The following is a 288358-nucleotide window of genomic DNA, read 5'->3' as shown; positions in this document are numbered from 1 at the left end:
CCTTATTATGTGCTACGTTTGCTTTGAGATGTTAGCTATCATAACTGTTCTTGTGCAGGAGGTGCCGATAAAGTCTTTCACTGTGGGACCTGCTTCTGTCTAGTAAATACTTGTAATGTGACCCAACATACAATAATAAATTCTCATTCTGATTTCTTATAAGTACCGCTAACGCGGAACGTGATCCTGAAGCTCCCGATGGATTATCCGGGCACTCGGTGGAGTTAATGTGACGATACTCCTATAAACGGCAACACACAGTTTAATTACACTTCATTCAGCAGGCTCCGTCAGTTTCATTGGGGCTGTATGGCATCGTGAGCGGTGCAACAAGCAGGATAGTGGACTGAAACGCCCACCGCCTCCAAGCGACCCGTAAAATGAGAGAAACACAACACTGAAGAGCTTGATGACCGTCTGGACTTCACAGGGTCGATTTAAATATTTCGCAATATAGCACGTGGCGATCTCCAGAGGTGGCGTCAATAACAAAACCATTTCTGTTCGGACATGGTGGCTAGAGTGTTTTGCAGCTTTCATGTACGTGCTGTGACACGTAACACACCCTTTTCCAAGTAAAGGTATCACAATGTTCGAGGGAAGAAAATTACTTCTCATCAGGCGGGATAGAACCGCAGGCCCTTTAAGGACGAATAAGAGAACATAGCACGGGAAAAATGTTAAAATATTTACGTTAAGGCAGCCAATGATCAACTGCATTTTTATCTGATTAAAATAATACTATACACATGCCGACTTGCAATGTGCCCTCAACAAAAAACAAAATTGACACATCCTGAATCAATTGTGCCTAGACGTTCGAAATGATATAGTGGTATGTACGGCGGACGTTCCGAAAGTAAGCGTCATCGTTTAATTTCACACGGAATCCTTATTGCAAAAAAAAAAAAAAAAATACACCATGCCATCTTGAACTATACACCTTGTACTATTTTATTGCTATATAGGCACTCCAGGCGCATTTCTGCCGTCGTCGTCGGAGTGAGCGTCGCCGTGAGGATTCCGTATAAAGCGAACGGGCGTTAAAATTGTCGCCGCGCGCCGTATGTTACATGTGCAAGTTAAAAGCGTGTGAGGTTGAGCCAGTAAACGCGGCTCCATCTCGCGTGTGCGAGAGAAGAAGGCGGGCCGGAAGCGCGCCCACTCGACACCGTCCACAGAACTTAAGGACTTCAGGCTGTACCCTCTCCCCTTGAGCTACTTCAAGGCAAACAGGCCCACATAGAAGTTCCGTGCAGCGTGCTATGGAGCTACGGCGGCGCACCTATGTTGAAAATGAGACGCGGAAGACCGAGTCGGCGACGACGGCGATAACAATCCGATTAGTTCCGGGAACCCTGGCGCTCCTTGGCAGCTTGGGGGTTAGAAAAGTCCTGGCATGCTGCGATATGCTCCCGAGCGTATTTTTTTTTTCTGGACGTGAACCACCAAGACCTTAATCCCGTGATCCTCTCGTCGAGATGGCACGCCGCCCTGCGCAGCTCTCATCTCGACGACCAACTCTGGGCGACCCAGTAGGCCTACGAAGCGGCGAAGAGGCAAGACCTCGACGTCCCATCGTGGGAGGCCTAGGCCCAGCCGACTGAACTGCTGATGCTCATTAAAGTTCACTCTCTCTCTCTGGACGTGAACCGTGCGTGCAGTCTCTGCGCTTGTGCTGCAATTGCGGTTGTGTCCGGGAAGCCTTCATTGCCGCGGAATGTGAATTACGTTCGTGCCAGGATATGCCTAATAAGTGCTGCGTGCCCAATTGCTGGAGCAATTACTAATCGGGGCCGAAAAATCATGCGTTCATGTTTCCGCAAGACCCATCTCAGAATATTGGGTGCCAATGCTAAGGCAAAGAGGAGAAAAACTAGAATTCTGCGGAATAGCGCAGCTGTTTCTTTGTAAATAGTTGCAGGAATGTTTTGTGTCTCCATTGCTAAGCTCATTTGAGGTGTTGTAAATATGTGGACTGCGGTACTGTATGTAATCATGCCTCGAAAGCGAAATTATTCGTTTACAGCCTAATCTAGACTGGATTAAACACATGTGTCCCGAATGTGAAGAAGGGCAGCCTAATCTAGACTGGAATAAATACATGTGTCCCGAATGTGAAGAAGGGCACATCAATGTAGTTGTCATGAGATGGGTATTATGGCGCACTGCTAACATGTTGCTGAATAACTTTTGTATTTACATGAACGGCAAACTCTTTGACGCCGACGATAAGTCAAGGCAAAGACGCTACTCTGAAGAAGAGGGCAGTACTGTGACTTCTCAATAGATGTCATGGTCCCTGTCATCTTTTACCCGAAATTGGTTCTCCATCCTAAGGCTGAACCATATCATCTTTGGACACTCTTTAATAATGCAGCGCGTAAACAGTTTGGCATAAATAAACTAATGTTGGAACACCCTCTGTTTTTTGTGAGCTATCTGCTCAGCTATGCCTAAAGAAACAATAACTGCGCTCTGGTTAAAATTGACCATAACGGCGCGATCCCTTCATTCTACCCGTAACCCCAAGCACGCCGCCGGCCTCTTCTCCATGACGACACTCGCTGAGCGCTCAGGCCTTCTCTTGTCTGTGTGGCGTTGGCCCACTCCTGTCGCGTGTGAAGCACGGGGGTAAGGCGAGAGAGGGTTCGTATCCGCCGGCGGCGTGGGGGTAGGGGGGGGGGGCTGCTACGGCTCGGCCCTGTGGGCACCTTATCTTGAAAGTAGAGTGTACTAGAATAGAGTAGCCTAGTACACTCTACTTGCAAGCGACCTGCGACGTGGTCAAAGCGCCCACCCGCGCGGGCCTCACCTTCAAAGTGATCTGCTATGTTTGCAAAGTACGCGTAGTGACAGTAGCTTCGTATGCGCTGTGCTTTCGACATTTCGTTTGCGTTGAAGCAAGAGATGCAGGAAGGTCAATTCAATTGCTGCTGCTGCCACCATTCCTCCCTCTAGCTTTCTGACAGCCAGTTTCCGCGCTCATCGTGCTAGGTGGGTTCATGTTCACCTGTGCGCGCGTGACAGCGTACTTGGTAATTTAGTTATAACACGTTGGCGGGCTAGTTGGTTTGGATCCATGGTGGAACGTGTAAACGCGACTGAAAGAGGAAGTAGACAGAAACAGACACACAGAGACAGCGCTGTCTCTGTGTGTGTGTTTCTTTCTACGTCCTCGCTCAGTTGCCCTTACACATTTTACCAATGTTAATTTAGTTAGTGAGCGAATGTTTACAAATTTATACGACCGACAACGCTACTATCCTTACTTCGTATAGCTATCCACTCATTTGCCATCGTAATCGGTGCTACTCCTTTCGGGCGAAACTGGGAATTTTTTTTTTCCACATAGTTGTCACCGACATTAAGAGAGCCTGTCGCTGCTTGCAATCAGTTCGAAGAATTACAACGAAGGCGCCAAATAAAACAACAGACGAAGGAAGGCGACACGGGACAACCGCGTAGGCGTTTTCCTTGTTTCCATGTGTAACCAACTCGCCCGCCCGCACGTGCTCAGTTCGAAGAAGCCACTCCGGTAAAACTCGCTGCCCTGCGATGCAAGGTCTGAGACATGACCTCTTCACCATACACTATCTGTATGCGTTCATGGACGACAGACACACTAGTCCCACGTGCCTCTTCATACCGGATACTCACATCCATTGGCAACCATGTTGTCAGCACACGTCTGTCTGCCATCGCGATTTGTGTTCGAAGAACCTTCGGGCACGCCGGTCTGCTGCTTCTCTCTCTCCTTAGGCGCTCTGCGCATGCGTCATTTCTCCTCCGCTGACGCGCTTCTTCCGTCTTTGAACGAGCGAATAGCGCGGTTTCTTACGGCAGCTTATTGCACCTTGTGCACCATTTCCTCTTTAAAATAAAAAAAAAACGAAAATTACTTTCGGAACGCCTCTCGCATGTTACACGTCATGTTGCGTGCTTGTGTGAGGTACGCCATTATTACCTTCTGAGATTTCTTTTCACTATTAATTTTATAAACGTTTCATTGCTTGGAGGCGCTAACATTGCAATTACCGCGATATGTGTATGAAGGAGTAGGCTTGCGCAACAAGGATCTGTTACGTGCCTTCTGCGTAACTGAGATGTTAGGCGACCACGTGGCCTGCCGAGCGCTGTTCTTATTCACACAGATGAGCGGAGTGCGCATTATTTTGCCCGTCAGCACTACTCGGCGCTGGTGAGGTGCGGCCTGGCCTCTTGGCCATGCGTCGGTTTTCCTCCGGCGAAGAATCCCGGAAAGCCAGCCTATTGTTCCTGCTTTGGGCGAGGACACTCGACTTGGCGGTGTCATCGCATAAGTCGCACAGGTTGTTATGTTCCCTGACATGGGCGGTGAACTGTTGGTCCGAGCTAATTGATGCGCGAGCACTAACGCGTTAGATCCAAGTCTGTCCGGCTTATCAACAGTGGATGCGAATTCGCGGGAAAGAATACTACGTGGAACGGTACATTAGGCATATCTAAGGCAATTGTTGGAGCCTAACCGAAGCGAAGGTTTAGCTAAACGGTTCAATACACACTATGAAACTAACAACGATGCAGACTTGTGCTTCCTCGCATACGGTGCATGCCATAGCTATGAAGTGTGGCCATGCACCGCAAATGCCGCAAGTTCTGCACTCCTTGTATCGCAGTGGCACATGCGCGTTCTGGAGGATGTTTTTTCTTTCTTTCATGGTAATTATTATAGTTGAATTCAACCAGACGTTCACCAGTTCTGCATAATCAGAGAATTGAGGGCAGAATGAAAGTCACACACAAAGAAAAGGCAGCGTTCATACTGTGAGTAGAAACGTTCGTTTCACTTTAGAAGGGTGGCAAGGATAAGCACCTAACCAAAATAGGGTACCAGTCCGGTTGTACACGAGGAACGGGCCAACACACGCACACACACACACTGGTGTGCACGCCGAATGGTTATGTAATACAATATTAAGTGAATTAATGAAGCCGCTGAATTTAATGTACTATTCTATTAACAGGTCAGTGCGCTGTAGAGATGGCTACAAGCCGACATCACGTACACATGCTTCATGCTGTAATTGCATGAAATTGCAGAAAATGCAGAGGTGCGTATGCTAGGTCTACTTCGGATGTCGGTGACAACGGCGTCATTTCTGCCGGGTCACGTACGCGGCTTCATGTGGCACCTAGGCTGCCAAGTGTTTCCAACGCGTGACCGACTAGAGTAGCGGGGCACAGTCCGATCTTCGCTCTGCGCCATTTGCCCCCTCCAAGGGTCCAACAAACATGTGCTGCTGCAACACGTCGTTGCTAGGGTATTTTGGAGTATCGTGCATGCTGATTTCCGTGGCCTTGGAATTAACCGCTTTATTACAGCGGGTCGCTGCTCACGTGGCCGCTTCGCGCAATTTTTAATTGCTGCAGGTGCCTTTTACTTATGGCGTAACCGGTGCGAGGCAGTTGCCGCGCGACGTCATCGCCGCGCTCTGCTTCCACTTCTGGAGAGGCTCTACTCTGAGCTACTGCCGTTTCGGTCAGAAAAATTGTTCTTCCTTGGGAAGAACACTTTGTTCGACAGCGGTCATCCCGATTCCTGTCGGTGACTGATGGACGCGTATGGCTTAATTTGCGACCAGCCTCCTTCTTTTAGCCTAGCCATAAGAAGTATTAATTGTATGTACATAAAATGTAGGTGCCCGCGATTTGTGTGTGTGCCTGCTCTTGTATACACCATCATTTATGTGTATATACATCTCATAGCATCACAAAAAAAAATATGTAAAGTCTCTCTGTCACATCATCATTGTATATAACCATTATGTACACTGTATTTATTAACATCATATTACATAACGTGACAATTAGTTCATGTTTAACTGAGTGTTTGCGTGGGTCTCTGTGGTTATGTGTTAGTGAGTGAGGACTCGGATACTTGTTTGAAACGGGCCGTGTATACAATGCTTCGTACTTCTTATATGTTATCGTCTTGGTGGAATTGTGCCGTGATTGTGACTGAGTGTTCGTATCATCTCTTCATGAAATAAACTTTTTCTAAACGTACATAACAATAAATAGGGGGCGTTCATTTCTAAGTTTTCTGTAATATTTAAAATCACCTGTTGCAGATAACATAATTGAAGTCCTTGAGCTCCATTATTCTGAGAGACGGACATTACTTGCAGAAAAAATCTGAACGCACACTACATTAATTAAGAAATACTAATTATATTTCTAATTAATTAGTTGAAGGCCTATATTCCGTACTAAGAAGTGTAGCCGGTCATCTTGCAAGGCGTATCCATTTGGATTAAACTTGCACAATAACACCAGTTTCGAGATATGCGCCATCAAACTCGCCGTAAAACTGCACTACTTTTTTACTTATTTTCTTTAACAAAACGCGTTTTTTATGGAATGAAGCACGGCAGTATCGGGACTGTAAATGTATTTGGTCCCCTAATTCGGGAATATCTTGAAATTGGTGTGATCGTGGAGATTTATTTCAAGTGCATATGCCTTGCAAGCTAACCGGCTACACATAGTAAATTGCAATTGTGAGCCGTAAGGTGAACAATTGAGAACTTATTTTTGATTGGTTGCAGTACAAAAACAACACGGTATAGCGATTGGCTAGCAACAGTGATGGTGCCACAGCGGAACGTTTCAGGATCTCACGTTTGTGACAATGTGGATAAGATCATATGCAGATCACATGCAACGACGTCGTTCGGCTCAGGGTGATGCGTCAAGGATCCGGTGTCAGGCCACAGTACCCCTGACTAAATAGGGGCATAATACGGAAATTCCCGAATGCTAAGGTTTCGTTCTAAGATAAAGGAACTTAGGGGACGGAAACTGCGTAAAAAAGTGTGGCAAGTTTTGTACTGGAGAATCCCTCACGTTCGAAGCGTTACTTTTAGGCAGGTGAGCCAATCGTACAGGTTTCACGTAAAGCACTGTTCCAAATGTGCGCAAGAAATACTAGAAGACAGCCACTTCTGTGGCGACACCAGGAAATAATGTAGTTAAGAGAAAACTGGAGAGAGAGAGAGAGAGAGCAAGGATCGGAAATTCAGGGAGGTTAACTGGACGAGCAATTTGAGTTAGTATATGAGCTGGTGTGGTTTACACATTCCAACTAGAAGCGACCGTTATCGAGGTTAGGTACCACGCGTGAGGAAAGTGCTGCCACAAATAAATTTTTTTTTGAAGGAAGCTGGGTATTTCTTTATACGATATGGGCTAAAAGGCGATGCCATGTACTCGCTATTCTTTCTCGTCCGTTATTGCCTGCGCACGTAAGAGCTTATTTAGTATGATAAGCACCTGTAATATAACAACTTTCCAACAATAACCTGAAAGTTAAAGTCCTTTATCTAAAGTAAGCAAAGCTGTCGGGCTGCCAACACGTCCGGGGCGAGCAAGGGGTATCGGACTTGAGACGGTGAATTAAGATAGCGACCTTTTGTTATCTTTTAAAGTTAGTGATTAAGGTTCTAGGCAAAAATTGTATTAATATGTTCCACTTAGACGGACATCCTGTGCGGGCATTTTCTTAATAATGTAACTGCCCGCAATGCTAGGTCGACCATCTACTGTCGTCATAATCATTATCAGCAGCACATAGTTTCTCCACGGTAGGACAAAAGCGTATTCCTGCGATCTCCAGTTTGCCCTGTCTTGCACTAGCTGATTGTAACTTGCAGCTGCAAGTTTCCTAATTTCGTCCCCACAACCAATTTTCTGCCGACCTCTACTGCACTTTCCTTCCCTCGACACCCATTCTGTAACTCTGATGAACCACCGCCTTAGTGTCCTATGCATTACATGACCGGCCGATCTCTAATGTGTTCTCTTAACGTCAATTAGAATATCGGCTATCCCCGTTTGCTCTCTGATCCACACCACTCGTTGCCTGTCTCTTAGCGTCACGCCTAACATTCTTCGTTCCATCGCTCTTTGCACGGTCCTCAACCTGTTGTCGAGTTTCTTTGTTAATCTCAAAGTTTCTGCTCCATCTGTTAGCAATGGCAGAATGCAATGATCCTATACTTACCTTTTGAGCGGCAGTCGTAAGCTACCAGTCAGTATTTTGACATGCCTGCAGTATGCACTCCAACCCACTTTCTATTTTTCTGTAAATTTCCTTCTCAGGATCAGGGTCCCCTGTGAGTTATTCACCTAGATATACCTACTCCTGTACAGACTCTAGAAGTTGACTGGCGATCATAAATTCGTGTTTCATTGCCAGGCTATTGAACATTACCTTTGTCTTCATAATCACCTTCAACTCCACTCTGGAATTTTCTCCGTTAAGCTCCTGAAGCATTTGTTTCAATTCATCTTCAGCGTAGTGAACACGACAATAAGCGAGAAAATCGGGGTTAACCGATGCGCAAGATTGTTATTAATCATACCATAAGAAGCCCACAAACAAAGACACCAAGGACAACACAGGGAAAATTACTTTTACTTGGTATTTGAATTAAAGAAATTATAAATAAATGGCAATGAAAGGGGATTAAAATACAAGTTGCCGCCGGTGAGGAACGATCCCACGCCTTCGCATTAAGAAAGTGGATGGGAAGATGGCGCCACGTTAGCTCAATTGCTAGAGCATCGCACGCGTAATGCGAAGACGTGGGATCGTTTCCCACCTGCGCCAAGTTGATCTTTCATCCACTTTCATTGCCATTATTTTATCGTTTGTGTAAATAATTTAGCAAGTACAACTAATTTCCCCTGCGTTGTTCTTGGTGTCTTTGTTTGTTTGCTTCTTATGATATGAACCCGACAATGTCATCTTCAAATCGAAAATTACTGAGATGTTTGACGTTGATCCTGACTCCTAAGCCTTTCCAGTCAAATAGCTTGAATTCTTCTAAGCATGCGATGAATGGCATTGTAGATATTATGCATCCTTGCTTGACCCCTTTCTTTATAGGTAATTTTCTACATTTCTTGTGGAAAACCAAGGTAGCTTTGGAACCTTTGCAGAAATTTCTAGAGATTTCTAGATATGTCTCTTGTACTCTTTGATTACGCAATGCATCCATGAATGCGGCATCTATACTGAATCAAATGTCTTTAATATCTTTGAAAGTCATATAGAGAAGTTGATCGTACTTCGCAGATTTCTCAATTACCTGATTGATGAGTATACTGCCACCTACTATAATCTAGCGTAAGCGACGATAGGGTAGTTGTGTTCAAGAAGTGTTAGCCTGTGAGAGTTGCCAAGCAAAACATTTGTGCACTCACATTCGTCCTGCCCATGATGTGGCCGAAATCACGCAGAGAGTAGCGGTCATTTTCTGGAAAAAAATGACCAAGCATTACATCTGGGAACCTGTGTTACAGGCTCAAAAACAGATAACGACGACGGCCAATGTAACTCCTCTATGGCATTAGGTCAAATGCAGGAGCAGTGTAGAAGTTTAGCCATACTGAAGAAGGAGCACAATATAAAGGAGAATATAAATCAAATATGCATGGCTTTTCTGTTTCAGTAAATGCAAGTAATTATTTTGATATCCCAGAAATACAGCCAAAAAACACTTCAATATATGTTGAACTTCTCGCTACCCGCAACTCGCTTTGCGCGCATGAGACTGTTTGCCTTTACAGCAGTGGAGCAGGTCTCATTTATTTAATTACCGGGGCAGGTATGAAATAAGCCGTAAGACAAAGAGGTAAAGCGTCGTATATGAAAAAGCAAAGCGTGCAGTGGTGCAGGGTACAGAATGTAATACATGTGAAAACGCGGTCACAGTGGTGAACAACGCTTGGCGACGGCAAAAGCATGGCACAGATTGGGATTGACTGCTCTGAAAGTGTTTTTATTCCTTGCAACGATACTGATACAAAATGTGTTTAATATAAGCGAAGGCTCTAAGGTGTTCAGTAGTCACGATACTTTTCCGACAAGACATCTTATTTGCATCACGCAGTTGTGCTGTTGTTGGTTTTTGTGCCGCAACAGTGCCAGTACATTCACATTCAAATTTATATTGTGTCATGGCTATGCTAGGACATTTACGATAAAATTTCAGCTCTTTCACCGCTTTTTTATCTACATGAGGAAGAACAAAAGGTGTGCTGAAAATTGTGAGACGTTTGAGAGCCCAGCCATTGTGCTTTCATTTCGGACCAATAAGAGTTTTATATGCAATGTCAAATTACATTGCTTTTTTTTAAAGTGTGAGTATTCGGAGTGTCATAGCGGAAAAAACTGCGCGTGTGTGAATAACGGGAAGCCAGTCACGTGGTATAGGTAGAGATGGTGTGGCATAGCTTAGAAAATCGTGTATGTGTACGTCTACGTGTAGGTATATATATATATATATATATATATACAGAATGTCCCAGCTAACTAATTGGACCAAGATTCTCAAAAAAGAACCTATGCTTCGTTCAGAACAGACATTGCGTGGATGTTGTTAGCGTTTACCTAACTGGCAATGCCATTTTCTTGCTCGTCTTTGTTTGAGTAATTAGCCGAGATAAATTGATTTACTTTTAAATATAGCTTGAAACATTCAGGTGTCAATAGGAGAGTTGTGGAGCTTTACAAATATTGCCCAACCCAGGTACTTCCAACGAGATAGACTTAGCGTGGACTTAGCGTGGACTTAACCCGCGGAGTTTCTAAAATACCCCGTGACAGCGCGCTCTGTGCACCCGATTGCGCCGTGATAAGAGCGCTCTCATGAGTGATTTGTAAAAACATCGCCAGCGCCGCGCCTTCAATTCACTTACGAGAGAGGGCTTAAACCTTTGCTCGGCTCTGACATTACCGGTAGCGGCTGGTGACGGCGCTCCGGTAAAGCGCTTCGTCAGCAGCCGCTCGCGCCTGTCGCCGAAGAACGCGCTGTCATCAGCCGTTTATTCCGATACGACGAGAAGAGCAATTTTTTCGCAGCGTTCAATTCGATGCGGAATAGAAAAAATACACACAAAACATGCATCATACATCTGGAACCTGTGCGAGAGAGAGTATCATTTGTTACAACGCCACTTCTCTTTCAAGATGCGCCAGCGGCTAGATGCTTGTGAGCTCGACTGTCTATTACGGTCGTGCCGCGCAACCGTGTCTAATAATTTGTTTGCGGTGCCTAAAACATGCCGTACTCAAGCGAGCAGAAGGTGGACATGGTCTTAGCGTTGGGAGGGGCACGAGACGACAAAAGGAAAGCTGCCAAGGTATACCGAAATTGGCTATGGGGGGAAGACCTCGCACGAACACAATTATGAGGAGCTACTTGACGCTGAAAAAAACAGGTAGCTTTAAGAAGACGCAGCACAGAAAGGGGACCATCAGTGAAGAGGGTGAAGGAGACATTTTGGCTTTCATGACTGCAAACCCTCATTCTAGCGTTCGTGATGTGAGTGTTGAGGTCGGCATTTCAAAATCTTCAGTGTGAAGAGTTCTTATAAGGCTGAAAAGCATCCGTATCCCCTCTAACTGCATCAAAAGCTGCAAGAAAGAGACTTTCAGTGGCGGCTTGATTTCTCAAATCTAATCCTTGTGACGAAATACTGGATTTCCTTGACGAAGTGCACTGGATAAATGAGACAACCTTCTGCAGAAATTCTCAAGTCAACATCCATAATGCGCATTACTGGAGCGATAAGAACCCGCATTGGGTGGCACAGACCAGACGCCAGTACCAATTGTCATTCAGTGTGTGGTGCGGTATCTTTGACGAAAGAATAGTTGGCCCCAAATTTTTTCACCACACGCTCACTGTTCAGTGGTACGTGAACGGCATCTTGAAAGGCCTAGTCGAAGACTTGGTTTCAGCACGACGGTGCACCAGCTCACATCAGCAGCGTTTCCTGAGCCTGGCTTGACGAAGCCTTCAAACGCTAGTGGGTCGCGCCGCATGGACCAGTGGCATGGCCTGGAAGGTCACTGGACTTGACACCTCTTGACTTCTTCTTGGGGGGACAGGTGAAAGACCGGGTGCACCGCCAACCTACAGCTACACCAGAAGCGCTAAAGGCAGAGATTGCTGAGGCCTGCAGCGAGATACCATCTTGCGTCATCAAAAACTACATCGGATGTGCTGAAATGGTGCTGATACTGCATTATGGCAGAGGGCGACATGTCTGAACACATTCTTCAGACAGACATCACAGCGAATCAATCTCCACAACCGTTATCCATGAAAAGAGCCATCTGTGCGAAACTTTTGTACGATGTGGAAAAGGCACGTAAGTAATATGAAATTACAAATTCTCTGCCGACAAGGAATGGACAGGAAGCTAAAAAGCAACCTTCGAGAATTGTAACTTCCTTTCTTGACAACCAGGGCAATTCACACGGCGTTATCAAGCTTGTTATAATGTGTGTTTGCTTGTTGTGGTCTTGCTCCCAAATTCGAACTTACGAGCTCGTCATTTTTCCTCCGCATGCATTCTGCTAGCGTGAGAGTGCAATTATCGCCGCAGAAACGGAAGCCGCGCTGTATTTCAACTGCCGCCAGAACCCACTGGCATTTATCTCGGAACCAAGCACAACGCGAAGCTCTGTCGTGGGCAGCACGAAAGGCGCGAAGCGGCGATGTTTTTTACAAAGCACGGTTGAGAGAGCTCTAATCGTGGTGCATTCGGGCGCACAGAGCGCGCTGTCATTGTATGTTTTAAACACCGAGGGCTTTCGTTTTTCCGAAATGAAAACGGCCACGCCTAGTGTATGTCGTTGAAAGTGCCTGGGTTGGGCAATATTCACGGAGCTCCACAACTTTACTATTTACGCCTGAACGTTTCCATCTATATTTAAATAGTTAATTAATTTATCTTGGCTAATTACTCGAACAAATACAAGCGAAAGAATGGTACTGTAACTTAAGATAAACGCTAACATCTTCGCGATTTCTATTCTGAAGAACGCATAGACTCTTTTCAAAATCTTGGTCCACATCAGCTGGGACACCCTGTATATATATGAGTGCGTAGAAAGGGGAACCAAGGGGCCAGATTTTTATTTGTCGCAGCCACAAGCAATAAGAGCAGGTCTGCTCCGGACCTGCTTTTATTAGCAGTTGCGCTTCGCTCCTCGAAGAGGCAGGACGTGTACAGAGCGAGCTCCTGAAGAGCACTTTGCAAGTGGTAAACGCAGTTTGAATCGTAGATCCGGGACCTCCTAAAGGTGCGATGTATAGCGAACGCATATCTCTCGCATTTACTGCTATATCACCACAAAAAGTTTCTTTTAAAGTTTCCTTCACTAAGCCTCATTGAAAATCCTTGTTATACACTGGAAGTCTTAAAGTGCCATCTAGAGAGCTTTTTACCGCACGCATTTTAGAAATTGGACCATCGATTGCGTCGGGCCGCCATGAGACGAGCTCCAATGCGAACATAATTTCACTGCCCCTGTAGACTAGCGTCCGTAAACGACGTGCCTTCCCTGGCTCCTCGCATATCATAGACAAGGAATCCTGTGAAATTTCTGTTACGAGTCGATCGTACCTCATTCTCTTTTCCTTTTCTGTAGCGAGGCGAATATTCACTGGTGGTTTTCCGCCATTTGTATTAGGTTATTCAGTGGAGAGAACTGTCATATAATTGTTGATGTTGCAAACAGTGCTCCTGACGTAGAGTTGTTTAGGCGTGTGACCATGACTCTCCAACTGGAAGCGGGCTTCGCTCGAAAGAAAGCGCACGGTTTTTCGCTGGAAGCTTCAACAGTTTTCGAGCGCTGGGGCGGTTTGGTGCTCTGCAGACACGATTGTCGACGCGCGATCCGCTTACCGTTGTTTGCCTGTTTGAAATGCGGAAACTTGGTGGCGGGAATTTTAATCAGCACACGACTGCAACTCGTATATTTCGAGCTGTGGGTGCTATACCCTGCTTTAGCGTATAAAGGTCGGCACAAGTGAAATTTATATCCCATTGGCAAACACAGTCTGATCTGCTGAGACTAATTTATGCAACGCATGTACATGGAAGCAAACCGCCATAAATTGCCACCTTATCGGCAACGTCGATCGTTCTTTACACATGAACGCAAAACCTTTTGTTCGTAACGGTACACTTCCTGTTTGTTGCTGCACTGCTGCGCTCTTACAGTGCTTTTTTGTTCGCAACAACTAGCGCCGAGAGAATAAATTTGCACATAACTAAAATCAGCGATGTTTTCATTCAGAGGCACCTGTTCTTTACTTACTGAAGGAAAACGGTTTGAGTTTTACAGTGTTAGCGCTATATTGCTTAAATTCAAGGTTAAGAAAGAGCCCACCTTATAGGTAAATCGCACACGCAGAGAAGTTCGTTCGTGAAAGTATGCCGTGAATCATCGTTGTATTCAAACCAAAGCTCCGAGTGACAAGCATGCAATCGAACAAACGAGAAAAGAAAAAGCAATAATGGCAAAAACTTGCATAGTACCAGACCACAAATACGAAAGTCGCCTGCATTCTCTTGTTCATGGGTTGCTGTTTTATTGCGCAGTGACATACGTAGGGTCCACAAGGTGAGCCCTCACCTATGCTCCTTATGCGAAAACCCCAAAGGAACAGTTCCTGCGGAGCCTCGCCGTCCACGCCAACGGAGCCCGTGCAGAAGACTAGCTGTGCGTAGCTGTCGACTTCGTCCAGAAGCCTGGAAGGGAACGGGTGTGTAAACTTCCGGTCTCACATGCTTACAACCAACGGTGATGCAAACCATTTATCGATTATATAAACAGAAGACCAGAAACCTTCATTTGAAATCCCGAGGGCACGTTTGAATTGGCAGAAGATCTACAACTTTATCATTTATTTTGCTTATATATTTCCACCAAGCTGCGCGTCTGAAGAAAGCAGACTTTGTGAAGCATCCTCTCTGAACATTCGAATCCTTGCTCGTATTTATGCACTTCAAGTAGACACTGCAGTTGGCGTTGACGACCGGATATATTTGCCGAGTACACCTGGAGATTCAGGTTATACAATAAGAAAACCACCCCACCCAAAACGTGAACACGATTACAGACGTCTGTAATCGCGTTGCAATTAGCCACAACGCAAGCCTTGTTCAATTTAGAGTTGCTTGTTTCTTAGCAGCAAATAGATTGGGCAGGTTTGCACTATCGGCGACACACTAGAATTGAAAGTGGTGTTCGCAATGCGGACATTGTTCTAACAACATACGAAGTCACGGTGGAATTCATGGGGGCACTTGTAGGTGCGATGCTGCACGCGAGCTAACTTCTGCGGCCTATCAGAAACAACGTCCTGTCCGCTACCAGGCGTTTCAAAACAAAAGCACGATCAGTAGAGCCACCAGCGGCGTTGAAGGCGCCGCATGTCGATGGTGTACAACAAGAGACCGAAGGAAAACCTTCGGCGCTTGCAGCTTCACCTTAGCGCTTTTTAAAGCGAAGCTTTCTTTGCTTCTACCTGCGACTTTCTCACTGCTGCTGCTGCTGCTGGTGTCTGGCACACAGGGTTGGGGGATGGTTGAGAACGCGCGCATACATAACAGACGCTCGGCCGAGAGGTGATGGAGGAAACTCATTTGAACGTTTGCACAGCGTAAAATGTGCACAATGCCCTCTGGAGCTTCCTGGGCGTCACCACCTTAGCCTCTTGTCATCTGTAATTGTCCGTGAACCCTGCAAGAGCATCACAGAAATTGCAGCGGTTACCTTTCTACCAATTCGCAAGCCTAGATTGAAGCTAGATAAAATGGTAGAGAGGAGAAAGGGGAGGGGGAGAGAATGGGTAGAACCGAGGCAGTCGTGAAACGAGTGATTAACAGCCTTGCCACTCTTCGCTTGCAGTTCTCATACAAAGGGGGGGGGGGGGGGGGGTGATGCGTATAGAGACAAGGTGACGTGAGAAGGTAAGGAAGCGCTACTATTTTAGGCACAACAGCGGTTGCGGGCAAATGGCATACATTTAAGTTCAAGGTATGGTGCGGTACGCTTCTCTTATTTCTGAAACATAAATGCCACGCATTACGCCGGGCGCGCAGAAGCAGAGCCGCATTGAAGCGCACCGTTGGGTCTAGGCGACACTATATGCCGATGCGGTCTCAGGTCGAATTGGCGCTTCTGTGCCCGCCGCGGTATTAATTTGCAGCTATGACACTGCTCGAGGTTCGCGCGTTCGATTCCGAACCGCGGCAGCCACATTTCGACGAAATAAAAAAGCGCTTGTGCACTTCGATTTAGCTACACGTTAATGAACACCGTGGTGTCAAAATTAATCAGGAGTCCGCCACTAACGCGTGCCTCATAATTCGATTGTGCTTTTGACACGTACCACCCCATAATACAATTGAAATTTAATGCTTCAGCCACGATGCGATGTGTAGTGTGAGACAATAAATACGCACTACCATCTCAGAGGTTATAAAGTATGGCTCACAACGTCTCAAGCAAGCACCTCCACCTGTGCGTTGTGTGTAGTTCGCAAACAGCAGTGGTGCACGCAAGGTAACGTTTACCATCAACTCACCACTCTCGTGCTGGACTAATCGTTTAAGAAACTAAACCTTAGCCGTCAACGTCGCCGCTAATTATCGTCGATCGAAGCAAACAGAACAGAAGGCTTCGCTTACATCACTTCCCATGGTGCGTGGGATCTGCATAATGTTTTGTGTTTGAGCGCACAACGCTCATACAGGAAGCGGAAGAGAGAACGCTTCCCCGACTTCGTCAAACTGATTAAGCAAAACGCGAATGTGTGGCCGCATCGTATGTTTTTTTTTTTTTTTGCATTCAAACGCACTGGGCGTTGGTGTTATACAAAGTGCTGTAAATGTATGCACGACGAAGCAGCTTGCAAGTTTGATTCAGCGCTGCGCTGTGCACTAGCCAAAAGCTTAACTAAGCACCTCAAGACGCCAAAAGAATGTCCTGTGCAGCTGCAATTCGTTTTCAAGTAATTCCAACTCTAGCATATATGTATATGATAAAAATGTTGAAGCAGCGTGTCAATTAAAAAACACCGCCATGTCACACCTGTTCACGTTAGGGACGCCATGCTTGGTCCAGCTCGTGCGAGCCAGTTGACGTGCCACGAAGTTCGCCGGGAAATGAGCTCTGTGTTCAAGAACGTTGGACGAAGACTTGCACCTGCACGAAGATGTATTCAGTCTGGAACTTGTTATATATGCTTAGCTGGGCTGGCATAGTTTAGCTTAAGCAACCGAACGTCATCAAGTTAGCCCTATAACACCAACTTGTATCCATGTAACATGTTCTCGGCGATGCGCGATGATAGTTAAGATGCTTACACGAGGCCAAGTTGAACATGGACCACCGCATCTCCACGCGTCGTGCACCTGTACAAAAGTCAAGAGGATTCATTTTTAAACGCATTAAATGGAGTTAATGAGATCGCGACATCGAGCTTGCCACAACGCCACCTTTATGTGTCCGTTTTCAGGCTCACGATTTCTGTTGCACCTAACGCACTAACAGTTAAAACCACTCTAAATAAAAAACGATCATGAGAAGAGTTGACAAGCCGTGCGTTTGAAGGTTTTCTTTATTTATTGAAACACGTATAATAAATAAACTTCATCAAATAAATTACATGTACAATTCGAATTACGCGGTCACACTACTGTGACTGATGAGCACACGCTGGCAGAGGAACTTTTCGAGCGAGTAAAATATTTGTTGTATTATTCATGAGACATAAACATGCTGATGACATTTGTTTAGTCATTCTGTTATAGATTGAAAGTTAAATAGCTACTGAAAAGATCAGTTTAGCTACGGACTGGCATACTAGTCCAGGTCATATATAGACTCGAAGGATGAAATAAATTGAGTGAGAAAATAAGCAGCGCGGACGCAGGCGCACACGCGCATGCGCCAACACGAAAACTCCAAAACTCGAAAACTCTTTCTGTTCACGAAAGACATTTGTGTTCATTTGTAGATTAACAGGAAGCTCGGGTGCTTCTCTCTAAATACATGTAAAAGGAGAACTCGATTTTCTCGGCGACCACTGCACCAAAATTTGACGAGGTTTGTTGCATTTAAAAGAAAAGCTTAAGCTGTAGGGGCGGTTCGTTTGAAATTTTTTATTTAGGTCCACATCTTTTTATTAGAAATTGGCGAAAATCGAAAATTTTCAAAAAACGAAACTCCGTAACTCAGCAACCAGAAATGATAATACAATTCTGTGAATTGCATCTAATAGTGCATCTAAAGCGGACAAAATTGATATGTTACACATGAATCTAAAGAAATTAGTAATATGTAGATACAGCTTTTCCAGAACCCTTCGGACACAACTTAACATATTCACGTAAGCTGTCAAATGACATATAGAATTTGTCCGATTTTAATGGTCTAATGGATTCCGTTAACAGAACCGCGATACCTGTTCTTGATGTGGAGCTATCAATTTGTAAACTTCGTGCTTGCATTCTTTTCATACTTTCGAATATTATAAAATTATTTTAATGAAATTCAGGACCTAAATCGAACTTCCGCTTCCAACAGTCACTAGAATTTAACTTTCTCTCTGACATGCAATAATTTTCATTAAAATCGGTCCACGGGTTATCTCAGAAAAACTTTTTTGCGTTTCACATTTATTTGAATAGGCTGCGTCGGAGTTGGGCCCGAGCTAAACCTTCCTCTTAACAAGCACGTTGTACGGCATAAATGTACGTGAAATGGGAAAAGAGAAACAATAATTTATTAGAATTTGTTTATTTGTTCAAAGCGTTCCAACTTCACGTTTGTTGCCCCTGCTATATTTCGCACGGTAATATGTGCGTTTGACAGCAAGAACAACTGGTGTGGTAATCTGTCTGTGGCGCGAGTTAGCAATTAAGGGAAGCGGGCCCGAGAGCCGACTGAATGTGTTTAGGGGACGAACACTCAGGTATGTAGTTAGCCCCCCCAAAATAATTCTCAAGGATGTTTTGAATGACCTGAACTGCTTGGAAAGAGCTGTCGTGCCTCAAGACATACGAATGCGCCGCGTCAGCACATCGCTGGCCTCATAGCGCCTGTAAGGGCGACCTTCCTGTCGATAGAGGAGCCGCTGCCATATCCACAGCGAGCGTCGCGGGCTAATCAAACAGAGGGGTACGAGGGTCGGGATCAGTTTTATTCTTAGAGTACGACTGTCTTGAGGAACACTTTTTCCAGTAGGAAGTCCCAAAGCCAAAGACTGCAGTGCCAACCCCTATGCAAAATAAACATAAAAAAGCAAGAGAGTAGTTAGAACTCCTGAACAACACAACATAAGAGCATTTGAAACATAATTAGCTAGTTAATGAAATAAATACGCATAAATAATAAGGGGCTCTATAACATAAATTTGTATGTTGAACACTTATGTTGCCAGAAAGTGGGAATAAAATGTTACACACACACACACATCTTAATCGGAAGAATATGGACCCCTACCTGAGCAGTCCGTTGAAGGCGACCCTCCAGCGGCGCATGGGCACCAGCTGCTCGAGCCGCAAACCGGCGGCCGCGTACAAGCCATTGCGAGAACAATCCGCGACACCGTGGCCAGCTGGCAGCACGTAGCTGTGGCCGTCCGCTGTGCGAAGGTAAAGCCACGCGTCGGCCGTCCTCGCCGACGGGTGACGCCGCACGCGAGCCAGCACGCACTCGCCGCGCTCGGTGCTGGCCCAGACGAGCAGCTCGTCCTCCAAGCCGTCGCCGTCCGGAAACTGCAAGCGATGGCGTCGATTGGGGAACCGCTCGATTACAAGAAAGTGGGGGAGAGCTGTGTCGGACCTAAGCTCTGATAAGGGTCGCTTAATAAAAAGTATTTTGCGAGCACTAAATAGGCAATGAAACATGTCAGCAGATACATTGGTGTTCATCACAGAAAACCAAAGTAGACGGCTTCGAGAAATGGTGGTGTATTTCACTCGGTCCAGGAAGCTACGGTCGAGAACGACATTTGGTACGTTAGCATTCCAGTGATAAGCCACGAAGAGGAGTCATTATCACCAGGCCGGATAAAGTACAAACTAGACCCTACTCAAAATGTTCTGGAAGGTGGCACCACTTCTCCCTATCTATGCGGAGCGTATCTGACCACGAGTCGCCTGAGTGCGAGGAGAATAGAGTGGAGGGCAGGACAGTAACTATGTCTAATGTAGATAGTAGTGTCCTAGAGGGTCAAACCGTGCCTCTCTAAACTCTAAAGGCATTAGAAGAGCGCAGAACATTAGACCGGGTGAAGAGAATAGGCACCTTGCAGGCTTAGGATTGAATGGGCTGACCGACGAAGGGGTGAATGGGGACAGCACGGAAAGCCCTTGCACCTAGAGTATATATAAAACAGGACGATGGTGATGATTATTGCAGCGATTACGGGGTCGAAAAAGGGAATAAAGCAGACTCTCAAGGTGTTCAACAATTATGCCGTAAGGAGAAAGATAACGGCCGCTGTTACCGAAATCCGGTATAGTCAGAATGAGGAAAAATTCAGCGCTCTTCCTCTCTGTGAAAACTGCACCTCCGACGCGGGTCGACCCGGTATTACACTATCTCCGGGATCGGCCTACGTGCGAAAAATAGTTGGTCGATGTCCACAAAAACGAGGTCCGCCAGGACCTAGCCATAAGCGGCTTCGCTGTAAAAGGAAAATGTAGTAGGTCAAAGCCAACACACCACAGGGGTTCCAAATAAACGGCGTCTACAGGGCGTCTACGTTTAATAAAACGGCATGCAACGGCATCTTTCAGGCGCCTTGCCCTCTTTGGATAGATAGATAGATAGATAGATAGATAGATAGATAGATAGATAGATAGATAGATAGATAGATAGATAGATAGATAGATAGATAGATAGATAGATAGATAGATAGATAGATAGATAGATAGATAGATGCCCGCCGTGAGAGCCAAGTGGTTAGGGCGTTGTGCTGCTTAGCCTATGGGTTTGAGGTCATGGGTTTAATGCTGGCCACGGCGGTCGCGTCCAAATGGCGGCGGAATGAAACAACGCTTTTGCGTGCCATGCACTACGTGCGCAGTAAAAAACAGCTACAAGTGGTCCAAATTATTACTGAGAACCCCTCCCTCCCACTCCTACGACGTGCTCAATATTAGATCTTGGTTTGATACTTAAAACGCCAGAATTTATTTAGTTTAATATCTATCTATCTATCTATCTATCTATCTATCTATCTATCTATCTATCTATCTATCTATCTATCTATCTATCTATCTATCTATCTATCTATCTATCTATCTATCTATCTATCTATCTATCTATCTATCTATCTATCTATCTATCTATCTATCTAATCGAATTCGGTTTTTGACTTTTTGTCAAATGTCTGATGCTCCGTGCATTAGACGCTGGTATGGTCCACGTGCCATCACCTTGTCAGAACTCGGAGGTGTGCAGATGTCGTCCAGGGAAGCCTCCTGCTCGGGACTGAGCAGTCCGCAACCGCGGGGTTCATATTTGACGCCGAAAGTGTAGAAGTCAAAGCGGCCCTTCCGCCGGCACAGCGACACCGGCAGCCTCAGGAGCAGCCATTTACAGCACTGTGACAGGCCTGCAACAGAGGCGACACGTCAGGGCTTCGAAACGGTGCAGTACTTCCAAAACTTTCTCAAATGCATCGCAGGCTGTGCCGGCACATTAGAGTATACATCGTATACTATATATATGTGTTGTGTACATGAACGGGGTACACATCGAAGTTTTTAGGTCAAGACACCGGAATTATACAGCAAGGAATTCTGGAATATGTGTGAAACGAAACGAATGGGTGTTACGCAGGGGGTGGGTAAAATAAAAAAAAAGACATAGATAGGTTGAAACAACTAGTTTTAGCACTTAAAATGATAAACTCAAAGTATAATTATTTATTACAGTCTTGAAAGATTATGCATCCCCAATGCAGGCAATGGAGGTGGGAAGGCAGTTCCACTCGCCTCTGGTCTTTGGCACAAAAGAATCTCAGAAAACATTTACGCGACGGAAAAAATTGATACTTTAAACCGATGATCAATGCGTGACGAGGTGTGCGTAGCTTCTCAAATGAATTCTTGTTTAAATGAGTTGTTTTCTTGAACAATTTTTTTAAAAGAGGCAGAGATGAGACAGGTTTCTTCCCAGCTGCAAATATTAGGGTCAAGGTCTGATTATATTAAACAGACGCTAGTTGATCTGCAATAGAAAGATACAGATTCACAAATGGGAGTTTAACTTTTTATTAGACGAACTTGTGCCCAGTAAAACAAAGAGCACTCAATCGCAACGACAGCCGCGAGCAAAGTCGGTGACCGTCGAAAATCTCATCTGCGGGTCAAGCACATCGGCTTTCATAAATCAGTCGTCGAAAGTTTCAGAGTATTGGCTGGTGCCCGTGCACCTTCCAGAAACTGCTAGACAATTCGTCTCGCGTATGCAATCAGATTATACAAGGTTCGTCGACAACAGACGACTGACAGAACCATCAATAACATTCGCGAAACCTCCGATAGGTGCAGGCGCGTCCTACGCCGTGCGATAACGTTTAACATTTGTTAGCTGGTGAAATACGGTCGCCGGATACAGATGAAGACGTGTGCGTATATATATAATTATGCTTGCTGGTGCACGAAAGAGACATGAAAAAGTGGGCTCTGAGAAAATCAGCGGAAAGGATTGAAACATCTGTAGCGTTCACACAAAAAAAAAAACATCTAGAATAGCTAAAATTTACGGAATTCGTAGCTTGTCTCCTCCCGATTCTTTATTGCGTCTAATCTTTCCCATAGAGCACCTCATTTATTTTTCTAGGTTGTTTTGAAGAATTATCAGTGCACCGGGAGGCCTTCAGATTAAGCGGAATTGAGTGTATTGCTAGAAAAGAACTAACTGTGTAGGGGCCATGGTCTATTGTAACTAGTTTCAACATGTCTTTCTCGTCAGTAATGAAATGGCATACGGTCAGATAATGCAAATTTGAGAATAGGAGGACTTTAATTACCCAAGTCGTACTATTGAAGCACCTATTCAAATGTATGGCGGTAGCTCATTCGCATAACTTCGCATAACATACACACACACACACGCACACACACACACACACACACACACACACACACACACACACACATATATATATATATATATATATATATATATATATATATATATATATATATATAGAGAGAGAGAGAGAGAGAGAGAGAGAGGTTATTTGCTCAGTTTATACACCTGAAGCCACCACACAAAAAATACCAGTTAATTGTTTTCAGCCTACTCAGGTACTTTGACTGAGACACTCATTCAATTTTTCTCTGAGGCATGAAACAATATATGTGGCATATTATTTTATTACACAACACTTGATATGGTAGCCAACTATTATTAAACTTCAGAAGAAGTTAATATAGCAGTGCATATGATCAGGCACATGACATTTTGTTGCACTTTCCCAAATCATGCCTATATTTTTTAATCATCACACTTTAACAGAGAGCGGTAGTTATTGCGATAGGAAAGTTGAGAGATCGGCCTGCATCATTGTTCTCACCTGCTACTCGGCGTTGGGGGAATGGGAATAGGTCACACTACAACAATAATGTACAAAAGCTATTGCACTGAAATAATAGACTAGTACATACTTAAAAATCACGATTTTATACTAAAATAATAATGAATCAAACAAATGTTTATTATAGTGCCCAGAAACAGCTACAGAGCCTTCGTACTGGTGCACTGAGAAAGTAATATGTGAGACGAAATGTAAAGAAAACATGAATCTACTAGACGAAACAATGCGAGATAGAGAAACAAATTGGGAAAAACGAAATCAGGAAGGGTAAAAGCAAGTTAAGGATACATGATTACCTACAGATACCCAAACACAGAAATGAACTCTGAAGCATGTCAATACAGGCAGAATTCTTATTACATGTTTTTATGGAGTCGAGCCATACATAGGACAGTCTTTGATGCAAATTGGCCAGGAAAAAAATGCGTAATGCTGCCTGGTATACTGTTTCCGTATGAAAAATTCTATATGATCAAGAAGCTTTGAGGAATGTATAATGCCATGGTCCGCCTTATACAGGAGCAAAATGTCTACTTAAGACTTGTGTCCAGAGGGACGAGATGAGGTGTATTTAAGAGGGCTGAACTATGGTCGCCAGAATGGTAACAATAGTGCTTGAACTAGATATCAATTTATTCTGAACGCATTCAATGAGGTCAGCATTAGATTTGCGCGTTGCATTCCCTTCTACAGAGGCATACTCTAGTATTGGAAGGCACAGAGCGGAATACAATTTCAGAAATAGAACAGCTGAGTGGAAATCATGCAATATACGACATACAATTCCAAGGGCATGAAGGTCACGTTGTGCATATTTACCATTTGAAGAGAAGCTTAGCTTTTTATCGAAGCACGTACCAAGATCTTTCATTTAGTCGACCATGGGCAGTGGAGCATACCGAAGGGTGTACGAAATTTTCACGTGGTGTGTTTTCCATGTATTACATTATGCTATAGTTCTGGAAGCATTTAAGTGTATCCTACTGTTTCTGTACCAGTGTGAAAGTTACAATATGTCTTTTAGGATGTCCATGCAGTCGTAAGCACTGTTGACAGCTGTGAATGGTCGGGAGGCAGGGAACAAGGTGTGTTTATTATCAGACAAGGGGCTGCATATATAGGGACAGATACAAATATGAGCATGCGCACTTCGTACCGTAAGGGCACGTGTTAACATGACAGTGCGCATACTTAGATCTTCCTTCTTTTCGAAGACAAAAGAAAAATGAGAACAAAGAATTTACAAATTCGCACGTCAGGGACCTAATGCTGCGGTCTCTCTGGCAGGGGGTAACGTTGTGGCGGTCTGCGGTGATGGTTACTTCTACGAAGGGTGTCTTCAGGTTGTAGCTCCGCCATCTGGTCAGGCTGGGATACTGACTCCGCAGAAACTGTAGCTTCAGGGTCCGACGTAGATTGCATTTCTTTGGAACTGAGATGCTCCATGGTGCGCCGCAGCTCTTGTCCGATGTCTGTAAGTAGGTTGTACGACCGAGGTGTGCCTGCAGGGCCTACAACCACAGCTGGCGACCAGGTTCTGCGTATGGTGTCGTACACTGATACTGGAGACCTACTGCGAAGATGGGGTAGACGCTTGGCCGTCCGGTTGTAGAAGGCCCGCTGCTGTTCTCTTATTTCCTGGAGGCGATTGCGAACGGCTTGTGGTGGCACAGTCTGCGGTCCGAGGTGCTGGGGAAGAACCGGCAACTGCGTCCTTGTTTGGCGACCCATCAACCTTTGAACGGGCGACTTCAGTTGCTCGTCCCTTGGCATGTTTCGCCACTCCAGCAGGGCGCTGTAAAATTCCATAGTTGCGAAAGGACACTTCGTTAGCAGTTTTTTCGCCTCCTGCACTGCACGCTCCACCATGCCGTTACCACGAGGATAGTACGGGCTTGAAGTTACGTGAGCAATTCCGAGCTGCCCAGCAAAAGAGCGGAAGCACGCGCTGTTGAAAGGTGGGCCGTTATCACTGCACAGCTTTGCCGGGATTCCATGAGTCGCGAAGACGAACATGCACGCATTGTTTACCGCTGTCGCTGTTGTATGATGTAGCTTTTGAATCTCAAAGAAGAACGAGTTGAAATCCACGAGGATTAGGTAGGACTGGTCATCGTGGTGGAAAATATCAAGCCCTACTACTTGCCATGGCAGGCCTGGTATCTCGTGGCTCAGCATAGGCAGCCTAGTGTTGCTGCGCTTGTACTTTTCGCACGCTGCGCATGACTTAGCTAGAGCCGAGATGTCCGCGTTCATGCCGGACCAGAACATTATTCCTCTGGCTCTCATCTTCATTTTTTCTTCGCCTCCATGTGCGGTGTGTAGCAAACGCAGAATTTCCGGTCGCTTGGCCGGAGGAATCACTATTTTGTTGGTTCTGAGGAGCAGGCCATCCTCAACATGCAGTTCGTTGCGGTAACACCAGTATGAACGCAGGGCATGCGGCACATGATTCTTCGTTTCCGGCCATTCTGTGCTCGAGTAACAGCGCAGTTCAGCCATACTGGCGTCTTTGTTAGTTTCGTGCCGAATACTCTCGAGCTGCTGGAGTTTACTAGAGGTGCAGCTGGACGAGGGGGCGAGGAAGAACAGCGGTGAACGCGGCTTGCGAAACGCGTCGCCGCCCCACTTCTTCCACCATGTGAATGGTCGGGAGGCCGGGAACAAAATGTGTTTATTATCAAACAAGGGGTTGCATATATAGGGACAGATACAAATATGAGCATGCGCACTTCGTACCGTAAGGGCACGTGTTAACATGACAGTGCGCATACTTACAACAGCCCTAAATAGTTTTATGTCGTCGGCATGCAAAGCCATGCTGTTGATTTAATAAAATGTTCTGAGCACTAACAGAAAGCAAGAAATGCAATACCAATTCAAACACCTTTGACGCAGCACAGAGGATAGACATAGGCCAGCAGTAAGCAAGTTCACGTCAGGCAACCGATTTGCGCGCGCGGAATATCTATGCTAAATTGCAAGTGATACAAAATGTATTAAACTTTAGAGAACTATTGAAGATGATTGGGAAAACAGGGACAACTACGCTTCCTTACGTCTTAGCATTTCAGATGCCACTTTACGCTGTTGACAGAAAACTTTCTTTCATGATATTTCTTGCGTCTTCACGATTGTAGGAGGTGTAGAGTTGCGACAAAGATTAATAATTTTCAATTGTTTAGTGAGTTTTGTCAAGTTTACAGAATTTCGACTTCATGCGAAAACTCGCTACGAGAATATCAGATATGAGAACATAAACTATTTCCTCTTTTAAAAAGCTTGACAAGCACTTGTCAGGCCACTTGAAATTTATGCTTGGCGCGCAATGTCATGCCTGGTGCATGACATTGGTGCATGACATGACAGAGACACCCTCCCCCCCCCCAGACACACACTTGCTCAATAACAGAGCCAGCACTAGGCAGTCGACGGGTGCACAAGGCGCAGGAGCGCCGATTTAGTCCAGTCGCAAAGAAGGGGAGTCTGAGTGGCCAGGCGGGTTGAGAGAAAGCCCTGTATGCCAGATATGGAATTGCGGTGTCGGGCTTTACAGGCATGATGGGGCTCAGGCTGTCGTGACCGCTTCTTCAGACTGACTGGAGAAGACAGATGAGTGTTCTCCAGAGAGCAGTCCAGCACCCTAGAGAAAACATAGACTAGTGCAATGTGGCGATGGCATCACAGGGTGTGCCACTTGAGGGCTATGAAGCGATCCTCCTAGACTGACATAAGCTTGCGACAACCGAAAACACGGGAGTAGAGTAGAATGTTGATCGGGGCTGAACAAGCTCAAGTTTGTCAGTGACGTGAGTTTGGTACAGGGATTATACTGATGGGCAGTACTCAAGCCGTGCCAGAATGATAGAAGTGTAGACTGCTCTTAAAGCCAGACGTCCACAGGGAAGAGAGACACAGGACACGAACAGAAGGATGCGATGAGTTGGTGACATATACGGAAAAGTCGAGAGAAGGGCAGAATGTTACGTCCAGAATGAAATGGGCCCAAACAGTCTTCATAGGGGTGCCTCCGAGGAAGTAGACTGTACACGCAGCAGTTTTGTTGTGGCTGATTCGCATGGCTGCACTTGTTTCAGTGCCACTACAAAGTTTTTGTTACAACTACAGTCGCTCACCTTTACAGAACATATTTATCTCAAGCGTGTAAGCTGCATATCGGCATAACGGTGCAGCGAAAGTGCTAATTTGCCTATTCTGCGAATATGCATTCGGAGCTTGGTTTTGAGTTAATCGTTTTCTTGGCTACATATTATAGTGGAAGCTGAAGACATTTTGGCAGTATAAGTGCCAGTTTAAGTGCCTGCACAAAGCACTGCTGACTCCTTTTCACGTTCCCCACAGAGGACTAACACCATCTGCTCTTTCGATAAAGAAGAAAAAGGCCAAAAGCCAATTATAGTTTCATTTACTCATTGCGTGGTGCTTTTCAGGCAGGCACCAACGCAATCCTGGTATGCGCGGCTGCAAGCATAGGCCTTCTATCGGGAGCGCGCATTGTGTGCTCTGCGCTTGTCAGCTCAAAATGACCAGACCTGGTGAGGACCAGACACACCCGCTGTGGTGACGCAGTGGCTGTGGCGTTGCACTGCTAAGCCATAGGGCGTGGGATCTAATCGCAGCCATGGCGGCCGCATTTCGATGGAGGTGAAATAAAAAAAAAATGCTTGTGTACCGTGCAATGGGTTCGTGTTAATGAACCCCAAGTGGTCAAACTTAATCCGGAGTCCCTCACTCCGGCATTTCTCATAATCAAATCGTGGCTATGGCACGTAAAACCCTACATTTTCCCGCCATTTTAATCGTGAAAACCTTGTATAACATTTTTACAATCTCCGGAAAAATACAGTCAGTGACTTGGTCTTTCCCTAAAGAGGCAGAATGGCGTACATAAACGATATCAGTTGCGCTTCGGAAGAGTAATTTTTGCGACACAAATGACGAAATGACATGTAGAAACAGTTGGCATCCAGAAATCAGACGAGAATTAAAAAAGTTGGCTGGGGCTTCGCTAAGGTTAAGCCTGGATATCTCGAAGTGAAAAGGTTCGGTGATGCTTATGGCTTAGCTTTTGGTTATGCTTTATGATTTAGCCTATGGTTATGCTTACGGTTTAGCTTATGGTTATGCTTTATGGTTTAGCCTGTGGACATGCTTACGGTGTCACTAATGGATGTGCTTATGGTCTGTGTTATGGATATGCTTACGGTTTAGCTTATGGTTATGCTTTATGATTTAGCCTATGTTTATGCTCATGGTTTCACTTATGGATATGCATGCTTTGGTTAGCTTATGGTTATGCTATACGTGCGCCTTGTGTAGTTATGCAAATTGCTTATCAATGATATATAGCATAAGTTATGCAGGATTAATAAACTTCTTTATTCATCATTGTCGGGCACATTGTCTTGCGATTTCTGTACAGCCATAAACACAGCTCTCTGTATCGGTTGTATCACTCTCTCCTCCTTCCATGTTGAATGCGCATGCCTATTCTTTGGCAAGTGGTTATATAGTCGGCCTCCGCGATGAACACGCGCTTGCGGCGAACGTCAAGCGATGCCGCATAGCGCGGAGCAGTGGCCACCTGCGCCGACTCCGAACACGCTTACGGAGCCGATTCCGACATGCGCCGGCTCGCGCGAAGCGTGGTGTTGACTAGGGTAGCGAAGCTTTTCGCTTCAATATACCACGTGTTCAAGAATTTTGTAAGGAACGCTGGTAAGAGAAAGGGTCTGCAATTGACAGTTGAATTCGAGGTACTTGATTTCAACACAGAAAGCGCCTTCACCACCTTCCGATCTCCGGGAAATGTCGAGCACTCACTCGATTGGTAAAAGGTACATAAAAAATATAAAGTGGTACACAGCAGTATTCCTCGAAAATTTGCAATTAATTTCGTGGGCTCCACAGGCAGGCGATAGCTTTAAATATTGAATTAGCTTCAGTATAGCCGCAAAATCGGCAGGTGCATCCATGGTAAAGAAGTCATCTTTGCACATGTATCAGCTTAGCAATCAGAAAATTTGTTCGCGCAGGTATCAGTTAGGACCATGCAACATTCTGTATTGCTCATGATATTGCTATCGGTATCTGTAAGGGATACGTTATTTCTTTATTGGAACTGTGGTCCGAAATTCGGATGGAGGAAGAGCAGATTTTAATGAAGAGAAAGAAGGAGACGTCGGCCTGGAGAACGTGTCTCTAGCCTACTACTCCTCACCGGGGAAAGAGGAAGTGTGAAATAAAGGAAATGGTGGCTGGTGATAATGGTATGGTACAATGAGCTACTATGTACACGTTACAAAAAGTTATCGAGTTATCGCGCAAACACCATTTCGCGCTGTCTGCACATCACACAGGTTCCAGAGGCGATCATCTAAACCAGTCTCACATAGAAAGTTCAAAAGTGATCTTATGCCACGTTGGGCATGGTCAACTTTTCTCCACGCGCATAAAATATTTTCTTCTTAAGAGGAAAAGGAGTCCGAGCTGTCAACTCTAGACTTAAGTGTTCTTGGCTCGGTCGCATATTGAGGGCCCACGCAAAGTATAGGAGCGTCTGTGACACTCCCAAGACGCTAGTCTTCGGAGTGTGACAGACGCTACAGTCAGGGTCTCGTGCTTGTCCAATCTTCTGAAGGCATCGGCGAGTGTACGCCACACCGAGCCGTAATCGACGGATGAGTGTTTTCCTGGCCTTCCGCAACCGCAGTGGAACTTGGAATTTCAAACCAGCGTCAAGTCTATGGAGGCGCACTTGCCGGTTTTCGGGGTTGTGCATCTGCCCGCCATATATGTTTTAATGTAGTGATGGAGCAAGGAGTTGATGTCATACCGGGAAAAATGAATGTTTATAATGTTTCCGTTAGTGTGCGCCTTTGTCGCTTCCGCATCCGTTAGTTAATTTCCACCTATTCCACAATGGCTAGGAATCCACTGCAGCACGACGGTATGCCCGGAGTGAGATGCCTCAGCGAGCAATGACATGTTATCATAAACCAAAGGATTTTATGCGGTTCTGTTATTAATATAATTGCTGATGAGTTGCAGTGGTAGTTTTGAGTCACAGAACACTGTCCATTTCTCGAGGCTTTATGGCAGTATGCAGCGGATTGCTCCTCAAACTCTGGTCAACTCAGCTGTTGTAGACGACGTTCTGTGTCCTATCTTCAACCGTTGTGCGACTACCAATTCATGCACCATGTAAGCTGCCGCGGAATAGGTCTGTGTCACAGAACCATCAGCAAAAACATGTTCGATATATCAATACATGTAGGTAATGTAGGATAACGCGAAATGGTTGAGCCCAGCAAGCGGCATTTTCGACTTCGTTATTCCGGGGATTGAGAGTCTCACCATTGGCTTTGCCGTCGTGCACAGTGTAACATTTGGTATGTCATCCGATTCTAAATCTGATGGCAATAAGTCTTCCTGCGACATCATGGCTTCTGAGTAGGCGGTGACAGGGCGTACGCTTGAGACGTTCGTCAGTGGATGATTCCTTTGTCTGGTCAATAGCCTTAGATGCACTCGCAATGGCTCATGTTGCAGATAAACTCGAGCTGGGCACGCGCGTGCCTCTGCAATAGTGCCCCAAGTAGACACACGTCGTGGTAGTCTTAGGCAAAGTCTCAGTGCGCAAGCCTGAGCATTTTCAAGTGTGCGTAAAGCAGTTGTGCTAACCCGAGAAAGTACAGGCGCACTGCAGCGGAGGTAGTCAATAAAAAGTGCCTGGTAGAGCTGCAGAAGAGATGATGTGGATGTCCCCCACAATTTTCCAGACATATGTAGAATTATTTGAGTAAAGTTGTCCAGCTTTTTTCTTAATGGAGAGGTGTGCTTCAGCCAAAATAACCCATGGCCGATGATGACTCCGAGAAACTTGTAGTGGGTTACCGTAGGTATCATCTTCCCATCAATTATAACGGCGTAGTAGGCCATTGGCCTCCGTATAAATGCCTTGGTTACACTTTTTGTTGGTGAGAGCTGCAGTCCGCGACTGTTTAGATATGTTGACGTTATCGACACCGCACGCTGCAGCTTCATTTGCACTTGGAAGCGTATTAAGCTCGTGGTCCATATGAAGATAGCATCTGCGCACAGAGAGATCGAGGCTGTGCCTGCCAGTTCTTTGAAGAGTCCAACGAGATCGACATTAACAAAGTTGGGCTCAGGGCACCTCCTTGAGGCACCCCACGATAAACGGGATGGTTCCTTGTTTCACCGTCTTCGGTGGCACATGAATATCATTCTCTCTTGAAGATAGCTGGCTATCCACTTATGCATACGGCTACCGATGCCATATTCTTCAAGGGCCTTTAAAATTGCATCATGTAAAACATTGTCAAAAGCAACCGTTGATATCAAGAAAGACAGCAGCTGTTAATCGACGGTGACGTTTCTGACGTTTAACAGTCGTTCCTAGGTCAATAACGCTGTCGATGGACGACCTACCCTTTCAGATACCTGTGATCGTGTCTGTATATATGTTGCGCTTCTTTAAAAACCACTCCAGGCGAGTCAAAACCATGCGTTCCATGGTTTTTGCTATGCAACTGGCAAGCGCTACAGGTCTGTAGGAAACCATAGCATGGGGTGTCTTGCTGGTTTCAATAACGCCAAGAGCTTGCTTCTCTGCCAGTGTTCCCGAAGACCAAGAGAGATTGTATAAAGCCAGAAGCTCTTCAGTCGCTCGAGGGCCTAGATCGCGCAAGTTAGAATAGGTAATGCCATCAGGCCCAGGCGCACTTCAGTGTCTTGAAAAAGAAATCGCGGTACGTATCTCTTGCAGCGTGAATGGGTGATTGAGACGATCGTCCATTATTGGATGAGTGCACCTGAGTAGGGAAGCTACCACTGTTGTAGTCCCGGAGAGCTGCATGCAGAAATCTTCCGCGATCTCCTTCTCACTGCGTGTCTGGATGGAAGCCAAAGCTCAGAAGGGATGGAGTTGTGGAGAGGACGGTAGGGCATGTACAGCATGCAACATCGTGGACAACGGTTTTCTTGAGTCCAGGCTGGTGCAAAGGTCCTCCAACGTTGTGTGGCGAGCTTGTCTAAGTATCACTGAATTTTCTTTCGCACACGGCATGACGACTTCAAGTATGATATCAATTTAGTTCACCTGCTCACTTTAGTTCGGCGCGATGGCCGACTGCCCGCAGCTCTTCATATATAACGTCAACGGGTTTTCTTGAATTTCATGTTTGGATGATGGGTGTTGTTGTGTGAATCGCTACTGTAATGCGCTCTTCAATGTCTTTCGGAGAAATTATACAGTTCCAGGACTCTTCCAGCTTGTTTTGAAAACCATCCCAGTGAGTGCGTCGCGTATGAGAAATTGGTAGTCTTGCAAAGCGTCTCAGTTGTACGTAAGTAGGCCCGTGATCACTGTCATGCGTTTCAGCATCTGTGCACCAGGCAGCAGAAGACGAAAGGCATCGTAAGTGATAGTTAAATCGAGACAGCTGCTGTAGGTTGTGCCACGAAAAAAATGTTGGTGAGCCGTCATTCAGGATGTCAAGACCATTGCTGCTTGTGAAGTCAAAAGGTTGTCTTCCTCGAATATTTGTTACCCTACTACCCCTAATATGGTGGCGCACGTTGAAGTTACCTACAATAATATGAGGTCCTTGGCTGGAGTCAAGAACAAGTTTCAGGTGTCCAGAATCAAATCTTTCCCTGTGAGATATATAGACACGGATGATCGAGATTGTCCGGCGCTTTAGCTGCACTGTTATAGAGGCGTATTCGTTGCTGTTATGTAGTTAGAAGCGACGGGCCCCTCACGTCGGGGTCGTCCGAGTTTGACGAGACCTTCGCAGAGGTCTGTCGTTTGCTAACGTCTAGCCAAAGTTACGCCATTACGACCTGCCAGCCCCTACGCAGGTGCACATAGGTGCTAGCGATGTTGGTCTCAGCGCTGTTCTTGCCCAGCGCAAACAGGGGTTTTCTGAATATGTCGTGACTTATGCAAGTCGTACGCTTACGAAAGCTGAGACAAATTACGCTGTGACAGAAAAAGAATGCCTGGCCATCATCTGGGCTCACATCATGTTCAAGCCTTATTTGTATGGCGCTCCATTTGATGTAGTCACGGAATACGATGCACTATGTTGGCTGTCGTCCTTGAAAGATCCCCTAGGCCGTCTCGCCGATTGGCACTTCGCCTGCAGGAGTACGTTATACGTGTGCTGTACCGCCGCGCACGCCAGTATTCTGACGATGACGCATTCTCGCGCTATCCTTTGCCTGTAAACGATGCCTGCTTCTCACTATCCAAATCTGCCGTTTTTCTGCGCGACCTTAGCACCATCGTTTCATAGGAGTGCAAGGACCACAGCATTACCACACTTATAGAAATGCTTTGTGGTTCACCAGCACAACCAACCACTCACACGCACCGTCGCCAAGCTCACCATTTTGCCATTCGCGACAACCTGTTTCATCCACGCAATTATAACCCTGACGGGCGCCAGTGGTTATTAGCAGTGCCTCGCAATCATCGTGCCGAGGTATGCGCAACTTTGCACACCGATCCACCGTGTCACACTCGAGAGTTTTCAAAACGTACCAGCGCGTTCTACAGTGGTACTACTGGCGAGGTATATACAGCTACGTTCAGAACTTCGTTCCCTCTTGCCCTGAATGGCAGCGCCGGAAACCTTCATCCCGCCTCTCGGCAGCAATTTTTCAAACATTATTTTGCCCTAGCCGGCCATTTGGGTACCTCTACCTCTACTGGGTACCCTCTGTACCTCTACAATGGGACGGGCTGCCTAGACTTCACAAACATATATTTTGAATCACTTGGACACTCCTAAGGCTAACGCATTAAAATTTATAGGCCACTTAATAAAACATGGTTTGCAAGTTAAGATAACGCACGTAAAATGTACACTAGAGACCTCGCGAGCGAAACCACAATGTCAGCCACTTCGCGTGCACAGCCCCGCGAGGCTACCTTACGAAAGAGCGAGCCTCGCCACTTCCGTCACGTGGAAAACGGTGCCACAGCCTTCGGGACAGCGCCATTGAAGCGGCTGTCCTTGTTGCGCCATAAGCGATTCACGCGCTGGACAGATTCCCTTGAGCCTCCTTTCAATGCAGGGCGGAGAAGCTGCGACGCTCCGCTGGTTTCGGTGGCACGCTCGCTCGGTGCATGACCGCTAATCACCTCATATAAAAGAACATGGAAATGAAAAGAAAAGTGGCTATTTGGGATGGAAGTTAATGTCTGTTGCCGTCTGAGGACGTGCGCATACACGTCTTTATTTTTACCTGGCCCCTCGAGGTATTCGTGGTCTCTGTCGCAGTGCGCTTCGCATTTTTTCGTTTCTTTTCTCGGCAAGTGACCTGGTTGTCTGAGCATCACCACCCCAAAAAAAAAGAGCAAATAAGCAAAACGAGAGGCCAGATGCTTACAGGAGGCACCTGTAATGTTGCCCATAGTTATTAGTTTACTTCTGTGCTGTTTCTTGAAACAGGAATCCCTAACAGCTAAAATCAATAACGACGGCTACTCGAAGCTAATGGTGAAAGCGATGATACTGATGTACAGAGTTTGTAACGTGCCACAGCAACACGAGGTCACTGAGAGACGCCGAAGTACAGGCCTGCGGATTTATTTTGAGCAGCTGGGGATGTAACCTGCACCGAAATTTCGATGCACGAGTGTTCTCGCACTGCGGCCAAATCGAAATACGGGGGCCACGCTGGGAACTGAACCTGCTTTCAGTTACAGAGAAGGAGGGAGGAATTCGAAGCCGTGACTGGTGCACGAGTGCTACACGGCATTCAGTTCCTTCGGCCTTCTCGTCTATCCATACGCCCTTTAGCGATCGCGAAATGCTCTTGAACCAAATGATTCTCAATAAAACCTTGGTGAATTTCAAGCCTAAGACCGTGAGCTATTCGTTCAGACTGATCGGGTGAAAATGTGCAGCACAAGTTCCCTCGCAGCACGATTCTCCGCGGCGTTCACACTTTTCTCGCCATTGCGATCGTAGTTTCCAACTATCCTATTTCAACATAAACGTTCATCAAGTCGTCCAACGAGGGGAAGAGTTTTCGCGCCGTATGCTTTCTGCGAGATATAGTTGAAGTAAAATTGATGTCTCGTTATTTGAAGACTTGCAAGCACGGACGAAATGAACCTAGATACGCGTCGCCCAAGGACGCCCGCGCACGCATAGTGTTTGCTTCTTTCTTGTGTTTGCTTCTTTCCTTCTCTCGTCCATTTAGACGCATTCGCGCTACACCTGATGACCCAACTATGGATAAAAACCAACTAGCCGCCTAGTTTTGATTGCTAGGAGGAAACGGGCATCGCGAGCGCTTTTTATCTACGGCACATGCCTTATAACACGGCAAATGTTACTGCACAAATGAAACAGCGAAATGAAAGCAAACTTGCAGTATAAACGTTACGCCTCTCACCTGCAATTGCAGATCAGCGCCTTAAATCATCCCGGTTACACCAGGAATCAGTTGCAGTCTCTATGCAGGGACGCATGCTCATGCCGTCACATTTCTACCGTTGACGATGACTACCGAGATGAAAGCGTGCGTGTGCGCAAAAACATGTGCGTATGCTGCTGGGCGCGTTGACAATTCAGGAAGGAAGCTGGGAGAGAGTGCGACGCCAGGCAACTTGCCCCAACATGTAAATGGCTTCTGCTTTCTCCCTTCTTGGCCCATCCACCCATCCACTCCGTCTAAAAAAGAAATCACGTGCAGATTGAACGCACGTTTTGGAAACTATGTGAAGCGAAGCTTTTTTTAATTGCTTAATCAACTGCTATAAAATTTCCCATTTCATTCCTGCGTCTTTGGCGTGAAGGAACAGATGTGCCCTCACGCGCCCGTGCTACGCAACCTGACAACTCTTATAATGACTGGCCTTTCTTCATTTATTATTACATAAAGTGCCCTCTTCTGAGCTAATCGCCAATTGTGGGTATGTGCCATAGTATGGAAATCATCATCATAATGAACACGTGGCGATCACTTCAAAAAGCAAGTTTGAACGATAGGAGCATGGGTTCATTGGTCCTCCAGCTTTTTTTTCTTTATTGCTTCGCGTCTCAGAGAGCTTACGCGGTCAAGAGCAGACAGCAAGAGCATATTACGCAGAATCATCAGCTTTTTCTCACTACGTGTGACCAGTAATTCGGCATGCGTAATAAAACTTCGTACCTGGAAATCCACTCCGGTACAAACGTCTGCGCCTTCTGTACTTCGACCAAATGAGACACAGGTTCGCGAAAATATTCGCGAACAGGTATCGCCTCAATATCTGCATTGAAAACATACGTCCGTTTTCTCCACGTGCTGTGCTGGCCCACGAGCATAACAAGGTCAAAGGCACGCCCTCCTCTTTGTCAACCGTGAGATAACGGATGATGACCCTTATTTTTTTTTCAGATTTCTTTGTAAGATTTCCCAGAGAACCACCCCACTCCAAGCAGTCTAAGAACACTCGTTCAGTTGTCTGTGATTTTTTTGTTGCCTGAGAAACAATGAATAAATGATTGGAGCGTCGGGATGTTCGGCGAAGGTGCCAAGGTTCGATTCCGTCATCTGGCACATAATTAATTCTTTTTTTTAATTATCAGCTATCCGGCAAGAGAGTAGCAGCACCTAGCGAGCAACCACGGCCAGGAAGGAGCGGCAGGGAGCGCTAAAGGAATGTGGCTTTTATAACCCCGCTCGCCGTTGACGCTCCTAGTGTCATGAACATCACGATATGGCTGCCACACTCTGCAACGCCAGAGGCTTCTAGAAGTTACTACCTTCTTTAGGCGTGGAACGAGTTTTGAGAAATGCATCGCTTTTGAGATATGCGCAGTGAGACTTGCGACAATAATGGAGTGTTGTCCCATTTACCAAAGGGCTGTTTAACCTATGGAAGCGAAGAAATAACTGGAACTACAACGCACTCGGCGGACACCTTGCAAAAGCATTTCTCGAAGCTAGGGTTATTCTTAATACTCGCTTAAAACAACGCTCTGCCACCTCACCGGCTACAATTCATTGATTGCAATTATTTGCGTAAAGTGATGGGGTAAATACATATCGAAATTGTGTTCTCGACCTAATTATATCTTTCGACTTTTCACTCATGGAATGTGCGTCTCCGCGTAATTCAGCTCAGGGATCACAATTGTGCTATGTATGACGGGCGGCTTGACAAAGAATTATTTGTCGTCTGAAATAGCTCGTGACATGTAATGAGCGTGCAAAGTTTCAGGCCTAATTACATCCTCTACAGTAAATTACTTACGCAAGTGCTCTAAAGCATATAACATCCACTAGACGCACTATTTCCCGGCATCCTTGGAGAAGCAAACGTGACACCAAGTTCACATTTGATGCAAATGAGGCACGTGCGAGGTGTAATGGCAGGTGCGAAGTTTCACTTTTCCCAATTTATTACTAATTTTTGGGGTAGGTAATAAATAGGTTTGTCTTTGTTATTTTCTGGCGTAATAAAAAGGGGGTGCGAAGTTTTGCCATTGTCTTTGCTGGAGGGATCGTGACAGCAGTCTATACTTGAGGCAGTTTTAAACTAAATGTTGGAATGCATCATGTAACCGCGCAAACGACAACAGACAGAGAAGGAAACACACAGGACAGGCCTGTCCTGTGTGTTTCCTTCTCCATCCGTTGACGTTTGCGCGGTTACATGATGCATTCCAATATCGAGCACCAACTAGCCCGACCCTCCCTGTTAAATAACCTAAATGAAAGTACCAAAGGAAGCACGGGGAAGGCAAGAGGAAGAAGGTCGGCAACACTCGGCCAACAGCATGCATTTGCAAGGTCATGCGATAAGAGCTAGCCGAATGCCCAGATACCTACACCAGGCATAACTTCCTGTCACGGGCCAGTCTCGCCACGGCCGACATTGTTCATCTAGCCCATGCTTGATAGCAGCACAATAACAGTGTGAAAGCGCCCCGTCACGTGGTATATATTTTTTAATTTCGCGAGCTTTCTTCGGAACGCGGTAAAAAGGACCACGTGAGATATAACGTCTTGGAAACAATTTGTTGAGAGGTTTCTCAAGGTGCTCTACAACTTTGCGTATCACACTTGTTGTCTTGCAGTCAATACTTAAAAAAGTTTACTAAAGGGGAAAGTAAAATTCACCTAACTCCAAGCCAGTGCCAGCATTATGCATTCAGTTCAAGTCACGTCAGGCGTGTCTTTCGTTTTTAAAACTTTTGCTCAAGTTATGTGAGACAACCTGTATAGCCAGGGTTCTTCTAAAGGGGAGAGGGGGTTATAGTGCGGAAGGAGATTCTTATCGGAAAGAGGTGAAAGTTGGATAAAGAGCGACGCAGTGACGGTCTGTCAGCAGAGGAGTATGCATGTCTGTACTTCTACCTGACCTCCTCTCTCCTTTAGAACACTACGTATACATACTGTGCCGAGGAAGGCATACGTCGCCTTGAAAAAGGCAAGTCCACTTGTAGAAAGGCTCCCTCCCGCTTTTACCTTGTTCTCTTTCGTTCATCGTGATGAAATAATTGGGTCCTTTCTATTAAATTATTCAGCGCAGTTCTCCAGAGCGTTACATGTGTGACTTACAAACGCCGTAAATATGTGCCCGCTGACCTGGAATAAATGTATCTCACAACGAGTTCGAATGTAGCGATAATTTGGGGCACTATACGGCTTGTTCACATGCACACTTCAAGATGTGTCGGTTATTTTCGGGGTTTGGAAGTAAAGTCTGGAATACTTAAAAGCCTTATACCGCGCTGATAGTCAGTGTTTCTTACTGTCCTGAGAGAGGTGAGCACTGTACGGACTTTGTAGTCGCTGGAAACAGCAGGCGGCCGGGATAGGCGTTTGGTGCAGCCAGAGCTTAATGTTTAATGGTTCATTAGGAGATTTCTTGGTAATTATGGGGTACCAATTTTAACCACATTTTGAGGTGTTAAACGATGAACGTAAGACGTATCACCCCCTTTCTCGAAGAACTGTCAGTGGCAACGACTGAGAGAAGTATGATTTTAGGGGTGATCTCGCGAGAATAGTGTAAAGAATGTAGAATTATTACGTCATTTACAGTAAATTACTGATTGCACCACTCGAAAACGCTGTACACGCGTTAGACGCATGCTTTTACTCAGTGGCTTAGGTGAACAAAATGCGACACCCAGTTTAAATTTGCACAAAATGAAGGTCATATCGGTCGTATGCGCGAAAGCTTTAGGATGTGTCGCTGTATTCATGGTCTTAAAAATTATTAGGACAACTTCTCTACCGCAATCGGCTTTACTGTGAATTTCGTTGCTATTGCGAAAGGTCACAGAAATCATCTGCATTTGTGATACAGTTTTGCAAATTGCGATTTGTAAGACATAGCATCCGTCACTGAGTCAAAATTGTGATAAGGGGCACGAGTCAATTCTTTAAACAATAAAAACTCAACGTCTGGCCTTGAAAGAAAGCAGATGCTGGAAATGACTCTCTCTATGGCCGTAATCATTTGTCGCAAACACAACTGGGGTAAGCCCACTGTGAACAATTGCCCGTTTGGCGAAACATTCACCTCCTGTAGATACGGTTATCGTGCCCTACATTGGCGAGCAAAGGTGACGAAATTTCCCGGTAGGAAAGCGATTGCACGCCGCCGTATTTCAATTGTTGCAGCAAATCATCAGGTGCGCAGCGTTCTGTAGATGGAAAGAGGAAATACTCGCGGGACGCTACCGACACTACAACGTCGCACTGCTCAGTTTGCTGGAGATAAGAGCATTGACGCATCGCGTAGCTTTGAACAGTGCTGGCTGTAACGCACTATGGTGGCCTCCATAGCGTCAGTGCGCTTACCGTTTTTCACGCTCATACATTTCCCTCTGTTTAATGCACCTTTTATGCAATTTCTAGCGCGAAGCTTTTGTTTGCATATTGCACCAGACGTGTTCAAAGGGACTCAGAAGGGAGGCTCGCCGTGTTTTTTTTATTGAGAAGTAATCAGGTTACGTTACTTTTTGTTTGAAAAAGGAATGTGCGAGCTTTTCAAAGGCGAGACAATTAAGCCTTGTCGCTGGGCTAGTGCATTCTTCTTGCAGCGAAAAAGACTTGAAAACAACATGGGAAAGCGTCTGGTCAACTGCGCAACTGTTTTTGCGTCTTTTCCACCACAACAGATTACTAATTGCCAGAAATGAAAAAGAAATATACATACCACAAGAAATTGCGATATCTTATCTAGTCCTTCTTTTTTCTTTCGTTTAGTAATGTCTCAGCCTGGATAAATCGACTAACTAGCCCAAGTGTCGTCTTTAACAGCCCTCAAGTCAGCCGTGCGGTTGCTGCCAGTTCAGTGACGTCTTCGATAATGCCATGAAGAGGTGACTGACACGGAGAATACGAAAAATGTTTTCTTGAACTTGCAGTTGTTTTCGGTGCTAACATCCCTGTAATACGCCTCGTGTGCAACTTGTGGAGGCGCCGCATTGTAGGCCAGCTCGCGGCCGCTTTCTGCAGAACGTTGAGGAATGCCCGCCCTGACGGCCGCCTCTCGCTGCAGAAATAGCTCTTGACCGCGGCAGGCTTTTTCGTCCTTGGAGAGCACAGTATAACGTCTGTGTGGTTCAACGACAGAACGTGGTTGCGCTTAGTGAGAACGACACCGCACATGATTTTCTAAGTCGTCTGCACAGACTACACGTGCAAAATTACAATTTTTTTAGGCAGACGCCGCCCGTACAAGGGGCTCACAACACAACGTACACACGTCTCAAGAGATTTGGCTATGGCATATGGCTCGTTATGTGCTTCTCCAACTCGTTAAGTGCTTGAGAAATGTATTGACTCTAAGCTAAGAATTATTCGTTTGTACGGCCGGAAGTGTCGGTTGCTTGCTTATCCTCGCACTCTGCGGGACCACAAAATTTGCTAATTTGTTGGGAAATTATCCCAACTATTCGTGTTCTGCTCGACGTATTACGAAAGAAAAAGCATGGGTATTGAAAGAAAATTTAGTTCTCGCCTTCCGGCAGAGCGACGTCACATGTTTATCACTGACGTATTTAGGAATGTGATGAGCGTAAAACTCGCTTGTTTATTTGCTTCACAATATTGGGGATCTCATGTAGGACCATGACACGAAGGACAAGGATACATGAGTATTGCAGTATAAACCATTCTCAACGGAAATGCGAACATTCGTATGAAAGCATACTTTGATTTAAAACGCTCACAACATTTATACAACTCTTCTGTCGGTGTCGGCGTTGCTGCGGCATGGACGGCGTCATCAAAACAAATAAAACGTGGCACCATTAGCTGCTCTCAACTTGAACTGATGCGGTATATCGAAAAAGTTCTTCTAAAAAAATGTCCTAGAAAAAAAAGATTAGAATTTATGAAGGTAGTCATGATCAGGCAGGTGCGCATGATACAATAATAATCTACGAGTGGCAAAACGACAGCGATAATTTCTTCCCCAATCAGTCCTGATTCGTGTTTTGCGGTTACGCGCACAGCATTTATACATCAGCACAGATGCTAGGCAATTATACCGTGGTGAGAAAATGCGTACGTATGGCAAGGGAAGCCTAACAGCTGGAATGAACCTTTATGCCGAAGTTCACCCAGCGAGTTGCTTTACAGAGGCTTAGAGGCCTCGTGTAGATGGAGGATCTTATTGAGATAGGGGTTATCTTGAGCCTGGAATACAACAATGAATGAATATCCAATATTCATGGACGCCTGCATTTATATTTAGGTTCAGTTCTCAGAATAAATCCAGTTCATTAGCGTCTAATCTTTCTTTTCTTTTTTTTTTAACGTTTGTGCCTCTTAATTCATTGTTTTGCTCCCTGCTACAACCTTGCTAAGCTTGAAGACTGGGTGGGTTGCCATCGTACATTAGATGTTGGATTGCGCAGTATTTTGACGGGACACACCGAAGAGCAACACACACAACAGAGGGCTGCCGGTAAGCATGGATTTGTGCCCTTGTTAACCGAAGAGACTTTAGAAGATACTCAAAGGGGAAGAACAACAGACACTTAAAAATACTTTAAAATATGTATAAAAATGAACATCCATCAATACCAAGCTGGATTTGATACATGATCAATTGACTGCGCTTGACATCGCAATAAAAAGGAACAAGTGTACAAAATTTATTTCTGTCTAGTGCAGAAAATGACATGACAAGAACTTTATTTGAGTCCTGAGGGACTGAGATCTTGGGGAGCCAAAGCCGAAGGCTCCCGAAGATCAAGTCGGTGGCTCCGCCCACGATGGGACCGGGAGATGAACTCCCGCCGCAATGTCCTGGGCCCTCTGGACAGCCTGGAGTTGAATGTGAAGATTGCTGCTCTTGAGAGATTCCTGCCATTGTTCTTTCGTGATAGGTGGTGAAGACGCGTTAAAGGCAGGGCACAGCCAGATTATGTGTTCAAAAGAGCATGAGTCATGGCCACATTTGGGGCACGACTGTGAGTGGTCAGGATCTATCCTGTTAAGGGACCGAAGACAGGGATACGAACGGGCTTGCAGAAGTCTGAGTGTGCTAGCCGGAGGTTTGTTCAACTTGCGGTGAGGGGGTAGAAATGTCCTCCTGCCTGGTCGATAATGGGAAACAATTTCGTGGAAAGTACATAATGGATATTTGTGGATGTTGACCTCGTTCCAAGCTTGGCACCCACGACAGCGCGGTACGTGAAATCGCGCGTTCTCTGGTCGGCCTGCTCGTTAGGATTACATCCAAGCGGATTTATTGAGCTACCTAGGTTGGCCGGAAGCCATGCGATGTGGTATCCTCCTTCGTTGCTCTCCTTAGCCCTTTGAAGTGCTTTAATCGCAATACTGTTCGCTTGTTCAGACACGAGGGCGGACGAGAAGGATCTAACCGCCGTGCGCGAGTCCGAGAAGACGATAGCCGAAACTTTTGAGCTGTGAAAAGGCAGAGCGGTCGCCGTTTCTTCCGCCACATGGGCGAACTTTGTGTAAACAGAGGCTGCATTGACCAGGTGGCCCCCGGCGTCTACCACCGAGACGGTGAACTGATCCCCACTGACATACCTGGCAGCATCGACAAAGAGGGCATTAGTTTCTGCTGATTAATCTTTTCAAGGATGGACTTTGCTCTCGCAAATCTTCTACGCTCGTTATGCACTGGGTGAATGTTTCGCGGGACGGGGTCAACCATGATGCGAGTTCTGCTTTCCCGGGTCAAGCTTACTTTGGTCGCCGGTTCATGTCTGGGACCTAGAATCTTGACCGCGTTCATCCTCGGTATGAATGCCCATATTTAGCTCGAATTTTTCTCGGCCGAGTTCCCAGAGGCGCAAGGTTTCTGACCCCTCGTCTGGATTGGAGGTATAACAGTATCTCTGATTTTTAGGAGGAGAGTTCAAGGCCCGCGATTTAAAGAAAGCCTTTGGTAGCCTCCAACGCGCTTTGTAACGACTGTTAGAGCATGGCTAGCGATCCGCCCGGCGCCCTGATCGTGATATCGTCCGCATAAATGCCGTGACCACGTTCGGGATTGCAGCGAGGTGAGTGGAGAGCTTGTGAATGGCTATATTGAATAAGAGTAGGCAGAGGACCGAGCCCTGCGGGGCGCCCCCGGTGCCTAGTTCGTAGGGTCCTCCCGTGACCGTGCCTAGTCAGAGGTGTGCCTTGCGATCCGCGAGGAAAATCTTGTGTAATTATTACACCGCTGACCCAGGTTTAGGCAGGAAATCTACGTGAGGATGTCTTTATGCGCGACCCTGTGGAAGGCCTTGGAGAGGTCCAGTGCGAAGATCCCTCTCACGTCACGAGTAGGGTGATCAAAGATTGCTCTCTTAAGCAAAAGCGTAGCGTCCTGTGTGGACAACGCCCGTCTAAAGCTGATTCATCATTGTCATCATCATCAGCATGGTTACGCCCACTGCAGGGAAAACACCTCTCCCATACTTGTCCCACTCCCCAGGTCATGTACTAATTGTGGCCATGTTGTCCCTGCAAAAACATATGCACATAATGGTTTTCAACCCTCCGAATTCGAATATCGTATCGAAATTGAGCGAAAGAAAGCGCAAATATATTTTATTTCGACGAAAAGTGCAGCAGCGGACACGCCCAGCTCGCGCGTCTCGTTTCCGCCTGTGATTGGTCGGGCGCCTCGTGACGTCAACTCTAGTAACCGACCGCTGCCGCTACACATGAAGCGCGGTGCCAGGTAGTTTGGTGCTGTTTTTCTGAGACGGTAATGGAAAATTTAGCGAGACTGCGTTTTTCTGAGGAGTTCGGCGTTACTCCCTACATGTACGAGCCGATTGCGAAGACCCGGCCTCTCGAAGAAGCAAACGATGCTGGTGCGAGCAATGCTTTCGACGCGAACGAAAGCAAAGTCTTGGGATCTGCTCGTGTTGGAAATGCTCTTTGGTATGTTTTTTGCAAAGCGATCTAGTGATCTCGCCGATCTTTCGCCGATCTAGTGAGCTCGTTTCCGGTCAAACAACTGTAGTGTTGTGTTCCTGCATGCCTCCTCGTGGAACGTAAGTGGGGATGCGATCGTCGGCATTTGTGCGCTGTCCAAAGCTGTCGGCAATCTACAAAGACGGTTTAAACGCGTGAAAAGCTTCCCGGTTCATGCAGCACGTGTAGTGACCTTCATCTGTTGACTACCACGTTGACTACCACTCACGTTGATTACCACTCACGTTGACTACCACGCACGTTGACTACCACTCTACATACACGCAGACGCACCAACAAAGGAATGCAGGGTCGATCGAAGCAGATTACGATGGCACGCACGCAGAAACAAGCGCGGTCAGGCACGGTCGCGGACGCTGCGAAGGAGCGAAACACTACAGTTGACGTCACAACACCATGGTTTCCGGTCTCCGCTCCCATCGTCAACAGCAGCGTGCGGCATTCGACGGGGGGCGGAGCTACAGCGCAATTTCAACCTACGATTACGTCGCTCCTAATTGAATAAAAGCCCAAATTTTACCTACATGGTTTATAAGGTTCCCGCATCCGTATATGAGCGTCTTATTGAATTCGACAGACTCTTCAGCTTCCCTTTAATCTCATCCGCCCACCTAACTTTCTGCCGCCCACTGCTACGCTTGCCTTCTCTTGGAATCCAGTCCGTAACCCTTAATGACCATCGGTCTTTGAAAAAGCCGCTCTTTGAAAATGTTTCAGCTGTAGAGCTCGATCTCACGGGTGAGAAACCAGGCACGCGGTGTCCCGTTAGGGTAAAAGATCACATTGGGAAGCACGATGGGAGGGTCCCAGCGGTGGCTTTTGCTAACACGTTCATACATGCTCAGCCAGTCGTTGACGTCAAAGTCATATTGGGCGAAGTATATCCCAGGATCACGGAGACTAGGAAACGCATCGTACGTTGTGGTTGGCGCCGCAGGTGTAGGTGGCGACGGGGTGGTTTTCATTGGAAGCCATGGCTTCCGATGAAAGCGGCCGCACGACGGTGCGGCCGTTTCGGAGCTCCGTGGCGATGACGGGGAACGTTCCACCTTCACCACAATGTTACGCGAAGGACGAGTCAGTAAGCCAAACAACTATTTACTGGTTATATTTACAACAGCGGTTGCAGCGCCGACCGCTTAGATTCACAGCGCGAGGCCTGTTCGTTCTTGCTCCTCGTTTCTCGAGTGATGGCGCCCACGCGCCTCGTTCCAGCAATCAAATACCACACGCGTGTAGCAATATCTATGTATGGATATCTAGGTATGGTGCTTACCTGTGCGGCGAAACAGCTCCTGAGAACAGTACAACAGCAGCCAACATCAGGGTTCCTGTGACGTTCGCTGTTGTCCTGCTTTTAGGCACCGTTTCTTTCGGCACGTGTCAAGAGAGCATGCTTGCTAGGTGTTGCCTTTTATTCGTGGGACATTTATCACATAAAGTTAAATTTTGAAGCAGTATGAAAACAGACCGACAATGCGTAGCTGCTGTTATTTGATCCGATAGACATAGCACGGCAGGAAGCATGGTACATTTCAGAGTATGGGATGATGGGGCCAAAAGCGCGGTGCCTAGTCGTACAATATTCCACGCAGAGAAATAGTTGTGCCACATGCTTTTATGGATCTAAATTTCTCCCGATGAGCTCCCACATGGCAAGCTTGTACGCGAGAAATTCTGCAGCGTGAACAAACGTAGAAATAATTTTGCGCCGCTTACAGCTTTTCAAATAAAAATAATTTCTGGCTTATACCTTCTTGTCGATATCCTCTTTAGTCCCGACGCCCACGTTTGTGGACGCGACTTATTTTTGCCATTCCTGCGCAGTGGTTCCTAGGAATAGACAAAGAACATTGAACTTTCAGTAAATCTAACACTCTACTTTCCGGAAGTGCACGTATTTGACTTCTGAGTGAAATGTATCGCTTCAGACGACCGCTTTGGTGAAGGCACAACCGTCTTTGACGGGATGTTTGGAGCGGGACGTTTCGGTACTTACTGCGAAATATTTTTTCTCCTTTTTGTAATGCTGGCAGCCAATAATTAACCTGTGCATGTAATTCGAGTGGGTTTTTCTATATTTTAAATGAAGAAATGTAGCCTGACTGATTGTACAGTATATTATTATTTAATTACTACGTAATTATGATGGGTCTCTATAAAATGCACAGAGTCATTCTCATTCCACCTTGACTTGGTTTCTGTGGTGTCTCCAGCATCTCCGCATCAAAGTATGTAAATTTCACGCATTTAACGACAGTTGATTTTAATTCGGGACTGAAGGGGATATAGAAACGGCATAGACCTACAATTCTGACAAATGACGAAAATCCGTCAATTGGGATCACCGCTGCAGGCACCGAAAGTAGGCGCATGCGACTGCGCACATGCATCGTTGCCAACTGAGTCAAAATATTGTCCCGTCATGTTGCTTCGACCAGCAAGCACCTTGCAACCTCGTAGAGCAATATGCCACAGCGGCGATCGAAATGACAGCACGGGAACAATAAATGATAAGAGCACGCAACCGACGCAGAGGATACACGATAACGCGGCACGCGACGACACGCTTTGAGTAGCGGTCACAAACACACGCGCTCTCTGATAAAGAAGCTCTCCACGACCATTTTGTCGTGAGATAATGACGGTCACGCTAGAGAATACTGAGAAATCTGACGCAACTGCTGGATGAGTCGAAAACCTATAGGGGCAAATATTTAGGTCGGCGCCAGCTACAACTTGCCTACTCAGAAAAGAGGAAATGCTATCCATAGACAACCACGTACATGATTTCGATAAGGTTCGATTTCGTTATAGACTATTCTAAGGAGGACTTTTTTATGGCCTCATAGTTTTAACAATATTTGACAAAAACTCAACTGCCTAAAAACAGGAAGGGCAATATTTACAAACGCGTTACGCGCCGTCGAAACTAGGTTCTGCATTGCTGTCGACCTCATCTCTTAGAGCATATATAAAAAATGTGATACATGAGCTAACAAGTAACGTGAAACTGTTATACCCTTTACGCGTGCTTTTGAGAAAGTTTGACTCTCAGTTAGAAGCACATATTTCCGAACATTGCATAATAGAACCATTTGCTTTATTTAAGGAATGTCAGTAGCTGCCAACTGCAGGATTCTGATATCCTTTCATGCATTTCTGAGTGAAGGATCAATTTTAATTGTTCAGTTTCTTAAGTCCTGCAATTTTTAACGCTCTTTCCAGAAAAAATTTGGCGTAAGTAAACATCTGCACCAAAATGTTGGCATATTTTCTTGTTTTCTGCATAAATAAATTGATCACTATCACTGCAGTGTACTCAAAGCCGGGTGATTTGGCTGTTTCTCGTTTTACAAATAGGTACCCGGGAAGGAAGCCTTCAATTTAGGCGATGACTCACTGTTTTGCGACAGTATTCCAGGTTTAAATATTTTGTCGGAAATGTCTGTCTTGCGCACGTGCAGCCGTCTGCATTGACAGCCATTGTCGATTCATGGAGAACGAAGAAAAAAGCAGGAGAAATTTCAGACGAGTATGGTACTTTGTATTATGTGTATTACAATAAAGAACCAAGGTGAACAAATCGCGAGACGTTGAAAGACATATTATGCAGTTTTAGGAATAAATGAAGGTGAACATGGGTTCACTGACAAAAAGGAAAGAAATACTGGAAAAGAAAACATAAAGCCCGTCACACAACTTCGGACGTGAGTGTGCGCGATGAAGAAGTGGGGAAATCATTTATAGGAGAAACTATGGTGCTATTTGTTGTGGCACTTGCCTAAGCAATATGGGTATCTAATCTCCCTTCCGTCCTGCCATGTTGCAGGCAAATGTGCAAACACGTTCATTTCAGTCAAACAAGAACACCTATTCAGCTGTTTTTTCTTTTGCTGAGGAAGCAGACTGCAACAGCTGCAACCGACCAAGCTCAACATCCAAGCATTGCCAATGGAGCTTGTATGGCTGTGCGCAAACACCGCATTTTCGAGGCTGTACGCCTATCTAACTCTGCGCAACTAAGCGAGCGGGAACGGAAGCCCGCTATACACTCGTGATGAGCATTTACAATCAGACTACCAATGAATTAGGTCGTTACCAATACGAAAAGAGACAGTAATTTCTTATATAGACGACAGCTCGTGATGCATTATTCCAAATGTATGAACTTGATAAATAACAATGGGTCTTCCTGTGGAATGTTTAGTATCACTGAATACCTTTATGAAGGGTATGTGAATTTAGCCCCAACGGGCGTTTTAAAAAAATTTAAGTGTTAACTTTATTATTGATGAGTATTGTCACGTGGTAGTGACGGTGAAGAAAGAAGCAATACGGTGGAATACAAAACTAGCTTTTATTGGGCGAACCTGTGCCCACAAAAACAGGCTACGCTTATAGCACAACGATAGCGGCGAACACGGTCGGCGATCGTCGGAAAAACTGATTAGCGGGTCAAGCGCGTCGGCTTTTATAGATCAGTCGTCGAATGTTCCAGATTAACTGATGGGACCCGCGTGTCTTCCACAAAGTTCTACACCATTCGTGTCACGCGATGAAATCTGATAACACAAGGTTCGGCGACAACAGACACGCGGATAGAAGCGTCGATAACTTTCCAGAAACGTCGGATACATGCAGGCGCGTCCCTCGCTGTGCGATTACAGTTGTTAAGCGGCGAAACGTGGTTGCCCGATAAAGATAAGTACACGTGTCATTACCCCCCTCTTAAAAAGCATCGACCCGATGCTGCTAACAAACGAAAGTAACAAAGAAAAGCACTCGTAGCAAAGAAAACAACAAACTAAGGAAGTTCATCAGCGTCCGTAAAATGGTTTAAGGCGCACCACGTGGACCACTTCAGATCGTGCGCGGCGCCGCTGTGAGTGCGAAATGCCGTCTGGCACGACCTCATAGTCTAGTGCGCCAATACGTCGGATGACCTTGTAGGGTCCGAAATAGCGTCGCAGCAGCTTCTCACTGAGTCCTCGCCGGCGTATCGGGGTCCATACCCAAACACGGTCGCCGGCCTGGTACTCGACGAAGCGTCGTCGGAGGTTGTAGTGTCGGCTGTCGGTACGCTGCTGGGTCTTGATCCGTAGGCGGGCGAGCTGTCGGGCTTCTTCGGCGCGCTGGAGATAGGTAGCGACGTCAAGATTCTCCTCGTCAGTGACGTGCGGCAGCATGGCGTCGAGCGTCGTCGTCGGGTTCCTGCCGTAAACCAACTTGAATGGCGTGATCTGTGTTGTTTCTTGCACCGCCGTGTGACATCTGGTGGAGGTGACACGTGTACTTATCTTTATCGGGCAACCACGTTTCGCCGCTTAACAACTGTAATCGCACAGCGAGGGACGCGCCTGCATGTATCCGACGTTTCTGGAAAGTTATCGACGCTTCTATCCGCGTGTCTGTTGTCGCCGAACCTTGTGTTATCAGATTTCATCGCGTGACACGAATGGTGTAGAACTTTGTGGAAGACACGCGGGTCCCATCAGTTAATCTGGAACATTCGACGACTGATCTATAAAAGCCGACGCGCTTGACCCGCTAATCAGATTTTCGACGATCGCCGACTGTGTTCGCCGCTTTCGTTGTGCTATAAGTGTAGCCTGTTTTTGTGGGCACAGGTTCGCCCAATAAAAGCTAGTTTTGTATTCCACCGTATTGCTTCTTTCTTCACCGTCACTACCACGTGACAGTATTATTTCTACAGTAGACAAGTGTGTTCTTTTTTTTGACACCGAAATAAATAATAAATAATGCTTATCCAACGCACATTTCGGAATTTATCTGAAGTGAAGCTTTAGTGAAACGATTAATGAAATGGTATAAATTTGCACCTTGAATTCATGTGACTTTGACGTAATGGAAACTGGTGCGCGCGCCTCGTGCTACGTTATATCATACTCGCGGCGATCATTTCAAAGAGCAAGTTCGCGCTGTCGCGATAGAATTGTTCTTGTGATTGCGCTACCGAATATTTGGAGCACGAGGCTGCTGTGCTCGTGAAGCGAGGTTTGATCCGACTATGTGGCACGCAGTTCAACCTTTCCACTTTTCAAGCATGTCTTATCCGGCAAGACAGCATCAGCCACGGTCGGGAACGTCCTAATGAATCGGAGCCTAACTCGAGCGATCATAAAAAAGGCGAAGGAAAAGAAACGCATTCAGGTTTTAATGAAAGACAGCTTAAGTCACTCCCCTTGAATGAACGATAAGTACGTTCCGTGTAGAAATGCAGAATGAGGCAGTTCGTCGTCGACATTACTGCGGCAAGACCAGTATAGGGGCTAATAATGCTTAAAAATACCCGTGTACTTAACCACTTTTCTCCGTCTCTACAACAGACAGAAAAAAAAAACAGGGCTTTCTTCCACAACAAAACGCCCAGCATATGCGCTCGTCATCCAAGCTCACCTCCGGTTCCTGGACTCCAGAAACGGGACAAGTGTAACAGCAACGATGAAAACCACAGCCGCCGAAGCCACAACACGGCCCCCAGGAGCACGACAGCCAGGGCCGTCAGAACAATCATGGTGTCTCACGCCTAGTACATGCAGTCTCAAACGAGGAATCGTTCGCTGCTCAACAGAAAGGTCTGTCCAGTGGCGGTGATCAACGAACAATGATCGCCAACAGGACGCTGCCGCCACCACCCTGCGCGCCTCGATCCGTTATCTAGCGGGCGCGTAGCCACACTCCAAGCAATGTTTGCCCAGGCACCCGAAGCCCCGGCGGGTTGGAAGCGGCGGTGCAGAGACATGCGACAGGGGCGCAGTGTGGGTAGCCGGAACAGCGATTTCCTGAACCGGTGATGGTGCCTCGTCGCAAGGCATTCTAAAGCGACCGTGGGTCGTCGTTTTCTCTTTCCTCTACGAGGAGCCGCCCGCCGCGCGCATTGGTGGCGTCTGAATGGAAGTGACCTTGATGCAGTTACGAAGGGTTGCGGCCGGCTTGTGAAACTGCTCGTGCAGCTTGCAAGTGTAGGCGCATAGACTGGCCGTCGTTTATTGATGTGCAGCGAGTGGAATCCGCAGCAGGCAACGCCGCGCCCCTCTTAGTAGTTGCCGTAGTGAGAGACAGGTGCATCGGAATTGTTTTTTTTTGTTACGCATTTGTTTTTATCGTAACCTAGTTTTGCAAAATCAGCCATGTCATGCATGAGAATCTTAATTGTTGAACTAGACTATGATCAAAGGCGGACATAATTTTCAAGAAAATTGGCAATGAATATTTCTCAAATGAACCAAGCTTTATTATCTAGCTTTTAAACAAATTGCTTCAAGGCAGATCTCCCAGTTTAGGAATTGCAGCTTGTGACTTCGACAGTGGCGTCCACTTTGAACGAATTCTGAGGATGACACCAGTTTCGAGATGCGCGTTCCCATAGTTTTCTATAGAATGCAGTGGTATGCGTGTAATTTTTGAGCTGCACTGCATAAAAACGCGTATTGAAGAAGGAAAAATACGCGTAGTGGAAACATGAAGTCTTACCGCAAGTTTGACAGCCCTTATTTCAAACTTTTAAAAATTGTTCTAGCAATGTGCCTTGTAAACGCCCTTACTCTGAGGCCCTTACAAAAATTTATATACGATGACAACGGAATTCTACCTAGACGCGCGATGAGAAAAGACGTGATTGAAAACTGTCACCATTCTGACAGCCTTGGGCGCGCAGAATTATCCGACGGGAGAGTTTCGTATCTCTTTCTGTGAAATACTATTTTCGGATATTAAGCCTTTAGTGGCTCATGAGTGTCCGGGCGCAGTCCGTGGTGGACGCAGGTGGTGGTGGCAACAACTTTATTTCCTCAGCAGAAAGGATTTGGTTGACTTTAATGGGCTTCCAGGATGCGTGAGGTGGCCGTCCGATCATTTCCTCTATAGTGCCACCGCCGGAAACTGTGATCACCGGCGAGGGGAGCAAGGAGAGGAGGCGCCATGCAGCGCGTGTGGGCGCGTGCGAGAGCGCCGACATGCGTGTGGGGGTGCGCGCACACTATATTGCTGTGACTGGATCCCATGGTCGCGGCCACGGCGGCGTCGGTACGCAGAAGAATTCAGACAGCACCAACAGAGGCAGCCATAGATAGGCTTTCGCCTATCGCAGTTTAGCTCAGCAGTGTGCCCACATATTTTACTATGCGCCCTTGCAAGGCTGGGCAAATGATTGGACAGTTTTCAACTACGTCTTTTGTCATCGCGTGTACAGCTAGAGCTCCGTTGTCGGCCTCTATAAGTATTTTTGGGGCTCTAACGCGAAGGGTGTTACCAGTGCGACAAGAAAACACCCTCAAGGGTGTAAACATTTCCACAGTGTATAGCAAGGTTGAGAAAATGGTTAGTGAAATTATGTTAATTACTCGATTATGTATTTTGATTTTCAGTGTAAGAAATGCCCCTCTACCGAGCTCAATGGGTAGGTTTGTGCTATATGAACAGGAGACTTAAAGAAAAAAAAAACTATTTATTTACGATATAAAAACGAACGCCCGGCGTGTGTGCCAGAGAATTGTTTGGCTGTCACTGGGCTGAACACGGTCACGGTGTGCGTGAGGGCTTTCATCGGGCACGGAGCTCCAGAAGTATACTTGCAAACTCACGCATTCCCAGGGTAACGCATGCTGTTACGCATGCTGTTATGACTCACCCTTAGGTGAGTCATAAGCTCCTCGGTCGGGGTATCCGGGTCGATCCCATGAATGACGCCCCGGGCCACTCCGTCCGGTGCCGCAACGTAAGAGTTGACTTCGTAAACGTTGCCGCCCAACACAATCCGCGTGATCTTGCGCGCAATATCGGCGACCTCCTGATCTGGGGTTCTTACGATAATTATGTTGGAACCGGGTCTCAAGCGCACGATGAAATGCGAATCGTCAAAATTCCCTCCGCGGGTGGCTGAGACGGCTTTCTAGATTTGGTGGTTGCGGAAACTCTTCACCTGAAGGCCTTTCTTGGGTCTATTGATAATTTTGGGGTCGCTACGTGGAGGGGGGGGGGGGGGGTCATCGCCTCTTTTTCAAAGAACGCTTCTTTGATGCCCCAGCGCCTGCCGCTGCGTAGGACGTTGATGATAACGCGGTGGCGGAGGAGGGTGATAGCGGAGAGATCCCCCTGCCTGCCACGGACACTTTCTCGCCTCTGGCGAGCTTCTTCTTCGTTCTTCGCTTGAGGTGTAAAGACAAATTGGAATAATGACATTACAATGGCGTCCCTTGCGAAAGGTCCTCTTTCATAACGGCAGGGTCGTCATAGCCATCTTCCGAGATGTCTTGGAAGCTCATGGCTGTGGTTTCTTGCGATGAAGGCCCGGTGGCAGCTCGAACGATAGCACCGGGGGGCGAGTGGGGCTGTAGCAACAACTCTACCTCCACTCCCTCCGGTAGAAGTAGAAGCGGCCGGCTGGGATCCAGCATTGTGCGCTATAGTGAGTGTCGAGAAACGGTAGCAAGCGAGCGAGCGGCGGCAAAGGCGGCGGAGCGCCTCGCCTACCTCCGCGCTGCCACGTACGGCGTCGTCAGGCTTAACACGGCAGCGCCACCCCGGAGAACTTCAAAGTCCAAAAGCGCTAAATAATATGAACTCACGGTCTTCAAACTTCTCATTGGTGTTCCGCATGACTTCAAGAAGATTGTCCGACAAAGAATTCGGTCGTACGATGTGAATTGCTTACAAGAATAATGAAAGTTGGCAGAGCCCATGCGAAGCACGCCTACGCCGCTCGGTTCTTCTTCTTCCCCTGCGCTGTAGAAATTGTTCACTGTTATGTATCGCTTGCCTTATGGTAACTTAGACAGATTCCTTTTGTTCCCAGAAAAGGTAATTGGCTATGCCAATGGCAACAACTTAAGCTTGTTTGGGGGTGGACCTTAATGCAAATATGCTGCTTAGGGATGGCCCGCGCCAGTGAACTTTCTTTATTGCTCGAATCGGATAATTTTTCTAATGTAATTGTTGAGCCAACACGCATAACGGCACAATCTGAAAGCTTAATTGACATGCTTATAACACCGTCATCCACAGATGTTGAAAGTGGTGTTATCAATACGTCGTTTAGTGAATATCTCTCGATATATAAGCTTTTCAGGCTTCCTTATTAGGAAAACATGCTCCTACTTCTGAAACTTATCTGATAGAATACATAAACAAAAGTACACTTACAATGTTTAAGGACAAACTTTATTTGATTGATTGGAAACTGGTGTACGACTGCAATTCTGCAAACAATGCTTATGCTACGCTCATATCCATGTTTACTAATGTTATAAAGCATTCTTTAAACTCAAGAAAATCAAGAAGTCAAAAAGGCACTCAAACCATGGATTACGGAGGAGTGTGTTAAGATGATCCATAAGAAAACGCAAACGTGTGAAAAATTTGTAGAAGCGAGAAAACAAGAGCACCTCGCCGAATTTAGACAATTTAGAAACACTGTCACAGGTTTCATCCGCAATGCGAAGCGTGTTTATTTCAATAATATATTTTCTGGTATCAACGTCTCAGATACAGACAAGCTATGACATACGTTAAATATAGTCTTAAACCGAAGAAAAATCGTGCAACCACGTCTCGAAATTTTACTGGGTGATGCAGTTATTACAGGCAAACAATTAGCAGCCGCTTGTAAGTCGCATTTATTCGATCTCGGCACAATCACACCAAGCGACTTGTTTGTATCATACTTTTCAGCGTCAAACAAAGACAGTGCCTTCTTCAATCCAACAAGTGAATATGAGATTTGTTCGGCGTTCACAACGCTGAATAATTGTAAAGCGAGAGACTTTGACGGGCTTAGATTTCAACCAATTATGTTTGCACTAGAAAATAATATATCCGGCCTCAGGAACATTTCTCAGTAACTCAGGTGTCAGAAACATTTCCGGATGGTATGAAGCACACCTAGTAGCAGTCGTCTTTAAATCTGGAAATAAATATGACCTATGCAATTAGCAAAAAATTTCGGTGCTACCTGTATTTTCGAAAGGGTTTGAAAAAAAAAATTACGCGCATGAATTCTTTTCGTGAGAAAGATTCCTTAATATCACCTTCTCACTATGGTTTCAGGAAGGGACGTTCCACAGTATTAGCACTACTAAAGCAAAAAGGAATAATCAGTAGGACCTCCGAAGGCAAACAGATCATTCTAGGCATTTTTCTTGACTTTTCGAAAGCTTTAGATTCATTAAATGATCTGACGTTATTAACAAAATTTGAGCGTTGCGGATTTGGTGGCTTGGCTTTACATTTTATCCCATTATACCTAACGACTGGGAAGCTAACTGTGGCAATAAGCGAAGAATTCTCAGCGGCAGAAACTGTGTAAGCAGGTCTTTCTCAGGGCCGCGTGTTAGAACCCTTATTATTTAATCTTTATATTAATGATACTGTATACGTATCGGAACAGGCTCCTTTCACATTATATGCAGACAACACGAGTATACTATTAAATTCCAATAGTCTTGATAATCTTCCCCTTAATGCAAACATTGTTCTCGGCAAATTAAATAACTGGAGTATAGCAAAAGCACTGCAAATCAATACTACAAAGAGAAAAGCAATTTTGTTTACACCATACCAAAACTTAAGCACTTCAATTTTAATCTTAAAATCGGCTCTAATAAAATTCATTTATTGTAAAGCTAAAATCCTTGGTGTAATATTCAACGAAACTTTACTCTGGAATTCTCGAATTAAAAGTATTCGTAGAAATCTCGCTAAAATCATTGGTATGCTGTGCTACTGCCGCATGTATTACCTGAGAGACTGAAGCTCTTAGTGTACAACTCGCTTCTTTCCGCCGAAGTAAACTACTACTCAGTAGTATGGGGTACTACGTCCCACATAAATATAAATAAGATTCATAGATTACAGAAGGAAGCTCTCCGTCAAATTGCAAATGTTCCTTGGGATTCACGCTTCAAGTTATCTATTCCTTAGGTGCAGCATCTTACCTTTTGCGCAGATTTATAAGTACCCGATTATTCCTCCGTTACAAAATGAGTCTAAAGTACAATAACACGTCATTTGTGTCACTGCACAACCTAAGCAGCGCTCCGCGAAAACCATAGTTTCCAAAGCAGGACAACCTGGCGAGAACTTTTCTGATGGAGGACAAATCACGCCTATAAAATATAATTTAAGCAGACTTTTGAATGAATTAATTTCTTGTGCTATAAAGGTCCTTGATAGCAGGCATAGTGATCTTAAATTTTACTTTCTAAAGAGTTTTTAGTAGTTTTTTTAATACATTAACATGTACCCCTACTGATTTGTTCTGAACTTGTTAAATGTGGTATATCTTTTTATTTTTTTGTACTTCACTATATGTATGTACTTTACCTGTACAGATTTTTTGCATTACTTATGCGCGGATTTTTTGCATTCCCACTAGAATCGAAGTGTTTGTGATATTGTATAATGTTCTAATATTGATAACAACTACTGTTGTGCTGCCATTGACTGTTTGTAAATGTATAGGGTTCGTCCCGTCAAGCTTGTCGATTGACAAATGTTTTACTCCCTGTTCCAAGCATTTCTAATGTATGAAGTGCAGAAAGAAATTGAATTGAAATTGAATTGAGTGGGTTCAGAGCCATTGGAATCGATATACATTATGATTCTGCATAGTTTTCTTTCTTCTTGTGTAAGTTTCCGAAAAAATTGACGCTTCGACAGAAAGACATACAATTTCGACAATCTGTCGCTGTCTAGTCCTGCTCGCAGTAGTTGACGATTTGCAGCATCACTGTTGTCGTGCGTAAATGTCAGCATCACTTTCACGAAAAAGTCACGGTCAGTTTTAATCATTTGTATACTTATTGCTGTTACAGCATATCGCATTCTCGTCAAGGGCCTGTTTACGTTGTCAAGCGGCCTGTGTTCAACAGGTGCTTGGTCGCGTGCCGCAATTTTTCCATGATAACGCTCGTATTTGCTCGGACAATGAGCAATACGGCCTTGTCTTTTTTTTTTTTTTGGCCTGTCCCGACGCGCAAATTTCTCCCTCCATTCGTGGCGCGTCATTTTTGTCACCTCTCAGGGTCCAGCGGTCAAAACAAGCAAGATATGCTTCGCCGCACGTTCTTTTCGTTATCCTATGGCATCAGGCAAACACATAGGCCCATACGAGCGACAACCTGAGCACACATTCTCATGCCGATAATTCGAAGCGATCCCGCAGGCGTCAGCGCCGCTCGACCCGGGCGGCTTTCCACGGCCATTCCACTCACCGCTGGCGAAGTGTACACAGAGGCGCGTGCCGCTCACCAAACTGATATGTGGCGCCCGTCAAGAAGCTTAAACAGCTGCGTGTTCTTCCTTTCGACATGTTCTCTGCTGTACGCTCGCCAGCTAGAAACACATGCACTGATAATGATCTGTCTCATTGTCTCGTTTCGACGTGGCGGCTGATACAGCTTGAGAACAATGCAGATGTCGCGGAACAAATAGCGCTCCACCACATTAGGTATCATCTGTACAGCGCCATGAGAAGTGAAGTGCTGAAAGGTACCCAACGTGCTCAAAGGAAACGATCACCTTTCGCAATAATTTAGATTGACACAAGATGTGCCTAACGTAGTACCTTTGCTGCTACCAAACGACAAAATATTTTTTGCGTCATCGTTTATCATGCGGCCTATTGATGATCACTGAATATTGAATTCTCACAAAGGCTATGTTCTTTCGCTGCGTATATTCCGTTACGTAATATGTATTTGTGAGCAAGAATTGGAGACCATTTAGAGGTTTGGTAGAGTGATTTTTGTGCCTACTGCCTATCTCCAATGCTGGTGTCAATGAATATATATTTTAATTTTAGTCATTATGATCGCCCGGTTTATATTGAAGGTTTTTTTCGAGAGCTGTGCTTAAACCAACACAATCATTCAGGCTCAGGCAGGAAGACAACATCTCCTGCAGCGTACGCCCCCTGAGGATTCAAAATATTTATTGGCGTAATGATGCTGTAGTGTTTGCTAACAGATTAGAAAAAAAAACATCTACCGGAGACAGCGTAACTTTGTCACTCAAGGCGGACATCTGAACAGTTTTGTGGCAGCCGTGGAAGTCCGCTGAAGTTGGCGTATCCTGGTGGCTACCCTTCCGTGATACCAACCGAGTAAATAGGCTAAAGCAACTTGGCGACCTAGTTCGCTAAGATTCATAATAAGGCAGTGTAGTGCCACCGAACGAGGACGGAGAACGTACATTCTTTACTTTCTAATTCCTAGTTGTGTGGGGAGCTTCAGCGATAATGTGAGCACCACTGTCTCAGCATGGCGTGATTCATTCCTTAAACCACCGCAGTCAACATAAACGGCGCCGTTTAGGCTGCTGGGAAAATCTTGGGCAGCGAACGGCGACTCCCAGAACCAACGTTAGTAGACCGATATCCTACGACCTCAAAAAAGAAATAAACATGCTACTATCAAGATGCGCTTGATTCACTATCTGCATGCAGTCTTCGCAATCTGCACTGATGGCTGCGCATAGAATAATGATTTCTGATTGCACTACAACTATGTCTGTGAAACGACTGATTTTTGCAGCTTCACAAGTAATGTGGTCTTTATTTACAAAGGCAGACAATCTACCAAAACTGAAAGTATGAGCCAGCATGAGACATCACTTCTTAAAATTTTTCAAATATAACATGATAGCCTGCACCGAACGATTGTTGCTCTTCCGCACCAACCTCCCAAGATCAATTAGTGCCCACTTAACTAGCTTGCTAGTATCCTCCACATTCTAAATACGTCTAGAATAACATGTCAATACGTCCTAAAAGCTGAATTTATTGTGAAAGTGTGATGCCCTTCAAAAGTAACGCAGACCGCGATGACTCGTTTTCTACAACATATTCTTCCCACTTACACCAATAGCCACCAATCTTTGGTCATTTCTGCACAAGGCGGTACAGTCATTCGGCACCATTTACTTCACGTCCTCGCCCTTCATGCTAGTACAGTTAGTGGCTATGGAGTTGCGTTGCTGAGCCCGAGGTTACAGGTTAAACCCCGGCCGTGGCGGACACACTTTGACAGTATCGAAACGCAAAAACGCTCGTGTACTGAGTTTAGGTGCACATTAAAGTACCCCAAGTGGTCAAACATATTCCGGAGCCCCCACTACGGCATGCTTTATAAATAAATCTTGGGTCTGGTGTCTAAAACCCCAGAATATAATTCATTTTATTTGCGCACCGTCACTATCGCTTGTGACGTTCTAAAAATAGGTATCTATTGTATTGTAACAGCTTATGTTTCTACATTCATTTTGTCACAATGAAAGCACTGAGGAACTCAAGTGAATCAGCCAACCACAAAATAGATACTTGCTTTTTCTCAACGCTGACTCAGATACGTTCGGAATTCTTATCGGGCACGTTCAAGTGCGCCGATAAGGTCATGTGATGCATCGGATAGATAACCGTTGGGCCATTAGGGTTACAGAATGGATACCACGAGAAGGGAAACGCAGTCGAGGACGGCAGAAGACTAGGTGGAGCGATCAAATTAAGAAATTCACGGGCGCTAGTTGGAATCCGTTGGCGCAAGACAGGGGTAACTGGAGATCGCAGGGAGAGGCCTTTGTCCTGCAGTGGACATAAAAAAGGCTGCTACTGATGGTGATGGTCATGACGATGAAGTGCGCAATCTATCATGTGGGCGAACACTGCTACTGCTACTGCACCATCTGCCATTGCGTATACAGGAAATTAACTCGAAGAGTTTTATATTTTAACAGTGTCATTCATTCCCCATTCTATTCCTTCACGTTAATAATGTACGTACAGACGGAAGTGTCGTCTTGTTAACCTTATTACACAGGTCACTCCTATAGTTTAAAGACACGCTGAGGTGCCATATGAGTCAAATTGCAAGCTCGGAAAAGAAAAAAAGTATTTTCTCGAGTAGAGTTTGGAATGCCGGACCCTGAATGAATTGAGACATTCACGCAAGCACAGTAAGATCTCGACGTCATTTACATTTCCGTGTGTGACGTCATGCTTTTTTTTTTTGACGCCATCTGTCCCAATGACGCAGAAATGGCGACGCTTCCAACGCGCAGTCCCTTTCTTGACACCTCGGTTGCGTGGGTTTCTACGATATCTTCGTTACCAGTTTACATATACCCAGCGTTCTGTTACCGCATTTTAGCGAACCTGATGCTGAAGAATTCAGTGGCCGCTAAACACGGGCGCAGCCAGCTGATTTAGGCAAACGGAGTGGATGCGCCATGCTGGCACGCATGGTCAGCCTAAATTAGTGGCGTTAACATGAGCGTCTCTGTAAAGCCGAGTGTGCGATTCTATCGAACGCGCTTTCCAGGTTGAGGCCGATAATTGCTTTAATGCCTCTCGTCTTGCCGTCGAGCACCTGGTGTTTCAGTTGTATGATTGCGTGTTGCGTGGACAGGTGTGGGCGGAATTTTATGATTGATGGTGGGTGCCACTCTAAGCCCACTTAGAGTGGCAAGCCCACTCTAAGTGGGCTTGCCAGCGGGTAAGCACTGCGTGCTCCATGGCCTTGCCCGCGCTCGACGTTAGTGATATGGGGCGAAGGTTGTCAATCATTGACGCTTTTCCGGGTTTCGGGATTACTATCATTCTCACAGTTTTCCACTTTTGCGGGAGGCTGCCATGCTGCCAGCAGTCATTGGTGAATGCCGTTAACGGTTCCATGGATCGGTCATCGAGACTCTTCAGGGCGCGAGTCGACACCCCGTCGGGGCCTGGTGCCGATCTGCTGTGGAGGTTGTGGAGTGCCATCATGATCTCTTATTCGCTAAAGTCCTTATCCAATTCGGCGTTCGGATCCACCTTATATGGGCCGTGTTGTGCGGTCGAAGTGTGCGGCAAGTAGTTCGCTCGTAACCGGACGGCAAATGCATCTTCACCGTGCTCCTCGAGCTCCCTGTGTAACAGACGTGCGAAGCGGTTCCTCTGGTGGGGCTTGCTCTTCGTTTCGTACAACAGATACCTGAGCAGGTTCCACGATTTTCCGTTGTGTCGTTGGCCGTCGAGTGCATTGCATAACTCGTCCCATTGCTGGCGGTTGTATCTGCACAAAAATACGCAATTTTCATAGCAAGGACATTTAGCCATTGTAATATTGTACATGTTGAAGACTGGTGTCTTTAGAAGCGACAAGGAAAAGTTCAAATAAAATATGAATAAAAGGACAGTACCCATAGGGATGCATAGGGCTCCTTTGATAATGCAAAGAGAAGATTAAAGTAGGAGTGAGCCAACTAATATTCGGTTTGGGTAAACCTGCAATTTGGAGGTGTGCCGACTGGAATTTGGGGCTGGGCCAGCTTGAAATTTGGAGGTGGGCCAAGTGATATATGGGGGTGGGCGGACTAGAACTTTGTAAGTGAGCCAAATTATGTTTGGGGCTGGGCGACTTTAAATTTGCGGGTGGGCCAGTTGAACTTTGAGAGTGGGCCCACTTAAAGTGTCAGGGCGGGCCAATTTGAAATCTGGGGGTGGGCCAACTTGAATATTAGACATGTGCCAAATTAAATTTGGGGGTAGGTGAACTTGAAGTTTGAGGGTAGGCGAATTTAAATTTGGGGGAAAGGCCCACCTAAATTTCAGGGTTGACCAACTTAAAATGGAGTGGTGGGCCAAGTTGTAATTTGGCACTTGGTCAGCTCAAATTTGTGGGTGGGCTAACTTGAAATTTGGGGATGTTACAAATGAAGTTTGGAAGTGGGCCAACGTGAAGTTTGGGGGTGGGCAAACTGAAATTCGGAGGTATGCTTACGGGTACTTAGATAACTCCAGCAGAGTTTCTGCATTATTTTTTTCGTGGTGGCACCTGTGCATCACCCTAGACCTCGTACCGTGGTTAAGGCATTGTATGTGTAGGTTTGCGTTAGTCTTCATGTTTTGGGCCTCCGTTTAGCTGAACCGTGCTCTCCCGGCCGTTGGTGTGGCCAGCTGGGACTCGAAGAAGTGAAAAACGTGACATGAGAGCGCATACAAGGCTCTGCCCCACGTGCCACGCCACCAACGAAGGATGATCTGGTAGTATCGTTGCCGTCTTCGGTGGATTTCGTGCTAACGTGCCATTACATACCGATACCGCTGTGCTTCAGAAGTTGAGTTGAGTTGAGTTGTTGTAGGCTACTGGTGGGATTAGCCTTGCAGTTGCTGCCGGCAATTGCTCCACCGTAGCGACACTTAAAATAAATAAATCACATAATCAGACACAGACCTCAGGCTTCAGAACGCACGATACACGCCTCGCAGATCAGTAACAGTTGTGCGGTGGTCCTGATTTTGAAAAAAAATGATGATGCATTTCTGGCACGCAGAAAAGCCGTGTGGAAAGATGAGAAAGATGTGCTCCTGTGAGTAATAAAGGGACGAACCTTGCTTACCGCAGACCTCTTATTTGTGCGCCCGAGGGAGGCGAGAGGTGAAGGTTCGCGGATGCGGGGAAAGAGTGAAGAAGGTTCGACAGAAGGACGTACGCTGCGCGCACACTTAACTCCCGATGGTCGCAAGTAGTAAGACCAGTTAACACGCGTACTGTTCGGCACCGCGCGACCACATAACTTTGTTTACGTGAAGCACCACTTACCGCGAGAAGAATACACCTCGGCCCGCATTCTCGTGTCCTCTTCTGCTGACCTCCTCGTCGGCGTGCGGTGGCTCGTCACATCGCCACCCAAAACTTTGTCAATAAATCAAAACGATTCCTCATGTCATGACTGGCCTACGTGTTGGTTCTCCTAAGCTGTAGATGGGCTAGTTATAGGTCGATGAACCTTGATGTATGTACGCAAAGTGAGCTGCCAGTCATCGCCTTTGTATTCTCGCATTATAGTAAGAATGCACAGATTATTTCACAAATGTTGGCAAATGTAGCGGGGATCAGACTCAAGGTCTGATTTGCGGATTTCATCATAAGCGTTGTCAACGCTAGAGCGCAATACGCGGACGACATGACTTTGGCCACAGATCTGTTCGCACCGCTACGGCGCGCGCACGTCCGCGCAGAACCGAGTGGTTGCAAGCTGGAGGCGAGCAATGCTCACAAGAGAGAAGAATCTGCCCCGACCAAATTGCGGAGTAAAGCCAAGTTCCACCGGCACGTAGGAGGCTTCTCTAAGAGTGATGTCAGCGCCTCTCCTCAGTTTTTCCTGCACCCATGTCTCAGAGCGCAGCTCTTAGGCGCCCGTTCCTGCGTTGAGCGTCCGCGTCCTTCGGCGCAACCGAGTGATCGACCACAGCGAAGGAAGAAATAGCTAACGCGTAGCCAAGCGGGCGATGAAAGACGGTCATAGCGAAGAAAGCGCGAAGAGGAAAGCAGAGGAGGCGGGTGCGGAAGAACCATGAGGCTGGAAGCGGAGCAAGAGGGTTTGGCGAAAGCCTAATGGTACGCCCACATTAGCGGCAAAAACGCGCGCGACACGCCGCACGCGGCAAGCGCCCGCGCGGCAGACGCGTGCGGGCAAGTCCACAGTCGCGTTTTGCGGCACGCGGCAGCGGCCCGTGGAGTCCCGCGTTGTCTCGTTCCATTCGATACCTCTCGTGACAACGCGCTCTCCGTTCTGCCCATTTCGTCTTCCATCGGAAGTGTCTGTGTTTTTTTGCGCCACTGCTGGCCACGCTCAGGCATGTCGGATACGGACGGGGAGCTACTGGTGACTGTGAACACTATCATACTTGTTTGTTCTTTACTTGTGTGACGCCGACGTGCCAAAAAGCGGACGAGAAAGTTTTGGGTGCGGTACAGGGACACTGAGGGCCAGGCGCACACTCTGCTTCCCCGCCTTCACCAATTACTCACCTGTCATGTCAAACTGCTGTCCATAATGTGCCAGCGGTTGGCTGGTTGGCCAGCGGCCTGGTTTTGGTGGGCGTTTCTTCGACATTTTCTGTGAGAAGCAAATGACTAACCCCCGTATTCAGAAATGTATCTTAATACAAACTCATGCTTGACTTGATATAAACGACGCCTGGTGCGAACGTCCCCCAAGACGCTCACTGCCTTTCTTTCGGTGCGTTCACGACTTGCGTCATTTAGATCAAGTCAAGCATGGGCTTCAAGTTATGATGCATTTCTGTATATGGGGGTAAGCGTGTACAATTCCGGGCGACGCACTCTGCCATTGACACTGAGAGGAAACGGGGAAAACAACGTTAACTCCTATGCTCCTAAACTTTCGCGTACCTGTGGTGTGCGTGTATCGTGGAAGAAGAAACAGCGCAAAAACAAGGACAAAAAAAAGCGTCAACCACACCAGCGCTTCGTGGTGTGGTCCATGTTTTTGCGTCGTCCTTGTGTTGCGCTGTTTCTTCTTCTAAAGTGCTCAACCAACTAGCCGGCAAGTCCATCCTGTGCATATATATTGAACACACGCATGAGTGTAGATGGTCTTCGAAGCTTTTAGAACGAGCACTGCCACAGGACACGAGCAGTGCATGTGTAACAAGTGGACACATTAGTCATTTAAACATGCGTGCCAATGCATGTGACGCGGCTATCGGCATAAGCAGTCTCCAAATGCTGGAATGCATGCACTTCAAGACGCTAACGATCCGCTGCTGATGCAGGACAACAGCTCATAGAGGACTGAACCAAACTCTAAACTAATGCACTTGAAAAGAACGCCTACACGGCAGCGTGAGGCCCGTCGAAATGCCTGGTACTGGCGTCGCAGTTGACCATATACGAATGGAACTAGCGGAAAAAATAAACAGAAATGCTCACCAGTATACGCGCGAATTAAATTCACATACGTGGATGGTTGGCGCGATACTTTGTGTCCGCGTATTTTCGGAGAACATATAATGCATGGACTGGAGAAGCACTCGATCGTGAGCTGAACGGCACATTTGTTATTTTCCTGCGGTGACGACAAGCCATGAATAGTTCTCACGTTGTCGTCTACGTTGTCTTCCTTCGTTAGTCGTAGCAAGGAATGGAAATGATGCAAACGCAAACGTATTCCAGCACACAACAGCACAGCACACTACATAGAAACCCCACCCACCGCAGCCGATTCCTCAAATACATTTCGTATATATATATAACCTCTAAAAAAACACGGCTGGCGTGGTGGCGCTGTGGTGTAATGGTTAGGATGTGTGCTTTGAATTGTATATGTGCGAGTGTCCGCGGGTTCGAATCCACGTGATGTATAGAGCGTTGTGATTCTTAATAGGTATGTGATTCCCTTGACAATTGTGTTCTAATTAGAATATGTGACTCCTGGTTGTGAAATTTGCCAAGATAATAGCGGATTAAGTGTTAAGTAGCTTTTTTCTCCGCAGTGGCGTTCGGGACGCATACGCATAGGCCGCTTCAGAGCAGTCACGCCTCATGGTAGGCAGGAAATAGCCAAGAAAAATGACCTTAAAATCCTCCATAACTTTTCTCACGCCTATTGTGAAGGCTGCTTGGGGAAGTTGTAGTAGATATGTCTGTGCGAAAGTGTTTCTTGCTTACAAGCATCCGCATTCGTACTGCGGCGAGCATCGTGCAAATAAAAAAAAAAAGACCGCATGCAACGCTCACTTCGCCAGCTCATAAACGCATTATGGAGCTACAAGAGTGCGCACGAGGACAGGCAAGCGAAGATTGCAGGAAACACTTAGGTTGCCGATGAAAGCGCGGAAGAAATCATGCTTTACTTAGGGCTACTGACAGCACAATTCAGTCTCTCCTTGAGCCCAATGTCGATGGTGAGGACGAACAATAGCTATAGCGATGTAATGGCTATATCAAAGATGAGTCGCCCTTGACCTTTCTTATGGCGAGATTGGATATCGTTGTACAAGGACTTGGTACCATTCAGGTTCACCTGCACCTGTTTTCGGATAACTCGATGTGCGCGGGCTTGCTATCCTCGGGTTTGACAGCAGCCGTATAGGATCGCTACATTCCTGCACTCCACTTAAACAAAAGCAATAAAAAAGGAAGGAAGGGATAATAGAAGTAGTTCACAATATAAAAATGTTACTCCGCCCCTATTCTGCCAGAAATATAATGCCACTCTCGGAACACCGACTGCACAGACAGATACGGTCGAATACAACTGCGCAGAAGTTTAAATATTCCGTCAGTGCACAGTTCTCTTGCAGGCGCTAAGCGCGCGTTCGCCTGCATCGACATGCAAATCGGTAAAATTGGAAAATAATGCGAGATATTTTTGCGTATAAAGGTAGTTATATTTATCAACGTATTGCCTTTCATTAACGCTATCATACCAGTTGTAAGGTGCTGTTCGTAAGTGCCTTCATTTCCATTTCGTAAAATGACACTTACTGGGCGTTTGTGTTCATTCGTGTTATTCACAAATTAAACGTCTATCTTTATGCGAACAATATTATTCATATTGAAACTATTTCTTTATTTCATTTGCTTTAAATTTATAATCCTAACAACTTATAACTGCGTTAACTTTGCTAATGACAGAGATCTTTCTTGAAAACAATATCGCGAAATTTTGGTGCATTACCGAGAAAATATTTGTGGGGAGGCCTGTTAGCATTTGAATCATTAGAACTAGAACCACAACACTTTTATATATACCGGGAATTATATCCAAAATTATGCTATATTAAGATCCCAGTGCCTGTCACATTATATCTTAATAATGTAACGAAATGAATGCGATGATGTAATGTAGATTCTCAAGCTTCCTAGAAATGCTTCGAGAATGCCTTGCTAAAGATAAATGTGTTCTGCAAAGTTTAATGCATTCCGCAAACCTCTTGCAGTTTTTTCGGGCAGTCACTTCGTTAGCGCGAGTAGGTTTCATGTCGTGCAACACATGAGCGCATAACTTCTTCGAAGCCTGTAGTGGACTTCTGTGAGACAATTTGCGACAATTTTATTCCTTTACACGCTTTTGCTACATGTTAATTTTCCTACACCGACTGTACCTGCTTACAAGCTTGACGTGGGACAAAGTCAAACACAATTCATTCGCTAGTCTACGTTGACTGCGATTCCCTAGAGAGAGTTTTCTAAATAGTAAGGAAACTGTGCCTAATGCTTGAGTTTCTACAGCAAACATGTAGTGGTTCCACTCCCTCTCCACACTCCTGCACTAGCAGCAACATTAAACTTGCGACATTAAACATTAAACTACCCTGTTTGTCTGCAGGTTATCATGGTCTTAGGCTATTCCTATACTGAGATACTTTTTTATCTTCTTATGTTTAGAAGACGTCACGGTATATTCAGCCTTCCAACTTATTTTCTTAATTGTACGAAAACATTTGCTGCATAATTTAGTACAAGCTGTAAAATATTTTATTTAACTGCCTGTCTGATGCATGACTAGTCGCTGGTGAAATATATTTCACCAGCGACCCTCCAGTGCATATATGCACTGGAGAGCAGAAGCTCTGCTGTTAACATTGGGTCGACGGTACGGGCGAGTCCGTTCAGCTTCTCCGCGAACGCTTACCGCAGAGCGCACACTCGCTAACACGAGGTAAGCGATGATAGCAAAGAGTTTGCCCAGTGGTGTCCATATAACGCGCTTTGCTGTTGCAATAAAATTGTGAGGACGAGAGAGAGTACGAATGTGCAGAAACTTCAACGATTAGTTACATGACTCCGGATAGACACTGCAATAGAACAAGTTAAGAAATATTTTTGCGTGACTTTATAGAATAAGCCACATTTTCTTACCACGCCTTTTCCCCCGACGCGTAAATGAACCCCACAAGACACGCGTTAAAATAGCATTGGTGCTACAAGACAGTTGCTCAAAAAGGCTTAGAATTCACACCACGAAAATGCCATAGCTCAATGTCACTAAAAAATTGTCATGAAGTGCGCAACTTTCTTAACGGTAAAAATGATCTGTATAGAACATTAAGCAATTTGTTTCTGCAAATATTAAGGCGGAACAATACGATTTATAAAATTGTATCCAAATACGACTTCGAAACGCAGTTTCTTTGCAGAGCCTGCCATTTCACTTCTTTTCCGTCTTTTCTCATGCATACATTGCAAGAAAGTGTATTCAACATACATGTAATTAGCTAACAACAGAAATGCCGCCAACGTTCTCAGTTATGTGAGCCTGCAATATAATGCAAAGGAAGCGCGGTGAAACGCTGTAATTGCATACTTTATTGCATACATTTGAGACATTGTTAGGCATAAATTGCGTATTTCACCATATAATAAATTAAACCCTTAAGCGTCCCTGTGCCTTAGTCGAATAAACGATATATCAGAAAATCAATCGGTGCTCTTCATCATAGTTCCTTGTATCGCTTTCTATCACATATCGAATATTTCGCCTTCCTTGCATATTTTCGGAAACCGTTACGTGGTCTGTAAGCCATTTCACATGCCTCCACAAATCTACCGCGACTAATGTAAAAGGTGATGTAGATTTATCGACACTAATTTACACCGCCCGAGCAAGTATATGCACGAAGTTCTGCAAGGCATGCAGAATACATTACATCGTAATTATCAAGAAATACAGCATGAGAGTGTCAACAAGTTGCTTAGCCTTGGAGTTAGCATGCCAGCTCCGTTATTTCATGGCTCTTTCTGGTACTGTCCCGTCTCTTCCAAACAATTTTTTTTCACCGAGCAAAGTGGGCTGGCTATCTCTGGAGTAAATTTGGCATTGCAAGGAACCACATATCAGCCTGGCTGCCGGTAAAATTTTTGCGCACAGTACTTTTGTGAAAATCGTCTTCGTGCCGCAGTCGAGAGCTGTCCCTCCGTTACGGTTGCGCGATCCTCAATGCCCGGCCTCAGTGTTTCACACACTGTGCAAGTAGAACACCTTCTTTTCGATGCGTGATGCGTCCGCCTCCTTCTTAGTCCTGTCCTCATTGCGCAGAAGCCGCTCCAATGAGGCGCGATCTGGCAGCAATCGCACAACGACGGGCTCTGTGGACTTTGGGTCTGGCTTCCTGCGAACAAGGTTTGCCAATCGGCACTCGTCACTTCTAACCTTTTCTACGTGGACAGCTGTCATTATTGGAATTAGGCTTTGCAACCGGATACACAAACTCAACACGAAGCTGAGTAGTAAAGGCCCTGCCGTGTAGAGTGCTCGAGCACACCATCTCTGGCATACGTGGTTGCACTTGTTGGCCGCTGCTGCGGTCGAGGCAGTACACTTAGGTGCGCACTTGGGCACAGTGGTGCACGAGTCCACGCATGCTCATTTTATTACATGGCGTTGTTATGTAGGCGCCTTCATTATTCACGAAGCGCGCGGTCGGATACTCTAGACCCTGAGCAACAGTGAGAGGGACTGTACACGATAAATTTCTAATGAGAAACATCCCCGCTCTATTATGTGAGCGCGCGTCTTATTCGGAGGCTCGCTGGGAGAAGCATTCGTGGCTTTTGGTATGATATGATAATATCAGGTGTCTCTACTACCTATATTGTGCGTTCCCCCGGGAGAGTACGGATATTTCCATATTATGTGGTCGAGGGTCCGTCTCACCCCACAAAGATTACACCTATCGCCCCTGGCCTCGGGGAACATGTGGTTCGCCATAACCGGGTGCGGATACGTATAAGCTTGCAGTCGTCTCCACGCGACTGCTTCTCTTTTGTTTAATTTCGGGTCTGGCGGGGATAATGGTCTACGAGCCAATCTATAATGCTGCGTTCTGGCGGAGGGCATGCGCCCTCCGCCAGAACTACTCAGCGATAGAGGTCGTGTCTTTTTGTGAGTAGTGATACAATCCCTCCTTCGCGAGTGTGCCAGATCATTCACCAGAAGTCGACCGCACATCACCCCCAAACGAATGGTCTCACGGAGCGCTTCAACCGAACACTGGGCGACATGTTGAGGATGTACGTCTCGTCCAGCCACATCAATTGGGACACCGTACTCCCGAGTGCACAACTATTTAAGAAGTCGCCCGATACGCTGAAGATTGCCGCCAGCTGGCTCGTTCGTTGACGAGCGAAGATCAGTGGCGTCAGAAGACAAGACGCGACAGTCATCAGGCCATGCCCACCTTCCGTGCTGGCTCCCTTGCTTGACTATGGATACCGCCTCACATGCCCGGCCGTTCTTCTAAACTACTTGCGCGGTACCACGGTCCGTACCGGATTATCGACGCCTCCTCCCCTGTGAACTATATCGTTGAGCCCGTCACACGATCGCCGGACCTTTGTTTTCGAGGTCGCCAGACAGTGAATGTTAGCCGGCTGGAGCCTTATTTAGACTCCCTCATCTTCCCTGCTCCCTGAGTCGCCAGGATGGCTCCGTTTTATACCTGAGGCCAATGTAATGAAGGGGACGCGCCTCTTGTTACCGATAGCAGCTCAGAGACGACAACGACGACCCGTACTGTGATTTGCAAGAGAGCTCGGGCTGTTCGTTGCTGCTAGGCTGCTGTTGATCTGGTGTTTCTCAGCTTTAATTAAAAACCATTACAACATTAACACCTTTCCAGCATGGTTTTCGGAAGGGTTTTACGACAGTCACGTAACTCATATGCGTTATTTATGCTCTCGCTCAAGGTATTGACAACAAAGGCCAGAGGGATGTCATTTTTATTGATTTTAGCACAGCTTGTGATTTAGTCTCGCGCGATAAACTCATCAACAAATTTCAAGCACTCGGTCTTCCTTCTTTCATTGTTAAAAATATTTCTGCTTATTTATCTAACAGGTGTCAATATTCTTAAGAAAGATGTTTATTTACAGGGTGGGGGGTGCTTCGATCGCCAGAGTGTGAAGTTGCGTACCACTTTGGCTCCTCGATGTTTTCGTTTAAGCTTGTGTGGAACTATCATTCAACGTTGTAAAAGACTGAGAAATGACACTGTGCGTACTTTCTGCGAATGTGCTGTGCTTTTTCACGGCTCCAATTGGCGTTTTTTTCTGGTTACGAGGACATTTTCGACGGCGACCCGCTGACCTAAGCCTAACCACGTCTGGGCCTAGCCCGAGCGCGGCCTCCGCGAGGCCGGCCAGGTAAGCACGATATCATGCCGCCACCACAGCAATATTCGCACTCGAGTGGACCCAGCGCGGGAGCTCCATGCTCACCTCAGCTTAGAGACGCCGCAAAGTTGCAGTATAGCCCCTCCAAAATGCAGACAACGCGACGAGCGAAGCGCGCTGAGAGTGTCGAAATGCCGCGTGACCGCCCAGCTGCAGCCGCAGACGCTGTGGCGCATCCCTCGATGGAAGAGGCCAGGAGGAGGGAGTCGCAAGTGAACGACCAAATGGATATTCAGAATGCTAGCGAGGAGGACAACGACGATAGCCACGACGAAGACAACGAGGAGGACAACGGAAGCCTAGAATGGTCCTTTTTCAGCAAGCGAAAACGGAAGAGAAAAGTCAAGCCCGAACAGCTTCGCCTCGAGCGGGTAAGCCAACCTCATTTTGCGCTCTCGATCAGGCCAGTTAACAAGGTACATGCGCATGACATACCTAAGCAGGCTATAACAGCAGCAGTGCAGATGACGGCAAGAAGTTGGGAACTTGCAGAATTACTATCAATTTACTATTATCAATTTTCCACTATAACCCTGCAGCGAACTGCATAAAGGTTACTGTCAGGGATGAAGAGCACGCGAAGAGGCTTGCGGCGCCGACACGATTGGCTGAGAAAATGAGCGGTCGCGATCGTATGTACGAAGTGATAATTGAAAGAAGGCCAACACAGAAGGTGGGGAACAGTCGGGGGGTCATCAAGGTGCGTCCCGGCCAGACCATTGAATATATCAAGGATCACTTGAGATGCGAGACGGCAACTATCCTAGAGGTACGTCTGGTCGGGAAGGCAAACATGCTGCTGCTACCATTTAATATGGAATCTTCCCCAAACAGGCTCGTATTCGATTATGAGATCACTAGGGTGCATTAGTATAGACCGAAGGTTATAGCGTCCTACTATTGTCAGGGATTGGGACACATTGCCAAGTATTGCCCTTCAGACGAAGTTTGTAAGCAGTGTGGTAGAAAGCACCCTGAAGATAACCAATGCGACTAACAGCTATTCTTTGTTGCATGCCAGAGGGCCGCATATCGCTAAGCTCAGCATGTCCTAGCCGTGCACCGAAAAACATTAAGAAAGTCGTGCAGACGATAGAAAAACGTCAGAGGGCAATGACCTGGTCTGAAAACGTGCTGGCGGGATCATTCATACAACCCACGCTATCCGCTCACCAAGAGCAACAAATAAAAGAACTAAGAAACGAAAATCAACAGTTGAGAGCAATACTGCAAGAAATAGTCGCACGACTACCACCAGAGCAACGAGATACACAACCACCGAAAACGCCACGGCAACGTGTTTCAGAGACGCCGGTAGACCGAGAAAAATGCACGCGTTCTAACAGTCGGGTTGGGCCATAAATTGGTCGGAAAACCACGGCAAACTCTACAAAGCTGCAACACGCAGGACCTGCCTAGATCAAGCAGAACCAGGCACCGTCAGTGTCAAAACCACCAACAGTCCGAGACTCGGTGTGTGCGCAGATGCTGAGCATCCTAAGGCCGGAAAGACATACCGAGACCCAGCGCCTCGGAAAGAACCTACGGGAGGAATTTCAGACAGTAACAAATGCAATACAAACTCAGATGCAGGCGATATTCACGGAAATTCAGAGAAATATTCAGAAGCAACATGATGAACCTAAAAGGCGCAAGCCAGCACATGAAAGATGATGGCACGGGCTATATGCATCCAACGAAACTGTCGAAGTTTTAGGCAGAATGGATCCACACTAAGACAGCAATTTAAAAAATTCAAAGCCCTTGTCGTGCTTCTACAGGAGACAAAGGGACCGCGCGCTATTCAAGGTTACCGAACCTTTCAGCAGGCTGCGACACTACACCAGGGCAAAGGAAACCAATAAGGGCAAGGCCAAGCTGCTCTTTTACTTAGACATGATTGCACCGCAACCGAACTGCAAATACCAGATGCCGGTAACTATTTCAAAGAAATTGTGGCAGTAAAGCTATGTCCACGCGGCCACCGGCCAATGGTTGCAGTCTCCACGTACGACAGACCCCTAACGGGCAAGCACCGGAATGACTCCAACCAATGGCTCGGTAAGGGGCAGGCACAAGCTGGATGGCTTCGCATTCTAGCGGGTGGAGTTTTTAACGCCACGCATCAAACATGGGGCTACACCAAAGCTGACCCAAGAGGACGCATACTACAGGATGCAATAGAAATGTCAACTCTGGACATATGCAATACACCAGAAACACCAACCCGCATAGGGCTACACGCGCGAGAACAGGACACAATGCCCGATCTGACACTAGCCACTCCAGGGCCCATAAGGCAATGGAACATAGAGTCGACGACATGGGGAAGCGACCATTTATCAATAATTATCACGCTCAATCGCAAAATGATTTGGGAGAGGAGAGAAATGGTTTTTTTACTTGAAAAAATTTCGAATGGCCACCGCGGACTCTTTTGGTGACTGAACAATTCAGTGCTATGATAGCGCATGCACGGCCGGAGGCGAGAGAAACTATCCCATGCGGTGACACTACAACGCACATGCATATGCACCTTGCAAATCTATGGCGGAAGGTCAACCGCCTCACACAGCAATACCGGTGTAAAGGAAAGCGTCACAAAGATACAATGCGCCTTAAACATCAATACCGACTCATCGAGTAATACGAACAACTCGAAGCAGACACGTGGCACAATACGGGCGGGAGCCTTGGCTGGCAACCCGGCCCTAAATGACTATGGCAGATTTTAAAGAGCCTGCTTGGGAGCAAGAAAGGCGCGCCTCCTCTCGCGGAGCTCTTTTTGCGAGAAGAGCCAGCCATGCTGGAGGACCACGTCATCCACACTTGCTTCCCAGGTGCTGCCGAGGTGCCCCCGGAACCACGGCACCGCTGCCTTCGGCCACGATAGACAACGCGAAAGTGGAGCTATACACGCCCTTTACACTGAGTGAACTTGTAGCGGCCTTTGCACAAGGCAAACCAAAGTCAGCTCCCGGGCACAACGGAGTGACTTGGCAAGAACTTCGAAGCCTCAGCAATGAAGCCCAAGAACATCTGTTAACAATTGTCAATGAATCCTCGGAATCCGGACTAGTGCCAGATTCACTAAACCTATCTCTCATCTACCCTATACCGAAGCCGGGCACAGACCACATGAAACCAGCTAACCTACGCCCCATAGCTCGAATGTCAACTGTCCGCAAATTGATAACACAACAATGCAGCACTATATCGAAGATGTACAACTGGGTTTGCATCCTGCGCAGGCAGGTTTTCGGCCGAACATGGGCGCACGTGACTGCATCTGGTAGCTCCACAGAGTGATCAACTGGAAGTCTCCAAAACGGATGCCTGACTGTAATCTTGCGGTCGATGTGTGTAAAGCATTCGATAATGTGAAAGAAGAGGCCATCTTGCAAGAATTGACAACCAGGCACCCTAGCCAAAGAACATACAATTGGATGCGTAGCTCCCTCCAAAGCAGACCAATCAGCAGACCATGGCATCAGCAGCAATCCAAGCAGACCATGGCAAGGCACCGGGTCGAAGTCCGAAGACCTACTACTTCAACAGGAAAGTGCCCCAGGGCTCCATCCTCGGATCTGTGCTATTCAATCTGGCCATGACACGGGTGGCGGAATGTCTTGAGCGAGACACTTTGGCCCGTTTTGCTATTCACGCCGACGATGTAACAATATGGACGGAAGCGGCGGATTATTCCGACATACAGAACATGCAAACTCAACTGCCAGCAGCGATCCTAAGCCTTAGCAACACTTTAGATAACCTCGGACTGCTACTCTCGCCAGAGAAGACGGAATTGATCAGTGTAGACGAAAAGAAAGTGACAAATGTAACGAAGGAGATCAGTTTACACATTGGCGAAAGCGATATTGCGACGACAAACGAACTAATTAGGATCCTTGGAGCACAGATTGCTAGCTTCAACAGCTCCGAGCTATGGATTTCCACCCTAAAGCAAAAATGGAGGCCGTTAATTGTTGCACATGGTTAGACGAATATCGAGCAAATATGGTGGAGCGCGTCAGAAAGCGTGCCAAATGTTTGCAAAAGCAGTCGAGGTTGGAGGGATCCTTTAGGGGGCACCCGTGTAGGAATTCTCTGAACGAGACCTCGGCGACATCGAAAAATTACGCAGGGCCACCCTCCGTACGATCACTGGGCTACCGAAGCACACGAGGAACGAGGACCTGCTCAAGCACGTAACGATTCTACCCATACCGGACCTAGTCGATGAAGCACGAATTCGAATGCGATCCCGCTTGAAAAACACGACTCAAGAAAAACAGATCATGGCATGGGATGAGCAATTCAGAGCCCCCGGAAGCAACCATAACGTCACTATGGGAAGCACCAGGGGGCATGCGGAAACAACAACGCCCTATCGCCACACGAAACGCGGAAGCTAAAAAAAATATTTGAAAAGAGATTGGAACTAAGAACGCCGCAGCAAACCATTGACAAGCATGCATGGCCTGGGTTAGCACATCTGCACCCCAACACAATGGCTACCACACATGTAAGCTTCCCGGGGGTGCAACCTTGCACGCTGAACTCTTAGCTATATGGGGAGCGGTCAACATCATTCCCATTGACATGGGAAGCATTGCAGAGCAGAGTGCGAAATAATTATGAGATCCTTACTGACTCGTACGAAGCGGTGACCTAATTAACGGTGCCCACGACCGATGATACTGTGGCCAACGACACCAGAAAAAAGCTAAAGAGATATAGGACAATGGGCAAATGTTGAAATCCTATGGACACCGAGGCACACCGGCACGGATGGGGGAAACGCAGCCGCTCACGCAGTTGCCGCGCAAGCGAGTGGGCTTCATTACACGTACAGCTCCCCACATCCTATTTCCTCGCCAAAGCCCGCGGACCAAAATCCATACTAAAATATTGGCCGAAGGCTTGCCTAGCGGAGCACTGATGCATTACATTCGCACTACAATAAAAGCAGACAGTCAACGGAGACCATTAGAAAGTTCACCAGTACATGTGTTTGACGCAAGGGTGGGCTTACTCGCACTGAAGAGGTTTTTTTTAATAAGGTTATGGCCAACGCTGCATACACACCCCACGTACACGAGAAATGGCACCAACCCAGACAAGCTACGATTGGGAACACTTATACCCGATGCACACATGGCCAGGAGTCATGCAGAGCAGACTTGCAACACCTCATTTAGAGCTGTGCAGCTTTTTCACAAAGGAGATCCAACATTCAACATTTACTACACGAAGACATTATAACACTAGGAATTGGAATACAAACTAACCCTGAATCTCAGAATGCCATTGCGACATATGACAGACAAAGTGGCTTGCTTCGAGTAGTGTAGTAGGGGTCGACCAGCCCATGCGAGTGCAGCGGAACTGAACATGCACCTGAGTCTGCATAAAGCGGAAGATCAAAGACTGAGATGAAGATGTGCTTCAGCCAACAATCCGGGAACCCACATTCCTTTCCCTCGTAATCTCCAACAATGACCTAGAGCCGTCCTCTTCCTTAAAATAATGGCTTTATTCATTCTATCACTTACAGAGTGAAAAGAGGCCCAAGAGGACGCCACAGGCCAGATCCAGCTGGCGCAGAGTACCCCGAGATTACGCGTTCGCACTCTACTTCTTCTTTCTCTGCCTCAGACGCGCACTGCTGCGATATTTTCCCCGTAAGTGGAAGCTCGCTGACCGAGTTAAAGAGACCTGGGATGGTACTGCTTAAGTCTGGCCACGTGAACAACTTGCGTCGAACGTGAACGCTGATTACGTGCAGTCCCTTTGGCCACGACATAGTTCACATTACTCAAGCGACTTAGTATAACGAATGGTCCCGTTTAAGTGGCTAGAAACTTGCGGTACAGTCCCTTTTTGCGAACAGTTGCCCACTACCAAACATAGTCACCGGGAGTAAAGCTGACTGGGATATGCCGCGCATCATAAGCGAATCTTGTGGCCTTGTGAGGACAATGTCCTAAGATGCGCCAGTCGACGTGATTCTTCAGCACAACACAGAGTTCGGGCGATGGAACGATCTTCTTAACACGATAAAGGTAGAATTGTGTCCAGAAAGCTCTGGGGAACGCGTGTGTATAGCAAAAAGAACGGCGCATATCCAGTAACTTCGGGCCTGGCACTATTGTACGCGTTCGTTACAAAAGGCAAGACGTCGTCCCAATTTTTGTGGTCAGCAGCGACACGCATTGATAACATGTTGGTAAGGGTTCGATTCGTTCGCTCCGTGAGGCCATTGGTTTGCAGGTGGTAAGGAGTGGAATGACAATATGCAGAACCACAAAGCCGTAAAAGTACTTCAACGGCGTCGGCGATGAATTGCCGTCCACGATTAGTGATGACAACCCGGGGAGCGATGAAACAAAAATGAAGAGGTATCTGCTGCAGTGGCAGATGGAAGTGCCGCCGTTTCCGTGTAGCGAGTCAGGTAATCTACGCATACTATAATCCAGCGGTAGCCAGCTGACATCTTTGGGAGCGAGCCGAGCACGTCGATGCCGACTTTTTCAAAGGGTAACGTCGGTGGCCTAACTGGTTGCAAATAGCCTGATGGAGCCGTCGTCATTTGCTTGTGGCGCTGGCAAACAGTGCAGCTGGCGACATACGGTTTCGTTGTTTTCCAGAGCTTGGGCCAGAAAAATATCTGCCGAAGTCGGTGTATTGTGCGGGAAAAGTCAAGGTGTCCGGACGTGATATCGTCATGCATGGAACGAATGACAGCAGGGCGCAGGTTTTCGGGCACACCAGAAGCAATGAAGGACCAGCAGCCGAGTAATTTTTTTGTGCAGCAAACCATTACAAAAAATAATCTATGTTGTTCCTGCTGGCTCACGTGCAGCTGCCCGTAGTGATTTCAAGGTAGGGTCGCAACACAACTCGCTCTCGAAGGCACTTAGGTCTGGATAGTCGGAAGAGGTGCAAACTAGGTAGTCATCAGCTTTAGTGTGCGGCGAAGGGAGACGGGATAGGCGATCAGCATCCGTGTGACAGCGTCCGCTCTTGTAGTTAACGGAAAAGCTGTATTCTTGAAGTCGCAAAGCCCAGCGGTCCAACCGGTGAGACGGTTCACGCAGCCCAACGAGCCAACAGAGTGAATGATGGTCAGTCACTATCGTGAATGCGCGGCCATGTAGATACGGGCGGAAGTTCTGAATTACGAAGACAACTGCTAGACACTCGATTTCTGTAACGGTGTAGTTTTTCTCCGCTTTTGTAAGTGTCCGACTAGCGTAAGCAATTACATGCTGACGGTCACGGCTGAGCTGAACAAGCACAGGGCCAACACCCACACCGCTGGCGTAAGTATGCAGCTCAGTCGACGCCTTCCGATCAAAATGCCGCAGAACCGGTCCAGAAGTAAACAAAAATTTCAGCTGTTGGAACGCCGACTCGCAGTCGGCAGTCCAAAAGTATGGGGTGTCTGTGAGGGAGAGACGTGAGGGGAGATGCAAACTCTGCGATATTCTTGATAAAGCGCCGAAAATATGAGCAAAGGCCCAAAAAGCTTCGCAGATCTTTCACCGTGTGTTGCTGTTGGAAGTCGCAACGCGCTGCTATCTTTTCAGGGTCTGGTCGTATGCCGTCCTTGTCGACCGGAAAGCCTAGTACGAGGGTTAGACGCTCACCGAGATGACATTTCTTCGAGCTTAAAATAAGGCCAGCTTGCTGGATACAGATAAGAACGACCAACAGGCGCTGATTGTGCTCGTGAAATGTCCGGCCGTAGATAATGACGTCGTCTAAATAGCACATGCAAATTTCCAATTTGAGTCCACAGAGCACGGTATTCATAAATCACTCGAATGTCGCTGGAGCGTTGCATAAGCCAAACGGCATAACGTTGAACTGAGAGAGACCATCGGGTGTCACGAAGGCTGCCTTCTCCTTGACCGAGGGGTGCGTGGGAATTTGCCAATATCCTGACCGTAAATCAAAGAAGAGAAATACGACGCTGAGTGGAGGAAGTCGACAGCGTCGTCTATTCGTGGTAGGGGGCACACGTCTTTCTTTGTGACGGTGTTCAGGCGGGAATAGTCCACACAGAATCTCCATGAGTTGCCTTTCTTCTTGACTAGGATCACAGGAGCGGCCCGGGGCTACACGATTCCAGTATCACTCCTTTCTGTAACGTTTCTTCGACCTGCTCGGCCATGACTTTTCTCTCTGGAGGTGAAACGTGATAAGGCTTCTGACGAATTGGCTTCGCTTGCCCTGTATAGATGCGGTGTTGCATACCAGACGCCGGTGGTTTATGGGACGCTCGTTGGCCTTGAGCAAAATCAAACAGTGGCGTAGTGAGCGAGCACTCCTTGAACCAGACACTGCTCTCTAGAAGACAGCGACTTGCTAATCATGCGCTTAAAGTCAGCAAAATTATTATGGCTGCAATCAGGCTTGGATTTTCTCCCGGCAGTGGAAATTTTGACCTTTCCAAGCCTGACAATTGCTTGTTCGTCAAAACTTGCCAGTTTAATTTCTTGCGGCGATCTTATTGATTGGGTTGAAACGTTTACTGTCCACAAACGAGTACAACCATCAGTGGTGACAACGATGGAGCGAGGGACTATTACATTTTTCTTGAGGGCGTTATTATATTCGGGCTCGACTAAACCACAAGAACCCGTACGAGGGCAAGAATCAATATACAGGTACAGACATTGCAATCTGAGAGGGAAAACACACAACTTGCGACACGGAGAGAACATCGGCGGCATCACTGGTGTTATGTCATTGAAGTTCGACGAATAGAAATCGCGCCTCTTCCACAATCCAATGTTTCCCCCACTCACGAAAGAAGTCAATTCCTAAACTAATGTCATGCGTTGAACGTGCAAGCACAGTAAATTCGCTTCTAAATGTCTAGTCCCTTATCATAACTGAAACAGAACAGACCTCAAGATGGCGTAACATTTCCCCGCCAACGCCGCGAAAGGTAGCGTTCCGATCCCAAGAAAACAACGTTTTGTCCAAGACGATTTTTGAAAGACAGGCTCATAACCGAAACTGCCGCCCCGGTATCAACTAAAGCAAAAGCACTCACATTGTCAACTAAAACATACACTTAGTTTTTAAACAATTTTGCAGAATGGGGTTTTAATGAAGATTACTATACTGCGGCCCCACCCACGTCGGTCGCACAAGCTCGTTTCCCAACGGCGAGGGTGACAACGAGCGACGACGAGGTGATGGAGAGCGCCGTTGTCATATTGGTAGTGGTGATAGGCTGCACTCAGAAACGGGGGAGTCACTGCGGTTCGCGCGTCCCTACTGCAGCCGTTGGAAGGAACTGGGATACGGCCAGGGCTCGTCAGCGGGCACGAGGGGTGTATAGGAATTAAACCGTGGAGCACGCTGCTAGCAGCAGTGGCAATACCTAGGAATGCGTCAAGGCACACCGCAGCTGTAGCAAATGCGGGAGTCGCGGCTGACACCGGTGGCATGGGTGTCTGGGGTAGAAACTAACTCTCAGGCTGGTTGTAGGAGGGGAGAACCCGCGGAATAAATTGTTGTGGTACGCATTGCCGGCGTCACAGACTTGTCGGTTGTGGGGGAAAGTTGCTGCTCTCCGGAGGATCAGTACAGGTCCTGCGAGGCTCTCGGTAACTCTGACGTGCCCAGCTGACCGGTTGCCCAAGAGAGCGATCGTCAAATGCACACTGATAACAGACATAGGAACGTCGTCAACAACGTTAAGGCGTTCAGGCTCTTCTTTAACCACTTGCCGAATCGCCGAAGAGATGTCGTCGTGGGTTGGGACGGACACAGTTGCAATAGTAGTGACATTATCCAAGCATAGGAACTTTGGTCCAATCCTTCTTATTTTCAGCCCTTCAAACGCCCGGCAGTGTTTCTTCAGATAAAACGGAGGACTAAGATCTTCCTTCGTTATAAGAAAATTATAAACATCTTCAGCGATTCCTTTAAGCAGACGTCCTACTTTGTCTTCATCTGTCATGGTGGCGCTGAAGATTCCGCACAATTTCAAAACAGCCGTCATATACGTTGAAGAAGTTTCGCCAGGTAATTGAGCTCGTCGAGAAAGCGTCTGCTCAGCCTTCTTTTTCTTACAGATCGGGTCCCCGAAGCAGTTGGTGAATTCTTCTGCAAAATTATTCCCGCTTGTCAGAACGTTCTCGTGGCTTTCAAGCGAGAAAAAAGAACCACGTTATCGAGCTGCTTCGTAGTGCTCCAGTGGTTGTGGCGACTCACTCTGTTGTATAGTGTTTAAGCCAGTCATCGACGTCTTCGTTCGCCATAAAAGGTGGGTTGCTCTCGCAGCGGTGTCCAGTAGCCAGCCTGACCTGCATGGTTGCTGTCTGGTTCACTGCAGATGGGGTCGTTATTGTCTTCTACAAAATCGGCCATGTCCGCTGCTTGTGGTCGTAAACCGGCTAAGCGTCTACTCCGTCGGATAGTTGGTAGAGCTGGGTCACCCAGGATCGTCCACGATTTACCCCACACGTCCACCCAAGATGTTACGAATGATGTTTATTTACAGGGTGAAACGAGGCCCAAGAGAAAGCCACAGGTCAGGCCCTGCTGGCGCATAGTACCGCGAGATCACGCGCGCGCTCTACTTCTTTTTCAGCCTCAGTCGCGCAGTACTTCGACAATATGTAAGCATTTGATGGCGACTGTTCCAATAACCTTCAAGTAACTTATGGTGTCCCACAAGGTAGTGTTCTTGGGCCTTTATTATTTCTTATCTATATATATGACTTTACTTACATTATCACTCCTCCTGTACGAATTAGGATGTTTTCTGACGATTGTGTTTTGTTTAATTAAATCAAGGTACCGCAAGATCAGGTATTACTTAATCTAATTTACATAATATCAGTGAATGGTGCGGCAGTTGAGGATTGAGGCTTAATGCTGACAAAACAGTATTTATGCGAATTACTAAGAAAAGAAAGTCACCCTTTTTCCTATAGCCTCCCTGCATGAAACCTTTCAGAAGGTCAAGAATACAAGTACCTTGGAGTAACATTAACGAACAATCTTAGGTGGATCCGACATATCGATACAGTATGCTCCTCTCCCTTTCGTAAACTTTGTTTTCTGAGGCATAAACTAAATGAATCAGCTGCTAACGTAAGACTACAGGCATATACCACCATAATTAGACCGAAAATTGAGTATGCATGCAATATCTGGCATCGCCACAGAAAGCTAACATTAATGCCCTGGAAAAGATTCAGCGGAAAGCTGTTCGCTTTATATATTAAAAATACCGCGTCACTTGCTCACCCACAAGTTCGATCCTTGAAAATCCCATACCTTCCCTGCAAACTCGGCGTAAAATACAAAGGCTGAAATTTCTCTTTTTATTGAAAAATAACAAGTTCTCTGTTTATCTTTCACCGCTAACGTCCAGGACAAGAAGAAATAGGCGCGCAGGGCCACTAGCGCCTTACTTCGCAATAACCAACACATTCAAGTAATCCTTTTTCCCCTGCATCATGTGCGAGTGGAACCAACTGCCGCTCTTATTTCTAACCAGCACTAACGCTTTGGAACAGGCCGTTCGTTGACATGCTGTATATGCTGATATTATGCTTTGTACTTTTCTTTTTTGTTATTGTTTTTGTTCAATCTTCTGCCTCCCTGCAAGGGCCCTTCACTGGGCCTGCAGTATGATGAAAAATAAATAAATAAATAAATAGATAAATAAATAAATAAATAAATAAATAAGTAGCGACCACTGTTTGTATTACGTGCCGCTCATTTGGTGTGTGCATATTTGCATTTAGGAATATCAATTTCCCAGTTATGAACTTTCCTTGAAATCTTGAGAAGTGATCCTAATTTAAGGTATCCATCAACGAATTTGAAAGGTCAGTGCAGGCAATATCAAAAGCGAGCGCACCAAGAGCACAAAAAAAGGCAGCCCCGCTATCACATCACATTAATACGTTCCGTTACGAAAAGCGCGACGAAGTCTGAAACTGAACATCGCGGGTAATCATCATACGACACGTTTTGCTTTGCGAACCTACCACGCGACATGCAGAATCATTATTTGCCTCTACATGCCAACATTCAAACTTAGTCACAGGACGTTCCCGTGTGACGTAGCGGCGATGCCTTCTCGATATCGATGTTTCTTGGATTGAGTTTGACATCCGTTAAAATATATCCCGAATTAGACGCAATTTTCACGAGTAAAAAAACGGGAGTGCCCTAAAATTCGGCTCCCTCAAAATTTCCTATTTAAGCAACTGTCACCGCTGGCACTAATAAAAATTATTACAAATTTCCTTTTATTGTTCTGAAATTCACGTTATTAGTGGCAACGTACGCCCGCCTCGCCTAGCGGTCCTTTACAAATGTCCGCGCGATTCACAAAAGTCACGTCCTAAGGATGTCCAAGGACCAAAGAAAGTACAGCACCTGGCGTGTACTGGACATTCAGATATCCCGCGGATGTCGGTTGGGCGTAGTGAAAAGCGGCAACAAAATTTGTAAATGTCCAAACGTCCGCTTCTGACGTCCGTCGAATAAGTCCAGGATATACAATGTCATTGCGCCTTATACTCCTTCAGACGTCCATTACTATGCCGTGTGGATTTTCTCGTACGTCTAGCGGACATTCCTAATGCTCGGCAACGCTATCCGTACGATGTCGCTGGGCTGTCTATGGTCCTTTGGGCACGCGGTACTTCGGTGCGCACTCTTTTCATGCAGGTCCGCGTGCTTATGGACAAGATAGTCTTTAAAACAGTTGGACACTTAACGTGTGCAATGCGATACCGCTGACCTCGTAGGCTAACAGGAAGGGTGGAAATGCTCGTTCCAATAAGTTGCGCTGATCTGCGTTAAGCTAGGCGATAAACGCACATGGCGCACCGCCGGCTGCAAAGCGCACGCCATGCAAGCTACCACATGGCAGATTTTGTGCCGTGGAAGGGATCAGCCTCGGGGCAATTTTGCGTGGCTTGCTGTGTGGAACGGACAGAGTAGACCAATGACAGCGGCTCCTTCAGTGACGTGAGCGCAGGAAACGTGTCATGCGGATGTAAATGAGAAAGGCGGGCTAGTTGGTGGTCGATATTTGAATGCCCAACCGTTCGATTCGCACTCACGCATGGTGCCGGCCGGACGACTCGTTTCGCACTATCGTCTGCTGGCGGTAGCTCTCGTTCGCGCTTGCTTTGCAGCTTTGTTTGTTTTTGGGAATCGTGGTCTGCGACCTTTTTTACAATAATCGATCTAAACCGAGATGGCCTGGCGGAAAGGTTTTTGGTGATAGTGTGCCATGTCCTATTAAAAGGACGGAGAGGCGACATTCAGTGTCTTATTCTTGCTTGTCTTTTGAGTGCGATGATGCTGCAACAAAAAGGAACACACTTTTATGATGATGGTTACACTAGCAGCGACTCCATCATCATCCAAAGACGTGGCTCGTGTTAAGAACGAAGGCTGAAGAACGTAAGCACAGCACCTATCGGTCAGCAGGCGAAAGAAAAAGCGCGCGACATCTTACACCTACATTCGATTTGTGCGCGTAGGTGAAGTGCGGTCACACCTCAAGTGGGTACTACCGCGCTGCCGTAGCTGCATTTTACCGCCTACGGTGCGCCGCGGGCATTTTTTTCTGCAGTGTGGTTGGCAATTTACAAGTATTTAGTCTCCCACCATCTGAAACCGCTGATCACAGCATGCACAACAAATAAACATGCGTTCACCCTTTGGTATTGGATAATGGCTATGATTTCACCGCTAACGTCCAGGACAACAAGAAATATGCACGCAGGCTTACTAACTCCTTACTTCGCAAGAACCAACGCATTCAAGTACTCCTTTTTCCCCTGCACCATAAGCGAGTGGAACCAACCGCCACTCTTATTTTTAACCAGCACTAACGCGTTGGAACAGGCCTCTCGTTGACAGGATGTATATGTTGATATTATGCTCTATGCTTTCACGTTCCCGCGTTGTACCACAAACGTGAAGAAAAAGCCGGAAGCTCTGTAGAAGCAACGTGCACGCCGCTGCTCACGCTGTGGGTGGTCGGCGTCCGCAGTGCGCGATGCAGTAGAGCAAGTCGATGCAGCACAGATTGGCGCAGCACTTGATGGCCAGCAAGAGGAGGAAGCAGATCAAGACGCACGCGGTGGTCAACATCACCGACAGCAGCAACTCGACATCTTCGCGGGGCGCCGCTGTCGCTACCAGCACGGGCGCGCCAAACTCTACTGGTACGGCGGAGGGAGAAGAGGGCCATGGTGCCATCGAGGAGGACGAGTCGTTGACCGTCGCCAACAGTCTGGGAGAAAGAGAGAGAGGGAGAGAAAGGGAGAGCTCTTTCTTAGAAGAAAAGCAGGGAGGACGGCCACAGGAATTTCGCCCCGGCTTGCTATTTGAAGTAGGAAAAAGTGAGAAGGAGGAGAGAAACATAGTGGGGATGACGATGATAGTGCAAAGACAGCTATGCAGATGTGCGATATGCATACACACGTCGCGCACGGGTCAACGGGCTGGCCGCTCTGTCATGTTGGCGTAGAGCCAGAAGAAAACGACGGAGGCACATGAGGGAGTACTGCGGCCTTGTAAACTTTTACATGTTTTGCTTTCAAATATCCACCCACAGTACCAAACCCCTCCGCTATTACATTTATGGGATACAGGCCGCGAAGTGAGATGTTAATTGCCTACATAGCTGATGTGTACTGAAAACTATTTCATAAGCACAAAGTTTATAAGGAGAAAACGGGGAAAAAGAAGGCGCGTGCTATAAACACGCAGAAACAATAACATTATGAGCTTGTTTTTCAGCCGGAAGCGAATATATGCACGCAACAAAATAAAGAAGGCGAGGAGCTGACAGAACGCTCGTGAAAAAAAAATAACCAGTGAGTATTCAGTAGCACGTTGCTTAGAAGGCTGATTACCGTGGTTTAGAGCACCCACAGAAGCAGCACTCTGCCTTTTATAATTGCATGAAAAAGCCGTAAAATGTGCTTGTTAAGCGTATTCTTGTTTTATTTTACAATTGTAATATCAAGAATGCATAGCTCACAGAAATGTAGGAATTTAAGCACGTGCGGAGCGCATGCGTTCTATAAGTTTATGTGATAAAGCACGCATCTGTGCATAGTCGTTCAATGCGCTCTCTGTTTTCCGTACTAATGGACTTTCCACAAGACAGATCAACCATGTGAGCCACACCTTAAGAGCGACCAATGAATTTTGTTGCCAGAATTAATATGTATATATATATATATATATATATATATATATATATATATATATATATATATATATATATATATATATATATATATATATATATATATATATATATACCATTGATTAAATTTACTTGGTTGCTACTCATGTAATTGATTCACCTGGGTTAATACTTCGACACTGAATATGGCATTTCCCTGAAGCCACGGTATCAGGTGCGATCCCCAAGCATGGAAAACTTTACGGCGAAGCTGTATATGGGTAGCCGATTCGGCAGTTCGTCTGTCACCTCTACGCCGAAAACTCCTCAGGCGCAACCCCATGCGCATGCGCAAAAAAAGAACGAGGCATGCGATTGGCTGCGCCAGTAATGGTGTCGCTGCTCTCCGTCGCAGCCGAGCGTGCGCGCAGCACTTTCTCTCCGGTTCCCAAAGGGGTAGGCGACGCGTCATGCGTGGTCCTGAGCAGCAGGCAGCTTTCGAGTAAAACGGGCAACGAGCTCGTCTACGCCGTGACAATGCTGCAGCTCGGGCACAAGAACAGGCTCGTGCAGCCGAGAGCAAGCAGCAAGTGCGGAACGAGGATCCGGCAGCCTACCAAGCCATCGTTTAATGAACCGTCGGGATTAACCCAGGGATAAACAACAGGACCACGCGTTTCAGCTTCGCTTGTTAACAACCTATACGAAGTGCTTGGGCGGAGATTTTTCATCGGTGAAGCTTTCTTTTTCAGAGACTCGAATGTGTTTCCTTCGTCTGCCGTATTGCGGTGTTCTGGGGTGTACTGTCGGTATGCCAATAAAATCTTGGCACCTGCCCCTCCACACGCAACTTAGAAGGGTGCCGGTTTGGGCGATCCGCCTCTTTCATGCCGCGACGGCACATGCGCCCTGCCCTAGCGGATTAGTCGCGAAACGTGTGGGAAGGGTCGTGCGCGTGGCCGCGCGTCGGAAAGTCCCCCGAAAGAAAGAAAGCGCTCGGACGCGCGCTGCTGCAAACACTCGGGCCGTGTACCGCGTTGAAACTCTACTGGTAGCTCGACGTCGGCGCGGTGCCGAAAACGTGCGTAGCGTAAGACCGCAGCTCCACATTAAAAGAGAAAGTGGGCAGGGCATCGTCCGAGTTGTCCGGACTGCACCGTGATCCAGGTAGTTGCCGCCTTTCATGAATGGCTCGATAATTTAACGAAAAACCGGTGCATTACACTTGGGCGACACTTAAGTACATCTCGTTGCTGACGAAGTCTTTTTGCAGCGTCGGTCCTCACATGCTGGTGGTGGCAGCGCGTTCCTGACCGCACATACTCGTAAAGCGCGGCAACACTGGGTCGATACGAGACCGACAAGGCACTCACTCCTATGATTGACCGACTATTGTGCTTCACTGCAACCTTTTTATCATACGAGGTCGACAACGACGCAACCGCCGAGCGCGAGTTGCACTGCGACAGGCTTTCATGTCAAAGGCACCGGCAAAATCAGCGTGCCGACCATGGTTCGACCGAACCCCGCGCGATCGGCCGTCGAACTGACAACACTATAGCGACAGCGTCTTCACTTGTATATATAATTAATCGTGCTCAAAATCAGTCAAGCACGCCTACCAAGTTGAAATGCACAAGCTTTAACCCTCTCAAGCCATGCCCACGAAGTCTGAGCCAATAGAGAGCTTTAAAATAGGGGCCAAAATAGTTTGGGGCCCCAAAGAGCTCTGCGGGCGTTAGCGTTGGGCCATGCAGCAGTGAAGTTATTTAAAACAAGGCTTCGCGTTCGCGAATAGCGTCTTGCGCTGACAGCGCCACTACGGCGTCAAAGAAAATCTATTAGAAATAATTAAATAAAATATACTGTTTTATGATAGGAATACTAATTTTGACTTGCGTGTATTCGCGTTTAATTACGATTTGGAGGTTATTCTGTAAGCAGCAAACAATTAGTTGCGCTTAGTTTTGAGCAAATCAACTTGATGTGCCTTCACCAGCCAAGCTTAGTCGTGCCTACGAGCCATAAGATCCACAATCGAACTCGGAATCAGTGGCGTCTAATGAATCAATCTTCATAACACACGTTAGTTGATAGAAAGTGATAACCGCAGTCACTTCTCCTAGCTTGCGAACTTCACGTGTTACCACGAATCGGACCCAGTTTAGTGCTAGGTTAGAGCCGTCGCTTCGATGTGTGCCGCCATGGGTGCCGCCTTTTATAGTTCAATTTTGACCTTAGAGATTTGGAATCAGCTACACGTCACTTCGCATGGCGCGTACACAATAAGCGGCAAGCGGCGACACAGTGCTGTGCCAACATCTGTATGTCACTATACCTGTAGGCTGTCGGTCGCATTCGCTGCATACATGGGTGGGTCTGTACGTGTTGCTTTGCCGACACAGTTCTCAATCTCAGAGATGCACTGTGTCGCTCTGCGTCGAGCGGCAAACAAGAGACGGTGTATTCGGTATACAGCAGCATAAACAACCGCCTCGCTCATTTATACTAACGCCGTGTGAGCGATGGCACCCGCATGTTTTCGTGAGAGAACAACATGGCCTGCAAATGAGCACTTATGCGAGCCCAGTTTTCTCTAATAATGCTCTATGGCACGCTAAAACTGTAAGTATGATGGAGTTAAAGAAAAGCGAGAATGAGTTAACAGCCCGTAATATATGTATCTGTATCATAATTTCCCTTCTTTAAGTGGTTCGGCCGCTCATATCCACTCGTCTCAGGATGTAACAACATGGCACATACGCGCAGATATGCATGTTTTGCTACATTTTTGCACTATTTCATATCGGCGATGGACCTTTTCCACAATATTTGACGATAACAACGACCTGCGGCTGTAGATGTCGATGCAAACAAGTGCATCGCTTTAATAAATGCGACGCTGAAGGCTGCGCTCGAAGACTTTTTGAATTTGCGAAATGTCTAAATAATGTGTAAAAAAAATACAAAAAGTGATGTCCGAGTGCAGAAATCAGCGACAAATTCCAAGGCAGCCGTGCCGCCAAACGGAACTGAGCGTGGCTTTATCGGCCGCACTGTTTGCAGAACAGCGAATTCAGGCCTGATCACTCAGTGGTCATTCAGTGCTACATCGCTTCAAGGAACGACATGCTGTCCTGAAGAAGCCATTAATAACGATTCGCGATCCACGACGCGCACTCAACGTGGGCGCAGCTACACAAATCAACCGGCGAAAGCCCCGGGACCCTTTCAAACCGTTTTCAGTGGCGTGCGGCAGAGGGCAGCACAGGAAAATGAAACAGGCGGATTGCCCCACGACTGGCCGTTCGAGGCAATTTGCGTGTATTCGCTGGCTTCTTCCACGCTCGGAAAAACTCTTTGATCTCGCACCTATTGAGCAACGGAAAGCTGCATAGGGAGTTTTTCATGTTGCTCTACAATTTTATGATCAACACTTTTCTTGTAATTAAATATTCGAGAAGTTCAATAATTAACGAAGAATATATATGTAATTAGGGGAAATGCAAAAAATATAGTTCGAGTTTCTCCAAGAAACGGCAAAAAACATTACTTGTATTCTGCCCAGCTGCGTCGCGCTTGCATATTTATAAATCTTGGTGCTGGGACACCCTGTATATACATCAACATGGAACAAAGTGCACATTCCTTACGACAGCAGTTCACTGTAGGTGACGTATATAATATAGCTCAACATACATTATCACAACATACCATATGGAAGCATATCATATACAAAAAAACAACATTGATTCAGATTTTTGGAAGAGTGGACACCAGACGAACGGTATCCGCCACATGAAACAAGGCGGAAACGCTGGTACTCAGTAAAAACGAGGACAAAGAAGTGCTCTTCCCATGCAACAACTGTCCACCCCACAACGTAAAAAAAGAAATTGAGATTTCTAGAAATATATGATGGCAGTAATAACACAATAGGACTAATACCGATCTAAATAACACATTTTTAGTTTTTCAAAAACAATACGCGTCTAGTTCGAAACCGAAGTACGCAGCGCTTGTTGATGGGGCGCAGGAAGTTGAATGAGTAAACGTAAGTAGCGGAGTAACTAGAACATGGTGATGGCACGAATATAGGTTGCTGCTGTATATTGAACTATATATTACATGTTGAATGTGGGTCGACCCACATCTCTTAGAAATATGGAAAACTTTGAACATGACATAATTTATTTAGCGTAAAGTCGGCTACTAAATCTCGCTAGTCGCTGCCACAAGCGGTCTCCACGTGAAAACTGCTAGATAATTTGCCCTCCGCATATGCTTTGCAGGCGTCGTCAACACCGCAAACGATGTTGTCCTCGGTGCCACCGAGTGCACTGGATCTGTCGCATTTCTTAAAGCCAGCCTGAAGATTAGACAGTTAATATATAGCGTACGCAAGTAGAGCGTACGGTGTACGCTAGTGTGCAGCATGCGCTAAGCAGCGCACGTTTATAACAGTTTTCGTTGGCCTGCGACATGCTCCGATCTCATGGGCCATATGCCACCATCGCGGCTATCTCCCGTCTTCACCAATATGTGGCGCTGACATTACGGAAAGAGAAACAACATGTTGGTTGGAGAGGAAAAAAGAAACCGAAAAGCTGGTGGAACAGGGAGACACGAGAAGCGATCGCCGAACGACAGATAGCATCCCGAGAGCACAGGCAAGCAAGGAAGGCGTAGTTAGTTGCCGGAGGGTGAAGTGGCCAGTAAATATGCCGGAAAAAAAGTCTATGGTTCAAATAGTCGTTCCAGAAAAGACAAAAGGTGAAAGTGAACGTTCGTTGTCATTAATAAGTGACAAAAAGAAGGGCGCACGTACAATATTTTCGAACCAGATAAAACTATCAGGCAGGAAGTCAATAACAATACAACAACATATCACAGTCGTAGGTGAAAACAAACTGGAACGAAAAGCGGCAATAAATTACATCCAAAAAATAACAGCCGAATCTTTCCAAGGCAATAATGAGTTCGTATTTAAAGAAAAAAAGAGCATGAAAGATAACCAGGTGGAAAAGGAGCTGGTGCTGACAAATGTCAAATCGGAGAAAGCCGAAGAGAAAATTCCTAAGCGCCCAGCCACATGCGAGACGAGGTTACCGTTAGGCTGATTAATGAACTAGGACAGAAAGTACGGAAGCTCTGCTGAAAACAGTGAAAAATACGCTTATTGATGGAAGAATACCGGACAGTTGGCGGCAAAGTAGAAGGAATTTATTTAGAAAGGTAATTGGGAGAAGATAGAATTCCCCTCCTATAGGCCGTTGACCATTACATCGGTACTATTCAGGTTCGCAATGCAGGGAATCAAATTAAAGCTGCAAACACGGGCAGAGAATAATGGCATTTTGGGAGAACGTTAGAATGGCAGAATAGGTAGGGGTTTGTATGATAACTTATTTGTTCTTACTCCGCGTATTGAAATATCAAAAGTACAAAGCAGACCGTAATACGTGGCCTTCTTTACATTACCGGAGCGTATCACAACGTAGACGGCAACATTTTGTGGAATATTCTGGAAGGTGAAGGCTTAGGCGACGACTGCCTACAGCTTTTGAGAGAGATTTACCTAGAAATTACTGTTTGCGTTGAATGGGAAGGGATGAGGAGCGAGGAGAAAGTTCATATCAAGAAGGAACTGAGGCAGGGGTGCCCTTTATCCCCGCTGCTGTTTATGATGTACATGGTGAGGATGGAGAGGGCGCTAGAGAAAAGTAGTTTCGGCTTTAACCTCTGATACGAATAGTCGGGTACAGCAGTAGAGTAGCAGCTTCATGGTTTGTTTCATGCGGACGTCATTGTGTTGCTAGCTAACAACCAAAGTGATTTGCAACGTCTCGATAATATCTGTGGACACGAAAGCGAAGGCTTAAGTTGTGAAATTTAGTGTTAGAAAATCAGGTGTTATGGTATTTAATGACAACAGTGAACAGATAGTGGCAATACAGGGCATGGAAATACCTCGGGTGAAAAGATATAAATATCTTGGTATATGAATAAGTGAAGGCGATATATGGAAACACAGGAAAAAAAATTACCGACGATTACGTTACTTCCTAATGCGAAATTTGAGCGCAGCAAATAAGCTGTTTCACCTTTTCGATAGATTGAGGCAAAGAAATCGAGCAACACATGTATGCGCTATCACAGAATTTTTTTTTTATTTTTCACACGTATTCCTTTACCAAAGACTCCACTAACAGTTCTTGACAGTCATGAAGGAAGCTTTGTGGTCGGAGAAATAGACTGATATATGTTCGACTTGGTACACCAATGCTTGATTCTCAAAGACGAGATCTATACAAGTGCCTCGCGAGGTTGTCACAGCCGTGGGACGCGTTACGAGCGAGAGGAACGGGATGTTCTCCCGCATAAGTGTTAGGAAATTGCTGTTTGTCTTTATGTCAACATTAAAGTCCCCCACTACTAACATCGGTGTGGATCGATGGACGGTTAATGCGAGTTGCAGGAAGTGCACGACGTCTTTCGTGAGTGCGGTAGGGGCGAAGTAGGCAGCTACTACCAGCAAGCCGTTGGGCAACTTTGCGGCGCACAGTTCGCCAACTTCATGTGACGTGCCAAACATTTCGACTGGTATTGCAGAGAGACCTGTGCGCAAGTAGATAGCGACTCCCGCCGCTCTGTTGTGGTCTCTGCGAGCACCACAGCAGTATAGGAAATCTATGATTTCGAGAGGCTCTTCGGGATCCATCCAGGTTTCAGCAAAGCAAAGTACAGAGGAATGGCGCAGAATGTGATCGTGGTGTACGTCCTTGGCATGTGCGGCAAGGGAGCGTACGTTAAGAGCGGAGATCAACAAGTAGTGCGGCTGTTCAGTCATGGCGAGGCACTTGGCGGTGATGGTGTCAAGTTTGTGGGACTGCAACCGACGAAATTCATCGGCTAGCTTTCAGTTCGGATTGGCTTTTCCGTGGTAGAATGTGAAGTCGAAGAAAGGAATTAAGTTCGAGCCGGCGCTTTGACAACCGGAGACTCGCAGGAAGAGGGGGGAGGGGGGCGGCGTGTAGACCCAGCGGCAAACGATGGGGGCAGAAGCGCGCGCAGCAAGCGGACAACACGATAAAGGGAGGAGGGAAGAGATAGCAGCGACTGACTGATGCCGCTGACGCCGATAGTGAGTCAACCCCAGCTGCGGAGTTGGTTTCAGGGACAACGCCGCCGATGCCGACACAAACAATATGATACCCTCGCTTCCGCAGCGCTTAGAACCAGGTCTAGCCGTGGGAAGGTGGTCACGTATTCGTCGACGTGCCGGGGCCTACGTGAAATAACCGGCGCGTCGGCAACTGAAGAGCACCCTATCCGCCACACAAGAACAGGGGGGGGGGGGGGGGGACCCCTTCCTCCTCTTTCTGCATGGCGGCGACGGTGTTCTATGCAGTCACGTTATCTTGACTCTCTAGCGGCGTCAGCGGCATCCAGCGGTATCAGTCGGTCGCTGCTAGCGCTGGGGGGATGAAAGGGGGGCGGAGCTGGTTACGAGGCCGACGACAACGCCGACGACGACGCGAAACCCAGGAACGGACGCCAAAGAGCTGCGCTCTAAAACAATTACTGTGAAGGGGACGAGAAATCCAACGATAATGCAGCACAGAGCGCTATGGGGATACAATAGGTACGAGGTGCATTGAGGTATGTGTAAAGGTATAACGGTTCCAGGAATTACTTTTGAAAATGCGGTTGTTTGCTTTAAATTAGGGGCAAAATCAGGACTCGATGGGAACCAAAGGTCAGTGAGACGCCTCGCATTGGGCGCTCGCTGGAAGACTGCAAATGAAGCTGTGGAGGGTGACATGGGCTGGATTAGCTTTGAAGTGAGGGAAGCTCGCAGTAAAATTCAGCATGAAGAGCGACTGAGGATTATGGAAGAAAGTAAACGGCTGGGAGAGTGTTGAGGTATATGTACAGGAAAACATTGATTTATAGTGGAGGAAAAGAACTAGCAAGATTACCATCAAGTATGCGGCCTATAAGGGGAGCAACATAGCAACAAAGAATGTCAAGCGAAAAGTCAGAGAGGCTGAAATAATCTCATGGGTGGCAGCAATGGAAAAGGAACGTGCCATGAGTAACTACTTAAGAGGAAAAAAACGATATCGGCAAAGAAACAATTTATGATAACTCAGAGCGAAGCACATTACTTTTCGAAGCGACATGAGGATGCCTTTGAACAGGCACCTATAAAGCGAGGTACAAGAAGGAAGAAGAAGCATGTGCTTGCTGCTTTAAAGCTAGGGAAACGAGGGAGTGAGTTTTATTAGAATGTGATATCTGCCCAGCGGTCAATTTAGGCACCACTGCACTTAATGGACAGTACTTCTAACAGTTTAATTGTTGATGACGTTGCAGTTTCAGATTCAATCACGATTGCTTCCGCTTTTAACCCCTACTTTAATTGCGCATTCACACAGGATAACTCTTCACTTCCACCTTTTAGCTGTGACTAATACCCACCTATTGAAGACATCATCTTCTCTAGTTCAGGAGGCCTGAACATGATCCTCCATTTAGATGCTAAAGAGAGCTGCGGCCCAGATCACATGCCCAATTCCTTCCTGGTTCGCTACTCACTTTGGACAAGCAGATACATCTTCGTTATCTTCCGTAAATAATTATCGACCACCACTGTTCCCCAATGCTGGAAGCTTGCTAAGGTAATTCCTATATACACATCCGGTAACGCTCAACTTCTGCAGAACTACAGACCCATTTCCTTAACTGCCCATTCATGCAAGTTACTCGAACATATAATTTTTAAACACGTCACGGAATTTCTTGAAAGTCACAATATCTTATCCAATTACCAGCACGGTTTCCGTCACGAATAGATGCACTACTACCGAACTAATCAAATTCACACACGATATTTGTCAGTCATTAGATTTAGGTGGAGAGATTGACGGCATTTTTGTTGACTTATCCAATGCTTTCGACCCCATCCTACACCCAAAACTCCTCTACAAGCTTAACTCCATTCTAAATAACCCTTCTATGGTTGGTTGGATACATAGCTTCCTAACCCAGCGTTCTCAGTCTGTGCGCTTTAACGGCTCTATTTCCTTTCCTGTCAGTGTTTTATCTGGCGTCCCACAAGGTACCGTTTTAGGCCTGATTCTTTTCTTCTTATATATTAATGACTTGCCGTATTGCGAGTCCGTTAATATTCGTCTTTACGGTGATGATGGCGCCCTCTATCGTAATAATTACACCTCAATGGATCATGATTTACTTAAGGACTCCTTTGCAAAATTTTATAGTTGGTGCAAGGAATGGCAAATGAACATTAATTTCTCTAAAACTGTTTCCATGTATTTTTGCAGAGGGTTACATCACTTTTCACGTACACTTTCCATGGCTACCATTTAAAAAGACTAACCAATTTTAATACCTTGGTCTTAATTTCTCTCATAACATGTCATGGTTGAAACAGATTGATGTCATATGTAACAAAGCTTTTAGACGTCTTGGTTACCTCCATCGTTCATTGCATAAGGTTCCAAAGGGTGCCAAAGTGCTGACGTATAAAAACTTATCCGTCCCATTCTTGATTATGGCTGCATCATATGGAATCCTCATAAGAAATCGGATATTAAGAAATTAGAATAAGTCCAAAAGAAATCAGTGCGCTTGATTTTTCGCAACTATAGCCGAGATTTTTCCGCTTGTTTCCATTATACATCTACCGGTCTTACAGTTCTTTCATCTCGCCGCCGCTTAGAATGCATCACATGTTTAAACACGCTGGTTCATTATGAGCACCTTGTTACACTAAATAATTATTTGAACTTAAGTACACTTTCTATCACTAGGAATTATCATAATCTTAACCTCATTCATTTCCTTTGCCGAACGGAGATGTTCAAGCAGAGCTTATTTCGACTGAACATTGAACTCTGGAATTCACTACCTTGAAGCGTTCGCTCTTTACTTATGCAAGAATTTTTGAAAACCATTGCATTTACTTCATATTCATATTTTCTTGTGCCTGTATTTGGTTTTCTTGCCTTCTTTTTTCTCTTCGCTCCCTCACTGCCCACTCCTGCAGTAGCTTCACCGAGGCTGCAGTATGTGTAAATAAATAAATAAATAAATAAATAAATAAATAAATAAATATATTTACTGGCTACTTCATCCTGCGACAACTGCACCTTCTTTGCCTGCATATGCTCTCGGGATGCTTTCTGTCGTTCGGCAATCGATTCTCGTATCTCCCAGTTCCACCAGCTTTTCTGTTTCTTTTTTCCTTTCCAACGAACATGTTGTTTCTCTTTCCGTATTTTTGTCGTCATCGCACTTAGAAGCCCACTATATTCCCATACTTTTCTAGGCCATTTGACAAGTTCTTCCTTGACTCTAGTGACGATATTTGTTATTTTTTTCAACGTTCACATTTGGAGTGTCCATTTCGCACTCCTTGCTCTCTTTCCCAACTACATATTCCATTTTCAAAACGATCCGTTTATGGTCACTCCCTATGCTGCTATAAGGTTCCTCGTCAATGACCATTCCTCTTAAGTTATCATGAATTCCTTCTGTCATCAGACAGTATTCAATGGCCGATTGCCGGTTACCCACTTCCCGCGTCATCTGCCGGTCATTCGCTCTTAGGCCATGCATTCACGATCACAGGGTTATGGGGCTCACAAAGGCCTAGCATTGACTCCCCGTGGTTGTCGGTATAGCCATATAAATTTTGTATGTGGGCATTCATGTCACCTAGTAGGATAATTTCGGCATCACTCTCAAAACCCTTAATATCAGCACTTATGAATTCCGCTAACTTTATTTTTCTCTGTGCAATTATTTTCGGTCAACAAATACGTAACGCCAAGCCAAATTTTTCTCCCTCTCGTTTTACCTAATAACTAAACATGCTCTTGACATGTTGAATTCACTCTTTTCCACATGGCTCCCTGAAGGATAGGCATTCCGACTCCCTCTCCCTTTCTTTACGACTTAGTTCTGTTGCACCTTTCCCAAACATAATTCTCAATCACTGTGCGGCTCTTCCGAGCCAAATTTTTCTCCCACTCATTTTACCTGATAACGAAAGATGCACTTGAAATTTTGAATTCACCTTTTTCCACATGGCTCTCTGAAGGATGAGCATTCCGACTCCCCCTCCCTTTCTTTGCGACTTAGTTCTGTTGCACCTTTTCCAAACATAATTCTCAATCACTGTGCGGCTCTTCCGAGTCTCTAAGGTGCCTTTCTGTAACCGTATACACCCCTATTTGTTCTCTATTTGTTGAAAACCAGGAAGCGGAGCCGAAGTAGAGAACGTCTTCTTTATTCGACGCTTGCAAAAACAACTCAAAAATGCAGGCGCGCGCTCGGCTCCACGCTCGTTTCTCACTTCGTCTTCTTCTCTTCTTTTTCGGAGCATAATATTCAACACTATTTAACTGCTCTTCAATCTCTGCCCACTTTTACTTTCTTCTGCCCACCTGCATGTTTATGTAGCCTATCGCATGGCGAGCTCTCCTCTTTGCTTTCCTCCTTTTTTTACTATTGACGGCGATTATATTCTGAGGTTTTGCTAGAGGACCTTTTTCATTACTACCTACCTACTCTGGCGGCCTGAGCGCCCATAGCCCCCTAAAAAGTCAACAGCGCTGCCAGCAAGTCGTCAGCCCACTACTCGTACAAGCCTGTAATTGAAGTGGATCCCGTCTCTTCCAAAACCACCACACCATCTCACCTCACTCTTTACTTCAACAACCTCGAAACCCCTGTCTTAACTCATTTTCCATATCGCCACATTAGCAGCGACTACGGCTCTTTGTACGTGAGCGTCACGTACCGGCACCTCCGGCACAGAGCACACCACAATCTGCACCTGAGGGGACAGTTCGCGCAGGTCGCCTACCCCCCTCGCCAAGCGTTGGTCTAGTCCGGTCCCTATCGATTTTAGGACTTCATTTATCCCACCTGTTACTGTGACAAGGCTGCGCACGCGGGCATCTTCCGCGAGTTTTGCTTTTACTCGCTCCATTACAGAACCCAGTGGCCACGCTCCCACTGCACAACCAAAGAAATATTTCTGATACCAATGCACACCCCCTAAAATCACAAATCACCACCGCATCACTAATATCCCCGCATAACAAACTTCATCACCACAGCATTACCACCAGAGCGATCTTGTGGTAATGCGAAGAACCCCACGGCGGTGAGGCTCACCTCCTCTGCTGTAACTGGTCGGCTTATTCGGCAACAGAACAGCCACACTGCTCCTACGTTCACGTAAGCCCGGCGATGTTCACAAACAAAAGCCTCGCTTTTAAATATACATGAAACCCGTTCAATGCACGCAGAGAATCCAAAAGACCAAATATCCGCAGTATACGTTCATCATCTCCTCCTTGCAATATTTTGTGTTTCTGTGGGGGCGCCTTTTGACTCTGTCGCACGGCACGTCGTCTCAACTTATGTGTATATATATATATATATATATATATATATATATATATATATATATATATATATATATATATATATATATATTGCTATTTAGCTTTCTTTGCAGCAAAACTGTGACAACAGAAGCCTTCGCACTGAGTGGAAAGCTGTTTGTGATCCAATCTTCGCCTAGAATATTGATTATAGCTTGTCCAGGATAAGATATGTGCCTCTCTCGCCACGGTTTAAATGACACCCCGCGCCGTACAGAACAAAAGTGAGTGTCTAAAGGCTCACCCAGGCGTCTTTATTTGCCCCTTTTGAGTTCCTGCTATTGAATCACTCATTCAAGGCAAGACAACGGTGTAAACGCGCTTGAAAAATTGCCAAGATAACGGTTGTTTCCTTGAACTGCAGAGATTTACTCCATAGTAGTGCATCAGTCTTTCATATACACAGTTTCAACACATTTTCTAAATCGTATGCGTGCCCCGGCTCGCCGCATGCTGTTGTCTCTGACTATCAATTCCAGGAAACTTGTTTTCTCGCCTTCGCGATAGGAATTTCACCAAAACTGTTGCTACTGTTATAAACGAGAAAACTACAGCGTACAGACCTAACCAAGCAATGCAATACGCTGATCCTGCACATGTGCACAAAGCCAGCAGAGTGCTTCAGCTCAAAGTGTCGACCTGCTGCATATTACCTTAGATTAGTACTTGTTGAATCTTAACAGAAAAGTTGTAGTTAAAATACCATTATTGCACAATTCCGACATTTTTTTTGCAATACAGGATACGGGTACTTCCAGTTTCGGTTCACAGATGCCACCTAAGATCGGAATTTTCGACTTCTTTGAACAACGTATGAGCAAATATTTACTAGGACGATTTCTCTAATTAGTGAGACACTTAGAAGAAAGTAACGAAGCGTGGTAAGATTTGCACACTGACCGATCACAGCAGATAACTTATATTTCAGCGAGCTTCCTCGTGTCGCATCACCGTTCCCACGTCAATGTCGTCACACTATGTGGCAATATTAGTAAGAACGTGACACGCAACGACAGCTTGACAATATCCGCAGAGGAACGTGGTCAGGACGCAATCCATGGGCTTTGCTGTTCGCGCAATGCACACGATCTTCAGTAAAAATTCAGCAAGCTCCGCCTTTTTTTGGCTGATCAGCCGACGACAGCAGTCCACAAATAGCACTCAGCCTGCCCAAGTGTCGCTTTCATTGTAAATAACTCCATAAAACGGCGTTCATCGTATAGCTGAGAAAAAGACGTGATCGGAACACAGAGATACGTGAAATAATGATGTTGAGCAGCCTTTAATATTTACAGCTAAACGGTAAACTCATAGCTTATACGGCTGTTACTGGCACTGTACTAACCGGAGCGTGTCATTTGGTTCCTTCTCGAGCCACCCTTTGGCGGGCGTGTTGATGTCTCCCGAGTGCAGGTGCACCGACAGGAAGACGTTGAGGAGCCTCGACAAAGCGTCATGCCGCACGGACACCAGGTTGTCGCTGCTGTTGGTGACTTTGATGGCCTCCATTCTTCACCGACGCCTGCACGACGTGGGAGCTTCTGCATGTAGGTACCTTGGCGTCTGCACAGCAGTTGCGGTCTTGACCGCCTGCGTAAGGAGGATTGCTTATTACCGATCAAAGCGACTATTACCGAGCCCAGTTCGGAACAGCATGAGCCTAGCACAGTAAAATGTCTCAATCTCTCACATCTACTACCGACAATAACAGCGTCATGGCATACTCGCCGTGGCACATTGTGCTTCCAATATCTTGACTTATCTCGACACCGAAATGTGTCACATCATTACAGCCTAAAGAACAAGTCGAACATATCGATGTTGGCCTCGCGATACGCGCACCTTATGACAAACGCTTCCTTATGACGTTGCCGCGGCCGTGCTGAGAATGAGGCCACAGATCATCACTACCTGAACGCATCACGGGGAAAGAATTGCGAATTGAGGAGAGTGTTCTAGCTTTCCGCAGCCAGCTGAAAGCGCTTGCTCTCCAGAGTTTTCAAAGCGGTTTTGCACACGCGGCGTTACCTTGAAACAAAGCTTCAGTTGCCGCTTTGCATATCCTATGATGGATCGCTGATAAGACACCAGCCACTGTTCACAAAGCGGTGCCCATCGACGTCCGGTGGAGCAGAAGGGGCGCCTCGTTGATGGGCTGCCGGCGCCCCGTCGACGACCCACCACGCCTGCCAGCGGTCAGCTTCGTTGGTTGCTTCGTGCCTGGTGTTATGATTCGACCCACTACGGGGCATAAACTAAGAATCGGCTAGTAGCAGGGGAAAAATAAAAAAGAAATGGCATTTTGTACATAAAGACAACATTGTAAAAATGTAGTCGTGTTCATAGATAGCCAAGCGCCTAAAAGAAGTGGCGAACGTGCAGACCCCCGATGTAGCTTCATAAAATGACTCCTGATGAAAGCCCGAGTTCGCATCAACTCGTCACAAAAGTCAAGCCCCTGACAGCTCATTTCCTATATCTTCCCAAGTATGCACCGGGGAGTGTTTAGCATATATGTTTATATATGTTCATTGTTATAGTAATAATATGGTTTTCACTCCTTTGGGGTCTATGCGTACTTGGAGAGCATCGTTATTCTTTCGCACCATAAACCCGGGACTTACCTATTCGCTGAGTTGTTCTACCTTTACTATAATGGACGCCTTCTACATGCGTGCCAACTAGTCCCTCAATGGTTGCTGCAGGGCGAAAGGCACTTTCCGAGCACGTTGTACGACTGGAGCCGCATCTGGTCCCAGGAGCATATTATACTTTCTAGCACGCAGCCCTTTCCGTGAAACAGATGTCTAAATTCTATTCTTGGCCCTGCTTTTCCACTTTGCCTGACTGAGTCGATGATTGGTGAAACAATGTTGAACTCGATGCATGCGTTCATGCTAATTATCGCTTGGCGTCTTGACGATAAAGTAAGCATTATCTTTCGTTATCTTGCTTCTCTCTGGTACTTTGGTGGCGAAACCGAGGTGCTTGATCTCAGACCCGTTGTAGGCACTCAGTGCTGCTGCGCTCTTGTGCAACACAGTCATAGAGTAATATAGCAAACGTAAATAGTGGACACTCTCGTAGGCGCCTGCAGCCGACTTTGGCTCTCAGCGCATCTAGCGGAACCAACGAAACACAGCAGCCTCCAAGATGGTCACCGCACGCCGCCGAATCTCGGAGGCCACGACTTCATTTTTGTTTCTTTCTTTAATTTCGTGAATAGTAACGTTGCACAAATCGAGTGATTTCACGCAGGCGCTTATGCAGCTGTTGCGAAGACGACACAACAAAGGTGCTTTACTTTATGTTACTTTTATTTAAATCATATTCGTTCTTTTAAGCTGTAACTTAGCGCAACAATCATGCCCATTGTTAGTGAGGAAGTATCACTTCGTTGTTTGTGATAGTGTACTTCTAATAACTCACACCAACAGGAGCATCGGATATAAATGCACAATGTTATTTCCATATCAATCAGCGTGCTGGACAGCCAGGACCACAAAATAGCAGACACATGAAAATGGGAAGATAGTGTGAAATGCAAGTAATTGAGAATAGTCGGAAATGACTGCGGAGATAGCAATAACCATACACAACCATAATAACACACACAAGAGGTGTTGCAACTATCCAGAGAATGAAAAAAACTACACAGACACGCTAGCACTTAATTTTCTGTAAATAGGATTGTTTTACAAGGAATAAATACGACTCTTTTTTGTACTTCTACGAAGGAGGGTGAATTAGTGTAGCAAAATAGTGTGAATTGTTACGGTCCAAATAAAATGGCTACCAAAATGACTGGGGACGCACCAACATCCTCAACTCGAATGTGTAATACCATGCGCTCATCATTAAACAGCTAAAAGATAATCAAGGGTTGTACGGTAGCGCGATTAAAAGACGGGACAAAAGAAGACACACAGGGACACACATCGCTGTGTGCGTCCCTGTGTGTCTTCTTTTGTCCCGACTTTTCATCGCGCTACCGTACACCCCTTGAAGATGCATTACCAACAAGCCGACATCGCAATTAACCCTTGAAAATTATTGGCATCTCAGTCAATTAAGCAGTTCGACTGTATTGGGGGTGTTCACCTGCTCACTTTCAAGCCTTGCAATCATCTTCTGATACATGGAAATTTGGCCTTGAATATGCGTTATGTCATTTGGATGTAGAGTGTATTTTGAGGAACTAATAGTGGAGGTTCCTGCAATACGTAGAACAAGAATTAGAAGGTAACCAATGTTGGAGGCTTCAAAGTTATTGAAGGTAGATGCTATGTTTCTTCGTGTAATCTACATTTCTGTGATCTATGGTCAAGGAAGCGCTTTTATAAATACTAAGAAGCAAGAACCTCCTTACGGTAAGGAATCCATACACAATTAAAAGATGAAAACACGTATATTCAGTCCAAGCGGAAGAGAACAATGCTCGAGCGCACATAGGGTGCTATATACGTTGAGAGAGCGCGCATTATTGCCATACTGCAAATATTGCACGTTTGCTGCTTTATAAATAGCCATATTTCTGTTGCGAAACTGGCGTAGCATACTTTTTTCAGAAGCCGCTGTGCGTAACATGAAGCTGTCTTCTGCGAACGGCGCGTGTTCAGTGCCACATTGTACAGAACAACGACTCCGCGAGCCCCGCGACTGGGCCGGTCAGGGCTTCGCATGTGTTGGATCGTAGCGCTTTTCAAGGTGATAGCCATGGCCGCAGCCGCAACCACATTTTTCTTGATGTGCTCTGCCTCCTACCCGAATCAACGAACCTCCATTGCTCAGCCGCGAAAGGGCTCAAGTGCCCACTCTTGTCGTTTGCTATGTTAATATATGACACAGTTACCTTCGACATGCGCGGAAAAATACTGAGCGGAATTAAGTCGGTTTGGACACCCTTGTCGACTTTCAATTCTTCTCGTGACTGGAGACTACGCTACGCACAGTGCAGTCTTTCCCTTTTTTGTGCATACGCCGCCGATGGTAACGTCAAAAAGATCGAAGCTACCTTCATGGTCTTCCTGAATGCCATTGACTTCCGGGCATTTGCAGCGCGGTGAAAAGTGATTCTTCTTTTTACATGCCATGCAGGTTTCGCCGTAGGCATTGCCATGGCCAGTGAAACCAACCACAGTGGCTGCACGGGCCTTTCTTTCCATTGCCGCGTTTAATTCGGCGAGAGAAGTCAACTTGCACGCGCGTATCGGCCCATGCCACATTTCGTAGTGCCGCCACTGCAGCTGCTTTGGACATGTCTTCGGCTTTCTGTGACGTCAAGTATTTGTCCCTAAGCATTTCCTCTCGTACAGGCTTTTCATTAGTCCTGAACAGGATTTGGTCACTAATTAGTGACTTTTCAAGGGTCCCGCAATTGCAAAGTTTTACTTGCGTCCTTAGGCCACGTGCAAAACGCACGAATTGCTCTTCCTCACCTTGGACCTGCATACTGAACACACGGCGTTCGTAAACCTCGTGCCCTTGCTCAGTGCACTATGCGTTAAATTTCCGCACTAGAGTCTGGTAGCCATGCTTGGGTTCACCTTTGGCGAATGTGGAGTTATAAACCTCAAGTTCTTCGGCGCTCCCGGTGCTCAGGAGGGTGCCTGCCTTGAATTCTTCTGTCTCGGACAGTTTGTTGAATTGGCTGTCAGTATTAGGTCCACTCTTCGGTTGAGGAGCTCCCAGTTCCTTCTGCCGTTACCGGTCAACAGCAGTGAATAGGGTAGATTTAAAGCGTCCATGTCTCGCTTCCTGGCGTGACGCAGCGCATGCTACTGACACCATGAATCGTGGGCATCTGTGCTGGACGACACATCGAGTGGTCGGGCATCAAAAAGGAGCCTTCTCTCTTTATTTAGTTCGCTTGTATAGTTTCGTGCTCCTGTGGTGTTAGGCTGCTGAGCACGAGGTCGCGGGATTGAATCCCGGCCACGGCGGCCGCATTTCGATGGGGGCGAAATGCGAAAACACCCGTGTACTTAGATTTAGGTGCACGTTAAAGAACCCCAGGTGGTCGAAATTTCCGGAGTCCTCCACTACGGCGTGCCTCATAATCAGAAAGTGGTTTTGGCACGTAAAACTCCATAATTTTTTAGTTTCGTGCTAGAGGGTGCCGCATGCACCGGAGCGGTGTGGGGAAAGGAGGATGCTGGTTGTTATCAGCGCGTCTGTTGCCGTGGTAGCAAAGTACGTTACATTTAATCTGCTGAGCATCTGCCCGCTTTGAATCCATTAGGGAATTCCGCATTGCTTATCATTTTTCTGCATACACTTTGACAGCTCGAACTTTATGGCTTACGGTGCCTAAATATATCACCGATGTTACTGTAACTTGCCTGTACGAGATAGTTTTATTCTTACAATCTTTGCCATTCTCGATAAAGTTCATCCCGCTTTCATGCCACCCAAGCAGAATTTTCTTTGTTTTAATCACTTCCTCAGTTACATTATTCAGCTGTGCCTTGCTCTTCGGACCCAGCAGTTTATTACCTACATTGGAGTTATAGATACGCTGCTCCGTCTAGCGGCACAGCCGTGATGTCGATTCCTGGTGCGTGAGTGAATACGTATCCACGCAATATTTTTGGAATGTATATGACAGGTAGTTAATTTCGCCCTGCTCCGGATAAATTTTCTAGTATTTTTTGGGTATTGAAGAGGTGACATATTTCCAGTGACACATACACTGTGACTCAATGTGGCATGCAGGCGATCCATTGAAGAGCAGCACATATAGAGTGGAATATACCTACGGACCCCAGTTGGTCCAACGGTTGATTTCGATCTCGGTTCTCTCAGCACGGCGAAACCGATGCTCTGATTAATTTGAAATATTTACCTCACTCCCTTGAAGAAGATTCCCTCACCCTTCTCTCTATGATAATCCGCTTCTAGGAAAATCCTCTGTAGGGGGTAAGCGTCATGAAGAAAGGAGCAAGCAAGAAGAAGAAAGAAGAACCGATCCGGCAGTCATGTCTTCATCTAGCTCCGGTTCCGCTTCGCCTTCGGATGAGACCCACCAGACCTCGCACTTCACATCGAACGTACGGGTGAGACCTACTCTTCTTTTTCCATGGAAGCGCTGATTGCGTTGCGCGAAGGGTCTGCATGTATGGTTCTCTAAGGTCATTAATACAGTAACCCTAGCGACAAATTTTCAGCTCTGAATGACCTATGTTAGAATAATAAGTAGTGTCATTTAAACTAACGCAGACACAGTTCAGGCTCTCACGGCTTCCGGAACTCTAGCCTTGGTAATTGTGACAAAGACACTGACTTTAATTTCACTCAGACTATCACCACATGGGGGCTGCGTGAGCAGGCGTTGGGCGTGTTGCGACACCGCGGACACGAACACATAGGGGGTAGACCCTCCGACTTGTAGCTGTGCGCGGCTTAGCAGGGTCCAACCAACAGGGGATCCTGGGCGTTAAGCCGATGCTGTGTTCGAACCTTTAAGGACCCTCGGTGGGGGTACCACCCCCCTATGGCTTTCTCTTCACTTAGATGGCACCTCTGAACTGACCCTCCAAAGAAAACCGGCAGCCATCATTTGCTGCACTTCTCTCCACACTTTTCACTGTCTACTTTATATCTGTCCTAGGGCGCTATAACGTAAAAAATCCCTCTCCACTTGAATGTGCTCCTTCCGTCTTGTCAGCCAATTAGATAAGACAAGTGTTGTGTCGGCAGCGGCAGGCAAGCGGGGGCCCGCGACCAGCGAACGCGCGGCGAGCGCCGACGCAGAGAGGGAGACGCGGAGCCAACTGCTCCTGATGAAAACCGGACTAGGACTGAGCCGGCTCGCGGCCGTTTGTCACCAAAAAAGACTTCACACGCCAGTTGACACCTCCTGATTGGTCCAAGCTCGTCACATGACAGAAGGGGGTGCGCCATCTAGCTAGACTACTACGAAACGTAAATGTATGATGACACGAAGATCTGGCAGGGGGAGACACTATACCACATCATACCCGCCCTGGAAACAAACTAAGCATACAGTGAAACGCGCACACAAGACGCGCACTTATGCCCAAAGACACTCAGTTCGTTGCCCCCCCACGTTCACACACACGCGCACCAGTCACACACAAGGAACACACTTAAGTCCACCACAAATTCAGTCCGTCACCGCCCAAGTTTACATACACGCGCACCAGTCTTGGGCACCAAAACACAGGCAGTCACTCAAGACTAAACCCGACAAGGAACACGGCGCAAGACTCGCTGCACCGCAACAAGGAACACATTTTCTACCTTTGTGAACGAAACATGTAAACTGTCTCCTAAATGTCACAGCGAGGCCTCTAGCCATGGCATTTCGAAGACGGCAAAACGCTCTACATTCAAGAAACATAATCATCGAGCCACGGAGGCCGTTTTCTGTCACGATGAGGACGCGTGCGTACCTCAGAAGAACTTTGGGGGTTGTGACGCGTATCGGTCGACTTTAAAGACCCAGTCATCCCACTACTATATCCCTCCCCCTGGTTGGACAATTGAATGTGGTTGTCTCTCAAAGCTGGAGAGGGTTGCCCAGGAAGCTCCTCTCGACGTCCCAACAAGTCCTGGCAGGCTAAAGATTCCCCCACGGAATCAGAAACGATCGCTGACTGTGTAGACTCGGAAGTGATACAGTCAGGCGAACTACCTGATTGAAGCTTATGACTATGAAAGGACGATGTCAGGCCAGACGAGTCATGGGAATGACTATCCAGGTTTGAATATGAGTACAAAAAATCTTGATCAGTTGTGGACAATGTACTATGTTTTGAATTATCTACTACTGTGGTTAATTTAGACGCATTCCACATCTTCGCATCACTGAGTACAAAAGTGGATGGTCCTACCTGGCTCTTGATTGTACGAGCTTGAAAAACTTTTCGAACTTGAAAAATCCTTTCTTGGCAAGTTTCACTTTGACGGTGTCTCCCACCTTGATACGAGTTGCCTGAGCACCTCTACGTTTGTCTACGTATTGTTTAGTCTGCCACTGTTTCTGCAAGACCCTTTCTTGAACTTGATGCACAAGACTGTCCTTTTCCCGTAGATCTACACAGAGCCGCATGGTTCCATCCTTGCGCACCACCACGAGTGGAGACACCCACTCAGAAGACTCGACGCGCTCGATGACGTCGCAGTCGTCGAGACATCGCAATTCATTTGTGACCTGGTCAGGGAGAGCCAGGGGTAGTCGGTGCAACTTTGAAGATACTGGTTTCGCATCTTGCTGCCGATGAATTCGGTGCACTAAGTCGTTGACGAGACCCAACTCGTCACAGAAGAGGTGATCAAAACCCGGAGGCACACCTGTGGGGCTCTGTACTGAAGGAAGCGATGGTAGACGACATGTCAGCAACGTACCGTCGATCTGTATGCCCAAGCGTTGGATGGCGTCTAAACCCAGCAGTGATGTTCCTGTAGTCGTTACGTGGAACGTGACGGAGCATGACCTTTGGAAAAACTGGACAGTGGCTTGAAACAGGCCTTGAATGTCCATGCGTTGCTTGGAGAAATTTCTCAAGTCCACTGTTGTTTGTGACAGCCTGTGCTGTCGGCCAAAGTGATTTCTAAAATCTTCGGCCGTCATGAACGACACAGACGCTCCCGTATCCACCAGCAGTCGCGTGGACACGCCGTTAACTACGACCGGACCTTCCAATTCTTTTTTAGATTCAAAAGCGCTCACCGTCAACACAGACGCGGACGGCTGCCCTACGGAAGTTGACGAAGACAGCGTCTCTGCGGAAGAGACGTGTTGCACCGCTGTTCGGGTCTTTCGACATACCGAAGCGAAATGGCCCAATGTGTGGCAGGCGTTGCATCGCCGATTTCTTGCTGGACACTTCCTGTAAGACGCGATATGGTTCCTGCTGCCACACCGATCGCATGTACCACGGTTCCCGGAGGAGCCATGTGCGAAATGTCGACCATCTTGGCGGTTTCTCGGAAAAAGTCGGCCCTCTTGGCGGCCTCTCGGAAAAAGTCGGTCATCTTGGCGGCTTCTCGGAAGAAGTCGGTCATCTTGGCGGCTTCTCAGAAGTCGGTCATCTTGGCGGCTTCTCGGAAGAAGTCGATCATTTTCGTGGCCTGCCGGACTAAGTTGGCCATCTTGGCAGCTTCCCGGAAGAAGTCTGCCATCTTGGTCCGTCGACGGAACGCCAAGTGGAGATGCCTCGATTCTTCGTACATTTTCGGAGCCGAACGCGCGGTTCGCTCGATGCAAGGCTTCTAAAGAGCGTCCAATTTATTCTGCCTTGTCCAGGGACAGGGTTTCGCCATGAGCTAATAACTTTTCACGAAAGCTGGCGTTCGCTACCCCATGTATTATTTGGTCTCAGACGCGCTCATTGTAGGTTGTGGCGAAGTTGCACTGTACCGCCTTCTTCTTCAGTGCGGTCACGAATTCCAGGAATCCTTCTCCCTCGAACTGCCTTCGACTGGTGAATTTGTGCCTCTCCGCCAGAACATTTGTTGACGCGCCGAACAGCCGCTCAAGCCGCTGCAAGAGTTTCTGGAACTCTGATGCTGGCGGGACCGCTTCACTTGACGTTGACGCTGCGCCGGTCAACTGCCTTGCTGCTTCACTTGACGCTGAGGCGGCGCCGGTTAACTGCCTTGCTGCTTCCTGCTCCTCGTCTGCAAAGTACTTTCGTTGTCCCTCACGCCCGACAGCGCCTGACGAGCGCGGACGCTCGTCGCGCGTCCGTCCAGACGCCAACGCCGGCCGCTTCGAGGTGGGCCTGAACAATTTTTTCCCATCGATACCATGGAATTAACGGTGGCCCGGGCACTTCAAGAAAAACGGAAAGGTTCGCCGTAAAAGAAGCCATGCCGGGTAGCGTGCAGGAGACAAGCCGGAGCTCGCAGCAGGAATGGGGCAAGGAAGAACAAGGGGGGCGAGAAGGCCTAGGCTCGGAAGCCTCGCGACGCCAAGTGCGTCGGCGGTGTTTGCTTGCCGTGCAGACAAAGGAAGGGACGCTTCACTTAGGAAGCTGGTTGGTTTCCCGGGGCTTCGGTCGGAAACGCTGCGGGAATCCCATCCTCGTCGCCATAAGATGTTGTGTCGGCAGCGGCAGGCAAGCGGGGGCCCGCGACCAGCGAACGCGCGGCGAGCGCCGACGCAGAGGGAGACGCGGAGCCAACTGCTCCTGATGAAAACCGGACTAGGACTGAGCCGGCTCGCGGCCGTTTTTTTACCAAAAAGGACTTCACACGCCAGATGACACCTCCTGATTGGTCCAAGCTCGTCACATGACAGAAGGGGGGTGCGCCATCTAGCTAGACTACTACGAAACATGAATTTATGATAACACGGAGATCTGGCAAGGGGAGACACTATACCACAACAAGCCGCTCAGTGTAGGCAATATTATTCGTTTTTAAAGCAAACAAAAGTGACCTCCTATGAACGAGGAGAGCGTTTCATTGGCCTGTTCAGATAACCCTTGGGGTGGCTGCCCGATGCTTGCGTCGGCGGTTAAGTAAATTCGAGGTCAAGAGAATGGAATAAAACATATTGGAATAGTTTTACATTATAGGGCCCGTAGCTTCTTTTAGCTTCTATTTACTTCCAATTTTCCTCCGTAGCAAGGGTTAACCCTGTGTGGCTCATTTATTTTGGTTATACCGTATTTGGGTATAGCAACGCGGTATAGCTGACGTTGGCAGGGCGTCCCTTGCAGGAACTCCCGTCACGCTCCATGGTGGGTGGCTGGCATCTCTGTCAATATTAGGGCTTTATGGCACCATGTTCGTTCCTCAAGCTACCTTATCACGTGCCCTTCCCCAAAGAGGACGCAACGAAGAAACTATAAAATTCTTTTGCTCAGCGTATACAAAACTTCTTCCGCTATCAGGTCATACACAGTGAAAACCCCGAAAACGCTGTCACAACCATTTCACCCTTTGTTCGGACGAAGTGTCTCATCGATACGCTCGGTCCAGGCTATAAAGTGACAAAAAATGCTAGTGGCGACTTCTTGCTTGATGTTTGACGCGTTTTGATAGGTCAAGCTTCTCCGTCCGCTTTAAGCGTTAGCATCACGAGGTCCGCACACTCTCAATTCGGTCTGGAGATTTACAAGAGAATACCGCACACCACTCCATTTCCTCAAATTGTTCACATCCATATGTTTCCCATTACTCGAATACACCTCGAAGGTATGGAATAGTTCAATTGATTGAAGTAGCGTGCTAACTTAGCGTGTACGGAATAAGTTCATGAGTATATACAAACATTGTTGTTGTTGTTTGTATTGCATGTTTGGGTAAAGTTCTTTTGTCCGTTAGTGTCAATTTCGTTCAGTTCATTTAGTTTTGCTGCATTTGCTGTTTGCAAATGTATAATTTCCTTTGTTAGATTTACTGTAACTCCTTATCTTGTTTTGCATTCTGCAGCACTTTCTTCCATGTTTTCTTATAAATGATTTTATTTGTAGTTCTCCTCGTTGCTTTAGAAAACGCATATTTATCAATAAAAGGAGGTCCCGTTACAGTCTTTGACTATGGCAGCTCCTTCTGTATATTATTCTTTTTTACAACCTGTAATCTATAACGAATAAATGAATTTCAATTTCAATTGTTTTGTGACCTTCCGCACCAGCACATTTTCAAAAATGTATAATTTTCCTATATTTTTGTCACTTAGCTGCATGCCTAGTTGTACCAACGTACTGTTTATACAAATGCATTCGTGGAGATTAGAGGTTCGGTTCAACTACTGTCTTATTGCGGTTTCCACAAGAGACTACAAGAGACCATAAACACTTCCCTGTTCCTGCCTCTTTCAGCAGACATCATAGAAAGTTGATACAGCGTTAAGTTTTTCTTCTTGTTCCGAGCTTCGCACTTTCCCGTGAGCCTTCTTTGCAACTTTTGTTCCTGTCTTCTCATAGTTTCTCTCTCGTTTCGTATGTACACATCGTCACTCCATTGTGCGTTACTACTGTATTGTTTGCTATTACCTAACTGTTTATCTAGTTCTTTTTTGTTTTCTTCTAATTGTTTCTCTGTGGAAGTGCACTGAGTGTTGTCCCAGGGCACGATAAATGCACAATTGATTGTTTGCGTAACGTAATAATTCTAATATTGTTATTTTTATATTGCTCTTGTTAATATTGTGTTTACTGAATTAATATTTCATCTTGGCGCCAGGAGGTATACCAAAATGTGCCTTCATGTCAGGTGAAAATGATGGATATCCTTCCAGGCTAATGCACTATTATCAATACATTTCATTCGCAAGGAAGGTTAGGCATGCATGTATTGAGACAGGAACGTTCTTTAAAATTACACGAGACGCATGGCAAACGGCGACCTTTTCTGCATGTAACATAATCGCACGGTCACTCACGCTTACACGTTGCAGTTCAGCCACCCGCCGCGATATGGGCATCCCGTCCACACTGCGACGCGGAGGCATTCCCTGGCGCCAAGGCAGTTGGCAGCAGCGCAAGCAGAAGCTCAGGCTGCCGACCAGGTGGTGGCCGAGGCAAAAGCGCGCTTCGCAGCCCACACCGCAGCTATGGCGTTAGCGCGTGTTGCGGCGAACATCGTGGCGCCAGCTAAAGACGCGGCTGCGCCTACAGCGCCGACAACAGAACCAACCGCGCCAAGAGCACCGGACGAGGCTGTGGCTGCGCCGCTGCGGCCACCTGCTGGCACGCGACCATCTTTCTCGTGGGACACAGCACCGCCGAAGGCCGGTGCGATTTCACCAGCGGCCCAGGCAGTGCTACAGGCTCAGCAACAGTCTCCCAGTTCTGAAGACATCGACGCCGGTAGTCACAGTGACACAGTCCTGGTGGGTATCATTCCATTTTCTTGTCGGAGACAGCACGTGGAGTCGCGCCTGTATGTGAAGTCACGGTTCGTTACGTCATACTCGACAACAGCTTTCTCTGGTAATGAATGAAAGGTAATCTCGAGTCGGCGTTTCTGTAGGACTTTATGTTCCGGTTCCCTTCATGATCTGTTCGAAAAGAAGGAGGGGGGGAGGAGCTAGGGGGCGGAGTTTGTGCACGTGTATCAATACTCGAAGTACACTGGAAGCATTTGGCAATGCTTTTGGTTCCTTGAAGGATATAGAGATGGGCTTCCATATGGGGATGGTTTCACATTTTCTCAAGCGCAGTAGAAAAAGGCAATACAAATAAATCAAATTTATCATTCAGTGGGCATTTTGTCCTATTTGGCGGTTGTAAAATAGACGTATAGGTTTTCTTTTTCTGAGCTAGGACAACATTAATGAGAATCAGATACTTTTTTAAAAAGCGCAATTGTGCGCGTTTTGCATCTGTAGCTTTCTCTTCATTGCCGCAGAAAGATGTCTGCCAATTTAGTGTGCGTCTGCCTTGCAATGGAGGACATAATGAAAGATATGGTGTGACGTGCGCCATATTATGGTTTTGGGGAAGCATCCACCGCTACCATACTTCAAGCTTTTTTTCGAGCAATTGACGCGTTCCATTGGCTAATTGAGGAGTCAAAGGTGCGACTTTGCCCTCCACTGCACAGAATAAATCGTCATGAGGCGAGCCAATGTGACCCGACCCAGTGAATAGGCACTTCGTGTGAAGCCGATTGCGCACTCTCTATTGAAAAGAGCAACACAGCCGATGCGGAAATATCCAGCAAGATCAAAAGATCATTTCGGTTTCCAGATCGCAGTCAATATGTTCTAATGAGTTAGGTGGAGTTTTTTATTATCGGTATTGTTCCACATGCCATTATATAGGGATTGTGCTGTCTACTCCGCAATTTTATTCATACAGCTTTTTGATATTTTGAAGGATAAAACTTATCTTGCGAATAAGATGATCAATGTAACTATAAAAGTCTGTTAGCAAAGCACCGTTTCTATTGTACATTTCTTGCGCGAAAGATTCGGCTAGGAAAAGAAAAGCAGAAGTGTGGTAGCGATTGGCGTATGCGTTAGAGTTTCTAATTTGGAGTCGCCATAAATAAACACTAAAAGAATGAGTGAGGTCGCAAGATATCATAGCTTACCAGATGGTTAGCATTTTCGAAGTACGCCATGGCGGCAAATGCGCATTCGATGGCCTGTTTTCTTGGAATGTGCTGGGTTAATGTTTAGGCGTCTTGAATAATGTATACTATCGAAAGAGACATATATTTGGTTTGTTTTTCTGAGCAGTGTCAACTACAAGATATGTTCAAATCTTTCTGCTGCTGCGCTTGAGCTTAGTTTTTATTGTCAGTTTTCCCATAAGACACACCAATAAGCAGTGTAATGTGCAAAACTATATACAATATTCGTAACTGAAATACTGTGCGGTATATTTCGTGCCTATTCCTTGTCGTCATTTTCCTCATGGTGCCCGGTATACTATCGTTTAGTAATCAAAATATTTATATTAGTCTAAGCACTGGTGCACGATATTGCATGTGATTTCAGGCGTCAATGTTTTTTGTTTATTAAATGTAGCATAAACTCCAATAGATACAGAGCTACCTGCAACGAGTTTCCCTGAGGCGAAAAAGAAAAGACAAAAAACTCATCTGCGCATGCTCCGTAATGGTAGCACCACGTGTCAATCGGATTCACGTGCCGGTCTACGTGAAAGATAACTGTTAAGGTATTTGATGTCTTCCTTATGTAAGGTAATCGAAGGCTGACCCACGCACGCACTTTCACCGTCTACTGTCACGTAGAGCGGCACGTGTACCCGACTGACACGTGGTCCTACCATTCTAGAGCATGCGCAGATGAGTTTTGTCTTCTTTCTTTTTTGCCTCAGTGCTTTCTTCAGTTGATAGTCGGCGTTAATGAGGTTGAATTCATTGAGCGATACATACCATAACATTGGCTGGTGGTTTCCTGCCACTGTTCATGAGGCCGTAGAGACGGATAGACACTACATTTGCAAAACAACGTATCTCCACTATCATCTTGAGAACGAAAAATTGTTATCTATCGTGTGTTAAGCCTCTTTCACATGATGCGATTTTATCGCATCGGAAGTTTGATTTCGGTAGTATGCGAATGAAATCGCAGTAGCAGGTTTCAACACCCGCCCCCCTCCTCCGCGGCTGCGCCCTGCCGGTGGGTCGCACGGCGCACCGATCCCCTTGATTTTTCGTCACACGTTTGCCGAGATGGGCGAGAGCTATTTTGCGGTTTCTTTTGGGAGATGGTGTTCCTCATGGAACACAACATTTATAGGTACTTTCTTTACCTACACACTAAGAAAAAAAAAAGAGTACCTCTTACTCTTTTTCGAAGAGTCTGGACTCGCCACGTATACGACACTTTGTGGGAGACACCCGAACTCTCTTTCGGCAGAGAGTCCCGAGACTATCTGTGCTCGATATAAGGTGGTTACGTGACTCCACACACAATAGTCATGCAACTCTCTTGTAGTAGTCTGCTAACCCTCTCAAAAGAGTTACACGACTAGTGCTGAGGGAGTCCGTTAACTATTCTGCATGAGTCAGACGACTCAAGATAAAGGGTCACATGGCCACTGCGGATGGATTCGGGTAACTATTCTTGATGAGTCTGATGACTCCAGCAGTGTGTGTCAAGTTACCCTTAGTGCGTGGTGCAGGACTCTTGTAAATAGAGTAAAATAACTAATCCATGTAAGTCGTTTGACTCTCGGATGGCAGTGTCGAGCCGATTTTCAAAATGTGTCACCAACTTTTGCTGTAAGTACGCACGACTACGGCTAGTTCTCAAGATGACTACTGTGAAAAGACAACATATACGAAAGAACCCATAGCAAGCTTGCCAAAAAGGACATGGCAGGTCAGCAACAAAAAGTTAACATTTCATCACCCTTTGCTGTCTTCTGGAAAATTCAAATGTATTAGTCAGCACAGAATCACCATGAAAACAAGACAGTTCTCATTACTATTAAACTGGAATCAATAGCCAGCCAAGCAAAACAGTCTTAAATATATGTAGCCTGCAGGTGCATATGCATGACACTGCAATGCAACTCGGAACCATAACGAGACCCCAAAATATTATGTAACTCATGTAGAAGTTCAACTCAGCGCTGCACAAGTCTCTAATGTCAAAACATTTCTAAGTTAAACCTACTTCACTGTTCTTCGAGACATGTTTTTATTTAGAACTTACGATTTAACATTTTAAGCAAGTAAGCTACACATAACAAATAAAAAAGGCTGCACTTATGTAGAGAGGAGACCCAGATAATCAAGTGCAATAAAAACAATATTCCAACTTATATTATATAATCTATGCGTTATACTATGCTTGCTAAAAACAACTGGTTGGCAATTGATAATCCAATCTAACAGTAAAAACAACTGTCTTACCTTATGGTACTGTTGTTGGCAATTTTCCCCCACAACTTGTGCATGTTAGCGTCAGTTGAAAATTGATCTGAAAAATACCACATTAAAAAGTTGTGCATCAATTTTATTCTGTCAAACAACATGCAACAGTGTATAAAAGCTTCACAACAGATAATATTACAAAAATAAATACAGCAACATTTATACTAATTGTTTATTTATGTTGACAAATGTACTTTTCCAAGACAAAGTATAGTAGCTGACACAGACAATTTCACAGATTGCCATAACCACTAATACAAAACTTGCCGTAACGCAAACACGCTGACAAAATATGTAGCACCGGTAGCTGTATTTTGTTACAGCAAAGATGTCGCATGAATAATGAGGACAAAGGAGGGAGCAGAACACAAACTATACCCAGCTGCATGCATGCAGCTGTAACAATATACATGGTGCACCAACATCCAAAATAAACAAAGAGGAAGATGTGAGGAAAGTTTCTTTTACTCATCACAAGTTATCCTGTAAGAGCAGATTATGCACTAGCTGTAATTTACCCTCAGCGCATACGTAAATAAGTTACATTAGGTGCCACATTTACAAATCACTCATACAATGTTCTTGTGATTGTCCTTATTCCGATTTTTAACTTGGAAAGCATGATTGATTTACGTAAAGCCTTCCTACGGCTTGGCACATATGTATACAGAAAGAAGTGTTTCTATAAACACTGGATGTCATGGAAGGATGACTGACACATACCTCTTTTAATTCTTTTGTCTTTGTCTTCATGATTATCTACCACAGCAGTCTTTTGTAGAGTGAAACACATCCAGATAATACACTGTGGGCAACAAAGTTTGAATACCTGTTCTTGATTTCTACCTTTCTCTGGTGTCCCGCTAAGGTAAGATTGGTGCAAAAAATTGTCTTCCCAATGTATGTGTTCCCACAAAACAGGAGCAGATGATATGCCACAATAATGGTGCGTGAAATAAAACATCTGTTCTTAACTTACCACTGCCATTCCAATCTGGTGCGATTTTCTGCTTTGTTGTGCACTCTAGCACAGGTGCTACGCAGTTCACTTGGTGCCCAAAGCAACTCTCACACCATAGCAGGATATCAATTTTGTTTTTCAAATTCTAAGCGAAACTCTGGTTATGGGGGACAATTGCAAACTTATAGTTTTGCTTTGTATCTTCATTATGTTGTAGAGCAGGGTAGAAAGCAAGAACAGATATTTATAATTTGGGTTCCCACTGTGCATTGCGTGGATACGTCTCAATGAACGATACAACTGCTTGGTAGATAAACATATGAAAGATAAGAGAATTAAGGTTGAAGCCTACCATATCAGTTACTGGGAATTTTATGTGTAAATGAACTTTCGTGATTCCCAGTGATGAAACAGTTTTGACAATATGTGCCAAGGCAATCAAGTCACTCATGCCCTCAAAGAAAACAAAATAAAAACAAGCAAGATTACAAGAAGTTCGAATTTGCAACCTAAAGCGAGACACCTCACATGACTGATTTATCTATTTACTGAGTATAAATTACATCTGGCGCATAATCTGCTTGTACAAGATGACGAACAATAAGTTACTCTTGCTTTCTCTCTGGGGCATTTGGCTCTTCTGAACACATGCACATTGTGTGGCACAGCTGTTATTCAGCATCAATCTGTTTTTATGGTCCTGTACTATTATCGGTGTAATTTATAATTAGCAAATAGCCTAACTATTGGGTTGATCAGCTCCATTTTAAACAAAACATACTGACAGATTTTCCTGTTTATCGCTAAAAAAGAGATGGGTACATCATTTCAGATTTCAAGAAACAGCGGTGGAACAGAACAAATGCTCAAGACACAAAATCTACAATGACCAGTACCTTTTTTTTATTAAATGCCATGTACTAGCTCTTTCTGCAATGAATACCATTATTACCAAAAACTGTGGCCTGAAAAAATAATTGGGAAATATTTACAAAAGTGAGAGAGTAGAACTGTATGTTAATTTCGAATGTCTTCTTAAACAAGATCACGATAACTGAAGTTTCATTAATTTCAGCAAAATGCTGACATCCCATTATTGAAGCTAGTTAGTGCTGAAGGTATTGTTAGTTTGTAGGAGTCCTCAGACTGACAGCTCTGAAATATTTGTCACCATACTTGGTGGAACATGCTTTGCTCTTTCAGATATTACTTCGCCAAAAAGCCTCCTGTAAGCCTTGTGGGACAATTCTGTGTGGAAGAGAAATCTATTTGATCATTACTTTTTGGGTATGTGTATCTCAGAACTGGTGCTAGTCTGAGTTCTTACAAAGTAGACGTTATTGAGTACTGTAATTCTAATGCCTGCCACTGCTATAAATTTCTGTTAGTGAAAATTGTCGCACTGTCATGAACCAGTTATGTTCAATAATTAGTGGCAGTCACCGCTGAAACACTCAGTACAAAACACAAAAATATATGGAGTCAAAATTTAAATGTCCAACAAAGTTATAATCAAGTCTACATTTCACAGAACTGTCTTTTTTTCTGTTAGTGTGCCAATACCAATTGCACATTCACAAACATTTTAGTATTGCACTTCTGGCAAATGCAGGAAAATTCACCGTCTTTAATAGAAGCTCTTGGGAAGACAGCCCAGATTCGCTTCGACAAAAGGACTTGCCTTAAACTTTGCGTCGCTATGTTGTAGGTCACTGTAGCAAGGGGAACATTTTGCTGACTGAATATTACTCGAAATATTTTTATTATTTGTACTAGAGCTTTGAAAAGAGAGCCAATTGTAGAGTTCATGCAGATTTCATATATTCTGCAACGGGGCTGTTCACCTAGCAAAAGGGTCACTAGTTATAGGTTGTAGCGCTAGGCTTAAAACAGGTCGGCGCTATATCGTAACAGGGAAGCAAGCACTTCTCGTCGTCTTCTTCTTCACAAGCACACCAGCACCATGCCCACTGCCCAGTGCCTTCAGTACAATCACTCCCCACCGAAAAAGTAGCCATCCTGGCGACCTAAGGACAGGGGAACACAGGGGGGTCATGGCACTGCTTGAGCCGGGAGACGTGGACAATTTCCTGGCCCCGACGACGCTGGTCGGAAGGCGTTTCAATTGGCTCGATGAGGTAGTTGACTGCGGATGTTTGTTTCAGTACCCGATAAGGACCGTGGTACTTGGAGAGCAGCTTGGAGGAAAGGCCTGGAGGAGTAGAGGGCACCCACAACCAGACCAGCGAGCCAGGCGCAAAGCACGTAGCCGTAGTGGATGAATCGTGGCGAAGCTTTTGGCGCCACTGGTCCTGGGATGTGAACGAACGAGCGAGCTGGCGACATTCTTCGGCGTAAGCAGCCGCTCTAGAAACAGTCGTCCACTCCGAGGCATCTGGCCGATAAGGTAGAATCGTGTCCATAGTGCATGAAGGTTCGTGTCCGTAAAGGAGAAAGAAAGGGGAGAACCCAGTGGTGCTTTGCGTGGCGGTATTGTAAGCGTAGGTGACGAAAGGTAGAATGCGATCCCAATTCGAGTGGTCAGATGAAGCATACATGGCCATCATGTCACCAAGGGTGCGGTTGAAACGTTCTGTCATCCCATTAGTTTGAGGATGATATGCCGTGGTAGTGCGGTGAATGATGCGACACTCCTTTAGCAATGCTGCAATGACGTCTGAGAGGAAAACGCGACCGCGGTCGCTCAGTAATTCGCGAGGTGCTCCATGGCGTAAAATCAGGTTTTGAAGGAGAAAACTGGCGACGTCTTTTGCTGTGGCAGATGCTAGGGCTGAAGTTTCAGCGTACCGCGTGAGGTGGTCGATAGCAACAATAACCCAGCGGTTGCCGCTTGGAGTGTTGGGAAGCGGACCGTATAAGTCAATGCCGACGCGGTCGAACGCGCGCGCGGGGCATGGTAAAGGTTGTAAGGGGCCGGTGGCATGTTGAGGTGGCGTCTTGCGTCGTTGGCATAGGTGGCATGACCGGACATACTGGCGAACGAAACGGTACATACCGCGCCAGTAGTACCGAAGCTGGAGGCGAGAGTATGTCTTTAATACACCAGCGTGGCCGCATTGTGGGTCGTCGTGGAACGTGGCGCAGATGTCGGAGCGTAGGTGTCGGGGTATAACAAGCAACCACTTACGGCCGCTGGAATTGTAGTTGCGGCGGTACAGCAGGTTATCTCGAATGATGAAGTGCGTGGCTTGGCGACGAAGCGTCCGAGAGGTCGGTGCTGGCGACTGGCTGGACAGGAAGTCAATAAGCGAAGAGATCCATGGGTCTTTGCGCTGCTCTGACGGCATGTCGGAAATGTTGAGGGCGAAGGCACCGCAGGTAGAAATAGACGAGTGGACAGGACCAGAGGGCAGGGGTGACCGGGATAGAGCGTCTGCGTCTGAATGCTTGCGGCCTGAGCGATAAACAACGCGGATGTCGTACTCTTGTAGGCGCAATGCCCAACGGGCAAGCCGACCAGTTGGATCTTTTAGTGAAGATAACCAGCATAGGGCATGATGGTCGGTCACGATGTCAAATGGACGCCCGTACACATAAGGACGAAATTTGCCGATAGCCCAAATGATGGCCAGACATTCCTTCTCAGTAACCGAGTAGTTTGCCTCGGCTTTGGTAAGGGTGCGGCTGGCATACGCGACGACGTACTCTTCGAAGCCATCCTTGCGTTGTGCAAGAACAGCGCCGAGCCCGACACCACTAGCGTCCGTATGGATCTCAGTTGGAGCAGAGGGATCGAAGTGTCGCAGCACTGGAGGCTAGGTGAGAACGCGTCGCAGTTCTTGGAATGCGTCGTCGCACGCCGAGGACCAGGCTGATAGGTCAGAACTGCCGGTGAGAAGCTGCGTCAAGGGGGCAATGATGGAGGCAAAGTTACGGATGAAGCGTCGGAAATATGAGCACAGGCCGATGAAGCTGCGAAGCTCTTTCATGGTGGTTGGTTTAGGGAACTCGAATACGGCGCTAAGTTTTGTGGGGTCCGGAAGGATACCGTCTTTTGACACTACATGGCCGAGAATAGTAAGCGTACGAGCGCCGAAGTGGCATTTCTTCAAATTTAGTTGCAGTCCTGCAGTGGAGAGGCACGCAAGTACTTGCTCGAGGCGGTTGAGGTGCGACGCAAAGTCGGTGGAAAAAACCACAATGTCATCCAAATAGCAGAGGCACGTTTTCCACTTCAGCCCTCGAAGAATGGCGTCCATCATTCGCTCGAAAGTGGCAGGCGCGTTGCAGAGGCCGAACGGCATGACAGTAAATTCATATAGCCCATCAGGCGTTACGAAGGCTGTCTTTTGACGATCGGCCTCTGCCATTGGCACTTGCCAGTAGCCGGAGCGCAAATCCAGCGAGGAAAAGAATTCCGCTCCCTGCAGACAGTCCAAGGCATCGTCGATGCGCGGCAGAGGATAGACATCCTTGCGCGTTATTCGGTTAAGGCGGCGATAGTCGACGCAGAACCGAATGGAGCCATCTTTTTTTTTAACGAGGACAACCGGAGATGCCCAGGGACTGTTAGAGGGCTGGATGATGCCACGCTCCAGCATGTCGTCAACGTGCTGGTCGATGATACGGCGTTCAGCAGCCGACACACGATACGGACGCTGGCGCAATGGTGTTTGTGGACCGGTGTCGATACGGTGAACGACTGCGGACGCTCGGCCCAAGGCTGGTTGGTCAATGTCAAATGAGGAACGAAAGCGTTGGAGGAGCTTGATAATTTCTGTGTGCTGCGCAGGTGTGAGTTCTGCGTCGACGGCACGAGCGAAGACGTCTACAGGGGCATCAGTCGCGGCGGGAGGAGTGACGGAACAAATCGGAAGTGATGCCGTATCACCAAACGTGGTGGCCAGGAGAACGCTATCGAAAGCTTCAGCGGTACCCAGGCACTCGCCGCGGAGTAGGGATGATGGGCAGGCGGACGGATTGCACACGTAAAGGGCAGCAGAACCGTCGCAAAAAGTGACGACAGCAAACGGAAGCAGAAAGTTCCGGCGGCGCGCACAAGTGGCCGACGGTGCAAACAGAACTGATGAGTTTGCAGCAGAGTTACATGACACAGGAACCAGAGCGGCGGAGAAAGGTGCGATATCGATGTCAGAGGCGGCAACAACTTTAGGAGAAGAATGGTCGTCAGGGTCGAAGCACGGCACTGATAATGTAAGTTCGGCACGAGCGCAGTCGATAAGTGCTTGGTTGACAGATAGGAAATTCCATCCAAGAATAACGTCGTGTGACGAACGAGATAAGACGACAAATTCGATAACATACATAACGTTTTGAATGACAACCCGGGCTGTGCACGACGCTGAAGGCTGAATGCGATGCGAGGTTGCCGTACGCAGAGAAAGAGAGGTAAGGGGAATGGTCACTTTGTGCAAATTGCGGCAAAGCTTCTCACTAATAATAGAAACGGCGGCTCCGGTGTCGATAAGTGCGTGTACGGTGACGCCATCTACGGAGAGTTCAATTTCGTTCGCCGGGTTAGAATGAGGCCTTGAAATGTTCGACGTAGACGCAGTTCTTGCCTCTGGAACTGCGACTGTTAGTTTTCCTCTCGGGCTGGGCTGGGTCGGCGAACCATCGGGGAAATGGATCGGCGACGTGGGGAAGGTGACCGACGGGCATCGAAAGGGAGGCGACTGTAAGATAAGTCCGGAGGAAGGCTAGATGGGTCCTGACGTGGAAGTCGAGCAGGCCTGTAGCTTGAGGCGCCCCCACTGTCAGGTAAACGGGGGCTGCGACGGCGGCAGAATCGTGCTACGTGGCCCGGAAGATGGCAGAAATAGCATATTGGCCGGTTGTCAGATGTACGCCACGGGTTGACGACAGGGGCTCCAGCGGCCGAGTAAGGGACGACCATCGGGCGTGAAGGTGGCGGCGGCACATGGAAGGTTCCAGTGGCCCGGTAGGCATCAGCAGCCGGAGGAGCGTAAGGCCGGGCGACAACGTCAGCGTACGTTAGCGGCCCAGCTGCAGGCTGCGGAGGAGGGGCAGATGGCAGCGCCGCGGCAACTTGGGTCTGAATGACGTGGCGAAGCGAAGGAGCCAAGGTTGTCGACGGCTCGGGTGTGCTGTTCGCCAGAGAGAGTTGGCGGGCAACTTCCAGACGGATAAACTGCTTTATCTCTGGCATTAAAGCAGAGATGTCGGCAGCGTCGCGGCCGAAATCCAACGGAGATAGATCCGTGGTGTCCTGCTGAGCAGCGCGTGTTGAAGCACGCTGCTTGCGCAGCTCGTCATACTGCTGACATAGCTGTATGACTTCGGCAATCGTCCGCGGACTCTTCGCGACGAGCATCTGGAAGGCATGGTCATCGATGCCTTTCATGACGTGCTTGATCTTGTCAGCTTCGTCCATAGATGAGTTCACGCGCTTGCATAGCGAGAGGACGTCTTCAATATAGCTGGTGAAGGTCTCGTCCTGGCGTTGAGCTCGACCACGCAAGCGTTGCTCAGCGCGAAGCCGGCGAACGGCGGGACGGCCACAGACCTCTGCCAAAGTCGCCGTGAAAGCCGACCAGGTGGTAAAATCGGCTTCATGATTGCGGAACCATAGGTTTGCCACGTCAGTCAAGTAAAAGATGACATTTGTGAGCTTGGCGCGGTCGTCCCACTTATTATAGGCGCTTACACGGTCATATTCGGCGAGCCAGTCTTCCACGTCGTGGTCGTCTGTGCCGCTAAATATAGCCGGATCGCGCTGGCGGATCACGCCAGAACAGACGATGGTGGGGGGCACGGGAGCAGCAGCCTGGGACGGTCCTGGTTCATCCATTGGAACAGCTGGTGGTAGCGTTCGGCTGCGGAGTTCCAGGATGTAGAAGAGATACCCAGCAGCTCCACCAAATGCAACGGGGGTGTTCACCTAGCAAAAGGGTCACTAGTTATAGGTTGTAGCGCTAGGCTTAAAACAGATCGGCGCTATATCGTAACAGGGAAGCAAGCACTTCTCGTCGTCTTCTTCTTCACAAGCACACCAGCACCATGCCCACTGCCCAGTGCCTTCAGTACAATTCCATTAATTTTTGTTTAGCTGCTTCTTGAGTTATGCCCTACACTACGGCAAAATACATAGTGATATTTGCGGGCATTTTCTTGTGTATTAAATTTTCACAAAAAGTAGTGTGCTGCAGCTAACTCAGCTCCCTGTAGACTGCAAGGTGCCGATATCTATTCAAACAGCATGTAAAGTTACTAAAAGTATGCAAGACAGTAGGCAGGCAGGAAGGCCTGCCTACTAATCTTGCATACCTCTCATACTCTGTGAAAAAAAATTATTGAGAATACCTCAATAATTTTTTTCTCATAATAGCATGAGAATGACCTCGTGCACTTATAATTGTTCTAGAGAAATAAAATTTGGCATACATACTCTTCAAAATATGCAGAATACAGATATGTAATTGAAATTGCAATCTGTAAAAATTATTTGAAGTGGCCTAATATATTTTTGCATAGTTCCAGTAATTGTACAAGCTGTTTGGATAGGTATCGCCACATTGCGGTATACAACTAGCTAAATAAGATACAGCATGAAACTATTTGCGAAACTTTTTACACACGAAAGTGCCCATAAAAATATATTGCCACTATGTAGGACATAACTAAGGAACACCAGCTACACAAAAACTAATGGCAATTCAAATCTACATAAAACTCTCTATTAATGGCGGCACATTCAAATATCTAGTACAAATAATTAAAAAAAGTTCTTTCGAGGAGCATTTCCCCTTAATAAGTGGGCGTCAGTGTTTCTACTAAAGGGTTAAAAATGCCTTGAGGCATACCATAGGGAGTTTTATAAATAGCACATGCACGCATCTGCCTAAAAAGCCCTATGCCCTGCTTGCATTCCTTAGACATTTTTTTGCATTCTGTTGTATGTCACCGTTTGCATCCCTTAACACTGACGGCGCAAAACCAAAAAACAGCCTATTAATACACTGAATTTTTAGCCTGTAAAGGGGTTGTATGCGAATGGGGGCAGCCAACCCTAGCATGAGAATAAACAAATATTTGTTCTCGCAGTAATGAAACCAGTCAAAATATAATCTCGCAAATCTGGAAATTAATGCACAAAGAACCTTGCTGATTGTTACATTATTGTCCCGAACAAGACCTTTGATGTTTTTAATTCCTAGTTTAATTCACTTTCCTCCAGTAACTAGGCTCTGACCTAGAGTACTCAGTGTAGGAGACTAACCCAGGCCTGGAAGCCAATATTTAACTCTGAAATAGACATTCATCCCCCAACCACATGGCACTGCTACGTCATCAGAAGAAGCATGCATCCATGGACATATAGTCTGTAAAATTATTTTTACATGATCTGTAGTGTTACTCTTGCACTAACAAATACATCTGCTATTTAAAGCACTGCTGCAAACCTGAGAGTTTGAGAAATGCAATACTCAAAAGGTGTAATACAACCAATGTGTGCATGAAACCTATGCTGCCTTTGACATTCATCAGTGTGGCAAATAAGCACTGAGAAATGCCAAGGGTATCATAGCTTTCATGTCTAAAACCTTGTATGCGAGTACCATTATCTTTGCAGTGAAAGGAAGTCACATTATTACGAGACTTATGAGGGGAAGCCATGTTTCTCTAGTTCAATATTTTCTTTCGTGTGCTCCTATATCCTTGAGTTTTTCAAAAATAACGGGTGCTTGAAATAAGTACTCTATATTGCTCTTAAATTTATCCTGCACCAGAGCCCGTGTTATGTTACATTTCTTGAACACATTGCAGTGCTATAGATTATCAAAGGAAGAAAAAATGCCGTAAGTTGGAATTTTAGCCTTCTGTATAACAAGAATTAAGAACCTATCAATTACATACACAAGTACAAAAGAACTACGAGAAACAGGGCTTAAAGGCAGGTATACATTATAATAGCAGTAGTCGATGGTGAGAATTCTAAGAGAAAGGAACTATTAAAAATTAGGTACTAAAGACACATATGAATTATAATAGCAGAAATATTTGCAAAGAATTTGAAGAGAAAAATAGAATGTTTAAATCACTCCACCCCCACATTCATCCATGGTTCGATAAGTAATCACAGATGGTGATGCTATTTCGATAGATTGTAGGTGAGGCACAGCTGTGAAATAGGTAGAACATTAGAGGGGTCACCAAAGGTTGCACGCTGGTTGCACAGCAGGTTGCCTTGATCTCCGGACTCACTCGACACTCATGTGTTGAGCCTGGTTATACGTCGTTCGCAAGAGGCTTGGGCCAAGTGTGCGGCATGGCTTGGGTAAAATTTCGAGGCAACCTGAAAAACGCAGATCCATATATTTAAGCACCAAAATATTCTGTACCATAGGGCAAATCTGAAGTTTACCATCTGCACATAGCAGATGATGAAAACAGACACAAGTCACCAGACTCAAGGTATATAAATGTGCAAAAGTGTAAATGAATGTGAAGAGCTGCTTATAGGATGGAATCCTTGATTTTGTCTTTTGTGGATCAATAATAGTATCTTAACATAATGTCAAGTGTACATGACCCTCCCTATTTGTGTAAGTAGGCTATTCCATGCCAGCTGTTCCAACCTGGCACACGACCACTTGGAATTTTTGTTTGAAAACTGAGGGCCCTTCAATATAGAACAAATATCAATTTCACGCAATACTTAAAGCAAAAAAAATTTTTCACTGGCATAAACATTATGTCAAATTTTGTGTAACACACCAAAGTATGCATCATAAAATGGCATAGCCAACAATTTGGTTCCTTCATTAAGAGGGCCAAATTTTTAACAACAATGAAGAGAGGCCTACACTAAAACTTAACTGCTTATAAGCCACTGCTCAGTTTATTATGGCTGATTAAAGATGGACAAAATAGCTTATTAACTTTATTTTCACAGAAGTGACCTACAGCAAAAGCTGCAAATTTATGCAATCCATGTGTTTAGGACTTGTGCTGCGTGCAAGAATGGTATCAGAAAGATGCATTATGCAGCAGTGCAGAGAGAGGAGGATGAACTTGGAAAAGAAGTCAGTTTTGGTGTACGTTTATCGGCCTACTTACCATTGAGGCAGCCCTAGTAAATTTATGCCAAATACCATGTATGAGAGTACATTGTATTGTTTTTAAATTGGTAAAGCTTTATCAAAGTAGTTTTTGCGTTAAGCAAGAAAAAAATTGTACAAGTGGTCTCTTGTAGATTTAAAATTTGCATCGCATTTCGCCTAATACACATAGCCTCTTGGCGGCTAAGACAAAATGCATGGACTTAAGCATCCCAGCACAGATAGCAGGGAGTCTGAACTGCTTTGAAGTTACTTCTTTCATTGCTGAGTGACTACAAGCCATTTCACTCAAAAAGACGCCGCTTAATTACAGGTATTTACCTGAATCTTTCTGTCGGCTGTCAGCCTGCTGGCATCATCACTAAGCCTGCCAACTCCCTAGTGGACGTAGTTGGGACATGGTGGCGGCAGGATGCAGTGGCAGAAGCCGCCAAAGGCTCCCAACTCCCTAGTGGACGTAGTCGGGACAGGGTGGTGATAGGACGCAGGAGTAGGAGCTGCCAGAGTGTACCTGCAACAAATTTGCACAATTGTTCTTAGTCCTATCATGTCACGATTTACAATAAAAATTGAGCTGTCTGTGTAACACGGCTACCAATACAAATAAAGGTAAACAGTTAGGTCCTACGACACAACAAGAAGCCCGACAAAAAAGAAACAGTACTTATGTTTATGAAAATCTAAACAATGAAAGAAAAATATGCAACTGATTTGTGCGTGGAAGCTCGGTTGAAACCTGAACTCATACCATCAAGTGATCTGCTAGTCAACTGCAAGCCTGCCACCTTAAAATGTCATTGCAAATATTTTACATGCATTATTTTAAGCTGCATTAATACAAGTTCAATATCTCTTAATATAAGTAAATCACCAAGCTAAGCTAATTCAATTAACGAATTCCAGTGGTCGTTAATGCAACAAAGTGCAAGGTCGGAATGAAGCTGGCCAAACTGGCCAGTGAAAAATAAAAATGTGGTTCTCTACATCTTGTTTTCCTGGCTTTCGCTCTAGCACTGGAATATACAAGAATTTTGACATTCCTGATATTTCACCCTGCTAATTTTTATGCCATAATGCATAACACTTCAGAAAGAGCAATAATGCTTTCTTTTAATCATAAATAGTGATAGAACAAGAAAATTCATTGGATCCAATGTTTTGAGAAGAAAAATCTCCTTCTCTTTGTCGAAATATTGACTCCAGCGATCCTTGTTCTATGGCTCTTCATCAGTTCGTCTGTCTTCCTGTGTATTTCTGTACTTTCAATGTTATGTCAATGAAATTGTAATAACGGATCATTAGTAAATGTAGCTGATGAGGAACTTGGGCTTGTTGGTAGATAATGACAGAGTAACGGCGCAACATAGAGATACGGACAAGGGAGGCTTGTGTGTGTTGTCTCCTCCAGCCATGTCTCCCCTTTGGGCGATTACTCTGTCTCAATGTAAAACTGTTACCCTTTGCACAATAATAGTAAAATGCATAAAGACAGGAAAGTGGACACAAAAATTACAACAAATAGCATCATATGCTAATGAGATATGCGAAAGTGCCTGCTACGATTTGTCTCACCCATAACGTGCTGGATAAGATGGCGACTTCTGGCTGCTGCCATTTCTTGAATACCTAAAATAAAATACATTTCAAAATTAAAAAATACACAGGACAACAGCAGTAGCCGAAGACATAACGCATTGTTTAGTACAAGAAGGTAAACTAATCTCTGATACACGGCAAACGAAATTTCCTTTATTAAATTAGTAGAAAAATACACATTTCATTTCATTCAATACTGTCAGCATTTCTTGGTACAAGAACAAAGGTATTTCTGCATGGAAGCAGCAAAATAATAAATGGCCTTCTACTTTCACAAAATATGCTGCAGCGACTAAGCCAACTACAGCTGTATATACTTAAAATTGTTGTATGCACATTACAATAGCCAAGACAGGATAAACTTCGGTTCATATGCAGCTCACTGGAAGGTAAAACCTTGCAATGAACTATTTCTGCTTGGCAACTATACGCACTAACATAAAGCTACAAATAAAAGTACCCTTTTTTTCATAAAACACCGGACTCAATATAAAAAATCCAGTAGCAATATTACAATTTCACCACATAACACAGCCACGTTATGTAAGCCTAGTAGGATTTACTATATAAATGTTGCAGCATATTCATGCTTTTAAATATATACAACCGTGAAAATAAAGATTACGTAAAAATAATACATTATATATAGGCTTAGATTGTCAGCTAATGCGTTTTGTGTTTTCTACTTACAGCCAAATGCGCATAAAATTTGTTCTGTTTCAACGTTTTTAAAGCGCTGTGTCTGTTCGCTTGTGCATGCAGCCGCTTTACCGCTCTTAAAATATATGTGCTGCCACATCGCCTGACACTGCTATACAGCGTTGTAGCGCTTTTACTATTCGCGGTAATATACCTAAAGCGCTAGTAAATCTTCAGAATACAGAAGCTGTCTTTTCGACTACCTGTCTTCGCCAGCCAAAGTCACACTGGTGCTAGTATTGTATCTACAGTTCAAGTTACGCAGTACTTGATATTCTACGTATTTTTCGATGCGACAGGCCACTCGTCACTAGAGTCGTTTAGAACGGTGTTTCTCCTGGCAGTACAACTTTGCAATAATTTCAGATGCTCTCCTGAGGCTTCCATCTGCCAGTAGTATTTTCGCATACATACGCGCACGCATGCCTAAGAAACGTCAGTGAACTGCCACGAGAAACGTGGCGCAAAATGTAGCCAGACCGGAAGGGCCGAGTACGCGCCGTTTGTAAACTCGGAACAAAAGCTGATATGCTTACCTGAGACGTTAAGAGAAATATGGCACAAGTCACAGGTCCCCGCTGGCAGTGGTTCGTATACATCTGGTCGTCTCTGTCTGTTGCGATCTCCCATATCACAATGAAAGATGCAGTGCAAACCGCAGCACTTCGGGCGCTTGTGGCGGTCCGGCGAGCTGCACCTGCTCGATGTCGGCAAAGACGAAATCGGCGATACGCTGCTGCTGGCGGCGGTCCCCTCGTCGCAATCACACAGCACGGACAGAAGATCCCACCGTAACTTGCCGCAACGCTTGGTTGCAGTCGCGCAGCGATTTCAGAACCACTCAACGACAACGTACTCGCGCGTGATGCAGCGCAACTTCAAAATGGCGTCATGCTATTGACGGCTTCGGCTTTGGATCATTTTGTAGCTGCACAACTGAGCAAAACAGTTGCGCTAGTGTCGGTTTTGTTTCCTCGCGTTGAAATAAAAACTGTTTTGCTCACTGATAATTTTACGTCACTTAAGTAATGTTCACGAATGAAACAGCCATGAATTTAACACGCGTGTTGAAATACCCGCTACGTTCACTTGGCAGAAGCAAAATTTGCTCGTCCGAGCGTGGTTGCGTTTGAAATATCTATCAGTGGGCTGTCGGAGCATGCTCGCAGTGTGAAGACGCGGCGTTAAGTGTCCTTAATTTGCTTATAGCGTCCTCGATCACCCGCACCGGTGCGCACCGGGGCGCCTTGGTGCGCACTTTCATCCTCGATCAACCGCACCGGTGCGCACTGACCATCCTCGATCACTGGAAGCGCACCCTGTTGGAGCAGTTTTCCGTTGCCCCGTCTCGCACCGAGAAAATCGGCGGTGCGCCGGAGTGCAATCCCAGCAAGCACTGCGGGACGCGCGACGTGCGCGCGTACTGCCGACTGCAGAACCGCGGACGCTCTGGCCTGATAGCTGCGGTACGTTGCAACGGAGTTAGCTAGTGGATAATGAGAAAGGAAGCGCTGCTAGTTGCCGCAATCGATGAGCATTCTTCAAGTTCGTCTGACAGCGAAGACGACAAGTGCTCGACCTCGTCCAAAAACAGTGTGGTGAAGAGCGGCCGAAAGTGGACAGGTTCATTGAACGGGTCGTCAGGATTAATTATAAAATCCATTGGTGTTTGCTTGCAACCAGGTATGTCGGAGCACGCAGTTTGACAAGGTTCGAGCGCTTGCCGCAGATGCTCAGCATCTGCAAACAATAAAATATGCGCGCGCACGTTTTGCGCGCCAGGGGCAATGTGGCGCTGCATGCAAGCACCCTGCACAGGGTGCAGTTTTGTCCTCGATGTTGACCCTCCGCAGTGCGGCACCACGGCGGGGCAAAGCGCACCATTCTGGTTTCGGGGCAACCCCGGGGCAAGGTGATCGAGGACGCTATTAGCTATAACGGTGCGGCTGCCCTTGATTTGTCGAGTGCAGTTTGCTCTGATGTGCAGTTTGCTCTGATTTGTCGAGTGCAGTTTGCTCTACAAAGCCGCCCATGTTAGTGAATGATCTAGTGCACCTGAAGCTGCCGGAACTCCGGTATTTCCTCCACAAGTTCTTGCGACTGTGTGCCGCTGTCACCAAATGCGAGCGTAGTCATTTGGCGGAGATTTAGCAACGCATTTTCTAGAGGTATCGTTCACCGCTCTCTCAAGACATGGAGAAGCAGCGTGGTTGATCCTCAGTAAAATTTTCTATTTATTGCGAATTTTGCGATAGCAATTATATGGACACAACCGCCGAAATATATCTGTCGGTGTTGCCGTGAGCTTACGTATAAAGTCAAGTGCGATAAGATCCTATCCTGCGCCGTTGGCTGTGCGCGTTAAAGGAAGTGTACGAGAGTGAGCCGAGATGTATAGTGCCCCGAGTATCTATAGGTGGTCACGTGATAAAACGCGCGCAAGCCCGGGAAAGGAGGCGTTGGTTTAGCACGCTTCTCCTCTGGCCGTTGCGACAGCCCGGTCTGGCGCCACTCTCGCTCTGTCTTGGAGGTAATTTCCCATGGGATGGGGCAAAGCAAGGGGGGGGGGGGGGGAGTAGAGGGAGGGCGCTCTCGGAGACGCTCGGAGTTTCGGAGACGCTTTGAAGAACGAGGCAGCAGAAGCGTTCTGTCCGCTCTGTTCGCGCCCTTCATCACGCCGACGCTGTGACAGCGAGTGTCCGCGGTCATTAAGTGAGATCTGTTCATGTTTGCACGTGCGCGCGCGACCCCGTGCTTGCTAATTTACGGAGTAAGCGATTGTTTACTATAGTTCATTCAGGCGATGAAACTACGAACCTTGGTTCGTGCAGTTGTTGGTGCAGTGGTTCATGCAGCATTTGGGGAGAAACTGCTACATTTTTGTTTTTACATTTCTAGGGGGTTCAAAAGCAGTGCTGCGTACGCTAATATTTGTTTCTGGTCGCGGAACGCAACGCACTGCGGTAGCCCAACGGCTTTGGTGTTGCGCTGCTGAGCTCGAGGTCACGGGTCCAATCACAACCGCAGCAGTCGCATTCCAATGGGGGCAGAATGCGAAAACGCGCGTATACTGTGCATTCCGTGCACGTTAAATAACTCGAGCTGCTGAAAATAAATCTGCAGTTTTCCATTACCGCGTGCGCCTCATAACAACATCTTGTTTTTGGAACCTAAATCCTCAACATTTAGTTTTACATAGCGCAATTACATTTACAATCGACACTGTTGAGTCTCTTTAGTAGCCAATGCTTCTTTTAAGATTTACTTATGGTCGGAATCCAGTGTGACAAATCCGGGTCTTCCTCAGCATAGGAAGCCAGCTATCGCTTAAGCGTGTGAGATATTAACAAACATGTTCAAGGAAAATTGATATTTAGAGTTCGATGTAATTGCAGAACATGACAAGGACGAAAGAATGATACACCGCATTACAACCAGGACAGGAACCCGAGGGACTGCCTAAAACAGAAGACGTTATCCTGTATTTCTTCTCCAGCATTTTAATCTTTCTCTCGCCAGACTCATCTCGAATATCAGAGGAGTCGCGATCTTCCACGATGACTCTTCGCGTGCTATTAAGAGTGAAACGACCCATACACAAATGTTGACTCTTGTTTTGTGACTCTACCCGCGCGAAAATGGGTCTTCGTAAGAAAAAAGAGAGTCAAGTTGCCGTGACTCACCTTTTACTCTCTTTTTTCTTAGAGTGTATAAACGTTGGCTCGAGAAGCCTTGAACAGTACAAGCAATTGAGGGCAGCCATGGATTGAGCAAGCGGTACGTCCCATCAGCCCCGACACGCGAACAAGGCAGATAAAATACCGTACGTCAGATTCGGCTCTGTATTTTGTGCGTTTGTTCACATGCTACGTTGCTAGTGGAGCATCGCTTTTCTCAATGTTTGCTTTGGGGCTAAGAGTACTTATCTATGCGTGCCTTTAAGTTATTCACATACGCTGAGAGTTGTATATTCTATGAGGCGTCTCTTACGAAAAGACGTGACCTCCGGATATCGTCGCAATTTTCTAGTTTCTTGTGTACGACTAAGACGCCATAGTTGTAGCGCGGTATGCCTTTACGCACGCAGCAACTTAAAGCATATGCAACTACCGTCAAATCGTGTGTAGAGGGCATATGAAATCACCGCAAGCTTAAGTTGCAGTTTCTTGGTATGGAAATACCTCATTTGGAGGCTCTACTACTTCCGTGGCGAAATGTGACTGCACATGAAGCAAGCAAAGTGAACGGGAAAATTATATACTGTAATGAATTTTCTACAATAGCGTATTGAACGCTTTGACTTTGAATAACCAGAATTGTCAACTTGCATTCAAAGTACTTGTACGCAATAAGCATGATAAGCAGGGAGGCGGTGGCGTGGAGCAGAGGTAGAACACAGAGCCTCAGGTCGTAAGCTCGTATCATCTTCCAGTACAGCACACTTTCCGGAGCCAGTGGAACTATACTAGTACAGGTGCGATCAAATTAGGAAGGCCCACTAAACTTCAACAAAGACACTCCCTCACTAGAACAGAAATTGGCCTCGCTCGTGCAACATTCGGCCACTACCCCCTCATTTCCTGTACAATTAACTCATGGCCCTCAGTCCCCATTGGCTACGGAGCACCTGACCAAGGCGGCAGTCAGGCCTACGACGCGGCAGAGAGTGGTAAGATTATCCGGAGCTTGACAGGCCGCCACTGAAAGATGAACCTGGCAACGTTCAACACGCGCAACTTCTCCAGTGAAGCTAGCTTAGCAGGACTTCTTGGGGAACTATCAGGCATTATGTGGAACATTATTGGCCTTAGTGAGGTTAGAACTGGTGAGGCTTATACAGTGCTGACTAACGGCCACGTCTCTGCTACAGAGGACTCGCATATAAGAAGCAATACGGGCTAAGATTCCTGGTCTATAAGGACGTAAAGGGCAACATTGACAAACTCCACCGGATTGAGATGGTAGCAGCAGTCGCAATAAAGCTGAAAAGGAGGTATAAAACACAGGTAGTACAAGCCTATGCTCCAACTAAAGTCACGAATATGAACAAATAGGACAGTTTGATGAAGATGCTGAATTATCAATGAGAAAAGTGCGACCTCAGTATGCTCTAGTCGTGGGTGAGTTTAATGCAAAAGTGTAGAAAAAGCAGGCTGGTGGAGGCAACTACGGCATCCATTCTGGAAACACTGAAGAAATTGTGTTGCTAGAATTCGGGGAAACGAGTAAGATCCGAATAATCAAAACCTTCTTGAGGAATCGTAGCAGCTGGAAGGGAAGTTGGAAAGACCCTAATGGAAAAACAAGAAATCAAACTGGATTTCATCCTCTTTGTCCATCCCAGCATAGTGCAGGATGCATAAGTGTTAGGTTGGGTAAAGTGCAGCGATCATAGGCCAGTGTGGTCTAGGGTCTCACTCAACAGGAATAGAGAAAGAGTAAAATTAGCCAAGAAGAAACAGGGCCACTTAGACGCTGTAGGGATAAAAGCAGATCAATGCAGTCTGGTTCTTCCAAAAAAATATGCAGCTTTATAACAAAGAGATGAAGATGGCACAAAGTTATTGAATAATATCGCGATTAGACCGATTTCATAAACAGCAATTGAAGCTAGAGGTAGGGCACCAAGGCAGCCGGTAGGTAAGCTCTCCCAAGTAACAAAGGACCTAATAAAGAAAAGGCAAATCATGAGTATCCAACTCCATATATAGATAGAATTCGCGGAACTGTGAAAACGGATAAACAGGGAGCAAGTAAGGAATATTACAAATTATAACATGAGAAAGACCAAAGAAGAGGCAAAAAATGGTTGCAGCCTGAAATCAGTGAGAAAGAAACCTTCGCATAGGACAATTCAGGATTCATGCACTGAAAAATGAGCCGGGTAATATCATCAGCATTATCGAAGTTGCAGTAAAGGCAGCGGAAGAATTCCAGACTGCCCTGTGCATTACCCAGTGAAGCCACACTATTTCCATTCGAAGTAGTAATGAAACGGATACAGAGGCCTCTTCTATAACTAGCGACGAAGATAGGAGGGCCTTGCAAGACATGACCCGGAGAAAAGCGGCAGAAGGTGATGGAAGAACACTAGATGCAATAAAACAGAGAGGGGATGGGCTTGACGAGCTTGCTGCCCTTCATACGCAATGCCTCACGAATTGAAGTATACCAGAGAACTGGAAGAATGCCAACATTCTACTAATCCATAAGAAGGGAGACGTAAAAGAATGGAAAAGTTATAGGCCCATTAGCTTGCCTCAAGTATTGTATAAAATATTCAACAAGATAATTTCCAATATAATAAGATCAAGAAGGACTAATGGAACTGGCTGGCTTCTGGAAGGGATATTCTGCAATGAATCACATCCATATCATCAACCAGGTAATTGAGAAACGTGCAGAGCACAAACAACCTCTCTATATGGTTTTCATAGGTTATGAAACGGCATTTGATTCACTCGAGATACCAGCAATCTTAGATGAATTACGTAATCAAGGACTACAGGATGCATGCGTGAATATCTTGGGAAATATCTACAAAGATTCCGCAGCCAGCTTGATTCTCCAGAAGAAACGTAAAAAGCTACCTATCAATAAAGGGATCAAGGAAGGAGACACAGTCTCTCGAATCCTATTGACTACAGGCTTGGAAAAAGGATTCAAGCTTATAAACTAGGAGGGGTTAAGTAATGATCAGCGGCGAATATTTTAGCAAGCTTCGGTTTGCAGATGATATTGTCCTGATCAGCAACACTGGAGATGATTTACAGCAAATGACTGAGGACATTAACAGAGGAAGTGTAAGAGTGGGATCGAAGAATAATATCCAGAAGGCAAAAATAATGTTCAATAGCCTGACAAGGAAACAAGGTTTCAAGATCACCAGTCAGCCTCTAGAGTGTAAAGGAGTACGTTTAGCTAGGTCAATTACTCACAGGAGACCCTGATTATGAGAAGGATGTTTACAGAAGAACGAAAATGGATTGGAGAGCATATTCCAGGCTATTCCGGATCTTGACTCAGAACTTCTCATTAGGGTTGATAAGAAAGGTGACGATCACGGCATTCTACCGGTGCTAACATATGGGGCAGAAATTTGGAGGTTGACAGGGAAGCTCTAAAACAAATTCTAGAATCACGCAAAGAACGGTGGAACGAAAATGTTAGCTGTAACGTTAACAGACAGGAAGAGAGTGGAGTGGATCAGAGAGAAACCGGAGATAGCCGATATTCTAATTGACATTAAGAGAAAACATGCAGCCGGGCACTCCATGTTGTGCATAGAACGACTAAATGGTGGACCATTAGAATTACAACATGGATGCCTAGAGAAGGAAACCGCAGTCTAGGACAGTAGAAAACTAGATGGGGTTATGAAATTAGGAAATTTGTAGACGGAAGTTTGAATCAATTGGTGCATGGCAGCAGCAATTTGAGATCGCAGGGGAGGCCTTTCTCTTGTAGGGGACATAAAGACAGGCTGATGATGAAGCATGATTTAAACAGCTTTAGCTCATTTTTCTGACGTAACAATTTTTTTCCTCTACAGAAACCAAATAAACTTCAATGTGTTGTAGACTTTCGATTCTTACTGCAGCTTTATTAACCCTCACTTTATAAGGTAATTAAATATTACACTTGTTATAGTTTATTGAATTTTTTTAGTTTATGCTGGTCTTAATATATTTCAGTATTTTAAGACACTACTTCACTGTAAACATTACTGTCGTTCCTTTCTTATGTCTCTTTAGCTCCTGTATAACCCATGCAACAATGCGGAAAACAGCTTGTTTTTATAAAGGGTAGAGATAACAATCAGCAAAGGCCAATCAAAATTCTAGAGCGAAGTGAGACGGTTCGATCGCTTCTGCGAATGATGCCATCTTTCCAGGTGCGGGTGGTTATTGCACTTCCACAGCCAATAAAGTGGCGGACGTGTCACGATGCATAGACCGTAACCAATCAGATAGAGGCAACGCTGGTAATGAGCTTCTAATTACATGTATAACAGCATAAACTCTTAACCAGGTTCCGTCAATACTACCTCTATAAATTGGGTGTCGTGCAACTTGCAAAACATGCGAAAGACAGCGTGATATTTCTGCATTCGCAGCTTGTTTTTGTTAGCTGGTGAGATGTAGCTACTTACTGTTTCATTCAATGGCACGATTTAATCTCCCCAAAATTCTATTCAGCTTAGCTGAGATGAAATCAGACTTAGCCAAAATTCTACTCAGTCGAGCTTGCCCTAACTCATATTGTCCCCCAGCTATTAAAGCTAAAACAGTTTACCACCGCCAGATTGGCAAAAAGCGTCTGCCTTTTGCGATGGCTGGTCCTCTGAGAGCGCGCGCGCAACCACGAACTTCGTCGTTCTCGCCTTAAGGGTCCCATGTCATCACGTGCAAACTTATTTTGCGTCATTTCTCCCTTCTCAAAAGCGACCCGCCCGGACGCTTCAAGGGCAGCGGGCGCGCACTATGGGCCAGAGTGCCAACATGAAAGGAGAAAAAAAACTTACAGGAATGTAAAGAATGCTGAAGCGGTTTGTGAGGGTTGCTTATCCCTCGCGTGCGTAGTACGGCTTCATCCGTACTACGTGGACGACTTCAGCACGGGGACGGCGTCGGTTCGAACCAGGATCAGAGCTTTGAGGCACCACCTCGTAGTTCACATCACTAAGGCGGCGTACAACTTCATAGGGGCCGAAATAGCGGCGCAACAATTTCTCTGAGAGCCCACGGTGTCGGATAGGTGTCCACACCCACACGCGGTCGCCTGGTAAGTACTGGACATTCTGTCGGGTCCGGTTTTAACGGTAGGCGTTGGTATTCTGCTGGGTGCGGATGCGATTCCGAGCAAGCTGGCGAGCTTCCTCGGCTTTCTCGACGAAATCTGCAGTGGTGTCATTCCTTGTGGCTCCGTGGTCTTCAGGGAGCATGGCGTCTAAGGGGGTTGTAACGCGACGTCCGTAAACAAGCTCGTATGGTGTAAGCTCGGTGGTCTCCTGCACAGCGGTATTGTAAGCAAGCGTGACGTATGGCAAAATTTCACCCCATGTTTTGTGTTCCACATCAATGTACATGGAGAGCATGTCGGCTAATGTTCTGTTTAAGCGCTCTGTTAAGCCGTTAGTTTGGGGATGATAGGCTGTGGTCTTTCGGTGGTCGGTGTGCGTCAGTGTGACGACTTGTTGCAGTAACTCCGCTGTAAACGCTGCACCGCGGTCAGTAATGAGTACAGCAGATGCACCGTGACGAAGCACAATGTTGTGGACGAAGAAGCTGGCGACTTCAGCAGCAGTTGACCGTGGCACAGCTTTCGTCTTTGCATAGCGAGTTAAATAGTCAGTTGCCACGATTACCCACTTATTTTGCAAGGATGACGTGGGGAACGGCCCAAGAAGGTCCGTTCCCACTTGCTGGAACGGCGCCGGAGGCGGATCCAAAGGCTGAAGGAGGCCGGCAGGCTTGACGGGCGGAACTTTACGCCTCTGAAAGTCACGGCAGGTTCGCACATAGCGCTGAACCGACGAAAATAGGTGTGGCCAATAGTATTTTTGCCGTATGCGTGCTAATGTCCTCGCGAAGCCTAAGTGGCCGGCACAGGGATCGTCGTGACACGCCTGTAAAACTTCCTCGCGCAGTGCCGTCGGGACGACGAGAAGGAACGTTTCCTGGCTGTTCTCGAAATTTTTCTTGTACAGGACATCCTCTCGCAGGCAGTACGACGTCAATCCTCGTGAAAGTGGGCGTGGGACAACAACGTCAGCTCCCTCGAGATATCGGATGACTGGAAGCAGCTCAGAGTCTGCACGTTGATAGTCAGCCATGGACACCACGTCGACGACACCAAGAAACGGCAAATCTAGCTCCAAGTCGGAGGATGTCAAGGGAATAAGAACGTGACAAGTAGTCAGCGTCGCTATGCTTATGGCCGAATCTGTAGACAACAGTTATGTCGTATTCCTGGAGGCGGAGGCTCTAACGAGCGAGGCGACATGACGGGTCTCGTAGATTGGCAAGCCAGCAGAGCGAGTGGTGATCATTGATCGCTCGAAATGGCCGGCCGTATAAGTAACGTATAAGTAGGGTCGGAACTTGCTGATGGCCCACACGACTGCTAAGCATTCTTTTTCGGACGTTGAATAATTAGCTTCTGCTTTTGTCAGACTACGACTCGCATACGCAATTACACGTTCTGCGCCATCTTTCCATTGAACCAGAATGGCCCCGTGTCCTACGTTGCTGGCGTCGGCGTGTATTTCAGTTGCCGCGGTGTCATCAAAATGCGCCAGCACTGGAGTGGATTGAAGGCGTTTACGCAATTCGGTGAAGGCTTGCTCTTGGTCTTCCGTCCACGCAAACGGCACATCTTGTCGCGTCAGTCTCGTGAGCGGTTCAGCAATCCTTGAGAAGCATTCAACGAAACGACGGTAGTAAGCGCAGAGGCCCAGGAACCGCTGAACAGCCTTATTGTCTTTAGGACGAGGAAGCTCGGCAACGGCAGCGAGTTTTTCTGGGTGTGGTCGTACTCCTTGGGAGCTGACCACGTGGCCTAGAAACTTGAGTTCCTGGAAGCCAAAGTAACATTTTTCAGGATTGATGGTGAGGTTGGCCTTGCGTATTGCGGTAAGGACACTTCGTAGCCGGGCGAGATGTTCATCGAACGTGCTGGAAAACACAACAACGTCGTCTAGGTACACTAGACACATCTTCCCGTTTAGTCCAACGAGTACAGTGCCCATCATTCGTTGAAACGTAGCAGGAGTGGAACAAAGACCCAAAGGCAGCACTTTAAATTCGTACCGCCCATCGGGAGTCACGAAGGCGGTTTTTTCACGGTCACGCTCGTCCACTTCGATTTGCCAGTAGCCTGACTTTAGCTCTAACGAAGTAAAGAACTGAGCATGACGCACACCGTCCAAAGCATCATCGATCCGTGGCAGGGGATAAACGTCGCGTTTGGTGACTCGGTTAAGCAGTCTGTAGTCAACGCAGAAGCGGAGTGTGTTGTCTTTCTTTTTGACTAGTACGACAGGCGATGCCCACGGACTTGTCGACGGCTGGATGACGTCATCATTTAGTATTTCTTGAACTTGAGGCTTGATCGCCTTCTGCTCCATAGGTGACACGCGATACGGATGCTGACGAACAGGCCGCGCCGACTCCTCTGTAACGATCCGGTGTGGCGTAACGAAAGTGCGCTGGACTTTAGATTCCGTGGAAAAACAGCCGGAGAATTCTATCAGTAGGCCCAGCAGCTGATCCTTCTGTACATCTGCTAAGTCAGCATTATTGTGGACGCGGGTACTCAGGCTGGCGTGAGTTGTTGCATCCGGTGAAGTCACTTGTAATGTGCCGATGTCTGAGAGGTCAGCAATGTCGTTCAGGAATGTCACAGCTGTACGTTGATGGACGTGCTGATACTCATGGCTGAAGTTTGTCAACAAAACTTGCGAGCACTTATGCTGTATTCGAACAAGGCCCCGGGCGATACAGATGTGTCTTTCGAGCAGCAGCGGGATATTTGCCTCGGCAATACCCTCATAGCCGTCGAATGTGTCGCAGGTGACCAGGGTCAATACGCTGCTCCTTGGCGGCACCATGATGTTCTCGTCAACAATCCTCAAGGCGTTGACATATGTGTCGTCAGTACTGCTACCTGCTCAGGCCTGCGCCGTCGAAAATGTTACCCGCGACTTTTGTAAGTTAATCACAGCTCCATTAGCCTGCAGAAAGTCCATTCCCAGAATTAGGTCCCTCGAACAGCTTTGGAGGATAAAGAAATCTCCGAGGTACGTAAACCCACAAATGCTCACTCGCGCTGTGGATCTTCCTACCGGAGTTAGCAGATGGCCTCCTGCAGTGCGAATCTGCGACCCAGTCCACTCGGTAGAAACATTATTCAGCTTGCAGGCAAGGTCCATGCTCATAACTGAGGTGTCCGCTCCAGTGTCGATTAACGCCGTTATTTCTTCGTCGTCTATGGTGACAGGAATGTTCGACGTTACTACCTCTCGTAAGGTGTTTTACTCCGTCTGTAAGTCTGCGTCGTTCTGTTTTCGTCGTTGTCGTCGTAGTGGAGGATCTTGCGTACGGTCGTCGTCAGCAGCCTCACCTCCGGAGGTCGCTGAACTCAGTTTTCCCGACCCGCCGGGCTAGGCGAGTGGCGTCTCAGAGCGCAGCGAGTAACGGCTTGGCTTGGTGATGGTGACCTGTAGCGAGCAGGAGACGATGAACGGGGGTCCTGCCATCGCTGATCAACATTGCGACGATTCGCGACGAAACTCTCTATTTCCGGCGGCCGCTCACCAGGTCGTGGACGAGGTGCATTGGTCGAGAATCCACGGAGCGCCACATGACGATAAGGACACATTCTGTAGATGTGTCCGGCTTCGCCACAATTGAAACAAAGGTGCTTGTAGTCTGTGGTGCGCCAGACGTCGCTCTTCCTAGTCCTTGCTTCGGCGATGTGCGGTGGGCTGCGAGGCGGCCTGAAGCTTACGTCCATTTGTTGAGTGGGGTATACCATGCTGCACGCACTTGAGGGTGGCGGACGGCGTACTGCTTCAGAGTAATTCATTTCGGCTTGTGGTCCAGGAATATGGACGGCCTGTCGGACCTCGGCGCGCACTATTTCCGTAATGGAAAGTTGTCCCACAGGGGCAGTGGTCGTCTACATCTTCTGCAGTTCATCCTTGACGACAGCCCTGATGAGTTCTCGCAAGGCGCCAACGTCGTTACCGAGGGTAACGGCAGAGAGCTCCCTTGAAATCATGGCGTCGCGGTTGTTTTGCCTGGCCCGCTGTTGAAGGGCCTTTTCCATAGTAGTGGCTTTGTCATGGAGCTCTGCAAGTGTTGTCGGCGGATTTCGAATGAGGCCAGCAAAGATTTCCTCTTTGACGCCGCGCATGAGATGGCGCACCTTCTTTGTTTCAGTCATAAAAGGGTCCGCACGTCTGAAAAGCCGATTCATGTCTTCTACGTACGCCGTCACTCGCTCATTCGGGCCTTGAATTCTTGCCTCCAACGCTAACGACGCCCTCTCCTTCCTGTCCGCCCTGGCGAAGGCATTGAGGAGCTGTCTACGAAATTCTTCTCATGACGTCAGTGTCACCTTGTGGTTCTCAAACCTCTCAAGAGCGAAGTACACGTAGCGTATAGCTTACGCTCGTGGTTCCAGTCGTTGAGCTTCGCAACCCGGTCAAAATGGTCAAGCGAGTCGTCGGCGTCCTCTGAAGCACTTCCGTGGAACAGATTCGGCGTCCGGATGTGATTGACGACAACGTGCGATGCTGCAGGAAGGGCAGGAGGTGGTTGGTTCGTCATTCTAGTTCGTTCGGGTAGCAGACCGTGCTGTGGCTGGAGTCCCTGGAGACATCGGCTGGCACGTACGTGCAGAGAGGTAAGCTCGGCTGAACTACTCGCCGGGTTTAGGTCTGGGGTATGTTCCGGAGATCTTAGCATCGACCGTACCCAGCGCCTCCACCAGAAATGTCACCCAGGGGCCAGATTCCACATCGGTTCCGTCTAGGAACCATTCCTTTTCGGAGTGACGTCAAAATGACGACAGCGAAGAACGCGAGGAGAAAGAAGGGGAAGGGAACGGCCAATCGGCGAGCGCCCGACCTCGCGGGAGCCCGGCCCACGACTGCCTGGCTTTTTCGGGGGCCGTACGCTAAAAGATAGGTTGCTTTAAAAAGAAATCAAATATCACAAATAAATGGTAATACATATTATTTAATAAGAATTCACAGTACGTGCAAGAGAGAGCAGTAAAGAACTATTTTGACGTTTCTTTTGATACATGTTTCTCTTTTCTGTCGGTAGACGGTGTCGCACACGCGCGTGCGGTGCCATCTGGGAAATTGTGGGCTTTTTGGCGCGCGCGTTGAAGTTCCGTCTGCCTTTGGTTCCGTTTCTGACACGAACGTCGTGTTTAGGGCGTAGTAGCCCTTTCTGGTCATGAATGCCTGCGTTTCACCGGGGCTGAGGCCTTTGGGCAGATTGATGGCAACGAGGGTTCCATCGATGCAGCCAACACCAGGAATTCAGCTGCGGTGCAAAAATTCTGCCACTGCCTCTTCCTGCTTTTCCGCTGGCGCGGACGGAAAGATTACCCACCCTCTTTGCTTGCCTACGCGAGTTATAGCTAGTGCTACTGCGCTGATGCAGCGGCTCATTGAGGATCGCGAGAGTTGGATGGTCACCTCACTGCCGACAGAAGTCTGAAAGCTCCCGGTCGCAAAAAACCGAAGCGCACAGAGAACTTTCGCTTCTGTCGGCAGTCCGGTCGGCCCCTTTGTCCCGATTTCGCCCTCAAGATCAGCACACAGCCTACGAACCAGCGCCTTACTCATCCTGAAATGGTGGCGGAAATCCTCCTCTGGCAGATCAAAGGCATCTTCCCTGTTTCTAGGTCTTCTCTGCCCAGTTTGGCCGCAAAGAGCTGCGAAAAGATACGGAGTCATGGGCGCCGCCATGTTTGGTTACAGTGGTTCCCGCGAAGTGGACCTACTCGCCGCCGTTCTTGTGCCGGCCTGCGAAACGGTTCCTTTCGGCACCGTGGCCACGCCCCGTGACGTAGGCGAAAACTGCGGAGCTGCCTCCGGAAGTTTTTCGTCACGCCGGACGTGACGACGGTCGGCCAATGAGAGGAGGCGAAAGGAACTGGTTCTCGAACGGAACCGCAGTGGAATCTGGCCCCAGCTATCACAACTAAAACAGTTTACCACCGACATATTGGCAAAAAAAAAAACGTCCGCCTTTTGCGATGGCTGGTCCTCCGAGAGTGCGCGCGCAACCACGAACTTCGTCGTTCTCGCCTTAAGGGTCCCATGTCATCACGTGCAAACTTATTTTGCGTCAATATTGATCAAAATTCTACTCCGCTGAGCTTGCTCTCACTCTTATACGCCAAACTTCTGGTCAGCCTAGCCCACACAGAAACAGACTCAGCCAAACGTAAACTCAGCTGGGCTTGCTCTCACTGAGACTCACGGAAATTCTACTCAGTAGAACATGGTCTGACGCATACTCATCAAAATTCTGCTCAGGCGAGCTTGCTCTCCCTCATATTCATTAAAATTCTACTCAGTCGACCTTGCTCTTTCTCATATTGATGAAAATTCTACTCCGCTGAGCTTGCTCTCACTCTTATACACGAAACTTCTGGTCAGCCTAGCTCACACAGACACAGACTCAGCCAAAAGTAAACTCAGCTGGGCTTGCTCTCACTGCCATTCACCCAAACTCTAGTCAGGCGAGCTGGCTCTGACTGATACCCACCGAAATTGTAGTCAGACAGGCTGACATTTACTTATCCTCACAGGTCGGTCCAAGTCTTAGTGAGCTGACGTATGAGTGAGCTCACCGAGCTATGCATACATTGCATGATATTAATGTTGTCTCCTCTGCAGTGCATAAGCAAACACTGCATAGGTGTCCGTGTTGCATCGTATGACACTAGACTTTTCTAGACATTGCAGTTAACTAATTGACTCCAACTGTAGCAGTGAGCACATAATCATTGATGGTTAAACAGGCCTAATAAGATTAAATAATGCCGTTACATATAGTGCGCCATGGTCACGTCGGGCACAAATTTTTGTCTACCATGCCCACAAAGGAAACGCTGAATTTGCCAAGCACACTACACATTTACGCAAACTGTTGCCAAGGTACCAGCTCCATGAGCGCTAAAGAAATATCCTGCTGCTCTCATGGCTTGGCACTGGATCTCTAGTTTTCATTTTGAATTTTTGTTAAACATTTCTCAATAGCGTGAGATATTTTACTTCACCGTTGCCAAACATTTGCGCCTGTTTCCCTGACCTAGAAGTGTTTCAAGGGCACATATGACATTTTCAGACACACTTCAAGAACAACTAGAAAAAACATGAATGAATTTCTGTGGTGGCTCATGAAACGGCTTATAACGTAGTCACTACGTGTGTTAATACCCGCTCTATGACTATTGTAACATTGTTTCCCAACGAGATAATGATTTCTGGACGAGAGTAGACGTAGAGTTTACCAGACCACATGGCGGAAACTTCGCTTCACATAGAGCTTTTATAACGGTTCAGACAGCTGAATGCGGCTTTGTGCCCACCATCTGCAGACTTACTTAACTGTCATGGCGCTTATAAGCCCCCTCAGGCGTACTTGTTCACGCCACTTCCTGGGTCTAGTACGAAGTAAGTGGGCTGATTTCTGCTGCAATTCCCTATTTGGCAGTGCATGGTTTGTCCCAAGCTGCCAAAATATATCGTTGCATATGTTTTTTGTCGTTGTCGCTACTTGACCTATATTATGAAATGAACACCGAGAACAAATATAACGCAACTCATATAAGCAAGGAAACAATTCCATGGGAGCATTCATTCCACAAATTGATTTATAAAGTCTCTTTCTGATCTTTGAGACTGAGAGTCCTAATTATGAAATCGGATTGTAATTTCATATTATCACATGTATTTCACATATTTCTTATTAAAGAGAAAATTGTGGGTAGAGAGTTTGGTAATCGGCAACGCTTACTATACTTTCCCTAAACCATTCATGCCTTAATGAAAAAAAAACTTTCAGCTGTTGCGCAAGCTATTTTTTTTCTCTAGTCCTCCTTATTAAGATCGGTAAGGCCGTCTATGAAGAAAAACTCAAGCAATTGAGGTGCCTTTCAGAAGAACCGACACTTGCTGATTGCACACGTTTACGGAAAAGTGCATAGCAGCGAAAAAAAGGAAGCTTGCATGAGCTCTCTTTGCTAATGTGTGCATCGGCGTTCCTGACATGGCTACGCAGACTTCGAGCGCTGAAGACCATCGCTGCAGCAGCTGCAGGCCCGTGCACATGACTTTACTCTCCTTGGGATTCCTCTTTCTTGTCTTTCCACTGGCCATGTACTTGGAGCCTTTCTGGACCAACAAGAACGCAAGAAACACCAAGAAAGTGGAGGAAGTCACGAAAATTATGATACCATCTACGATGAGGTCGGTAAGTGATGGAAAAGTTTATGCAATTCCTGAGTATTAAAAAATCCCCGGCAGTTTTCAGAATGCATGCCGCTTCAACCTAATGCAGTTAGACAAGCGAATATTATATTACACAAATAATTTTACGAATGTTAACTGATAATATTTTGTCTAATATATCCAAATAAATAAAAGATGTGATAAACAATCAGCTTTTGCAAAAGTCCACGAAACGGCGACTCGATATCGCCCTCGCAGCCGCAAAATTCTCCGGTCCTCCAACTGTTCGAAGCTAAACCGATCGTGTTCGGGCCAATCTCAGGCATCCTCCGCTCCTTCCGCATGGGCTCAGCGTGGGCGCCCACCGACTCCAGCGGCGTAGTTCGCTAAGCTGCGTAGCCGGTGCTCTATTTCCTGGCTAAAAAGTTCTTACGCATAGATAAGGTTGCAACCGAAGTGGCAGCACACTTACAGCATCTTATGAGAGGGCGAAGGAAGCAAACCTCGGATCAAATGAAAAAAAAATGCAAGGAGCGCGGTCAGCTGATAGTATAATCGCATGTCTGCTGTTGATGCTACATTCTCACAGTAAATTAGTTCACATCGCGTTTCAGCAGCTACTTTTTCCGAGTTTCTGCTACCACGGCAATTGGCCCAACGGCGCTCGGCTATTCGCCACACCCCTATCGAAAGAATGGTGGTGAACATGTCACACATTTTTCTCCCATTTATGCGAGAGACAGGACTGATGGGAACATGGTGACTTATGTGGCGCAGAAAGAGACGCTCAGGTGGAGAGATTGCCGGCCAGGTCTGCCAGGCTAACCCTGCCTGCATACATCACCACCACTACCACCACCATATTCATATGGTCATATGGTCTGAAGGCAACGCCAGCAGTACCCGCACGTCCATTGTGGTGGCATGGAACTGCACTACACATAGTTGGCAGATGCGGTGCGAATGCTACCCGTAGGCTTCATTTCGGCTCCCTGAGCAGACGGTACCGTATGTGGTGCTGGCCAACGATGTCGTCCAGCGCCAACCGACGATGAAACGGGCGCTGCCTTTGTCTAGGATCACTGTCCTGGGTACGAAGAGCTGTGAAAGCCGCCATGAAAGGCAAATGCAGAAAGGAACAGTGGCTACCGACAATGCCAAATTTATGATAGGAAAATTCGCTACCCAACATCCCTACGTGCACATTTCGCTGCCTATCACACTTCTCCCTCACATCAACGTTTAGCGCTTGTTGGCTTCCCCCAGCTTATAATACACAATGATACCTCGCACCAAGTCAAAATTTGATTTTGAAGGTTCAGTCGGCCAGATTTCGATAGAGGAGAAATACACACAGGCACGAACACTGGAATTTTGGAGAAAGGATAATAAATCGCAGCTTGGTGATGTCAAGGCGTGGAGCTCCCAACTACAGTTTTTGTGCCCTATCAGAGAAGTAAAGGCTAATCAGTGAGCATCACCACCATAATGAGCGCCAACGTTTGCATAAGTTTGCTAGCTTGATGAGAATACACGTTCAACTGCACGTCGGAATACTGCGCAGAACCAAACGGAAGTCGCATAACGGCTCAAGTCGGTAATATTTCTACGCTGATGCACTTTGTTCGGACCCGTCGCTGAATATAAGGTACGAGGCCAAGGTGGAAGTGGTAGTATCGAAGAAGTGGTGGATGCCATTCGGTGAACGTGCGTATGCCACCTCGAAGTACCAAGGAAAGTGGTGGACAAGAGCAACAATGCCTTAAAATTTCGCAGAAATTTCGCACGTTTTAAAAGTAATCAGCTTATTTTTATGTCCCCTGCAGCACGAAGGCCCCTCCCAGCGATCTACAATTGCACCGGTCCTACGCTGGCTATTACAAGTTTTGCGTGCAAATTCTCTAATTTCCGCAGCCCACCTAATTGTCTTCCGTCCTCGACAGCGCTCTGTTTCCTTTAGCAGCCACTCTGTGACTCTTATTGAGCACCAATAATCTGCCCTAACAATTACGCGGCCTGCCTAGCTCCACTTCTTCCTCCTATTGTCAATTAGCTTATCGGGTACCCTGTTTGCTCTCTTGTCCACAGACCCGCCGTGGTTGCTCAGTGGCTGTGGTGTTAGGCTGCTGAGCACGAGGTCGCGGGATCGAATCCCGGCCGCGGCGGCCGCATTTCGATGGAGGCGAAATGCGAAAACAGCCGTGTTCTTAGATTTAGGTGCACGTTAAAAAACCCCAGGTGGTCGAAATTTCCGGAGTCCTCCACTACGGCGTGCCTCATAATCAGAAAGTGGTTTTGGCACGTAAAACCCCATAATCTAGTTAAATTTTTTTTCTCTTCTCCACACCGCTGTCTTCTTGTATTTACGTTACGCCTTTTTTCATTCCATCGCTCGCTGCACGCTCCTTACACTGTTCTCAAGCTCCTTTGTTAGCCTCCGAGTTTCCGCCCCATTAATTAACACCGGTAGATAGCAATGCTTGTACATTTCACTTTTCAACGACAGCGGTGAGCTCCCGGTGACGATTTGGTGAAGAAACTTTTTGGCCCTATGCGCTCCGACCGTTTTCCTTCTTCCGTAATTTTCTCCTCCTGATCAGGGTCTATTGTAATTCCTGTAGATAAATGTGCATATTCTAGAAGCGGACTGCCGATCGTGAATCTTGCTTCGTTTGACGGGCTGTTGAACATTACTTTTGTCATCTGGATAAGAATATTTAACCCCTCTCATAGACTTCTCGTTTAAGGTCTTCATCAGTTCTCGCAGCGTGTCTCCAACGTTGCAATAGGACAATGTCATCTGTAAGTTGAAGGTTAAAGAGATAATCTTGATCCTCACTCCTAATCCTTCCCAGTTTAATAGCTTGAATGCTCCTTTTAGCAAGCAGGGATAAAAATTGAAAAAGATCCTGTCTGTTTGTCTGAGTACGACAGTTCTACATAAAAAAGAAAGATTTTTGACTTGTGAGCCATGTGGCTACATCCACCCTGGATTCGATGTGAAATTCATTCGGTCCTTCAGTGCGCTTCATGCATACAGCGTTATAAACGCATAAATGTCGTAGCTTAGTGCAATCACACTCTATTATGTTACTCAACTATGCGCCACTGAGAGTGCGCACAAGATAGCGTAATTGGAGCCACGTCAAGGCTCATCTTGCGCATTCGACGCGTTTTAGCGACCACACCGAGTATTGTGGATGTTTCACAATGTTCACTTTGCCGCACCAGGCCAATATGGCGGGATTTTTTCACGCGAATATGGCCGGATTTTTTATGTCATTATGTTGACTTGACCACTGGGTAGCAGCCGTGTTGCACCGTAATACGGGCGCTGGCTGAAACAAATCTGATGCGCCGAATTCACAAATGGTATGAAGGCTTTCTTAAAGTAGAATAGGAAAAAAGTTTGAAGAACATTTCATGACGCGTATGAAAGACGCGATTTGCGTCATTTGGCATAGGACGAATATTTGTCTGGGGTTTGGAATAAATATCTTCATTCAATCATAGGACAACAATATATTCGAGGAAAGCAGTCTTGCGTGTAGCCTTTTCGGCAATGTTAAGTGGATTCATCTGCGCTGTTCCTCGCGGGATGCGGCGCCGCCGCGTCGGAGAGAACCGACTCGAACGTTCTATAATTTGTTTACGCGCCTGACCAAAAGCGTGCCCACCCTGGCGGGAGAGTGATAACGGTGTTGTACAGTGGATGCTATGTGTATCTGCGCAACTGCTTTCGCGTGAAGTTATGAACATTTGTGGCCCGCGGTATAAAATAAGGACGATTAGCGCTGTTGACCAACCTGTGCCGAAGTCGTGACATTTAAGACTTTGGGGAAATGCTTCCGCTCGACGCCTTGGTCAACGTGGCAGTCGGTAGCCACGGACCTGCAAGGAGCGCGCGCTTCTTCTAAGCCCGGCCACATGGTGACCCTCCGCGCATCGGACTGCCACAGTGCGCGGTGAGCAAATCGTATTGTTTGTTTGTCTATCTCGTGTAGCAGTGAACTATTGTTGCAATATGTCCCTGTGTATTGTAGCCTTTACGAAGTGTTGAACTGCATGCATTGCATTATTTTGGAGAACATTGTGTGTATGTCGTTATGAATTAGGTGAAATTCTTCTGCACCGTCTCCTTGCTGTAAGTAGCTTGTTTTTGTTTGTGAACCTTTGACTCTGATACGTTCTCTGGCTTGCGGCCAGCGAATGCTGGGAACCAAACCGGCAACCCTCTTTGTCTCCTGGTATCTGTATTTCGGCTGAGCTTGTCTAGGGCATCACCTGAGCGACCGCAGGGGCTATCCCCACACGCACTAAGGGTGTCTGGTGGTGCTCCACTAGAGCACGAACAGTGACACCATTGGAAACACTACCTTTTGCCATTTACAAGCGAAGGTGTATTTGTCGTGTTTTGACTTTTAGTTAAGGTCGCCGCCATCTAAGGCTGAAGTCTCGAGATTGGTTTATGTATTCGTAAACATTTCTCGCTCCCAATATTACGCCTTAAAGTATAGAAGTGTGTGTAAACGTGCCACTTTATTGGCTGTGTTTCACTTCTCTTACCCTTAGTTAGTTACCCTAACCAGGGCAGGAACTCAAGAGTAGTAGTCTTATTTTTCTCAGCTGCAACATGGCGGTCATGCAGCACAGAAGTTTAAAGTGCACGTGACCGGTGTTTTGTGTGTGAATTGAACTGTTCCTTTTTCCAATGAGCACGAGTGCGCAAGCAGTCGGCACTTCATAACATTAAAAGAAGGTCGAATCGCCACCTCAGACAATTCGTTCCCCAAGGCTGCTCTCGAACGCTCCATTAAACCCGATCCGCATCTTCCCTTCGTACCCCGTCTGAGTGAGAGAACTACCGATACGCTCGTATCATTGCATGTTACATTTTCACCTTTCGTATTCCGTTGGACTTTTATTGGGTTATGTTTGGACGAGTGAACCGATTGCTGTAATTGTAATCGCTTGTTTTACAATTTTTATGCGCGCCTCGCAAAGCTTTTAATGAATAAATATTACTGTCAATGGAAAGGTTTCTTTCGTAAATGTTTCCCTTCTACATTTTAATTTTTGATTGGCGCTGTTGTTAATCTAACGTCACCATGGTCCTGTTACTGTCACTGAAAATGAACCTCGTAATGCTTGTAGGCCCCCCCTCCCCTTCACGCACCCTCCATCTAGTTGTTTCCTGAGGGAAGCTGCATTTGCCTCCACGTTTAAAGCAAGAAGTTTGAAGTGCATTGTTTAAATTGGCTTTTTTGTTTTACAGAATGAACCGGTTTCTTAAGATCTCAATGGAAGCAGCGATGACTCTTCGTCAAAGCCTGCTTTTGAGTGAAGAGCGACGGTAGCGTGTTGGGAGAGAAAGCTAGTTGTGCGTTTCCGGCATCAATTTTCGTCGTCGCTTGAAGTAGTGGTTTCTTCAAATTTCCATTCCCACTGACTTTCACTTTGGTCCTAGGACCCGAATGGGCCCTAGGACCCTGGGACCCTGGGATCCTAGCACTCCTTTTCGTAGTGCACTATTGCGCTATGTCACACACTTTAAGTGAGCTAGAAGACTTGTCGCAGCCCAGACTATAACCACAACGACAAGAAAAGAAATGAAACTACAGACGCTACGTACGCGCCTGCTCGAATATCTTTGTTTTTGTGAGGTAAAGAAAGAACAGCCAGAACACATTGTTTTAACACTGCCTGTGGGACCTCATAATTGGGGCCCATTGCTCATGCCTCGGACTTATTTTCGACTGCGCAAAACATTTTTTTTTTGCTCGTGCCCATACTATTTGCAGTCTTAGGTACATGTGTTTTCACAAAGGTAGTCGTACAGCGACTAACTCTCGCTGTATTTCATTCGTGTGTGAAGCCGGCGCTGCTGTTTCCATAGATGGGTCGCTTCAGTCATCATCCAGTGCGCAAGCATTTGCAGTTTGGTGTCGAGAAAGGACAGACTATATGTCCGATTGGACACTGTCAGAGTAGGTTATCGGGACAGCATGCTGCTAACTTTGAGCGTCACGTGCAGCGGCATCACAGCGCATAATAGCAAGCACTAGTCCTGGGAAAGCCGCCGTGTAGAAAATCCTCGCAATGGTCTGGCAGTGAGTAGGTTCAGTGAGAAGCAGACACCACTCCCGCATGCCTTGCAGATGAGCTCCGGTGTGAGCGTAAACATAACTGAAGAAGATGTCATGAATGCTTGCGTCGAATTGGTCAATACGAACGGTCGACCATTTCGCACAATTGATGAGTTAGCAATTCAAAACATTATTGACCCTGTATTGCAGGGCCTTAAGAACGTCTGTGAACGCCCAGAATGTTGCATTATGAGTTGCCCAAGAAACAAAAATATAAGAAAAAATTTCTTTCGCAGTAACTTCAAAATCGTCTTGTTTCGTTAAAAATGGACAGGGATGCACGGCTTGATCGTGCAATCCTTAGAATGAAAGTACAATTTATTGAAAATGGCAGACTATGCCTGCAGACACTGGCTATCAAAGAAATTTTTGAGCGGCATGCCACGGAAAACTTAAAGTGTGAGCTTCTTGGTGTTCTCTCTTAATATCGAGTAGCTCTGGACCAAGTGTACATTGTAACGACGGGTAATTGAGCGAATCACTTAGAGCGAGTGCTGTTCTAGAAGACCCGTTCTAGCAGTCAGCATGAAACGTAGGATGAGAATTTAGGCGACTGGCCTTGCCTAAACGAGTTGAAAGGAGGCCACGTTTTTGGATGATGGACCACTCCTTCAAGAGATGAGGTGCACAGCTCACACACTGCAACTCGCAGAGCTCGGTGTGCTGAAATGTTCAGCAGCGGAGGACCTTCTTATCAAAGCGCGCAACATATTGAACAAAATGCAGGTACCAGTGGTGATGACCCTCCTTCGCAAGCTAAAATTTAAGAAACCAATTTTGGACGGCCTGACACGATAAACGTCGACAAGCGCCATCATTGAACGGTTACTGGAACTCCGAGAATTCTGCGACGATTTTTTAGCCATGAAGGTGAGCTCTCTCTGACAGGAGAAAGCTGCCAGGGCGTCAGAACGCGGTAGCTGCAATGACTCCCGCTGAGAAAGTCAGTGTTGAACTGCAAAGGAACCAGCTCACGATAGGTAATTTTTACGACACCTGGCCTAAACGTATACTAGAGGTTTCTAAAATGAACACTTCGATAGCCAACCACATGGCCATTGCCATGAAAAGTAGCGAGAAGTTGTTGCTAGGCTTTGCTCTTTTCTGCTTTTTGCTCTTTGCTCTATCTAGATCCTCGCTACGACGTAACGTTGACTATTGAGGAAAGGTACTGAGCAGAATTGCATCTGATGACCACATGGAGGCGGCTTAGTGGCATTCTTGGAGGCGATCAAGTAAATTAATAGCGGCAGCAGAATCTCTCTCTAGGAGCATATGAGCTGAAGTTTAACGAAAAAACCAGTCAAAAACACAAAGGACAAGAGGAGAGGTTCACACCATAACGACTCGTCGTTGTGGTGTGAACCTCTCCTCTTGTCCTTTGTGTTTTTGACTGGTTTTTTCGTTCAAGTATGTACCAACGGGCCCAGATTTCAACCCTTCTGAAGTTGAACTTGAGCCCTTCCTCGTGGAAAGGGAAGAGAACAGTCTGCAACCAGCTAGCGACAGTTCAGTCAAAGTTGAAGATGTAAAGAGCTTATTCTACGCCTTCAAGCAGGTGCCTAGAATAAGGAAGGATTCGAATGTAGTGGTCTATCGGGAGAAAGAAAAGTCGTGGCACCGACACCTGTATTCACTTTCCACAGTAGCGCTTGTGATGCCAGCCGCACAAGTAAGCGTCGAGAGGGCATTTTGAGGGCTTACGTACAATCTCATCGAACGAGGATGAATCCAGCAACCCTTGACGGCGTCTGATTCGTTCGCTCTTCTTATTTTGCCAAATAAAGATTTGCAGCACTGACTGAGCGTATAATAGAATGTTTGGAAGTGGTAAAGCTGTCACAGTATGCTTATTGGTAATCGTACAAGCCAACACTGCACTCTAACCTAAGAGTGGTTGCGGGAGAAGGTGCTTTGGAAGATTGTTCTTAGAGCTTGCAAATGTCAGCACGAGAAAAAATTGAAAAAGGTAATATCCTTGAGATAATTATGCCATACGTCGAATAAAACTTTGCAGGAAATATTTACTGCAAGAAATGACCATTAACATATGCGAAAGAAATGCTGTGTGCTCACTCGAAGTGAAGAAATGCACACAACTGGTAAAAAATAAAGCGTTGAGTGACTTTGCGAATAAATTTCGTTAAAGCCCTTGCATTTGGCTAAACGGGGTAGTTTATTCTCCCTAAAAGAGCTTTAATATCGCGGAATATGAATAGAGTGCAGCATGAGTGTCAATACTCAATTGCGCCGTTTGGTTTCATATCCCAGGTTTCCTACCTCCTGTATTCCGTGGTATACGTCAACCGTTAGCGGTAGTTAAAAACTGCAACTTCTAGTTTTTTATTATGGTGCTGTACCTTGCGTCTCAAGATATTTTTACCACTCGCCCGACAGCACGACCAAATATTGTGCATAGCCTGTAGTTCAACAACACTTCAGGTTCACTTACTGTTAGCTTCAATTTATTGTGAAGCCCGTATATACTATCAGATTGCATTAGATACTACCCATCTCCCTTAATTTTAATTTGCATTTAGAACAAGTCAGAACGTATAATCCAAGGCAACACATAATTGCTTATTTTTCGTGCTTTTATGCTCATGGAGTTCAATATTGTGTAACGTTTTATTTATTTATTTATTTTATTTGTTTATTTATTAGTATACCCTCAAGACCCAGAGGGCGCTACACAGGGGGTGGGTACAATGCAAATACAAAACAAAACAATAAAAAGAATTTACAGGAAAAAGCAACAGTTTGCAGTTACACCAGTAAGTGTTGAGTAACTGCAGACTTAAACAGCGCTTGGTCCTCAGTGGCAGCGATGAAGGGGGGAAGGTGATTCCACTCTCTACTTGTCTTCGGAAGAAAAGAATGTAAAGAGAGATTAGTGCGGCACAAAGGGACGGCTACATTATTTGGGTGGTCAACACGTGATGAAAAGTAAGGAGGTTCTGTGATGAGTTCCTGTCGAAGTACTTGATTATGAAAGAAAATTTTATGAAAAAGCAAGACGCGTGAAATCGTTCTTCTCATCACCAGGTCCTGAAGGTTAAGAGTCGATTTCATAAAGGTTACACTGGCAGTACGAGCAAAATTATTGAGCATAAATCGAGCTGAACGGTTCTGGACCGTTTCTAAGGTGTCAATTAGCGTTGATTGAGCTGGATCCCAGACGGCTGAAGCGTACTCGAGCTTTGGACGGATTAATGTTTGATATAGCTGTAGTTTAACGTGTGCTGGCGCTTGGCGAAAGTTTCGGCGAAGGTAACCAAGCTTACGACAAGCATTGTTAGTAATGTAGTTAATGTGAGAGTGCCATGATAAATCGTTCGATATGTAAGCACCAAGATATTTGTAAGTACTAACCTGCTCTAATTTAGCTCCGTTCAAGGTGTACGTAAAATGTTCAGAAGTGTTAGAGCGCGAGATTGCCATACTTTTACTTTTATTTTCATTAAGGGTCATTAGCCAAGTATTACACCACTCAGAGAGGCGATTAAGATAAGCTTGAAGAAGTAGTTGTCGTTTTCGTTAGTTATTCTACGGTACATAACACAGTCGTCTGCAAAGAGTTTTACGGATGACGTGATGTTACGCGGAAGGTCATTGATATATATTCAAAAGAGCAAAGGACCTAAAACTGAGCCTTGCGGAACGCCAGATTTAACTGCACAGGAATATGAGGAACAATCATTAGTGGTTACGTACTGCGTGCGGTTAGTCAGAAAGCATTCTATCCATTTGAGAATATTGGGGTCGATGTTCAACGTGCTGAGCTTCAGTATTAATAATTGGTGCGAATCTTTATCACAAGCTTTTGCGAAGTCTAGAAACATACAATCAACCGGAATTCTATTATCTAGCGCTAAGATGACATCATGCGTAAAAGACAGAAGCTGGGTTTCGCACGAGTGGTGCTTACGAAAGCCGTGTTGGAGCCTGCTGAAGAATGAGTTGGTTTCAAGAAATGTTATAAGGTTAGAATAGATTACATGCTCAACCATTTTACAGGAGATACTTGTTAAAGAAACTGGTCGGTAGTTTAAAGCAGAGTGTTGGTTACCGGATTTAAAGACGGGAATCACCTTCCCCACCTTCCATTCAGTCGGCAAAGTAGAGCACTGGAGAGACTGCATGAAAATGTGTGACAATATTATGGAAGAGTACACTTCAGTGTTTTTCAGAAATTTCGCGTTTATCTCATCAGTTCCGCAGGCAGACGACAGCCTAAGTTCCCGGATTAAGTTAATGACTCCTTCAAATTCAATCACGAGACAATCCATTGGAAAAAAACTGTTGTCGCATAGCTGCGGCACTGAGATTGCTCGTGAATCCGAAAAACATTGCGAAAAAACGTCGTCAAGAATGGAACAGCATTCTTCGTAGCGCAGTGCACGCCCATCGGAATCAGTAAGTGTTATTACAGTGTCCTTCATAGGTTTAACGCTTTTCCAAAACTTGGATGGGTGAGTAGACAATAGCGTATGTTATACAATGCAATGTATTATGCAATAGCAATGTATTGTTAATTTGAATGCATTCCCGCCCCCTTGTAAAGACCTTCAGGAACATAATCAAAAATAAATCCATATATTCCGCTTATTCCGGCTGCATAAGCCGTAATATACAAACAGCAGTGAGGCACAAAGACTTGCAGTCCTCTACGTCACCGACACTTTTCTTGTGCAGGGACATTGTATACTTTGTTTACTGCTCTAAGAGAGCATGAGAATAAAGAAAAGCAGCTTTGGGGTCTTCTTAACCCTACTTTTAAAGTAGATGCGACGGCATCTGCATATGTTGAACCTGCTCAACCTTAAAGTTAAGGGGCGCATGGAATCAACGCAATTAGTCTGCATTAGCGGGCAGACTAGGGGGGATTAATGAGATGAGTGGGTGAGCTTCCTGTGAGATCCATCCTTTGGCGAAGTCTCTGACCACTTGTCGCGAGTCGCAGAGAAGCGCGTGCACGCCGGATCCGTGAGGTCGAGTGCCACCACCGCTTCCTCCGCTTCTTCTGCGCGCTCGCACGCTACACTTGCCCTTATGCACGTTCTGCCACTCGAATCGACGACCACAACCACGAATCGCGAGCGTTCTGCGCATTGCGCGGCGTCAACGAAGCGTGTCCCCGTTCCGTCTCCGTGAGTGTGTAGGAGAGCTCTGGCCCTGGCCACTCTTCTTCCCCGTTGTGTTCCAGGTGGCTGTTCCGTGGAATCGGCTCGACTCTTAGCACTTTTCTGATCCCTTCCGGAACGGCGACTTTCTGTCCCTGTTGTCCGTGATAACGTGTCCCTGCGAACATTTTATTTTGCTTCAGTTAGTGTTGTAATCGGTGGCCCCACATGGAAAACATTTAGCAGCGGATTGTACTGTTAAGTTGACAAAGTCGCAATATTGACACATAATTTGGCGGACGCTTTCACTGCGCGTGTGACACCGACCATCTCGCGCTTCCTACTCCAGCGTGTGCACAGCCACTCACAAGGTTCGCTCCCGCTGGTACGTCGCGACACTCGGTCCAGTTTATGGCGCCGACTCGACAGGCGGGCTAGCTATTCCATCAGTCTTTACAACAAACTGTGTCGAACTCCCCAAGACTCATCTCCTACGCGACGCTTACTGTGTGCAGACGACGTCCACGCTGCCTCCGTCGTTCGGCGAGCTGTACTCTCACGATCCCGACGTACCCCATGCTACGGCGCCAGTGCAGCACCTCTGTTCTCTGCCTATTCGGATGAGGGAGGTGTTCAGCGGCATCATTCCAACCGCGCAACCATTCGTCTACGACGATTCCAAGTTGCAGCACCGACGGATTTTCTGCTTCTTTGACTCTCAGTGAGTGACCAACCGTATACATTCCTGCAGTACTACCAGTGCACTTCAATGCATTTAAAGTGATCGAGAAACTCTCGCGCAACGCTAAGGCGTCTCATATAGCGCCCGCAATGGACGCACCGGGGCATTCGAGGCGACGAAATGATTGCAAGAGCATTGGAGCAGTCGCCGGACCGATGACATAGATGTTCTCTGCGTATGCCGAATACTGCGCAAAAGCATGTTGACTGTCATTAGCGGCGTGGGAACATTGTTCGCACAGCGTGCAATGGGCCGTTCTTTTGCAGCGTAGTGCTCAAAAATTGAAACTGCAACAGTGTAAAACTTCTCCAGTGCCCTCTTTCGTTTGCAGGTTCGCCTGCATTTGTATAGCAGCCAAATTCAAACCACAAAAGAAAAAAAAAAAACTTGGGCCTACCCCAATTTTAGAAACTCGCTATTGTACGTCTCAAACTCACGGGGGTAATGGTGCCATTTTCGCTTAATTAGTATTCCCGAATGTTTCTATAAAACAGCGCCACTCATACCGAGTGAAGGAAAGACAACAAACATGTCTCCTGCGTTTCGCATTTCTCGTGTCTCATCCACTCATCTGAGTTGCGCTATTTCGTAGAAACACATGAACGCAGTTACGCGTAGAAGACTTTCGTTGCTGTTCTCGTTTGTCTTTTTGTGCACTATTACTACGTCCCCGTAAGATAAAGCATTGTCCCGTGACAGCCGTAGTGCCTAATGTTTATTCCATGCCTGCATACGGGTCTGGATGCAAGGACAACCCCGAAAACATATCTTCGTTATATTTCCTTTTGCGACACGGACACGGATCTACAATTCAAATGGAGGAAAGCTATTCCGCTGCGACAAACTCTTGTACTTAAGTTCACTAGAAGCACATTCGAATGCGTGAAAAACATTTTGATGCCTCGTTTGTTGTCCGTGGAGACCTGAAATTTTGCCACCCTATATTTTCAATAAAAATGACTTTTAAATGAATGAATGAATGAATGAATGAATGAATGAATGAATGAATGAATGAATGAATGAATGAATGAATGAATGAATGAATGAATGAACCATTCAATCAATCACTAGTTCAACATGTTAAGGAGCAGCACTGTGTTCTGGTGTAACGAGAAACCAAAAAGTCAGCAGTGTAAATCAGCTAAGGTTGTGGGATAAAAATGGAAGTAAAAAGGAACTACATAAACAGCTATATAATAACCAACAATGCAGCAATAACACATAATTGAAAGAGTCGAAGAACACGTACGAAAGAAGAGGCAAACTATGAGAAACTACAATAAAGGGTTTCCTGAAAGTAGCACTGTAGCATTCTCATTGCCGAGAAGTTCACGCTTTGCTGTTTAACATACAGCCCCATGCAGTAGCCCTAGTAGCGACAGAAAGAGAGGGGGCTTGCGCAGCGCGAGCGCTGCGGACAATGAAGGAGAGCACACGCAGTGCGACTGAGCATCGGGCGCAACTAGAGAGGAGGAAACGCAGAGCCCCGAGAGGGAGCGCGCGTTTCTCGCACGAGTAACGAGAGAGTTGAAGAACGCATGCACTGCCATAGAAACCACGCACAGTGGCGCAACAACATGACCGGACGAATAAACTTTTTAACGGGACAACGTTAACGGTCCCCTGTTACAGAAAATATGGCGTCGCCGTCGGTCCACTATTGTTTCGACGAAAACAATTTCGAACCACGCATAACCAACCACGAAGGTCCTGCATGTAGCGCAAGGACGTCACTGAACTAATTCATTTGTCAAAGTAAAACACGTCAGACAAATCGTAAAACATGACTTACGCATAACCTGCTGACATGATAGCGTCGGACTGTAATTTGAATATACGACAAAACATAATTCTGTTACGCGATAGCTCAAAACGCAAACCTCTTTTCCAGCGTTTCTACCAGTCATACAGCGGCCATGTCATCTGGTGTGTTTAAATCTCAACTGCCACAAAGCGGCGCGCCCGGGTCCTTCAACACCTCGAGATGGCACTCGGCTCCGCCGTATCGCGGCCCATGGAAGATGCCACGTTTCTTCGCCTTCGTGCAAAGCGTTGGCTCTCAGCGTTTCCCGGTAAACATTATGGTCGCATAGGCTGCAGTTGCCGGGAAGCGTCAGAAGCACTCAGGGATCCGTGAATACTCTCGTGTTGCTCTCTTAAAGGCGGAGCTTAAGCATCCTTCAAATATTCAACGATGTCAGCGCTCCTAACAGGTGCTGTATAGAATTATTTTACACGTATACAGTTACTTTAGCGCAGTATGCAGCCGCACAGCCTGTCCGTGGTACTGAGGTCTATCCGGGGCGTATCGTCCCAACAGCCCCCTTGTGCGCGCGAAATGACGTCAAGCTGAAGATACCCTTCTCGGCTCGCCGCTCTTCGATGCTTTCTGTCGCCCCTATAGCTTACACCATGCGACCGCGATGTTTGCGTACTTGTGCATTGTACGCAACCTCACGTCAACGCTGACTGCGGAAATTCACCTAGAATGTTCATATAGTCGCTATCACTATAAAATATGTCGGTGAGCGCCTTCGAGAAGGTGTGTCGTGACTCACTGGCCCAACAAGGAAGGCGCATTATTTTTAGCAGGAGACCACACATTCGCACCTTGTAAGCATTCTCTTTTCCCGTATATTTTGCGACAAGCACTCTAACGTTAACTGCGGCTTACCGTGTTCAGGTACTAGATGATTCTCAGACACTCACCAAAGAAACTTAGACGACACTTAAGCTTCGCCTTTAAGAGTGGAACGCGAAAGCATTCGAAGATCCCTGACTGCTTCTCGCGCTTCACGGCAGCTGCAACTTACGTAACTGCAACGTTTACCGGGAAACGCTGGAAGCGAACGCTATGCAAGAAGGCGAGCTTTCTGGTAGGGACGCGGCCTGTTGCTTGGGCGACGATGCAGTGAAAGCGAGTGCCATCTGGTACCGGGCCTTTCAAATTTGCCCGCGCAACTATCGGAGGCCATGTCCGGCTATGAGTGGTAGAAATGCTGGAAAATGGGTTACGCTATCACGCTATCATGTCTGTAGGTTGCGTGTAAGTTGTACTTTACAATTTTTATGATGTATTTTACCTGCAGAAATTCAATTGGTTCAGTAACTTCCTTGCGCTACACGGAGGGCTTGCGTGGTTGGTCATGCGTGGTTAGAAGTGGTTTCTGCGGGAACGGCGATTGACGCCGATGCCGGATTTTCTACAACACGGGGACGTTAACACGCTCAGTTTAACGTTTGCCATGGTTGAACGCGGTTTCGTCCTCGCTCATACGGCTGCATCAAACCAGCGGCGGGCGAAATGGACCCTGTAAGGTGGACTCTTACAGAATACCCGCCAGGTTTGTCGAGAGAGAGATTGTGAAGAGGAAGAGGTGCTATTTTCTGCAGGCTTTAAGGGAGCACGACTCAGTGCGTTGACGACGGGGAGGAGGACAAAACAAAGAGGCGAGGTCGAAGCGATTGCGCCGCCTGGCTACCGCTGACAGCGAGCGGTAGCCAGGCGGCACATTCACAATTTGCACGACAGCTTCGTGTACTCTAGGAACGTGAGAAGGTGCCTGAAGGTGGAGCTATTGTGCCAGCTGGGAAACAGCAGCTAGAATACCGATATCGCTGGCAGTCCCAGACGTCAAAATGACACTTAGAGAGAAGCCTTCTCTTTGTAGCAAGCGGTGTAGAAACAAAGTAGATGGCTCATCGTTTCCTCCTCGCCACACGCTGAGAAGGCCAGGGATGAAGCCAGGTCTTTCTGTACGTCCAGAATGCCGCCCAGGAGCAGCCGATCCGCAGGCGAACAAGAGAGACCGCTCCTACCTTGTACGACTGCGATCAGGAAGTGGACGGCGAGCGCGACCCCTCGCGACGTGCTGATCCCGGTGCAGCGCTCTTAGATGCGGCGGCAACATTTGCCTTGCATAATCGAAGGGCGTTATAGCGGTGCTCACTGGTACAATGGTTTGCTGTGCTGCCATTGTGAGGATGTCAGCCTCTTGGTTGACCTGGACGCCGAGATCAGAAGGGATCCACTTTAGCGAATGCTTGAAGGCACCCGAAACAAGGGCGCGAAGCTTTTTCGCCAGCAGGGCAACGCCAATGCCTTCGGTCTCCGGTCGATGGAGAGCCAGTTCCGCCGATCATGCGTCGCAGAGGATGACAACCGACTCCCGAGCACCTAAGAGCAGTGATCACACAGGAGACTGTGGGAGATCGGGAGTCTGCGTGGACAAAGCCGCCCATGTAGATGTGGAGATGTCCATCTAGCCAGTGCTTGAAGAGGAACGCCGGCGCCTGGTACAAGGCGACAAATGGGCATCACCTTTTGTAAGGCCCTCAAGCATTGTAGAGACCTCCAATGGATGACGATGAGGAGGTGTTGGATGAATTGCTAGCGTGCGAGGACGGCTGACTACATCCTCGTAAAGAGCAGACAAGCTGCCCATGAGCAAGTGAGGTACCCTACGATACCTTGCTAACACAGCCGCACTACGCGGGGTGCGATTGAGCCTGTCAAGGGAATGGAGGGCGCGTTGTAGGAGCAGCAGGGAAAGCGGCCATGTCTTTTCCTCAACTATGGAGCCAGCAATTTGCGAGATCCCTGGGAAGCCAAGAATCATCGGAAGGCTTTCCGGTACTGGAAGTCCAGGCGGTCTACTCGAACCCGTGTTGGCCACAAGGGGGAGTGCATAAAGAAGCCTTCACGTAGCCGCGCCAACGTATAGACAGATACCGCATTGCGGTGTGCATCCTCGACCGTAGAGCAGCAGGCGGCCAACCGCCTTTTGGACCTTCTGCACTTGAGCTATGAGCGCCTTGGAAGCTGGCGTCACAAGAGTCAGTGGTCTATCTTTGAGGCCAAATAGGCCGCGGTTCGCTTCATGGTATGCGTTTGTCAGCCAGCACTATCGGGACTGCTTGTCGCCGTATAGAAGGGCCTAGAAGGGCCTCTCTGCATCGTCTTTGAGGACAATGCAGAGAGGCCAACTGCTTGGAGGTATGAAACGACTTCGTCCAGGGCTCACTACAAGCAGGAACGAACGGCTGGAAGGCTTCTAGTTGGACCCCTCGTCCACAGAGCTACATCGTGGGCGTATACGGAGATGTAGCCTCGATTTCAAAGGTCTGCTGGGATGGCAAAATGGAGAGATGCCAGAGCAAAGTTGAAAAGAAAGAGGCTCAGGACGGATCTCTGCGGCACTCAGGAATACACTGCCCGTGGGGAGCTCACACTCTTTTTCCCCTTAGGCAAATGTCATGACACCCACCTTGTGAGAAACGACGTAACAAAATAGACATACCGTAACCCCAAGGTCGTCCAGAAAGCGCTCAATGACGGGGTTGTGGAAGCCATCAAAAGCGCTTTGCACATTAAAAAACACAAGGAGTGCCACTTCGCCGGGGCTTCTGGCGTCCTCCAGGAATGATACGACGCCGTGATCAAGTCAGCAGCGCACCAGCGACGTTGGAACCCAGTCTGCTGTTCCGGGAAGATGTTAAGAATTCGTGAGATCACTCGAGACGCGCCAATGGTACATACTCTAACATCTTGCAGGTCGGTGAGGTGAGGGGCACGGCCCTGTACGAGGTGAGTGCCTTGGCAGACATTCTTTGGTTCAAGATTGGCACAACAACAGCCATCAGCCATGCCTTCGCATTGCAGCCAGACCGCCAGATGCCATTGAAGTAGCCTAACAGCTGGTCCTTCTCTGATTTAGCTAGGCTCCGTAGCATTTGGAATGTGATACCATCGAACCCCGGTGCAGTACGTCACTTTGTGCGGCCCAGAGCGGCCAAGAGCTCCTGTCTAGTGATCGGCTAGTCGCACAGGGCTGCAATCTGTTCCATTGTCCAGGAACGGCGGTAGATCAGCAGGCTGCAGGAAGTTCTGGTTTCGAGTATGCTCTGTTCCACCGGTGGAACAAGAGTCGGCCGGGACCGGTATGAGAACAGGGCCGCTAGTCGATCTGCCAGATCCACAAGGTGATCGCGACGGCCAGTATTGGTTGGCGTATGGTGGCATCCTGCATGAGTGATCGTAGAAGCTATCACTACTTCGAACCGTGACGAGCACCCGAGTTGCTTCAGCACACAATCTGCCAATGCTGCTGACGCCACAGGTTGGCCTGGTATTGGCATACGGCGTCTATCCACCGGAAGGCAGTCCCGTGCACCGGCCGCTTGGTTCACATAGCAGCGCTTTGCTTGACGTCGTGCGGCTCATAGATCCAGCAGCCTAAGGGCCGGTATGGCCTGGACTGCTGTATAGTCTCCCAGAAGGTGGCCGCCACTGCACGGTCTTGAATAGCCCACATAAAGTCACCGCTAGAATTGTTGGCGGTTATCCGCCGGAAGATTACCCCAGTGGATTAACGTGCAGAAGTTGGACGTGCAGGACGAGCGCATCAGCGTGATCGGAAGGTGATCGGACCGCCAAGCGTCAAAAGCCGTGGCCCATGTGTAAGAACAGTGTTCTACTATATTTCTGAGACCTGTGGATGGTAAGCTGTGGTAGCCACTGCAGACACGTCTCCTCCTCTCCACAAGGCCGGCCTGAAGTGCACCAGCTACCAAAGCATTCTGCGGCTGTTGAAACTGCGGGTACCCCAGGTTATACGATGTGCATTGAAGTCACCGCAGAGCACGCTGTCGTGTCCTAGATGGTATTCATAGGTCTGGCGGGTGCGCATGGATGCTCGCCACAGTAGTGTCCGTAAATCAGAGCAGCATGGTCACCGCACAGCACTCCATTAGTCCACTGGTCAGGTCAGCAAGCAGGATTTCGGCGTGAGGGATGGAGCAGCGGACGAAGACCACACGTTTGTCACGCAATAGCACGGTTTTGTTTACTTTCAGAAAGGCCACACGCTGCTCAGCGCCGTCGGCAACTACAGCATCTACAACTGCACCACAAGACAACGCACAGACGCTGCTCGGCGCGGCTGCAGCGGCGAGGAATTGGCCTTCAGGCTGCGTCTCGCTTCAACGTGAACTTAGCGTCGAAAGCTCAGCGTACCCGAAACTGCCAGGACTCGGTGCACTTTGCAGATGTAACAGATCAATTACGATTATGGGTGTACACGCTGCAAACGCAGCAGCCACCGGTGTAGGGGCAGCCTAAGTCCCAGTTTGACCTTGGCTGAGGTTGAAGGTCAGATTTCCGTAACCAAGCGTTTCCGGGTTTGTACCAGGAGTAGTTGAAGCTACCACGCTGCAAAGTAACATGTGTTCGACATACTTTACATTCTCTGCACTGGGAAAGATGTTGTATGCTGACATACAAAGAAGCTGTGCTGTGCATGTGCTTTCACTGAGTTTCTACTCACGATGTGCTGTGTCTTGTGAAAACTCCTACCATGTGTCAAAATTAGAAGTGGAGGAAATCATCTGAAAGTTATGAGTGTGTGCTGCTAATGTTTAAAAGGAAGCTGAAACACTTTTCGAAAAAAAAATGAGTTCTCTGTGGCATTCTACAGTTTTCAGTCCCCTGAACACCAATATCTGGTTTTAAAAGGGCGGAAAGAAACGCAAGCGGCTGTTCTTTCAAGGAAACGCGCACCAGCGCCTCAGGGCATCTCGCGAACGCCGCTGTTGCCCGTGATTGGTAGGGGCCGCTGTGACGTCATTCGCGGCAGTCGCCGGTCGGCGCGGCCGTTTCAGAGAGTAGCACGCTGTTCTATTCAGGCTTCATAGCTAATTTGTAAGCATTATGGAACGTTCTCGCTATCTCGGACAGCTTGTATTTTCGCCGTACATGTTCGAACCGACAGCCGATACGGAAAACGATGGCGGCAACGGCGGCTTTCAGGCGAAACTGCGAATTTTTTAGGCATTCTATAATGCTACTCGTCTGCAGGTGGCGGACGATTGTGCTTCGATGATTTGTCTGCATTGCTGCAGGATAGCTTGCGTAACCTCCGCTGTAAAATCCATTCTTCTATCGGTGGTGGGGATTTCTTGGGTGAAAGGTCCCAGCAGGGTGCTTTGGACAAAGAATTTAGCCCCTTGAGCCGCAATACCTCTAGATAAGACTTTTATTTCTGCTCAGCGAGCAAGGTAGTCGGCAATCGCGACAATCCACATATTTCTTAATGTTCACATAGGAAAAACTCCAAGTCCATCTCGATCTCATCGAACGGTCCGCAAAGGGGCTCGATTAGTGGTAGCGATTTCGCGGGCCTTCCTAGAAGTGTCTTGTGTCGTTTACAGTCCCGGACTGTTGTAACATCATGGGTGACATCGGCAGTAAGGTGAGGCATATTTTTCCTGAGACCTCGTAAATGTACGTGGCAATCCATGATGCCCAGCAGTCGGATTGTCATGAAGAGCATGCGAAATCTCTGGGCCAAGGACTGTAGTCACAACGAGAAGGCGGTTGGCACGGACTGGCGAGATGTTCTTCAAGAGGACGCCGCATAGCAAGCAAAATACGGACAGTTCACACCGAAAAGCCCGAAAAGCTTAGACAGTACAACGGTCTTGCCTTCCAAGTAATTGACAAGGCTTCTGATATCTGCACCCAATCGTTGCTGTTCGGCGAAATCATCTGCACACATTGTACACTGGAAGGTGTCGTCTAATTCGTCTTCGTACCTAACAGTCAGATTATAGTTTTGGCACGTAAAATCCCTAAATTTAATTTTTTTTATTCGTCTTGCGATGGCTTATAATTGCGGGCGCGCATCAGGCATTCGGCATCATATTGCTTCTATCCGGCCTTGTAGAGTACGGTGTTATCGAATTTGCTTTAATTCAGCCAGCCAACACAATGAGTGGTGGTCGCTTGCGACCTTGAAGGGCGTACACAACACGTAAGGCCGAAATATCACGGTAGCCCAGATTATGACCAGACATTTCAAGTCCTCCTTTCCTCTGTACCAGTACAGCGCCAATGGCGACTGTGCTCGCATTGCTGTGGATTTCTGTATCGGCATCATCTTCGAAGTGCCCAGGTACCGGTGCCCACTACAAGCGTCGTTTGTGTTGTTGATATTCTTCGACCTGCGGCCTTTCTTATGGACGCTCTACGTCTGACTTAGAACAGCCAGAGGCGCGGCGATGCGAGAGAATTCCTTGACAAAGCGCTTGCTGCAGCCGCACAGACGCAGAAACCTGCACACGGCGTTCTTGTAGACGGGCTAGGCGAACTTTGAAATACCAGCTGTATTCTGCTCGTTCGGCTGCACTGCAGACTTCTTGATGAGGTGGCCCAGAAACAAGAGCCCTTCATACATGAAGAGGTGCTTTTCTGACTTCAGTGTGACTCGGCTTGACTTGTTTGCCTCCAGTACTGTTCGAAGCCGCATGAAGTGATCGTGAAAATCTACGCCAAGGGCGACGTCATCATTCAAGTACACGAGACAGGTCTGCCATTTCAAGGCAGTCAAAACAGCGTCCATTACGCGCTGGGATGTAGTGTGAGCCCAGCGCATACTCAATGGCATGATGTTTAACTCATAAAGGCCATCGCGCGTGATGAAGGCTCTCTTCTGTCAATCATCCTCGTCAACTTCCATCGCCAGTCCAACGCACCGTGTCAAAACCATGAAAGCAGGTATACGTCCTTCTTAGTGATCTTGTTGAGGCGGCGATAATTGATGCGAAAGCGCACGCTTCCATCCTTCGTCTTCACTAAAGCCACAAGAAACATTGACAGGCTGTTAAACGGCTGGAGGAGCTCGCCACGCAGCTTTTATTCCAATAGTTGCTATATGGCTTCTAGTTCTCGCCTTGAAACGTGGTACGAGCCATGACAAAGTGACGAAGAGGCCGAACGCAACCTTCGGTTATTAAGCAATGCTTGGAAATTGGCGTTTGTCGAATTTTTCGTGAAGACGATAATCAGTCCTGGTATCATAGGCGAAGGCTTTTGATCTGTTGCTGTTTAGGAATGAGAGGGCTTAGATTGATGTGGAAGATTAGTTCTGGAACTGTGGTAATCCAGGTAAATGCGGTGAAATCCGAGAGCACAGACGCATTGCTGTATTCAAAAATTTCCTACATATATGCGATCGTCATTCCCTCGTTAAGGCGCTTGTACTTCTGGCTCAAGTTCGACAACAGCACCTTTTCTTTCGCTGTATGCAATCTAACGATTTCCCCCTTGAAACAAATTTCGTGGTTGAACAGCAGATGCTGGTAACCATCGGCACCTTCCACATCGGCAAGTGTTTCGGTGCCGACGGAAGTCACTACGCCAGCGTGAGGCGGGAAACTGACTTCATCTTCAAGTAGACTTAAAGAAACACGACTGTTGGTTAAGGAAGTTCATGCAGAGAAATACGTCTCGTAAGCATTTCTTCAGGATTATGAAGGTTGCAGGGTAAGTCCCGTTGTGAACTGAGGCTCTTTCCCTGCAGATCCTGATGCACGTTTTGAGGTGCCCTCCGCATGCACAGATACGAGGGCCTTCCCAATCGTGCTCTATCTTGGTTAACTTCGGAGTGAAGGGTTCAGTGATGACTGAGTAGTCGGCTCCTGTATCAACTAAGCCTATGACATCGTGCCCATAGATGAGAACATCGAGGTGGGTGGTTCGTCATCTTGCGATGCAGTTGGTTCATGGTGTTGGATCACGACTGCGTCGCATTGCCCAGCTATTTTTACGTCACACCATCATGTCTTCTTTAAGCGTCTTCATCTTTCCTTAGGAACCTCATCCGGATGGTGGTGTCCCGTTGTTACACTGTCAAGATGAGTCTGGCAACGTGGTCGGCTGCGGCGGCGGAAGACCTTCGGCACTTCCGAGAATAGCAACCGGACCTTCATCAGTTGCTGCTTTTACTTTTTGTGTATACGGGCTGACGGACCGACTCCGGTTTGAGTCAGCCTACGGCCTGCCGAGCATATGCATGTAATGGTCGGGCGACGGCGAATGGAAAAGTCAGCGAAGACTCTAGTTTATCGTTGCGAGGTAGTCAGCGATTTGCTGTCATCGCCCGCTTTGCTGTGAATGCGGCGCGTTGATGGCGAACGTTTCCAATCCCATGTCACTGTATAGAAATCTGCAGTGGAGCTGGCCCGCCTCTCCGAAGTTATAGTAAAGCGGTCGCTATTAGGGGACGCTCCATATGTCTCTTAGTAGGTTGCGCGAGCTAGCAGGCGGCTGGGCTGGTGTGGCGGTGGACGACGGCGGTGCAGGTGAACCACTTTCTGCTGGAGCTGCGGTGGTCGCAGTTGCACATCGAGACCTCCCTGTGACCTCTGGATCTATTCCCGGACGATGTCACAGACTGATGTCTCTCGAGCCTGCCACGTTGGGATCATATTTCGATTTTCTTAGCGAACAATGACCGTGATGGTCACTGTGAGGTCGTCGGAGCCTAGAGCTTAACACTTTATTGGGAGCATTTGCTGGTTATTTTGTCTTGCGCACATGTTTAGCGTGTACTCAGTAGCTGTAGCTTCTGCGAAAGGTTCTGCGATGGTCTTGGGCGGGTTGCGAATTAATCCGCAGAAAGCTCTTGCTTCACGGCCCTCATCAGGAAATGGACTTCTTTTTCTTCTTGCATGTTAGGCTCAGCGCAGCGTAACAGGGGAGACTTCGGTGAAAATTGTAGTGTTGTCATTGGTAGCTGCACACAAGCTTCTAGCACAGCTTCGGCCCGTTCTTTGCGCACTACGCTCGTGAATGTATGCAGGAAGTCACTACCAAGCAGGTACCACGTCGTTAGAGTAGACTCTCAGTTGTAAAACCAAGTCTTGGCGGCGCCTTCCGGTGAAAAGGCATGGCACAGATTGTCTTGGCACAGATTGTCTTCGTAGTTGCACTTATTATTAGTAACGGTCCTTTCGAAGTTATCCAACCAGCTTTCTCGTCTTAAATCGATGAGCCGCGGAAGGTCGGTGACTTCCTGTGCTGTATTACGACGGGCTACGCTGTGGCCGAGGTGAAATGGTTTTTCTGGTCTCCACAAGAAGACGACTGTGCTCTGGCAGCAATCATTGCAGCTTATGGCTAACCCGCTGGTTCGTGGTCAAGCTGGCTTTCACGGCTTGGGCTTGCAAGGGGTGTCCGGTACAAACGCAGATGCACATCCACAAGATGTCATATGTTAGGGAGGGCTGCAGAAAGAGACATTCGTACAACTTCAAGGGACTTTAGCTCTTTATTGGGCCGATTTGTGCCCAGGAACCTAGCGACACTTGAGTGTATTGAAGGCGGCGAGAATATATCACCGATCGTAGAAATCTGGGCTGCGACTCAAGAACGTCGGCTTTTATACATGACTCGTCGAAAAGTCCAGCATAATCACTAGTGCTCGCATACCTTATAGAAAATAGAAATTATTCCAGTCGTGCATATAGTGAGATTTCGCAAGATTCAGCGTGATCAGTGGAAACGCATAGGGTCCACATGGTGCTAGCATTAATAGTTGATTGAGTTCTAAATCCGCCAGACTCATCTTGCCTTGAGCTTTACTGTTTTCGTGAGTTAAATACGGAGCAAGGAAAAAGAATATAAACAAGCCCATGAGCCAATATATATATATATATATATATACGCACATGCACCACATGATCGGCTTTCCTCTCTTCAGACACATACACTTTCTTGCACTTTGACACTCTTAACGCTAAAACAACAAAAACTAACGCAGTGAACAGACACTCTTTTGCTGATTTACAATCTTAGGTTTGGTACTTGTGTGTGGCAGTAGCGACGCTGCCGCTTGTGCTAAGCAGAATGATGTTTACTGTGAATGCTTAGGCAGGTGTTTTCTTTCACGACATAATTACGGAGGCAGCTGCGCAAACGTCGCGAGAGGGCGTGCAAACACAGTTCTCTCCCTCCAAGCAACCATGGCTGTCATATTACTTTCTCTTATGTAGGTATTGGCGCACGAGAGAGTTCTACCATGCCGAAAATCTGCCCCTCTCCTATTGCACGGACGTGGTGTTCGGTACACGAGCACTATACAACAACAACACACCGGAGGCCAAAGCCAGCGAGAGCAGTTACAGACTACAGCGAAAGCTTATCACCGACTTGCAGTTACAAGGAAATCTGCGTCACAGGTGGGTACACGGTGGCTGTAGATAATCGTGCTGTGTCTGACTGAACATATTGTTTCATATTCATGATGCAGTTGATGTTTATTTGTTTTTTGTACATTTGTTATAAAACGCTTGATGAATTGCACACTTATTCATGTGCCATGCGTTTTTTATGTTATCGTGGGCTTTATAATATGTAGCATATTTCTTCTCGTTATTTCGAAATTGCTTAGTCTCCTCTTCTTTACTGCTATTATGTGCACAAATTTTATTTACCATGTATTGTACTTTTTCTTTTGCATCTGGTTGTGTATGCCCTGATGGGATTTCTCGCGCCCCCCTTACACAAAGCCCTACGGGCCTGTAAGGTTCTTCAAAAAAATAAATACCAATAAATGCGATGAAGCAAAACTAGGGGCCTGAATTGCGGTTGCAAACCGTATTGACACGTGTACTTGTTTATCTCTATCAGGTGACACCATTTCACCGCCTAACAAGTGTTATCGCACGGCGCAGAACGCGCCTGCATGTATCGGAAGTTTCTCCAAAATTATCGATCGTCCTATCCGCTGTCTGTTGTCACAGAACTTTGCGGAATCTGATTTCATCGCGCGACGCGAATGGTGTACAACATTATGGAAGACACGCGAGCACCAGCGATTACTGTGGAACCTTCGAAGAGTGATGTATAAAAGCCGGTGCGCTTGACCCGCTGATCAGATTTTCGACGATTGCCGGTTGGGTTTGCCGCTATGGTTGTTCTTTGAGTGTAGCCTGCTTTTGAGGGCCACAAGTTCGCCCAATAAAACACTAGTTTCGTTAATAACAGTTACTGCTGTCTTCTTTACCTTCATTACTACGCAGCATCTGGTGTAGGTGATTAACGTTCATGTCACCGCCACAAAGCCGCGATCCAAGCACGAAGCGCCCAGACAAGACCAACGTCGCCGAAGACCAGCGAGCTAGCCACAGACTGAAGGACTGCCCCCGGAGAATGGACTTCTGCCTGATACGACCAGGAGGACCGTGACCAGATCAACAACCACAATGGTAGCCCCAGCATCCCCCATCGTGCTTCAACAACCCAGAGAGCTCCCTGCCTTCCATGGAGCTTAGTCGGAGAATCCGGAAACCTGGCTCGATACCTTCGAAAAGATCTCAACTTTCAACAACTCGACCTCTGAGGATAAGCTAGGCCAGGTGTATTTCTCCTTGGAAAATGCGCTACGACTTGGTTCGAGAACCGGGGATCCACCCTTACAGCATGGGAGCTGTTCCGCAGTAACATCCTGAGGACCTTCACGAGCATCATTCGGAAAGAAAGGGTCGAAGTTCTATTGGAAGCCAGCGTGCAGTTACCGAACAATAACTTCGCCATATTTACGAAAGAAACGAATCGTCTATTCTGCCACGTCGACCCAGAAATTGCCGAGAAGCAAGAGCATTACGCAGGAAAGGTACGAAACCCACCGAAGACCGTCGAATAGCTTGTTCGCGAATCCACCAGCATCTAGAAAACTCCGGAAATGCGGAATCGCCAATTCAACCACCGCACAATCCCAGCAAACTACGGCGAAGTTCATTCGCTGGGCACCGACGACCTACGCGAGACCATCAGAGCAGTCGTGCGACAGGAACCTCAGAGGATCTTCCAGAAAAAATCCAATGGTCACTGGAACTTCTTGAAACACAGCCGGAATGGCCACAAGCCCAGCCTGAAGCGAGGCCGTCGCCGCCGTCGCCCGCCGTCAAATTAACCCTCCGCGCGCGCACCAGGGTGCTGTAACTACTCAGTTCCGCCGCTGCCAGCTCGCCCACCCATCGTCCAGCGAAACTACCCTAGAAAGACAGACGTCTGGCGCACACGTGACCACCGCCCGCTCTGCTACCACAGCGGAGAAGCGTGTCACGTCTACCGACGGTGCCCACACCGATAAATGCTACCACGAGGATTTGCCGTTAACGCGCCGCGACCACAGCTAGGCGAACGCCCTCATACTATCGTCGACTACCTCGCCGCTACTCAGTGGAGCCCTCGACGAGCGTCCCGTTCGCCGTCACCATGCCGCTACCTGTCGCTGCAGTGCCGTCCATACACAGGCCCAGTCCGGGGCAGGCCCGTCAGCCCATATCCAGAAAACCAAAGGTAGCAACCGATGTAGGTGCGGTTGGTGTTCGTAGAACTGACGAAGATCTTCCGCTACCGAGGAAGACACCAAACAGGCTATCTCGACATCACAACGACACGCCGGCATCCAACAAAGCCTCGAAGCAAAGAATGCATCGACCGAAGACCTGACGACGTGTCGTACCAGCCACATGTCAACGCGGTGCAGCCGTGAACCAACGCCAAGACCTTACTGCAACGCAAGACAAAGAACGACCAGCCTCGACGCGCATCTCAGCGGCCTCGCCCTCGCTGCCTTATGGACACAGGAGCAGACATCATCGCTGGATTGTTAACCGCGAAGTTGAAGAAATTCAAGACTGCATGGGACGGCCCTCAAATTCGGACAGGTGTAGGACACCCCATATTGCCGACGGAAACTTGTACGGCAAGAATTACAGTTCATGATCGTACCTACCCGCCCACGCTCGTTCTACTCCAGCACTGCTCGCGTGACGTAATCCTCGGCATAGACGTCCTGAACCAACACGGCGCCATCATCCACCTGGGGTCGAAGTCGGTAACGCTGTCGACAGACCAAGTGATAGCGAGGGATAGGCCTTCTAGTCAGCGTGCCGTCAGTGTTCTTGAGGACCAAGTCAGCATACCACCTCACTCCAGCACTGGCAGCAGTGACAGCATCGACTGTGTATCTGCGAAACGGTTCCTGCTTCGCATTGCAGATTTGCCGCCTACGAAAGCCCGAAAACCGTATCAGCATTGCTGGCGAACCGGCCTACGATAAATGCGACTGACGACTGAACTGGGCAACTGCGCAAAGTCGGATCGTTCCTATTCAAACGGTGCTGGACACCAGGACCTCGTGACCAACTTACAGCCTATAAAGACGGCAATGCTCCGGAAAGACATTGTTTGGCAGCAGTGACACCATGGACTGTGTATCTGCGAAACGGTTCCTGCTTCGCATTGCAGATTTGCCGCCTACGAAAGCCCGAAAACCGTATAAGCATTGCTGGCGAACCGGCCTACGATAAAGGCGACGGACGACTGAACTGGGCAACTGCACAAAGTCGGATCGTTCCTATTGAAACGGCGCTGGACACCAGGACCTCGTGACCAACTTACAGCCTATAAAGACGGCAATGCTCCGGAAAGACATTGTTTGGCAGCAGTGACACCATGGACTGTGCATCTGCGAAACGGTTCCTGCTTCGCATTGCAGATTTGCCGCCTACGAAAGCACAAAAACCGTATCAGCATTGCTGGCGAACCGGCCTACGATAAAGGCGACGGACGACTGAACTGGACAACTGCGCAAAGTCGGATCGTTCCTATTGAAACGGCGCTGAACACCAGGACCTCGTGACCAACTTACAGCCTATAAAGACGGCAATGCTCCGGAGAGACATCATTTGGCAGCAGTGACAGCATCGAGTGTGCACCTGCTAAAGGGTTCCTGCTTCACATTGCAGGTTAGCATTTTTTTCTTTTGCCTCTTTAAACTTCTTCTGAAGTTTTGCTGCCACTGCTGCCGCAATGTACCACAGTGTGTCTCTATGGTGTTCACCCGGTTGTGTTAGGGTTTGCAAGTGTGCCTAGTGAACGGTAGACATGGCTTCTAGTAAGACTGACGCTGTGTCCGATATTGCTAAAGCCTTGGTTCAAAAGGCGTCCGCTAGCATTAAAGAACTATCAAAGGTGCTCGTTGAGAGGACCTCTAAATTTGTTGAAGCAATGGGTGACCTAAAAAAGGAGATGAACAAAATTGATGCGACGAATAACTCAGTGAAAGCTGAGCTCACTTCCATCAGACAGTCAGTCGGGTGCATGAACGAAAACTTTGAAGATTACCGCAAAGAAATAAAAACCCTTCGACTTGAGCTTACCGAAGTGAAAAAGCAGGGCCTGGAATGCAAGAAAGAGAACCTACGACTGAACAAAGAGCTGCAGGAAACGAAAAAGCAGCTTATTGAGTTACAGCAGGCGCAATAACCTTGAATTCAGAGGTATACCAAAGGCTCACCACGAAGACGTCCTCGGAATAATCGGAAAAGTCGCATCTTCCTTGTGCATCCAGCTTTCTGATGGTGACATTGACGTAGCTCACCGCGTCCCACCGAAGAACAATGCGCCTCCAAACGTAGTTGTGAAGTTCACATCCAAATCAGTTCGTGAGAAACTGTTGAAGGCAGCCAAAAAGAAGCGACTGAATACAGCCATGCTGGGTTTTCAGAATAGCGATCCAGTGTACGTAAACGAGCACTTGTGCCCCGAAAACAAAATCTTGCTTGGAAAAGCCATGCAATAAAAACAAGAGAAAGGATGGAAGTTTGCATTGGTTTCTGAGGGGAAAATACTAATGCGGAAATCCGAGAACTCCGAAGTAGTGCATCTAACACGTGAAGAAGACTTAGCAGACATAGTTTAAGTATTTTTATAACATGCACACCCTATTCGTTAACAATGGCTAATTCAATCAAAAAGATTCAGTCTTTGTAGAGCAAAATCTACATCGGTTCATTGCAATATCCGTAGTATTAATAAAAACTTAGACTTGCTTTCTGTTTTCCTGTCGCTGCATGCACATTCGTTCAGTGTCATAGCAACAACTGAGACGTGGCTGCGGAAAAGTGAAATAATCCGTCTTCCCGGTTACAGAACAGAATCAAACGCGCGCGACTCATGTTCACGCGGGGGTGGGGTTGCATTGTTTGTAAAAGATAATATATCGTATTGCAAAGTTGCAGCGGCCACATATAGTTGCAATGACATTGAATCCCTTTTCATTCGGCTAGAGTGTGACGTCATCATTGGTGCAGTTTATCGGCCACCGAGCTGTAACCTCGCAGGATTTCTCGATAAGCTGGAAACAATTTTCTGCGCTGTGTCAAAGCAGCGAAATCAACCAGTGAATATAGTAGCTGACATTCACATAAACACATATAACATGCATAACCTAGACTATAGCTATTTGTTGCAATCTTACAGCTATCGTAACTTAGTTACGTCACGGACGCGTATAACTGAGGCATCTTCGTCTTTTATTGACCAGGCATTAGCAAATCTAGACACGGGGGTTACTGGAGGCGTTTGTCTAGAGCCAACCTCTGATCATCTACCTATCTTTGCCGCTTTAGATCATTCAACTAGTACCAAAGAGATAAGGAACAGCATTGGAATGAAAATAGATTACGAGCTATTACGAGAAGAAATCCTTCGCAGTAATTTCAGTGAAATTTTGAACGAGGATATCGACATTCAAATAACTAACCTAATTGCATACCTTAATATCGCCGTAGATAGGAGTAATCGCAAGGTCGCGAAGGGTCGACATGATACGCTCATGTGCCCGTGGATGACAGAGCCCATACTTCAAACTCTTAAGAGGAAGCTTTAACTCGGGTGCTCCTGTCTAAATGCATGTAAAAGGAGAATTCGTTTTTCTTGACAACCACAGCACCAAATTTGACGGGGTTTGTTGCATTTAAAAGAAAAACTTAAAATCTAATGACTGTTGTTTCGAATTTTCGATTTAGGTTGTCAATGTTTTATTAAAAACTGGCAAAAATCGCAAATTTTCCGAAAACGATACTATCAAGTTTACAACTCTAACTCAGCAAGAATAGGTGATACCGCAATTCTGTGAATTGTACCTAATAGCACATCTAAAGCGGACAAATTTGACATCTTATACATGAATATCAAAAAATTTATCAATATGTAATTACAACTTTTGCAGAACCCTCGCAAACAACGTAACAAACTCATGTAAAATGACATATAAAATTTGTCCGCTTCGAATGACCTAATGGATGCCGTTTACAGAACCGCAAAATCTGTTCTTGATGCAGAGCTATTAGTTTGTAAACTTCGTGCTTCTATATTTCTCAAACTTCTGAATTTTTGTAAATCTCTTTAACAAAATTCAAGCCCTAAATCAAAATTCCGCTTCCAACAGTCACTAGAATTTCACTTTCTCCCTCAAAAGCAACAAACTTCATTAAAATCGGTCCAGGGGTTATCTCAGAAAAACGTTTTTACATGTATTTGAACAGGCCGCGTCGGAGTTGGGCCCGAGCTAGAGCTTCCTCTTAAGGCCAAAGAATACTTTTTTTAATTTTTTTATGGGGCTTTGCGTGCCAAAACCACTTTCTGATTATGAGGCGCGCCGTAGTGGAGGACTCCGGAAATTTTGACCACCTGGGGTTCTTCATCATCATCATCATCATCATCCTAGTTACGCCCACTGCAGGGCAAAGGCCTCTCCCATACTTCTCCAACTACCCCGGTCATGTACTAATTGTGGCCATGTTGTCCCTGCAAACGTCTTAATGTCATCCGCCCACCTAACTTTCTGCCACCCCCTACTACGCTTTCCTTCCCTTGGAATCCAGTCCGTAACCCTTAATGACCATCGGTTATCTTCCCTCCTCATTGCATGTCCGGCCCAGTCCCATTTCTTTTTCTTGATTTCAACTAAGATGTCATTTACCCGCGTTTGTTCCCTCACCCAATCTGCTCTTTCCTTATCCCTTAACGTTACACCTATCATTCTTCTTTCCATGGCTCGTTGCGTCGTCCTCAATTTCAGCAGAACCCTTTTCGTAAGCCTCCAGGTTTCTGCCCCGTAGGTGAGTACTGGTAAGACACAGCTGTTATACACTTTCCTCTTGAGGGATAGTGGCAAGCTGCTGTTCATGATTTGAGAATGCCGGCCAAACGCACCCCAGCCCATTCTTATTCTTCTGGTTATTTCAGTCTCATGATCCGGATCCGCGGTCACTACCTGCCCTAAGTAGATGTATTCCCTTACCACTTCCAGTGCCTCGCTACCTATCGTAAACTGCTGTTCTCTTCCGAGACTGTTAAACATTACTTTAGTTTTCTGTAGATTAATTTTCAGACCCACCCTTCTGCTTTGCCTCTCCAGGTCAGTGAGCATGCATTGCAATTGGTCTCCTGAGTTACTAAGCAAGGCAATATCATCAGCGAATCGCAAGTTGCTAAGGTATTCTCCATCAACTTTTATCCCCAGTTCTTCCCACTCCAGGTCTCTGAATACCTCCTGTAAACACGCTGTGAATAGCTTTGGAGATATCGTATCTCCCTGTCTGACGCCTTTCTTTATTGAGATTTTGTTGCTTTCTTTGTGGAGGATTACGGTGGCTGTGGAACCGCTATAGATAGCTTCCAGTATCTTTACATATGGCTCATCTACACCCTGATTCCGTAGTGCCTCCATGACTGCTGAGGTTTCGACTGAATCAAATGCTTTTTCGTAATCAATGAAGGCTATATATAAGGGTTGGTTATATTCCGCACATTTCTCTATCACCTGATTGATAGTGTGAATATGGTCTATTGTTGAGTAGCCTTTACGGAATCCTGCCTGGTCCTTTGGTTGACAGAAGTCTAAGGTATTCCTGATTCTATTTGCGATTACCTTAGTAAATACTTTGTAGGCAACGGACAGTAAGCTGATCGGTCTATAATTTTTCATGTCTTTGGCGTCCCCTTTCTTATGGATTAGGATTATGTTAGCGTTCTTCCAAGATTCCGGTACGTTCGAGGTCATGAGGCATTGTGTATATAGGGCGGCCAACCTTTCTAGGACAGTGTTCCCACCATCCTTCAACAAATCTGCTGTTACCTGGTCCTCCCCAGCTGCCTTCCGCCTTTGCATAGCTCCCAAGGCGTTCTTTACCTCTTCCGGTGTTACTTGTGGGATTTCAAGTTCCTCTAGACTATTCTCTCTCCCCTTGTCGTCGTGGGTGTTACTGGTACTGTATAAATCTCTATAAAACTCTTCAGCCACTTGAACTATCTCATCCGTATTAGTAACGATATTGCCGGCTTTGTCTCTTAACGTCTCATTTAACGTCTCTTTAACGTGCACCTAAATCTAAGTACACGGGTGTTTTCGCATTTCGCCCCCATCGAAATGCGGCCGCCGTGGCCGGGATTCGATCCCGCGTCCTCGTGCTCAGCCCAAAGAATACAGGCATGGCAAATAACGCCATAATAAAGATAATATATACTACTTACAGCAATTCAAAGTACAGCGGAATAAATCTGTCGCTATGATTCGATCGCGCAAAAGGGCCTATTATGCCCACCTAATTACACAGACCGCTGGTAACTCAAGAAAGCTGTGGGAAATTATAAACGAAATCATAGGAAAACAACGCAAGCTAACTGTGCTTCCCGAAACCACTGATAATGACGTAGAGAATTTTAACACATACTTCGCATGTATCGGTCCATCCCACGCTGAAAAGTTAAGTGAATCAGAAAATATGTCTATCTTGCAGAGTCCCGTACCTAACACTTTCGTTATGTATACCATTGAACTTGAAGACGTGATGGCAACAGTCAATAAGATGTCAGCGTCTAAAGCGTCCGGACTAGGTGGTATTTCTATTTGAATGATAAAAGAGAATATAGATATGTTAGGGCCAGTATTGTGCCACTTATTTAACCACTCCGTGAACTGTTCTAAATATCCGTCTCAGCTGAAGGTTGCTAAGGTTGTCCGTATCTTCAAAGATGGAGACCGAAATGACCCTTGCAATTACAGGCCGATATCCGTGCTCAGTACCATTAATAATATATTTGAAAAAATTCTAGCGCATCGGTTCCACAAATTTATTGATATGTACAAGGTTATGTGCTCACAGTAACATGGCTTTCCTCCGAATCATTCAACTTCGCCAGCAGTGTTCACGTTAACTCAAATGATTAATGTAGCTTTGCAAAATAATATGCTTTTGTGTCATATTCCTGGACATACAAAAAGCATTCGATAGAGTTGATCACAACACACTCCTACATAAACTACAACACTATGGTTTCCGTGGTAGCTCGTTAGATGTTCTTACTGACTACCTTCATCAACGAGTACAAGTAGTAAGAATGAACAATATTATATCATCGCCTAAGCATACGCGTACTGGAGTTCCTCAAGGATCCGTCCTTCGACCCCTTTTATTTTCATTATACATTAACGACTTCCCACTTATTTTTCGTACAAGTGAAACCCTTATGTACGCCGACGACACTTGTAGTAACAGCCGATAACACTTGTGATCTGGAAAATAAAGCAAACGCAGAGTATGAAAAAAGCAAGTGAATGGTTTTCACTGAACAAACTAACGATTAACGTTATTAAAACCAAATTTGGGGTATTTCGAACGCGTAACAATACCTTTCCTGCTAAATGATTAGATTTAGAAATAAACGATTTTCCATTAGAAGAAGTCAACTCATTCCAATATCTTGGCGTGATTTTCGACAGCAATCTGCACTGGAAAGAACAAGTAAGCGCAGTTTTAAAAAGCTCGCATCAAGATGCTATGCACTCTCACAAGCACGGCATAGTCTCGATACTAATACACTGCGTATTTTATCTTTTGCACTCATCCATAGCCATATCACATATTGTAATGAATCATCGGGTACGACATACAAAACTTATCTTGAACCTGTACGCAAACTTCAAAAACGCGCCCTGAGGATAATTACCCATTCACGTTATGATAAATCAAGTCTGACTTTATTTAACAGAATGAATGTTGCCGTATGATAAGATAGACGAATTAAAGATTGCCACGTGCGTCTTCAGTATTGTTAAACACAACCTGCTTTTTCATGGTTTCTGTATTTTATTCTTCTTTTCTTGCGACCAGCAATCAGACGTGCGGTAATTTAATCTTCCTCCGACTAAAAATATTTACGGACTACGTTTGCTACAGTTTTCAGGGCCAAAAATTTGCAATAAACTACCAGCAGAAAAAAATAAGCAAATAATTCTTCATCGCTACATAAGAAATACTTGCTTAGCCTCAATAATGATTTTCAGTGGTAACAATCATGATGTCCTTTCTTTTCTTTAGTAACTCGCTGACACCTGCTGAACATATCTTAGTGTTTCGATTTTGTCGAGATTAATAAAGTGTCTTCATAATAATGCAGAAACTTGCCTGCAATCCTCCTAATTAGTGTATTGGGTTTACTTAGAAATGTTTAATAGTATAAGATGCTTTTCACTGTTTCGAATTTAATTCTATACGCTCGTGCAACTTAATGGTATGTGACAAATATGTGTATCATCATCATCATCATCATCATCAACATCATCAGCCTGGTTACGCCCACTGCAGGGCAAAGGCCTCTCCCATACTTCTCCAACTGCCCCGGTCATGCACTAATTCTGGCCCTGTTGACCCTCCAAACTTCCTAATCTCATCTGCCCACCTAACTTTCTGTCGCCCCCTGCTACGCTTCCCTTCCCTCGGAATCCAGTCCGTAACCCTTAATGACCATCGGTTATCTTCCCTCCTCATTACATGTCCTGCCCATGCCCATTTCTTTTTCTTGATTTCAACTAAGATGTCATTAACTCGCGTTTGTTCTCTCACCCAATCTGCTCTTTTCTTATCCCTTAATGTTACGCCTATCATTCTTCTTTCCATAGCTCGTTGCGTCGTCCTCAATTTAAGTAGAACCCTTTTCGTAAGCCTCCAGGTTTCTCCCCGTACGTGAGTACTGGTAGGACACAGCTGTTATAAACTTTTCTCTTGAGGGATAATGGCAACCTGCTGTTCATGATCTCAGAATGCCTGCCCAACGCACCCCAGCCCATTCTTATTCTTCTGATTATAGCAGTCACTACCTGTCACTACCTGATCAGCAGTCACTACCTGTCCTAAGTAGGTGTATTCCCTTACCACTTCCAGTGCCTCGCTACCTGTCGTAAACTGCTGTTCCCTTCCGAGACTGTTAAACATTACTTTAGTTTTCTGCAGATTAATTTTTAGTCCCACCCTTCTGCTCTGCCTCTCCAGGTCAGTGAGCATGCATTGCAGTTGGTCCCCTGAGTTACTAAGCAAGGCAATATCAGAGAAGCGCAAGTTACTAAGGTATTCTCCATTTACTCTTATCCCCAATTCTTCCCAATCCAGGTCTCTGAATACCTCCTGTAAACATGCTGTGAATAGCATTGGAGAGATCGTATCTCCCTGCCTGACACCTTTCTTTATAGGGATTTTGTTGCTTTCTTTATGGAGGTCTACAGTGGCTGTGGAGCCGCTATAGATATCTTTCAGTATTTTTACGTACGGCTCGTCTACACCCTGATTCCGCAATGCCTCCATGACTGCTGAGGTTTCGACTGAATCAAATGCTTTTTCGTAATCAATGAAGGCTATATATAAGGGTTGGTTATATTCCGCACATTTCTCTATCACCTGATTGATAGTGTGAATATGATCTATTGTTGAGTAGCCTTTACGGAATCCTGCCTGGTCCTTTGGTTGACGGAAGTCTAAGGTGTTCCTGATTCTATTTGCAATTACCTTAGTAAATACTTTGTAGGCAATGGACAGTAAGCTGATCGGTCTATAATTTTTTAAGTCTTTGGCGTCCCCTTTCTTATGGATTAGGATATGTGTATGCACGTGATGTATCTTATTTGATTTGTACTTGCAATTGTTATTCACTTTTCATTGGACCCACAACTAGCCTGTGGCTATGGGTCGAACCAGTTCTGGTATTTCTGTATGTTCTATGTCTGCAAATAAAGAATTGATTTGTCATTTCCGTCGGCAGCGAAGCACCCTCAGACATTGAAGGCATCATCGAGGGCGGCCAACGTCTACTCCTCGTTCGTGAAATTTGCGTCGCAAGAGGGATCGCTCAACTGCATGAAGGGAAAGCGAAAGTGATGCTGACAAACTTCAGGCAGCAGTTCAAGCACATCAACAAGGGCACCACAAGAGCCGAAGTGGTGAAATTTATCCTCGAGAACATCCTGCTGCGACATGGCACCCCAGAAGTCTTCATGGCCGACAGTGGAACGGTTTTTACAGCATAGCTCACCCAAGCCATTCTGCAACAGAGCCAGACGAGCCACAGGAGGACAACTGCCTACCACACCCAGACGAATGGTCTTACGTAGCGCCTCATTGAGACCTTCACCGACATGCTAGCAATACACGTCGACGTCGAGCACAAGACGTGGAATTCCATCCTGCCCTACGTAACCTTCACTTACAACATGGAAGTGCAAGAAACAACTCGGATCACTCCGTTCAAGCAGGTTTACGGCAGGAACCCGATGACCGCTGTCGGCGCAATGCTCCCGCACGTCAACGAGAAAGAGAATGTTGACGTCGCCAGTTATCTACAGCGCGCCGAAGAATCCCGACAGCTCGCCCGCCGGAGGATCAAGAACCAGCAGAGGACTGACAGCCGACACCACAACCTACGACGACGCTGCGGCGAGTACCAGCTCGGCGACCGTGCTTGGGTTTGGACCCCAATGCGCTGACGAGGATTCAGTGAGAAACTATTACGCCACTATTTCATATCCTACAAGATCATCTGGCGCATTGGCGCACTAGATTATTTGGTCGTGCCAGACGGCATCTCGCTATCACAGCGGCACCGCTCACGACCTGAAATGGTCTGTTGTGCGACTTAAGCCGTTGTACCGGCGCTAACGAACTTTGGAACTTTGCATCACTGAACTCTCGACCTTCTTTTTTTGCTCTGTGTTACATTAGACTTTGTGTCTTTGTTCCTGTGCTAGTTGTTTAAAAAGTGTCGTATTGTGCTTCGCTCACTTAATAGCATAGGGACGATGCTTTGTAAGAGGGGGGTGTTTACACGTGTACTTGTTTACCTTTATCGGGTTCATGACCACGTTTCACCTCCTAAGAAATTTTATAGCACAGCGCTGAACGCGCCCACACGTATCGAAAGTTTCTCAAACATTATCCATGGTTCTACCCGCTATCTGTTGTAACCGAACCTTATATGATGTGATTTCATAGGGCATAGTGAATGGCGTAGATCATTATGGAAGACACGCGGTTCGCAGCGGTTACTCTGGAACCTTCAATGACTGATGTTATAAAAGCCGGCGCGCTTGACCCACTGATCAGATTTCTGACGACCGCGGACTGTGTTCTCCGCTATCGTTCTTTGAGTGCAGCCTCCTTTTGAGCGCACAAATTCGCCCAATAAAACACCCAATAATCAGTTTTGCTGCCTTCCTTATCGTCACTACTACGTGAGAGTATAAATACCACATGCATTCCTTTTTTTTGAAATTTAATAAGGTAGATTGTCATGATATAAAATAGGATGCCTCGTATTTTTTCGTTTTCTATGAAAACAAAAGAAACTCTTTATTCAACCACGTTGTTCAGATGTTTGTTTGTTTTAAATTGAGCAACGGGAGTAATTATTATTATTATTATTAGTCATTACACAGAAAACTCCTGGTACTCCACAGAGTGGGCGTTGGCCGGCAGCAAGAATGCAGACTCGGCTAAAGACTTGTTTCTTCTTTACCCAGTTTTGGCTTTCACCTGGACTTGGCCCGTTGCCTTGATGCATCAACCTGCTATCGTAGTTCCCCAGATGAATACTATCGCCCGCACTGTGCTGTTGACGGCGGCAGATGACTATGCACTTCTAGTTTCCAAGTTCCGCATGGAAACAGTACCAGTGCTTCCTCTGCGCTGGTCTAAAAAGATCACGTTCTCGTGACGCCTGCGGCAAAAAGGACGTTCCACGTCTGCCGCCAAGGTCTGTGAGTGGTGGCGCTGGCTAACACTCCGAGGGTTCTACTAGGACGCATAAATACCCAAGAAAGTGGATGGGGATACGGCGCCGTGGTAGCTCAATTGGTAGAGCATCGCACGCGCAATGCGAAGGTTGTGCGTTCGGTTCCCACCAGCGGCAAGTTGTCTTTTCATCCACTTTAATTTCCATTAATTTATCGTTTCTTTATTTCATTTATTAAGCACAAGTAATTTCCCTTAAGTTGTCCTTCGTGTCAGTGTTTGTTGGCTTCTTACGATACGACTAATCAAAATCGGGCCCCTAGTTTAACCCCCTTTCTTCTCGTTTATCTCCACTTGGTGTCCCACCTGGTCTATGAAACTAAATTTTGGTAAGTGCAAAGTAATTAGAATAACGCGGTCGCCTAAACAGTTTCCATGCACCTACTTCCTCAATAACTCTTCTTTAACTTCAGCCTCTGATTATAAGTACCTTGGCGTATACATTACTGCCAACCTATCATGGAAAACGCACGTTGCACATATCACCAATAATGCTAACCGCACACTTGGTTTTCTTCACCGTAATTTTTCCCTGGCTCCTGTGTCCCTAAAACTACTTCTAATTAATACTCCTGTGCACCCGAAACTAGAGTATGCTTCTTCCGTTTGGGATCCTCACACCAAATCACTTGTACAAGTCCTCGAATCCATCCAAAATCATTCTGTTCGTTTGATGCTTTTCAGTTATTCTCGTTCAGCCAGTGTAAAGCTTATGAAGAAAACATTAAATCTTCCTGACCTTTCCTTACGCCATCGTATTTCTCGTTTATGCTTCTTTCACAAAATATATTTCACCAACGATACTATAAATCAATCACTCTTTATTACTCCTACTTACTTTTCGTCCCGCATGGACCACCGGTTCAAAGTTGGCGTGCCAAGCTGCAGGACTAATCTTTATTTTTATTAGTTTGTTCCGAAGACTAGGGTGGACTGGAACCACCTTCCTGCCTCCATCGTGTCTATCGCAGTACCCGAACCCTTCAAGTCTACTGTATCTGATCATCTTCATTAACCTGCCTGCTTCAAACGTATTCTTGTATACCCATTTGCATTCTTGTATACTCACTCCTCTCTGTAACGCGGAACGGCCCTGCGAGAAAATAAAAAATAAATGAAATGAAGCTAAACAACTATTGTTGGACTTTCTGGCCTTCAGTTCCTTTTAGCAAGAGAACTTGATTGCGAATAGCTGTGGTGACATTTCAGAGCTTTGGCTATCGAATGCTTAAGGTGAATTTGTCTCTCCTTTGGAAATATCCCTTGTGCATCCCAATAAAAGTTTCGCCAGTTACTACAGATAACTCTCCCTTTGTCAGCCCTGAATTAGAGCTCATTCAGTGGCGTATACGATTGCTCTAGCTTTGCTTTTAAGCGTGTGGTAAGTGTGATAGTTTATATGATTTCTTGTCCACAACCGATTGGCCACTGGTTACAGGTAAAACCGATCTTGATAACCAAGTAAGTCAGTTTACGGAGTGTGTATTGCGTAGTGTGCGCAAATAAGTTTCCCAATACAGACCTAAGCGCTCTAAGTATCCCCGCTGGTTATTATATGAAATTTTAACTGCTCTGCTAGTATATTATACACATAATCCTATTATTTCCACCATAGTCTAAAGGCACGTTCCATTAGACAGTCACTTCAAGTACCTTGGTAGTGACACGTCATTTCTCAATTCATTGTGCAGTTATCTTCTTTGGAGATCTTCTTATGTTAACGTCAATGACCAAACGTCTTTTTTGCACAAGACAACTAACAGCGTCCCTTAAAGGGCCCCTCAGCAGGCCCCATAGCAAATTTGGTTATACGCTGGAAGTTGTCACGTGTCCTCTAGGGAGCGTTCTGCCGCAAAATTTTTTCATGTCAGCTCAATAATAGCCTAGATAGAAATATTTCAGCTCCGCGAACCCATGATTTCAGCAGGCGGGCTCCACAGCCAAGCACGACGCTCTCTCCACTCGCCCTGTCATGCCTCCGCAAGCGATATTCCTTCCCTGCATTCTCCCACACCGGACCTCGAGGATCGCGCGGCGCATGCATTGCAGGCTCCGCCTTCGTGTTTTTTCTCTTCGCTTCTTTCCTTTTTTTTTTTTGGCACTACGCACTTCCTATCGCGGCGTCGCGCGCTAGCTGTTGTCTCGTTCGCGCAGTGCGCTGTCCACAAGGAAACATGACTAGCGGTATAATTAAGTGCTACACGAATACTGAGACAGAACAAGCGGAATTGAAGAGCATGATCACGCGCTGGAACACGGTAGAAAGTGGCTGTTTCGGTACCTGCGCACGTGACCGCACGACCGTGGGAGCAAGCAGACAAAGCGGAAGTACATTTCTTTTGCTTCGGTGCGAAGTAAAACAAAGCAAAAAGCACGCAGACATTCCGTTTGTGTGTTTTATTATTTCTCTAAACTTCAATTCGCCAATTCGAGGAACAGATCGCAAGGATAACAGCTGTTGTCTTCACCACGAGCGACGTCACACTGCGGACACCAGTACGTAGGCGCAGCCAAACGAGTACGTCACCCTCCGGCTTGGAGCACGGCGGCCGCGAACAGAAGCAATAACGGAGTTCTGTTTGAAATTTCAGATCTTTCCGCGGCGCGTAGCGGTGTAATACTTTGCAGACACAATCGTTATCGCGCAATGTATGTTCTCCGCTTGTCAGCTCAAAATAGTCAGACCTAGTGAGGGGCCCTTTAAGGAGGAGTATTAAGGCCACTCCTAAAAATGTTATAATCGCCTTTCTTTAAGCTATCTAGGATTTTTTTCCTTCTATATGCCGATGACATCGACACTTTCAAGAAAATTCGCACTGTTGATGAGGATCGCATACTGCAGTCTAAACGGCTTTCTTTTTCGAAGTGGCGCAAAGACAATATCCTCACCCCGGATGCTTTTAAGACCCAAGTTATGATATTCACTTGCCAAAGCAGCGAACATTATGTTTTGTTACTCTATACATGTAATGTCTTTGAGTTGTAATGCTGTAGTGTCTTTGAGATGAACAACCTCCGTTGAAACTTTCATGCAATCATAGACTCTTTGCTAACACTGAAACGCATGCCAATGAAGAGTCCGCCATCTCTGGGCCATATTTCCTTGCTATACACTAAATTAAAATTACGAACACCTTTTCACAGGCTCGACACAACATTCTACCTGGCCGAACTTCGGTTCTGTGAAATGTAAATTCTAAATGCAACAGTGACATCACAAAATGGGTTCGGAAAAAGTATGCAATCATATACAATTTTCAATTTCTTCGCGAAATGACCTAATAGAGGAAACGTTCCCGTATCTTGCCGATATCGATATTTTTCATAAGTGGCTGTCATTGTTTGCAATGGCACGGGCATTGTTATATCATACTGTCACACATTCTCCGAGTCTTTGTCAAGTCTATATTCTACTGACCTTGCGTTTTGTTTTATGTGACGTGTCCTTTTCAAAATTTTACTTTTATATTCGTTGTGTTGTGTTTCCTTTGTAATGGCAAACATTGTCCCCAGTTTCGATGACCCTTTCTCTCCATACAGCTCAGCTGTATAGCTATACCTCCCAATGGGTCTGTCGTGTGCGTAGGCAAACACTTGGGACACGCGCACCGCGCGCGCCACTGGGTTCCTTGCAGTGCCTGTAGTTGGCACTCACTTCTCCGCGATAGAGAGGGCCGATAGAGTGCCGCTGTTGAGAGGCGATTGGAAGATTGGTGGAAGTAGAGAAACGACAAGAAACGGAGACGTACAAAAGGAAGTTCGCAATAGGTGGTCAGAAAATGTGGTTGTGGTAGTTCATAGCGGTTTTGTTTCCTTTTGTGCTTCTTTAACCTAGGTCGGACATGAGGCAGTGTAATAGCAAGAACTTTGTGGCGCAACCCATCCACCCGTTCCAAAGCGGACGCACAGGCAGCGCCAACCGTGCGGGGCAAAGAACAAAAAAAGCCACAGAGCTCGCCTTAACGAATAGCCTTCGCAATAAGTGCTTCCCGGCAAGGATTTCGGTTGCGTTAGCTGCATTTGGCGGGAAGCGGCAACGGTAGCATACGAAGCAGGAAGTTATGTAACTGCTCGTTCGTATGCAAAGGAAGAGCCCGCCTAGAAATTGAATTGTCTTGTGACAGTGCTGTGGGAAGGCGACGTATAGCGAGGACTCGTGAAGAGCAACGTGCATGCGAGGCGCCGCGAAAGTGTGGTGAAATTCATTTCTCTCTGATCCACTGTGTACGGGCATGAAGTAGTGGCGCAAGCCAAGTCGCAGGCCGTTGTAACGTTTTAGGCTAATAATTAGGTAAAGTGCGCCTGAATGAAGCCATGTGAATAATTTCAAGCTAAGTTGCCATAGGTAATCGTTCTAGTTGTCGTTTATAGCTTCGCTGTCTAAGCACCTTCGCAGCGTTGATTACAGACCATTTTTTTCCTTGCATTCTCTTGTAGTTCGTTTTATTTTGCTGTATGCACGCTGCATCCCGTAGGCGAAAAGTTTGTTCATAAGCACGGTAAATAAACATTTATTGATCGATGGGTTTAATTAATATTTAATTGAGCTAACACAGCGCATAAACACTTTTTTGAAAGCGCTTATCATCAAGCCGGTGGATAGCTCTTTCAAATGTGATTCCACTATGCAGTATAGCTTTGTGGCTAACATATCCTTCTGCAGAGAAGTGATTTTCTGCCCAATGTAACTTAACTTTCCAGCCAGCAATTCGAAACTAATCAAAAAACAAATGAAAGTCTTAAGATTCGCCGATACCGCAAGTAGTGAAGTCTAAAATGCCGGTGTTCACGTGGCTATGTGGCACTGGGTTTTGTGCCCCTCTTCAATTAACCTCTTTCACGCCAACTTGGCTATGTGCCCCTGAGACCACTGGGCATGTGCGACTAGATTTAGGCCACTGATTATGTGCCCCTCTCAAACAAAACTCTTTGACGCCACACTTGCGCCACTATGTATGTGTATGGGGTCGGCAGCGCCGCCAAATAGCTTAGCGTGTCCAAAGGGAACAATGAGAGACGGGCCAGATTCACCAGGGTCCTGGGTAGAGGACAAAGTCCACCGCGCGAAATCCGTCGGTGTCAAAAAAAAAACTCAATTATTCCCCTTCCTCACAGTGCAGTACATGCCTCATACATGGCGCGCTGGGGCTGTCCGGATACCTGGATAGTCATTGTAGATATGCTCTGCCCAAATGTTCTAAGGGGCGCTGCGCATGTGTTTAAGCTTTTCTTAATTTGTACAGTTTTTCAGCTCACATGAAATTTGCTCAACGAATTATTCACACATGCTGTACACAACCTTTTCTATCGCGTCTCGAGGACGCTATATGGTTGTGTAGATAGTTTTAAGAAGCCCTGCTGACTTGGCGCAGGGGTGAGACCGTATTGGTGTACGAGGCAATCGGTGGTGACCGCAGAGACAGCCGCAACTTCTCGTACTTCCTGAGCAAGGACACCTCGCGCTTCCTGATCGCCGACTTCTACAAAGCAGGAAGGAATGGCACCCTAAAGGTTCGTCTGACATTACTCATTCGAGGTGTTTCCATGGCTCATGAAAGCGTAGAGAAAAAATAGTAAAACAAACAAAACATAAATCACTTTTCTCCAAGAAACGTGTTAGGCTTCACACTTTGTGCTTATGAACACACTCGGACGTTTATTTCAACGTATTCCGTTTGCGCATATTCGCTACGCCTTCTTTGTCATTAGGTTTTCGGCGATATCTCCTTGTATAAAGTTACTAAATTTCCTCTGGTCACACCGAATCTAAAGGCTACCTCGCTGTTTTCTCTGGGTTAAGATTTATCGAATTCTCCTCGCCACACACTCTGGAGTTCCGCCTAAAGCCTTCGTAAATTCCTTTGGGGCGTAATGAACTCAGTGTAACTGGCGATTCATATCGCTCGTTTCTATTCGTTTCATATCATCTACCATTCACCACCAGCCGATTCCAGTGATAACGTAGGTGGAGCGTCATTGCGTTTCGCAGCACTGACAAGGTGCGAAAAGCAGAAACATTGGAATGAGCCCGGCTTTCAAATGCTAGCAGCTAACATCGAACCGGGGTGCCAGGCTTTTTGCCATATAAGCCATGTAGGCCTACTAGAACCCACTTGTTAGAGTTACATGTTTAACAGCTACTGATGGGCTATAGTTAGTAATTCATGTACATGTACAGAGTCATCCACTCTTTGCTTAGCAGCTCAGTGTGTCCTCGCTGCGCGGAGCGCCAGCGTTTCGGGCGCGGCCGCACATCGAAGTGAAGCGGCCCAGGCGCACATGAACTAGAGGCAGGTGTTTCGTGTCGTCTGCTACAGCGCTGGAGAGTGCCGCGATCGCTTTGCTGTGCACTTCACTAAACGCAGACGACCGAGTGCCCAAGACGGCGTCGCGGGAAAGCGGGCTTTTCTCACTGCAGCATTTTCCGGCTAGTTTTGTCCACAGCTTGAGGATAGCCTGCTTAGTCATTTTCTGAAGAGCCTGCTTATTAAGTTCCTGAATACATGAAAAAGTTAAGGTTTTTTATTGTGATAGAAATATATCGACCCTCAAGGTGCATTTCGGCCGTCGCCGTGAGGTTCCGTATGAGTGTAAGTCGGCGAGTGCTGTTCAATGTCGCGTGCGCGAGCGAGGAACGCGGTCCGGATTGGTGCCCTCTCCAGTCGAGCACGAGGGAGGGGTAGACGCAAGGGAGCAGGGGCGTTTGTCGACGACGGCTGCTAGGATGTCTGGTTGTCCTCTTCGCCCGCCGCTCTGTACAGAGTGGAGACAACCGCGGCCTCTGCTACGGCGTTGGCCACGCGAGCAGGCTGTTTCACATGGCGCGATTGGGAAGAAAGAAATCGTTCTGCCGCGCACGTCACAGAGCGATTTTCTCTGACAGCTTTCACATGCGTCTGCGGCGGCTCAATTTCTGCCGCAGCGATGCGCAAGGCTGCCTCCTACTCACGAAGTACCCACGCCTGCATCGCTAAATAAAAATAACATGGAAACTAGGAAAATATTTAAATTTTCCTTTTTTTATTCGATAATAGAATAGGTACACTATTTTTTTAACGTTCAAAAGCTTTGAGCCTTTACAACAGCTTGCAGATACGGCGAGTAAGGCGCTGGACAACACCGCAAGTATGAGCATGCGGCTTTTGCGGCGTGAGTGGGGTGGTTCCGTTTACTACACTCTAGTTTTGTTACTACGGAAGTTAAAACCTTTTTCCTAGATGAGTATTTGCTTTTGGAAAAGAACAAACTACTGTTGATGTGCATGTATAAGCAGCTGCTACAATTTGTAGCGATGAAGAGGTTGACGACCGTGGCGATCAAAGCCGGTGCGTGTCTTATGTTAAAGCGGCGTCCTTCTCCCAACCTAGATAGCGTGCAGCTTCTCCTTTTAAACGAATTGTGTAAGCGGAAGAAAAAAAAATATGTTTATGAAGCGCCTAAGCCGCAGGCGCTGGTTGGTGCGTCCTGTTAAAGCATAGCTAAAACTGTCGCCCGACATTGCTCCGCAGAGCTACCACCGAGCGGTAAAACAGCAAAGCGCCTATTTTGACAGCGCTTTGCATCGTCACACATTGCCCCTCCCACATCGCGCCGATCGCGGCGACTCAGCGACGGCGCGACCAACTTGTTGGAATCCAGTCGCGGAGAGCGCACGACTGCGCGGCAGTCGCTGAGCGACTGAATTCGCTGTGTCAGTGACTGTAAATCGCGCCATGTGCAGCCTAATCGCGGACGCCGTAGAGACGCGTTGTCGGCGCTCGTGTGTCTTCAAAGCAATCTGCGACGTGACCAAAGTGATCGCCCGCGCGGGCCTCATCTTCAAGGCGATCTGCGATGTTTGCAGAGTGCGCGTAGTTCCGGTAGCTTTGTATGCGCTGTGATTTCCACATTTCGCTGGTGCTGAATCGAGAAATGCATGAAGGTCAGTGCGCTTGCTGTTGCCGCGCTTCCGCACTCCAGAATTTTCACAGCCAGTTTCCGCGCTCATAGAGTTAGACGTGCTCATGTTTACCTTTGCGCGCGTGACACCGTGCTGGTTTAGTTAAAACACAATGTGAATAATAAATATTAGCTGCATCTTCACCACAGTACTTCTCACCATTTGAAACAATTTCACGGGGCACACTCTGGGAAGATGATCCTATTAGTTCACTGTATGTCTTCCAGGTCCTACCACCATCACTCACAAAGGTTTGAAATCGACGGGCGTTATATCCGAATTCCGCTTTCTTGAGATCACTGTTCAGCTTGTTTCACACTTGTTTAAAGTCTAAATATTTCAGGATCGCGAGTTTTTAAGAAGCTATTGAATAATTCGTCTGCGCTGAATGCGCTCGTATAGTACATGATTTACCCATTCCCTTACAGTTTTTCTTGTTTGACCACAGCGATGGAAGTAAATACTACATTGTATATTTGTTTCACTTTAAACAGAAATTCATGGTATGATGCTGTAGGATTTTCTTCAGCAGAAACATCACACCAATTTGCACTGCAAGGTTTGAAATATCCGTATACTGTGGTTATTTAGACCCGCTTGAAGTTATGTTTGCTATCTGTGCGCACACGAATTGCCAACGCGGCGAAAAACGGCAGATTATCACTTATGCCTTAACTGAGCACTCCAGAACATGTCTCCTTTCTTGTGACAGATGTAAAACATATATCAATCAATGTGTTTGAGTTGTCAACCATCGGATAAGGAAGCTCAATCAGGTTTTCACAGCCATTTGCTAGTATAGTTTCAATAAGTTGATTCCTGTTATTACTTTTTGAAACTAAGTCAGCACTGAAGTCATTAACAATTACCGACTGTAATTACTTCGAGCTAGAAAGGTCAAGTACCGAATCAATATAATGAAGCAGTCTTGCTAGAGCACCTTGAGGTTGGCGGTAGACAACAACAATCATAATATTTCAAGAAACTCCTCCTACACATTCAAATTCATCAGTCACACATGTAAATTCAGTCAAGATTTCACAAGAATTACATTCGCGAGTAGAAAAAGAACCGCCACCGCTTCGTTTTTTCGAACGAAGAACTTAGACGTGCTTGTAACATAGGAAATGTATGACACAATACTAAATCGCATACCGTGTTTCTGGAAAAGCTAGGAAATCAAATTATAGTTCAGCTAAGATAGGTATGTCTCACTATCAAACTGTTTGTTTCTTTAATTTTGCGCATTCATGTGGAACAGTTTTACCCCCTTCTCATGGAAGCCGTTATTTTTCGTTACTGAGGTGTTCTAGGATGTAATACCGTGATAAGGTTCCATGTTTGTACTTGTCGATGGCCTGTTATGTTTGGCGATTTTGTTTAGATGGTTTTCTGTGGCGCACCTTATCGTTGCATGGGTACAGAGATAGTTCTCTGTGAACTCCAAACGAATTGATAGTTCAATTCTCTTGCGTTGTTTTTTGTAAGCCAAAGCAGCTGCTTATTGGTGTTACTCAAGTTATCAAAAAACCTATTGTCCTGTGCTTTGCTCCTGAAGGGTTTTTTTTTTCTTTTCGAACTATGCAGCCTTCAGTGTTCTGGTGGCGAAACGGGCAAGAACGATAGGGTCCCTGTTTTCTTTTGCACGTAGACGGTACATTCTCTCAATATATTCCTGAAATAGTGGTGGCAGGTCAAGCAGTGTAGCAATCTTATTTATTTTTGTTAAGATTCTCGCCAACATGTTTATGGAAGCCATGAAATTCCAGGTTCTGTCTTCGGCTGTACTACCCTAAAGCGTTTATTTCTAAAGCATTCCTTTAACTTTTAGACCATTCCTACGTATTGCGACTGCTGAACACTACAGTCGGTGGTGCAATTCACTGATACCCTGTTCCTGCTGTCTTATAGCGTCCTTTAAGTTGTCGTAAATGTCAGACAAATGCTTTAATGACCTTCCTATTTTCTGCACAGTGTCTTGTAAGCCTATCAACTTATCAAACTTTGCCTCTAGGGCTTGCATGTGTGACAGTTCTTCGTTTATTTCAGCAGGCTCAGTTTGAAGGTTCATAGATTTGCCCTGTGTGCCAGTTTCGCTATAGCGTTTACATGTAGGCCATCCAAGTGACTTCTCGGTGGCATCTTTCATCATAATAGGGATCTAGCAGTGATGGAGACAATGAGGGAGAGGTTCCGTTGTAACTATGTTAATACTCTTGAACTCAGCAGAATTTGTACGTTAGCCTGCCATTTCTTTCATCAATATTCATAAGTCCTTCAAAGGTAGTTCTGCTCTATATTGAAAGAAGCCCAAACCGTGCCACGCGGCACTGTCACATCTGTGGTTTTACTGTGGGCCCCCAATGTTAATCGTCAAGCGATATTTGGTTAACTTGCAACCGCAACAATATTTCTTATTTTAAGCACAAAATTGCATGTGCGAACGGTAACGCTGGCTCCAGTCCACTTTTCCGATCCCTTGTACTACACCACTTCGAACTAGGGCACTTCGTGCAATCAAATGGATGGTGGTTCAGGCAAGCTAGATGGTACTTGAAGGAGGTATGGCAGAAGGCGACAGCATCACAGATACTCTCATCCCACCGCGTTTTTAGGTAAATATACTGATTGTTATATTTGCCTATTCCTTCGACTTTTCCATTGCTGCTGCTGCTGCTGCTGTGGCTGCTGCTGCCTGGCATACCACGTGGCGAAGGGGGGGAGGGAGGGCGGAGGTGGTTAAAACCGTGCGTATACATGACGGGAGCTAGTCAGAGAGGAAAGGCGACGCGAGAAACTCGTTTCGACCATACCGCGTGGAATGCGCACAATGCCGTCTGAAGCTTCCTCTTGACAGCTGTAATTATCGGTGATCCCCCTCACAAGCATTGCAGAAACTGCAGCGCTTCCCTTTCTACTAACCTGTGAGTCCAGAGGGGGCGTAGATAGAACTGTAGAGAGGAGGGAAGAGAAGAAGCAGTTCCCACACAAAGAGGGAAGAGGGAAGCTGATGTGAGAAGGCAAGAAAACCCTACCACTATACAACAGTGGTTGCGGGAATAATGGATAAGCTTAAGTTCAAGCTATGGTACAGTGAATTCCTGCCATTTCTGTAAAATAAACACCATGCAAATCGGCCAAGCCGACAAATTACGCAAGACGTGCAGAAAACAGCCGCATTATTTAAAGCGCACCGCATGGTCCAGGCGACGCTAGGGAAGCGGTCGACCGTGAAATCAGCGCTTCTGTGCGCAGTGCGGTAGCTTTGCGGCCATGGCATTGCTAGAGGTGGTGAATTTGATCGCGGTCACGGCAGCCGCAATTCGACGGAGGCGAAATAGGAACCGCACGTGCACTGAGATGTTGTGACACGTTAAAGAACATCACGGTGTCAAAATGAATCCAGAGTCCATCACTACTTTGTGCCTCTTAATCCGATGGTAGTTTTAACACGTAATGTCCCACAATTCAATTAAAGCTAAATAGTTCTGCCATGATCCGACGTGCCTGTGAGGCAATGACAATGACCATCTCGGAGGTTATGAAGTGTGGCGCACAACAATGCCTCAAGCAACCACCTCTCCCTGTGTGTTCTGTTTACTACGCCGACAAACAGCAGTGGTGCACGCAAGGTAACTTTTAACATCGAGTCGCCACTCTCATGTCGGATTAAACGTTGAAGAAATGAAGCCTTTGCCGTCGACATCACCGCTAATTATCGTCAATCAAAGCAAACAGCGCACAAAGCTTCGTTTACATCGATTGCCACTGTGCGTGGGATCTCCATATTTTTTACCTAGAAAATATTCGTAGCGCTGACTACTGCTGCGTTTACTCGAATTTGAGAGGTATTATTTTATACATTCTCTTGTTCATAGATCACAAGTCGCGTAACCAATATTGTTTAGGAGGAACTGGAAGCAACATAGTGAGATTTCAGATATGTGAACCCGGTGTGAAGGCAGCTAACAAAGCTTATTGTCTTCAAAATTACCGTTTACGGTCAGGAAACACAAAGGGTTTACGTACCAAGGCACCCAAATTTGGTTGAGTTTCACTGTGATTCAAAGAGCTTGAGTACGCAAACGAAAAGCAAACCTCTGATGTCCCTTAAACTAAAAATGTCTAATGACCAAGCGAAATGCTCAGGGAGAGGGTTGGTTTCTTTTACAAGCTTGTCCTGTGTTCCGTGCCATAAACTGGGGCAACCTAAACATAAATGAGAACTGCGATGAAATCTATCCCATTCCTGTGCTTTCTGATCACTCTAGGTAGAAGCAGTCACCAGGTCCTGCTTCAAAGAACGCGAACACTGTAATTTGGTCACCGCATCTCGATTGTGGGAGTATGTCTCATGCGAGAAGAACGGCAAGAATGTAGAATAGAGCCCGTTTGATAACCTGCTTCTATACATTAGAGACATTTACTGCCTTTGCCCACGTACGGGTGATTCGCCTCGCGTGTGTTCTTGGACGAGTTAATTCGTTGCGGCGATGCGTACAATACTTATTTATTTATTTATCTCACATACTCTCAAGTGCCAAGGCATGATAGAGGGAAGTGGGGTACATGCGAAAAATACTAACAATTACTACAACTTTATATAATGCAAGTTACATGTGCAGTGAACGTAATGATTAAGAAATCAAATAACAAGAAGAATTTTATCACATTCAAATTATATAAACCTAGCGACATCTGAACTGGCCAAAAGGAAAATACGGCGCAACGCCGTTTGCTCAAAACAGCGCATGTGGCCAAGTGCATCGTCACAGTTGAAAAGCAAACAAGGTTCAGCGGTAAACTGCGCTGACTTTTATTGACACGATATCATCGGGAAGGCGGTTCCAGTCGATAGTTGTATGTGGAATAAGTTAACATAAAAACACGTTTGTGTGACAAAAAGTGTCTCTTACTTTATGACGGTGATGAACTCGATATGACAGATAAGTAGGTGCTAGAATGAGCTCACTGCTAAGGATATGATGATGAAATACTTTATGAAATAGGCACACGCGAAGAGCCTTTCTGCGCAGTGACAAAAATAGTAGACAAAGGTTGTTTTCCTTAAATGTTGTGCTAGAAGTACGACCGTAGTTTAAGTGAATGAAACGAGTGGAATTATTATGAACCATTTCAAGTGAACTAACCAGAGTAGCATTGTGTGGGTCCCAAATAGCAGCAGCGTATTTCGACTCCGAGCGAACTAGTGTTTTATACAATAGTAGATTCACTGATGAAGGAGATTTGCTGAAGTTTCGCCGCAAGTAGCCTAACATACAATTTGCGTTATTGATTATGGAGTCACTGTGACATTTGCAGGATAAGTCAGATGATATAGTTACACTTAAATAACGGTAGGATGAAACTTGTTCTGGCTGGACGTGGTTAAGCATATATGCAAGCACACACACGTCGCGTCTTTTAACAGTCATAAGTTTGCATTTCTTGGGGTTTAGTTCCATGAGCTAGTTTCGCACCAAGCTGCGATGTTATTTAGATCAGTCTATAGAATTTCCTGGTCCTTATCATCACGAATCTCACGATGCAGCACACAGTCATCGGCGTATGGGTCACCTGAAGATGACACACAATCGGGCAAATGTATATTAGAAAAAGTAATGGACCTCAAACGGAGTCCTGCGTAACTTCTGATGCTACGTTAATTAAGGGTCAATCATAACCGTTGACAGAAACACACTCTCGGCAATTGATTAGGAAGTATTCAAGCTAGATAAGTGCACTATGGTCAAGCTTGAAAAAGGAAAGTTTCTGCATAAGCAGCACATGAGTATCCCTATCAAAAACCTTCGAGATGTCTAGAAAGACGCAATCGATTCTCGAATTATTGACTGGTGTAGAGTGCAAATGGTGAGTGAAAAGAAGTGATTGAATTTCACAAGAAAACAAACGCCCGAAGCCGTGTTGTGATTACGTAAAGAAACAATTTGATTCCAAAAAGTTAAAGATATGACAATACAATATGTGCTCCATCAGCTTGCAAGATATACTTATCAGCGAAATAGGTCGATAATTTAATGAAGAATGTTTGTTGCCTGATTTATGAACAGGAACCACCTTCCCTATCTTCCAATCAAACGGAAAGATACCATGATCAAGCGACTGCTGAAAGAGTTTAGCCCAAAACAAAGATGACTTATGTTTAGTCTGTTTTAGAAATTTAGAGTTGATACTGTCAGTTCCACAAGACGAAGAAACCTTTAGCGAGTCGATTAAGCATACTATTCTCGAGTGCTCGAACATGATAGGGGACATGAAATGATAATCATGATGTGACATATATTTAACACAGTCAACTCGGCATGAACACAAATTGTGGGAAAAAAACATTGTTAAACACTGAGGTGCATTGTTCGGGTTGTATAGGTTCATTTTCAGAATGATTAAAAGAAATAACACTGGTCTCCGTCACATTTACGCTTCTTCAAAACGCTTTAGGATTGCCTAATAAGTGGGCTGGGAGAGTGTTAGTAGAGTAATAATTTTTGGCGTGGCAGACTACTGAGCGGCTCTCGGCTTCAACATCGTGATCCACTGATTTCCTGTTGTTCGTAACTTTGCTGAACGAAGCAAATGCTTTTTTTTATTTGAAAAACGCTTTAGCTGTTTACTGAACCAAGGTGATGCTTTATCGCACTGAATGCGTCTCAGTGGAACGTATGCAGTGATAAGCTGTGCGAAATTATTCCGAAATAGAGCCCACTTTTCTTCGATATTCCTCGTATTAACACTCATGACGCATGCATCAAAATATGTGCACAGTTCCTGATTAATAATATCAATATTTGCTTTTTTGTAGACGCGGATAAATTCTATTGTTTCATGTGCCGGGAAAAAGAAATGTTAATGTCGAAATGAAGTGGCGAATGGTCGGAAAAACGAGGCAAGTACGTGTGTGTTGAGATGAGACCTATGTGTGTAGACAAAATAAGGTCTAATGTACTAGATGTTCCTGGGGCAATTCTTGGAGGCTTTGTTACCATCTGCGTGAAATTAAAGCATGCACAAATGTCTAAGATAATCCTGACAGTGTGTCTAGAATGGGTTCAGTGGAAGTCCACCTGGCCGTGTGATGTTCGGATAATTAAAGTCCACTAGAAAATTGATTGGTGAGGAAAGATACCGGCTAACAATCACATTGACGACATCATGTAAGTCATCAACGAAACTTGACGCGGCACTGGTGGGGGGGAGGGGGGCGATAGCAGGCTAATAATGCGACCAATTGAAGTCATAGCGCTGGATTGACAGGGACATGCAAGACGTCAGGACGTGCGCTACTACAAAAGGGCCTGTTGTACTATAAATGAAATCCAGGAGTGCCGATTTAGTGCAGATAGATTGAGGGCAGATATCGCACGTCCTGTCGTCTTTCATGGCCCTGTCAATCCAGAGCTATTGCTTCAGTTGATGCAATGAACCAAGTAGCCCAAAAATCTGCACTCCGTCTTAATACGATTCGAGTATCTTTTTTAGTGTAAGACACGCCCACACTATTTCTAGATTTGATTCAGTGTCCACACGATGGGATGCCTTGCGCTACTGCTATCAAAACACCGCCGCCCTGCAGATCTCCCTGCCTCAGCGATATACATCACAGGCCTTGTTCGACTGGAACAGTTCCGTACTGCGCACTCGCGGGTTAAGCCATGTTTCCGTTAGCACGATTAAATCAGCATCACACGCGGATATATTAATGTGAAGTTCATCACGATGTTTCATGATGCTCGTAGCGGTATTAAATAAAACCGGAACCGATAAACATGAAGAGGACAAGACACCGCTTCCCGTCGTCAATTGTTATTTCGGTGTACACTTGGGATGGTGTTCTTGCGAATCGCCATAGTGTGAGCGAGCGCGTGTGTTGGAGGCAGGTCCATTGGGATCACTATTGACATTATCACTGTTGTCGTTTAAAGCAGGATTGCGACTTCATTCCTGCACCCTACTGCTACTGCGATCGTACATATAGCACATGTCCTTGACAAACCGTTTATCGTATCGAAGGTGCTAAGGAGGCGACCCGGGTAATGTTTTAGCAAAATTAATCGAACATTTTCCAGCCTGACGAGCGGCAAACGAAGAATCTTCGGTTACAGGTATGCTGCAAGATCATAGCTTGGAGCGTAGAAACAGAATGTTCTGTCGAGTTTTAGAGTTGTAAAACCTGGCAATGAGCGGTCTGCACTTGTTTTTCTGGTAGGGTTCACCTAAGCGGTGTGCTCGTTTAATAGCATATGAAGTTAAATTGCTATCAATGTGTTGTGTTAGAAGGCCGATATTATTTCCTTCACTTTTACTCCATGATTCATTATTATCAGTTCCATCAAAGAAAACAAGGTTGTTGCGACGAGACCTATCCTCAAGCTCAATTGGGCGAAAGTTGATGTCGTTGTTCTGTCGCGTTATATCGGAAATATATTTCTGCGCAACATGAACGGCCTTTCATAACAGTCAGTGGCAGAAGTTCTGGCCCTGATTTTTAGCAACCTTTCGACCTTCAAGCAAACTTATCTTCTAGCAATTCCTGTGCCTCCTTGACTTCGTTTACGGTGGTCAACAGATCCACCTGTCCCTGAGTTAGAACCGCTCGTCTGGCGTTTACAGTCTGAAAAGCTGTAAGATTTATTTTTGAGAGCTGACGTCAGGGCCAGGATTCGTTTCAATGTCACTTCAGCAAAACAATTGGCACATTACGAAAAAGCATTCATCACTCAAATCACACAACACTTTGGGGCACGGGAGTAGGAGAAGACATAGATTGCTAGAGCGTTTAGCATAAGGGCAAGTGGAATTACAGACCTGTATGAATATCAGCCATGTTCAAGAATCAAGAATCAAGAAGTCTTTATTGAGTAACACAAACAAAATGTATACACAGATATTTGGACCGATAGCCAATGAGGCTAGTAAGCGGTCCAATACAAAATAACATGTAGGACAGCAATCACAAACACATTGAAGAAAAACTAACTTTGTAGCCTTGCTTCCATTCCCAAAAAATGTTTCTTGCATGTCAGTTTGAAATTCCTAGCTTGCTTTACTTCAATTGGCAACGAGTTCCAAATTTTCGCTCCTGTAAATTCTATTCGTCTTTCTCCGTACGCATTATGGCAAATAGGAAGGTTAAAATTGCCATTGCTGGCTTGTCTAGTGTTGCGGACGGGAATACTGAATGCACCAAGAGGTAAGGGGTAGTTGGTATTTATAATATTATTAACCATAAGAGCTATTTTGTAATCGCGTAAGGTTGTGAATGACATGATTTGCATTGCGTCAAAAATGTTATTGTTAGAACTATTCGAAGAAGGTAATCCCATGGTTTTCAAGGCACGTTTTTGTAGTCTTAGCAATGGTGTTAAATACGTTTTGTATGTGATTCCCCATGATTCACTGCAATAACTGAGATGACTGTGACATAATGAAAAATACAGTGATCTAAGAATAGCAGGTGGAAAGTGCCGCCGTGCCTTAGACAAGGTAAAACAACCGTACGCAACCTTTTTACACACACTGTGCACCTGTTCCTTCCAAGACAAGTGGCAGTCGAACATGACCCCTAAATATTTAAAAGAAGACACACTATCAATAACATTGTTGTCAACACATATAGAAAAATCACTTAATTCAATACACTTTTGTTTTGAACGAAAAATAACATATTTAGTTTTTTCAGTGTTTAAAGTTAGATGATTATTACGAAACCAGGTCGAGATACGTTGGAGTTCATTGTTAATAGGATTTTCTATTGACTCAAGTGAGTTGCCAGTAAAGATAAGTGCAGTGTCATCCGCATACATCAAAATTTGAGAACACTGTATTGCATTGGGGAGGTCATTAATAAAGAGCGAAAATAAAAGCGGTCCCAGAACTGACCCCTGGGGTACACCACACGTAACAGTTTGGTATGCAGACTTGAACTGTTTGAGGACAACTTGCTGCTGTCGTGAAGAAAGATAACTTTTAAAGAATTCAAGGGCCACGCTACGCACACCATATGCTTCCAGTTTCATTAAAAGAATGGAGTGTGAAACTGTGTCGAAAGCTTTTTTGATGTCTATAAATACGCTTACAGCAACATTATGGTTATGAAGAGCAGATAGGATAAGCTGTGATAGAGTAACTACAGCCGTGGACGTGGACCTGCTAGAAACAAATCCGTGTTGCTGAGGACAAATAATATGATTAACATCAAGAAAGGTTTTCAGTTGGAAAGCAATTAATTTTTCAAAAATGGTATTGACGACACTCAGTACAGATATTGGCCTATAACTAGACGGGTTGTTAGGGTCACCAGTTTTAAATATCGGAACAACTTTTGCAACTTTTAAAGTATCGGGGTATAAGCTAGAGTGTATCGCATGATTGAATATTCTGCACAAAGGAACACAAAACAAATCAATGTTATCCTTGATTACCTTAGCCATTATGCCGTCTGGTCCGGCCGCTTTATTCGTGGGCATGTTCGCCACAACACTTGCAACTTCATCGCTAGTAATGTTCGAGAAACTGAATTCATTATTAATACATCGAGGTATGTCGGATGTCACTGAAGCTAAGGGAGTAGGTTGCGCACTGTTCTGACCGTATGTTGTGAAGAACTGATTAAACTGGTCTGCAGTCTCTATTGACAAGTTGACAGGAACAATCTGTTTTCTTTTAGCTGTTCCCGTAACTTCTCCTACAATCTTCCATATTTGCTTTGTGTCATTTCCTTGACGATTAACCAAATTAGTATAATACAATTTCTTTGATTTTCTCATCAGCGCCACGGATTTGTTTCTGTAATACTTAAACTGTTTCAAGTAATAAGCATTTGTTCTGTTGTTTTTGAGCTTATTATAGTATGAATCCTTCTTTTTCAATACTGTGAGTATTTCCTCAGTAATCCAAGGACATATGGCATGTTTGTAGTTGCGCCGAGAAAACTTCAGTGTTGACTTAGTAATTGCATCGGAAACAGCAGATACGAAGTTAGCAAATTCTGTGTGAACGTCACTGTGACACAGATTTTCGAAATGAATAGATTCGAGCAAACGCCTGACATGCGCGTAGTCCACCCGTGAAAATACATTGGTATGGGTAGGGCAAGTACAATCGATACCCGACCGTGGCAGAAACAGAAAAGTTGAACAGTGATCAGCAATGTTTTGGTTACAAACACCAGCGCAGGCATCCATATCACGGTTACATAAGATGTGATCAATAATTGTTGCAGACTGATGTGTAATTCTAGTGGGCACATTGATAACATTCTTGAGGTTGAACGATTCCAGTAAGAAAATATAATCTGGACAGTCATCCTTTGATAAGTCGATATTGAAATCACCAACTATTGCTAACTGATTATTAAAAGACATCAGAGGAACCAGAATGGACTCCATATCAGATATGAACTGACTTGTGCACGTGTTTGGCGGACGATATACCACGCCTATTACGACGTCTGTCTTAAGGCGAATAAAAAGTGCTTCTGTGGTATTAGAGCTCAGAGAGGAATCCGAGAGCTGTTGATAATCTATGCCGTTTTTTATAAAAAGAGCAACGCCACCCCCTCGTGCGGTGCTATCTCTTGGTAAAGATAGCGTTGTGTAACCCGGTATGTACGGTATTTCTCCTTTCTTAAGCCAGGTTTCAGTTACAGCGATAAGATCATACTGGAAAGAATGTTGCGATAAATGTACAGTGAGTTGGTCTAAATTTTTATTTATGCTGCGGACATTGCAATGAAAAATGGAAAGGTTTTCGCTCTCGTGCCACTTAGCACTGATTTCCTCGACGGAAAAGGCCATGTTTCTAGACTACCTGAGCAAGATCAGCGTCACAGGTTATATGTAGAACATGCGAGGTATCTGTCTTGCGCATCAGGATCTTGCCATCTGATACCCATGCGTGTTTCCACTGTTTTTCCTTTTTGGCTTTCCGTGCTTTACCTAGCAAAATTTTGTTTGCCGGGCACAAATGTTCGTTGATGAACACGGGATTTTCGTGATCGTCAAAGCTCAGAAGTGTAGTGTTCAGCCGTTGCTTTTTCGCTGTTTTCAGAATGCTGTCTCTCACTTTCCTGGAAGCAAACTTAACAATGATGTTGGGTTCGTCCTTGTTTTTTGAGGGCACACGATGGATAGCTTCAACATCGGATTCATCGAACTTGGTGCTCAAGAGATGACAGATCGATGTCATCACTGAAATCAGATTTTCAGTGGGTGCTGGAGGGATGCCTTTGATTTCAAGGTTATTTCTTCTACTGTACTGCTGCAGTTCAGTCAATTCGTGCCTGAGAGTTTTCACTTCATTTGTGAGTCGGTTGTTTTCTTTTTTCATTTCCAGGTTTACGTTTTTCACGTCAGACAGGGTCTTTTTGAGCTCAAGAGATCTCTGTTCTAAATTCTTCGAACTTTTCATTGATAAAGCCCATTGAAGTTTTGACAGATTCCATTTCAGATTCAATCACATGCTTTATATCTTGCTTTAGTTCACTTTGCTTAGAGTTAAACTGTGCACTCAAGTCAGTCATAGCCTTTACAAGTTCTTTTATAGTTGAAGGAGGCTTATCACCCATGCTGGACACAAACACGAACGGAGCAATCCAGTAGCCTAAGATCGATGTAATCAAAGATACAGGATACACACCTGCAATGAACGAAGAAGGCGGTTAGCCTCTGCCTGGTTGCGAAGGCTGCCTGGATTGCTCCGTGAATGATGTGGGGACCGTCGTGCAGCGGTTATATAGGGGACGCCGTTGATATCGGACAGTAGTGCGCAGGTGCGGCTTGCCAGTAGAAAACGGAGGGAGGGGGACGATCCGTGGACACGTGTAGGTTCCACCAGCAGTGACGGTAGCAGCTTCGGATTCCGCTCCTCAAACGCGCATTTCTGCAATGAACGAAGAAGGCGGTTAGCCTCTGCCTGGTTGCGAAGGCTGCCTGGATTGCTCCGTGAATGATGTGGGGACCGTCGTGCAGCGGTTATATAGGGGACGCCGTTGATATCGGACAGTAGTGCGCAGGTGCGGCTTGCCAGTAGAAAACGGAGGGAGGGGGACGATCCGTGGACACGTGTAGGTTCCACCAGCAGTGACGGTAGCAGCTTCGGATTCCGCTCCTCAAACGCGCATTTCTGCAATGAACGAAGAAGGCGGTTAGCCTCTGCCTGGTTGCGAAGGCTGCCTGGATTGCTCCGTGAATGATGTGGGGACCGTCGTGCAGCGGTTATATAGGGGACGCCGTTGATATCGGACAGTAGTGCGCAGGTGCGGCTTGCCAGTAGAAAACGGAGGGAGGGGGACGATCCGTGGACACGTGTAGGTTCCACCAGCAGTGACGGTAGCAGCTTCGGATTCCGCTCCTCAAACGCGCATTTCTGCAATGAACGAAGAAGGCGGTTAGCCTCTGCCTGGTTGCGAAGGCTGCCTGGATTGCTCCGTGAATGATGTGGGGATCGTCGTGCAGCGGTTATATAGGGGACGCCGTTGATATCGGACAGTAGTGCGCAGGTGCGGCTTGCCAGTAGAAAACGGAGGGAGGGGGACGATCCGTGGACACGTGTAGGTTCCACCAGCAGTGACGGTAGCAGCTTCGGATTCCGCTCCTCAAACGCGCATTTCTGCAATGAACGAAGAAGGCGGTTAGCCTCTGCCTGGTTGCGAAGGCTGCCTGGATTGCTCCGTGAATGATGTGGGGACCGTCGTGCAGCGGTTATATAGGGGACGCCGTTGATATCGGACAGTAGTGCGCAGGTGCGGCTTGCCAGTAGAAAACGGAGGGAGGGGGACGATCCGTGGACACGTGTAGGTTCCACCAGCAGTGACGGTAGCAGCTTCGGATTCCGCTCCTCAAACGCGCATTTCTGCAATGAACGAAGAAGGCGGTTAGCCTCTGCCTGGTTGCGAAGGCTGCCTGGATTGCTCCGTGAATGATGTGGGGATCGTCGTGCAGCGGTTATATAGGGGACGCCGTTGATATCGGACAGTAGTGCGCAGGTGCGGCTTGCCAGTAGAAAACGGAGGGAGGGGGACGATCCGTGGACACGTGTAGGTTCCACCAGCAGTGACGGTAGCAGCTTCGGATTCCGCTCCTCAAACGCGCATTTCTGCAATGAACGAAGAAGGCGGTTAGCCTCTGCCTGGTTGCGAAGGCTGCCTGGATTGCTCCGTGAATGATGTGGGGATCGTCGTGCAGCGGTTATATAGGGGACGCCGTTGATATCGGACAGTAGTGCGCAGGTGCGGCTTGCCAGTAGAAAACGGAGGGAGGGGGACGATCCGTGGACACGTGTAGGTTCCACCAGCAGTGACGGTAGCAGCTTCGGATTCCGCTCCTCAAACGCGCATTTCTGCAATGAACGAAGAAGGCGGTTAGCCTCTGCCTGGTTGCGAAGGCTGCCTGGATTGCTCCGTGAATGATGTGGGGACCGTCGTGCAGCGGTTATATAGGGGACGCCGTTGATATCGGACAGTAGTGCGCAGGTGCGGCTTGCCAGTAGAAAACGGAGGGAGGGGGACGATCCGTGGACACGTGTAGGTTCCACCAGCAGTGACGGTAGCAGCTTCGGATTCCGCTCCTCAAACGCGCATTTCTGCAATGAACGAAGAAGGCGGTTAGCCTCTGCCTGGTTGCGAAGGCTGCCTGGATTGCTCCGTGAATGATGTGGGGACCGTCGTGCAGCGGTTATATAGGGGACGCCGTTGATATCGGACAGTAGTGCGCAGGTGCGGCTTGCCAGTAGAAAACGGAGGGAGGGGGACGATCCGTGGACACGTGTAGGTTCCACCAGCAGTGACGGTAGCAGCTTCGGATTCCGCTCCTCAAACGCGCATTTCTGCAATGAACGAAGAAGGCGGTTAGCCTCTGCCTGGTTGCGAAGGCTGCCTGGATTGCTCCGTGAATGATGTGGGGACCGTCGTGCAGCGGTTATATAGGGGACGCCGTTGATATCGGACAGTAGTGCGCAGGTGCGGCTTGCCAGTAGAAAACGGAGGGAGGGGGACGATCCGTGGACACGTGTAGGTTCCACCAGCAGTGACGGTAGCAGCTTCGGATTCCGCTCCTCAAACGCGCATTTCTGCAATGAACGAAGAAGGCGGTTAGCCTCTGCCTGGTTGCGAAGGCTGCCTGGATTGCTCCGTGAATGATGTGGGGATCGTCGTGCAGCGGTTATATAGGGGACGCCGTTGATATCGGACAGTAGTGCGCAGGTGCGGCTTGCCAGTAGAAAACGGAGGGAGGGGGACGATCCGTGGACACGTGTAGGTTCCACCAGCAGTGACGGTAGCAGCTTCGGATTCCGCTCCTCAAACGCGCATTTCTGCAATGAACGAAGAAGGCGGTTAGCCTCTGCCTGGTTGCGAAGGCTGCCTGGATTGCTCCGTGAATGATGTGGGGATCGTCGTGCAGCGGTTATATAGGGGACGCCGTTGATATCGGACAGTAGTGCGCAGGTGCGGCTTGCCAGTAGAAAACGGAGGGAGGGGGACGATCCGTGGACACGTGTAGGTTCCACCAGCAGTGACGGTAGCAGCTTCGGATTCCGCTCCTCAAACGCGCATTTCTGCAATGAACGAAGAAGGCGGTTAGCCTCTGCCTGGTTGCGAAGGCTGCCTGGATTGCTCCGTGAATGATGTGGGGACCGTCGTGCAGCGGTTATATAGGGGACGCCGTTGATATCGGACAGTAGTGCGCAGGTGCGGCTTGCCAGTAGAAAACGGAGGGAGGGGGACGATCCGTGGACACGTGTAGGTTCCACCAGCAGTGACGGGAGCAGCTTCGGATTCCGCTCCTCAAACGCGCATTTCTGCAATGAACGAAGAAGGCGGTTAGCCTCTGCCTGGTTGCGAAGGCTGCCTGGATTGCTCCGTGAATGATGTGGGGATCGTCGTGCAGCGGTTATATAGGGGACGCCGTTGATATCGGACAGTAGTGCGCAGGTGCGGCTTGCCAGTAGAAAACGGAGGGAGGGGGACGATCCGTGGACACGTGTAGGTTCCACCAGCAGTGACGGTAGCAGCTTCGGATTCCGCTCCTCAAACGCGCATTTCTGCAATGAACGAAGAAGGCGGTTAGCCTCTGCCTGGTTGCGAAGGCTGCCTGGATTGCTCCGTGAATGAATCTGTAGCACCACTCCTGTACCCAGTGAAGCCGGACTGTAGTGCGGGGCCTTTTATAATTTCGGCTAGAGCTGCTGTTCTTGTCGATGGGGATGTCCCAGTTTGCCAGAGAAAAGTGCTTCCAAAGGCATCGGTGATCGGCGAGGGGCGGACACCTTTAGGCGCAAGCAGGCAGGCGGTGGGGCACTGGCACAACTGCCGCCATGGCCAAGGAATCCCACGAACCAATCCACGGCCTGCATGAAGTTGAAGGAACGAATGTCAGCCATGTTGGCTGTAACCCCACTCGTGTGCCCACAGCTTCAATTCTTCTCTACGCAGGGCGTGTACCTGGACTGGGACTACCCGGGCGACGCTTGCGGGAGCCCAAATGACACCGAGAATTTGATTGCCTTCGTGGCCGACCTGGTTTCTCTGAACTTGTCCGTAATTCTTGCCGTACCACCGAAGCTAGCGCTGATTTCGAGGTATAGCCTGCCTCGTGTGATGCCGCTGGTCGAGTACGTAGTGGTGAAGACGCACACGTTGCGCCTCAGCAGTGCCGTCTACTGCAGCGGGGCCCGCCAGTATGCAGCCCGCATCTTCAACGGCGTCCGCAATTTGTTGCTGCCGCAGGTGCACCACAAGCTTGCCTACTCTATATCGGTGAGTGCTTGCTCAGGTGGTGAGAGGGTACTGGGAATATTTCGATGTTCTTCGCCTAGCGCAATAAATTTACATTGGTAGCGTTGCTTTGTGGCCATCATACTGCATACACACACGTTTAACGGGTCAGCATGCCCAACTTGTATGCGTTTTGAGTCTTAAATGATTAACATCCATGAGGGTTATGCAACTAGTATATTTTAACAACTGAGGCATGGTAAATCTATCTTTTTGAGCCCTTTACGACGATACAATGGCCTAAGTTATCTGATAGGTGTAGCAATAAATATTTAAATGCGCATTGTCACAATGCCTTCGGGGCCGTTCCGTCATGGCCGTTCCAACTTTGTCATCCGATCATTGTCACGCAGTCGTCATCCCGCCATTGTCTTGGTACATTCATTGTAATGATATTGTCGTTACACTATAGTCAGTACTCTAGAATCTTCGTCCTATTGTCGTCTTGCTATCGTGCTCATAATGTCTTCATTGTTGCCTTGACATCATTCCTCCGTCATTTCATCGCTGTGACTTCGTCATCACCTTACAAGTGCCGTCATGGCGTTGTGCTCATGGCCGACCCCGGCTTGCAAGTGCCTTAGCAAAGTGGGACGATCTCTAAGGCAGTGTGTGGCACAAATAGCCGAAGCTGTGGTGATTTCAGAATGTCCGCTACAGATTATAAAGAAAGGTGCCTTCGGTAACTGGATGCGTCGCTACACTCTCTACAAGGTAGTTGCAATTACCTTGGAGGTCATCATGAAATTAATTCTGCAGAAATATTTGTCACGTGCTTCTAGCTGGCCATTGCGCACTGTTATACGGCCTACTCTAGTGGTTCCCGCGTTAGAACTATTTGTCAGTGATGCTGGCGAGCAAGCGCGCAAGCTCCGCGACTAAATTTCGACACCGTCATGAAGTTACCTCCTGCAGCAGTGAACATATAGAACACTCCTTCAGCTTAGCGCAACATTCTGAACTGCTGGCGCAATAGTAGGAGCCTCATTCATACCAACAGTGAAAAAGGCAATGGAGCATCACAAAAAACCATGTTGGAAAGAGTGAAGAATAAGTGCCATAACCATAAAAATGATGATAAAAGGGATAATCTTTAGCGTTGGCAAAACGAACGAATTCGCATCAACCAAGGAACACTCGAAATGTCGTTTAGGTCTATCCACTAGAAGACTGACCTCTTCCCTCGCTGTCACAACTAACCCTTTCTTTTAAATAAATTGGCTTCCTTACTTTTCTTCTGTCAACGGGTTTATTTTTATTTTCCATTGGTCTATTGGTCATTGGTTTATTTTTATTTTCCATTGTGTAAACGCTTCGAGAACAGGTGGTGCATTTAAAGATCCATTCAGAAAAAAACATGCACAGGCACCTACCGTCCATAAATAACAACCACAGATATTAAGAAGCAACTAGAGAATCTGGTTTATTCCAATCTCCCGGATCATTACTAATAACCCCGTAATAACAGAGAGCTTTAGCACTGACATGCTACCGTACGGTAAGTGCGGCAACGCCCTACCGGTCGAGGACTACACATCGCGTACTTTACCGTAGTGCATACAGCACGCTAAGGAATAGTAGCATTCGGCTCGCACCGTGTTTTACGAGCCGAGCCGTGGTTAGACAAAGGCACGAGTTAACTTTATTTCAATTCGTGCGACGGGACGAAGTGGCAGCAAGTATGACTGCCCTCCTCACTGGAAGGTGAACTTGAGCTGTGCTGAACTGAACATGTGGCCGAGCCCTTTGTAACAGGCGAGTGATATACTCAGGCCGAATGAGAAAGAAAGAATATTGAGGAGAGCGAAAGTCATCTAAAAGAAAAAGAAATGAAAAAATAAAACGTGGTAAAAGAAAAAAACACTTCGGGTTGGTGGCGCCATCTAATGACGCAGACTTCACTTAGAGGGGACGCTGATTTTTTTACTACAGCAATTGACAACTTGTCTGCTGGTATAGAGTGTCGGCCATGGTGCAATATAAAACAACCAGTCCTTTTTTTCAGGCAAAGCTTGTATTGGCTCACAAGTTTTGGTGACGATATAGTCACGCGAAGAACTTGGAGGATGATTAAGCTTCGCCTTCAAGAGTGGAACGCCATAGCGTTATTCCACCCCGTTCGCACCGCCCACTCATTACCTCGGCATGCTCTTGTGTCACACAAAGACGAAACGTGAGCCTGAGCAAGCGCAAGGAACCGAAGAACTCGGTGTCTCAGAGGAAGAAACGATCTACGCGAGCCAAACGGCGTGATCGGCACGGACAGCCGGGCCGCGCCGCGCCATGAAGGCGGACGCGATCATGGGGCTGACGCCTCGATGGGATCGTCGTCTATCTCGCTTGGGAGCACCACGCGGACAAAACTCTTCGCCTGTAGCATGGCACACATCGCAAGGGACACTTTCTCACCAGACGTGCTACGGTGCAGCGATCACATCAGAAGCGTCCCGCATCGAACGCTGCACCTAGGAATCTCGCTGTGAGCGGAAAGAGGAGCCGCGTCGCCTAAGCACGAGTGTTCGAGTGACATACGCTCGAATTTGGAAGGGGAGAGAGCGAGAAAACTTATTCAACGCAAGGGTATTCGGGCATCCTCGCACCGGTCCCCGCACGGCCCCCATGCACTTAAACGAGACGAAGGGTAGAAGCGGGTGAGTGGCGCGCCATCTGTCGGGGTGGCGCCCTACATTGCGAGGAGGGGGTCTTCTGTGTTTGCCGCAAGGTGGCTCTGCGTGTGTAGCAAGCGCAGAAGAAATGTAGCGATTACGTACTTCGCTACGGGTTTAGCTGGGACTTCTGTAATTTACATGCTCATAATTACCGATATACACCGCAGTAGAACTTTCTACGGCACATTTATAAGGCAACACCGCATTCACTAGAGGCGCTTTTGTCCTGTTTTGAACCATCGAACGCATGGCTGAGTGGTAGCGTCTCCGTCTCAAACGCCGGAGTCCCTGGTTCAATTCCCACCCAGCCCATATTGCAAGTTGTTTTTATTTATGAATTGCCTTCCGGCATTTTTTGCTCACGGCCAATGCCGCCGACGCCGACGATACCGGCTTTTCTGCGACACGAGCTCCTTAACGCTGTTGCGTTAAAACCCAGTTGCTCCCAGAGCAGAACGCTTTACTTGGCGGCTGAGCTAAGAAAAGACCCGACGTGGCAGAACGGAGCGGAGATGGCTGAGGGCTCCATCATCAGTGACTGGGCAATGGAGTTGTACACCGAAACCGAGCTAGCGGCCATCCTGGAGAGCCATCCTTGGGAGGACGAGGCTTGTTCCTGCAACCCTATGAGGGTTAGTCTTGGGCTGGATACCTCGTGCCTCAGCATTTGGGTGACTCTCTGGCATCACCGAATATAGAGAGCGAAGTACAGGCATTGGCGACCCAAAAAGGCGTTCTTTGTGGGATTGAGGCTGGTTTCAGGAGCCCCAACAATGTAAAGGAGGCGCTGAAAAGCTTCCTCGTATCACCGCACTTGAGCGACGTTCCAGAATCGCCAAATCCAGTGAATGCCATGACGGTCAGGCAGGGCAGGAACCCGATGCTTGAGTGTTCTAGTGTGACACTATCGGTGAGCACCTGAAAGCGAAAAATTGATTCATGTGGCGGTGGATTAAAAGAGCAAAGTATTAGCTGCATGTAAAACTCGCTAAAGACGCCACATCACCGCGCGTGAGGCAGAGGGACAGGCCATCGCGCAGAGCCAAAAAGGCTTGATAACGGTTGATAACGACAGGAGAGAGCGCGTCTCTGCTAGTAAGGGTGCGGCCGAGATGTCCAACTTGGCTGAGACACGCACATCGAAACCGGGCCAGTCGAATAGTAACTTAGCGGGAGTTCATCTCGAGAGAGAGAGAAAAAGTGGAGAATCGGTATTCCCGCGTTTACGGCCTCCCCCTCCGGGACGAGACAGCAAGCCGCGAGCACATGGAGTGACCGTTGACGCCATAGGGCAAGCTAGGTCTTGCATCCCGTGGGCTCGGCGTGGTCCAAAAGCTGTCAGCCGGCGACCCTTTCGAAGGCGCATTAAGAAAGAGTAATTTTAGAATTGCTCACTTGTATAAGATTTTTTGTAGTTTTTTTTGTAATCAGACGCAGTGCATTTTTTTTTAAATATTAGGAACGTATTAATTTTCATTTTAATAGTTTCGCGTTAGGAAAGCAACCTTTTCAAAGCTTTTTTTCGGGAAGATAGTGTTGCTTTTGTTTTTATTTTAGGTTCATAAACTACTGTGTGAAGTAATTTACTTTAGACAAAAGCGGCCAACAGACCCCAGTACATTTCGCATTCAAGGCGCTGGTACTGGCAGGTGGCACTGACCGAGCGAGCAACTCAGCACGTGGCACTGATCCCTTTGATCATTTCAATAGCTGTGACGAATCCCGTGGTTCAAAAGGTCGCCCTTTTCTTTCGTTTTGGCGGCTTGTGAATCACGAGCTACGTGGAAATTTTAGTTCGGAGGGCGGAGATGAGGACACGGGACACGTTGCCGGGGGAGGAATCCAGATCTTCGGATTTCAACCTCGCCGTACCATGACCAAACTGACAGCGGTCTTCGGGCCGTTTTGATGCGGAGGGACAAAGGTGGCTTAAAGTAGCCGACTCATGAGCTGTGTCGTTTGTTTGGTGTTCATGCCTCGATAAGGAACATAAATTGTCTTTTTTTGTCTTTTGTGGTCTAAACGATCTCCATCAGTTTATCGTCTGCCTCAGAGCTGCGTGAGTGGCGCTTTCTTTGAGACACGAAAGAAACGAAAGTGACCAAAACGTTAGTCACACTATCATTGGAATATTGTTCAGGGTCTGAAATTTAAGTTACTAATTATTTGGTGAGGTTTCTTGTCGCGGTGGTCCTCTTTGGCTGCCTTTCTGGCGCTCACTGGTTCTGAACTCAGGATTAATTAAGGGAGAGGGTATGATTACTTAGCATATCTCGGAGGGGGTTTGGACGCTTGTCCTATCGCTGCTAGGGCGCTGGTCGGATTTGATCGCTAAAATACCAGTTCCGAGCCTACGACCTGCAGCCAACGCTCCCTCCTAAACGACCATTGGACGTGATCTTCCCAGCGAGCCCGGGACTTCGAGCCGGAGCTGCGCCTGCTGAGCGGCCAAGGCCTCTTCAAGGGGCATCGTAGAGCTGCCCCCTTTCGAGCCCTCTTCCTGGCGGTTGTTGTGATCGGCCGTTCGCCCCGCGACAACCTCCAGTCACGGTTTGCGCGACTATGGGGAACGGGCCGACGGCTTCGTCAACATTGTTCTCAAAACAGATGATTTATGAACAGCGTGGGAGTACCTCGTTCAGAGGTGGTTTGTACAATTAGCCTGATACAGACATGACCTGTCAGCCACACATTGGCATGTCCATCCCGGAGACGCGGTCAGTGCAATGATATGGTCATCACCTGTCAGATTACGACCGGAGTCAGCGTACGTTCCGCTCCTTTCCCTGTTTGTGGCCTTAGATATGCATGCGTTTCCGACCAAGTTCCATTTTTAGGAAAAGGGCAACCGACCTCCGGATTGGTGTGACCTGATGTCATCGTACTCCTGACGCCGGATTGGGGAAGTTACTGAACAATGATCACGCAAGGCATAAGAGGAACAACGGATGGCAGGAGTGATCGGCGACTACAACTTCATCATCAACTTTTCTGTGTTACTTGGCATTTTCTTGTACATATGTGAATATAAACGAGTATTTCAAACGTCCTCAATATCGGACCAAGACTTCACTTGCCCCTCTACGAAGAAAGAGGATCCCACGTCTTCGAACCCCCAGTCGCAACAGGACGTGAGCCTAAAGACAACCCTGAACGCGGCAACAGCAGTGACAGGTGCTGTGTGCCTTGACTCACAAATAGTCAGTATGGACCTCTTTACTTTGATCCTTTACTCAGATCGTTTCCGCAAGGTTAACATGTGGAGATGAAAAGCCCAGGCTGGGTTATGTTATATTAAGAACAAGATATTGTGGTAGTCAGGCTAGATGGTAATAATTTAATTTACTAATGGCTAGAACGGGCGCAAACCCTCTCCGGACTCTTGGCCACTGCACGAAATGCTCGTGTTCGATCTTGTTGCGCACATTCACTCTTCTGTGCCTCGTATATAACGTAAATAAATGTTTTCAAGCATATCTGAAGTAGAAGTTAGCACGGAGGAATGCCCTTGCCCTTGTTGTGCTTCCATAATTGCAAAGCCCCCTTTCAGCTGCGACAAGTGTTTGATCTGCACAGGTCGCTCCTGACACATTTACGGCGCGGGATGCAGTCATGGGTGCTGTGAGCCTGGGTCCATCGATGTGGGAGCACTACACCAAGAAACCCGACAAGACGCACTACGCAGCCATTTGCTTCATGAACGTCACGCGCTTCCCTGAACACCCGGAGTGTGCCCTAGTGTCCCAAGGGAGCGACACGTACTTCAAGGTTTGTAAAAAAATTAAATTAGGGCGTTTTACGTGCCAAAACCACTTTTTTGATTTTGAGGCACGCTGTAGTCGGAGACTCCGGAAATTTCAGCCACCTGGGGATCTTTAACATGCACTTAATCTAAGTGCACGAGTTTTTAAGGCGAAAGCCTCTCCAGGCTAATGGTTAAGTTTGTGTCGGCATACCTGACCACCGGAGTGTCCGCCGAAGCGTCATGATGCTATATGAAGACAGATTAAAGAATGAAAATGTTTGATAGCGACAGTTGGGTGAATGATAACGTTATTGTAGATTGGTAGAGGTTAATAATTATTAGTAATGAATAATAATGACTACTAATGGCTGCGAAGTGACCAATACGTCTATCGACGGCTTGTAGTAACCACAAGTGATTACAAATGACTAAAATGCTTAGTAATGACCTGTAATGACTAATAATCACTGAGATGGCTTGTAATTAGTAATATTGACTACGAAGTGAGAAATATGTCTAAAGACGAATTGTAACCACTACAATTGATTAGAAATTGCTAAAATTCCTTAGTAATGGCCAGTAATGACTAATAATGACTGAAGTGACTTGTAATGACTACTAATGACCAGCAAATCACCAATATATCTAACGACGAATGGTACCGCCTACAATTGATTAGAAATGACTAAAAACCCTTCGCAATGACTAGTAATGACCAATAATTACTGAAATGACTTGTAATGACTGCTAATGGCTATGATATGACCAACATGTCTAACGACGGCTTGTAATGACCACAATTAATTACAGGAGATGAAATATGCTTAGTAGTGAGCAGCAATTACTAAAAACGGAAGAGAAACAGGAAAGGCAGAGACAAAGACGTGAACGATAAGAGGAGGAAGAGTTGGCTTTCACCATTCACCTCTTGAGTGAGATTTAAGAGAACCTGTAACTTTTTCGCATTTCATCTCCATTGAAATCCGGCCGTCGTGGCCGCGATTCGATCCCTTGACCTCAGGCTTAGCAGCCCAACACCATAGGCACTAAGCAACCACGGTGGGTTGTACGAGGTTTATATGTGTGCGCTTGAGTTTAAGCAGCTAACAACAATACCCGTCCTTGAGATATGGCGCGCCAGCTACTTACTATGCATATAAATAACGTTTATTTTTTTTTTCCTGTGACAAGCTCATGTCGTGGTTCCGATATATGCTGGCCATACCAGAATTTCAGGAGCCTCTCTTCCACCAGGCGAGGTTTTTTGAAACAAGACTAAGGTGGTCGAAGAGTTAGATTTTTGGAGGAAGAATAAGAATAAAATTAATGTTAACACAGATAAATCCAAAGCAATAATATTTAATGCTAGAAATAGGTAAATTAGCTGCTTGATATACCATCAATTTTTGTTCTTCGGAAATTGAAACTGTTAAACTTGTTAGGGTCCTTGGTGCTTGCTTCTCTGAAACGTTCACGTGGCAAAGTCATTTTTGTGGCCGTAACGTACACAGCAAGAGGCAAAGCGACATACGAGCTGTTTATCGGGCAAGATAGGCCCTATCAGATCAATACTGCCTTCCCGGTACATTAAGGCAAAGCGCTTGCTCACTTTGAAGTTCATCCGAAATTCAGGTGTAACCGTCTACGCACTTAGGAGGAGGGCAAGCGGCGACAAGTTCTCACTAGGTCCTCTTTCCTGGAAAAGCAACATGAGTTGCATTTGAACGCAGGACAGCAGTTCTTTTGCACATCAAGACAACTCATGCGAAGTAGATGAAACAAGGACATTTATAAACGCATACACATATGTACAATAAGACATTAGCAATTATCAAAACTATTATAGGTGGCAGAAATGACATTTGGGAGGGTATAAACATGTGAGCCACGAAAACCCTGCGCATTTTCTGAGGATAATCATCTATGGGGCGCTTGTTATTGGTTTTCTAAGAATTTGTTTCAATCTACAATCTCTTATCAGTTCTTCAAAGCGTTTGTTATTGTTTAGAAATCTAATATGCCCTAAATGATTGTTTGGTGACCATAATTAGTCCTTACATTATTATCTTTGAAAGGAGACTATCGACGCTTATATGGAAAATTTGGCGTGCTATCGGACATCCTGTCCGTAATGTGAAAAAGGTGAGGTTGAGGCAGAGCTAACCTCAGAGTGATTAGTTCATATGTGATTATTATGCCAAGCTTTCCCAGCACTGTTCAGTGCTTTCCCTATAATCACTATTCCAACTTACTTCGATCGCCCTTTTTTGAAGCATAAGACGTGCGTTTAGATTTGCGTGGTTCTTGTTACCACGAACAGGCTGTATAGGGCAGGTGAAGTTCTATTAAAAATATAGTTGTTTCTTGAGCCACGATGGTAAGAAACCTCTAAATTTTTTAGTCGCACCTATTCTGCATGACACTTTAGCATGTATGTAATTTACGTGGTCTGTCCATATTAACCGCTCCTTTAATATAATGCAGAGGAAATGCAAGAGCTCACTCGCGTTGAAGAGTGCTGTGGAAGAATGTAGGCGCATCTTTGTCTACGGCCCTATTTTTCGCTGGACAGAATCAATAATTTGTTTTATTGGCATCATGTTCTAATGTATTGCCATGTAGCGATTTTGATAATTTCCCTAACCACAATATTTAATTCCATTGCTATTTCATGCAGGCTAGAACCAGTTATGAGCACATTCGTTTAGTCTGGATAGATTGTATTAACGGTTACGAGAATATTGACAATGGTACTAATGCAAAGTGTAAGAAATATACCTCTAGTTCTTTAAAACTTCTTAAATATAATACAATAATCTTAAACGCTTAAAATCCAATCGATTTCAGTATAAAGAAAAGGCGGAACATCGAATGAACACAATTCTGAGTTTTTGCGTGCGAAAACTTCGATTTCATTATGAGGCACACCGTAATCGCGGACTACGGATTAATTTCGACTACCAGGGAATCTTTAACGTGCACCCAAAGTACGGGAGAAGGTCGCTTTTGCATCACGTCTCCATTGAAATGCAACCACCACGGCCAGGATTGGATCTCGCGACCTCGTGCTTAGCAGCGTAACACCATAGCCGCAAAGCCGCCCCGGCCGTTGTAGAATCAATAGCAATAGCAAATTATTAGGCAGCTCTACGAAGTAAGCATACCAGTTTTTATTGGCCGCATACACTTGCCAACATTCGCTTACTAGAAAATTAGCAAGCATGCTGTCACGCGCGCACAGGCGCATATGAACACACCTCACTCGATTACCGTGGACAATCGCTGTCAAAATGCTCGAGTGAGGGAGCGCAGCAGCAGTATGAGCGTGCGAGTTGAGCTTCGGGCTTCCTCACGCTTCAACGCGAACTAAGCGGTGAGAAAATAGCGCACATGATGCTATCAAACCAAAGCGCACCTACACTCTCTCACGATCGTAGATCGCTTTCGCTTTCGTAGGCCGCCGTCAGCTGCGCTATAGGCAGCCGCCGCCGGAGTAGAATACCCCCACTCCGCCGGTGCCTGGCGCGCGATATAAGACAGCGCGCTTCCTCCCCGCCTTTCAGATTGCGCGCGAGAGCTTGAGAGAGAGAGAGAGAGAGAGAGAGAGAGAGAGAGGGCTCTTTATTAGAAAAACAGAGAATTTTGCCGGCGCGTATACAACCGCTGGCATGCTACTTTATATAGGGATGGGGAATGGGATTAAAAGATTCCAGAAAAGAGCGCGAGAAAAAGAGGATAAAAGTAAATATGAAATGTCCGAGTGGACCTGATACTAATATTTACTAATGACATGGCGGGTAAATTTAGGCTTTTGTATAGGAAGTGCGCAATATTTAAAGCTTTCCCATTAGACCAATTTCTGTCAGGTATTTGAACAATAAATCCAACACCCGTGGCTGTGTTGAAGGGCCGGGCATTGGACCTAAGATGCTCGGTAACGTTAACGGTTCGTGGCAAATCATGTCCATTAGGTTCTCAAAAAATTGTCTCTCGTCGCGGTACGCGGGGAATTCTAGTAATATGTGCTGAATTGTCTCTAAATTGCCACAGTTATCACAGTATGGGTTAGTGGTAAGTCCTATGCCGTAGAGATAATTGTTCGTGTATGCCACGTTCAGTCGAAGACGATGGTACAATGTCTCTAAGTGTTGTGGCGATGCGCGACTCTCACGCGCCCCCTGATATGTTTTTCCCGCATAGCCCCCGTCTCCGTGCGGCTGCGCCGCGTAGCCCGCGGCGGTCGGAGTGGTACAAGCGCGGTGCGAGAGATGGCGCGAGTGTTGCGCTGCGGCGGGGTTACTTGGGCGCAAGGGAGAACACGTTCGCTCTTGGGTCGAGATCGTCAAGCGGCGCGGACGTCCCGCGCGGGCGCCCATCCATGCTTCTGCGAGTCTGTCTCGCGTGGCCGCCATCGAACGCGCCACCGTTCGCATGACCGTACGCGCGAACGACCAGGCGTTGGGATCCAGCATGGGGCGGACATATTCGCTCGCTATGCGGTCGCGGTGAGTCGGACTTCTAGATTTGTCGCGTGCTGTTAAGAATGGCGAGCTGCAAGGAAAAATTGCCACCCAATTACGACTGGGGGACAAGGCGCGCATCCCCCACTCTCCGTCGCTGCAGCTAGACTGCGTTCGAAGAAGCGGGCTTTGTGCTGAAAACCACCTCCATCCACGAGCCCCATCTCCGTTGTGACGAAACGGGTTCGACGGACGAACTATTGTGCCCGAGGTCCCCAGCGCGAACCTGATTTCCCTACGCATGAGCAAGCCGCGGCGGGACAACGAGCTACCCAGGATGTCTCCGAGCTTCCCGGAACGACTCCCCTCGGTCGTCGGCTCCAGTCCTTCGCACCTGTGTGTTTGCGTGTGTGTGTGCGTCACCTTGTCGCGGGAGGCGGCTAGTTTTGCGATGACGAAACGAACATTCTCTGCCTTGTATCGCCGAAGGACCGAGCGTTTAAAAACGTCTGTTGGGCGGAGGCTCGAAACACTTCTCTCGTGCAGTCCGGTTGGACTGACACACTTTCTCTTGAGCAGTCATGTTGGACTGACACTCTTTTTCTTAAGCAGTCATGTTAGACTGATTTCATTTCTGTAAATAAACCCATTTTCCTCGTTCTCGATGAGAAGCAGTTCTTCCCTTCATCAACGTCCTCAGCGTGTTTAAGTTGGATGACGGCATGGGCCAGCTACCTTCGAATTCATGCCGGACTCCAATCTTGGCAACGGATCTCGAGCGATGGGATTGAGCCCCCAATCCTGACAACTGGCTGACAGCAGTGAGATGGACTTTGCGACATGGTGCTGTATCTGCGGTGAGTGCTTGATTCTTGCTTTGACTCTCTAGGCTTCATTTTGAGGTTGTTCTGTTTAGAACTGTAGGGAAGCTAGATTGTTGTGTGTTAGCTAGGTTGTGTTTTCCTAGCTAGATTCAGAGAGCAGAGTCAAGGCAGTGAAGCAGCAGTCATGGGGTTAAGGACACTGCTGAGAGACGAGTTGTTGGTCGTTGGTGAGGAACTGGGCCTAGATGTACGCGAGGAAATGCTAAGATCAGAATTAATGCATATCATTTCCGAACAGGCCAGTGAGGAAGATATTGAAATGGGATTGGAACTTCTCAAAAAGAGAGAGAAAAGAGAAAGAGAAGAACGGAAAGAGAAAGAGAAGAACGGAAAAGAGAAGAACGGAACAGGGAGAGAGAGCAACGCGATAAAGATCGCGAGTTAACAAAAATGCAACTTGAACTTGAAAGCAAACGTTTGGAGTTGTCTCAAGGAAGTGAAGGCGCTCTGGGACGATCAAGTGGGGCAGAATCGTACCGCACGGACAGGCTATTAAAGCCATTTGAGGTCGGGACCGACATAGGCTTGTTCCTAAGCAATTTTAAAAGGACTTGCGAGAAGATGAACTTCGGCCCGAATACATGGCCACAGCGGTTGCTGTCTATGTTGCCGTGTGAGGCGGCGGAAGTAATCGCCAGATTGAGTGCACAGGATGCATATGATTATGCAAAAGTTAAGGCGAGTCTCCTGAAGAAATACCGCCTTTCAGCCGAAGCTTTTCGGCAAAGGTTTAGGAGCACAGGCAAGAAAGATAGCGAGGGATATCCGGAGTTTGCATATAGCTTAAAGGCCAACCTAGTCGAGTGGCTTAAAAGCAGCGCGGAAGCGTACGACAGCAGAGACATGGTCATTGAATGCATGTGTCTAGAACAGTTTTACAAAACCATCCCCCAAGCTGTGAAACTGTGGGTGCAAGACAGAGGTAATGTAAACACTGTGGAAAGGGCGGCTGAATTAGCCGAAGAGTACGCAACCCGTAGAAAGTTGAACGCCGAGGAGGGAAACTGGGACGGTCGAAATGGACCGCGGAAACCATTTCCGTTCAAAAAGGGTGCGCAGACTAGACGATCGGAGCATGTAGACATGGCGGAAAAGCCCGCAGAAAAGAGCGAGGAGAAACTTAACAGAGAAACCGCACAAAAAGAACAGAAAAGAAAATTCGAATCTTTTAGACCAATGCGCTGTTACAAATGCCACAAACTGGGACATATAGCTGTAAACTGCGAGAAGTCTAGCGTAGTTTTCTCCTACGTGGAGGAAAAGGATGAGAATATGGAACATTTAAGTCCATATCTTCACGACCTGCAAGTTAATGGAAAACCATGCCGAGTGCTAGGAGACAGTGCCGCCACGATGGACATTGTCCATCCGTCTTACGTGACGGTAGATAACTTCACCAGAGAAGTGGCATGGATAAAACAGGTTGTAGAAGAACACAGCGTGTGTCTGCCCATGGCCAAAGTCAAAATCAATGGACCATTCGGGGAGCTAGAGACTCAGGCTGCAGTTTCCAAATCTTTGTCACTGCAGTATCCTTACATCTTTTCGAATCGTTCGAATCAGTTACTGTGTGACAAAGGGCTCAAACTGGGAGAGGGCATAGTACAAGCATTGACCCGAGGCCAAGCTCGTAAGATCGCGGCGCTTTCGGTGGAAAATGCACACGCTCCTCCAGCGGAAGCAGAAAAGGGGACAACTTCAATACCCGAATCCGAGCTAGGCCCGAGGGACAAAAGAACAGTTGACGAGAGCCTGCCAGCTGACCAGCTCAATGAGGGCGTAGCACTTGAGTGTCAAAGTTCTAGCCTGCAGGAAGAGCAAGCTGACGCACTCACAAGCGAGACAGGGTCGTTATTATCACCGGCCTCAAAGAACTTTGATCAGCTCTTACGTGTGGATAAAGAGTCACTGGCAGCTGAGCAAAAGAATGATGAGAGCTTAGCTAAATTACATGACACAGCTAAAGAAGGCATTGCTAGGCGCAATGTGACGATACATGAGAGAGGAGGTTTGTTGTATCGGCACTACAGAGATCGAAAGGGTAGGATTTTAGACCATTTAGTCGTACCTACTAAGTATAGGGAGGACCTTTTGAGTCTCTGTCATGGAAATGGGTGGTCCGGCCACCTAGGCATAAATAAATCAAAGGAAAGATTGCTTATGGAATACTACTGGCCTGGCTGTTTCAAAGACGTAGAAAACTTTGTAAGATCATGCGACGCCTGCCAGCGTTCGGGTAAACCAGGAGAGACATGGAAAGCTCCACTGAAGGTAGTGCCCTTAATAACAGAGCCTTTCAGACGACTTGTAATAGACACGGTAGGGCCTCTTCCAAAAACAAAATCGGGCTACAGGTACTTGTTTACCATGCTGTGTCCGGCTACCAAGTTTCCAGAAGCAATCCCTTTGAAAGAGCTCAGTTCCACCGAAGTAGTAGACGCGCTTTTAACAGTGTTTGCACGAGTTGGGTTTCCTGCCGAAATTCAGGCAGATCAAGGGTCAGTATTCACGAGCGCACTGACTTCCACATTCTTGCAAAAGTGCGGGGTAAAGTTAATACACAGTTCTGTCTATCACCCTCAGTCAAACAGTGTAGAGAGGTGGCATTCGGTGCTTAAGCGAGTTTTGCGTGCGCTCTGTTACGAGCATAAGGAGGACTGGGAGAACTGTCTGCCGGCAACTTTGTTTGCTTTGCGAACGGTTCCACATGAAGCGACATGGTTCTCACCAGCAGAACTAGTGTATGGGAGGACACTCCGTTCTCCACTGAGAATGCTAAGAGAGATGTGGGAGGAAAGAGGGGAGAGTCCAACAGTGGTTGAATACGTGCTAAATTTACTGGAACGGCTAAGCGCAACCCAAGAACTAGTCGGAAAGAACATGGAAGTAGCTCAAAAGAACGCCAAATTCTATTACGACAAGAATGCGAGGCTTCGTACGTTTAACGCCGGAGACCAGGTAATGATCCTCAAACCTTCAAGAAAGAACAAGATTGAAGTTCACTGGGACGGGCCCGTTAAAGTGTTGCACAAACTTTCATATACTAACTATGCTTTGAGAATGCCCGGTCGCAGGAAGGAAGTGAGGATATATCACTGTAATTTGATGAAGCCGTATGTAGAGCGGAGCGGAGTCGTTAACTCTACCATCAAAGAGCCGGATGGCATTGGTACCAAGTTTAAGGAGTATAGGGCGACCTCCAACTCTGAAATCGGCCTAGAAGAAGTAGTCGAGCACTCGGTAAGCTCGCACGCTCTAAGACCCGAGCAGCTAGATGAGCTAAAAGAGGTGTTAGGGGAATATCTCGACAGATTCAGCGATCGGCCGGGTAGAACCGAACTGATAACGCATGAAATTGAGCTGACGTCAACCGAACCAGTAAGATCAAAGCCTTACAGGGTGTCTCCAAGACAGAGAGAGATTATGGAGGCAGAGATACAGCGCATGCTAGAGTTGGGAGTTATTGAGCCCGCTGAGAGTGACTACACGTCACCGCTAATACTGGTAGAAACCCCTAACAAGGACCCTCGTCCGTGTGTTGACTACAGGAAGTTAAAAGCCATCACTAGGGATCAGCTGTACCCGATACCCAACATTGAGGAACGAATTGAAAGAGTTAGCGCTGCTAAATACATTTCAACTATAGATCTCGTGCGGGGGTACTGGCAAGTTCCCCTTTCAGAAAGTGCCAGCTGCTATGCAGCATTCATCTCGCCTGTAGGCACTTTTCGCCCTCTCGCACTCAGCTTCGGGTTGAAGAACGCGCCGTTTAGCATCTCTAAGTTAATGGATATTGTCCTAAAAGACTTGCAGGAGTTCGCCTTGCCCTATCTTGATGATGTGGCAATTTTTTCGGACAGCTGGGAACAACACGTATCGCACCTCAAACAGGTGTTCTCACGGTTGAGGGAAGCCGGCTTGACGATGAAAGCGGAAAAGTGTAGGTTTGGTTGTTCGCAGGTTACTTATCTGGGCCATGTTGTCGGTCAGGGCATGAGACGGCCGGCGGAGCTGAAAATAGCTACGATTGGAGGATTTTCTCAGCCGCGCACGAAAACGGACCTTCGTTCATTTTTGGGACTTGTGGGGTACTATCAACGGTACATTCCGAATTACTCGCAAATGGCAAGTCCTTTAACAGACGCCCTTCGAAAGGGAGCACCGAGTAACGTACACTGGGATAAGGACAAAGAGAACGCTTTCCAAAGTTTGAAAACGCTATTGGTTTCTCGCCCTGTGCTTCGCGCGCCAGACTACACAAAGGAATTCATAGTTCAATGCGACGCAAGCGACAGAGGTATGGGCGTGGTACTTAGTCAGGTCGGCGACGAAAACGAGGAGCATCCTATCCTCTATGCCAGTCGTAAACTAAATGTAAGAGAGGAAGCCTACAGCACTTCAGAGAAGGAATGTGCTTGTTTAGTTTGGGCCGCACAGAAGTTGTCGTGTTACTTGTACGGAGCGAAGTTCATCTTCGAGACCGACCACTGTCCTCTGACGTGGCTCAATCAAATGTCACACAAAAATGGCCGCTTGCTCCGATGGAGCCTCACTCTCCAAGAGTACAACTTCTCCGTTAGATATAAGAAGGGAAAGTTGCATAGCAATGCGGATGGTTTGAGCAGGCTAATTTGAATTCTGCGTTTGAGGGTCCCGCCTAAATTTTAGGGTTACTAGTGCTAATTTTATTAAGCGAAGAAGATCCCCTCTCATTTAGCAGGATTCCATCCATGATTGCTGAATTCGTCAGCAGGAATTTGCTTCAGAAATTGGTATAGCGAAATGCAGCATTTTTTGTTTCTGCACTTCTGTAGTTGTTTTTTTTGAAGCCTAGCGAGTCTAAAGTGAGAGCCAATGCACGTCATCTGGGCGCAGAGCCGTGTTGTGGGGTTCATTTTGCAGTTCCCTGTCCTTGTTGGATGTTTTGGGGCGGTGACATCAATACACAAGTGGTCGCTGAGAGCCAAGACATCAATCCCCCCCTGACCACCTGCCGTTCTCTTCCTGCCTAGCGGTTGTCAGCGCTAGACAGTCGAGATTTTTCGGGCCATGGAGGCGCTGTTAAGAATGGCGAGCTGCAAGGAAAAATTGCCACCCAATTACGACTGGGGGACAAGGCGCGCATCCCCCACTCTCCGTCGCTGCAGCTAGACTGCGTTCGAAGAAGCGGGCTTTGTGCTGAAAACCACCTTCATCCACGAGCCCCATCTCCGTTGTGACGAAACGGGTTCGACGGACGAACTGTTGTGCCCGAGGTCCCCAGCGCGAACCTGATTTCGCTACGCATGAGCAAGCCGCGGCGGGACAACGAGCTACCCAGGATGTCTCCGAGCTTCCCGGAACGACTCCCCTCGGTCGTCGGCTTCAGTCCTTCGCACCTGTGTGTTTGCGTGTGTGTGTGCGTCACCTTGTCGCGGGAGGCGGCTAGTTTTGCGATGACGAAGCGAACATTCGCTGCCTTGTATCGCCGAAGGACCGAGCGTTTAAAAACGGCTGTTGGGCGGAGGCTCGACACACTTCTCCCGTGCAGTCAGGTTGGACTGACACACTTTCTCTTGAGCAGTCATGTTGGACTGACACTCTTTTTCCTAAGCAGTCATGTTAGACTGATTTAATTTCTGTAAATAAACCCATTTTCCTCGTTCTCGATGAGAAGCAGTTCTTCCCTTCATCAACGTCCTCAGCGTGTTTAAGTTGGACGACGGCATGGGCCAGCTACCTTCGAATTCATGCCGGACTCCAATCTTGGCAACGGATCTCGAGCGATGGGATTGAGCCCCCAATCCTGACAGCGCCCATCGGCGTGTTTTGGGGAGAGAAACTCTGCTAGCAGGCATTGATCTATGAAAGGTGCAATAAATGCCCTTGTGATTGTTTGCACTACTGTGTTGTCGTTCCTTTGTCCGAAAAGCACGGGAGGAGAAACCCACATCTGGCTGCCCAACGTGGACCTCTTGGGGCATCGGACGATAGATTTAAATGTTTTGCTTCGTTCGAGGCCTTTGTTTGAACCGAAGCGTAGGGCTAGCGTGGATTTTGATCGCTAGTGTTGGCGGTGTGCTTTCTTGAGCGAGGCGACGGTGGCTGAACTGTGTTTGAACATGTCAACATGCTAAGCCTTTTCGCAAGTGCTTTTTTTAATGACATTCGTCTGTACGAGAGCCACGTGGTCTGGCTCCTGGGAGAGCGAGGCTTAGCGCCCGCGGAGCATTCGCAAGCCTGAAGCGAGTGAGTATGGAAGCCTCGTGGGTGGTCCGAATTTCTTATGTAAATAGCTTCTTCTATCTCTTTGACTCTGATGAAGTCACGGATCTGGGATCCGGGTGGCCACGGGCCACGGGTGCCACTAAGGGCTGACTGGCATTGCGGCCTGGCACCGGGCGCTCCGACACCGTCTGGGACGGTGGGCGCCGTCAACTCGGATGCTGTGTGCACCGAGCGGAGTAGGACCACCTCACAGAGCTGACGTCTCCTCGCGGCTGCCTGTATTGCGCTCATTTTGGGTGTTGTTTTTGGATGCCGGTTGTTGTCAGGGTAGCGACTCTTTAGGCCTAAGGCTTTACGAAGCTGCCTGTCGCACGTGGAGGGACACAACCTTGTGGACCGTGGCGTTGAGGTGTTGAAATTTGCTTCCCTCATTCTATTTAGCCTCGCACGAATTGAAATTACTCGTTCGACTCAAGGAAGCGAGCTTCGTTCACATGAACTTAGCATCTGAATAGCTGCCCGATATTTTGCTAGCCGAGTTGAACATTGTAGCACGTGGGCGATGCGCATGCAGTATTCCTCTCCCTTGCACTACTTTAGTGTTTGCCGAGTGTGTTGAGTGTACGCAGCGTGATTGAAGTCACCCCTGGCTTGCTGTCACCTGCACATCGTCGGCGCTGCTGCTCCGGACTACGATCGAGCCACCCAGGGCGATGGTGATGCTGTGGCCAGTTCGGCGCAGCGACTTCGGCGGCCTCCTGTATCCAGCTCACAACCCTTGGCGGCGGACAAAAGAGCCGGCGGTCACCGACAGCTACGGCGGCTCTTGCCAGCAGGGCGCGTCGGCGCGAGCGACGCTTGCTCGTACCGACTACTCATGATCGGGATCCGTGTTCACTATCTGCCCTAAGTAAATCTATTCTCTTACCACTTCCAGTACTTCGCTACTTATCATAAACTGCTGTTCTCTTCCGAGACTGCTAAACATCACTTTAATTTCCTGCAGATAATCTTTAGACCCACGCTTCTGCTTTGCCTGTCCAGGTCAGTGAGCATGCACTGCAATTGGTCCCCTGAGTTACTAAGCGAGGCCATATCACTAGCGAATCGCAAGTTACTAAAGTATTCTCCATTAACATTTATCCCCAATTCTTCCCAATCCAAATCTCTGAATGCCTCCTGTAAACACGCTGTGAATAGCATTGGAGAGATTGTATCTCCCTGAATGACGCATTTCTTTATTGGGATTCTGTTGCCTCCTTTATGGAGGACTATAGTGGCTTTGGAGCCGCTATAGATACCTTTCAGTATATTTACATATGGCTCGTCTACACCCTGATTCCATAACGCCTCCATGACTGCTGAGATTTCAACTGAATCAAACGCTTTTTAGTAATCAATGAAAGCTAAATAGAAGGGTTGGTTATATTCCGCACATTTCTCTATCACCTGATTGATAGTAGGAAAATGGTCTATTGTTGAGTAGCCTTAACGAAATCCTGCCTGGTCCTTTGGTTGACAGAATTCTAATCTGTTCCTGATTCTATTTGCGATTAGCTTAGTAAATACTTTGTAGGCAACGGACAGTAAGCTGATCAGTCTATAATTTTTCAAGTCTTTGGCGTCCCCTTTCTTATGCATTAGGATGATGTATTAAGACGTTCTTCCAAGATTCCGGTGCGCTCGAGGTCATAAGGCATTGTGTATATAGGGTGGCCACTTTTTCTAAAACAATCTGCCCACCATCCTTCAACAAATCTGCTGTTATCCTATCCTCCCCAGCTGCCTTCCTCCTTTGCAAAGCTTCCAAGGCTTTCTTTACTTCTTCCGGCGTTACTTGTGGAATGAAAAATACCTCAAGACTATCCTCTCTTCCATTATCGTCATGGGTTCCACTGGTACTGTATAAATCTCCATACAACACCTCAGCTACTTGAGTTATCTTATCCTTATTAGTAATGATATTGCAGACTTTGTGTTTTAACGCATAAATCTGATTCTTGCCCATTGCTACTTTCTTCTTCACTACTTTTAGGCTTCATCCGTTCCTGAGAGCATGGTAAATTCTATCCATATTATACTTCTGTATGTAAGCTGTCTTATGCTTCTTGATTAACTTGGAAAGCTCTGCCAGTTCTGTTCTAGCTGGAGGGTTAGAGGCTTTCATACATTGGTGTTTCTTAATCAGACATTTCGTCTCCTGCGATTTACTGATATCCTATCTAACGAAAGTTACCACCGACTTCTATTGCACACTCCTTATTGATGCCCTTAAGACTGTCGTTCATTGTCGGTCCTCTTCCTGAGTTAAAGCCAAATACCTCCTCTGTACCTTGATCCGGAATTCCTCTATTTCCCCTCTTACTGCTAACTCATTCATCGGCTTCTTGTGTACCACTCTCTTCCGTTACCTCCTGAAGTCTTGGGTAATTCATCCTCTTACCATCCTATGGTCACTACAGTGCACCTTGCCGAGCACGTCCACATCTTGTATGACGCCAGGGTTAGCGCAGAGTATGAAGTCTATTTCATTTCTAGTCTCGCCATTCGGTCTTCTCCAAGTCCACTTTCGGCTATCTCGCTTGCGGAAGAAGGTATTCATTATCTGCATATCATACCGTTCTGCAAACTCTACTAATAGCTCTGCCCTGCTATTCCTAGAGCCTATGCCATATTCACCTACTCACTTGTCTCCAGCCTGCTTCTTGCCTCCCTGGCATTGAAGTCGCCCATCAGTATAGTGTGTTTTGTTTCGACTTTACCTATTCTCGCTTCCACGTCTTCATAGAAGCTTTCGACTTCCTGGTCCTCATGACTGGATTTAGGGGCGTAGGCCTGTACGACCTTCTATTTGTACCTATTAAGTTTCACAAGACCTGCCACACTCTCGGTAATGCTGTGGAATTCCTGTATGTTACCAGCTATATCCTTATTAATCAGGAATCCGACTCCTAGTTCTCGGCTCTCCCCTAAGCCCCTGTAGCACAGGACGTGGCCGCTTTTTAGCACTGTCTATGCTTCTTTTGTCCTCCTAACCTCACTGATCCCTATTATATCCCATTTACTGCTCGCTAATTTCAGGCACACACACCTAAATTTGCTTATTCTGGTACCTCACAGGCAGTGGCCTAGCCAGACATTTTGTTCGGGGGGAAGGGGGGGGGGGGGGCTCTCATTGCAGCTTAGCCTCTTCCTTATAGAATTTGTAGACGGATCAAAAACATTTATAATATCTGCATTGCGATTGGCAAAGATGCTGCGAATGAATTCTTGAACGCTACGCAAAGTCAAGACAAGTAAAATATGTATTTTTTCATAAATGAATGTACTTGCATGTCCCGAAAATTGCACCTGAAATATCTGACAATAATTCTTCCATGATTTTCGTCTGTTTAGTTACTAAAGAAAATATCACAGGAAGTTGAGAAGTATATGACCTTGAAACCAGCAAATAGCGCTTGCCCCTGGTATGAAAAATGTTAAGGTCACAAAATGAACAAGTGGAGGACAAATGTTTTAATGAAACTTTGTCATTCAGGAACCTTGTTTACAGTTTGGTACATATGCAGCGACCAGGGGAAAATCACAATGACGTTGCCCTTTGTTACAATGTATTGCGCTGAGCAGCTGTCGCCGGTCGTGTACTGTGAGTAATTGTGTCGAAATTATAGTCGCAACAGAGAGCACATATACAAAGCAGGAGTAATGCAATATATACGAGAGCGAGTCAAATGAAAGTCCAATGCGAATATATGAAAAACAGGGTATTTTATTTAAACTTAGTATCCTTGAGAATTTAAACATCGTTCTTCTTGACTAACGAGTCGCGTGACTCCCATCTCGTAAAACTCCTTGGGTTGCGGCTTCAAAAAGACTGCGTCCGACCCGAATCTGGTTGCTTTGGGCTGTTTTTTCAGACGCTCCAAAATGTTGAAGTCGCAAGGCGACAGGTCTGGGCTGTATGGCGGATGTTGCAGCTTTTCCCACTTGAACTTTGCCAGTTTTGCATTAGCCACATCAGTGACTTGGGGATGGGCATTGTCGTGGAGCAAGATGAATCCCACTCCTCAATTTTCCACGTCGTCTCTTCTGTATTGCGACACGCAGCCGATCCGGCGTTTCGCATTATCGGACAGAGATGGATAGCCGCTCCAGGTTAAGCAAATTCGATCAGTAATGGCTCCTGACGATCGAAAAAGAGAAGTCTACAACACCTTTCCGGCGGAAATGCCAGCCTTTACTTTGTTTGAGGGTGGTGAATTCGAATGTTTCCACTTCGAGCTTTGCCGTCCTGTTTCAGACTCGTAGTAGTCGCACATGATTCGTCCCCGGTCACAATTGCAGACAAGTTTAAACCAGTGTACGAGAGCATCAAATGACTATCATCACACCTGCGTGTCCCTTTTGTAAATGGGAGATGCCTGTGTGCTGCGTGCATGCCACGCAGATATACGCAGGGTAGGTAGGCTCAGTTTCATTTGACTTGCCCCTGTATATTAGAAATGCGAAGATACAATGGACTTTACACATGCGAACATACAGCTTGATAAAGGCCGAAAAAGTGTCCCTGGAAACAAAGTTCATTGCAAGCATACACAAAACCACGGAACACGATATTTAAATGTACGTATAAGCCTGCACTAAATCTACGTATCCATGAAAAAGTCACTGTATGTAATGCAACAAAGTAGGCAAGTAAACATGTTGGCGACCACAGATGCACAGATAATAGCCTCCCCTCTACCTACTGCCCCTGATGTATCGCGCGCAATGGGAGGCGGCGCGCTTCCTCCTCACTTTTCTCCCTTGCGCACGCACCCCCCCCCCCCCTTACGCTTTCACTTGCCCATACAGCATGCGGCGCGCGGTCACGATGTTATCGCCCTTCGACTTTATACGAAACATCAGGGCGAGGGCGACGCAGGTGTGCGCCTGGAGTGTCCATATTGCCGCGCCAGTACTCCGATGAAAAAGAGGACAACGCGTGTAGGCATGAGCGTTTTTGTCAAGGCGCAGAGAAGAAGAAGTCGCAGTTGCGCTCGGTATTAAAAAGGCGACCCGCCGCTATGCCTGAATTTAAATAGCGCTCCACGATCCCTGTTTTTGACGTTGCGACAGTGTTGAAGGTGCTGGATCCTGCAACCCCATGCGGGCAACCCCTGTTTGGAACCGTACACCCTGTCGCGAAGCTCCACCTCTCATAACGACTCCAATCCACCGTTTCAGTCGGCGCCTGCTTGGCCTCAACCCGGAGCTCTCTCCCGTTGCGACTCCCGCCGACATGGCTACATCAGCGGCGCTTCTCCCTCCTTCACAGACGCCCCCTAGCCTTTGCCAGGTGAATCTTGAACACCCTCGCGTCCCCGACATCTTCTACGGCGACGCTTTTGAATATGTCCAGGACTGGCCTGACCAGTACGAACGCGTCGCTTTGGTAAATCACGGGAACGACCAACAAAAACTCGTCAAGGCTTATTTCGCGCTTGAAAACAGCGCTCGTACATGATACGCTAACAGCGAAGCGACCTTCCAAACGTGGAGCAATTTTTGTCGTCAGCTCCTCGATACATTCTCGAGCTCGGACTTTCGAGATTACGCGCAACAGCTTATTGAGGCTCGGATACAGAAACCCAACGAGACGGTTACCACGTATGCAGAAGATATAGCCCGTCTGTTTCGCCGAGTTGACTCCGATATGACCGAGGTAAAGGAGGTGCGCCACCTTATGAGGGGAATTAAGGAATCGCTGTTTGCTGGCCTTGAACGAAACCCGCTAACAACAGTAGACGAACTCATCAAGGAATATGCTGTCATCGAGCGGGCACTTCAGCACCGTTGCCGCCACATTGACGGCCAGCCAAACAACACACGAAGAAGCTCGGCAGCTCAGATTCTTGACCACACTTCTTTACGGTACATGATTCGTGAGATCCTCCGTGAAGAGGTGCGAGCCTTTGGCATTCCTTCTACGGAGTCGCCGTTCATTTCTGTTGCCAAAGTCGTGCGCCAGGAGTTGCGGCAAGCCTTCTCCTCACCAGCCTACATGTCCAGAAACACGTCCGCCCACCTATGCCGACAAGGTCACACGTCATTCCCCTTTACCTACGGTAGCACAATTTCAGCCACGGCCCGCTCCCGTGCCATGGTGGCAACATGAATCTGTGCGATGACCTCCAGTTCGCCGTACCGACTTGTGGCACGCGGCCGACCGTCGACCACTTTCCTTCCACTGCGGCGACCCCACGCCACATTTCCCGCTACTACCCCCATCCAGACCCTGGAGTCGGCCCCTTTTCGCCTGCCGCTTCCGTGCACTTCGACGACCGTCGCCGCCCGCGCAGTGATCAGCTGTCGACCAGCCAGGCAGCTTCACCACGTCGTCGCTCGCAGTCCCCGTAACGTGTGCGTTCCGCTTCTCCACACCGTCAGAGCTTTACCACTGCCGTCGGCAGTGGTGGTCGCTCCCTTAGTGAACGCCGGGGAATGTCACGGCAGCGGCCTCCGGGGGGAACGTTGCCCTGTGTGGAGACGCCAAAAATAGCCCCCACGCTCACCACGAAGACGACATGACGACGACCACTACTCACGCCGACGAAGGATAATCACGCCGACGACGTTGCCCGTGCCGACGTCAGCGTACTGGTAGATGGACATCACGTCACCGCACTTGTTGACACTGGCGCAGACTTCTCGATCATGCGGCAAGAGCAGGCCGACCGAATTAGGAAAGTGAAGATGCCGTGGACAGGGCCCCACATCAGAAGTGCCGGGGGGCAGCTGATGACACCTACGGGAACATTGCACCGGTCGAATCCACATCGGTAACTCTGGCTTCTTTGCTACTTTCGTCATTCTCCCCGACTGCTGCAAAGACCTCAACGTGGGATGGATTTTCCGCGAGATCGCGGCGCAGTCATAAGAATTCCGGAACGTATGGTGACATTTTCTGCCAGTCCATACGGCGGCATGACGAATGACGGGAACAAGAGCATTTGCGAATCACCGACGATGTGTCCTGCGGCCTTGTACCTGTATCATGCAAGAAGCCCTACGACGGGGATGTGATCGCGAAGCGAATCGTTGCTCTATTGCTCACGCAAGGCGTTTCTATTGCTAGAGGCGTACTCGACATGACTCATGGGAATGCGGAAGTCCTTGTGACGAACTTCAACAACGAAGGTCGTAACATCCAGAAGGGTACTGCAATCGCGTACTGCGACATCACCCAAGTTGTTACACATTAATAAAGAGAAAATGAGACATCCACCTGTTTGTAGAAAATGCTACAAAGGAAACCCATACGGGTTCCTCGCAAGAAAAGCCTCGCAGTTGAAGAAAAATTCGTCCTGGTTCGGGGCTCAAACCAAGGACCACCGCCTTTCTGGGGCAGCCGATCTACCATCTGAGCTAACCAGGGGGCGAGCAGATCGCAGGGTGAAGTCGAATTTGTCAGCAACTCGAAGCAAAGGCAACAATTTGGCGCAATAGATCTGCGGAAACCCGCAAGGTGGACAGAAGTAATTAATAAAGGGAACATCAGACATCCACCTGTTTGTAGCAAATGCCACAAAGGAAACCCATACGGGTTCCTCGAAAGAAAAGACTCGCATTTGATTTTCCCTTCATTAATTACTTCCCTACACCTTGCGGGTTTCCGCAGAACTATTGCATCAAGTTACAGATAGTTTCGCTCTACAAGAAACCACCATCCCGCCCTCGACACCTTTGTCTGTCGAAGTCAGCTTCACCCTGTCGCCTTCCGAGCGAGCAGCTGCGCCTGTTGGAACTGATAAACCTGTTCGAAGATTGCTTTTCGACTATGTCAAAGGTCACACAAACACCACTGACCAAGCACCGTATCATCACGGATAACACTACACGGCCGATTCGACAAAATCCCTACCGTGTAGCCCCAAAGGAACGCAGAGATTCAAAAGAAAGTGCAGAAGATGCTCGAGGATGATGTCATACAGCCTTCGAAATGTCCCTGGGCGTCGCCCTTGGTCTTAGCCGAAGAGAAAGACGGCAATTTGCGATTCTGCATCGATTACCGGAAATTATATCAGGTCACGAAAGAAAGACGTCAATCCGCTGCCACGCATCGACGATTCGCTGGACAGGCTGCGGCATGCACGTTATTTTTCATCAATGGACCTACGAAGCGGGTATTGGCAGATCGAGGTCGATGAGAGAGATCGTGAGAAAACTGCTTTCGTGACCCCCGGAGGTCTTTAAGAATTTAATGTCCTTCCTTTCGGTTTGTGCTCCGCGCCTGCCACTTTTCAACGTCTAATGGATACCGTACTATCAGGCTGGAATTGGCAAAAATGTTTGGTCTATCTAGACGACGTCATAGTGTTCTCTGCTACATTTGAGGAGCATCTAAGCCGGTTACTCACTGTTCTCTGAGCTATACGCTCGGCTGGCCTGACGTTAAATCCCGAGAAATGTCATTTTGGTTTCAGGGAACTGTGTTTCCTCGGCCACATCATCAGTCACGAGGGTGTACGACCTGATCCAGCCAAGTGAAACGCTGTAGCAAAGTTCCGCACATTATCCGACAGCAAGGCAATGTGGCGCTTATTCTGTTTCTTATTCTGCGCTTATTGTGCCTCTCCTGTTTATAATATATATTAATGATCTGTGTGACATCCCCGAGTTTCCTGAATCAGTTATGTATGCAGACAACCCTAACATATTATTTAAAGCTGCTACTATAACAGAGCTCGAATTGAAAGTTAACAATTACCTGAAGCTACTCTCGTGCTGGTTACAACAGAATCAGCTACAAATGAATTCCTCCAAAACAAAATATATAATATTTGCTCCTACTAATAAACCACGTAACTGCAATGCGGCTATTCTTCTTGAAGATAGGCTGATAGAGCAGGTAAAATGTCAAAAATGTCTCGGAGTGTGGTTCCAAGAAGATTTGGCCTGGAACATGCACATCGACAAACTTGCTATGGAACTAAACAGAACTGTTGGTTGCTTATACAGACTGAGTACTCTGGTTCCTCCATGGTTGAAAAGTTCTTTATACTACGCACTCTTTTATTCTAAGTTAACCTACTGCATAATAATTAGGGGCACTACTTCGGAAAAAATTATAATATATTGATAGTGCTATAAAAAAGTGTCTTACGAGCATTCGAGGGATATTATGGCCCTGCACAAAACTTTAGAACCACACCATTTTTATGAAACATTCTATGTTAAAGGCAAACCAGGTGTATTATTACAAGTTGCTGCAATACAATAAACAAAACAAATCACAGTACATCTTGATGTACCCACCAATCCGTATTACAGCCTTCGACAACATAACATCTGAACACCAAAAATAAGAACCAATTACGGAAAACAACTAGTCAGTTACCAGGCACCTTCACTACTAAATCGCCTACGTGATTTTGAAGATGAAATTATAGAATGTTCGAATAAATAATACAAAATTTTTTTCATTCTGAACAATACTGAGTTTCTTTGATTACAACCGCAGTATCTATTGTCAGTCTTTTGTTTCTTTGGTTTTCTGGTTGTAGTTGGCCTGAAACAAAATGCATCGTACTTTGAGTATCCTGTTGGTTTCTCATATTTCTTGTAGACATGTTCTGTTTCACGAAAATAATATTCTGTCTCGCGACTCTCCAGTTGATTTCAGTATGTCTGTATGATACGTGTTACTGCGTACGGCCTGCGTGCCGAATTGTTGTGGGACCAGAAGCCTTTGCCAGGCCACATGGCCTTTAGCTTCTGCTTCCTTTCTGTTGTAAACAGGAGAAATAAACTCATTCGTTCACTCATTAGAGCTGTGCGCCTATTATCGGCGCTTTCTTGCGAACTTTTTACGTATTGCTGCGCCGTTAACACGCCTGACACACGACGATGTACCTTTTCTATGGGGGGAAAATGAGCAAGCAGCATTTAGTGAACTACGCCAACGCCTGCAAACGCCTCCTTTTCTTGCGCACTTCGACCAAGATGTCCCTACAGCACTTGACACTGATGCGAGAAACGTTGGTCTGGGAGCCGTACTGGTGCAGTGGCCAGACGGTTCCGAAAAAGTAATCGGCTGTGCTAGCCAAACTCTCTAAACTACCCAACTACCGAGAAGGAATGCCTCGCCGTGGTGTGGGCGGTTATCAAATTTCGCCTGTATTTGTACAGCCGTTCTTTGAAGGTTGTCAGCGATCATCATTCTCTTTGTTGGCTGAATAACTCCCTTCACTACCGAACTTCTTGACTCGTTTCTCAGGCTCAGTGGTACAAGGCACGGGAAAACAATAACTTATCATCCCCAGACGAATAGACTAAGCGAGCGTCTTAATGAGACCCTCGCAAACGCGCTTTCCATGTGTGTCGACGTAGAACATTAGAACTGGGATCAGATTTTGCCTTACGTTACCTTCGCCTAAAATACCCCTCAACAAGACACTACTGGAATGACAGCGTTCATCTTGGTGTACGCTCGCGAAGCCACGACAACGCTGGATGCCCTACGTTTGACGACCTACCTACCGACATTAACGAATTTACTCAGCGTGCCGAAGAAGCCAGACAGCTTGCCAGCATGCGTATCTGCATTCAGCAACACGCGCATGCAAAACGGCACGATCTTCAACACAGATCCGTTTTCTACACTCCCGGCGACAAAGTATGGGTCTGGACACCCATACAACGTCGTGGACTCTCCAAAAATCTTCTAAGGCGGTTCTTCGGGCAGTACCGATTGATCCGCCGCCTGAGCGACGTGAATTACGAGGTCGTTCCCGACAGCGACAATCGCTCCCGTCGCCGCAAGCACTTACCCGAAGTGGTACATGTGGTAGGGATGAAGCCGCACCTGTCCACCTAACTTTTGCTTTTTTCGACCTCGTTTTCCGGTGTGCGTGCCTCTGTCCTGCTGTACTCTCTCTCATTGTCCCGTTGTCTCGCTTAAATTGCGCATCGGGACGATGCTTTTTTTTGGAAGGACGCAAATTCTGCACCAGTACTAAGATGAAGAAGAGGACAACGAGGGTAGATATGAGCGTTTTCGTATAGGCGCAGTGAAAAAGAAGTCGCAATTGCGCTCAGTATTAAAAAGGCGACCCGCCCCTGTGCCTCCTGAATAGCGCTCTTCGAGCCCTGTTTTTTACGTTGTTACAATATTATTGCTAACGCAATATTATTATAAGAGTATCCAGCAACTAAAGCGTCCCGTGGCCCATTACTTCCCGCAAAAGAAGACGTAACAAATTCGAACTTTCACATGTGACAATTTGCTGCGGCGCAACAATGTATTTCTTTCTTTTGACGCGCGGGGGCACGGAAATGAAAAAAAAAAAAGACGCAAAGGAAAGCATGTTGCCCGCAATCGAGTGCATTCTTTGGGTACCTAACGTGGCTACCGAAGGAATATCGAAGAAAACGTGGGAAGCTTAGTCCGCAGAGAACCATACGCATACTGCTCACTATCCCACACCGGCGAGACGAAATTTTCCGTAGAACTTTCGCTGAAGCGAACGCGTCGGAAATCTTCGTGTCCCCGGAGTGATGGCGGCAAGCGACCATGCATTGTTTCTTTTTATCGTCTGCTAACGAGAAAGCGTCCAAAACTCTGCCAGGCGAAAATCCACTCGGCCAGAGAAAAACCATCATCATCATCAGCCTGGTTATGCCCACTGCAGGGCAAAGGCCTCTCCCATACTTCTCCAACTACAGCGGTCATGTACTAATTGTGGCCATGTTGTCCCTGCAAACTTGTTAATCTCATCCGCCCACCTAACTTTCTGCCGCCCTCTGCTACGCTTCCCTTCCCTTGGAATCCATTCCGTAACTCTTAATGACCATCGGTTATCTTCCCTCCTCATTACGTGTCCTCCCCATGCCCATTTCTTTTTCTTGATTTCAGCTAAGATATCATTAACTCGCGCTTCTTCCCTCACCCAATCTGCTCTTTTCTTATCCCTTAACGTTACGCCTATCATTGTTCTCTCCATAGCTCGTTGCGTCGTCCTCAATTTAAGTAGAACCCTTTTCGTAAGCCTCCAGGTTTCTGCCCCGTACGTGAGTACTGGCAAGACACAGCTGTTATAAACTTTTCTCGTGAGAGATAATGGCAACCTGCTGTTCATGATCTGAGAATGCCTGCCAAACGCACCCCAGCCCATTCTTATTCATCTGATTATTTCAGTCTCATGATCCGGATCCGCAGTCACTACCTGTCCTAAGTAGATCTATTCCCTTACCACTTCCAGTGCTTCGCTACCTATCGTGAACTGCTCTTCCCTACCGAGACTGTTAAACATTACTTTCGTTTTCTGCAGATTAATTTTTAGGCCCACCCTTCGGCTTTGCCTCTCCGGGTCAATGAGCATGCATTACAGTTGGTTCCTTGGGTTACTAAGCAAGGCAATATCATCAGCGAAGAAAAAGAAAAAAAAAGAATGAAAAACCAACACGCATCAAATGCGCGCGCGCGGTGGTCGGGGCAACACGAGATAAACGCATACGCTCTGGCAGGCTCCGGCAGCCCGCGAATAGTGAGAACGAACAAAAAATTGAAGAGGCTCAGCGTGTCCTCGCGGATAAAATTGAAATTAGAAAAATAAATGAGAACGGAGTTACCTTTGCTGGCTTTAGTGTTTTCACATAGATGCTTTGGTGCAGGTGACAGAAACGCTGTTATTATTTACTGTGACATGATGGAAAAATGAACCACCCGAACGATTCGTCTCATCGGACCTCGATGCGAGCTTTGTCAACTTGTCTGTGAGTGTGTTGATTCGGCTTGTCTAGTTATATGGTCCGATATATGACTTTAGAAAAGTCAATGTACTTTTGGCGTCAAATGGTTATAACAAGATAAAACCCACAAGGTTTGGGATTCGGAAATGTAAATTGCGACTTTCGACATGTCAGTGCGCCTTTCGCATCAGAAGCTTATGAGAACTTTATACCCATAAAGCTTCAGAAGTGAAATCCATGTGCTTCGTAGCTCCATGTGCTCTGATTCCGCGGCCTGCGCGGAATCTACGGTCGTCATCGAAACGTCCTTGCAAATTGATGCTCCTTGCGTTATGTGACTAGGCGTTGCCGCGAAATCCAGCAGGATTTCCATACGTTCGCGCTCAAATGCCTTTTCGAGTATGAAAAGGACATTGTAGACGTAATCGAGAATGACTTCCGGCGCTGGGGGTTGTTTTTTTGGTCGCCGGCGCATGACAGCACGAAAACGCCTTGGACGGGGCTGAAGCCTGTCAATCGATTTAAAAAAATGAAATTATGGGGTTTTACATGCCAAGACCACGATCTGATTAGGAGGCCTGCCGTAATGGAAGGCTCCCGCAATTTGGACCATCTGGGGTTCTTTAACGTGCACCTAAATCTAAGTACACGGGAGTTTTCGCATTTCGCCCCCATCGAAATAAGGCCGCCGGGGCCGGGATTCGATCCCGCGACATCGTGCTTAGCAGCCTAACACCATAGTCCTTTGGCAACAACAACGGGTATGAATCAATTCCGCTTCGATGATTTCTCGGGTTAACTGAATACAATTTTTGCTGACAAATGAGCGTGCACAACATACCGGTTCACACGTTACCGTATTTGGAGCGTCTGCCTGAATACACATACAATTTCTACAGTGGGCAACGAAAAAACCCCCTCTCACTTGGCTCCAACTATGTTGGCCAAAGCGGACGACGTCTTAATGACAGGCTACGGCAGCATCGCTACAATGTTACCGAAATCCGAGGTGGTCTTTTGGATGCCCATTGTAGAAACTTTATGCGTAATCAATCGGACGCCACAAATACGGTCACGTTTAAAGAGGTTACAGTGCATGCTGAATTGTCAGAAAAAATCGTCATCAGGTAACCCGAGAAATCATCGATGTGGAATTGACAGGTGTGGTGACTCCTGTGTGTCAGAACCGTCTATCGCCCTTTCCAGCTATTAGCTATCCTACTTGCGTAGAGATAGTAATATTATTGTGCGGTCGGCACACACATGATGTGTCACGGATTCTGCTATAGATGTGGTCACTTTCCTCAAAATAACAAACTGTTGTAAGTCTGCGCTTGTGTGTCTCAGCCTCTTCATTGTCCTCGTCTTGCGCACGAAAAGCTGCATTCTGGTATAGAACGATGCATAGCGCTGTGCTAAACCTTTGCAAGAACCTTAAAATCGCACTTTCTCTCCACGTCCCGCGATCTATCTATCTATCTCTCTCTCTCTCTCTCTCTCTATATATATATATATATATATATATATATACAGAGAGAGAGAGAGATAGATATATATATATATGACACGTTTCACCGGTCATATATATATATATATATATATATATATATATATATATATATATATATATATATATATATATATAAACCTGAGCATAAGAGGTAGATGGAGCAGGAGGGGCACAGCTCGCAGCGCAGGTCATGGAGGACAGCTCCTCTTTGATGATGTCGCGCAGGCCAGGGACCGCAGGCTGAGGCTGGAGAACGGGAGGACTGAGCACTCCACACGCTTGGAGCTCTTCGCGTATGAGACTGGGAATCAGCATGCGCATGTCCGTATCCGAGGAAGGAGGTGCGTCACCAGCGACAGGTTGTAAACGGATGACCTGCAGTGCGTTCAGGTGTTGGCAATTCGCGAGCACATTGTTAATGGTATTTGGATTCTTGAACGCCAGTGCGTTGAACGCGACATGGGCAATTTCGTTTAGAATATGACGAACACGATCAGATTGCGTCATGGTGGCGTCAACACGGCGATAAAGGGCGACGACGTCCTCCATACAAGAAGTGTATGTTTCCCGGGGAAGTTTCGTGCCTCCATCAAGCTTTTTCTTGGCGACCTCAGAGTGGACGTTGGGAGCGCCAAAAATCTGCCCAAGCTGGTTTTTTAATGCGGCCCAGTCAGGCAATGTACTCTCGTAGTTGAGAAACCAAGTCCTGGCAACGTCAGTGAGGTAGAATGCGACGTTGTGAAGCTTGTGCATATCATCCCACCGGTTATACTCGATCACGCGGTCATAATTGTCCAGCCAATCATTAACGTCGTCACTACGAAGGCGAGCGAACATGGTGTGATCGCGCTGCCACGTGCTGACGGTCCATGAAGGAACGGCCGGTGGGGAAGAGACGGTGACGCCGGAGGCTCCTGGAGGATCTTCTTGGGGCATTCTGGCGGAAAGGCGGAGCAAGGGGCGGCCTGAACGAAGCTCCAGAAAAACTCGAAGGCGTAGAGGACCAAGGTATCGAGAGCAGCCACCACCACTTGCGAGACAGCTGCTCAGCCTCAACGGCTTATTTCACAGGTCGCGCGCTGAAGACGATGACACTGGCCATGATGATGAATATAGACAGATGAAGATGAAGGGGTAATATAATGCTCACAATATATATATATATATATATATATATATATATATATATATATATATATATATATATGCAAACGCTAAAGGAGATTAACATTTCACCGGTCATCCCATGAAGCGCTGATGAAATTACACGCAAAGAAGAAACGAAGCAGCAATTAACAACCGCGTGGGAACGTGTTGCTGGCCTAATGGGATTTCTTTAACCAGCGAAACCCACACGGGCAAAAGGAAGGGCCGTACAATAGGCGCCAGCTGTACGTACGTATGTGTGCACCTCTGCAAAATTCACAGATCAAAGAAGTGCCCGTCCGTAAGATGACGGGGCATCTTATTTATATCTGGCGACGGCTAAACCGTACAGCATGTTTCATTCTGGCGTCATGGTACAAGTTTCTTTAATGATATAAGATATGACCATAAGAAAATCCGTCGGGTTATGATTCTCATAAAGCATATTATGATTACGTGCCATGATTTATGTGAATCAGTGACCCTGTCAATGGTAGAATTAAATACGCGACGTTTCTGGCATTGTTCATAACAAACGAAAGGTTTAAATTAGACTTTCATGCAGATTATTAGAACATGTGCCCTTCACGAGTGCTCGGGACAGTATAGCAAAGTGGCCAATAGCTAAAGTCATTCGCACACGCGTGCTAAATGAGCGTCTTGAAAATTGCTTGCACGCCGGATATTTCTGTCAGCAGAGGTTGGACGGTTAAAAAACTGCAAACAAAGCCCCCCACCCAGAAAAAGAAGTCACGCAGGAACTCCTCAGGGAGTTGTCTACGTACGCGCAAGCAGTGTGTCACTTATCTCCATGCAGCCCGGTACCATTATGCGATGTTATGAATCCTGATGCTACAGTGCTGCGAACAGTAGCGCAAGGCAAATTACGACGCCAGAAAACTACTACAGGTGGCGCGGCAGACGGGGCAGGCGCACTGATTATGTAGCGATCATTATAAGCCGTCAGCACTCTTTAGCGCCTTATCCATCCGCATCGAAGCATACTCCATCAGCGGCTGCGTATCTCGCGGGCCTTTCCTCGAAAGCCAGCTGCGATGGAGACAGCCTCGCGTTGAAGGGAGACGCACGGGCCCCAATCTTGAAGGCGATCTGCAAAGGTGACAGGGAGCGCGGCAAGTTGAGTTTCAATAGCGCGGCGTTCTGGCCGCTTAGTTTTCGTTCAAGCGAGAGGCAGCACGAAGGTGAATTCACCCTCTGCTGCGGGTCCTGCGTGAAAGCGATCGTCTTATTGGACGGACGGACGGTTTTTTTCTCTCCTTGGGTGAGCAGAGACATCTTCACGAATTAAAAAAGAAGATGGAGAAAAGCCCTTTCAGATGGAACCGATCCTAACTGAGAAATGCAAAGAATCATTTATCAGCTCGGTGCAGCCTCATGTTACGATGGCTCGCGTTAAACTTGCCCTTCACGCATTATCTTTGGTATAAACGCTCTATTAAAGTAGATGGCAAGCCAGTAATTTTAAAGAATAATGGGGATTACGGGCCAAAACCACGATCTGATTATGAGGCACGCCGAAGTGGGGGCTCCGGGAATCTGGACCACCTGGGCTAAGTTCTCAAAGGTGCACAAAAATCCAAGTACACGGGTTGTTTCTCATTTCGCCTACATCGAAATGCGGCCGCCGTGGCCGGAATTTGATCCCATGACCTCGTGCATAGTAGCCCAACACCACAACAGCCTGTAATCATAGACAAAAATACCGGATGTCTTATGATAAAATAAATTGCTTATGATATTGACACGTGTACTTGTCTCCATCGGGCGACACGTTTCACCGCCTAAAAGATGTTATCGCACAGCGCCGGTCGGGCTTGCATGTGGACGCCCGAGTGCAGCTACCTAACGGGAATGTTGCCATATTCACGGAAGAAATGAACCGTCTGTACCGCCACGCCGGCCCGATATGCCCGAGGAGAAGAAAGTCCGCCTTCTCATGCCTAGTGTGAAAGAAGAACTTTTCCGCGCAATGATACGAAGCCACCGAAGACCGTAGAAGAGTTTCTCCGCGAGGCCCCCAGCATCGAGAAGACACTCCAAATGTGGAACCGGCAATTCAACCACCGCACGAACTCTACCAACTACACAGGAATTCAATCGCTGGCCACCGACAATCTGCGCGAGACTATCAGAGCGGTCGCACGGGAAGAGCTGCAAAAGTTGTACCCTAGGTCGCAGCCTCAAAGAGCCTCAATCGCCGAAATCGCCAAAGATGAGCTTGAGCGATCCCTTGGAGTTCCCGAGGTGCAACCAGAATCACCGCAGCCCCAGTCGGAAGCGATGACCTACGCCGCCGTCGCCCGCCGCCAAGGCCCCCCTGCGCGACCGCGCCAGTCACCTTTAACGCCACAATTCCGTCGTCCATCACCGCCGCCGCCAGCACGCCCGCCCGTCGCCCAGCGCCGCTACGCGAGGAAGACGGACATTTAGCGCGCTCCTGACCACCGCCCACTCTGCTACCACTGCGGAGAAGCGGGTCAGGTTTGCCGCCGATGGCCACACCGGGAAATGGGACTGCGAGGGTTTGCCGGTAACGCGCCGCGACCAGAGCTTGGCGAACGACCTCGCGATATCGCCGACGACCTCGCCGCCACTTAGTGGAGCGCTCGACGACCGTCCCCTTCGCCGTGACCAGGCCGCTACCTGTTGCCGCAGCGCCGACCATACAATGGCCCAGCCCGGGGCCGGTCTGCGAGCCCATATCCGGACAGCTAAAAGCAGCAACCGATGGAGGTGCGGTTGCTGTTCTTCGAACTGACAAAGATCCTCCGCCGCCGACGAAGACGCCGAAGAGACCATCTCGACGATGCAATAACGACACGCCGCCGTCCCGACGAAGTCAGGAAGCGAAGACTAAACCGAGGAAAGACGAATTGACGACGCGACGTTCCAGCTTCAGTTCAACATGGCGCAGCTGTGATCTTACGCTAAGACCTAACTGCAACGCCAGACAGAGAACCACCGACCTCGACGTGCTTCTCGACGGCCACGCAGTTACCGCCTTAGTGGACACAGGGGCCGATTACTCCGTAATGAGTGGACACATCGCCGCCCAGTTGAAGAAAGCTAAAACTGCATGGGAAGGCCCTCAAGTTCGGACCGCTGGAGGATGCCTCATCACGCCGTCTGTAATCTGCACGGCAAGAATTACCGTTCATGACCGGACTTACCCGGCCACCTTCGTTATCCTCCAACAGTGCTCAGGAAACGTCATTCTCGGCATGGACTTCATGATCCAACACGGCGAAATCATGGACCTGAAGTCGAAGTCGATAACGCTGCCGGAAGATCGAGTAATACCGCCGGAGAGGTCTCGAAGTCACCATGCCTTAAGCGGGCTCGAAAGTCAAGTCAGCATCCCTCCTCGCTCCAGCATTGTCATTTCCGTCGGCACCAAAATCCGGCACCGACGTAGAAGCCGTCATCGAGGGTGACCAACGTGTACTGCTAGACCGTTAAATTTTCGACGCAAGAGTGATCGCTCGACTGCATGGAGGGAAAACTGAAGTGTTGCTGACAAACTTCAGCAAGGAGTTCAAGCACATCAACAACGGCATGACGATCGCGTACATCGAGGAAATTTTGGAAACCAGTAATGCGTTTGTCCTCTCGGATTCCGCCGCATCTACCCCAACGACCATGGTTGCCGAACCAGACTACGACATTAATTCAAGGCTCCCCTTGATTAAGCAACAGCAGCTCAGACGTCGGCTCCGACGATACAAAGGCTGCTTTTCGACGTCATCGAGGATTCGACAAACACAAGTCGCCAAGCATCGCATAATCACAGAGGAGTGTGCTCGACCACTCCGCCAGAACCAGTTTCGCCGCGAAAACGGGAAGCTATAAGAGAACAAGTCGATGAAATGCAGCGCGACGACATCATCCAGCCGTCGAAAAGCCCATGGGATCCCCTGTTGTCTTGGTGAAGGAAAAGGACGGAACCTTACGTTTCTGCGTCGATTATCGTCGACTGAACAAGATCACAAAGAAGGATGTATACTCCCTACCACGGATAGACGACGCATTAGATTGGCTCTGCAACGCAATATAGTTCTCGTCGATGGATCTCAAGTCTGGTTACTGACAAATAGTAGTCGACGAGAAAGATCGCGAAAAGACCGCCTTCATGACGTCAGACGGCCTCTGCGAGTTCAAGGTCATGCCATTCGGACTGTGCTCGGCGCCTGCAACGTTCCAGCGCGTCATGGACACGTTGTTGGCAGGATTGAAGCGGCAGACCTGTCTTGTTTACTTTGATGACGTCGTCGTCTTCACCGGAAATTCCGACGATTAACTTAGGCGGCTTGCGACAGTACTAGAGGCCCTCAAGTCATCAGTGCTCACTCTGAAGCCAAAAAACTGCCGCTTCGCTTACGATGAGCTTCTGTTCCTAGGCCACGTCATCAGCCAGTCTGGAGTCCAGCCCGACCCGCAGAAGACAGCTGCCAGCACAAAGTTCCCGCAGCCGATCGTCAAGAAGGCAGTGCGTACATTTCTTGGCATGTGTGCCTACTACAGGCGATTTGTCAGGGACTTTTCATGCATCGCTGAGCCGTTGACACAGCTAACTAAATGTGACGTCGAGTCCAAGTGGGAAACACCGCAGGCCGACGCATTTCAGGAACTCAAACGACACATGCAGTAGCCGTCCATACTTGCGCACTTCGAGGAGCACGCCGATACCGAAATCCACATTGGCGCCAGTAGCCTAGGCCTCGGTGCCGTCCTAGTCCAGAGAAAAGATGGACATGAACACGTGATAGCTTACACTAGCCGGTCGTTGTCAAAAGCGGAAGGCAAGTTTACAACCGAAAAGAAATGCCTCGCCATCGTTTGGGCTACAGCGAAATTTCGCCCTTATCTATATGGCAGGCGATTCAAAGTCCTCAGCGACCATCCCGCCTTGTGTTAGCTAGTGAATTTAAAGGATGCTTCAGGACGGATGGTGCGGTAGAGCCTAAGGCTGCAAGGGTATGATATGGCTGTAACCTATAAGCCTGGACGAAAGCGCTGTGATGCCGATTGTCTATCACGCGCCCCCATAGACTCGCCGCCGCAAGATAACGAAGATGACGACGCCTTCCTTGGAATAATAAGCGCGGAAGACTTCGCCGAACAACAACGAGCGGACCCGGAACTTAAAGGCCTCGTCGATTATTTGGAAGGGCACACCGACGTTGTCCCTAGGGCATTTAAGCGAGAATTGTCTCCGTTCTGGTTTCAAAACAACCTACTCGTAAAGAAGAACTTCTCACCAGTGCACGCCAACTACCCCCTTGTTGTCCCGTCAGGACTGCGTCCAGAAGTATTGCACCCCTTACATGACGATCCGACCGCTGGACACCTCGCAGTTTCCCGGACACTATCGAGGATACAGGAAAGGTATTGTTGGCCACACCTGACCGCCGACGTCGCCCGTTATGTCAGAACATGCCGAGACTGTCAGCGACGCAAGACACCACCGACAAGGCCAGCCGGATTACTGCAGCCAATCGAGCCTCCTTGCCGACCATTCTAGCAGATCGGGATGGACTTCTTGGGACCCTTTCCGACGTCAACAACTGGAAATAAATGGATCGTCGTGGCGACGGACTACCTCACCCGCTTCGCTGAAACTAAAGCACTGCCGAAAGGTAGCGCAGCGGAAGGGGGGATATTCTTTGTCGAAAACATCCTGCTGCGACATGGCTCCCCAGAAGTCCTCATCACCGACAGAGGAACGGCCTTTACAGCGGAGCTCACCCAAGCCATTCTGCAATACAGTCAGACAAGGCATAGGAGGACAACGGCCTACCACCCACTGACGAATGGTCTTATGGAGCGGCTGAATAAGACCCTCGCCGACTTGCTAGCAATGTACGTCGACGTCGAACACAAGACCTGGAATGCCGTCCTGCCGTACGTAACATTCGCTTGCAACACGGCGGTGCAAGAAGCAACAGAGATCACGCCGTTCAAGCTATTTTACGGCAGGAACCCAACGACGACGCTCGACGCCATGCTGCTGCACGTCACTGGCGAGAAGAATCTTGACGTCACTACCTATCTCCAGCGCGCCGAAGAAGCCCGACAGCTCGCCCGTCTGCGGATCAAGAACCAGCAGAGAACCGACAGCCGACACTACAACCTCCGACGAAGCTTCGTCGAGTACAAGCCCGGCGACCGTGTTTGGGTATGGACCCCGATACGCCGACGAGGACTCCGTGAGAAACTACTGCGACGCTATTTGGGACCCTACAAGATCATCCGACGTATTGGCGCACTCGTGCCGCGCACGATTTTACGGAAGCTGACGAACTTCCTTATTACCTTTCTATGCTTTTGTTTATTACTTTCGTTTCTTTTCAGCATCGGGTCGATGCTTTCTTTAAGAGGGGGCTATTGACACGTGTACTTGTCTTGATCGGGCGACACGTTTCACCGCCTAAGAAATGTTTTCGCACAGCGCAGGACGCTCTCGCATGTGTGGGAAGTTTCTGGAATGTAATCGATGGTTACATCCGCTGTCTGTGACCGAACCTTGTGTAATCTGATTGCATGTGTGCGCGACGCGAATAATGTTGAACTTTGTGGAAGGCGCGCGGGTCCCAGCGATTAGTCTGGAACATTCGACGATTGAAGCCAGCCGACGCGCTTGACCCGTTGATCAGATTTTCGACTGTCGCCGACTGTGTTCGCCGCTGTCGCCGTTCTTTGAGTGTAGCCTGTTTTTGAGGGCACAAGTTCGCCCAATAAAACGCTAGTTTCGTCATTCTTAGTTTGGCTGCTTTCTTCACAGTCACTACCACGTGACAATATATGGCACTAAGTTACTTATTCTGCTGGATTAGTCGGAAACACTCAAAATCAGAATGGATAATTTACCAATTAACAAAAGTTCCGTGATCACCTTTTCAACTAACTACTTTAGCGCACATATTGCAATAGACGGACTAAAGCGAGTGATTTCACAAGGCCCATACACTTCGAGCAAGTTTTGAAGGTAGCAGCAGTTCTGAGATACGCGCTGTCACACTTAGAGAAAAAATGCACTGTTGTCCCGCTCATCTTTTTAAGGAACGCTATTTTATATATGGAAGAAAAGTAATTTACGGAACGCCAATGCATTTCTTCGCAATCGCTGGGAACGCATATCTCTAAATTGAAGTCATCCTCAGAAATCTTTTAAAGTGGATATGACATTCAAAGTATAAAAAGACGGGAAATAAATTATGGTGTTTTACCACGCAGAAACCAGGGTCAGATTATGCGGCACGCCGTAGACTTGCTGTAGGCACTCCGGAAATTTCGGCCACCTTGTGTTCTTTACCGTGCGGCTACATCTAACGTACACGGGTGTTTTTGTCCCCGTCGAAATGTGGCCGACGCTGTCCGGATTCGATCCCGTGACCTCGTGCTTAGCAGCCCAACACCATAGCCCCTTAGCAAATACGGCCGGTTGCGTTCAAAGTCACCCGCTATAACTTGTAAATTGCGACATGTGCCGTAAGGTAAGTCGTTTAAACGGTAATTACAAATGGTTAATTAGTCAAATACTTTGATTTCTTGCGCAAATAATGACGGCCACATTGTACTTGAGCTCAAGAAGCAGAATTGTGGTACATGTCACATGTGATTAAGAAAAAAACGATCGTCGTATATTAGGCAGGAGAGCTCGCACGTCCGCAGGGCACTATTAACCGGATTTTCATCGGAAGAAGCCGCTGTACAGAACAGCAGCCCTGCAACTGATCTTACTACGATGTCGCCTAGATGACGCAGGGTGATATCCCGGTCACTGCAACCGCATTTCTATGGGGGCGACATGCAAATACGCCCGTGTGCTGCTCATTGGGTGCACGTTAGAGGGCCCCAGGTGGTCAAAATGTCCCCCACTAATGGATACCTTAAAATCATATTCTCACCTCGGCACGTAAAACCCCATATTTTCATTAACCACGAGTTCTCCGAAAGTTTCGTTGTCATGAGCCAGCGAGACTGAGCAGATTTAGATTCATGACTTGCTGTACGAACACCGATGTCAATTAACGTAGGCCAACCACAATTAGTGGGTCAAATTGGTGGCGCCAAAGAAAAACATCCGCAAATAGGCGTGCCCTCAGCTTCCTCCCGAGAAAGTAACCATGAGCAGTCAGCCACGATGATGGCAATATTTTAGTAATTTCGACCAGCAGTGAGACGATTCGAAGCGTGACTGTAGCTCGACCAAATGTGCAGTACACAGTCAAAATAAAACAGGTGTGTCCCACACAACGAGAACAAGTTCAAACGAAACGCGGTGCCGTAACAGCAACATTACTATAGAGGCGGGAATGGTGTTGAACGGCGCTGCCGCGCCACCCTGATATTTATGAATAATAAACTGATCAAACAAATCACTTCGGCTGTGCGAGTTTGCCTGATCGCGAACGTGATGCTGAGTGCGCGAATAGCGGGCGAGTCGAAGTGCAAGCAACGAAGTTTTAAGTCGCGAAAAGACCGACGTTGGTTGAATAATTGAAGTTTCGGGATGCTTACAGCACCCACTGTGAAGAGCCTGTCATAAATGATTAACTCTCCCCAATGTCCCTGAATATATAGGGATACAGGATACGGAACATGGATGGCTGCAATTAGAAAATAAGGTTTGTCTGTTAGCACTCCATCTTGCAAGCGTGTCAGGATCACGGAGAGAAACATGAAAATCCGAGAAATAGTCGCTCACATTGTGGAAAACGCACATTGATCCGTGAAATTACGTGTCTTAAGTTAACTCGGACACCACGGCAAGCTCACAGAGAACGGCGCTTCGAGAAAGGCGCGCAAACGTGACATGGCCATGCAAAAGATATTTCGTGGTGACAATTATCACAAATAAGGCACTTTCGTATAGTACTAATTTTTTTTGTCAGCGAAACGCAGGATTCGATGAGGCTGGATGCGCTTTCCGAGTCAAAGCGACGCCGCGTACTCCATGGGTCAACAAGGATCGTTGGTTAACGCGTCGAAACCACAAAATGGAGAGCTTGCTCTGCGAGTGTTCTAAATTTAAACAAACAAAGGCGCCTACCCACAGAGGCGCCAAACCGGACCAACTTACTCCACTGCTGAACCGGTTCCGCTTCTGCCCGGAAAGATGTGAAAGGGCGAGAGATTGGAAGGGAAGGTTGGGACAGAGAACTTAAAGGCAGAGCGAGGGCGAGCTAAAGCAATGCCTTCTCTCAAAGCGATCGGTCACGTGATAGCTCAAGGCGTCGAGATGCCGCCTGGGCCATCGCACGTGAGGGAAAATACAAAATTCCTATCTTATCCACCTTCACTTCTGGCCATGGCGGCGTGCCGTTAACCATATATGGGGCCGCATAGCGTAAAACTATTACAGTATCTTTTTATTCCAATCTCCTGACGTCAAATTTGCGTAACCAGCGACGCAAGCATCGGGCAACCCGCAGGGTTGTCTGAACAAACCAGTCAAATTCTCCCCTCGTTCATAGGAGGTCACTTTTGTTTGCTTGAAAAAGAAATAACATTGCTTGCACTGAGCGGCTTGTCTTATCTAATTGGCTCACAAGGGGCGAGGAGCATGCTCAAGTGGACAGGGACTCGATGGGGCGGAGCCACTGCACTGAATATCGATAACCGGACGAAGAGGGTGGTGCAGGCGTTAGCGATTGGTACGCTTTCTCTTACTTAGCTTGCGGTGGCTCGTCGACAATCGCAGCGGCATGCAACGGAAGCTTAATAATGACGCTAAAAGAAGAGTCAGCAAAGAAGAGTTGGCAGAACGAGCTCGTAAACGTGTCAAAAGTTCGCAAAAACGTTACATGGCCACGCAAATAAACCCATGCTCTCCGGCAGGGGAGCATGGGTTGCCAGTGCCAGAGCGATCGGCGGCAGCCATCTTTTATTCCTTTCAGAACGGGGCAGCCTGCGGCTATTCAGACGAAAGTTCTGTTTTGTTCGGCGTATTAATGCATCTTTAACGCGTACGCCTCACTTTGACGCAGCAACTTTTTGCGGTTTTGTGACGTCGCGTGGGAGGCAGGTGAAGTGGGTGCAGCCCGAAGCCTTTTGACCAATAACCTAGGGCTAATGGCAAAAAGGCGTCAAATAAGAAATAACTGTTTATTTTGTTGGGTCAAATTATGCATAATAAGTGTGTACATGTCATATCAGATGGGGCGTTATCGCGGTTTTCGTGACGTCGCGTGACAGACAGTTGAAGTGGGGGTGGTCGAAAAAAGTTTTTGACCAATCGCGGTGGGCTGATTGCAGAATTGGAATCGAAAAGTGGAATAGTTTTACGTTACAGCGCCCATGGTCACGGCTGGGCGCGTCTTGTCGCCCCGGGCACGTCGCGTCGTCCCTCTAGGCCGGCCATGGCATGGTTAAGCACTGGCGGGTGCCCAGACACTTCGCTCTCACTTTCTTGTATTTTATGCTTCTTTTTGAATAAATCCGCGAAACGGCCAATATGCTCGACGAATGTGCGTCTTGTGTGTCTGTAAAGGTGACCGTACTCGCATTTTATTCTAGTAATTGGCTACAACACGCCTGTGGAACGAGCAAGCGCTAATCCTATCGTTTCGGCACCGCTGCGCGTCGAAGCTAAGAGTACGTATTTGTGTTGCACTTCAGAGAATTGCCTGTGCTGCTGTGGACACCTTTGCATTTATTGTGCAGTGTGAAGTTGTTTATACAGGTGTGTCGTACGGCATGCGTTCGTACAAATGGGTGTACTTATATGTGTGTGCATTTACTGGTGGTTTTCTATGGATTCTATTTTTTTTTCTGTCGTCGCGAAACCATGATGTGACGAAACCATGATGTTACAGATGTGACTACGCAAAGCGTAGTCACATCTGTAATATGATAGCGAACAGTATTTTTCTTTGATATTTGGTTAGGCAAAAACTCACATATTCGTGAACTTAGGATGTCAGCTTTTGTGATTTGACAGCTGTGCCTCTGTAAAGGAAGTGACTAAGTCAAAGATGTCCTGTGTTAGTGCGACGACTTACGCAAAGCTTGCTTTCCTTCGTTTTATGATGAACAGATCTGCCTAACATGCGTAGCGTCTATTCGTTCTGATGATTGTGACTTGCGCCGCAATTTGTTTCTTTATGAACAGTGCAATTCAATGAAACCTGACAGATACCTGCCTTACGTATTACAAATGGCGCATATATATTGCTAATTTTCACAAGCGAGCTTGTAGCGCCTTTAAACTGTCGGAACTTCAAGTTTAATAAGAACCTGGCACTGAATCGCGCGCTTCAGAAAATTTAGTTTCTTCTTGCCAGTCGCCTTGTTTAATTAGTAATTTAACTACCGCCTCCAAAGTTAAAAAAATAGAAAAAACTTTGTACCTACGTGTTTGCTGTCATTTTCATTTAACATGTTATTTTATGCGCTTATTACTTTCGCCGATTTTGATTGGGTGATCTAGTCTTTTGCAGTCGGTCGTACTATCGCCTTGCTGCTACTTTCAACAGTATTCTGTTCATTGGGTAAATGTATTCATTTTTGCTTTCCAGGCTGTTAGAATACATTTATTGTGCTGTATTTGTAAGGTATTTAGGGAGATCCTTTTTGAATTTATTGAACATTTAACTCTCCGCTTATTACGCGATCGTTTGTACGCGATCGGTTTGATGTCACTAGTAGCGATAAAACATGGCTGCCATGCTCCAAACAAGCGTGACTTTTCTTTAAGCTGAAGCGGACTGATTTGTAGGCTCGTATGTATTTTTAAGTTCGCGAATACATACACCGTGTTGAATATCTCAGTAGTAGCACGTTTACTTAAATGTTTTTCATACTTAAACCAATAAATAGTTATTGTATTTTGTGAATTGTTTGGTGGCGTGCAGAGCGATGATACTACGCGTTTGGACGATTGAGTTTTCTGCTCCGACCAACCTACGTATTGGCTGTTGCCACTGAGAAAGTGATACGCAAAGGCAAAGCCCGCATATTGTCGTTAGAAAAAAGTGTGCATATCTCCTCAATATGAGTTGGCGCCACGCTCGTGTAGTCGCCACTTCGGGTGACACTAGAAAAATGTTGCGATGTATATATCCGGGCCCGTGTGTATCCTTGCGCTTCGTGCAGGTAGAGCTGTGTATCGACAAATCGGGGTATAACATCGGCATATAATTGTTGCACATTATGAGAAAAGTACAAACAATAAGGCCAGCCACTTATAGGTATCTATCTTTAAAAAGAATATTGATACCTTGCGGTAGCTATATGTTAAACTGTGTACAGAGCGTTATTCGAGACCATGTGTGAGCGTTTCACGTGCATTACCGCACGCCTTTGTATTTATTCTGAACCAAATTGCGTATTTACTAAAGTTTTCATTGATATTTGCCTATATACTTACACGTTGTCAATAGAGTTTACCACAATTAATTTTACGCTCTATCCATGATTAATTTTTCATGGCGTATGTGTAGACGCTACGACAGAGTACGAAGAAGTGCATGTATTTATACTAGGTATAGACAATACTGGATATGCAACAGTCGTGTAAGCCGAGAAAAGCACCGAAATGTCTCTTTTTCGACATATTCAAAAACAGATTAGCACAGACATCTTCCATACTTTCAGGCAAAACGTTCTCAAGCCATCGTCTGACGACGTTTTCACGATGTCTTAGCAAGATGTGTGCAGAAGACATCTTAACAAGATGTCTTCTAGCCGTCTTTCGCAGAACCACTTCCAGACGTGCGCAAAAAGACGTCTTGTAGCCGTCCTAAATAGTTGTAGAGGTTTTAGTGATTTTTGGCTGGCCCAAAACGTCTTCAAAACGTCTTGTGTTCAGTGGACTATATGATACTCAGCTGCCGAGCAGCAAATTGGCACTTCTTGAGGTTTAGTTGTAACTCTTTGTTTGTTAAACACGTTGAAACAGACTGGAGCCATTGTAGGTACGTGCTGAAGTCAGGAGCAAAGACATCAACGTCATGGAAGTAGCATAAGAACGTGTGGCACTTCAAGCCGCGGCGAACTATTTCCATGCGCTCAAACGTTGCGGGCCCATTACAAAATCGAGAAGGCATTACGTTAAATTAGTATAAGCCGTCGGGTGTGACAGAAGCTGTCTTGGCTGAACGCCATCTGCCATGGGGACATTCCAATATCCTGAGCGCAAATCTAATGATGAAAATAATTATGTACTTTGTAGAGAGTCAATGGCGTCGTCTATGAGCGGGAGAGGGTAGACGTCCTTGCGAGTGATCTTGTTCTGGCGGCGGTGCTGCATACAAAACCACACAGAACCATCTTTCTTGGTAACTAGGACGACAGGCGATGTCCATGGATGGTCGGAAGGTCGTATCACATCGCGGCGAAGCATGTCGTCGACTTGTTCGTTTATTACGCGACGTTCTGCAGGAGATAGACGACACGGACGTTGCCGCAGTGGCGGTTGCGGGCCAGTATCGACGCAATGTGTAACAGTTGGCGTCCGCCCCTGGAAAGATTGGCCTTCATCAAAAGAAGAACGAAATTCCTCTAGAACGTGCAAAAGCTAAGAACGCTGGACTGCTGTAAGGAAATGGGCAATAGAAGCACCGAACACATCACTGTGCGATTGGTCACAGGTAGAAACAGTACTGAGCACACAGGAACTAGCACAATAATCTTCATTGGGCACGTCCATAACTTGAACGTCTTCGATCGCTTCTACATTGCCAAGACGTTCTCCTCGGAGCAGTAACACAGTGTATGGAAACGGGTTGCAAACAAAAATATTGCTGTAGCCCTGTGTGATGTCCACTGTCGCAAACGGCAGCATCAGAACTTTCCCAGCGACAGTAGCCTAACAGTGCCTGTGATTCCGCTGCAGGACATGGGCACGACCGTTGAGGCGTTCGGAGGAAGATGGGTGTCGGCTTGGAAAACTAGCTTCTTTGAAAGCGACAATCTAACACCGGACAGAGTTCTATTTGGGCCCGTCGACAATGAATAACGGCATGGTGGCGCGACGGAAAATTCAAGCAGAGGATAACGTCATGAGAGCTCGTCCGCCACTTCTAAAGGCGTTTATTTTATTAGTCACCGGCGCTTGGAACCGATCCTTAGAGCAGGGAATGGACTCCCAATACAAGCGGCATTCACGAGCAAAAGCGGTGAAGAGGACGACCCACTAGAAAGCGCTAGAGAGGATGACCCTCTATATTGTTCCAATCCTTCTCTGCAACTTGAATACTCCTTGCAAGCACGCATTGAATGTCATTCGAGAGGTTTTGTCACCTTCTCTGACGCCTCTCTTTAAGGTATCCTTTTCTTCCTATAGAGAATTAAGGTAGCTGTGGAACCTGTGTAGATATTTTGCAAGATATTTACGTAAGCGTCCTGTACTCCTTGATTACGTATTTCCTCCATGACTGGTGGTATCTGTACTGAATCAAATGCCTTTCCGCAATTTATGAAATCCATTTAGAGAGGTTGATTCTACTCTCCGTGCTTCTCGATTATCTGATTGATGACGTGGATGTGATTCATTGTAGAGTATCTCTTTCTGAAACCATCCTGTTCCCATGGTTGACAGAAGCTCAGTGTTCCCCTTATTGGAAATTATCTCGGCTCTGGCACGTCAGTGCCAGAACGTTGCATGCGCTTCTCGCATCCAGTATGGCCATGGACAGAACTTGCGTGGGCGTATCGGCCTAAGCAAGCGCTAGTGCAGGCGCGCATCTGTTAAAGTTCAATATGCCGTACAATCTTCGTGGCCTCCCTACCCAGCATAGCAGCATATTTTAGTTACACACTCAAGCTGCCACAGCAACTCCTCACCAGCGCTGGTTCCCCATAGAACTCTGTCTGGACTGTGTGCCAAATATATTTATTGGGGGAAAAGTAACGGTGACTTGGCAGGAAAATGCTCTAGACAGCATGAATGAAAATTTTATTCCTAGCGACTTCTTTATGTTTAGTCTAGGCTTCAGATTTGGCTGTTTCTGTGTGCGTGTGTGAATGTGTGCGCCCGCGCTTGGGATTCTGCATGTGTTGTGCATGTCTGTGTGTGCGCTCACGCAATTCATTTGTTACCTGCCCTCGGTGTTTTCCAATGTAGTGCATATGTGCTCTGCACAAGCATTTCTATTAATATAAATAGGAATTGTTTATAACATAGATTTTTTTAACTCTAAATACTCTCACAGAGCAGTAGCGTGCATTCCAGTTAATTTTAGGTTTATATATGTTGCTAATACGATGCTCCTATGTTAATATAAATGCAAATTGTTTATAACATAGATTTTTTCACTCTAAATACTCTCACAGCGCAGCAACGTGCATTCCAGTTAATTTTAGGTATATATATGTTGCTAATACGGTGCTCATATGTTAATATAAATGCAAATTGTTTAAAACATAGATTTTTTTACTCTAGATACTCTCACAGAGCAGTAACGTGGATTCCAGTTAATCTTTAGGTTTATATATTGTGACACTCTTACGTGCATAATGGGTTCACGCCTCAACAAACAGTATGCGGGGGCACCGAAGAGTGGTGAACGAAGAAGACGACGTGTGACTGGCTGGCTGAATCTCGACAGGCGCTCAGCTGATCAAGGCCATCGCATCTAACTCTACCCGGCTTCAAAGTAACGCCTTTTGGTAGGCGTAACAGAGTGGTGGAGGTACGGGGTACGACAGAACGTACCACGGAGTCGCAACATATAGAACTTCGCCGGAGCCGTCGTCTTGCCGGTGTCATGCCAACGACATTCCCTGTGGCTCAGGACGGAGATGGACAAATGCCAGCTCTAGTTTCACCTTCTCAAAGGTCCGCGCCAGTTGGACCTTTGCAGCACTACATGGAACCACGCTAGTTCGCGGGAAAAGTGGTCGAAGACGTCGACGAGTGGCTGACGCACAACGCAAGGGTGAGCCTCTACAACCGTTGGGATTCTGTCACTCAGCTTGAATATGTCGCACTCTTTCTGAAGGAGGCAGCGCTGATGTGGTATGAAAACCACGAAGACTCCCTAACAACGTGGGAGCGCTTTGTCGAGGAAATTAAGAAGTGTTTTGGCGACACCCACGCCAAACAGAAACTAGCAGAGAGAACACTTGCTCAAAGAGCTCAAGCTCCTGGAGAAACATGCACTATATACAAAGAGGAAATCCTCAAGCTGTGCAAAATCGTAAATTCGCAGATGTCCGAGGAAGACCGAGTCGGACGTCTCCTCAAAGGGATTGTAGAACATGTATACAATTTCCTCCTAAGCCGGCAACACGTTGATTCCGTCTCAGATGTCGTGCGTCTTTGCCGTACGTTTGAGACGTTGAAAACACGTCGCATTGTGCCAAAATTTGGACGCCTGGCGAATGTGACAACCGTTGCCAGCGTCGATGAGAGCCCGTCCGCCGATCTTTCGTCTACTATACGGCAGATCGTGCGTGAAGAACTGCTGCTGCACCAGGAACTTGCGTGCGACGTCATACGACAACCTGATGCTTATTACCCGCAACACATGGCACTTGCCGCACCCTGCGCTTCCTGGCAACCGGCGGTATGTGTCACAGACGTCAACCACAGAGGTGCTCCATGGCCACGTGAGGACACATTTACGCCCGAACACTCACCTGCAGAACATCCTCACCCCAGCAGGTTTGCACGCAGACCGACCGTTCCTCCTGTGCAGCAGGCTGAGCCGCTTCGCTCTGCTACACGACCCCACCCGGCTGAGCGCTTCGAAGGGCAGTTCATCGATCGTCGTTTACCTGTGTGTTATAGCTGTGGCGACTTGGGTCACATTGCCAGGTACTGAGATCACCGCCAACCGCCGAGGTTCGACCGATCGACGATGTCTAGGCGGTACCGCGCTCCTCTGGGCGAAACATATTCACCCTCGCACACATACTTAGGAAGCTTGCCTCACCAGCACCCGGAGCCGCTGCGGAACCGTTGTCCAGTATCCGATCGCAGCTTGACACCACCAACCGCTCCTCGTGTAAGCCAATCGCCCTCTCCGCGGCGTCGATACCCGTCGCCACCTCCGGAAAACTAGCCAGCGCGGCCGTTGGAGGTGAGGTCGCTGGACAATCTTCGATGTCGACAGAGATACCTCCAACCATTTGTATGTTTAAGAATAAGGTGTTTGTATTAATTGACGGGGTTTCTTTCATGGCCTTAGTGGACACGGGAGCAACCGTTTCAGTGATGAGTCTTGCGTTCAAAAGCCTCCTAGGACGAAAGGTGATGTTTCGCTGGGACCGTGCCGATAAGTTTCGCGGAGTGAGTGGGGAGTTGTATCCTGTGGGCGTGTGTAATGTAGACGTTACCTTGGGTGGTCAAATATTCAACGTGGAGTTCGCTGTTCTACCTCATTCTACGCATGATGTAATCCTGGGCCTTGATTTTTTTAAATTGTGTGGTGCCACCGTCGACTGCAAAACGGGTGAAATCAGTGTAGGTACGAGCTTTTCTGCTGCGCTTATGGAAGGCCCACCGTATCGTGAAAGTGTGCTTTGTGTATCCCGGGATACAGTTGTGCCTCCGTTATCCGCCGTGTTTTCCCACCACCGACGGAACGTTTGACGCTACCGTGGAGCCCATTCATCTGAGTTGCATCAAGAGGAATGTACTGATACCGTATTGCACGCTGTCAGCTGTTCAGGGACGCACCAACTTATGGGCTGTAAACTGTTCGAGTGAACCTGCAATACTACCACAGGGTCTGAAACTTGCCGCCTACCATGAAGATCAAGTGCTATCGCTCGCCATTCTTACAGAGGCCCTTGATTCTGCGGATGAGCACCATTTCGTTAATGTCTGCCCTGCGGCGCACTCCTCATTTCTGACTATGGTAAGCAAGTCACTCAGCACTAAGCAGCGTCACGAAGTGGCGAATATTCTGCTAAAACATGCCCGACTGTTTGACTTCTTCCAGCAAGAGGGACCACCATTGTTTCCTCCTTCTCGTATACACCATCGCATAGATACGGGATCTGCCCAACCGTTGCGACAGAAACCATACAGAGTCTCACCATCGGAACGCAAGGTGATCAATGACCAAGTCCACGAAATGCTAAATAAGAATGTAACCCAAGAATCCTGTAGTCCGTGGGCAGCGCCAGTGATTCTGGTTAGAAAGAAAGATGGTACATGGCGATATTGGGTTGACTACCGCCGCCTCAACGCCATCAATAAAAAGGACGCATATCCTCTTCCGCGTATTGATGATGCTATCGACTGCCTCTCACCAGCGTCTTACTTTTCGTCTGTTCACTTGAGGTCGGGGTACTGGCAGATTCCTATGCACAAGGCAGGCAAGGCGAAAGTGGCATTTCTAACACCAGATGGAATTTTTGAATTTAATGTGATGCCGTTCGGGCTCTGTAATGAGCCTGCAACTTTCGAGCGCTTCATGGACAACATCCTGCGTGGTTTGAAGTGGGATGCATGTGCTATCTAGATGATGGAGTGATTTTCGGGCGCACGTTCAGTGAGCACAACGCACGTCTCGATCGTGTGCTAGACTGCTTGGACAAAGCGGGTTTGGTGCTCAACTCGAAGAAGTGTCATTTTGGAGAGCTCCAAACACTCGTTCTGGGACACCTAGTGGATAAGGACGCTATACGACCTGATCCAGCGAAGACTGCAACGGTGGAAGCCTTCAAGCGACCTCGCCATGTAAAAGAGCTACGCAGTTTCCTAGGGCTTTGCTCGTACTTCCGCCGGTTTATTCGTGGATTTGCCAACATCGCGTATCCGCTGACATGCCTCCTCCAGAAGGGCGTTCCCTTTAAATGGACTCCTGAATGTGAAGCTCGTTTTCGTGAGCTGAAGTCTCGTCTGACGTCCCATCCCACTCTCCGACACTTCGACCATGCGGCTCCCACAGAAGTTCATACGGACGCTAGCGGTATTGCATCGGCGCTGTCCTTATTCAACGCGTCGACACCAAAGAACACGTCGTCGCCTATGCGAGTCGTTCTTTAAGTAAGTCCGAGCGTAACTACACCGTTACAGCGCAAGAATGTCTTGCAGTTATTTTCGCAGTACAGCGCTTCCGGTCGTACCTGTACGGGCGCCCCTTCACTGTGGTGACAGACCATCATTCTCTCTGCTGGCTGGTTAATCACCGTGATCCGTCGGGCCGGCTTGCGCGTTGGACACTCCGTTTACAGGAATATAACTTTACCGTTTCTTATAAAAGCGGCCGCCGACACGCCGACGCTGACTGCCTCTAGCGCAAGCCGCTTCCAACGACGGACTGTGACGCGGACAACTACGACTGCCATATCGCATCACTGGAGCCGGGATTTCGTGATATAAATACCTTCAAAGTCGAGCAACAAAAAGACACAACTTTACAACCACTGCTTATTACTGCAAGGCAATCAGCACCATCCACTCGTTTCTGCGTTCGCGATGGGGTTCTTTACAAAAAGAACGATTCTACTACAGGCCCACGATATCTTCTGGTGGTCCCGGAGAGTATCCGTGTCTCCGTCTTGCGCGCTATGCATGACGATTCAACATCTGGTCATTTGGGTTCTGCACAAACTCTCTACCGCGTTCAAGAAAGGTTCTACTGGCCTAAAATGCGCCTGACGACCGCCCAGTATGTGTCCAGCTGCAGCGAGTGTCAACGTTACAAGCGTCCGACGAGTGCTCCTCCTTGTCAACTCCATCCAGTGCCACCCCCCAGCACTCCCTTTGAGCAAGTTGGCATCGACCTCCTCGGTCCTTTCCCGCGTTCACCCGATGGGAATCGCTGGATTATCGTGTGTGCCAATCACTTGACACGCTACTGTAAGACAGCTGCAATACCATTGGCTACTGCAGCCGAAGTGTGTATTTTTCTGCTGCGTTTTGTCATTCTCCGACATGGACCTCCCAGAGTCATCATCAGCGATCGTGGGCGGCAATTCACTGCAGACGTGGTCAAAGAGATGCTTCGTCTATGTGCTTCAAGGTTTCGACATTCCACCCCGTATCATCCCCAAACAAATGGCCTTACGGAACGCACGAAAAGAACTCTTACTAACATGCTGTCCATGTATGTCGCGTCAGATCATAAGAACTGGGACAGGGTGCTACCTTTCATTACCTACGCATTTAACACCTCAAAGCATGAAGTTACGGGTTACAGTCCCTTCTTTCTTCTTTATGCTCGTCCGCCTCGTTATACACTAGACACTATCTTCCCGTTTTCCAGCCACGATAATCTTTGTATATCAGAGACAGTCTGTCTTGCTGAAGAAGCCCGACGACTTGCTTCTTTACGCACTCTTGTTTCACAATACCGTTCGAAGGCACGCTGCGACCACTGACGCCGACACGTGATATATGACCCTGGTGATTTAGTGTTGCTCTGGAAACCAACTAGGAAACGTGGATTAGGTGAAAAACTGCTGCCCACTATGTTGGACCCTATGTCATTACGGAGCGTATCAGCGAATTAACCAGCCGCATAACAGGTCTCACATCAAATTGCCGACGGTCAGCAAAGAGACTGAACTTTCGCATGTCGGCCGTTTAAAGCCCTTTATTTCTCGACAGCCTATTTGACTTGCCCGGCGGGCTTCGTTCTGCGCGGAGGGAAATGTGACGCTCTTACGTGCATAGTGGGTTCACGCCTCAACAAACAGTATGCGGGGGCACCGAAGAGTGGTGAACGAAGAAGACGACGTGTGACTGGCTGGCTGAATCTCTACAGGCGCTCAGCTGATCAAGGCCATCGCATCCAACTCTACCCGACTTCAAAGTAACGCCTTTTGGTGGGCGTAGCACTACGTTGCTGACACGATGCTCATATATTCATTTCTCGTGTAAGGGGGGGGGGGGGGACTTAGGTAATGTGCACTGCGGCACAAATGGCCCAGGCATGACGATAGAGCAGGCTGGAACCGTAAACAATAAATTGTTTGATTTATGCGTACTTATTCAGTCCGCTTATTGTGCGCAGCCTTACAGTGGTGCATATTTACTTTAGTGATTCCTGTGAGGGTATTACAAACCATTCGTTTACTAGTGTCAGTGGATCTCAGCTTGACTATACAAATTTCATTTGCTTGTTGCTTTCTATGGCGCTTAGGCTTTATTGGAAGCTACAGACGATCTTCTTATGAGTGTGTAACAAATTTATTCACTGATTCCTAAGATGATACAGGGTAACACAATAGTAAACACCGTGATGTGGTACGGTGCCACCTTACTACTCTACCATGCGGTACCGCCTGCAGGCATGGTTGCAATGAGAGCGTTCTCGCATGCTTTGCTCAGGAAAGCTGGCGTTTTGAGCCTGTTTCGCTATGATGCTGCGCCTTTGATCGAAGACGCAATTGTTGCCGTTTAGGACACTGCACCAGCGATTGCAGCGTGGAGGTCGAAGAGGCTTCTGATTGGCGCCCCCTTGCGGGTGGTACAGCAGCATCACCCATCACAAATTTTGAAAGGATAGTGCCACAAATATTCAATTCCCAAAGCACAATAAGCGCTTTCCTGAAATGCAAGCGGCCCTCGTATTTCATAAAACGGCCTGAAGGCGACCTCATTGTCATGCATGGATGGTAGAAAAAACAGTGCTGCATAGCCTCCCGTATCGCGCCACATTTGAGCGAGGTACTCTTTGCACCCTACGACAGGCTTCCGCAGGATCACCTCAAACCCGCGGGACCACTTAAATTATTCTGCTACCTGGACAAGTTATTGGAGTTCTTATCCAGTGACAAACCAGTAGAAGCCCCTGTCCAATTCGAAAAAAAAAATTCTCTGCCATACAGTCCATTATCCATAGCCTCACCTTCACTAAGGAAATACCAGTAGACGGTGTAATCCGCTTTGTTCACCTGAAGCTCCACCACAGCTAAAGCCACATTTGCTGGACACACGCCGCTCGCTCCAAGAAGCACGTACTTCCCGTCGGGTCACAAGAGAATTGTCGAGCGTACCATTACACTTGGAAGCCTAAAAAATGCACTCACTCGCTCGTGCGATCATGAAATTCACCAGAGCTATAACAGCCAAATCCAGCGCATTCGAGCAAGCGGCTACGCGGAATACCTGCTTTTTTGCTTGACAGAAATTATTTCCCAAGGAATCACATTTTCCAGGGATAAGGCATGGCCTAAACGCGGAAAATTTGTTATCCCATGCGTGCATAAAGCTTCCCACAGAATAAAAAAAATAGCCGGGCAGGCTGGCGATCGTGTTGTATTCTCAACCTCGAACAAACTAGGCTCTTTACGCAGAAAAGTGAATGCCAGCTACCTCTACAACAGTTCTTGCCGTAAGAATGATACGTCACACCCGGTGCAGTGCAGCAAGGAAGTCTTCTATGAAATCTCCACCACGCGTGGCAGAATGTACATTGCCCATACCAAACGGTGTCTCAAGGCACTGTTACGAGAACATGGAAACAACGTTAAAACATAAACGAGAGCGATCTCGCTCTGCACTGCGCCAACTGCGGGTGCAAACTGGTATCTTAAGACACTAAGTGTCTGCGCCGACATGGAAGCCATCGAACGCGTGAAATTTTTAAAACCTTCGCGACGATGCGCAAAGGCCCAGTATGCGTGAGCTCCCTTTCACTCGTTCTCACCGACAAGGAAGAAATATATCTACTTGACTAATCATTATGCTTATGTTAGGTTTTACATTCAGAGCCATGTGCGACTGGTTTGTTAACCCACACCTTGTTTCCCTCTCTCATTTCCCCTCCCTTATCTAGCTATATATTTGTGCTCACACACTAAAGCAATATTTGGCAGCAGCGCTTGTCCTGTCTACTTCCTGCTGTCCGTTATTTAGTGGTGTTTTTCTAACATGATTTTTCATATATTTTGTTTGCCTGTTTCGTTACATGACTAGCGGTATAGTTATGTGCTACGCAAATACTGAGGCAGAACAAGCAGATCTCAGAGAATAATCACGGCGCTGGAACACGTTAAAAAGTGGCATAGTTTCAGTTCCTGCGCACGTGAATGCACGACCATGTGAACAAGTAGACGAAGCACAAGTACATTCTTGGTTCGGTGCGAAGTGCAGACATTCCGTTTGTGGGTTTTATTGTTTATATAAACTTCAGATATATCAACTGAAGCAACAGATCACACAAATAATAGATGGTGCCTGAAATAATTCTCGAAGTCACGTGTCACCATGAGCTACGTCAGACTGCGGACCTGACTACGCAGGCGCAGGGATGCGGGTACGTAACCGTCCGGTTTTGAGCGCAGCGGCCGCGAGGAAAAAAGAAAACCGCGTTCGGATTGAAATTTCAGATCTTTCCGCGGTGCGTAGCGATATAATTCCTGGCAAACACGATCGTTAGCGCGCATTGTATGCTTTACGCTTGTCAGCTCAACATGGCCAGACCTTCTGAAGGGCCCGTTATATCATGGGTTGGCGGCATTGAAACGTTTCTATCCCTGGTATTATTGAGCCGATTCGAAAAATTTTTGCCGCAGAACGCTCCCTAGAGGACACGTAATAACTTCCAAGATAGAACTAAAATTTGCTATGGCGCCTGATGAGGGGCCTTTTAAAAGCACCTATCGAAGTTAGAGTATTGACTGCAGTAATTATCAGAAAACAATTCCGTCCTAATTTGCAGACAAAGTGGAACCAAAGTGCATATGTCAGAAGTATGCCTAAGCTTGCATTCCTTAAGTGGAAAGTTTATCTGGGATATAGAGCGGTGAGCTATTAGCGCCTGTAGTCAAACCTCGGGCTAATAGTAGCGGTTGGCATGAACGTAAACGCAAAGAAAAAGCTTAGAGTAGAAGGTGGAGTGCCGCAGATATTACGAAAATACCGCAAACACGGCGTTGACAAGTGGTACATAATTAGATGGACAATTTCACACAATTGAGAAATGTCACAGGTGAGAAGCAACAACTGCTAAAGCAGCCACACCGAATATAGCATTCGAGCCACGAAGAAATGTCCACAGGTTACGTAAACAGCGTTTCTCTCCCTGCAAGATGACCATAAAAAAGTTGCCAAAATCAGTTTTTCTCCAGTGTGAATTTATTCACCATTCTTTGTCACTCAATGGTAGGTTAAGATATAACAATCTAATAGCCATGTCTAATGATAGTGGTTACACTGACAAATTATCGATAGAAATTTTTATTTTGAATCAACCATTAGACTGCTGAAGTTGTCACGGCTTTTTTCTTGTGGCGTTGCCGAGAGCCACTTCGGAAAAACAAACCTTGTGTGTCAGCTATGATTAAAATTTGCGTAGCTGCCTTTCCTTGTTCTGCTATTTGGGAAACACCGAGATCAAAAGGCGTTCCTGAAGTCTTACTTCCAAGCGCTGTTTCCTCAAATATGTTGGTTTGTTCCTGCTTTTCGGCTAACGCTGTCATTCTCGCCTCGGTGCATCCCTACACGCAGGTGGCCGCTTTCGCAGGACCCGAGGAATTGCAGACCCGCATGCGAAGAGCTTACGACGACGGCATGGGCGACGTACCCGTTGTGGTATACGACGTTGATTTGGACGACTTCAAGGGTTACTGCCCTGCTGGCGTCATGTCGCCTCTCATACGTGCCCTCGCTATCACAACGTACAACACATAAAGGTGTGCAGCGCTGTCATCCTACAGTGACCACTTCTGGCCAACTTGGGCTCAACGGCCGCATTTCTTGGCGCTGATAGAAACTGAAGGCTCCTTTGGGTGTTTGCGCCTATTGCATTTCTATCTCTTTCGTCGCTGACTTGCCACCGCCGTTCCAAAGGTTCATGACTGATACCCGTAATAGGGGCAAACATTGCGTGCTGCTTCCGATAATGGCGAATATGGCTAACACAGGAGAAACAGCGCCTCGTTTATGAAACAATGTGTATATTTTTATTCGAGCGTGCTTATATTGTTCATGGCCTCCTGTAATGTCGAGAACCTAGCAGTTACTGTAATAAAGGCAGCACCGCCTAATCAGACCATATTTTCTCACATGCTCAGCTTGTATAATTACCTCACTCGAATGCAGCTAAATCTCGAGCCAAATTCAATAACCTTTCATATATGCAAAATTTCTGCCATCGAAAGAAGTCAGAATTTGCGGTGCTTTAGTGAAGCAATTATTTCAGTTTTTCAGTGAAGCCGTTTTTAGTAAAGCAGTCTGTGTTAAACTCAGGTTACTTCGACCACCAATAGTTGTACAAGACATAAAAAGATAGCTTATTTGAAAATTCCACAATAAAGAATGCGACAACTCCTTAATAAAATAGTATAATAACGTAACCTACCACAGTGCCTAAAGCAGGCAATTAGTGAATAGCAAGGTGCTGCTTCGATGAAGTGATCGCTAATTTATTGCTTGAGCAAAGCTGAAATATTTGGTCTTACTTCCAGCTTGCTCTACTTTCAGCATGATATACCAGTTAACGATTAAAAAAAATTATCAACAATAAAACCTGTGGAATCATTTAAAAACAATGAATACTAACGGAATAATTAAATAACGCTTCATCTTTTGCTGATATCATTTCTGCGTTTTTCATGCTTCTGCAATGAAAACGTAAGGCATTTTTTTAAAACACGCATCGTTTTGCCTCTGTAAACTTGGTCATCGATGTGGTGCTATCGATGGGTCGAATCTAGTAACGGTTCGGAAAGCGAACGGTTTACTTCGCGGCTTGCCTCACTAATTAGGCCCCGCCCAAGCCGAAGGTAGAAGGGGAGGATGCGGCTATTAGATGAGAGGGTGCCACCCCTGATGTGAGCGTCATCCAAATGCGCCCAAATCGAATAACTGCGCACTGTTTCTGCTCGTTAATTAGATTTAAAATGTAAATTATGTATTATCTGGCAAGTTTGTAAGCATAAACGCGCTGGGGGGAGGGTTGCGCACTGCTGCAAGTAATTTATCAGTCATTATTTCTTATTCTCAGCCGACATGTCGCATCGCAGGCGTAAATAGGTTAGCACAACGCAGCACTATGTCGTCTGCTTGCACGATGCACGCACTAGGAATGCATTGCCAGCACTTCCTAAGTAGAAAGCGCAAAAAAAACCCGTCATCTGGTTCTTAGGGCCATCTTTACTAACGGACCATGTGAATTTTCCTTCTTTTCTCGCCCTCCTTCTTCGCCTCGGACATGACTCGCTCGCCACCGTGCCGCCGCTATTGCTGCGATCTGCCTCAGGACGCGCAGTATCATAGAAGCAGTGGAGCATGAAATTGAATATTACGATGTACGGGGCCCTGCATTGGGTCTGCGCGAAGTAAAGTCGATGAGCGTGGTGCAGACAGTGCGCGCTCTGCAGTAAAATTCAGGCCGAAAGTACGCCTCTCGCGACGTAGAGCAAGAAAGGCAGCCGAACCAGAGGTCTGCACAATCTTCCCGTCCTGGCTCTGCGCTTTTATTACCTGAACAAAGGAAACGCTGGAGCTACCTGTGTTGATCCCTTTTGTTTGCTGAATGACGATCTGCGAGCTGTGAACGCAGGCGATAGCACAGGGAATTAAATCTCGCCATGCAAATGTATCTTTGTCATGGGCTTTGACAACGGGGTTAACAGGAAAGCTGAACGAGCCCTTCTACCACCCAACATTGTTATTGCAAGAGCAACTTCGTTGACCGTATCGGCAACGGAGATATAAACCAGTCCGATAGCTACTTCGTTCCCGATAGACCTGCAGGCCGGTAGCGATGGACCGTAGCGCGCAAGTGCTTCCCCTGCGTGAAATGACTAGTACGCTTTTACCCGAGTCACCTCCAGTTTGTAGCATAGCCTGCAAAAGCTCTGCTTAGAAAGCTTACAGGCATAACGCAAATAGCTTTCCGCCATCTCATCGAGCGCGTATCGCGCTTCCAGCCTTTGTCGACATCGAAAGAGCAACGCCATGCGGACGACAAGGGCAAGTGTTAGACTTCGAAGCAACCAACGCACGTGCGCGCGACATCCGCGTGTCACCCGGGTAGCGCACCCGGCACAGCCACAGCAGCAGAACACAAAGTGAACTAGCTCTTCTCCGGTTCCGCTCGTTGCCACCATGTTCGCTATGAAAATTATTGACCGATGCGCGACGCGGTCATATTTTGTGGCACCGCACCGCGGTCTCTAACAGGCGGTGACGCAAACACAATTCCGACCAGTCACATGAGGCCAAGGGAACCATTCGCTTTCCGAACCTTTATAATATTCCCGTCATTTTCCAAATGTATGGTTGCTATGTTGGCGCTTACGCCTGAAAGCAGCTACTCGTCAGGAAAACAAAGCAGGGCGAGTTGAAATAGGTTCATGATGTACACGCGCCAAATGACAAACGAAAAGAGATGCCTGTGACGTCCCTTTATTCTCGTTTCTGTGGGTGTTCTTTCCTTTCTTGCGCAACACCATTATTGTCAGTTATCGTCATTTTTTTCGAATTCATTTTTACCGCATTCGAATAGCCTACTAACGACCTGTGCTCCTTGGCAGCCTGACATGCTCAGAAATTAGCAACGTACAAGCGTGCCCCATTGATATGTGGATTGAGTAGAACACTCCCCATGCTGGAAGCAAAATGTCATGTCTTTGCCCAGTGTTAACTTCGTCAAAACAAATTTCCTTACCTCATTTCTGCCTTTACATAAGCCAAAACGCAATTATGTCACTGCAGTTTTCGTAATCTGAAACGCTTATTTTCACAGAATAATGCATGCTTGCTAAAGCGTGCTGATGTGTGCCTGTTTGAGGATATGAATACACAGGCTTGACGTCCTTAATCTGGGTATGCCTCAGTTTGCGAGTTCACTTCCGCATTTGCGTGAAGGTACACCCGTGAGCAAAAGTATACGGGCCAGGGATTGCGCGATAAGACTATTTTTCAGCTCTTTCACTCAATGGCACTTGAAATTAAATACTGGAGTCCAAACTTGGCATTACGAATTTTCTGATGCACTCATCAGTTCCCGATTATGCATATTAATTACGAAGAAATTCTGCTTCTTTCGGTGGCGCAGTGGTCCGTATATTTTTACTCTCTGGTGTGCCTTATCGCGCTGTTCTTTGGTGCCAGAGAAATTGTTTTATTTTCTTTTTTTCTCGGGTAGGCAACTAATACACTCCGAGTGCCTTTTCTCGGGTCTTTTAAACGCCAGGAGCAAAGGTAGATTTTATTGTCAAGCTGGTCATAGTTCAAAGAGCTGTTTCACTGAAAGGCTTCAAGTAAGGCGCATCAGTTTTAACCGCATAGAATAGTTCCGTTCTTTTCGAAAGCTAACCTTGAAAAAAGACGTCCGCAGTCACCGATTTCCTTGTAACTACTGCACGCCATGCTGCACGCCCTTGCCTTCTTGGTAAGGGTAGGTGAAATCGTGATGAAATCGAGTATACGTTGATGTACACGAACAATTTGAAACTCGCGAATACCACCGCGTTCTCTCAGTGGCTATGATGGTCGGCTGCTTTAAGTATGTATGATGTCGTGGGTTGAAACCTGGCTGTCCACAATCTGCCGCACCATTGAGTAAGCAAAAACTGATCGGCATCTCGTCTCACTCTGCGTCGCTCAGCATAAATGAGATAGGGAATCGAAGCAAAAACAAGCTCGAAAACTACTTCGCCGCTATATATATGAAATCAAGACAGAGGCCCGAGAACATGCGCACCAGCTGCCCACAGAAAATAGGCTTCGCCTCTGCCGAGCATGGTTCGCTTCGAATCTCTGCTCTCCTGAGCCAAGCGTGCTAACCACCTTGAAGCAATCCTGCTTCGACGAGACAGTACGACAGTGTGGGCACGTTGTTATTCTATATTTAAGAACTAGTGCAAGCGTTCCCTTGTTTCACAAGTGAAGAATTGTTGGTCGAAAGAAAAATCAGCATGCAAGAGAGATTATAGGAGCAGAAGAACTAGAAAAGATGGGTGAATTGTGCGTAAGCATGGCATATATCGCGCTGAGAAGGAAATAATTTTAATGATGTGCCATCCTCCCGTGTGTAGAACTGTTAACTCGTCATTCCTTGGAGTTCTGTGCACTAATGTAGCCAGAATAATGCCCTTTACAAATGGTAGCCTCGGGATCACAACGAAATTGTGGGAAACTGTGTTTATGTGTGGCTATGGGTGCCTTTTTTTCGTTTGTGTTCTCCGTGCGTTTGAGCCTGTTTGACAAGGCATCGATCCTGACCAGCTGGCTGAGGAGGTCGCCCGTCATTTTTCCCCACAGCCACCACTTAACCAAACCCCCCCTCACTGTCTCTACCGTTACTCGATGGTTCGTCGACGTCTCTACACGACTACGTTTTCAATCTCGGAGAACTACGAGCAGCAACCGCTACTTGCAAGTTGTATACGGCCCCGGAATCCCATCAGAATCACGATCTAGATGCTCAGAAACGTACCCGACTCACAGTTACGTTTCCTGCTCCCCACCATCAACGAAGCCTAGAAAAAGGGCTTGTTTCATGCTTGGAAGAACGCTATCGTGTTGCCTTTCCCTCAACCTCAAGTCGCCGCATGAAATTGCGAACCTGTGTTCAATATCGCTCGCCTTGTGCCCCGGCAAAGTCATAGAGTGGATGGCTCTCAACCGTTTAATGGAGTTAAAAGATATCTGACAACCAATCAACCCACAGGTACTGGGGTTTTCCACAAGCACAAATCCACGCAGGGTGCTATGCTCGCCAACCAAGATATCTACAACGGCCACAGCGGGGCACAACATTGTATCATTGTTAGTTTGGACATTTAAGGTGCCTGCAACAACGTTTCGCATTTCAAGAACGCCTCGCAGACATCTCAACAATGTCCCCTATGTTTTTGCACATAGCTTTACACAGTTTGTCATGCATAGCTTTCATATGTATCACTAATGCATAAGTAGGACTTTTTCGATGCCATCGTAGACCTCTTAACAAATTCTCTATAAACAAACATATTAAATTTCTTTTCTTTTAGGGTACTCTTAGGTACAGCATACAGAATTGTGGCATAGCTTATCGCTGGTCAGGTACAGCGATGTAAACTTAACATTTCTATTGTCCTAAAAGTTGCCATATTTAATAAACTATATAAAAAGATCGCCAGTCTAAACAATGACTTGCCTACCAGCAGTCAATAATTTTTTTTTTCGCTTAAGTACTACAAATCCAATAACCGTTCATTCAGTGATTACTGAGAAAACGATGTCTGAAATGACGTCGAGGAGTCTGATTGGCACTCCTCCTTTTGGCGAGATAATTCCCAGGAATTGGTTACAACTCATCATGAGAATGTTGGAATTTGTTTATAAGGCGACCATTGAAATTTTGGAAAGACACCCTCAACCTCATCTCAGAAAGATGTCGGTGTATCAGGAGCTTCTGAACAAATACCGCACGTTGTACGTGCCTGAGCGTGACGTTAGTGTCGACGAGAGCTTGTTGCTATACAAAGAAAGGCTGAGTTGGAAGCAGTACATGCTCGTGAAGGGAGCAAGGTTTGGCATCAACTCATTCTTGCTGTGCGAGTTTGAAATCGGTTATATTGGAATTTAATAGCACCAACCTTCACAGGTCAGTAGGAACAGAAACCTTCGGGAAGGCAACGAAAATTGTATAGAAGCTTGCGGGGCCCCTTCTACACAAAAGATACTGCATTACAACCGACATTTACACGTCACCAGGACTGGTTGACATTCTTCACAAGTTATCTACCGATATCTATGGCACAACGCGAGCCACTCGCAAAGACCTTCCTCCTGATTTCGCCAGAGAAGAGCTCACGAAAGGCCATATGAATGCATTTCAAAGGCGCAAGTGCATCTTTCTACAGTGGACGGAAAGAAAGCTAGCAACACTGTTTTTCCAGTATCCAGGGCTATTTTAGCCAGTAGTTATCCTGGATTAAACCCATGCAATGGGAGCACTCGACAGGGCAGATCAGACACTGTCCTGCTACTCAGTGGCACGGAAGCGAAAGAAGATCTCATACAAAATCTTTCAGCGCTTATTAGATGAGGCGACCTACAATTCATTCGTCCTGTACCAGAAAAGACGCGGCACACCATCTCATCTGGATAACCGGCTGAAACTCATTGACGAGATTATCGCCAAGTACTGCCGTAACAGTGGTACGAAGAAGAAAGGGCTGCCAGGACGTACCCTGAACATGAAACGGTGTGCTGAGCGCCACTTTCCGTCGCACATTCCGCCAACAGAGAAGTATCAAGAAACGACTCGCCGTTGCGTATTCTGCTACACGAATCGACACCGAAATGGCGATAATATCAGCAACGAAATCGGGATCTGGAGCAGGTGGTGCGAGACGGCTCTCTGCGCGGTACCGTGCTTTGAACGCTACCACAAGGATGGTAGTCTGACCTAGTTTCAAGTGAACTATCGAGGAACAGTGCATTTTGAGCACGGCAATTCAAATCCAACCCTTACCTCCTGGACTTTCACATGATCGCAATACATCTCCAATGCCACAGGTATGGAGATTACATTGTGGAGCGTGGAATGACCAATGAAACATTGTCTGCCATGAAATGTTTTCGCAAATGTCTACGGTTTAGAACATCTTACTGAAGGATTTCAGGTCGTAATATAAACTGTCAATTTTGGCACATAATTTTTTGTTTAATGAGCCTTTGGGGGTTTAATAGCTCTGCATCAATAAAATACATAGCGTATTGCTATGCGGCATACATTAAATAATTTAAAGCGGACAAATTTGATATGTAAATTTATATTTTACGTGAATTTGTCACGCGTACAAGGGTACTGAAAAAGCTGTACATCCTTATTACTTAATTTTTTGAGATTTATCTTAATATATCAATTTTGTCGACTTTATATGTACTATTAGATGCAATTCACACAATCGTGATTACATTTCTCCTTGCTGAGTTACATATTTGTAAAATTGATAGTTTTGTTTTATGATAATTTGGTCTTTACCAATGTTTCATAAAAATGAATACTTAAAGAAAAAATTCAAAACCAACAGCCACTAGATTTTAAGTTTTCTTTTAAATGCAACAATGATCGTCAAATTCGGTGCAGTGGCTGTCGAGAAAAACGAATTCTGTTGTTACGTGTAATTATATAGGAGCACCCGATCTAGAGCTTCCTCTTTAGCAGTTTTCATATTTATTGCGAAGAGCTCCCTACTCTGCAATATATCCGCAGACGGAAAAACAATACCTCAGATTTAATACCGCCAGTTCCGCTGCATTTAAGGGACGCAAGAGAAACATCGCGTTAATTAAAAAATTGTATTTATCTTTCTGACCAAATAAACCTTTTACAATGAATGGGCCGAAGCTTCACAAAAATAGAGAACGCAAAAACAAAAGGTGCGTGGTGAAACCGGCTTGAAATTCCCCCGGCGCCTTATTCATGGGTTCTGAATATTTTTTAACCTGATGTACTTCTCTGTTAATTGGTACAGAAGGGTTACATGACCTTGAAAACTAACAGGACAGGAAAGTTAGAAAAACGAGCCACTTTTTTGTAGGAAAACGGCCCAAACACGCGAAAACAACTAATCCATGACGACGCGCTCACGTGACTATGACCAAGTTCTGGCTCGAAATTCAAAACCAGGCATGTTTGTGTTAATTTTCTGCGCTAATAAGCAACCTCTCACTATGAAATAGACACAGAAGACATTTTGGATGTACACCTTACATGAGTAAATTTGTTTATTGTGTTTGTTTAGTGTCTTTGCGATTGCCCGACACGAATGCCTTAAATTCTTTCCGAATGCCTTAAATCATTTATTGTAAAAAAATTGGTGGAAGCTTGAGCTTTGTTTTTAGGGGTGTAACGCAATAGCATTCAAAGAACCCTGACAGCTCCTCACGCTTCTGGGCAACTGGTAAGGGTAATGTTTACCGGGAAAGGCTGGCCACGAACGCTATGTACAAAGGCGGACTTTGTGGTAGAAACACGGCCTCTTGCGTTCGGCCGCGATGGGCTGGAGGCGAGTGCCATCTGGAGGAATTGCAAGGAACCAGGCAAGCCGCTCCCCAGCCCCCGAGACACCCGCGTGCCGGCTTGAGCAAATTGCGATCGCCGCGGTTGGTCTGCGAATTGTGAAAACGCTGGAAAAGGGTTTCCTTGGAGTTTTCGCGTAACAGAATGATGTTTTCTCGTATAGTCATATTACAATACGAGAACTATCATGTCTGTAGTTTGCGTGCATGTCGTAGTTTACAATCTTTCCACGTATTCTAGCTTCAGTAAATTCCTTGCGTCACATGAATGGCCTGGGTATGGCATGGATGGACTGGCGAACGCCGACACCAATGTTTCTGCCACAAAAGCTCCTTAACAATATCGCATTAAAACAAGCTCCTTATAATAAGCCACATCGAGAAGGAAAAGTTCTCCGAGAAGAGCTATGCTCCGAAAGATGGCGACGCTTCTATAGAGCAGAACTGTTGGGTCATGGTTCGACACTTGACGCAAATGGTTGCTTGTCGCCTGCGAGATAAGGTGATAAGACACTGTCAGGCGCGCCACTGTTCGGCAGTGCATACGAGTTGCATTCTTCGACTGTGTCGGCTGTAAGGCTGTTTGCATTAACGCCATAGTAAGGAATCGAGGATTGTTGAGTAGAACGCTTGAGCATTAGATATAGGGCTGAAACTGTGTTCGCTGAAATAGGTTTCCTGACGCCGAAGCTTAAACACTATGGTACCTTTTCTTGAAAAATCAATGCGAGTAAATACTGCTCGCAGCGCATATTTCCACAAATCGCATATAAAGGGGTCCTCATCAGGCCTCATAGCAAATTTTGGTTATACACTGGAAATTTCATGGACCGAGACCTACCTCTCGTATTGAAATCAAACTGTCACTATCGACCACGTGTGCTCCGATTCACGACCCGTGAAGTCAGCAATCCCTCAAGGTTCAGTGCTTAGGCCACTGTTCTTTTTATTATTCATAGATGACAACACCCTTGATATTCCGGTTACTATTAAGTTATTTGCAGACGACTGCATCCTTTATCAGTAAATACGCGGTCCATGCGACCATGCTCTCTTAAACGCAGCTTTAATCAAAATATCTTCTTGGTATGAAGTCTGGTCAACTATAAGAAGACGGCGGCTATGAGCGTGACGCGTAAATTGTCTCCCTTAAAATACGATTATCTTATGAATGGCCAAAAACTATCTTTCGTTGATGCTTGCAAGTACTTGGGCGTTATACTTAGCGCTGATTTTAGGTGGAACAAGCATGTTGCCTACATCGAAAAGAAAGCTATGCAGAAATTTCTAAGAAGGTCTGTGCGCAAATCCACCCCGAAATTAAAACTAATTGCGCGCAAAACTTACATCCGTCCACTCATCGAGTACTTTTTCGTTGTTTTGGATCCGCAAAGCCAAGAAAACATTAAAAAGCTTGAAATGATTCACAGTAAAGCAACTAGGTTTGTATACAATCACTGCAGTTCCTTTACAATCCCCACCACACTTCTAAATAACGCTTACCTGGATACATCGCAGACACGAAGACATCATGATCGTATGAAATACATTTTTTTTTACTTTATCATGAGAAGCTGCGCATAAAGAAGGACACGTACATAGAATCCGTCAATCGGCGATCCACGCAATCCGAGCGCCACGAAGAAACTGAGGGAGTATTCTTGCAAGGCACGGGCTTTTAAAGATTCTTTTTTTCCGCGCACCGTTACTGAATGGAATGCTCTTTCTGATGATACAGTAAATTGTACGGCTGCTGAGTCGTTCATGGCAAAGCTGCGGCAACAATCCACTTGATCATACCTCGTCGTACATGCCCCCCCCCCCCCCCCCTTTTCCTATCTGGCCTCGCTCAACGCACGCGCACTACGCTACAATTTATGATTTGCAGTGCTTTTTCAGTGTGCTAAAGAGATTTGCTTGGCGTGATGTGTATCTTTCGGTGTGTGCAAGGAGTAATGTTTTACAAATTTATCTTGCTCTGATTATGGTATGTTCACTCGTTGCAGAGATGTTTGTCAAGCAATGTCTGTTGCCGTCATTCTGCCCTTGAATTGTATAATTTCTAGTGTTCGAGTTTCTAGCTTTTGTTTCTTGTACCGGTGCATGAATCACGTTCTCCCTAGTACCTGCATTGGACTTGCTTTGGCAACTTTTCCTGTTGCGCTGCTAGAATTGTTTGTCTGTTTTGAAATCTGCTTTTTTTTTTATAACCCACTCCTGCCTAAGTCCAATATGAGAGGACAGCAATACTGCTGAAATAAATAAATAAATTTTTACGTGTCCCCTAGGGAACGTTCTGCCGCAAAAGTTCTTCAAATCGGCTCATTAATACCCGAGATAGAAATATTTGAGTGCCGCAAACAAATGATTTCGGGAGGCGAGTTCCACTGTCAAGTGAGACACTCTCTCTACTTGCCCCGGCTAGCCTCCGCAAGCGGGATGCGTTCCCTGCGCTCTCCCATACCGGACTTAGAGGACCGCATGATGCATACGTCACGGTCCCCGCCTTTATTATTCTTCCTAACTTTTTTGCGGTGCGGCGCACTTCCGCTGACGGCGTCGCGCCCGAGCTGTTGTGATAGTCTCGTTTTGCGCAGCGGACGATTTCGTGCACTGTGCATGAACGCACCTGACTAGCGGTATAGGTCAGTGCTACACGAATACTGAGGGTCACACAAGCGGATCACAAAGCATGATTCTGCGCTGAAACGCGGTAGAAAATGACATAGTTTCGGTGTCTGCGCGCGTGACTGCACGACGTGCAAACGAGCAAACGAAACAAAAGTGCATCTCTCTTGCTGCGGTGTGAAGTAAATGAAAACCACGCAGGCCGTTGCTTTGTGTGTTGTATTATTTCTCTAAGCTCTAATTCATGTGTTCAAGCAGCATATTACGCAAGCAACAGATCTTGCTTTGAATAATTCTCTAAGTCACCGCGAGCGAAGTCACAGTGCAAACACGTGTACGTAGGTGATCTAGCATGTGTACGTCATCCTGCGGCTTGGAGCGCGGCAGCAGCGTGTAGAAGAAAAACAGCTTTCGGCTTTAATTTTCAAAGTTTTTCCGCGGTGCGTGGTGATCTAATACTTTGCAGGTACGATTGTTATCGCGCAATGCATGATCTGCGCTTGTCAGCTCAAAACGGCCAGACCCGGTGAGGGACCCTGGGGCTCCGTTTCGTGAATGTGAAGAAAACATCAATTAGTTGAAGCTTTTTATGCATGACTTGGCAGTAAAGGGGAAACCATGGAGAGCACTGTGCGACTCGGCGGCAACAATAGATCTAGTTTATCCATCGTATGTGTCGCCATCCAACTACTCAGGCCAATGTGCATGGATCCGCCAGGTGGTGGAAGAACAGACCATGTGCTTGCCAATCGCGACAGCGGTAATCGAGCGTCATTTCAGTAAGCTATCAACCGAAGCTCCCGTTTCAGGAAAGCTCTCTAAATGCTATCCGTAGTTGTGCTCAAAAAGATCACATATGTTACTGCGTAAGAGGGGCATTATTTTAGATAACTGGGTTGTACATGCATTAAGCCGTTCAGAGGTGCGAGAATTGGCAACTCAACTCACTTGTGGGAGTTACACTCTTAAAGGAACACCCGATAAGACTGTCGCGCAAACTGATGACGCGGTGGAGACCATCGCTATAACGAGACACCCGATACCGCCCAGCCAGAGAATCACTTTCGCGAGCCGCAGAACGAGGAGGTCCTTGAGAAGGCTGTATTGCCTCCAGTGTCAAGCAGTTTGACTACACTCCCAAGTGGGAATAGGGAAGAGTTGGCTACTGAGCAGGTGGAGGACAACCTGGTTTGTCTATGTGGAGGGGGAAGTAGCGCTCAAGAACTCCTGAAGAGGACTGAGCAGGGGTAGGAACTAAAGAAATCCCAGTTGTCTGATCTCGGCGATATCATACCAGAGTTTGATGACTGATTCTTCGACAGACGGGGATGAACTAATCTGAGTACGATATTGAGCTGACGTTCGAGGAGCTAGTGCAATCAAAGCGTTATTGATTCTCTCTTAAACAGAAAGAAATCCTTGACGGGGAAGTAAAACGAATGCTCGAATTAGAAGTCATTAAGCCCACCGAGAGTAAATACGCTTCACCTATGAGGTTCGTCGAAGCTCCGGATAAAGACCCAAGGCTCGTAGAAAACTATCGTAAATTAAATGCCCTCGCCAAGGATCAAGCTTTTCCAGTTTCAAATCTTGAGGAGAGGGTCGAACAGGTGAGTTGAGCAACCTATGTGACTACGCTATACGTTACTCGAAAGAGCTGTCAAGTACTGCTCATGGATCGAGTGACCAGATACACGTCATTCGTCGCACCAACAGGCGGCTATCAAACGACAATGGCAAGCTGCGGACTCAAAAAGGCTCTCTCTTGTTTTTCAAACGCCATGGATAGCCTACTGAGGCAAAGCCTCGCTCTAAAGCAATATCATGACATCAAGTACAGTAAGTGCAAATTAAATGGTAACGCGGATGCACTCAGTCGCTCTTTCTAAGCGGTCCAAGGTTTCTCTCCGCCATTACCCAAATTGCTACTTGACCTTTATTTGTTTGTGAGATTGTGTATAGATGTGTGACGTAGTACGAGAAAGATTGATCGTCATCGCTCTTTTTGCATGGTTTGTTTAGAGAGGGTTGAGTGCTTGATTGCGCACGTGCCTGAGTTTGAGAGACCACCCGAAGAATCTGGTCGGCGGCATACCCGACAATGGGGCAATCAACGACGAGTTTCTACAGAAGATTCATCTGCAGTAGATGAAGTCGTCTCTCCGTGCAGCAGCGGTGACTGCTGCCCTCCGTGACTATTTTGCTGAGTAAGGGAGCTGTTGCGACTGCTGTAGACAAGAGGCTGTCGGTGACGCGCAAGAGTAAAAAGCGAGAACTACGCTAGAAAGATAGTCGCAGGACTGTTCCCACGCGATGCTTTGGGCTTCTAGTTTTCCCGTAACAAGCTCCCCTCGTCAGAGAACAAGCGCGACGAAAGGAAGAAAGAGTTGCCACTCTAGTGGAAGCCGAGACGACGCGAACGACTCGTGGACGTTTCTCGGAAGAAAGCCACCAAGAACCGATGCCTGCTCTCCGCTGAGGAGCAGGGGAGAAGAGCACATGGGAGCAAAAGATGTCCTCCTCCCATTGCCATGGCTAGACCCTCTTTGCGCCCGCTGAAACTGGGGGGGGTATCGTCGCCGATCCTACATTCCGTCTACAACAGAGAACCTTCATTGGCTGTCGTCCTGGTGGGTGGTCACCTATGTGTCACTGGGATAAGGCGGCGCACTCACTCATGACGACACTTACTCACACTCACTCGCACTCATTTCAAAAGCGTGAGTACGAGTGTCAGTCAGTGTCAGGAGAGGTGAGTACGAGTGTGAGTGAGTGCCAGTGAGTGTGGGCGGAGGTGAGCGCGAGTGCAAGTGAGTGAGTGGAGGTAAGTGCGAGCGAGTGCGAGTGAGTGCCAGTGAGTGTGAATGGACGTAAAAGAGCGTGCGAGTGAGTGTGAGTGGAGGTGAGACAGAACGTGAGTGAGTCCGGGTCCTGGAAAAATTGAGGTGAGGGAGTGTGAGTGAGTATTCTCCCACATCGCCGACCTATGGTGATTGGTCGTTCAGAGCGTGTGTATGCATGGCAGCAGCGAGTCAGAGGAAAGGCGACGCGAAATTCGTGTTCACACCACGGCGTCGATTAATAATAATAATATTGTTACACACGAGGTGTTTAATGCAGAACCAGATGAATCTGGTTGATAGGCGCGGTTGTTGAAGAGCGGTCTCGCGGCAGCCCGGCTAACGTCGTTCTCTTCTTTCTTTTCGTTGTCTCCGCGGCAGGCGTGGTTCATGACAGCTTGTGACATTTCCCCGCTGGCAGACGAAGCCCGCCGGGCGAGTCAGTCATCTCGTGGGTTGTAACGCCTCAGACGCGCGACGTGCGTCACTTCAGCCTTGGCCGAGCGTCGTCCACTGCTCGTGAGACGCGCAATGCGGTAGTTTACTTCGCTGAGGCGCTCCAGAATAACGTAAGGGCCGACGTAGTGGGCGAGAAACTTCTGGCACAAGCCACGCTTCCGCAACGGCGTCCAGAGCCACACAAGGTCCCCAGGATCGAAGGAAACGTGGCGGTGACGCCCGTCATAGCGTATCTTGGACCGGTCCTGCGATGCTAGGGTGCGTAGCCTAGCGAGGCGTCGCGCTTCTTCTGCTCGACATAGGATCTCATCAATTGATTCGTTGTCATGAACGAAGTAGGGAAATATGGTGTCGAGGGTGTAGCGCGGCGGACGAGCATACAGAAGGAAAAATGGTGAGTAACCAGTGGTCTCGTGTCTCGCGGTATTGAAGGCATAGGTAATGAAAGGCAAGATACTGTCCCAATTCTTGTGTGCTGAATCGACGTACATAGATAGCATGTTGGCAAGCGTTCTGTTTGTGCGCTCGACCAGACCAGTAGTTTGTGGATGGTAGGGCGTAGAATGGCGGAAGCTACATGAACACAGACGAAGGGTTTCTTCAACCACGTCCGCGGTAAACTGTCGCCCACGATCGCTGATTACTATGCGAGGAGGTCCATGTCGGAGTATAACGTTAGCCAGCAAGAAGATAGAAACTTCTGTAGCTGTGGCCGATGGCAATGCGGCGGTCTCACAATAGCGGGTAAGGTGATCTACGCAAACGATAACCCAACGATTACCCTTGGAGGATCGCGGGAAAGGGCCCAGAAGATCTATACCAACTTGCTCAAAGGGGACGCTAGAAGGAGGAACTGGTTGAAGCAGGCCATGTGGCGCTTGTGGCGGACGCTTGTAGCGCTGGCATTGAGAGCAGCTGGCGACGTACCGTTCGATATCTTTCCGCATCTTAGGCCAGTAAAAACGTTCTTGAGCCCGGTAGAGTGTACGTGTGGAACCAAGATGACCGGAAGTTGGGTCATCGTGCATGGCGTGTAATACTTGGTGGCGAAGGTTCTTGGGGACAACTAAAAGGTAGCGTGCACCGGTGGTCGAGTAGCTCTTCTTATACAGCGCGCCACCATCACGTAGGCGAAAGCGACTGCCTGCAGGTGACTCCTGTGCTGCCGCGAAGAGCGGTTGTAAGCTCTCGTCCTTGTGCTGCTCGGATATGACGGTACCCATATCCGGAAATTCCGGGGACACAAAAGCGATGTATTCATCAAAATTGTCCGCATCACATTCAGTTGTTTGAAGTGGCATCCGAGAGAGACAATCAGCGTCAGCATGTCGCCGGCCACTTTTGTAGCAAATAACGAAATCGTATTCCTGTAGACGGAGGGCCCAGCGCGCTAGTCGTCCTGAGGGATCCCGCAGATTCACAAGCCAGCATAGCGAATGATGATCTGTTATCACAGTGAAGGGGTGCCCATAGAGATACGAACGAAACCGTTGCACGGCGAAGATGACCGCCAGACACTCTTGTTCGGTGACTGTGTAGTTGCGCTCGGAGCGGCTCAAGGACCGGCTAGCGTAAGAGATCACGTGCTCACTGTCATCAACACGCTGAACTAGCACAGCACCGATGCCTACGCCGCTGGCATCGGTGTGAATTTCAGTTGGTGATGAAGGATCAAAGTGCCGAAGAATTGGTTGGGATGTCAACAGGAACTTGAGCTGGCGAAACGATGAGTCGCAATCTGCAGTCCACTCAAAGGGAACGCCTTTTTGGAGAAGGCGTGTAAGGGGATGAGCCATGTCAGCAAACCGGGGAATGAATCGGCGAAAATAGGAGCACAAGCCCAAGAAACTTCTTAACTGCTTGACAGAGTTGGGTACTCTAAATGCTTCTACGGCCGCAGTCTTTTGTGGATCTGGTCGGATGCCTTCTTTAGCGACGAGATGGCCTAGCACAAGAGTTTGTCGTTCCCCAAAACGGCATTTTTTTTTAATTGAGCACAAGGCCCGCTTTCTCCAAGCAGTTCAAGACCAAATCCAAACGTTTGTTGTGCTCATTAAAAGTTCGCCCGAAGATCACAACGTCGTCTAAGTAGCACATGCAAACTTCCCATTTTAAGCCGCGTAATATCGTGTCCATGAACCTTTCGAACGTTGCAGGTGCGTTACACAACCCGAAAGGCATCACGTTAAACTCGAATAGTCCGTCAGGTGTTACAAATGCTGTCTTTTCTCTGTCGTCCTTGTGTATAGGAATTTGCCAGTAACCTGACCGTAAATCGATTGAGGAAAAGTAAGATGCCGCCAAGAGACAGTCGATGGCGTCGTCAATTCGTGGGAGCGGATACACATCTTTCTTAGTGACGGCGTTTAAGCGACGGTAATCAACACAGAACCGCCACGTACCGTCTTTCTTCTTCACCAATATCACGGGTGCTGCCCAAGGACTAGATGATTCTCGAATGACGCCTTTGCATAGCATTTCTTGGACCTGATCACTGATTATCTTGCGTTCTGACGGAGATACACGATAGGGTTTTTGTCGGATTGGCTGGGCGGCTCCTGTGTTGATGCGGTGACGAGTTCTGGACGCAGGAATTGATGGCGGGCCATCGTGCTGCGCAAAGTCGAATACTGAGGTATGTTTCGTAAGCAGGGCCATCAAAACTCGACGCTCGTGATCGCTGAGTGACTTGTCAATCATGGAAAGTATCTTCGAGCTCCCGGGGCTCGAGACACTGGTTGCTCCTCCATCGGGGAGCTCTGTAAGTACTGCCACCGATACGGGCGAGTCTTCCTGAAACGTGGCAATCTTTAGGCCTTGAGGTAGCACTGCCGCTTCAGTGGAACAGTTTAGCGCCCACAGCGCCGCGCATCCATTGGTCACTGAGACTACGCAGTGCGGAACTAACACGTTTTTCTTGAGGCAGTTCCGATGTACAGGTTCCACTGCAGCGTCGAACGAGATAGGAGCCGGAGATGAACAGGCGACGGCAACACGCATCGCGGATAAGGCGGGCACAACTGTATCCTCAGACACGCACAGCACACTCTCCGGGCAAGCTTCACCTTCAAAGAGCACAGGTGAAACACTGGCGTCGACACTCAGTTCTCCCGTCCGGCAGTCAACATTCGCACCACACAATTGCAAAAAGTCAATCCCCAGAATCACGTCATGCGAGGAGCGAGGAAGAACAGTAAACTCTGCATTAAAAACTTTCCCACCCAATGACACATCCACGTTACACACACCAACCGGGTATAATGATTCACCACTGACTCCACGGAAACTTGTGCACTGGTCCCAACGAAACATAACCTTGCGTCCCAGAAGGCCTTTAAACCCCACACTCATGACCGAGACAGTTGCTCCCGTGTCGACTAAAGCCATTGTAGAGACCCCATCAATCAGTACATGAACCTTATTCTTTAGCATGAAAATAGTTGGAGGCAGTTGAGTCGGCAGCACACATTTTCCAGCGACCTCACCTCCATCGGCCGCGCTGGCTAGTTTCCCGGCGGGGGCGACGCGAAACGGCGCCGAGGCGATGGTGACGTGAATCGCGGCCGAGGGGATGGTGATCGGGAGGCTCGGAAGGCTGGTGGTGGCGTCAGAGTACGGTCGGAGGCAGGGGAGCGGTAGCGGTTCCGGGTTCTTTCTTCTCCAAGGTAGGTCTCCTGGGCGCTGCATCGGTCCTCTCGAAAGTGGCTTCCTGAAGTGGAGTCTCCTGGCCACTGAGTGCGCAGTTGACGACCGCTAGACCGCATAGTCGGCGCTGACGATCCGTAGTTTGATGCTCGGCGTCGGCTACAGTACCTAGCTATATGGCCAGGCATGCCGCAGCAGTAACACACTGGCGAAGGGCGAACTTCAGAATACGAATTGAAGTATTCTGCCGGAGACATCGGTTGAGGGTAACGAGGCTCTTCCCCTTGAAAGTCGTAGGTAGCGGCGAGTCTTCGTGGACGAAAGTTGCGTGGGCGTGGATCAAAACGTTGAGGGGGCGAATCATTGCGTGGTGGTTCGGTCGTAATGTAATGCGGTTCGTCTCTGGAGCCGTTAAGATCCGCGACGTTCACCGAGTGGTTCCAAGTAGCCGAAGGGGGTTCCCAAAGAGTGTCTCGGAAAACGTAGGAGCTGCAACGTGGCGCCGCATAACGTGCCTGTTCGTCATGTCGCTGTAGCTCCTCGCGGACTATCTGGCGGATGGCGGACGATAGGTCTGGGAGCGGAGGACTCGTGTCAACACTTGCTACGGTCGTTACATTGGCCAGCCGTCCAAACTTTGGTGTAATTCGGCGAGTCTTCAGCGCTTCGAACGTACGGCAGTGCCGTATCAGTTCTGATACAGTGTGCAAGTTCTCTTTACCAATGAGGAAGTTGTACACGTCTTCCGCTATTCCTTTTACCACGTGCCCCACTTTATCTTCCTCTGTCATTTGAGGGTTGACGGTTCGGCACAGCTTCAAAACTTCTTCGATATAGGTAGTGCAAGTCTCGCCGGGTACCTGAGCTCTCTGGGCCAATGTGAGCTCCGCACGTTTCCTCTTTGCGTCTGAGTCACCGAAACACTTTTTGATCTCCTCAACGAAGCGTGTCCAAGTAGTTAGCATGTCCGCGTGGTTGTCATACCATACCAATGCCGTGCCGGCCAAGAAGAAAACAACGTTCCTAAGCTGACTGGCAGCGTTCCAGTTATTGTATTGGCTTACCCTTTCGTAATGGGTTAGCCACTCATCCACATCTTCCTCTGCCTTCGCTGAGAACGTGCGTGGCTCTCGGTAGTGCTGGATAGGGACTGGGCTCGCCGAGGCACTGCTGGTGAGGATATTTTGCTCTGTGGCCATGATTGAGCGCGACGGCGAAAGTCCGGCGAGGCGACGGCTTCGGCGTAGCTCTTGTGCTGGTGGCTCCGTTGTAGGTCGTGGGAGTTACCCCGCACAGCTCCACCAAATGTTACACACGAGGTGTTTAATGCAGAACCAGATGAATCTGGTTGATAGGCGCGGTTGTTGAAGAGCGGTCTCGCGGCAGCCCGGCTAACGTCGTTCTCTTCTTTCTTTTCGTTGTCTCCGCGGCAGGCGTGGTTCATGACAGCTTGTGACAATATTATTATTAAGAAAAATAATAATAACCTCTTGACAGATGTAATTATCCGTGACGCCCCTCAGAAGCATTGCAGAAACTGCAGGTTTTCCCTTCTTACTAACCTGAGAATGCAGAGGGGACGTATATATAACTGTATAGGGAGTAGAAGAGGCAGTTTTCATACAAGGAAGAGTGGGGGGAGGCTGACCTGAGTAGGCAAGGAAGCCCTACTACTATTCGCAAGTTCCATAGACTGTCACATCACCCCGCTTTTTTCTTAACGCGGCGATTTTTTTTAAGAAATATTATCGGAGTAACCGCAGCCGCCCGCGGGCGGCGGTAGCGCATCTTCTTACTTT

At 46.9% G+C, this 288358-nt stretch overlaps 4 protein-coding genes and 1 pseudogene across 4 annotated transcripts in view; 2 read left to right on the top strand and 3 right to left on the bottom strand.

Moving 5' to 3' along the window:
* Positions 1–51766, bottom strand: part of LOC126524714 (rifampicin phosphotransferase-like) — a 197403-nt gene extending 145637 nt beyond the window's left edge. The window contains exons 1-7 of the mRNA XM_055067252.2: positions 51372–51766; positions 21301–21479; positions 19358–19632; positions 17218–17265; positions 16943–17056; positions 14480–14595; positions 9250–9302 (exon numbers count right to left, since the gene is read on the bottom strand). Coding sequence (XP_054923227.2) covers positions 9250–9302; positions 14480–14595; positions 16943–17056; positions 17218–17265; positions 19358–19632; positions 21301–21479; positions 51372–51489 — 903 coding nt within the window. The 5' untranslated portion in view covers positions 51490–51766. The remainder of the gene's footprint in view (positions 1–9249; positions 9303–14479; positions 14596–16942; positions 17057–17217; positions 17266–19357; positions 19633–21300; positions 21480–51371) is intronic.
* A 17301-nt stretch (positions 51767–69067) lies between these two features.
* LOC126524753 (uncharacterized) lies at positions 69068–101881 on the bottom strand. Its single transcript, XM_055067134.2, has 4 exons — positions 101642–101881; positions 100959–101203; positions 85959–86225; positions 69068–69867 (listed from the first exon to the last, which is right to left on the bottom strand). The coding sequence occupies exons 2-4, from the start codon at positions 101120–101122 to the stop codon at positions 69714–69716; spliced, it is 585 nt and encodes a 194-aa protein (XP_054923109.2). The 5' UTR covers positions 101123–101203; positions 101642–101881; the 3' UTR covers positions 69068–69713.
* On the bottom strand, positions 93193–98750 carry LOC140216310 (uncharacterized; annotated as a pseudogene).
* Positions 101882–154258: 52377 nt separating the features above from the next.
* LOC140216612 (uncharacterized) lies at positions 154259–269609 on the top strand. Its single transcript, XM_072286989.1, has 6 exons — positions 154259–154264; positions 159033–159238; positions 191386–191524; positions 210400–210723; positions 216987–217178; positions 268471–269609. The coding sequence occupies exons 1-6, from the start codon at positions 154259–154261 to the stop codon at positions 268651–268653; spliced, it is 1050 nt and encodes a 349-aa protein (XP_072143090.1). The 3' UTR covers positions 268654–269609.
* Positions 269610–274889: 5280 nt separating this feature from the next.
* On the top strand, positions 274890–275372 carry LOC126524716 (piggyBac transposable element-derived protein 4-like). Its single transcript, XM_050173000.2, has one exon. It carries the CDS (start codon positions 274905–274907, stop codon positions 275370–275372), a length of 468 nt encoding a protein of 155 aa, XP_050028957.1. The 5' UTR covers positions 274890–274904.
* Positions 275373–288358: the final 12986 nt, after the last annotated feature.

This window comes from Dermacentor andersoni, chromosome 3 (genome assembly GCF_023375885.2).
Source record: "Dermacentor andersoni chromosome 3, qqDerAnde1_hic_scaffold, whole genome shotgun sequence".
Classification (NCBI taxonomy): Eukaryota; Metazoa; Arthropoda; class Arachnida; order Ixodida; family Ixodidae; genus Dermacentor; species Dermacentor andersoni.
This window is presented reverse-complemented; position numbering and strand designations above follow the sequence as displayed.

What these genes read in the sequence shown, in the direction of transcription:
- LOC126524753 (XM_055067134.2), bottom strand. Translation starts at nt 101,122, where the DNA reads ATGGAGGCCATCAAAGTCACCAACAGCAGCGACAACCTGGTGTCCGTG. An exon ending in GAACCAAATGACACGCTCCG is followed by an intron (nt 86,226 to 100,958) that starts GTTAGTACAGTG and finishes TCTTTCTCCCAG; the next exon opens with ACTGTTGGCGACGGTCAACG. An exon ending in GGACGCCGACCACCCACAGC is followed by an intron (nt 69,868 to 85,958) that starts GTGAGCAGCGGC and finishes CCTTGTTCGCAG; the next exon opens with GAAGCCAGACCCAAAGTCCA.
- LOC140216612 (XM_072286989.1), top strand. An exon ending in AGCTTGCCTACTCTATATCG is followed by an intron (nt 210,724 to 216,986) that starts GTGAGTGCTTGC and finishes TGATCTGCACAG; the next exon opens with GTCGCTCCTGACACATTTAC. An exon ending in GGAGCGACACGTACTTCAAG is followed by an intron (nt 217,179 to 268,470) that starts GTTTGTAAAAAA and finishes CCCTACACGCAG; the next exon opens with GTGGCCGCTTTCGCAGGACC.
- LOC126524716 (XM_050173000.2), top strand. Translation starts at nt 274,905, where the DNA reads ATGGGAGCACTCGACAGGGCAGATCAGACACTGTCCTGCTACTCAGTG.